This window comes from Stegodyphus dumicola, chromosome 7, assembly GCF_044657685.1.
Source record: "Stegodyphus dumicola isolate Sdum_Otavi_A_Nest chromosome 7, ASM4465768v1".
Classification (NCBI taxonomy): domain Eukaryota; kingdom Metazoa; phylum Arthropoda; class Arachnida; order Araneae; family Eresidae; genus Stegodyphus; species Stegodyphus dumicola.
Window position 1 is genome coordinate 62,790,632 of NC_140774.1, and position 263,550 is coordinate 63,054,181.

The following is a 263,550-nucleotide window of genomic DNA, read 5'->3' on the forward strand; positions in this document are numbered from 1 at the left end:
ACAGAGTCTATTACGGAAACAATTAATGCAGTTTTGCAGGAATTTGAAAAGGAAATTCCTGATGAAAAATCTTTAAAAAACGAAAATTATTACTTTAGGACGTTTATCTGTTGAACTTGTTGACATTTTTTGGTACTCAAATATTAAATTCAGAATTTTCTTCAAGTAATCAGTTTGAAAGTGAACGGACAGAAGTTGAAAAGTACAAAGAAAAATTACGAGTAGCTTTAATACGAGTAGAAACGGAAATATTTTTCAATCGCCAAATGACACATTCCATTGGTAATCTGCCTCCAAGTTTGAATAAACGGAAATTGAAATTACCTAAAACAGATTTAAAACAATTCGACATTATAGATTGGTTACCGTTTTGGGAACAATTTCGGCGAATACATGAAGATAAAGAAATTCAAAACGAGGATAAGATGCATTATCTCGTTCAAATGACCGCTCCCGGTACGAGACCACGTGATATTGTGAACAACAACCGAAAATTATGTGTGTGTGTGATTATGGCAAAGCCTCGAGGGCTATCTGCCTAAAGGGAGGGCTGCCTTTCGTGGAGGACTTTCTAAGGGAAACTGGCTCGTATACACGTTACACATGGGGAAAACCACGAAAACGCCCATGCAGCCAGCCCATTCGCGGGATTCGAACCTCGGACCGAACTACAAGTGTTCAGCGACTTTACCGCTCGGTCGCTGGTCCGAAAATTATGAAAAGGTTCTAAAAAGCCCAAGTAATATATAGGTTCGGAGGGAGTGATTATTAATGAAATTCTATATTTGGGAATCATAGGTTTGATTATTAAAAATGTTACTAATCAAAAGGGAAAGTGCAGTACACCAGAATTGCATGGCAAGTTAGAGTCGTAATAGGAATGACAAGCAACTAATACGCTGCAATGTTGTTTCCGCTTGTTGAGTTCCACATTCCCGAGGAAATTTTACTTAGAAATCATACATCAATAATTAAAGCAGAAAATTCTCATTCTGAGAAATTGAAACAATTATTATTGTTTTTAAAGAATGAAGTGGAAGGAGAGCAGACAATATTTTTGGCGAAAGCTAGATATAAATTGATTGATTTAGTTGAAAAGAAAGAAAGTAGAAGAGATGAAAGGTTACCAGGGTGAATATTTCGTGCCTACAGCGAATGATTTATTATCAGGCCTTAATAAAGCAACTAATTATAGTGAAAAGAACTCTTGTATTATTTTGTGAGAAAAATCATGAAAGTTGAGATTACTTTTTTGTTCAGAAGATGACTCTGAGTCAAAAGAATGATGAAATTAAGAAAAGGAAGGGTTGCTTCTTTTGCCTCAAAACTAGACACGGACAATTAATGCAAGACAAATATACGATGTTTGATATGCTCGAAAATGTCATGTGTCCGTATTTTCACACTAATCAAAAGAGCAATGACGTTGAAAAGAATAAAGAAGAGGAACGTAATCACAAACGTATCACTTGCGAGCACCAGTTTCTCAGAAGAAGTGTTTCTTCGAACACTATTAATTAATATCGAAGTAAATGAAACGCAGAAGACGGAAAGGGCACTTACAGGCACAGGGTCGCAACATTCATGCATATTAAATCAGACTACTGTAGACATAGGGTGTCACGCAAGTGGATCTGAATCTTTAATTCATGCACTTTTTGGAGTTTGGAGGAGTAAGAACAGAGAAGTTCATAAATGGAGTTAACGTTAAACGCCTAAAAAGGATTTTTCTAGACGGAAAATCTTGTTGGAACAGTCAAATATTTGTGGACCAGTAGTCAGTTTACAGCCTGGACTATGGATAGAACAACCAAAGCAGAAAAATATCCGTACAATCTGATGTAGGAAGAAGGGATTTGAAAATAGAAGTTCTTAGCTGATGTCGTACGTGCATTATTAACCGGAAGAGTTCAGAAGTTAGAAAATGGGCTGATTGCTGCGGAATCACTACTTGGATGGACAATCTAGGGAAAGATAAAATATTACGTTTAAGAAAGAAGCTCATTATCCATGTCATCAACAATAATGTCCATGTTGACTCACAGCAGTGGCATAGAAAACTTGTGGAAGCTAGAAGCACTGGGGAATGCAGATGCTAAAAAAAATAAAACTCATTCAGAGTTAGGAGAAGCAGTGGGGGATCACTTTCATAAGACTCTGGAAAGGGTGGATATTGGATATGAAGCCAGTTTACCTTGGATCAACGTGAAGGAAGCTTTACATAATAACAGAGAAGTTGCTGAAAAACGATTGGTTTCCATGTCAAAGAAGATTGACGAGAAGAACGAGACGCGCGTTGCGTCGTATCTCGATTCTTGCTCGGGCACGGAAGCTCGTGCGTCGTTATGGTCAATCACGAAAGCAGAGAGATCCGCTACGACTGAGGGCTGTTCCGTGACGGAACCAGTTTTAGTCCTGATGTTAAGCCGCGAGTAGCTTGCAAATTTGCTCGCTTTGGTCTGGCTGTCGTCACATATGGTGCTACTACGAGCGATACAGTGCGTTAAATGCTCAGGATGGGTCCCGAAGACTAAATGGTGGTGGAAGGGGCATGCCCAATAATCACATGTGACGCGGCAGGGCTTCGGATTAGCTGTCCAAGACGAAGTATCTAAAATAAGCTTTTACATGCAAAAATACAAAATTGACATGTAATATCATAAAAATAGTGTGGAAGCATAACATTGAAGATGGTGTAGATGTCTCATCAGTATAGGCATTATGTACAGGTAACTAAATATGAACAGGTCACGTGATTAGAAAAACACAAAAGTTCAGCAAACTATGCATCTAAAAGAGTCATGATGCTAGTATCAGAAAATAGTCGAATAAAGTACAAGAAAATCTTAGATGCGATAAACACAGTAACATTAAATAATATCGTGCACTAATAGTTCAAAGTCCTGCATGGGAGAACCTCATTTTGTAGTCAGAGTCACGTGATCAAAGTGCTCAGTAGACTTCATGCTGGTACAGAGTTAATACATTGCAGTAATACATAAAATAATATGGAACTAATCAGGATACATATAATTCAGTAGAACGCAAAATAGAAGGAAAAGCTCGTTGCACGGGCGTCTTTTTATATGCGATTCTCGGTGGCGACCCTCATGTGCGCAAAAGCCTTTTACGCGCACAGCTGTGGAGGAGTCAAGGGTTAGGCTACCGCTCCGACTGCAAAGCAGACATGACGGATTCGTTCGTGCGCTTTGCTGAATTCTTTAGTGGAGAGGTGCGTTCGTTTCTTCTCGTGTTTTGGCTTTCACGAACGGCATTCAGCCCGCTGTTCCTTCGCAGCGTTAGGCCTGCGGGCAGAGACGAGATATCAGCCGGTGGTTGAGAAATGGTTCATAGTGAAGGATAAATTTGAAACATACAATGCAGTATTCGAAGAATGGCTCGAATCTGGAGAAATACCAGAAAAACAAGTACCATAAGAGGAACGAGCTACCAATCATCATCTTCCTCAAAGACCGGTCTTCAAAGATAGCTGTACAACAGCAATGAGATCTGTATTTGACGCTTCGTGCAAGCAAAAGGATTTCCTGTCATTTAACGCTTGTCTAGCAAAAGGTCAAAATTTAATTGAATTGATACCTAGATTGCTTCTTGATTTTAGACAAGGAAAATAGATACTATCTCAGATATTAGAAGAGCTTTTCTTCAGATAGCTGTTCAAAGAAGTGATCGTGATTTCCTAAGAGTCTTGTGGTCGAAAAACTCGAAACAAACAGAAATAAGAAACGTTCGCCATTGTAGAGTAGTTATCGAACTAAAACACAGACCGTTACTTTTAGGAGCAGTGACCAACTCTCATTTAGACCAATGTGAACCTTCTTTGAAGGAAGTAGCTATAAAATTGAAAAATTCCTTTTGTGTTGACAACTGCCCTACTTCAGTGAATTCGAATGAAGAAGTAGAATACTTTATTGAAAAATCGCTCAATTAATGGCAAGTGCTAACTTTGATTTAAAATGGTTGGAGCAAACAGAACTGAAAAATGAAAAATCTACAATGGGCGAAAAATTGAAAGTACTTAAGCTCCTGTGAGATAAATATGAAGATTCCTTATTTTGTTGCATCCCTAATGTCGATTTCATTGAGCTCTCCGTGACAAGATGAAACGTACTATCAATTGCATAGAGAGTTTTTGATCCAATAGGTTTCATCTACCCTTTTTAAGCTAAAGTTATATTTGGAAAAGAGCTGGGAAACTAAACTGATCTGGACTGTAGAGCTACCTGAAGATATCAAACGAAAATTCTTGAAGTGGGACAAAGAATTGTTATTTTTATCATCCAAGAAGATTCCCAGACTAGTTACACTGACAGAAGGTAATTCTTTTAGTTTGCATACGTTTGCCGATACTTTACAGGGATCGTACGGAAGTGCAGTGTGTTTGAAAGATCAAAATAAAGAAGTGGCTCTATTTGCAAGTACTAGTAGTTCCGTTGAAAAAACATGTATACCACGCTTTGAATTGTTTGCTTTTCTTATTGGAGTGCTATAAGCTTCATTTATCAAGAAGAATCGCAAGATCAAAAACTTCAAAGGAATATTATTTTTTCAACAGTACTCTTTTGAAGAAAAAAGTAGAAGTTTGGAGCACTTTCTGTAAACAACAAAGTTTCAGAAATTAGAATCCTATCAGATCAGTGGCGTAGCTAGGGTGGAGCAAGGGGGGGCATCTGTCTCCGGGCGCAGCATTCAGGGGGCGCCAAATTGATGTTACAAAATTTTGGAATGAAATGTTTTCTGTTCTTGGCACAGAGAAAGGGGCACAAAATCTTCAGTTGTCCCCAGGCGCTGAAAACCCTACCTACGCTACTGTATCAGATCATGAAAATTGTTACCACGTATCGGGTGCAGAAAACCCAGCAGGTATACCATCAAGAGAATGAAAGTATTGAATCTGTGAAGAAACGTATTGAATCAAGATGGTAGGAGGGTCCGTCTTAATTCAATAAGAAGCTAGAAGCACTGGGAATTGCACTACAATTGCCGAAAGAAGCATGGCTTCATTCTATCCCAATCGATAACAAAGAAGATGTTAATACTGAAAAACGAAAGCAGTTATAGTTTCGTTAAGCAATGTTAGCGATACGTCTTCTCAAGTCTTTGACTATTATTCAACGTACACGAAAATACTAAGTGTTTAGGCCACATTTTCAAAACTAGATGTAAACACAGGCAGACGCAAGTTCACTTGTTCGAGCTTGGGGAGAACAGAGAAAGATCGTCTGTTGCCTTGGTGATCGTCTGTGGGATCGTCTTGGTGATCGTCTGTGGCCTTGATCCGTTGCCTTGCTGATCGTCCATTGCCTTGGTGATCATGCGTTGCCTTGGTGATCATCATTTAGTTTTCTCTCTTCTTTCAATATTCAAAATATGTTTTCATGAATACAGTCCCCTTGAAATTTTACTTTATTACATACGTTCAACATTATTTATTGGTCTGTCGAAGTAGCAGGACCTATGCATTTGTAAATTTTCAATTTATTTTATGTGGTATTATTCAACAAAATTCACTTAGTTCGTTTTTCTGGATTAAATTCTAGTGTAATTCTTTCAACGAATGGTGAATTCACGTTCTGCTGTGATTCTTTCAATTTGTGGTAAGCTATTTTTCTACTGTGATTCTTTCAGCGGATCAGCTTTAGTATAGCCCACCCAGAATTTAACCAAAAAATATTGCCAAGAATGGCGATAAATGATATGTGGCAACCCACACCGGTTTACTAGCATGTGGTAACCCATACTATTCGGCAAACGCAATGTAAACAAATTTCTGATTTCTAAAGAGGATGGAATTACGGTTACAGCTAACATAGTGGCCAATTACTTTTTTTAATTTCAATACAAATTACCGAGATATCCATTTACTCAAAGTTAAATGCACGTGTCCCCGGTATTCTTACTTTTCCGGTAATTTTTAATAGCTTTCTCTTAAAATTTGTCTCACGCTGCAATGCACGGGGAAATACAAAATTTTAAATTAGAATTCTACTACAATTAACTATTTAAACAAATTCGTAGCATTATTTTCGGCTTATTGTTTAACGCTCAGATATCGTGGAGAATACTGTTTTGGAGATACGATTTTTGCGTTTAGTTATGGATTGCTCTAAGCCTACTTTTAGTGATGTAATTAAGTATCAGGAGATTTTAAAGGAAAATATAAGGTGGGAGTATTCAAACAACCGTAAAAATTTTGGGAAAGCCAGGCATTCCAAAATATTTTAGAAGTAATTGGTTTTAATATCTATAAATTTAATCTAATGTTTTAAACATTATTTATGGCTGTTAAATATTAAAAGACAATTTAATTTTGAATTTTTTTAAAATATGATTTTATTATGAATGAATATTTAAATAATTTTAATTCTATGCGTGATGTAATCAGCTCCCTGATTGGTTATTGAATATTTGTGCATTACTGCGCCATTTTAAAATTTTATTATTCATCTCTTCGAATTCCTCACATTTCAAAGCGAATGAATGTGTCCGTTTCGAATATGAATGTTGTTATTCGTAATTACCAAGAATTATTGGTATCGGAATAAAAAAAATGCCGTTTGAGACCTTATTTTGGCCAACCTTGCTTTCCTAATCAAAGAGTTATTTATAAATTGTTAATAGCGTCAGAGGAAATTTATTTTAAATTTTTGGAGAAAACCTCGCTAATTGCTTCTTAAATGAAGTGTGAGATATGTGTATCACACAGATAAAGATTTTTTTGTGGTACTTATTATCAATATACGAAAGGTTAAAAAATGTAAGTACATAATTTTCTTTTACTTCATAATTGTATACTTCAATTTTTATTAAAAAATTAATACAATGTTTTCAAAAATTCCTGAGATATTTATTGTCGCATATGTTTTAATGTTAAATAATTAAATCCTATAAAACTTATTTTAAAGTATTTAAGTAATATTTTAATTCTTTTAAACGTTGGTATGATGTTTTTAATTCGATATTCAATTTAAGTAATATTTTAATCCAATTAAATGTTGCGCAATATTTTTATAGCGGTGTTTTTATTCTATTATATAAAAGTAATAATTTAACCTTACTTTAGCATTTTATAGTCTTAGTAAATGTATTTATTTACATTTGCCAGCCATCTTAAAAAACAACGTTTTCAGCAAAAAATTAATCCATTATTTTTAACGATATTTATTTTTTTTAAGTTTCGAATACTTTACTATATGCGTAAAATACGTAAAAACAACGTTTTTCAAGATGGCTGACGACTGTAAAAAACGCGTCAACAATTGCGCCAATGTAAATCGCCGAAAATCCGTGCAACCGTCTACCAAAGTAGTACCCTAACCAGTTTCCAAAACAACGTATTTCACGCGCTTTGGCGCCAAAAACATCGCCAAACTTCTAAGGTGGGCTATACTGACGCTGTTTCCTTTCGGCTTGCGGTGAGTTCATAATTTCTTTAATGCAATTTGTGTATTTAATTGATTCATTTAATATGATATATCATAATTCGGTACTTTTCCGTTTCACCGGCGCAAATCTCGCCAAGCAGATTATATTAGCCACAACATACAGTATACACATAAAAAAGTTTTAACAAATGTTAGTTCTAAAAAACTTTTATTTTGAAGGCATAAACATTTTAATATCGTTTAAAATTTTATAAAAAGCTAGTAAATAAAGACAATAAATTTGTAAAAAGACATTAATTTAAGAACTTATTATGCTTTCATGGTTCAACAAGCTGATTCTACGGTTCGTATCACGTGACCCCAAGTGAACTCATCTCACGTAAACTATGCTACAAAAATCTAATTCTCTCAGTAATTATCTACATTAATTTCAAGTTAAATCTTAATTTGGAATATAAGTTTAAATACAAGAACTATTTCAATTCATACGAATAGCTTATTCAGAAATTATGTAAAATCACAGTGCTTTACTTCGTTAGTGTATTCTCATTAGAATTGATGAATTTAACCCTTGACTTTGCTTTTCCTATATTTTCGCCTTCGGGTGAGCGGTGTGATTGCATTCTAATTGACTTAATTACCGCGAATGGCCTTAGGGCATAAAATTGTAGTGTCTGATAAAAATTCTACGTAATTGTATGCCAGTAGTGAAAGGAACAATCAATCTGATAAGAAATGGCTGCGACTTGTTTTGAAAATGAGGCGTAAAAGGTTGCTAGCGATGATATTCCGTTTGGCATCAGTTGTACCATCATTGGCGACTTTATTGGTTGCGCCGGCAAAACGGAAAAGTACCCATAATTCATTTAAAACGATTTCGTGCATTTAATTGGCTTATAGTTAGTTCATAGTTCATTTAATGCAATTTCGTGTTCTTGATTGTTTTCTATATTCATAATGAAGAGTTTCAAGATTTTACTTAATCAAAAAAGGCACTTAAAACCTTAATTACCCGTTTAAAGAACAAAACTCTAGATGAAATAAGTCAATTGGATTTTGCTAGCTTAAATGTTAGAAGAAATATGTCTAATTCTATGATAGAAGAAATAAATGATATTTTCGCTAACATAATTCGGTTGTGTAGCACAAATGAAGAAACTGACACGTACTGCATGGAGAAAGAGGAACTGTTTGAAACGTATGATGAAATTTTAGCTAGTTTAGATACAGCAATTTCAAGATATAAAGAAAGAAATGTTGATTCTGCAGTAGCAACACAAACAGTGCTGATGAAAGCATCTGATTCCATTGAAAGTGGCCTACATTTTCTGGTTCTATTGATAAATGGTTGACATTTTCCGATTTGTTTCAGGCAGCTGTAGGAAAAAATGAAAGATTGTCCGAGGCTCAGAAGCTACAGTATTTAAAAGGGGATTCTCAAAAGGTAGTACAGTGGCTTTCTATTACTGACAAATATTTCATAATTGCTTCGGATCTCCTTGCAGAGAGACATTTTCATAAGCGAGAGATACTGTCATTATTGATAAAAAAATTTCTTAAATTTGCCCTCTCTAACTTGTGAATTTCATGCTCAGATTCTGAAACTAGTTGATTCAAATAAAGAATATTTTTAATTAATAGAGTCCTTGGATGTGAAAACTGAAAAAGCAGCAGATATTGTTCTCATGTTTATTGCGCAGTTTAAATTAGATCCAGTTACAAGAAGCTGTTTGGAGAGGTCAATCACAGATGACAAAATTCCTTCTCTGAGTGAACTACTGCAGATTCTTTCAAAACATGATGATCGTTAATTACAAACAATACAGATTCAAAATAGGCTTTTTCTAAGCAGGTTACATTAGTCGCTTCGGGTTTTCAATCACAGTGTGTTTACTGCCAGAGAAATCATGTATTGACAAAATGTGATACATTTCTCAAGCTGTCTGTCCAAAAAAGACTTAGTTTTGTAAAAAGTCGAAAAATATTTGCTTCAATTGTTTAACACAATTTCACTTTAAATCAACCTGCAAGAGTTCTTATAGATGCCGCAAATATAAGAAAGCCCATCACATGTTAATTTTAACGACACCACTAAAGATTGCACTGATCCTCCAAGAAGGAATGCAAGTAATACAAAAGGTCTTTCTGTGGACACTACAGTATTCGCATTTTCTAATTCTAAAACTACTACTAGTGACTTTAATGCAAATTGAGGAATTATTTGAAATCAATTACTTCTTGTTTACATTGTCAAGAAAATAGCGAGTCAGTTTTCGCACGTTAATTTAGATCCTTCTTGTTCTCAATAGTTCATTGATCTTACCTTAACGGATACAAACTTTTACAAGACTGGTAGCATTGATATTCTTCTTGGTGTGGATATAGCACTTCCAATACTTAAAGGGCAGATACTTTCATTGGGAGACGGAAAGCTCTTTGCTGTTCTGACTCAATTGTTCCGTCTTTCGGTAGATAGGTGGCGCTATTGCTGCGCGCCAATAAAAAATATTGCACTTGACGCTTGAACAGAAAGAATGTTACCTTTTGATGCTTGACTATGTTTTCATGGCCGCTATAGGCGGAAATAATATATTATATCTTTACGTTTTATCGTTAATAAATGTTATTTCTGTGTTCTGTGAAATCTTGAAGTTTTGATTGTCAATCTAATGCTCTCCTAACCTGATCATGAACAACTTGAAATTATGACTCATCAAACACTATTCTTTTGGTGTCTGAAACCCGCGAAAAGGGGAATTACCTATTGAAAGGTAAGAATTTTCATTTATTTGTTCTTGGTATCGATCTTTGAAAACGAAACATAATGGATGATTTAGCAAAAGAGAAAAAGAAACGTGCTATTGTACGTATTAAAGTTACTACACTTCTAAATAAACTTGAGAAACTATTATCGGGAAAATTAAGTAAAGAACATCTAGAAGATCTAAATTCATCATATGAATTGTTAATTGAATACCATAAGAAACTTAAAAGTTTTGACTCAAAGATCGATGCTCTTATACTTGATGAAAAAGAATATGATAGCGAACTAAGTGCATGTGAAGAGTACGATGCAAAAATTATAACGTCTAAAGTTAAGATTGTTAGTAAAGTAAAGAAAGTTAACCGTAATGAAGTTGTTGAAAGAAGTATACTTGTAACTAGTAATGGTATTTGTAGTACACTGAATGGTAACAATGATGTTACGAGTAGTGCTTCAGTAAAATTACTTAAATTAAATATAGAAAAATTTGCTGGTGATCCCAGTAAATGGCTCGAATTCTTTAATTCGTATGATATGCTATTCATTCTAATCCAAGTTTATCTAAAATAGATAAGTTTACATATTTGAAAAGTTTATTATCTGGTTCAGCATATAATTGTGTATCTGGTTATGCTTTATCTGAAGAAAATTATGATATAAATATTAAAATTTAGAAGAGAAGTTTGGTCGTAAAGATGTTATTATATCAAAATTCATGCAGATATTGTTGCAGTTAGAACCAGTGAAAAATTCTTCAAATGTTTTTGAGTTAAAAAAGCTCTATGATCAGTTACAAATCTGTGTTAGAAATTTAAGTAGTTTAGATGTTACTAGCGCTTCATACGGACAGTTAATGAACCCAATAATTCTTAAATTGTTACCTGAAGATTTAGCTCTTGAATTCCATAGGAAAAGAGCATCTAACCAAAACACTGAAGTGAGACATTGAAACATTGAAGTGAGTGAATTAATAGAGTTCATTAAAATCAAAACTGAATGCCGAGAAGCAAGTATGTTGATTAATAGCTCAAAAGGTAATAAATACGCAGGGTTTAATCCTAAACAAGTGCTCAAAAATTATAAACACAAATCACAAGCTTCTGCTTTTAACACATCGGTAAAAATGTTTTGCATATTCTGCAAATCAAACGAACATACATCTGCCGGATGTTTGAAATTTTCCGACGAACAAAAACAAAACAAATTAAAAAAGGAAGGTCGTTGTTACAAATGCGCTCTAAAATCACATTTGTCATCGGACTTCAGGTCAAAAATACAACCATGCAAAAACGTTAAAAGTGCTGGGAATAATTTAGGATTTGGATAAGGACACATTGAAATTAGATGTACAAGAACTTTTACAACCAGTTGATTGGAAACACGTTACAAAGCGAAAGGTATTACAGATTGTGGCAAAAATTTATGACCCAGTTGACTCCTTTGCACCTTTTGTTATCAGAATAAAATTCTTATTGCAAGAGTTATCGGAATCGGGTATTGATTGGGAGACAGTTTTGCCCAGCGATTTGAGTGGAAAACTTGGTATTTTGAAATTGAAGTTATTCTCTACTAGTGTATTCCTAGAAAATATATATTAAATGATAAATGTGTAAATTTTGATAAAATAGAGTTTTTTGTCTTTTGTGATGCCAGCCTCAAGGAATATGGAGCTGTTGCATATTTTCGCGATCCTGATTCTTGCTGTACGTCTTTTGTGCTTTCAAAGAGCCGTGTATCCCCACTTAAAAACTTAACCTTGCCTCGTTTATAACTTCTGGGAGCCATTATTGCCGCAAGAATAGTTAAATATTTAAGGAAATTGTTTAAGATCCAAGAAGATAATGTATTTTGTTTTAGGGACTCTAAAATCGCTCTTCACTGGATCAGGGGTAGCGCTAATAAATGGAAACCCTTTGTTGCTAATCTTGTACGTGAAATACAAGATCTTGTATTACCTTCGCAATGGAAATACTGTAACGGAAATAGAAATCCGGCTGGCATAGTTTCACGTAGATTAAGAGCTTCTGATCTAGTGGGAAATAAACTTTGGTTCAATGGACCAGTGTGGTTAAGAGAAAAATCTACCTTCATCATCTTTTGATCTTTTGATTGAGCCTATGATAGAAGAGGTACAAGTAGGACAGCGTCAAACTACTGTATGTTCTGTTGTAAGCCAAGAGGCTGAATTTGATTGACATACAGATTTTCATCCTGGAAGAAACTGAAACGCGTAACTGCATGGTGTTTAAGATTCTGCAACTATATTAAACCTACATCTTTAAAACTCAAGGGTTTTTTAACAATTCAAGAGTTGGATAAGGCAAGAAATTTGATTTTCAAAATCATACAAAATTCCGAATTTAGAGAAGAAATTAGACTTTTGAAAGCAGGAAAGAAATTGAATCTCAGCAGTAAAATCCTGAAATTAAATCCTTTCCTTGATAGAGAAGATATTCTTAGAGTCGATGGTAAACTCTGTAACTCGAATCTTTCTCAGAAAGCACTGCAGTCATTCTTCCCAAAAGTATTTAGGTTGCTGAATTGGTAGTCAAACACTTTCACAAAGTGAACCTTTACGGAGGAGCCACATTAACATTATCTGCTCTGCGACAGAAATATTGGTTCGTTAACGGCCGAGAAATTGTAAGCAAAATAATTTGGAAATGTATAAAATGTTTTAAAAATCGAACAAGTACATCCAGTCAGATAATGGGCGACCTACCAGCTTCTCGCGTATTGCCGGATAGAACATTCTTGAATACAGGATTGGATTTTGCAGGACCCTTCCTAATTAGAGCTAGGAAAGGAAGAGGGGGAACGAGATATAAATGTCATGTTTGCCTTTACATATGTTTCACCACAAAAGCCATTCACCTAGAAGTAGTTAGTGATCTAAAAACTGAAGCATTCCTAACATCTCTGAGAAAAATTGTGTCGCGCAGAGGAAAACCCAAGAAAATCTTTTCAGATAGAGAAACCAACTTTGTTGGGGCTCGACAAAGTTGGTTCGAATATCTGAAAAGATGATCGAGAATTAAAACGATACATATCTACACTTTCTTCTGAGGAAGCATTTCAAAACTACCTGAGCGGTGAAAATATTCAATGGACCTTCAACCCTCCTACTGCACCTTACTTTGGAGGCCTCTGGGAGGCTGGCGTGAAGCAAATGAAGATTCACTTAAAGCGGACTATTGGGACACAGGTTCTAACATACGAAGAATTTCATACCTTAATTACATAAATCGAGGAGTGTTTGAATTCCAGACCAGTAGTTTGAATCTCATCGCTATTTTTAGAAGATTTTAATCCTTTAACACCTGGACATTTCCTAATCGGGACTACATTAACAGCAATTCCTGAACCTGATCGTACAAATAATAAGCTAAGCCCTGCTGAAAGATGGAAATTGACACAGCAAATTTTCCAGAGTTTTTGCAAACGTTGGTCTAGAGATTATCTTTCACAATTACAAGGGCGTACCAAATGGTTGAGGGATAAACCAAATTTAGCCCTCAATGACTTAGTCTTAATAAAGGACGAAAAGTTGCCTCCACTAAACTGGCGACTTGGACGAGTAATTGAACTAAATCCTGGTGCTGATGGAAAAGTTCGTGTTGTGAAACTAAAAACTTTTTGGGCGAAATGAAGCGTCCTATACATAGAGTTTCCCGCTTACCATTGAGTGAATAAGACTCTAAAAAACATTAATTGTATATTTATAATTTGTGTCGTTAGTATTATTAATTCAATTATGTTTCAGATGCAGAGAATGGATTAACAATTGTGGATTATGGTAATTTAGCAGTTTCATTATTTTGTTTTCACTCTAGAAATTGTAAGTATGTTTTATTTGTAAATTTTTGGGCTAAATTTAATGCTGTTATTCAATTTAAATTTATCATTATGCATCGTTATTTTATATGATATACTTTGAACGTTTCGGAAACTTGTTTAAATCTAAAATTGAAGATCTTTATAATAATGTTGCAATGAACCAATGTTCATCGGGGCGGAGTATGTTCCGTCTTTCGGTAGATAGGTGGCGCTCTTGCTGCGCGCCGATAAAAAAAATTGCACTTGACGCTTGAACAGAAAGAATGACGCATGTCTTATACCTTTTGATGCTTGACTGTGTTTTCATGGCCGCTATAGGCGAAAGTCATATATTATATCTTTAAGTTTTATCGTTAATAAATGTTATTTTTGTGTTCTGTGAAATCTTGAAGTTTTGACTGTCAATCTAATGCTCTCCTAACCTAATCCTGAACAACTTGAAATTATGACTCATCGCACACCAATGGCTAGTTGCAGGCAGGGTCCCCTCATGTGAGAAAAATTCATTTGTTCAGGTTAATAACATTCAATTCAGTGATAAATTGTTAAATAAACTATAGGAACTAGACAAGGTATCTGACTTAAGCAAGCTCCTTAAGTCGTGTTGAAAAAGCTTGTGAAGAGTACTTTAAATCTACTCATTCTAGAGATACTGATGGAAGATATGTCGTGAAGTTGCTCTTCCATACCTCACCTTTTCAGCTCGATGATTCCAAGACAGCTTCTCTCCGCAGATTGACATACTTGAAGAATTCCTTATTTATCAACAGTTAAAGATAAGAACAATGTAAAGACTTTATGCTTGAATATCTATCACTGGGACATCGAAACGAATTCCATAATCTGAGTCTACGAAAACAGATGCATACTATCTTCCTCATTTCGCTGTTCTTTGTGATTTGAACGCTACAACAAGGCTGAGAATTCGATAGTTCTTCCAAGTCCACATCTGAACAGACTTTAAATGATCTTCTAATGATAGGCCTGCGAATACAGGCTGAGTTATTCACTAAACTTATACGTTTTAGTTTTCAAATTGCGGTGAACGCCGATGTAGGAAAAATGTTTAGGCAAGTCAAGGTTAATTTTGAGGATACTGATAGGCAAAGAATTCTTTAAAGGGAAGTCCTGAAGAGAGAGTTAGAGAATATACTAGATTAGTCACAGTCACCTAGGGCACAACATCAGCGCCATTCTTGTCCCCAAGAGCTATGCAGCAATTGGCTTTAGACGAGGAAAACAATTTTCCTTTGGCTTCACATGCTACCCTTAACGATTTTTATGTTGATGATCTTCTAAGAGGAGCTTCATCAGAGCAAGAAGCTCTAGAGCTAGAGAATGAATTAAAGAATATGATGAAGAGAGGTGGATTCAACCTTCGAAAATGGCATTCTAATGTTCCAGCAATATCTAAAGAACCACCAAGTGAGAAAGAAAGAGAAGAAGAGAATCACCAAGAAAAAGATCTGATGCATGTCTATTCAGATGAAGAAGATAATGTCCTTGGTATTAAATGGAATACAAAAAATGACTGTTTTCATTTCGCAGTTCCAACAATCGAAGACAACTGACATTTTCAAAAAGATAAATTTTGTCAGAAGCTTCGCGTGCTTTCGATCCTTGGGATTCATATCCCTTGTGTGATATTTATGAAAATCTTTTTTCAGGAACTGTGTAAAAACAACTTAACATTGGATCAATCCATCCTAGAAGATATGACAAAGAGATGCATATCATTTCGCAAATAACTTACTCTATTTAAACCTCCATTTTCCTCTAATCCAACAACTAAAAATAGCTAGATGTGTATTGAAAACACAAAGTGTTGAACTAGAAATTCATGCATACTGTGATGCTTCTGAAAAGGTTTATTGCAGCGTTATTTGCGTGAGATGTATTTCAGAAAATTCAGATACAAACGTTTGTTTACTTACCTCTAAAACAAAGGTTTCAGCTCTGAAATCCGAATCTCTGCCACGTCTAGAATTATTTTTGGCTTTATTACTAGCAGATTTGTTGCATGCTGTCTTAAGAGACTTTCCTTTACCATTTAAATGTATCATAGGTTGGACAGATTCAACGATGACGCTGGCGTGGCTATCTTCTGAACCTTATCGCTGGCAGTCATTTGTCGCAAATGCAGTGTCCAAAATTCACACGATGATTCCTCAAGCAAAATGGCGTCATATTTCAGGAATCGATAATCTGGTGGACCTAGGTACGAGGGGTACCTTACCTTCTCAACTAACAAATTGTAATAAATGGTTCAAAGGTCCTGACTGGCTAAGCACAGCTATAGATGAAATAGAGAACTCCACATTTCTAGAGACATTCCTCAAGCAAAATGGCGTCATATTTCAGGAATCGATAATCTGGTGGACCTAGGTACGAGGGGTACCTTACCTTCTCAACTAACAAATTGTAATAAATGGTTCAAAGGTCCTGACTGGCTAAGCACAGCTATAGATGAAATAGAGAACTCCACATTTCTAGAGACACTCTCTCTTCCTAAAATTGCCTTGATAGAAGAAAAGAAGTGTTTCAATTTCAGTGTTTTAGAAGTTCAGGAGCCCGCTGTTATTTCAAAATATTCTTCGTGGTCCAAATTACTTCGAGTCTTGGCCTACTGTCTAAGATTTGTAAATAACTGTGTCCATTCTGAGAAGAAATCGTTCGATATCCCAACTACAGAAGAGCTCAAGAAAGCAAAAAGCAAAATTCTAAAGATGATTCCACGTTCTGAATTTCAGGAAGAAATTTCGCATTTACTTTGATTACCCTTTAAAACGGGTAGTAAAATCCTCTGCTTAAATCCATTTCTAGACAAAGAAAGTGTTTTGCGTGTCGATGATCTTTTAAGAAATGCTAATATTCCGGACAATGGAAAACATCCAATTTTTCTTCCAAAAAAGCATTTCATCAACGAACTAATCATTAAATATTTTCACCTAAAATGTTTACATGCTGCACCTCAGTTATTGATGTGTGTTTTGAGGGAAAGCTTCTAGAATGATATCTGCTCGATCTTCCATTCGAAAAGTCCTTAACAAATGTGTTATCTGCCCCAGATATAGAGCCAAACTTACAACAGAAAGCATGTCCGATTTACCTGTTTCACGTGTTATATATACTAGACCATTTTATCATATTGCTGTGGACTTCACTGGACCTTTTATGATCAAACACCGAACTGGCCGTGGTCAAAGGTCTTTCAAATGCTACGTATACATTTTATATGCTTTTTGACAAGTGATATCCATTCAGAAGTAGTCGAACATCTTTCTTCTAATGCATTCTTAGAATCCCTGAAACGATTCATTGCGAGAAGAGGTAGACCATTAGAGATTTTTAGTGATTGTGGCACTAACTTTGAAGGAGATGATAGAGAGATCCAGAAACGTTTTTCAAAATATGAATGAGATAAATCAATTTGAGCTGTAAGGATTCTGTTAATTTTATTAACAGTTAAATTTTGAGTCAGACTTCTTTCCTGTCAAATTCTTAACTTCAACTTACTACTTCCGGCCAGAACGTAGTTTTAGAATCACGTCTGAATACATAATGAGGAGGAGAGGTATTTTACCGCGTAGTTCTATTTGCTGAGTTAGAGAGAGAATCAGAGATTCTGATTAGCGCGCGTCCGCCTTTTTGGCTATTCTCTCTCAAAGCTGTTATTACGTTTGGCCGTACTCAGGCCCTTGATAGCTTCGCAGTCATCTCGTGTTTAAGGGGCCACTACGTTAAAACTTTGATAGCTTCTGCTATACCTCTTTAGTTAAGCTTAGTTTAGTTTAGTTCTTAATATCCGAAGTTCAAAGCCCAAGTGTTCGGCTTTATTGTAAAAATCCAAGACGGAGTTCTGTTAACTCTTATCTGAATAATAAAGGGTTATTTTACCCTTTTTGCTTGTTGTTTCATCTACACGAACTCAAGCGATTATTCGCTTACTAGTTCTTAAGATTCTTCGCATTCAACTGTAACGTAGTATTTACAAAGTGAGGAACTCTACAGAGCTTATATTGACTCTTCAAATGTATATAAATAAAGTATAAAATGGATATTCAATCCCTCATTTTGGCGGTTTGCGGGAATCGGCCGTCAAGTCGATGAAACATCACCTTCGTCGAAGTGTAGGATCTGCAATACTAACATATCTAGAGTTCACTACATTCATCACTCAGGTTGAGTCCTGCTTGAACTTATGTCCATTGACAACAATGTATGAAGACACTACAGATTTTGAAATTCTCACACCGAACCACTTTCTGATTGGAACTCCAGTTTCCACTTTACCAGAGCCGAAGCTTTCGCAAGAGCCTACCTCCTACAGACAAAGATGGTCATTGCGTCAATCCGTTCTAAAACATTTATGGAAGAGGTGGTGAAGGAAATACGTTTCACAATTGTAACAATGCCCTAAGTGGCAAAGACCAAAAATAGACTTTCAGGTCAATGATCTTGTTTTACTCAAAGAAGGAAACGTTCTACCAGTGTTGTGGCGTAAAGGAAGTGTCATTAGACTCCAGCCTGAAACTGACGGTAAGATTTGTGTGGTAACGGTACGAACTGCCCACTGCCCACGGAGAATTCAAGAAAGCTATCGCTTTGTCCTCTATTAAACCACGAAACATACTCTTAAGGATGATACAAGCTATTAATTCATATAGACTCTTGAGTATGATTTTGATTAGCAGTTTAAAAAATGTTTGCATTCTATTATGTTTAAAAAATTTATGTTTAAAATTGTAATTAATTGAAGCTGTGTTTCAATGGTAGGCGGGATGTTTAGGTCACATTTTCAAAACTAGATGGCAACCACAGGCAGACGCAAATTAACTTTCTCGAGCTTGGCGAGAGAAGAAAAACGATCGTCTGTTGCCTTGGTGATCTTTAGTTTTCACTGGCCTTTCATTATTCAAAAATATATTTTCATGAATACAATCCGCTTGAAATTTTACTTTATTACATACGTTCTACATTATTTACTAAGACTGATCAGATGGATCAGAGTTGAAAGAGGAGAGGAAAAACAGAAGCCGGAGAGTTAAAAGTTTATGAATTGATAAGAGCCGAGAAATCTATTGTGAAGAATTTTCAACATGATTCCTTTCATCTGATGATCTTAAGAAGCTGAAATCAATTAGTGTGTTCAACGTTGAAGGAAAGCATTTCACTCATTAAGTTCATTAAAGGGAAACACCGTGGAAATTTTACTTATCCGATGTCACTTCCGAAAAATCATAAAACTGAAGAGAAATTGATAATTGATAGACATCTACCTATGTTTCATGCAGGAATTCACGTATTGACCTCAAAACTTAGAAAGAGACGCTTTAGATCCTGAAAAGCAAAGATACGATTCGGAAAGTTTTATATGCATGTGTCAGGTGCGGGAGACATGGAAGTAAACAACTACAGACTGTGCCTGTTACTCTGCTAGAAAATAGAGTTAAAATGCTCGCGTTTTCGAGATTGTCGGAGTTGATTTAGCTGGCATATTAATTTTGAAAGATAAAAGAAAAGCTTGGATTTTACTTTTCATCTATGCTGTTTTCAGGGTGGTTCATTTGGAACTGATTTTGCCTCTTTCAACTCAAGGACTTTTATTTGGCTTTAGAAGATTTGTTGGCTGTAGTGGGGAGCCATCGATAATTAATAGCGACAAGGGAGGCAACTTTTTCGGATCCAATAATCACTTGTGGTCAATTGATTGGAATACAAATGAGATAGAATCTGCCACAAACAAGATGAATTGGAAGTTCAGTCAGCCTACAGCACCCTGATGGGGGGTTGGGGTTGGGGAACGACTCTTTCAAATGATTAAGAAGCTTTTGCCTCGAATCCTAGGCTAGTCGTGTCTGAATTATGAAGAATTGATGAGTGAGTTGTGCGAATGTGAAGCAGTTGTGAACACCAGACCACTCACTTATTTATCAGAAGATTCTGAAGATCTCATCTCTTTGACACCGTCTTTGATTTTAGGTGAAATTCCAGTCTTTGGAGTTCCTGATTTGGATCACCTTGATAAAAATGATTTCAACAAGAGATTGAGACATCTACAGAATTTACAAGAGCTATTGAGAACGAGGCTTATAAGTGAATATCTCAGCCTGATAGTGCAACGTCCATCTGCAGTGCCGATTTCTCAACATATAAAAATCGGGGACATGTCATCGAGTGATGACAAACGCAATGTGCTGTGGCCTCTAGCAAAAATGATTTAGCTATAACTAGAAAAGACGGCAACATTCGAGTATTTCCTGTCAAACCCATGTCTGGAGAATTAGTTCGACTAATTCAGAAAATATTCCCTCTCGAAATACCTTCCTCTTTGGAGTCAGATGAGGAAAATAAAACTGAGACGCAGGGTGAAGGCAGCTTAGTTTCAAAATTACCAAAGAATAGTTTAGCTCCAGATTTATCAAAGGACATTACGACTGCCATGACTAGAAGTGTACGACAAATTAAAATCCCATATAGATTTCTTACCCGAACACTATTTCAGTGATTTTAGTGAAGAAATTTAAGAACTCAATTTTTTTTCGATCAATGTTTAGGCTTGCTATTTGTGTGGACAGCATTTTTAATATTTGTTTTGGTTAATTAAGTGTATGACATCAATCAAAAGGTGGAAGTATTGTTAGAACCAAGCCTTTGTTGTTACCTTTCATTCATAGTTTGACATTGTAAAAGTTTATGCTACGGATTTTGAAAATAAACATGATACTTTGAATATTAGATGTAAAATTATTTTATTTAAAGTTTATTAGGGAAAAGAAGAACAGTTAGTTATTGCAAATCTCGAACAACCATTACTTCCTAATCTAGCTTCTAATAAATTTGCAAGGTATACATTAATTTAGAGCAGTTATTTTAAATTTTGCAAGGTATATTTTATTTGAATTTACCTTGCAAAATTATTTTGCTAATTAAGTTATTTTAATTTAGTTCACCTTTCCTGTTTTGCCTCGTTTCAGATTACAACTCCCTACCAAAATGAGTTTTTAGAATCGCATTGAATTAAATGAGGAAGTGTGTGGGTGTGTGTGTATTTAATTATGGCAAAGCACACGGAGGCTATCTGCCTAAGGGGAGGGATGTCTTCGTGGAGGTCTTTCTAAGGGAAACTGGCTCGTATACACGTTACACATGGAGAAAACCACGAAAACGCCCATGCAGCCAGCCCTTCGCGGGATTCGAACCTCGGACCGAACTACCAGTGTTCAGCGACTTTACCGCTCGGCCGCTGGTGGGCCAAAACCAAAATCATAACTGAAAATTTTCTTTGTTTGCTTATTTTGGAATGCAAGTTCAATTTACATCATGGTGTTCAAAGTTGTTAAATACTGTTAAAAGCAAGAATTTTGAATTCGCAAGTTGGGTAATGGACGTTCTTAAATCATCTCTCTTTTTCTTTAGTTTATTTCTTCTACGGAATATTTACTGAATTTAAAGACATAAAGTTTTAGGAATTCAATAACAGTGCCTTTCAAATCCAAAATACATAAAATCAATAATATCATCTTCAATTAATTCACTCACGTCTCGAAAGGGATTCCAATTTGGTCAAAATATGAAAAAGGAAAATTACTGGTTACATCGCCCATTACTAGTTTTGTTTAAGTTCCAGGCTTTTGAGGTGATGCACATGCGCGAATCACGTGATGTGAATCGTTTCGATTATTTTAACCTTTTTGGAACAAACTTAATTTCTCAAATATATATTTTTGATTCTAGACAAAATTTACAGCGCCAGTCACGACAACGACAAGAAGAATGCCGGTATGTGCTTACCCGCAGTTTACATTGGATTTGAGCATTGCTATTTTGAATTATTGCACATGAAAAGATGAAACTTGGTTTCATTTTTAAATTTCAGTGGTTTGCTATCCTGCTGAAATCTTGCGCTATTTATATGAGTACCAACTTGTTTAAAAAGTAAATAGAATAACTTAAGTAATAATCATGAACAAATGCATCACTAGTGATGATTTGAATTGTGAAAATTATTAGCAACATTTTACATCAATTTTCGCATGCTTATTTTAATTTTAAATACTGCAAATATTATATTGGATATATTCAAATTTGAAATATATATACGCGTGAAAAATTAGTAAATTGAAACAGATAGGCATTATAATCCCCTGAATTTTTTTTCTAGAGCTAGAATTTTGTCTGAAATCATTTTTTCTTCAGCATGTACATACATTGTACGGAATGAGATTACTCATATGTTATAAACGGTTTAAGATTTCCTTTTTAATGAAAATTCTCTCTTTTCCTCTTCAGAATTTTGTACATAGATAGATAATTGTAGTGCAATTATATGTGAAATAATTTTATTTTTCTGCGTAATGTAGCATAAAGAATCTAAAGAAACACGCTACGCCGGAAAATTAAGAATACAGGTATAAGCCCCTTTAACATTGAGTAAATGGGTATCTCGGTAATTTGACGAGATTTCTACAAACTGACAACGGTTCTGGTGACTAATTTTTGCTACCAAATTTTGCGAGAAATCGCCAAAAGTCACCAGGCTTGGAGACCATTTTGTGACATTTTGGTCCGGTCCCTGACGTAATCAATATTGTTGATTGAATAAATGTAATTAATCAACTATATTAGCTGCAACCGTAATTCGACCCTCATATTGCCTTCCATTAATTTCGAGAAGCAGAAAGTAGTAGAAACATCTCGGCGGCCGGGGAAAAACTATAGAAGGCCGGAGAGAGCATCTGCTCTGAGTTGTTTTTGTTAGCTGTTGGGAGTATTGAGGTATCTGCGGGTAGCTTTTTCTTTAGCTGCTCTTTGCGTTGCCCTTCGTTTAACTTTCATAGTAGTTTAAGTGTAACTACTGACTGCACTCTGTGATATTGTGAAGAGTTTTAACACTATTTTTGAGGACAGTTCCAGATCTCTGAAGAGTTTCTTTTGATAAAATAAATTTTATCAACCTATCATCGGAGCTGTGTGCATTCAATCTAACCCGTACGCACGCAACAGAATTTAATAAATTTGCAATACACATTATCTTTTCCATGTTTTGCTAATTTTAAAGATGCTACATGGAAATTATCCTTTTAAGAAAAGTGATGGTGTCATTGAATGTTCAGATTTGAAACAACAAAAATAAAGATAAACTTATGCTAAAAATGTAAGCAAGAAACGGTAAAAGAAAAGGTACGAATGTAAAAAGTGGAATTAAAAGCATACAATTTACATATGAGGTACAGGTTGCATTGCCGAATGCAAATAGGCAACCAAAATTAGCATAAAATGCACTCCGGCAGACACACCGTAACGCCTTAAAAAGGTGTATGTCGGACCTATGCCATAGTTCGCAAACAGCGATAGTTCCGTGTAACCCGAGATAACCAAAGCGAAAAGCATGAGCCGAAAACACCATTTGCACGATGGACCTTTGGACGACTCTTCAGACGTTGTAAGCTAATGCAAGACAATCCGCTGTTGTAAGACAGCTGATTGTGCATGGTAGTGTTATCTGAATATGCATGGCAGTGTGCATGGCAGTGAAATCGTTACCAAAGTGATCAAAACTCCTGTCGAAGACGTGAGTCTGGACGCCGGAGGATTACCACAACGGCAGATGATCGCTTCCTGTTGCTATGTACAAGACACCGTTAGATCACTAACAGTACGACAGCTAGCGACACGTCTTTTCGTTGCTGTAGGACGGCCCATATCCCGCCAAAGTGTGTAGCGTTGACTGCATGAAAGTGGATTGCAGGCCCGACTACCTATGTTTGTGATCCTTTGTCCACATCGAATGTCATAGCGCAGTTGATATGAATCAGTGGACATCGCAGTTGGATATCAGAGTAGTGGAGCCACGTATTCTTTAAGGATGAGTCTCGATTTAACGTCGTGAACGATTCTCGAAGGGCAATGATGTGGCAAGAGCCAGGGCCTCACTATCGCGCGCCGAACATAGTCGAAACAGAATATGTTGTTCTGCATTTTGAAATTTTTTGTAACTCCGTGATATTTTTTTTTATATCTACTGTAATCTGAAGAATTCAAATATGAGATTGGTTTTTATCAATAACAATTGGTTTTTATCAATAATCAATTATAATTAGAGAAAAGAAAAAGAATATAAAATATGAGAAACCCATACTATAAGCAATCTAGTGAATTTTCAAAGATTTAAAAAACAATCAATTTTTTTCACAAAATATACTTTATTTTGTATTGAAAAAAGTATAATACTATGATTTTTTTTTTTTTTTTTTTTTTTTTTTGCGCTTCTATTCGCCAGGATCAATTTGACGTTTGAGGTTCCAACAGTAGTCCGCTAACATGTTTGGGGTTCAGTTTGCACTATACTGCTTCTCCATTTGAACAATTTGCTAGTGAAATCTTTCGCCATCCTCGTCCGAAATTGCACCTAAATTGTCAGCGATGAATTCCAAATAGGAGTGAAGAAAATGTAGCTTAGGTGATATGTTGCAACCTCACGTCTTGTAAGATTTTATCACGTCTTCATATGTATTTCAACTATATGGGAAGATTCAAATCACGAATAAGATAGCTGAGCTATTCCTGAGATATAAATGGGGCTGTTTTACTGCTAATACACTCGTAACCGTCTTTCTCTTGAGAACTTGAGCCGGCCTTTTGGTTAAAAATAATCTAATTATCAGATTCCGAGTCAATTTTATATTTCTCTGGAGGCTTAGAGACAAGTATGCCACATACAGGTACCATCAGCAATAGGAAAGCCGACTTGATAAATAAAGACTACTAATGCCTATATGACAGCATGTAAACTGTGTCACAGGGCCATTTTCTATTTCATAAAGCACCTTACAAGATGCAAGGTATTAGGTTTGATTACGGCAAAGCCTGCGACGGCTATTTGCTTAAGAGTACGAATGGACATTCTAAGTGAAATTGGTTTATAAACGATGTCCCAATAAAAACCCCGGTTTTAAGATGCCCCAAAATATTAATTATTTCTAAAACATGGACGAATCCGCTTTAAGATCTTTTGTTGTTACCCTTTAAGTTTCGATTCTTTGGGATTTGCAATAATACTGTCACTCCCATTAGCGATGTTTCCAACAGACCAGGGCCCACCAGCGGCCGAGCGGTAAAGTCGCTGAACACTGGTAGTTCGGTCCGAGGTTCGAATCCCGCGAACGGGCTGGCTGCATGGGCGTTTTCGTGGTTTTCCCCATGTGTAACGTGTATACGAGCCAGTTTCCCTTAGAAAGACCTCCACGAAGGCATCCTTCCCCTTAGGCAGACAGCCTTCATGTGCTTTGCCATAATTAAATACTACACTACACTACTACTACATTACCAACAGACCGACTGGATCGAAAGTACTATCCAGGATCGAAAGTTTACTGTCGAACATGTGTCCTCAGATTTTTTCAACAGTCTGCGAACTGATGTTTCATTATGGGAATTTTCAGGGTAAACAACTGCGCGAAGCTTTGTAACATTCTTTGTATAACACTTGCTGTTTTTGTAATGTCGTTTTCACAATCAAAACTCGCTGTTCCTTTGTGTAGCGCTCCATCTCGACTTAGCTATATAAGGGAGATGCAAAAATAAATGCCAGTGTTAACAGGTCAAATCAACCCGACATTTTTAAATCGAAACATTTAACTGTTGTTAAGTTGTAAAATATTTAAAATTTTCTAAAAATAAAGCCTTTTGGGGGCATATTAAATTCGGCGCTTTTGTTGGGACTCTATGTTTACGTTATGCATAAGGAAAACCATAAAGGCGTGAGAAAATGTTTTAAACCCATCTGTCAATTCCATATTAAGAGAAATTGAATGTTTATTATTAAAAATGCAGAAGTTGTCATCATTTGAAGATAACGATTATGAAGTTTAAATTCCATAGCAATTACTATAGCCATGGAATGCTAGGTTTGTCTTAGTCAACAATTAGCAATTTATCACATTGTCATATATAGTATAAACTAGTTGTATGAGAAAAGCATAGTAAAACGTTAATGAGATGGAAAAATATTCGTTGTGATCAATATTGCAAGTATTTGGCGATCGATGATCAGATTTAATTACAAAACGAAGTCCTCTCAAACTATTTGATTACGTTATTTAATTTATCAGGTTCCGTTAACTTCAGAGATCTCGACTTAATATTAATTAACCTGAGGTCTGTAAATAAAATTTCAACTTTATTAATATTTTCATTTTAATCCTTGTTAATTCAGTAAAGAAATATATCGAGTCTGCAGGAAGATAAAATGTTTTTGTTCAGTATAATAAATAATTTTATGCCATTAGGGAAATAAAACAATTTTCCAGCGTTTTATATATTCCACATTATACATTCACAATATAAAATCGTTAATGATATACATATAGCAATCGCGATGATTAAATGCAAACCGTTGGGGATTTTTGAGAACAAAGTGTATCAGTAAAGGATTTGCAATCGAAATTTTGTAAGATGGTAAGAAAAGAAAAGATTAGAAAAGGTAATAATCAACAAAAAATAAGAATGTAAGAAAGTTTTATTACAAAGCAAAGAAGGGCATCCTAGCCCATAATGTACAATGCGATGATTTGTGTATGAAATGGTGACTGCAGGCGCAGCGATCAGCCATTGGAACCGTAACGGAATGTCACACACACAAAATGTTGGCTTCATTCCACTCGGTGTCGGAATCATCCGGCCAAGATTTCGGTGACCCGGTGACGTCACAGGATTATTCCGGATCTTCGACGGAGAAGACCTGCAAATGATAAAAGGAAGGAAAATTGTGAATCACAGAAGTTTGGCAACGCCTGCCACCATCATAATGGGAGCACGAATGGCCAGTTCTCACTTAAAGCGATGGCCTGTGCTTTGCTTTTATCGTTTTTCTGAGTAATACGCCTTCAGTTCAATGGAATGCTACACACTTTGAACAGCAAATATCGCTGTCCAACCTTAAAATATTACTAAACTATTACTGTAGAGTTTCTAATATTAAATTGCAACCATTACTTAAAATATCTACTCCATTTTCAGTCTCGAAATACTGTTTATGATATAAATATTTCGATGTCGCAAATTCCTGTTTATTATATGTCACTACGATCTGAAAAACATTCTAATTACGAAATATTGCTATTTTTGAAGAAAAGTGACCACATAATTAATTAATTATACCTTATATTTTCATTATATCTGCAGCTCAAGATTAAAATCCTTATGCGTCTTATATATATTGTAAGGTATTTCTCCCACTTTCTTGGCGTGCCTTTGTGGTGTAGTGGTTCTGCACGCTGGGCCAACATTCCAGAGGTCCGTGGTTCGATTCCCGGCGAGGGCGGTTGCTAATTTTTCATCTCTCGGCTTTCCCAAAAATATACTAATGTCTCTACAGTGGCGCCCCAACTAAAAGGATGGATGTTTGATGATGATTCTCCTCATCCAGGATTTGGCGATTGAGTCCCCTAGAAACCCCAGTCGCCCTTTAAAAGGGAAAGTATGTAAGGTATTTCTCCCGCCTTCCTAGCGTGCCTTCGTGGAGTAGGAGTCAGCACACTGAGCCGGTATTTCAGAGGTCCGTGGTTCGATTCCCGGCGAAGACGTTGCTAATTTTTCATCCTGCCTGCTTCCAATTAATCCTAAGATCTCTACAATATATAGCTACGGGTTCTTTTAAATAATCACTTCAGCTGAGAAGGAAGAGATTGACCGTTAATTGGGAAAGAATACAACGAAGAGCCGATATTAACAGCTGTAAATAGCTCAAGGAGAACGCGATATCAAAAACCTGCTTAGCGCAAGAGAAATATCTTAAATTCCCGATATCAGTCACAAAGAAAACCTTCAAAAACGCATTTCAGCTAACGTTCTTTGAGCCCCAGTCTCTCAGATCTGAATAACAGCTAACTGCTCCTAGCTCTCGGAGCTGTATTCATATGGTGTTCAACGGGTTTCTGAAATTTCGGGAGAAACCAATCTTAGGGCTTCGAAAATCCTTTTCCCCGAAACTTTCGAAAGATCACCAAATCGGCGTTTGCTTTACAGCACCTATGTATTTTTGCGGAGACTTTACATTATAGTTAACACTTAAATTATGCGGGTTAAAATAGCGTTGTTTATCTTATCCGTGGTTACGTTTATCGAATATGTTAGAAAGTTTTCACATATTCAGAATAACTTTAAAAAATACTAGAAGAGAAATAAACTATCTAATGTTTAAGAAAAAATCAGATAGTAACTAATATATAGATACCAATATATTTTATTATGGTAAAATAAATACAAATATGTTGTAAAATGTCAACTTCGCACTCAAACACTTAATATTGGTCTATTGGCAGTCAGTGAAATGCAAACAAACATAAAGATAAAGCAAAAAATTAAATATAGCACATATCATGCTACATAAATATTTTCGCCCCCACCTTCCTTTAGCTAAAATTGAAGCAAGCTCAGATGTTATGGATATTTTCTTTGTCACCGAGTAGTCCCTTTTCGATTATACCCTCTTTTTCCAAGCGATCAATTCTTCATCTATCCGGCCCTTTAACGCAAATGGTACTTGCCTAGCTCTACAAAATTTTGGTGAAACATTTGGTTTCAATTCAAGACGAACCTCATAACTTTTTTATCTCTCCTAATTTTCGGTAAAAAATCTCCTTGTACTGTTCCAATAATTCATTTAAACTACTCTTTTGAGAGATAGAAATTGACTTTATTGAGGACCAATCTAAATTTATTTCTGAAAGCCATTCTCTACCAAATATTGTATCAAGGTTTTCTTTAACAAAGTAAAGATTTAAGTTTTTACTTTGATCTTTATATTCTACCTTAACTGTAGTAAATCCTAAAGGTATTAGTTTTTCTCCATTATATGTTTTAAATACCAGATTTGTATTTTTAATTTTCTTTTTCGAAATTTGCCGGAAATTTTTTAAACTCATTACCGATACTGCACCCTCTGTATCCAGTTTTCCTTCTATGTTCACTTGGACCATTATGGGCGGTTTTCTATTATTCACCTCACTGGTTTCTATTACTCACCTCACTGCTGTTTATAAAAACTGTGTTTTCATTTCCTACATTTAACTGCTTTTGTTTCGCTTTCGTTTTATCAGCAATTTTAGCGTTGTACCATGCTTTATCAATGTGCCCGATTTTCTTACAAAATCTGCAGATGCTTGTCTTAAATTTACAAAAATTTCTATCATGGTCAGTTCTATCATGGTTTCTCTTATGTGGTATATCGAGAAGGTTCCCAGACAAAAGCCCACTGGACGAAAGCGCACACGACAAAAGCCCACAGAAAAAAGCCCACTATGATAATTGCCCACGCGACAAATACCCACAGCGATGAAAGCGCACATTGATAAAAGCCCATATAGATATAAGCCCACGATGATAAAAGCCCACGCTGATAAAAGCCCACGCTGATAAAAGCCCATACTGATAAAAGCCCATACTGATTAAAAGCGCACATAATTGAAAGGGACATATAGTTTTTTATTACTATACCATGTATTTATAATTTTACTTATAATAAATGGAGCTATTCAGATCTGAATTTTAATGTCTCAAATATATATATCTGTTTGTATATTTTATCACTACTTTATTTGTTTAATTTATTATGTTGAAAGTAAACTTTCTACTCTTAATTAAGTCTTATTTTAAGGATTATTAAGGACTCATTTTGCACCGACCACTGCTAATGACATGCCATTTAATTGCATTTAATAATTACTATTTACTGAGTTTATCTCATGACTTCGATCTCGCCTTCGGGTGTGGTGTATTTTTCAATTCTTATTTTATTATGATTACTAAGGGCCTTTGGTAAAATGTTTAACTACTGGTTAGAACTCCTAGAAGTTGATGACAGAAGAAAAGATACAATCCTAGATCCTGGTTAAGTGATTAGCTATACCGTTTCGATGATAAATCTGAAATTGCTTTTTATTATTTATTTACTTATTTAACTTATATGTTATAATTACGGTATGTGTATATGAAAATGAAAAATATCATTGTGGAGTTTATCACATGCTATTTTTAAGGTAATATGGCTGAGATTAAATATAATTATGTTTCATTATTAAAACTACAGTCAAAAGTCGTTAATTCGGACACCCATAATCCGGAATGATCTATAATCCGGACCTCAAAGCTACAAACTTTCTGCGCATGAGTCGCGTTCACGCATGCGCACAGGCGTTTAAGAGTGCGCGTAAGACCTTTACGGCTGCGAATATGTTTGTGCGCATGTGCGTTTAATGTGTAACAGAGGTATAAGCTAAGCTAAAATTATGTAATTCAGTTAATGTTGCAGATTGCGTTGTTCCTTAATCTTCGAATTGGATCTGGCTTATTATTTTTTGCAGACTGTTAGAGCAATTTCATAAAAGTAAGCTTGAACTTTCGATTATGTCAAATAGAATTTCCGATATATATTTACTAATATGTAATTTGTATCTACAAAGCGAAAGTATGTTTTGAAATCCGAAATCTGTTTATCAATTTCACGCCGCGGATTGGAAGTTGATCTGTCAGAACTATCCTTATCTTCAGGGCAGATGTTTTTATTTTATTTGGCTTATAATTCCTTACTAAGGGTAGTATTTCATTTCGATGTACTCCGTCTTTGATATGATTTAAATCAAGTTCCTCGTCATTATAATTCGCTTCCGATAGTTGAAGAAAGTGACCCAGAGGTTATTGAAAACGAAAACATTTCGATTGACAAATTAGTCGGTATTCTCGACACAGCAATTATAGGACTTGAACAGCGGAACTTTGTAACTAAACAAGAAATTATGTCTGTTTAATAGAATTAAAGAGAAAGTATTATCACATGAGACGAAGCAACTTACACTGAAAGAAATGTTTAATAAAGTAAACAAATAAATATTAAGCTTTTTCTTTTTGTAAATTTTGATACCCTTTAGATCATAATTGTTCTTTATTTCATAAATTACGGTTTCATATTTTTAATTTTGTAATTTCTGCATGCCATCTTACCAGATTTAAACTGATGATCTATAATCCGGAATCGCCGAAGTCCCGACGAGTCCGGATTAACGACTTTTGACAGTATTAACTTTAAATTAAAAACACTTGAGTTTTATTTTATTTCTTCTTAGTTTTTCCTTTAGTTCCTTTTAAGTGTAGGAATATTAAAACAGTTAAGCACAATGAAAACTTGGCTAAGAGATATTTTATTCTTTACTTTAGACTGAGCTTATTATCAAAGTTTAAATATATTTCTCATTGAAAGCTTTTACTGATACGCCAAATTATAATTGTTACTTTGAATGTAACAATTATAATTTGGCGATATTTTAGAGATATTTTCTTTTAGATTTCTGAATAAATTAAAACTGTCAGCTGACACCCTGGCAGAAAATGAATTCCAAATGTAACCTCTTAATCTTTCAACTACAGCAATTTGAAATAGTATTTTTAATTTTAATTTTATTTATTTATTTATTTTTTTGGAGGGATGGAACAACTCTTAGAAGTCAACATATCTACAAATTTAAGTAAAATCACCTCAAAATATAGTAATAAATATGAAGCATTTTATTAGAGATTGTGAAGATTACAAAGACCTATGCATATAATAACATCTAATAAAATTTTGTAACTACGAAATATATATTTATAGAGTCATCAGATTCAAAGTTCATCGTTTTTAGATTCTACGTATACATATTATATAAATTCATTATTCATTAATAGTATTATGTATAGTAATAGAAAATTAGTATTAATGTTTCATATTGTAATTTTTTAATAATTTGTCTTACGTTTGATGTATATTTGTTCAAGACGTATGGATATCAGTTATATAACATGAAAAATACACAGAAAGCAGCTAATCTTATCTAACAGCTGATGGTGAAAGAAAAATTACAGTGCTCTTAATTACAGTTACAGTGCTTTTAAATCTCCCTATTGTAAATAGTCGTTTTCTAGTTGACATTAGATTAATTCCATTATCCATTAGAAAATAATTATGGTGTATCTATTGACGACATTTCTAAGACGCCGCCTTTTGAAAGAGACCTGCACTTTGTGAACATAAACAAACATTGCCAGTGAATATCACATTTCTAAAACCACCATATCTACAACTAAAACCCTTTAAAACCGTGAACTGTCGCGTACATAGAGGGCTCACTATATTTTTAGTAAAACATGTACATGTTCGTTATACACTTGCTACATTTTGATTTTCTGTCAAAGCATAGAAACAGTGGTTCTATTTCTTTAGAAGTATGTGAAATTAAAAAATGGACACTATATGACAAAAATGGAATTAGATTCAAAAACAAACCTCTTGAACATGTCTAAAATTCATTATTCTGCTCGGAATAAATTTATCTAAAGAAAATGTTTAATAAATATTAGAACTCAAAGGCTAAGTCAGGTCAAAGCAGTAAGGGTCATATCGTCTGAATATATCTTTTCATAATCATAAAGTGACTTTTTGAACAACAAATGAAACTTAAAGATAAAAAACAGAATATAAGATGAAAGACAGAATAAGTGCGAACGGCCGCGGACAAACGATACTATTTCGAACTCGGCATGAAAAGAGAACAGACGAAATGGCACTAAGCCAAGGGAAGGCATGCCTTTGTGGAGGACGTTTTAAAGGAAACTCGCTCGTAAACATGTTACGCAAGGGGAAAATCAAGAAAGCGCCCATGCAATCAGCCTTTCCACCGAGATTTGAACCCTGGACCAAACTACCAGTGTTCAGCTTTTTTATCGCTTGGTCGCTGGTGAGCCTTATGCCTACATGAAAAGCTTAAGAATTGGATGAATGACGCTTTCTTAATGTATAGCTTTTAGACAGAATTAGTTTTTAATAATGACTGAATGTACAGATAATTTAATTTGCCTCTCTTCTCTTATATTAACTTTTGTTATATAAAACTTCGGATTACGTGCATGTTTTTGAAAAGACACAAATTTTTAAAAAAAAAATTATGTTTAAAATTTGATGTTGAATTCAAAAACGTTTATTTGGTAACCAGACTTAATAAACCTAAGAGATCAAATTTGAAGTATACCTTACTTGTTCTTACTAACATCTGCTTAATTAATTATTCTTAGGGAAAGAACCTTAAAAACTGCTGAAACATTTCATGCTAGAAAACAAGATATTAGAAACTTTTGAACTCATTCAATAAGGGAAAAAAATATTCGAAACGTAGTTCCATAATTAAGCATTTTTTCTACTCGATCGCCAACACACGAGGTTTATAAGAAATATCTCCTAGAAGTTATGTGGCCACTATTTCTGGGTTGTCAGAATATGAAATTCGTATAGAGAAAACAATGCATTTCGAGGTAAAGAAAATTACTTAAATTTGATAGTTTTTCTAAATAATGCGTTTCTTTTCCTTAATCTAGGTGAAATAATATTCAACATGTAATAACAGCATAAAAGCTACTAAAGAAGTGTTCCAGTGAAATTCAGTTTTTAAATGCTAATTAAATTTGCTTCATTGAAAGTTTTTGTATATAAATAATTACGGTAAATTAAAATGAACTGTTTTTAAGTGTTTATAGTTAATCGAGTAATATAATATTTTTATGGAAATAAAAATTATTTTTAATGTGCAAGATTACTTTTCTTACAATGGTTCATGGTTCTTAAATTCTCTTGCTCTTGAACTCAGAAACCTTCGTTATTAAAATTATTCAAATAGTTTAACTTTTATATGGCTTCTTCTTTTTCATTTTAACTTTCATATGGCTGTGTTTTCAACCATATGAAAGTTAAAATGAAAAATATTACTTTTACGTAAATTTTAATACATGTAATAATTTAATTTTTTTAGAAATAGTTCAGTAGTTTTAAACAATGAGCTTACTTCGATATAACAAACAAGTTTAATTAGTTCATCAAAAAGTTGTCAGAGACACTATCGAATCGGGAGCTAGCATATTTTTCCACTCTGCAGTTTTACTGCAAAAACAGTGAATTATCCCTTTAAAAATGGTTAAGAAATATTTAATTCCTTTCGTTTTCCAGTTATTGAAATTTTTAAAATAATTAAAATTCTATCTAAATCCTTAGATAAATAGTTATTCATGAACTAGACTAAAGAAATGCAAGGAAAGGGGTTAACTTCAGTTACAAGCGGAATTTCAGATATTGTTATTTTCTAGTAACTAACAAAACACATTTAAAATCTTCTTGAATTTATTCCTGAACACCCTTTAATTGCTCTTCTGAAGCCCCGTCCCTTCTAAGGCCGTTCTTTGGCACCCTAGGTTCGATAAGGGATAAAGCAATTACGCAAGGCTTTCCTCTCTTTAACTGCTTTTTCACACAGCTGGGGCAAAAGAAAAGGAACGCAATGGTTTCCCGCCTGAATAGCCAGCGGCTAGTTAGAAAACTGCAAGACAAAAGCCCACAAGACGAATGCCCATTTAAAAAGAACACACATTTTCAGGAAATCCAAAATAGCTATGACGTTCTGAAAAATTTTACGAGTAATAATTATTATGATTAAAAATGAAATTTCAAGTGGGAATGAAATTAATTTATTTAAAATCCAAGTTATCAAAATTTAACTAGATTATTTGAAACCGTGCTTTTAATTCACTATTAAAACAGTGTTTGTGATAGCGCACACAAATGTTTTCTTAATCATAATAGAATATGGTACTTTTATTTTTTTCGTTGAAATGAAAGTTAGGCTTTAATTCTCCATATTAAATTCATTATATGCAAAATTTTCTGCAGTGTTAAATTATTCATAAATTATTCTCTGTATATGGTGAAAATTTACATACGTTTTAAACTCCTTATAATTTTGTACAATTAAAAGAAGCAGTGTGGCCAGTATTCCCTTTCACCTCCCTTTGTCGGACTTATACGAGTACACTTCCATTTGTCGCGTAAATATAAAAACAAAGTTACACATACATGTATATGTTTTTAATTACATTATTTTGATTGACTCTCTGTTCTATATACATATAGGATTTTAATTCAGCCGGGGCCCAAAATGAAATGTGTTCCGCTACTTAAATTTATTGTTCAATTATTTGTTATTAATTTATTTTTTATTTTATCTTTATTCATGAATCTGCTTTGTGAAGCTAAAGAAAAAAGGGAAAAAATATTAATTTTAATGTAGCATATAATCGGTGTGGGTTTTTGTCAGTGTGGGTATTAGTCGCGTGAGCAATTATCTCAGTGGTGTCTTTTTTGTGGGCTTTTGTCGCGTGCGCTTTCTTCCAGTGGGCTTTTGTCTGGTCACCATCGAGAACTATCGATGTAGTATATCTTAATCGGACTTTAAGCTGGCACCGCGCCAAGCGTCGAAGTGCGCGCAGTAATACGAAAAGGAGTGGAATGCGAGTAGCTATAATTATGGGAGAGCTGTAGATATAAGTGTGTATGCGAGTGATGATATATTTTGTATATAATAAAAATAGCATGTAGAGTAAAAGGGTGTATCTTGTGAAATAATTACCCACTAAAGGATACACGATAGCTTTATTGATTTTCGTTTATTTATGCATCATTACTTATTTCTATTCATTTGCATCACTACTTACTAGATATTCTTTTAAGGTTGTTTGCTTAGAAGACCTTTATGTAAAATTTAAGCAAAGATTTAAAAAGAATGGCATCATCGAAAGACGTGCGAATAAATCAAAAATACACTGTAAGCATAGCAAACAACAAGAAAAAAGTGACCGATATGTTAAAATGTAAGGATTGAAAAGTGTTGGTTAAATAAAATAACCCCTAAAAAAGACATACAGCAAAACTGAATAAAAGTAACATGTAGTAAAATTTCATAAATTCATAAAAGCAAACTATTTAATTAGGTGGATTATTTTCATATTTACCTTCTCGATTTGTAAAAATATTATTTATATGCTGCAAAACACCAGGAAGTAATTCAAATTCCTTCAAAATTAAAGTTTTGAGCGCAAAAAAAATTCGTTCTGCGATATCTACGCATGTTCAGATACAAAACTAAACAATTTTATAACAGTATTTCTAGCGAGAAAAATTTGGCTTCGAAAAGCAAAATTTAGTAGCAGACCTTCAACTTTTTTTTTTTAAACTGGAGCTTTGTTATAAAGCTCTGTAGATGTCTTCTTCAGAAGGCGTGAAGATTACTGTGGTAATTTAACGGGAAGGGGGAGAACATTTTTCGTACAGACTGCTTAAGGGGGTGGTTTTCGTATGTAGTTTTCGTATTTTCTTCCTTTTTCGCGCATTTGTACGACACCGGTAAAAATATAAACTTTCAAATACCTCCTTAAAGGAATGAGAGAAGCGTCTGTTATATTTCTCAGGAGAACTTCTCTTTCGGTTTGGTGACATTCAGCGTCTAATTTCCCAGGACTGATTTCATCAGATTTTCTATTAGGAAAGTAGTTGAAAGTTCAGGTTTTCCTCAAAACCTGCCAATTGTTAACAACTTTAAAAACACAGTTCAGGAGACTGCGTACGCTTCGCACGTTACACCACGTCAAGCATAGCAACTGTACTTGGAAGATGGCAGCAATGCCTTGACTGTCATGGAAAACATCTCTAAGAATTTGTATTGGAAAAGTGAGGCCTATTTTGTAAATTCCAGACAATGATTTACGTAACCGTGCTCAGCTGTATTTATAGTTGTGTACAATAGAAGTACAATCCGACTTTGAAAATGGGTAATATTTAATGCCACAGTTTGTTAAAGGGGAAACTGAAGAGCTTAAGTTTAGAATACAAGGGTTTAATAATAATAAAAGGCTGATTTAAAATTTATGTCATATATAGCATGACTTTTAATTACATATCAGTAAATACACATGCAAATTAACCAAAAAAGAGTAATATAAGAAAGTAAAAACAAAATTAATTTCAAGACAAGAAGAAAATTCTTATCTTCTCATTTTTTGATGATGCAGCGAAACTATTTTCTCACTTTTACTGACTTCTTCATTTTTAATGAACTTTTTCTTTCCCTTTCCTCAAAAGTAAAAGCTGCTCTTGAAAGAAACTGAAATGTTTAAAAACGCAACTCTCTTAAGTTAACCTTATAAGAATTTAACATGCAGAGTGTAGAAGTTGGTTGTGTAAAAATATTTTTCTCGTTGAGTGTTTCTATTCCCACAAGACATTCTACGAGGTACAGATACAGGTAGAATGAAAGAACCACCAGAAATTCACTCCTGATCGTTCCGGTATACCTGAATCCGCGGCATTAACTGTGCAGTTCCGCCCCAGTTCTCAGGGAAAATACCCAGGAGGAGTCGGTCCTGGGTATTTTCCCTGAGAAAGTGTATTCTACTCTTTTACTTCTACCTTCAACCTCTCTATAGAACTTTCGGCTCGCTGTGTAGTTTGAGCGGCCCCTTGCCGAAATGGTACTATATACGCTTACAAACGGGATTCGAACCCGGGCCCATCGGTTTGGCAGTACATTCTATGGGGTGCTATCTTGTACTGATCAAAGAAGTTTAAGAATCAAAACCTTAGGCAGTAGAAACGCGCCATAAGGAGGCAGGTGCAACACATTCACAAGTACAGGGCCAAAGGCAGGAGTCGTGAAATAGATAAACTGCAATTATTTTATAGCATCCTCTCCGTGGAGGTAAGAGTAAACTTACTTTCTACCTCCATGAATCCGCTCTGCCATTAAGCTCGAAGAAGACAAGATAGCGTATTACGTAAAAGAAAGGGGGGATAAACCCCAAATTTCTAGGAAAATATCATGTAAATCATCAATGTCGTATTTGCCATCTATTGAAAGGTCCTATAGTGTCCAGAATTAATTAAAAAAGTTACAGCATCATGCATCTCTCTCGCGTATTTTTTGGTTTTGTGATTTAAATACACTCTAACTGCATAACATCGTTCTCACCTTAGAGCAAAACTTCAGAACAGCAAATCGGAAGTTCCGGCCGACAAAGACCAGGATGAAATGACGTCAGGATCTGCAGGTTTTAGCATTTCCTGATCTTCCTCCGGTTCCTCCAGGACTTGTGTGTTCTCCTCTTCTTCGGTATTATTCCTGTTTTTTTCTTCCTCTTTGTCCGACAGACTAGGGGCCACTGGCCGAAACATGCCTGGCTCGAAGTTGTCCATTGTTCGCAGAACGCTCGGGGTGTAAGAGGAGAGGCCTCCTGCACCTGCAAGAAGTAAAAATAACTTTGTTACAGTTGTTATTGACTTAAAATGCATGAGACAAATTTACATGTTTATTCTAACCCTCTAAAACTGGAAAAGTATGTACACGTTTTGAGGTTCACGTGCAAAAAGACTGCAAAAAGATAGCACTTAACAAAAGAGTTTACTATTAAAAGGTAATAAATAAATATAAAAATAAAAACATTTTAAAATATAAGAAATCATTTCAAATATGAGTGTGATATAATCTGCATATACGGCCTCTGTATATAATACACGGAGCCAAATATTGTTATGAGTTTCCAATAAAATGTTTCTTTTGAATGATTAACTTAAACGCTGTATTCAGCAACTTATACAATATCGAAGATAAAATTGAGTGTTCTTCCATTGGCAACAAAGTCTGTTTATATCAAATGTGATTTTATCGAAGTTAATAACATTTCTTCAAAATGTAGAACAGACTCTAAAAAAAGAGAGAGAGGGTGAGATATCGATACGAATCACCCAAATTCAAATCTTTGAGTTTTCTACAATTTTTTTTTCATCACAGAACAGTCATTAAAATATTTATCACCTGCCAAAGAATTCCTTCCTAAATACAGTATCCATAACTTTCACGTTACGGTGAGCTCTCCTTCATTTTAACACTGAAGAAAGGACTAGAACAGCAATGTTCAACATACAGACTGCGGGCTCCAATTTGACCCACCAGCTACTATTTTTATTTTAAAAATATTTTACGAATTAGATACAAATAAATAAATAAAACTTATAGAAAAATACTTTATAAATAAGAAAAATCGTGCACCTCATCATAAGAAGGACTCAAATCACTGTTTGATGTCGAAATGTAAGACAGTTTCAATAAATAGTTCAATAATAATTAACGGAAATGCCAATGTCTTCTGACAATCAACAACTCACGGACATTCTGAACATCACATTACACGCAGATAACTAATTAGCACTTTTGGAATTAAAAGCAACTACAGATTTCGTATAACTCAGCTTTGGGTATAAGGCACAAAATAAATAACCGATAAAAGTAACTTATATAAAAAATTATCATTATTTTATAAATTTGAAATATTTAATTTTAAGGTCCATTTCTAACTTTTTTACTTACGTTACATTTATTTGTAAATAATAAAATAAGAGTAAGTATTAGTAAGTATATGTAGATAATAATAATAATATTATATAGTAATAAATTAATATGTAAATTTGTAATATGAATATAATTTTGTCCATTCTCAATATTTTTGCTTCTGTTGTAATTTTATATGAACATACTCTGGCCTACTATGCCTTTCAAGTTTTGAAAAGCCTTTAAACAAAATGATTGGACATACCTGAACTAAAATCAAACCTTTTTTTTTTTTTTTCAAAATCAATCGCTTTATACCGAAACTGAAGGATATAGCAGCATAAAAACTAAATATTTTGCATAATAGGAAATTACTAATACCCTGCTTCAAAAATCTTTTCAATGCATCTTGTTTACAATTAGCAACTAATGGAATAAAAAAGTGCAAGAATAATGCACAGTTCCTCAGAACGTAAATAAAATTCGATAACGCTCATGCATGTAAAACTTTTCAAAGTTTCTCTGCTACGAAAGCAAATAAGACGTGTTGAAGTTATCAAGGTGAACAAAATTGGTCATCTGCTGTACAACCTAATATAAACAGGAAAGGTTTGGTGTGTATTTAATTACGGCAAAGCACACTAGGGCTATCTGCCTAAGGGGAGGGATTCCTTCGTGGAGGACTTTTTAAGGGAAACTGGCTCGTATACACGTTACACACGGGGAAAACCACGAAAACACCCATGCAGCCAGCCCGTTCGCGGGATTCGAACCTCGGACCGAACTATCAGTGTTCAGCGACTTTACCGCTGGTGGGCCTATGAACAGGAAAAGACAGGATAAAGAATTTAATATTTTAAAATGACTGCAATATAATCTATATTAGTACTGCGTCTTATAAAATTGAAATTTTTTAAACAAAAGATATTAATTGGAAAGGGTGATATTAAAAAAAATACTAATGTCGATACCTTATTATTCCAAAGGGGCTTTGTCCCTGAGGGACTATTGTTTTCGTTTTCGATTTTGCGTTGAATCACTATAAATGTCCGTTTCACTTTTCATACTGTTGCCACCAAATGTTAGAGTCCTGCATTATATATAAAGAAACTAAATAATGAAAAATCTGCATAAATGTATGTATATTTCTCGCATTGTGATAAAACAACGGTATCTAGAGCCATCCAATTTTGAATGTCGTAATCCTACTGCGAATATGGGCATTTGAAATCCCAAATTTGAAATTTGGAATTTGTTTTATTATTTATTGATTTCATATTTTGTAAAACTTTAACGAATTTTTGAGTAACAAACTCAACGATTTAAAAGCGAGCAATGGCAACACTCAACGGGGAAAAAAAAAACCTTTTTATCTCCAGCGGGGGCGGAACTGTGTATCGGAAATTCTAAAGATATGCTCATTTTAAAATTATTTTGCGACATTGCTATTGAACTGAAATTTATGGTTTAATTGCGAAGAACATGATATTTATTAACAAAACGTTAAAAAAAATTCAGATTTAAAAAAAAAATTGTTTAATTATTTTTAAATAAGTAGGTTTCCTTAACTAACGCATTCTTAAGCTGTTTGAGAAGTACAGTTAAAAAAAAAAAATGATTCTTATTTTACATTTTGTATGCTTCATACAGAACATGAATTGCTCACAAATATGTATGCATTCAAAAAGATATAGCATGAAGACAGAATGTTCAAGAAAGACTGAAAATTTTCCAGTTAGGGAATCAGTTTTCTTCATGATGCGTTCGTTATCTGATTATTATTCTATATTCTGTGTGTTCCATTAGCAATGTCTCAGATAAGTTAGATGTCAACTTACAGTTAAGTAGTAAATAAACTGAAATGAAGTTGGTGTTTTCTGGAAACTTTAAATCAACTTTTGAAGTCATCTGATTAAATAGTAATCCTTGCCACATAGTTTTTGCTATTTACACAACTTTGTCAAGACAGAGGGAAGTTGTTTCTACAAATGTAAGATTGATCATTTATAGAAACAACTTCAGTTTAATTTGAAATCTTATCAACGTTTGAAATCATTTGTTAGTTGCATCTGACCTTAAAAAATCATGTTTAGTTCATTTAAATAAGCATTTTTCTCTAAAAAATCATGTCGCCAATTTTTATTTTCAAATTCAACACCGAGAGCAATCATCTTTTACACACCATAGACCGCATCGACAGGCGCTGACAGTTACACCACCGTGAGCTGAATAACAAATTTCTTGAAGTAGCTGCAGTCTTTCAAAACATTTTACAAAAAAAATTATCGGTGGAAATTATCGAACAAATAAAAATTATCGGTGGAATACTATTTTGGAAGATAATAGTGATGAAGATTAAATTTACCATTCTTTATGCGCAATAAAATAATATATTATTAAATGTTATTAATTTTAATTATTTCTTTTTCTTTTATATTTTACTCGCTTTGTAACGAAATTTTCCGAATTCAATAAGATAGTGTCCTTTTCACTAAACTGCAACAAAATGACTGATGTCCAAACAAAGTCACTTTAAAAGATATAATTTTAAAGTGTTTGTTGAATTAAAAAAAAAAAAAAAAAAAAAAAAAAAAAAAAAAAAAGAATCAAAAGAAGAATTTCAATGCTTAATATTGTAAAATTCTTAGTTTCTTCACTGTCAGATCCGAAATTTCGAGGCAAACATATACCGCCATCTATCGCACTAAAACTGTAATAAAATAACTAGCGCCAATAGAAGATTAAGTCGCTTTTCCGGAAAGTCAGGTATCATTTGCATACATTTTTAGCATAAGAGAAATTTTTATCCTTATTTTTTTAAAACAACAAATTTCATTGAAATCAGTTTAATTACAAAATGAACTCACTTACTTATCAGCATGCATTAATTGGATGTTGTTTTCGACGAATTTTTATTTACACTCTGAATTTTGGATAGTTAACTGGCTGTAAATAATGGACAACAATTTTCAACTGGTTCATAGTAAGCCGACGCAGCGACGATGCCTTCAATAATTGACGCTATTCCTCTCATTGCACGGTTCCTGCCTGTTTAATGCTGATTTCCTTCGACTGTCCGGCTACACATCTCCTAGTGCCTGTACCATCATCATTTTCAACTTATGCAAGGACTAATGCCATATGAATTGTTATATTAAGATATGCCTTACAGCACCGTATGATTCCAACGATCGAAAAGTGACGCCAAGTTCGTTAGGGATAGGACACTTCAGTCCGGGCAAAAAAAGGAACATATCGTTCAAGGATGGTAGTAAGCCGGGTAAAAAATTAACCGCTGTAAGTGTGAGAGTAAAATATTAAACATTTTTCCTTTAGACATCAGACATTAACTGAAATCTGTTAGATATGCCTTATAATTTTTTAAATGTGCATATTAGCAACTTCATTTATGAGCAACACGAAACCAGTTATTCTTAACCGAAATGCATAATGTAGGACTTCAGAAGTTTATTCTATTAATTAATATTTTAGTGTAAACGTTCCATAAAAATAAACAGTTTAATATAAAGTTTACCGAATGAGCATAATAAACAAAATCAAAAGTCAAAATAAAATTATAAATTACTAAGAATTACGTATATTTAAATTTGAATATCACTTTTTATAATAATAAACAAATATGTTTCTGATCCGAAAGATAAATTAAAATCTTATGCTGCAAGTTCACTAGATGGCTGACATAAGATGCAAAAGAATCAGCTCAGTTGTTTAAAAAATTAGGCGAAAAGGCAGCCTTAGATTTTGAACGAAACTTAATCGATTTCATAGGTATTAACATTCTTATGATGTTTTATTATCATGCACAAAATACACATTAAACTAGAAATATTTTTATTTATGCATATAATGTTATGAGTTGGTATATGGCAATACTGAAGTCTGCAGTATTTTCTAGAACATGAAATTCTATAAGATAGTGGTCTTAAATACAAACTCCATGCGGGCTGAATGCACGGTCTGAAAAGGGCTGACGAGCCAGAATTTTTCTTTTGTTTTTTTAAAATAAACTAAAAATTTTTCATCAAATAAATAAATAAATAAATAAATAAAAATCAGTTTCAAATTAATTTTTAATTTGGTTTATTAAATATTAATCAATTATATATATATAAGGATAATACTATCGGAATAAAAAATTCAAATTTATAGCTATTTTCTATCAGAAGTTTGTTACCCGTTTCATTTCATAAATCAAAGATACTGAGAGCTAAATATTACACTTTCTGATTAACGTTTATTTCAAATAACTCTAAATAGGTTTAAGTAATCATTAAATAATTTACTTTAATCCCCCCTCAAAAAATGAAAAATTTGTAAGTTTACACAGAAAATTTACCAAGTGAGACAGATCTTGAGACTAAATAATAACATCTTTAGCCTCTTTCTTTTATTTATTAAATTTTTCGTCGACGCAAAAATAAAAATACATAAGTTTTTATGCAATTATAAATGTCTTTATTTCTTACTACACCTTGTTCCGATTCTGATGAAGTTTGTAGCCTTGTAAAAAAATAACTAGAAATTATCCTCATCACGGATTATAAATCAGTTACATTCTTATTAATTTCCATCTCGAAAGTAAGCTGCTCACACAGAAATGTATCCCCAACACAGCGATTATCCTTTGTGCAAAAATTCGTAACTGAGGGAATTTATGCTTTGAAAATGTGATTAAAAGTTAATCAAATCTATGTCTTCCAGTCTTTGAATAAGATTTATATTACTTTGTAAATTAATTAGCTCCATTTATAGATTTTCTCGTGCGTTATTAGTGTTCGGTTTTGATGGTAATGAAAAATAGTGTAAACTCGGACGTCAAATAACTAAAATTTTGAAATCTTTGCAACGCCATATTTGCAACAAATACAATTAAACTGTATACGCGGACTGCATAAAACTGCTTCAGGGGCCGAAAGTTTGAGACCCTGCTATAAGTTTCCCGCTCTTCTTCTTCTTTTTTTTTTTTTTTTTTTTTTTTTTTTTTTGAAAACTTTATATTCATCAGTACTTTTAAGACGTTCTCGTGCAAACTCTATATTGGTCATATAAGTCTTGCCTATGTTGATCAATACTTTCAAGATTCGTCACTTAATCTTTAATATCAGATACCCTTTTTCTAAACTGATATTTTATTTTTTAGTTACGCATAAATTGAAACATTTTGCTCTTTAATTTATGTACGGTCACCTGAACATGATCTCGAACTTTAAAATGAAATATTCAATCAATTTTACTTACGCGTGTTCCACATTTTTCATTATATATTTTACAATAAGTACAAAATTTTCCTAAATACAATTACAGGGACTGGAGGAAGGTGTGAAAAGTTACATTCCGTAACGTTTGCAAAATTGACGTTTTTAAATTTAAAAATGCCAATAGATGAATGTTTGCATCATTTAAAACTTTTTTTTTTTTTTTTAATTGCAAGTAGATGGTTATGAGCACCAATTGTGAAAATGAAAGCGGAGTAAGGAATTTTTTTGGACAAACTACAGCCATGGAATTTCAGCTGTAATTTAGGATTAAAATTATATTTTTTGGCCTCTATATTTTAGCCCATGCATGTAATTAAGAAATTATAATTATATGATAGTTTTAATTGTATAATATTCTTACTCTGGTTTTATATGCACTGCCAATTTTTAATTGATTCTTCTAAATTCTCCATCAGTTTTTATAACAATCTTTTTGTATATATGTTCTTTTTTTGATTGCATCGAAGAACTATCTTCGTCGTTCTAATTAATTTATTTTCGAATTTTATAAATCAGTTTTTTTTTTCGATTAAAAGAATTCATTCAAACATAAGAAGGAGGCGAAACGCGATCATGCTAGAATTATTGCAGTTTCTTTTTTTTTCGGGGGGGGGGAGAGTTAATTCCTCTTGATAAGTCAGCACTCTCCGAGAAATCGGGTAATTTATTTACTTTTTATATGTATTGTTCTACCTTAATTTTTATGTGTGTGCTTTCTTTTTCTTTTATTTTAAAATGTACATTTCTCAGGCGCACCTATAAAAATCTTTAAGTTTATTACAAGTTTTTTAATACCTTTATGACAGCCCTCTTAAGTTTTAAGCAATAGATTTACAATTCCTTTCCTAAAAGATAATCAATCATACACACACACACACACATATATATACTCATATATATAAATTTGAATTTAACAAATATTCTCTATTCGTAAAAAGCAAATAAAATTTAATTAAGAAGTTTTAAAAGAAATAAAAGTTAAAATAATTATTATTGCTGCGAACTAATTTACAATATCATTTAAATTTTAAGAGCATATGTAAATTAATTGCACGTACAATACAGTGAATTTTTAAAGTAAAAATTCTTAACTCAATTTTGGGACAGGAAAATTTTAAAAAACTGGGAATCTAAATAGTATTGCTAATTTAATTCACTAAATTTTGAAAATTTAAAATAACTATTGTTATTAAAAATACTGCAAGTTAAAATTTTAAAAAGTTAAAAAATTTTAGTTAAGCATAAAGGTATTTAAAAGGAAACCAAACTATTTGAACCAAGTGAAATTTGAAAAAAGTGAAATCAAACAAGGTAATTAGCGCTAAAAGTTGCTAAGTACTAACAAAATTGTTTCACAAAAAAATAGTAAAGTTAAATTAAATTTAAATAATATATATAAAGAAACTTAATATTATTTGGTATTAAATCGATTAAATTTTCGAAACATACAATAGATAATTCAATAGCTTTCGTATATTAATAGAATTTGAAAGAACTAATTATTCTTATAATTTTTTGAGAAAAGTTTCAAATACTTGCTTAATTTTCGACAGTCTTGAAATTTTTTCTCAAGATTCAACGTTTAATTTGCGGAAAGTCGTGGAAAATAATCCGAAACATTCTACTGTTACCAAGATAGTTTTTTTACTATGCAGAGTTAATCCTGCTGAGATCCAGAATCAATATTAATCGCGAACATGGATAATAATGTAATATTTGAAATTAGCTTTTAATTCAAACGAAATACAGCTTTAGAATAGTTCCTCTAAACTGCAATTTGGTTGGTAGGGTTACGCTGACGGCACGCGAGGGCTTTATATTTAGAAGGGGTGCTTTCTTTGAGGCCTTTTCAAGAAAACTGTTCATATTAACTTTACACAGCCAGAAAAACTACACAGGTTACGTTAAGTTCTTCGGAAATGGCAAAGCACACGAAGGCTATATATAGGCCTAAAGGAAGAAATACCTGCGTGGAGCATTTTTTTAATGAAAACTGGGTCATATTTATCTTACACATGGGTAAAATCACGAAAACCAATCCTTTTGCCAGCCCGTTCTCCTGGGATCGAACTCAGTTCAAATTCCCAGTTCCAATGGTGGAGCGAAAAATTACAGAAATACCATGCAGCGAGCCCGTTCACCGAGAAAATAACCCGGGAATGTTCACCAATCATAATATAGCCACTTGGCCACTGGTGGGTTGGAACTATAAGCAACAGCTTTATAATGCATACAACTAAACAAATAGCAGAAGTAAAAATCAGTCGATTCTGCATTGAAATACACAAAATATGATAAAAAGAGCTTTTATCAATTATAGTAATGCTACACATGTTTATAATTAGGAAATGGACGCTTTAATACGATTAACATACATTATAATTAATGCATAGTAATAATTAAATAACTGATTATAAATGAAATGAACTTATACTAGTTAGATACATTAACGAAAAAAAAAAAAAAAAAAAAAAAAGAATTTTGTACAAAAATAATAAATGATGCTATAGAAAAATTGTCCATTGTTTGCTGCAAGGTTGGTTAGGTTATTTAATTACCGCAAAGCCTCGAGTGCTATCTGCCTAAGGAAAAGGGTGCCTTCGTGGAGGACTTTCTAAGGGAAACTAGCTCGTATACACGTTACACATGGGGAAAACCACGAAAACACCCATGCACCCAGCCTGTTCGTGGGATTCGAACCTCGGACCGAACTACCAGTGTTCAGCGACTTTACCTCTCGGCCGCTGGTGGGCTTTTATTTGCTGCAAATATTCATACATATATATATATATACATTTGCTGAAAATATTCATAAAAAATTATTTTTGGATATATTACAAATTGCAAATATTTTAAATCATATCATTACTAAAAATGAAATAAAGACTTAAATTATTAACAAATGGGATTATTGCTCATAAATCGTTCAATATTTTAAGCTATTATAACTGATACATTTAAAAGATAAATTTGTAAGGATATAAGGATTGCTGAATACTCTGAGAAACATGCTGCTTGCCATGATGAGTGTAAGATAAATTTAAAGACGTTACGGTTCATGCAATAGCGATATTTATCACGGCGCATGGATGATACATGTATGGTAGTATAACGTAACGTAACATGACAATCCAAAAATTTTTGAACCATTTCCACTAAAGAACATCTAATTAAAAAAAACATAAATAAAAATTAGCTTCTTCCTTTTGTTGCGAAATATAAATGCTGTTGCGGAATTCCAGATTACTCTTCTCGAAACCTTATATATCAGATCTATGTTTATGTTTATCCAAATATTACAAATCACTGTCGCCAAAAGAAGGAACATATCTTGAATATGGCAACCCTCTCGAAATTCCATATCTTAGTATGTGTCAAAGAAAGTCTGGAATGCCCCAAAGAGGGGTGTTAAGGAACTGGTTTTATAGAATGAAGTTCTCGCAGGCAAGGATGAAGAGTAAGAATGGGAAAAGAAGGTAGTTGGGTTGGGGGGGGGATGCGTTCCTGAAGCTACCGCCTAGTAAGTAGTAAGAAAATAATAACAACAATAAAGTAAAAAGAACAATCCTCGCCTCTCATTCGTCTACGAGCGTTAAGGATGTTGACCTCATAACACAACCGCACGATGCGAAGAAGTTAGTCAATTTTTAATGCTGTTATTGCCTGCGTAGGAATTTTTCTTTTCTCTCACAATTCTGCTCTCGCTCTTCCAAGGGCGAACAAGGTTGTGCGATGGGTGTCTCACGTCCACTATGCGCACACACTTAATAGAAGCGATTAGTTTAGGAAATGGGTGGATTTTATTTACGTAGAACTGCTGATTGTATTCTATGATTTCGAGTCCGGGCTGTTTTGACTACAACAGTGTTATTTCATTTATTAAGTTTTGCTACCACACCCAAGTTTCTGTGCACAAATTACTTTGAACGATTCAGCCGAATGCTGTACCTCAGACTGCTGTCCCCCCCACGCATAATCACATTGCCGTGAATGCAGGAAAAGCTGAAAAGACAAGCAGCTAAAAAAAAAGCTATAAAATATTTTTTTTTCCCCCTTGTAAATTCAAATGTCTCGACAGTTGAGCTGCTTCCCACAAATTGTGTAAATCCCAGTGCTTTTAAGATATTTTGCGATGTTGGAGGAAGCAGCAGAAAGACACAGAATACACAATGATTCCATTATAAGAAAAGTGAATCTATGGGTATTATTGCATGCTACCATTATAACATTTAGTAATATTAACTAGTGCCAAAATTCTGTTGCTTGCATTTGCGTATGGTACGGCCCTCAAGAATTACAATGAGCTTAAAAGATATACTTTCATCATATGTAATAATATTTTCCGGAATCCATGGGCCACATTCATAAATTCGTTAGATATGAGGCCCTTTCTCACAACAGTTAATTATTTAGGTACAGTAAAAGTAATAATATTAACTTCGAAAAAATAAAAGCATAACTATCAAAATATGAAATAATGAATACTCAGTGATGCTACAACATTAATTAAAGTACGTAAATAACTGATGATACGTATATTAACACAGAGAACACCGACTTACTAAAGTCCTAAATATACCATTCCTAAAATTCTATAACAGAATTAAAATTATATAATTTAAAATTATATAAGATAATTACATACTATAATTAAAATTGTATAAGATAATACTCTTCTTAAAACTTTTAAATGAATTTTCTCTGATATATTTACGAACTTAATAGTATTTAATACGTTTTCTGTAGCTAAAGGTTTGTTCCAAAACCGGAAACGTTTAGCTATTTCGTTATATATGTAATATAAATAGATGCTTTTTTTCTCAGAAAGTTGTCCTCGAAGGCAGATATAGCCGTTATTATTCATATATATGTCATAATTTACTGCGTAGGAAGAATCAGTTTGTACACATCTGTTGGAGTAAAGCTTCACCGCACTTGATCCTGTCGACTTTATGTTGTACTCGTATGTGAAATATAAAATCTAGCCATAAAATAATAGATTAGTAGCCCTTTTAATTCCTGTCTTTATTCTAAAATTAACAGAGCAATAAATTTTCTGTATTGCACACTTATCGATAAAGTTTGAACTCAACACCTGTACATTAAACTGCCATGTGATCTGAAACGGAATGCCGTATAAAAGCTTAACTACGTCCCACTCTCCCTCTTCTGTCTTCCTTTCTGCTTCCAGACGCTTGTGTCACCTTGCCGTAGAGTTTACTTACAGCGCACCCACAGTGATAATGTGTATTATAAAGAAATAAAATTATCTGTCGAATTTAGGCCCTGTCCGCAAGTTTTTTTTGGTTTTTTTTGTTTTTTTTGTTTTATGCATCAATTGTTCTAACTACGCAATCAAGTTGTCTTCACGTTATGATGCAGAGAACCACCGCCAATCCGTTGCAACTACTTCTACCAAGTCATCTTATTACAATAATAACGCAGTCTTATCACAATAATGGAGCAGTTTTATTATATATATGTAATATATTCAGGAGCAGGAATTTTGATGGCGTAGACGTGTTGATCCATAATGACTAGGAAATTGGAGGTGAAGGAAGATTAAATCTTCAGTTTTTATTTTCAGCAACATGTTACGGCTACACACAAGTCGGCACATTAAATGTGCCTGTTCCAAAAGGCTTACGTTTTCGATAACTTTGTAGCAAGAAAGCAGCAGCAGACAGACAGCAGTCTAGGTAGGTCAAAGCGTGGAGAGCAAGTGCGTTATGCTCAGGATGAAATCTTAAATCAAACTGAGTTAGTTTTGGTTCTCAAGGCATTTTGATTGGACAGTTAATATTGCTATAAAATTACTATTGGCTGTTTGAGTTTTAGTTTCATGTACATCATCAGAATTACGTAAGAATCATATGACATAGATTTTTCTCGAAATGACGCAATGTAAATAGAGGTTACTATTCTTAGAATAGAGAAGGGAAATTAATTTACGCTAATTTAATCTTTTTACATATTCTTTATTTTTCTTACATATATATGGGCAACTTCCCTTTGATAAGTCTGTCTCCTGCCTGCTCAAGAGTTACTCACTTATGCAATTTTTTGGAATAATATTTTTTTCATGGTTTTAGATAAGTGCAATTAATTTACATATGCTCTTAGAATTTAAATGATATTGTAAATTAGTTCGCAGCAATAATAATTATTTTTATTTCTTGGCAATTAACATTTCTTAATTAAATTTTAATTTTATATTTGCTTTATACCAATAGAGAATATTTGTTAAATTCAAATATATATATATATACATATATATATGTTGTATGATCTTAAATTCACTTAGTTCGAAAACAAGTTATTCTAATACTTGCGCAATATCTGCAAAGTAAGATAATAATAATTTATTTACTAAAGAAATATTGATTATATTATCTCCTACTATTAATTTTAGTAGAAGTATCTAAAGAGTGAATTCATAGGTAGGAAGTTTAATTATGAAAATTGTTTTAAAGTAACTTGAATGTAAATTGTTAAAAATGTTTTACGGGGACTTGAATTAAATCATGAATAACAAAATTTCAATTGGAAAAAGAAATTAAATTAAAAACAAGTAATTATTGTTATTGATCGGAAATTAGTTGACTTTTCAAGGGGAACAAACCAACTCCAGTTCAATGAACAATAATTAATAAATAAATACGAAGGTGTTTCGTCTTTTACTCATGTAATAATGGTGATGTCAAACTGGCAAATTAAGTTAGGCCGAATATTTCCGTGAAGTGAAGGTATTTAGAACCAAAGTAGGGTACCAAAGAACTCATTCTTATTAAGCATTTTCGCTAATACGATTTTGAATAAAAAGCAATTTATGTAGTAAAATTGATAAAATACTTGAGTAATTGTCCCCCGACACCCTCGTTTTTATGCATTTTAATTCAAAACTATTTGTAAAAAAATTAAACATTGGTAACTGGAATTATGAAATAGAACTCAAAGTAATTGAAATAATATAATCAACATTTCTTTAGTAAATATATATATATATATATAACATTGTGTTAACATTGTGTATAAAACATGAAAGTCCTTAAAAATATAAGAGACGTAAATTCGCACAGTCAAACATAGATGTTATTAAACTATATTGTTAAAATTACTGGAAGGAAACTTGTGAGTAAAAGTAAGTAAAATAGAATCAGGTAGATGATCAGTTACAGTCGGAAATATAAGTAAATTAAAAATTATAAGGAAATATCTGAATGCACAAGAAATTATAAAGATTGAAAATGTGAATGAAGATGGAAATACTAGAATTAGTAATGTTAAGACTATTACAGAATGAAGAATTGTAGAACATGTAAATTAAAATGGAACTATAAAATACAGACTAAGTAAAGATTTAAATTAAAATAATTAACAGACGTAGAGTTAAATGCATAGTTTAAAACCCTCAGTATATTTAGAAAAGCTTAGCATGCGAAAAATATCATGTACAATTAAGTGAAATGAAAAGCGTTATTACAATCGGAAGCTATAATAAATGAGTACGTTGCAAAATAGAATAATAAATAGTAAAAAATGTTAAAAAATGTTTATAATAAAATAATATGGTAAATAAAACAGGTGTACGTAAGTGGTTTATAACAAATAAGTTAAACATTAAAATAGGTTAAAAATTACAAGCGTTATCACTATAAACAGGTATAAAAAAAAAATCTGTGTAAAATGAAGTAAACAGTAAAAATTAGTAACGTTAAGTATTAAGATTACGGAAAATAAATATCTTACCATGAATATAAAATATAAGAAAAAAGTTAAGTTTAGAGTATCTTGGTTAAAATGTACAGAAGAAATTTAAACTTTACTACATCTAAAATTAATTGAAGTTCATGAGAATACGCAAAGAATATCGAAAATAAAAAAATGAGTAAAGAATTACAGAATAACATAGCCGGAATATGAAGAAAAATATAAAGGCTAAAAATCCTAAAACTTAAATTAGACAAAATACCTCTGAAAAATAAATAAAAGATGATCTCTTATCAAATTGTGTATTTATTAAATTTGTACATTAAGTAAATGTCAATATTCTCCTTCTGTCCTGCTCAAAAACATCGCAAGTATTAGTTTAGGGTCAGAAAGTCAACAATGCTTATTTAAGTTAACTTCATGTTTATACTCATTTAAGAAAGGCCTTTTTAGCTTATAAAATAGCTTTCTTAATGGTAAAGCTATCTCAGTTAGAATTTTTTGTGACCGTTTTCAAAAGGTTTATCATCAAAACTTAACACTTTTATAAGTTATGCAACTTTTCTTTCCAAGCAGCATAAAGAAAACAATGCAATTACACTTGTAACTAATTAAGTCGGTGTTCATAAAATTCGACCTCTTTCAGAAAATAACTATTAAAATAAATTATTTGGAAATAAACAATGCAAAAGTAAATTTCCAACCCGAAAATTAATAAAATGGCAAACATTTTCCCGCTCCTCCTCTTTCCCTCTTTTGTTGATAACTATAAGGCTAAAAACAATGCAAAAATTATTGGCATCTAAAAATTTGACTAATACTGTTAATTCTTCATCTTCCACTGCTGTTATATATTGATAGATAGGAAAATTATACGATTGACTAAACCATAGCACCGCAATTTGCATCTTAATTAAAATTTCTAGAGCTTCATCGAGCCTACAAGAGTTCGATAATATGACAAGTTGCAAACATAATACATCTAAACATATAATCCTTAATAGAATATAACAAAAACAGGAAATATGTCTCTTGACTTAAACATTCGTTTACCTTATTACGTCTAGTCTCAAGAATTATGCCCAGTGCCACAAACATCAACCACGACATAGCATTTAATACTCTGCAGTCCGAACTATGAACAAGATCTCCTTTTGGAGCATATTTAAAAATTACTTTGACTAATTCAAAAGCACATTTTATGCTGAAATATGATATTTTAAAACGGTATCTCGATGCGTTTAACAGCCATAATTTCTTTTCAAAAAATATATTTCTGATTTTTAAAGTAATTTAATGTCCTTGCCTCGGCTTTGTTCAGCTCTGCATGTTGGTGATCATTTTTTTTTTTTTTTTTTTTTTTTTTTTTTTGTTGTTAGGTATACTTTCAAAAAGAATATGTTCGTAGGGAACAGACAAGAAACTTCGTCAAACATTGACATAATCGACAAGTTTTCGAAGAAAACTGAGATCCTAAGTCCTGAAAAAGATCATTCGAGTAACTTGTTTCTACTGCATTATGATCTGCCATCCTTCAATTCCACTCTTATTAAACAGTTTCGAGGAAAGAAAAGTGTCACAATTCTCATCAAATTCTCCTATTCACCAGATTTGCGTCTATAGACTATATTTTCTTCTCTAAAATGAAGTCTTACATCAAACGGAATTAATTATTTTAAAAGCATTTAAAAGCTTTAGAAAACCGTAACCAGAGACATAATTCCAGATGAGAAGCTCTACGAAGGCACCTGTACGAATGTGCCAAGCGTTGTATAGACATATAAGAATTGTATTTTGAAAATAAATAAATAAATAAAATAAAATAAAAAATCCCATATATATATACACAACTAAAATAAGCAAGCAAAACAAGACCTTTGCCAAAACAAGGTAAACAAATAAAATATTCTGTTTTAAATATGATGCACTTAATGCCTTTTTAACTTGATTTATTTTTCTGTCTTCCGGTGGATGAGGCAACGTTTTTACCGCTTGCTAATCTTTGCATACTTGATATCAGCATTCAATGGATGACTGAGCATTTATTTAAAATTCTATCTGAAAGTTTACTTTAAAAGTTCAACCAGATATTTAAAGCTTATGAGTGACATTTATAAACTGCAAAAAATATTAGACTCCGAATTTTGATGGAAATTAAATTCTAACTATTTAAAATTCATCTTTACTGATTTAATAACGTGTATATTCGGGTATTCGTGGTTTAGAAATATGTGTTAGTAAACGTTGATTCTAAAATTTGGGAAAAATTACAATTAGTTAAAAAAAAAAAAAAAAAAGCGGAGAGGGAAGGAAAAATAAGGGTCAGTACTTTTTTAAAAATCAATTGTGTTAGAAACTCAGTAGATCTAGCAACTAAATCGTTAATACGAAACGCAAAATTTGGCAACAAAGAAGAATTAGCTCAAGTGTTCATGCAGCGCGAGAATAGAAACATAAACCGAAGAGGCTTCACATAATAACATAGCAAATTCTGATGAATTTTATTCTTCCCCCTCTTTTTGAAAGCATAATGGAGTCCGCATCATCTGTGAATATATAAAAATACAATAATATTGAGAATTTAAATTCTAATCTGAAAGCTTTTAATTTGCTTACGTAATTTACATAATTACTTAGAGAATGTCTCAACAATTTGTTGCTGCTGTTGTATTTAGCACAGTGTTTCTGAAAGATTGCACTACTAAGTTTGCTGGTCTGGTTTGATCGCTGCCATATTTATTTTTAGGAAGCAAACCAAATGAGATGATCTTTCGAAATTACAGTCATGTGACACCTTTTAATAAAAAATTGCAGAATTTAAATTTTTCTATAGACTCCACAAGGAAGGATATTAATAAGAATACTTTTTTCTCAGATAACTTAGAGGCGAGGAAGCCCCTCTCATTCGATAATAGTTATTCGAGATATTACAAATTAAATATTTTAGGCACTATATGAAAATAAGTTTTTAAACGTAGCTTTCTAAAAGATACTTTTACATTAGATGAACCACGTTTATAAAAGTGATATAATTATGTAATTTTTGTCTAATTATATTCAATTTTCATAAGACCTCCAGCGAAATTTCCTTTTTCAGTTTCATAAGGAAAGTGATTCAAGTCATATCCTTTTGATAAATTTTTCTTCGATTTTCACTTTGCATATTACCGAATTAAATTGTTTCTAAAACTATCTTTATTGAATGAGAAGTAATTTACTTACTAGAACTTTTCCTATAGAGGATTCATTTTTTATTAAAATGGGTCATGTGACCAAAATTGTCATAATCTGAAACCCTACTTTACTTGACTCCTTTTTTCGATTAAGAAATATGGAATTATGACCAATCATAAAAGTATTTAGTATTTAAAAGAAAGAGAAAGTAAGAAAGAGGAGAAAAATCAAATGTTAGCTTTGGTTTACCAGAAAACTTTGCGGGCTTGAGCACGGCAAGCTTTTCCAAGAAGAGACACTTTCACTGCCTGACACCCTCAAAACCGGTAGAAACTAAGGCCAAACTATGTTTGAATTTTTGCCTGACTTTGCAATATGTGTCTACCCTCTAACGTTCATAACTCTAGCACTTAGCTACAAACTTTAAATAATATTACGATTGCATCATTTTAACACTTCCAAAGAAAACTTTTGGAAGCGGTTTTTTATTTTCAGTTATGGGATCTGGCGCCTAAGCAAAGCAGAAAGTATTGCTACTTAAGCGAAACAGTTGCTATAAGCCTTGAGCGTAATTAATAGTGGTTTGGTTTGATTTATTTAACTTCGGCAAAGCATGCGAGGGCTATCTGCCTAAGAAAAGGAATACCTTTATGAAGGATTTTCTGAGGGAAACTGCCTCGTATCCACATTAAACACGGAAAAAATCACGAAAACGCTCATGCAGCCAGTCTTTTTGTCTGGAATTGAATAACCACCAGTATTAAGCGATTTTACCTCTCGGCTGCTGGCAGATCATAAGCAAATAAGTGAAATAAATGCATAGCTACATCGCGAAATATCATATTTCTTCTTTGCAAAATAAGAGTACAAGTCTTCGCATGGTGTCTATTTATGTTATAATATTATTATAGCAAATAATCTCCATACCATTTGGTTTAGCCATTTTAACCAATTCATTTTAAATTCAAGTTTTTATGTTCTATATCTAATTTTTGGGAGATTATTCTTAAACTAGTACGTCTGTCATACCTGTTTCGCTTAAAGCTATATTTCAAATGATTAATTGAAATATGCACACCAAAATCGGACAGCAAATTCTTTTTAATTTCCTGATCTTTGTATTTTTGAATCCTTAAATTTTTTCGAAATTTCAACCTAAACTCTTCGATGTGTTAGGCTATTCTTTTCCTTCACAAAAAGATTTTGATCTGTTTCGCTGCCCGCCTTACACTTGAAAGATCCTTCCAAGGAATTCAGAATGCAGTGGTTTAACGTGCCATGCTATCATTTCCAAGAGAACTGATTCACGTTTCTGCGACTCTCAACAATAATTTACAACAATAACATTCCTTTCCAGGAGTCACCGACACGTGTCAGCTGTTTTTTAAGACAAGGATTGGAAAAAATAAAAAAGGAAAACGTAAATAAAGAAAGCAAATAAAAATGCGGCAACAGCAAAAGCTCATCCGCCGTAGCAAGCCATCGCTTCGCACTGTTTATGATTTGCTCCCAATTCGTCCTTTCACAATTAAACGAAACAACAAACAAGCAAATAAGAAAGCATTCTCCATACACGATTACGCAAGGTGAGCTAAAAAACGAGGTCCACTTTCGAATCAGAGCGATTCAGTCAGTTCCGAGGGGAAGTGTTCTACAACCACATCCGAGAATCTAATTTTAATATCTCGAAATTTTTTGCTTTTGCTTGTTAACCTTACATTATTGTAATCGCACGTCATGTTATTTTACAAAATAATGAAAGTCGCAACAGTTTATTTATTTATTGTCATTCAGTGATGTGATATTTAAAATATCTGATGTGGACAACAACGACTTCCTTGTACGGCCTATTAAATTATACCCTTTTTTTTTTTGCTGCATTTCATATAAACTTATTTTCTCGATTTTCATTAGAGAAATATTTCTCATTCAATTAATTCAGTTCTCACTTCCCGGCAAGGCAAAAATACGTTTAAAACTCAAAGCATTTTCATTAAAAATTGTGAAATAGAAGAAAAGCTAAAACACCAAATACAGTTAAAAACAATCTTTACAGTTAAAATTAAGAGTTTCTACGCAAAAGCAAGCAATTTGGCCGGCGGCAAGAACCAAATTTTTCAGTGCATAAATTGAAAATTTACTTTTGGTCCTACTGGGGAAAAAAAAAAAAAAAAAAAAAAACTGATGTTGATGCACAAATTGACTACTAAGAATTCTACTAATAATTCCCTATTCTACTACGAATTTCAAATGTAAATAATTGGCGGCCTCGTTAGGCTTAGCACCACTTAAGCTTTTAAACTGTTAATAATTCCACAGCTATTGCATGCAGATTACATAAAAGTACAACAACCTTAACCGAAACATAAGAGCGACATAATTCAATCACATTTAAAGCAAAAAATGCGCAATTTACCAATATACATAAAAATAACTGAGCTCACCGAGTTGGGTAGCAGAGTGGGTATATATATATATATATATATTTGGTGCGGCCGATAGCAACCAAAATATGAGGTGCACAACTACATGTTATAGCAGTTCCATATACAAAATTTCAGCGTTCTAAGGCTACTCGTTTTTGAGTTATGCGAGATACATACAAACATACGCACGAAAAAGTCTCTTCTGAATATACTTTAAATCTATTTTACAGAAAAAAGGAGTCCTTTATTCTGTTCTTACGTACAGACGTCACGCATAAACATCGTTCAATTGGATTCCAGAGCAATCAAGATGGATATTTTCTTTGAAATAGTCATTTGATATAGTCGATCGCAGTTATAATACTTCTTTTACTTCGTACAAAGAAGTAAAAACATATGAACAAATTATAGTTCAAAACCTGAACCAGACAACTTAATTCAGAATTCTAATGTTATTTAACTGTTTATTTAAAGTTATTTTTAAAAATAGCTTTTGTGTATGCTTAGTTCGTATTCTTAGTTTTTACCTCGAAAACTAAAATAAAATTAAATAATAATAATAAAATAGAGGGAAAAGAAACGTGCACCCTAAAATATTTTATACATTTTATATTCTTAAAATTGATTTCAGAACTAGAAATCATCGTTAGGTTCATACTTGGACTGACAAACTGCCATGCCAGATTGTGATAATATGGCTCGTTTGGGGTTATTTTCCAATTTGTTTTTGAAAAAGGAAATGAGTTTCAGCATTTTAACGAAACATACCATACTCCTTTATTCGCTTAAATTATACATTGTTCTTTTAGACTGCAAAATCATGGTAAAAGTAATGTTTGAATTATCGAGTAAATATGATACTTATACGAAAATTACGCAAGGTTTGATAATAAATTCAGGTACAAAGAGTTTCTCTTAATATTTGATTTTTGAATTCTCATATAATGAAAGTACAGACAGTCAAAGAAAAAAGAGCAACATAATCTCGGATGTAAATAAAAATCTTTTTTCTTTATAATTCGTCATAAAACAAAAATACTTTCAGAATATATATGTTGTATGTGTATGATAGTCGTCATCTAAGAAACAGCCTTCTCCGCCATGATTCAAGCATGAATTGGGTTTCATCTTCCCCCAAAACCACAACATTACATATATACACACACACACATAAATGTATCCGGATAGACTCTATACTGAATCCATACAGCTTTCTATCATTGCAGCGAATGATAGTTTCCAAGATCGTTCTAATTCACATTCTGTCTAGTAAATGCAGTTTCTTGCAGAAGGGTGTAGTACAGCGATTTCTGGTTTGTAACCGCGTTACGACATAATAAACATGTGTAGAGCTATTAGGTTATTTGGAAGCAAGAGACTTGAAAATGTGAAACCCTTCTCCGGGAATCGAACCACGGACCTCTGGAATACGAGCCCAGCGTGCAGACCACTATACCACGAAGGCACTCAAAATTACACAGACGTTCATTCAAATATTTAAAATTGTGCCGTAAATGTACTTGACATAAAGCTTTTCTAGTCCTTTGCAAAGGATGTTTATCAAGAGGGAATAAACATTAAAAGAAACATTAAACGTTGAAAATCAGAAGAAGAGAAAATCCGAGAAACTTACATGACAAAAGAGAATTAGATACCTAATAAACAACTTCTAAAGTTGTATGGTGTCTCTCTTCATGAGTAATAATTTCAAAGATCGTTTCGTTTCTGGAGTCAAGGTTGGGAGAGCATTAGAATTTCAAATCAAAACTTCAAGATTTTACAGAACATAGAAATAACATTTATTAACGATAAACTTATATTATTTATATTACTTCCGCCTATAGCGGCCATGAAACATAATCAAGCATCAAATAAATATGACATGCGTCATTCTTCATGTTCAAGCGTCAAGTGGAATATTTTTCATCGGCGCGCATCAAGAGCGCCACCTATCTACCAAAAAGACGGAACAAAGGTATTAAAATTACTTAATAAAATTTAAGAAACGATGATTACATGAATGGCTATTGGATTGACAGTTATAAAATAAATTTAAAAAATAATCTTAAGAAGTTTCCAAAAGCTGCATTAGTAAATTTAAGAGCAAGATGATTTCGGAAAAAAACTAATAAAGAATATACTAGCTTTCACATAAAACGAAATTAAAAGAAAAAAAAAATACTTATTCCCAGAATAATAGAGTTTTCTTTGGAAGAGGGGCTTTGTTTTCATAATTTTGTTTCAACAATATCTAACATACTCGTTTAACAAAATAAAAGTATTATTAACAATTCCCATAGCTCCATTATGAGTAAACGTCGGTAAGTAACTTAAACGCTAAAAAACAGACACGCCAAATCTGCTTAATTAGCGAAAGAACGAAAATGATGTATTTCCATCTTTTAGCCAAATAATTTTCAAATTATATACAAGAAAAGTATCTTGTCATTTAAGGCAAAGTCTCGAAAAGGAGTTCCTCAAAACAACTGCTGCTTCCAATATATTCTTATATACGTAATACAGTATAAATAGAATTACTGGAAAATTAAATAGCGTTACTGCTTTTTAAATGATTTCATGTTTCCATTTCAAAATGCCAAATACAATATCATATTTTTTTGCAGTTACTGCAGAAGAAAACCTAATACTTAACTCCTAAAATTCAATTTTTAAAGGCATTTTACTTCTGATGGATCCAAAAGTGCTCTAGTGGGAAAGACTGGCGAACACTGGTTATTTGTATCCGGTTTTTCCATCGAAATTCTCACCCAGCAAGTCACTACACAAGGTTTTCTCCATGTATACCGCAAATACGATTCTTAAAAGGACCTTTACGAAGGCTTCAATCCTAAGACAGAGAGCCTTCGATTGCTTAGCCGCCATAAGTAACTGAATCTGTTTTTATTAGCAGTGTATCTAAATGGGATGAATAAACGGGAAAAGAGGCGCCCTTTCAAAATTGTTTGTCAAACAAGGAAATACGTACAAATCAATAATTTATTTGAAATTTTCAAATATTTACAGAATTTTGAAGAGAAAAGTTATATGACCTTAAACGTAAGTTATTTATTGTAAGAAACTGCAACCTTAACTTCGTGAGTTGTTGATATAAGTGCTTGATCGAGAAAGCCCGTTCCAGCATGACTTAAACAACGTACGACGTGATTTTATTTTATATCATAATATCATTTTTTTGTTTTTAAGCTTTACCTGTGTTTGAAAAATGAAATATAAATATTATATCCATTTCTTATGCAATCCGAAGAACAAGAAGGTATGGCATTACATAATTAAAAACCATTTCTCGTGCTCTTTTTCACAAAAGTTCAGTTTCAGAGAGTGTAAGAAGTTTTATGATTCAAGAAATTTAAAATATCTTGTTCGTAAAAATATTTTCAAGAGCATAATAAAACAGAAAAAAATGCAGAAATTTTTACTGTGGTATCATACTAAAACAGCTATTAATTTCACTAGAATTTTTATTTGTTGTATTTGCTATATTGTTGTATTCCATTTTCTTCTTCTTCAAAAAAGATAGTATAATTAAAAGGAAAATCTCTTATTTCGTAAAAACATTCCTTCCTGAAATTACACGATAATAACGTATTATTCGCAAGAAAGAAAAAAAAGACAATGTTTACTTTAAAATACAGTTTTAGTGAACCAAAACAGAAAAACAACTCCTTTTGTAAACAATCGAGAATACTGATTTATTCTTTCAGAATTTCTTACTTAAATTTCTTGTCAACAGGAAGTAAAATCTTTCGAAAGAAATGGTTTATTTTTGCAAAATAACTAATCATTTTTTACAAGCAAAATAATTTTATTTGCCACAGCCAGAAATTATTTTTAAAGGAATTTCATTTGCTTTCAACATAGCAAACTCTTCTTATTTAATACAAATTAAACGTATGTGTCTTAAAACAGATTATAATAAGTTCTCTTACATTTTATTCGGTAGTTCGGTCCGGGGTTGCAATCATGGCCAACGGGGTGGATGAATGTGGGCTTTTCGTGATTTCCCTATGTGTAACGTATATACGAGCCACTTTCTCTTAGAAAGTCCTTCTCTTCGGCATATAACCGTCGAGTGCTTTACCATAATCAAACAAACCAAACTAAAACCTCCACGCTATTGGGATTCATACACATTCTTAGCACAGCTGGAATACATCAAATATTTTTCTAATGCCATATGGTATGTAACTGATACAGAATGCAGCAAGGCCGTTCGCTGGGATTTGAGCCCCAGCACTAGCGTACAGCAACTTTACCGCTCGGCCGCTGGTGGGCGATATGGAAGAAGAAGCGGTCAAAGAATTTATGAAGACCATGACAAATGAAGAATAGGATGATTTTAGTGAAAGCCGTGATAATGAACGACATAAAGCGTCTTCAAGTTACACGAAATCCAATGAATTGTTAAAAAGGCACAAGAACTGTCTGAATATGTACTAGAGATTGACCGAAATGAAGAAAGGAAAGGACACTTTATGACAGGCACTGAAAAACTCTGCTCTCCTCCTTGCCGCGAATCCTTTTAAAAGGTTGCGTTGTGTTAGTCGTTTTCCTCAGCAAAAATCACCAGCATTAAAAAAAGAAAGAAAAAGGAACGCGTAACGTACTTATTAAACAGAAATTAAAAACACTTTCAACTAACATTTCTTTCTGTTTTCCTTTTAACTGCAATGACTTTTAGGTTTCCTTAAATTATACCTAATACATTCTCCCCACTGAAATTTAACTCTGCGGAACGCGATTTTGTACGCGCAGTTTATTAATTACGGAACCCCCGCGTTCGACAAGGGCTAACTCTAATCTAAAAAGTAATAAATGGTGCAAAATAAACAGTCTAAACATAACATTAGAAATTTGGGAGGGTCTATCATAATTACGTTAATTAAAGTAGAAGAGGTCTATGAAAACTGAGGAATCCTTGAAAGAGTTGACTGCAAACAGTCTGCGGATCCTTGGTCTGCTTATTTTTATTTATTTATTTATTATTACTATTATTTTTAGTTCTTTGGGACTGCGTGATTTCAACTACTTTATAATCGGTCATGGGTGTAAATCCTACTATCTCCTCCTGAAACCTATTCAGTTTTTTCTATTAAGGCGTTCCAACTGAGGAAGCTTCTCTTTGTAGCTTGATGGCTAAACGCAGTAGATACCATGATATAGTACTATATTCCTGACGTTGGTCGTGGAACCAATATCAGGATTACTGATGATTAGTTTCATAGGAAAAATTCATGAAATCAGAATATTGGTAACAAATTCAACGATTTAAAAGCGAGCAATGGCAACACTCTACGAGAAAAAAACCTTTTTATCTCTAGCGCGCGGAACTGTGTATCGAAAATCATCTTAAAATTATTTTTGCGACTTTGCTATTGAAATGAATTTTATGGTTTAAGTGCAAAGAACGGGATATTTAATAAATAAAGGTAACACACAAAACGTTAAAAAACGCACCTTTGGACGTAATTTAAAATCTAAAACCTTTCAGATTAAAACAGAATTTTTTTTTTCTCTTTCTTTCTCTTTCTTTTCTTTTCTTTTTTTTTTTTTTAGTCCAAAGGGACTTTGTTTCTTAGGGATTATATTTTTCGTTTTGCGATTTTACGTCAAATCACTCTGAATATTCCTTTCACTTTTCAAACTGTTGACACCAAATATTATCGGCCTGTATTATATTTGAAGAAATTAAATAATGAAGAATCTGCATAAATGTATGTATGTTTCTCGCACTGTGATAAAAACAACGGTACCTAGAGCCATCCAATTTTGAATGACGTAATCCTACTGCGAATATGGGCATCTGGAAGCCCAAATTTGAAATTTGGAATTTGTTTTATTATCGATTTCATATTTTATAAAACTTTAACGAATTTTTGATTCACAAAGTCAACGATTTGACGACGATTTAACAAAGCCAAGCAATGGCAGCATTATACAGATTTTTTTTTTTTTTTTTTTTTTATCTTCAGCGCGTGAGACTCTGTATCAGAAATTCTAAAGATATCCTCAGTTAAAAGTTATTTTGCGATATTGCTCTTGAACTGAATTTTATGGTTTAAGTGCGAAGAACATGATAATTAAGAATTACACTGGTATGCAAAAATTAAGGACGAAGTCGAAAAATTAGCATATCAGTTGAACGAAGAGGCAGAGCGGACAGAAAGACCAATCAGGAGATTAAGTAAGGTGATGTACGGTAGCACATGCTCAGATATGCAGGTAGACGTAATGGGGGAATGTCTGAGTAGTATAAAGCATGTTGTCGGTGTAAGATCAGTATTTCTGGCAAAGAGATTGCACGCCGTATAGCAGTTAAAATCACACCGAGTTGCTGCCTGAGCGAGAAGTGGCGAATAATCAATCTGTTAGACGACATCTGGATGCTTTTACCAGAGGTCGAATCATTGGGAAGTTGGAGGAAGGCCGCAGTGTGACAAGTGTGGCTGCAGAGTTCGGAATTGCTCACAGCATAGTTTCACGACTTTGGAGACAATTTCAAACTACAGGAACAGCTATCCGGGGGTTTAGTAGTGGTCGTCCACGAGGAACCACACCCGCAGATGACCGGTATATTGCCTTACAGGCCAGAAGAAACAGGCGGCAGACAGCGGGAGAAATCGCTAGACACACGACACAGGCGACTGGGCGACCGATATCGCGTTTTACCGTGGCCAGAAGACTGCACGGTGGTGGTCTGTTTGCACGACGCCCTGTACGGTGTGTACCTCTAACGCCTGCCCATCGGAGAAGGCGTTCTCTGTGGTGCCGGGAACACCGGAATTGGAGAGACAATGAATGGGGACGAGCACTCTTTACAGATGAAAGCAGATTCAGTCTGAGTAGCGATTCTCATCGCATACTCATCTGGAGAGAGCGGGGAAGCCGCAATCATCCCTCGAACATCGTTGAAAAGGACAGGTATGAAGGTGGCGGTGTTCTCGTTTGGGGAGGCATCATGCTTGTAAGTCGTACAGACCTTCACATCTTCGACGCAGGTTCAGTCAACGGGACCCGTTATTGTAACGAGATTCTTCTTCCATATGTGCGTCTTTTTAGAGGCGCTATGGGTCCGCAGTTCCTTTTCATGGACGACAATGCACCATGTCATCGCACAGTAGCTGCCGAACAGCTCTTATAGAGTGAGGATATTGAACGTATGGATTGGCCGGCACGATCTCCGGATCTCAATCCCATCGAGTATGTATGGAATTTTCTAGGCAGAAGCTTGGCAGCTCGTACCTTACCACCAGTAACAATTCCGGAGCTTCGATTGGCGCTGCAAGACGAATGGGCAGCAATGCCTCAACAACTCATTGACACCCTCATTCTGAGCATGGGCAGACGCTGTGAAACCTGCCTAGCGGTCAGGGGAGATCATATCCCCTATTAAAGACCTGATGATTCTTGCTGGACACCCATCACAGGGATGTTTCGGCCTTCATTCGCATTGCGCTCCATGCTACTTTTTCAATAAAGCTTCTTTTTATCCCTCTGATTTCTCTTTTAGTAAGTGTTGCTTACATTACTCATGTCCTTACGTATTGGGGATCTTACGGTATTAAATGTGTTGATTTGGAAAGCTTTTGTACAAAGTTATATTGAAAAAACCGTCTCGTCCTTAATTTTTGCACACCAGTGTAGAGGTAACACACAAAATGTTAAAAAAAGGCCCCTTTGGCCTTTATATTAAATTTTCAGATTCGTAATTTAAAATCTTAAACTTTTCAGATTTTCTTTCTTGTTTATTTATTTATTTATTTTTGGATAATATCTGCCGTATAGTATGCATAGTTGCATCTTAGATAAAGTCCATCCATACCAGAAAATGTACTTATATTTTTTTCCTAGAGTTTATTTTTCCTTCTTGATGATAATAATTTGAACATTTACCTGGAGACCATCACAATAATATCAGTAATATTTTGTTTATTTGAACTGGCATCACGAACTTCACACATCATAGAAGTTATCGCAGTTACATTATTTACAGAAGGAGCGAATACTAAATTTTATCGAAACCGAATCTGAATTCCATAAGTCGATTTTCGTTCTAATTCTTCAAATAAGAGTAATAAAAAGAAGGGGGAAAAGTTAATTTAATATTAAAAGCTTTTAAATATTTATATTTAAATATTAAATATTATTAAATATTAAAAGCTGCAAATAAAATTTAGTAAATAAAAATTCTGATATTTGAGGGTAACTTTCTCAATATAATTTGAATAAAATATTTGAGAAGCAGTTTAAATTTCAATTAACAATTTAAAATTCAACAACTAACGGCTGAGTAATTCAAATCGTAAGCAACTGTAGTCGTGTGCGTGATGCAGTGAATATACATAATCAGGGCATGAGCTGCGAAAAACATCCAAGATATATTAGTTGCAGATCATTAAACATGTATCTAATTTCTAAATAATAAGTTCTAAATATGTCCAGAATTAACAAGATGATTCAAAAGCTAGCTTTGAGAATTTTCGAAAAAAAAGTAACTTGACGTAGTGTATCGATTACTCGAAAATTCAACAGGTTTCGATGGATAGTATATTGAGACAGGATCGCCACAAGGTGATGTTAGAGATCCAGGTAACTCTGAAATACAAAAAACGCATGTTTTTTTAAATGAAAGCTGTTTTAATAAAACTCTTTTCTAAAGTTTTGAGTTAAAATATGTAACTATTTCTAAATTAGGATTCGAAAGACTGAACCATGTAAAAACGGAATCACTTAAGATTTGAGTTTTCGAGTCTCTAATCTTTTCTAAGATTCGAAAGTCTCATTTCTACTTTTATCCATGCAGTGCTTCGAATTTTGTTTACTAAATTTTAAATTATTAACTAAATAACTCACTTCATTTTAAACAGATCACTTTCTACTGTATTGTAGAAACGGATTTTGTTGTTATAATTATGACTTAATTCGCACAACTGTAAATGTAGAATCTTACCCCATTCTCTTTCCTTAAAAATTATTAAATTTCCTTTACATTAAAATAAATTAAGATAATTCAGTATTCTTGCAAAGATTCGAAGATTATTTTCAATCTAGAGATTAAAAAATCTACAAAGATATAGTACTATCTTAAGGATGTAGAGTGATGGGAAAGGTACAAGTTTAGTACTAGTAATACTTACAAGTTTGCTACTAAGTTTAATTTAAGGTAAATTTGATTTCCTTTATATTAAACTAAATAAAGGCGATAAAGATATAAAGATTATTTTCAATTCAGAGATTAAAAAAATTTACAAACGTATAGGATAATTTCAAGGAAGTGGAGTGCTGGGAAGGTTTATAAGTTTATTACTTTACAAGTTTATTTTAAGATTATAAGGTATTTTCTCCCTCCTTCCAGCATGCCCTCGTGGTATAACGATAGCAAACTCGGCGCATATTCAAGAGGTTCAGGATTCGAGTCTCGGCGAAGGCACTGTACATTTTTTTACGTCTCCAGCATAAAAAAACCTGGTGACTCAATATTTTGGGCAATAATTCGTCACCACCAGAATTTGGCAATTGGGGCTTCTGACCCCCACTAACCCCTTTTAAAGGGGGGAGTATATAAGGTATTTTCTCCCTCCTACCAGCATACCTTCGTGGTGTAACGGTAGCAAACTCGGGGCGTATTCGGAAGGTCTAGGGTTCGAATTCCGGAGAAGGCACTGCACATTTTTCATGTTTCCAGCACAAATAAACCTGAGACTCTAGAAGGTAACTAACGATGTGAAAGAAGTTAGAACACATGTTACAGGCTGTAAGAAACTTCTTCAAAAGCTCAGCATTTTATACAAGGTACGATATATTTATCATTCACTTCAATGGTATCGTTCTGTAACCTAGTCCAAGCTATTCAGAATAATAACTTTGAACGATTTCTCACTTTCATTTCATTATGCACGACGATCGCAATTGAAGGTTCATTCTGTGTAGTTAAACAACATTCCGAAGCAGAACATGCCATGTAAATTCAACGAAGCGAGAATTGAAAAAGAGGCCATATCCAACGTAGCTCGGTTTGTTTACTTCTGCGCGCGCAGCATGATTCGAATTGAAAAAAAAACTATTACATTCCGTGTTGATGTTAGTTGAAAAGTAATTAAACAAAAGTGGCTCGTTATGCACAGCAGTGCCATTACTTCGGGCAATATCGACAAAAATTCAGGTCAAGGCCCAAGATGGCCGCCGGACGACCTTCCGGTGGTCAAATTCTGTTTTCTTCCACAGCAGCTCGATCTCATTTTTGCATTTTTCTTAATCTTCAGTGCGAGAAAGTTGAAAATAATAATAATAAAACAGGGGCGTTCACAATGTCCTTTGCCTGCTTATTCTCGTTTTAAACGAGATCGAGATGACAAACTTAGATTCTTGCTAGCCCGCGGTAAAAAAAAAAAAAAAAAAAAAAAAAAAAGATATTAAAATTAGTAAAAATCTCTTACCTACTTTACAATAAATACATATTTGGGCTACAGCGGAAAGGGTGGAAAGAAAATAGTTCCTATTACTCTCTTCCCCCCAGATATTTGGATTACCTGCGTTTGCATTTAGACCCGATAGTGAATTATATTGTATATTTAAAAACGGTTTTCTCGACTACGGAGCCACGGAGTTTCAGAACAATACCCAACACTTCTCTGTAATTTACAAAATAACATTTTTTGAAGTCAAAGTAATTATTTAAAAAAAAAAAAAATGTTTCGTTTTGTTTTGCTTTCGAAGCCACTGTCACTTTTATTTTCCCGTGTACGAAAGCACATGCAGGTGACCAAAGCAATTTAACTGCATGCGTAAAAAATTAGAGTCAGAGACAAATACCAAAGGAGGGAAATATAAAATCGATAAATAACAACAGTGGCAATTTGCTCCTGTTCGACACCTTGTTGAAGTGAAATGTTTTAACCTAATAATTTTTAGTAAATGCCAATTCAAGACACGAATTACGTCTCTTCGCAATCAAATGACTCATTTTAAGACGCATTGAGGTCAACACTATATCAGGCGTTCCATCTTTGAAATCAAAGGATATACATAGAATTTTGAAACGTCCAAAAACGTAATTTTCTTTTTAACAAATTGGGATTTAGTTGCAAAGCTGTTGTTGTTTTGAATGTATTATTTACTCAAGAAAGTCGAATTCGTACGAAATGATTATGTTCTACTTACATTTCTTCCACAAAACACTTTTCATAGGGATAGGTATTCATGAAGCACTAATATTTCTTGTTTTAACAAGATGACGCCAGAAATCACAGCTGAGCAAGACAGGCATGCATTATATGATTAAAAGCGACAAAGGCTATTTCCTTTGAAGACAACAAATTAAAAAAGGAAATATTAATTCTTGTTAGCTTATAAACGCAGAATTTGAACTCATACTTAGCACACTATATAAAAAATAATAGAAAAATGAAACATTATCAATTAAATCATGTACAAAAGACAGACTCACTAACTAAACACTTAAGTAAGATTTAACTTTATTGATTTTGGTGTTATTAAAAAATCCACGCATTTCGAGGGAGAATGAAGGTGCTCCTCTTCTTCAAGCAGCGAAAAATTTTCTTAGCTCTCGAAGATGGCGGATCTCTTTCCCTCTTTCATTTATATTTTTAAACCTGATGCAGAAACACGTTTGAATACTCCCTAAGTTTAAATAAGTAAAATACTGCAAATATATTTATGAATCGTTATGATAGATAAATATCAATCAGTTATTAAGAAACGTAAAATTTGATTGGTTGTATATTATTATGCATCCTTATCCTTACTAATATTATAAATGCGAATGTTAGTTAGTTAGTTTGTTTGTTTGTTACGCTTTCACGCCTTAATTACTTAACCGACCATTATGAAATTTTCAAGAAATATTTTTGATATATTAGAAAAGGTTATAGGCTATAAAATGTCTTCGTACGACTTTAATTAGCCGATATATTAATTAAAAACTACTGTTCCCCTACATTTTTCACTTACTTTGTTGGGTTTTTCCGATTTGGCTACGCGCCAATTTATACTTTCACAAATATCTATGGAACAGCGGTTAGTTGAATTTCGAAACACATATCCGCTGATTCCAAAAATTCGTCGGAATCCATCGATACCATTCTCATCTTCGTACGACTTTAATCAGCTGAGAGATTAATTAAAAACTCTGAAAACGCTAATTTGAATACGACTCAATAGCGACAATAGGGATTTTTTCTTGAGTCTTCCCGTGTGGATCCAATAAATTGGTGATAAAAATTATAACTTTTGATCTTATTTACCAAATTTCTCTAACTTTAGAAACTTGTGAACAAATAAAGAAGTTTGTAATTATTTACACGCAAATACATGCGTTTCTCTTGAATGCGTCAAAGAAAAATTTTATAAATAAAATGAAGAGAATAAGTTGCCATTATTTATTCTCAAGTTTTTTTCCACTTAGAGATTTTTTGTAATTTATTTAAATAAGTTATTTAGTGGTTAATTCAATACATTATTAAAATCTAAATATACATAAAGAAGAATGTTTGCATGTTTGTTCGCGATTAACTTAGCCTGGAAAAGGTCGATGTCCACCCCCCAAAAGCTAAAATCAGAGCTATTAAATAAGTTTTTTTATAAGATATGCTTAAACAATACAAATTTCTTTTTTTGTTACTAATTCTTCTTTATTAATATTTTTTATTTGTAAGTAATTGTGCTACCAGAAGCGTGATGACAGGCATTTAACACTTGAACCAAATCTCAGAATTCAATCAAATAAATACGCTAAATAAATTAATATTAACTTTATCATATTTTAACTTAACACTTTCTCTAGCATTGGGTTAATATGTACCCAGTTCATCTCTTCACATATTAACCCAATGCGTTTAAATCGGTTTATTGCTCAACAAAATCAATTAGAAAAGGGTCTCTTTTGCAATAAAGCAGTAGGAAATGATTCATATAATTTACTGAATATTGCAGAAGTACATACGAAATATTTTTGCTTTCTATAGAGCTTGTATTTAAAGTGAAAACCAAAGTAATTACATGATACTCACCATCAATGCATACGTAGAAATAAACTGACCCTAGAAACATTTTATATTAATATAGTATTTATAATTTATTAATTAAATCAATTTTCGGATGGTACGGATGCTGCAGTTGCAAGATCATCACTTTACCAGTCCAGATGAAGAATAATTGTAGAAAGCATTAGGATATATCGATACTTGGTAAGGATTTAGCGACTTTTAGTGCTTATGGATTCCATCACCGGTTTTTGCTCGTATTCATCACAAATACTGCCAGGAATGGGAATACGGCTTCCCATTCCTAGCAGAGGAAAACATCAAAATTTAAACTATTCTATTAGTTTTTCAGAAAACTTATAATTTTCTTTTACATCACTAACACGGAAAAAATAAAAGTTGGACCCTCCATGAGTCGAGGATTTAATGCGTTGATCGAGTCTGTCACTCTGATCGGCATAATGGTTAGGGTTGCTAGTTGCAGTATTACTGGGGTCGGATTCAAATCCCAGAGAAGGTTGGAATATTTGTAAATATATACTTTCGTAGTGGCATGAAAATACTTAAAATACACGGGGAGCCTAAAATCTTCTCAAGTGGTTTAGTGCTAGGGAACAGCGGTGGGAAACCCTTGAAACCTTCCTTTCGGGGATTCTTTTTCAAAAATGGGGGGCGGAACTGTGCAAAGTTATTCTGTCACCTGTAAGGATTATGTTAATTTTATTAACAGTTAAATTTTGAGTTAAACTTCTTTTCCTATCGATTCTTAATTTCAACTTACCACTTCCGGCCAGAACGTAGTTTTAAAATTACGTTTGAATGCAAAGTGAGGAAGAGCGGTATTTAACCGGGAAGTTCTACTGTCTTTGAGAGAGAACCAGGGATTCTGGTTAGCACGCATCCGCCTTTTTAGGCTACTCTCTCTTAAGTTATTATTGCGCTCGGCCGTACTTTAGGCCTTTAATAAGCTTCACAATCAGTTAGTGTTAAGGGGCCCACTCCGTTAGAAGTTTGATAGCTTCGGCTATATCTCTTTAGTTAAGATTAGTTTATTTTAATACTTAGTCTCTTAAAACGAGTGTCGTCTTTATTGTGCAAGTCCAAGATAGTGTTCTGTTAAATCTTATTTTGAATAATAAAGGGTCTTTTAACCCTTTCCAAGTTTATTTACTGTCTCACGAACTCAAGCGATTATTCGCTTATTAAAACTAAGTTTTAACAAACTAAGTTTAGTTCTTAAGGTTCTTCACATTCAACTGTAACTTAGAAGTACACAGTACAGAATCTTTACACACCTATAAAGTGTCCAAGGTCCATGCCAACGATTGACAAAATCCTGCTGTTCTGGTCGGGATAAAATTCGTGAATTTGATCTGATGTTACTGTCAGACAAATGAGGTAAGTCACAACAACGAACAAATATTGATTCTGGAGCTTTCTACTTCACTTCGTTATGTTAGCTGCATAATCGATGTCCAGTAGAATCTCAATGAAAATAGCAATAAAAGTTTCACAAATTATAGTAACCAATTCAAACCAATTCAATTTAGCTACTCATTACTGTGACATTTCTTTCCAGTATTGAAACTGACCACTATATAAATTTCTGCTGTTTTCCGAACTCATTCTCATATAAAAGTACTTTCTTTAGACAGTGTTATGTAGATTAGATATGAGGTACAGGGTTCTGTCTAACTTTGCCTTATAAATTTTCGTTCCTTTCTCAAAAGAACTGTGGAAAATCAAGAATTGATAAAAATTACTTCATACCCTTTTAGGAGTTAAACAAAAGAATTTGACTCCCTCTCAAATTAATTGCCTCGAATAAAAAAAACCACGTTTCCATTTATCAATTTTTAAATTTTAATGAATTTTTGCTTTTATTTATTTATTTATTTATTTTTAGTAACAGTAACATTTAAAAACACAGTCCAACATTAAGAATCAGCGTTAAAATTTTTTAAAAATTTACGCTGATTCTTAATGTTGGACTTTTTTTTATTGTTATTCAGCGTGATATTTAAACTAAATTATCAGTAACATTGTTTACAAAGTACAACTCAATAACCAAAAAAAACCGAGATCGTAGTCTATTCAGATATTCCATAAGTACAGAGAACTGGCTTTTCTCTTACGGCAAAATAAGTATTTGTAGTACAAGTGAGAGAATTTTATTCCTCGTTTTCCGCTTTATTTTAGCCCAAAATCATACAGTTAAAAATATTGCCATAAAACAAAATACCCAAAACATTTTGCTTAACAAAATTAAGCCATGGAATTATTGTCTGATCCATTTCAGCTAAAATTAAACAATAACATTCATTAAATTAGATATGTAATTCATTTTCTTATTTTTACTGTGCTAAAATTCAACAAGGAAACTATGTTTTATTTGCGCAAAACAAAAAAGTGTAACTTATTTTTACATGAGTAGTATTAGATAAGACATAAATTACTTTTTAATTTACGAAATAAACACTATAACACATATTATTAAATATTTGAACTTAATAGTTTGTAATATATTTATAAAATGATAATGAAAATGATCAAAAAATGGTTGCTTGCTTTTTGCGTGTGTTTTAAGTACTGCGTTGATACTGAAATATGTATTGAACTAACTGTATTATCGTTATCGTATTATTCAAATTAAAGCAAAAATCAAAAACGAATTTATAAACTAAGTTTTAATTGGAGTAAAAAAAAGGACAAGCCATCCGGATAACTGGAATTCTACTGTAATATGCGCATTCGAAAAAGTAACCGAATGCAGTGTATTTTTGGCAAAGATTAACTGTGTTTTCCTAACCGTGAAAAGAATAAATCTTGAACTTTTGGCATTTTCACGATCCGCTGCTTTTAGCTCAAATCAGCATATGATGAAAGATTACAGGATTAGCACTCATTATCTCTTTTTTAACTGTGCTAAACCCAGAATTAACACGGCTATGCCATCTGCTTGTGGATTACGACAATTAGGTGTGTAAAGCCTAGAGTTAACGCTGGCTAATCCACCCGTCTACGGATTACAGCAGAGACAAATGACCATCCCGAATTATTAGATTTAATAGCACGTAGTTTTGAAATGCAGTGTATGTCATTCTTTTTTAGGAAGATTTTGTCGACTGCGGAAAAAACTGAATCGTGAAATATTTTAAGCGAAGAAGGAAGGAACAGGAAAGCCTAAAGATTGAAGGACGAAATTACGACTGGCTAATGATAAAACTCTTCAGACCAAACTGAAAAATTTGCTGTTGTTAAATTATTTAGATTAAAAGTATTCAAAAGTAACATAGGCAGTACAGGTATACGAAACTTCAAAAGCAACGAACATGATGAAATATTTCTAGCAATTATAACTGTCGAAGTTATGTCATCAGAGCAACGAATATAAACGTATTAACTTATGAGAACCAGAGAAATGATCTAAAGAATATTTTTGTTGATGAAATTCAGAAATTCCTTGAGATTTAATTTTTATTATATATTGTTTAATTTTCAGCTGGACGGGTAGTATATTATTAATTTACTCAATTAGCTGTAGCTAAAGAGCAAGTATCTTGGGACTAAAGCATAAAAAGCATTCGTATATTACCGTTCATATTATTTCAGCAAAAGTATAACAAAGCTGCCTTCGAAATTTAACTTCGTGTTAACAAAACAAGGTCTGATATTTTTATTAAAATCCCACCCATTAAAATTTCACGAATGTTTTTCTTTTTTAACCCTTTTTTAAATTTTATTTTCTTAGTGATATAGTAATAAGGTAATACGATGTAATATTAATATAAAAATATATTCTAAGAAAATCTTTAAGAATTACGTAAACTAAGCACTAAGTAATGATAGAGCAGAAATAGTTTGCCAAGTACTGCCAAAATTGATTAAACGTTTTCAGTCGACAAAATGGGTTCCTTAAGATTTTCACATCCAAAAATTCTTTTGATTAAAAAAAAATATTTGTATCCACAAATTTATTACCTCACAGTCTTGAAACCACCTTTGTATGAATTTTCCCTTAGACACCGTGTATCTGTCTCTCTCTCTTTTTTTTTCCAGTAATAGTTGGCACTGCGCTTCATTTTAATATTCTGAAATTTTCAGATCTTAATTTTTGTGGCTTCACTTGCTTACTTCAGAAAAAAAGCAAGATGTTTTTTCTGCCGAAATGTATTCAGCAATTGTTCATCGATCTGTTCTGAAATGTATTCAGCAATGTTCATCAAACTATCCTGTGTTTTTTTTTTTTGTTTTGTTTTTTTGGATAATATTTTTATCACTTATTATTACCCGAGTAGCTGCTTGATTTATCACTATTGATGACTATTATCTTTTGATAACGGGACTGAAATACGAACTCTTAGCTCTTGATATCAGAACAGAGATGAGAAATGGTTATTTGTATGAAAAATTACACTATCTAATAAGATAACATTTATCGCATTTTGGTTTTACAAGGATGCAAAACAACACAACTGATACATCCTTTAAATATTCATGGTCAGCAGTTTGCACAAACAATATGGGAAATGGAAGCATACATGTTGAACAACATGATGTAATCCGATTCCTAGTTGCAGAATGGACTCGCTCAATGTCAGCGAATATAATTAATGTATATCAACCATGGAGGTAGGAAGTTAAATGGAGTGGCCCTAAACCGGTTTCCCCATAACTTGCTTTGAAGCACTGGCGATCCCTTCTTTGGTGACCAAAACATTGGGTAATTTACCATTAAGTTCAATGGGTTTTGACACGATCGTATGCAAATATTTTGTAATTACGGCGTAAATATGCATATAAATGTATATATTTTCTTTTTCTAAAATACTCAGAGTCCTAAGTATATGAAAAGAATACATTTTTAAACAACATTTCATTCTGAACGGAATTAAATGCTATACTTTTCACAGAACAGTTCGCTCAGAATGGTTTAATTTGAAATATTTTCACAAGTTTTCGTTAATTACATTAGAAAAAACTTTAAGGTAAGTCGATTTGATTCGGTTAAGGATTACAAAAATTAAGATCAAAGTTTATTGTATTATTAAAATTATACATTATTTCATTTCTATTTATAGAGCTTCTTCCTAAAATACTTTCTCAAATATGACATGATTTTTTAGCTTCTAAGGCATCTTTTAAATCGAAAACTATAAGTCAGTTTATATTCAATGCTCTATTCGGTCCACTTCAAATTAGAGCACCTTTTAATTTAATAGCGAAATACTTTATTTAACTTCCTCTAAATATTTCTGAAAGGGAATAAATTAAGGATTATTTTTTTAAATATTATTTAAAACTTCTAACTGACTTATTATAAAATGTAAGGGGATAATTCTTTTAATTATACTTATTAGATTTTTTTTACCCTTAATTTCAACAATACATATTCCAAAACTCTTCTGTATTACTTTCTCAAATACCTATCTCATAGAAATTGCTTTACAATACATTTTAACAAATTGCTTTCCAGTACGCACAATTCTTGCTGAAATAGTTTTATAATGTATTTGTCAACAGGATGTCAATTTATGTTTACAGTTCAATGTTAAGGTTATTATATATTTAGATAATATTTATAATCATTATAAATTTAAATACATTTAATAATTAGATTACTTCACAGTAACTGTCACAGTTATTTATGAATGAATAAATCCTTCATTTTAAATATATTTATAAATAATTTAATAAATATTTACGTATTTTGTTAAAGGCAGATGCATGCTTTTTGGAAGCACATGCATAAATACCCATACATATTTCATATTTTTCATTTCCGGCATGTGGAAATCTTTAATTTCTGTGAAATTCACTATATTTTTCGAGTAAAGTAATTTACACTAATTTTAAAAAGTATATGTTAAAATAATATGTGGATGTGAAAAAAATTTATTTTTATTTAAAACATTTTGGCGTCTGGAACATAGACTAAAAGTAGCGAATACTGTATTAAGGGTATCGAAAAATGTATACAATTTTAAAGGTACGGTGAGGTATTTTTCATTCTTTAAGCATAACGTTTTTGCTAAAATCTATATTTTTATAGTTTACCAGCTTAGAATTTTATGAAACAAATTCATAATCAAAATCGCTGTTGTTAGTTATCGAAAAATAACCAAGATGTGATTTTTGCGTAAATGTCGCTAAACTACAAATTGCTTTGATCCATCATACCAGGAATGTTTCTTTTATGCGAAAGTGTCCAGTTTTTCGATTTGTATGGTGCCGATTTGGCCACTCCTTCCTTTCTTAGCTCCACGATATCAACAGCACCCTGCTACCAACAGATCACTACGCGTTCAGTAGGTTAAGGAATGAGCAAAAGGATTTTTTTGGAGGGGTGATAAGCTTGCAGAATACGCAAGATGCTGTTACAGGAAAGAATAGAGACTGTTTTATGCAAGGCAATAGGGACACATGACGCAAGCCTCCAGTTCCTTCTACTATATTTAATATATCTAAAATTTTACATATTTTTTAATTCTAAGTTTTATTTAATAGGCCATTCCAAGTTTTTTTTTTTTTTTTTTTTTTTTTTTTTAATTCTAGGTTTTATCTGTTTTACTTAAATAGCTTTAAATGAAAGAATGTTCGAATTATTGAGTCATTTCATAAAATACTGTTGCGTGCGTACGAGGTCGTAGTAGACTGAATGTACACAGAACCGATTGTAGGTTGAAGAAATTTATTTTACAAAAAGGAACACTTTACAGTTCTGAAAATTTTCCGAAGAATACTCTTTTACAGCTTTTCTCAGTATCACAGAGCACAATCAGTAGCAATGCTTCAAACTATTAAGACCGTTAAACACAACGCATGCAAAGCGCATCTAAAAAGGCGAAGATCTCTCAGTACTCTAAACTCACGTTGAACTAAATAACAACTGAGAATCATGCTCGCTCTCCAGTTTTATAAAGTTCCCCCCCCCGCCGCCGCCGCCGAGAAATCGGTAGTATTATGCACTTCTCGAAATTGTTGGAAAATATTGTTTTAAGCCTCCAGTTTTTTTTAAATGCGTTGCCACAATCAAATAAACTAAATTCAAAACATACTATTAAAGAATGCAATAGTGGTGAAAAACCTCATGTTCGGAAACACACGAAACTCTGTATCATATTACAAATGTATCGCATTAAAGACTGAGTTTCGGCACTGAGCACATGCACTTGAATTTTCCCCAGATGCTGAAGTTGAAAGGACCCTTTTGCAATCGGCTTCTCTTAATTTCTTTCAACGAAGCATAACAAGGCTTGAGTCACAAGGAATATGTAGCTAAAAAGAGGGACATTTTCTGTTAAAATGTTTGGATCTCATTCTTTTGTCTCTGGCTCATTATTTATTTATCATCCCTAAATATACGGAAATAGTTATTGTTGCTAGTGAGCCCAAGTTCCGACTAGACATTTCATAAGGTTTCTCGCACTCTGCGTTCATCAAGACAGAAACCTTCATAAGATTACTCCAGCCTACAGATATGACATCTTTATAAAGATCAACTTTCAATCAGAAAAATCAATTTTCACAAAGGTAAAGGCAATCTTACGCAAACAGAGTTTTTGTTTGTGTTATTTCATTGATGCAGTAAACAACTTGCGTTAGATGTTATAGTGAGGCATGAGTTGGCAGTAATAATACAATTTCAAGTACCTTATTAATCCGTACGGTTCCATAAATAATAATAAGTGAGTCTGTATGTACGCCAGTTATTAGATATACAAACCTTAAGCCCTATTGTTGTCAAAGAAAGTTTTGTGTCACGAAAATTCAATCTTAGGCATCTTAGGCTTACAGCTTTTTCCTCATAATATGCTACTTTTTTTTAGTTCTGATCGACTTAAAAGCAGTGAAAATATGCGGCCATTTTGGAAATGGCTTCATATATTCTCTTGATTAAAGTTCTAAATATATGCTATTTCAATTCTGCAGATGAAACACTCTAATATAAAATGAAATTAAAAAAAGTTCTGTTTATGTCTAAGTAATTCTGCTACTAAATAACAAACGCTGTTTAGTTCTGCTGCTACATTTCCCTGAAGTGTTTCTACAGTTATTTAAGAGAAAAGGACTGAAATAAATGCAATCTTCTATGCAGTGAAACAGGAGTTACCCTGTCCATTTAAAACGAAGACATCGCGTGTCAGACACAAAAGAATTTGCAGATCCCTTTGTGCATCAGAGCGGAAATACAACTACTCGGGATTCATCGTCCGAAGAACTAAAGTATGTGTCTCACGCGCTCTTGAGGTATCGTGCTCTCTGCTCTCACCTTTAGCATATCCCAGTTTAAATTAAAAAATGAACTTTTTATGTTGAGATAAATCAAAAATTTGGAATATGCTTAAGACGACTCTGCTGGTATATTCTTTCCCCGCACAGAAAAGATATATTTCCTTGTATTACCAATTATCAAAATATATTGTGCAGTCTTGTATAGTGTTATGTATTACCTATTGAAACGTCAAACACTTACAAAAAATGAAATAAAAGCAGTACAAACTGAGACAGCTGTAAATATTATTAATAAAAATGCTTAATTAAAAACTATTACATTATTAAAAAGTGTTACATACAACATATTAATTAAGCAGAAATAAAGCTTCAATTCTGCAGGGGGGGGGGAACTCAATAATTTACCAAAAAAAAAAAAAAAACCTGCAAATTTTTAGACTTTATATGACGCCAAAAGAGACTTTTTTTAACGCATTGTGTATTAACTTTATTTATTAAATATCAAAAATGATTTTTTTTCCGTACAGTGTTGCCATTGCTTGCTTTGAAATCGTTGAATTTATTAATCAAAAATTCGTTAACGTGTTACAAATTATGAAATCGATAATAAAATTAATTTCAAATTCCAAATTAGGGCTTCCAGATGCCCATAATCGGTGGAAGATAACGTTTTTCAGAATTTGATGGCTCTAGGTACCTTTGTTTTATAACAATGCGAGAAACATACATGCATTTATGCAGATTCTTCATTATTTAATTTATTTATATATAAAGCAGGACAATAATATTTGGTGGCAACAATTTGAAAAGTGAACCGACATATATAGCCAATGCAAGATGCCAAAACCAAATTCATTCATAGCCCTTCTGGGCTAACGCCATTTGGGCTAACAATTAGAATTAGGCTTAAAATTAGCCTAGTTGTAACAGTAACTTTGGATGGAAGTAAGAAAATATGGAACGCATTGTATGTTATTTAATCAATATAAGTTAATACAACAACATAAAATAATTCAGCAGTTTTTAAGTATATAAATGTAAAAGATGAAATGAACAGAAAAAAGAATAAAATTTTTTACCGGTTGTTGGTGTATTTAATTATGGCAAAGCACACGAGGGCTATCTGCCTAAAGGGAGGGATGCCTTTCATGGAGGACTTTCTAAGGGAAACTGGCTCGTATACACGTTACACATGGGAAAAACCACGAAAACGCCCATGCAGCCAGCCCGTTCGCGGGATTCGAACCTCAGACCGAACTACCAGTGTTCAGCGTCTTTACCGCTCGGCCGCTGGTGGGCATCGGTTGTTGGAAAAATCAAGAAAGAGTTTATCAAGTCGAATACCTAATGCCGTTGCGTATAACCCAAATCACAGGCTCACTGTTAGTAGTTTAGACTACGAGGGATAGGAAATATATTAACTTTGCACACACAACAACATGCACGTATGGTGATGGTGTGTGTGTGTGTGTATATACATACATAATAAATATTTTTTACTTTTTTTTAGCCCAAAATGGGTTATTAGTCACGAAATGTGATTTTGCTTCGTTTCACTACAAACAGCGAATTACTGTTCAAACTGTTGCCAACAAATACAGTCGCTCTGTATTACTTTCAAAGAATTAAATAGTGAAGAATCTGCATATGTATGTTCCTCTCATCGTAAAAATATGAGAGTATCTAGGGCCATCAAATTTTGAATAGCGTAGTTCTCCCCCGAATTTTTATATTTTATAAAACTTTAATGAATTTTTGATTAATAAATTCGACGATTTAAAAATGAGCAGTGGAAACGCTATACGGAATAGACACTTTTATCTCCAGCGCGCGAGACTGTTTATCGGAAATTCTAAAGGTAAGTTGTTTGTAAATATCTTGTGATTTTGTTGTTGAATTGAATTTTTTTGCGTGATATTTAATAAATAAAGCTAACACACCGTTAATAATAAAAAAGACAAAAAAAGTTAAGCCATCTTACTAAGAAAACTGAACACTGATACGATAAACTGCGAAAAGACTGAAAAAAATAGAAAAATGTATCAGAACATTTTGGGAATTCTAAACACATGCTGCTATGCTACTGTTAAAAGTTTTGCAATATCGCTGCTGGATTATATATGACGTAAGTGAGAAAAATAATGCTTAATAAAGGCTAAAAAGACAAAAGAAAATGGATTAGCAGGAGGGAGTTGCAACAGCAGACTGGTAGACTGCAAGCGTATCGAGAGCTTAAGAAACCTGAACAAACTCTCTTGGTCAACCGTTATATCTTTTTAATTCTAAGTGAAAAATATTTTAAAGATTTCTGAGTATAAAGTTTATTGATTTAATACGTAAAATAATATTATACGGTTTTACGTTTAAATTACCCATTATCTTATTATTTTTATTGTATTATGACTTCTGCTTTCGACGGCTGTTACCAGAATGCAAACTAGTAATGTACACAAAAACATAGTTCTTGAAGCTAGGATAGATTCACTGCTTGTATACCTTGTATTCAACTGGAAACTATTTTTACCAATTTCCATGTATAAAGGACTCACCAGCGGCCGAGCGGTAAAGTCGCTGAACACTGGTAGTTCCGTCCGAGGTTCGAATCCCGCGAACGGGCTGGCTGCATGGGTGTTTTCGTGGTTTTCCCCATGTGTAACGTGTATATGAGCCAGTTTTCCTTATAAAGTCCTCCTCGAAGGCATCCCTCCCCTTAGGTAGATAGCCCTCGAGGCATTGCCGTAATTAAAATAACCTAACTTAACCACGTATAAAGTGCACAGATTTCATACGTAAAATAATATTGTAGGGTTTTATGTTTAAATTTACTCATTATCTTGTCATTTCGAGTATACTTTCTACTTCCGATGGCTTTTACCAGGATGGAAACTAGTAATGTATACGATTGCTATTTTCACCCAGCTTTTAAATTAACTTGAATCGGCTTTAACTTTTACTCCATATTTGCTTGTGTTACTCGAGAAACTCAGTTAAAATTCATTTAAAAGTTTGCTTTCTGTTAAATCTTAAAATTAAATCCTTACACGAGCTAAGTAAATTGTTAGACAGAAGATCTAACAAAAAGGTTCGTTTTAAAACTTCTGCTGACTTGGTGATTTTTTACTGAAGGGTTACGAAGGGCTGATTAGTCGCCTGTCTTTACGGAACCAAAATTTAACATTTTAAATTGTTAGATTCCGTTAGATGATGGGGTTATGGCGTTTGGATGCTATCTAAGAAGGTTTTCGTATTGCTAAAAACCAGAGTAATTTTGTTCGCGGCAAACTGATACGGCTTAGTATAAGATATTCAAAACTTATCGGTCATACGTAATTGAATCTTTTATTTGCATAATGATATTTTTATACGGAAGAATATCCGCAAGAAGAAAAGCGACCTTTTTTTAACCAAAACTATTCTTATCCCTGACATCATGCAATGCATCATTACACACCACGTGATTCGTATCTCTAATAAAATCCATCGCAAACAAGCTTCAAAGAGGATCATTCCGTGCGAAGAACCTAAAACTCCTGAAATAGAGATTGCTCCCGAAATAGAATAATCAGTTTTTGATTGAAGTAGGAGAAAGGAGTTCGTGACTGCTTGACCGTTCATATGATTTCCCTTTTCAGATAATACAAGTATCCTAGAACCAGCCCCGATGAAAAGGAAAAATCTTGAAGCTTCCAATCACATACTGAAGGAAACAATGTAATATTTTGATAGCAATTATTTTAAGCTACCCATCAGGCTGAGTAATTTCATGAATTTTTTCTTTCTCTTGCCTGGTCAACACTCGCAAAAAGATTTGTTACAATCGCCTAAACTAGGCCTATTTTTTACGAATATATCTGCATACTTATCGAAAGAAAATACATTTCATCGTCTGTGTTACAATTAAGCACGGAGCAGCGTCATATGTCAGGGTGTTTAAATTTTATACACAAAGAGTATTAATAAAAATCGCATAAATAAGCTACAGTGAGTAATCACGACATAAATTGAATAACTGTTTCTAGTCTTTATTACTCTAAAAGAGTTTAGTTAGACTGAATCTACAAAGTAAAATTATTTAATTCAAGAAAACAAACTTTAAAGCCAATTAAAAAAAAAAAATCTTCCCGTGTGTTTACGCTAAGTAAGACCAGCAAACACCTCAACCCATTGATCAGAAGATACAAACTTAGGATAGGAGTGTGGGAATGATTTTTCAAAAATGTTTACAGACCAGTCGATTAAGAGGCCTCCCCTCTGCATCTAGTCCCTTTCAAATTGGATAAAGGGAATATGAAAATTTAATTTATTCTTTTCTATGCGACTTGAGACGTAACGGTCGGTACACTGGTTCAGTAGATAAAGATCACAAATTCGAATATGGAAAAAAGCATGGTAATATTTTACTTAAATTTCTCTTCTAAATTTTTCTTGTCTGTTTTATTAGAATTTTATGCATGTATCACAGAATGAATGATGATGAGGAGAATATACAACAGTTTTTAATGTCACTGGTTAAGGTAACTAACTATATTTCAGTTACACTCGTTTTTGTAGAGAATATCTGAAACTGAGATTTAACGTAATAATTTTAAATTGTTTGGCTAGTACGTAATATATATTATTACACATCAACTATGGTTATTAAAATATGTTAGGGCTCAAGTTTAGAATATTTTATTGCAATAACAGAGCTAAAAATTTGTCTACGTGTTCAAAATATAAAATTTTAGTATAACATTACAGTAAAATTCAAAATTAATTTTGACTATACTCAGAAATTAACAAAGTAATTCTTTACCATGTAATTATGTACAATATTCGATTAAAAAGAAATTAAGAACTTTCGTTTCAGCCGGATATTATATATAAATACTCTTCAAGCTTGAATTTAGACATAAAGTAATATAATATTTGAAATATTTTATTTTGTAATTTAGAATTTAGATAATATCACAAATGATGAATAATTTTTATTCTGTAGCTACTAGGAAGTTCTAAGAAGGAACGGTTTTTTTTTGTGAAGCAATATCAGTATTCCCAACACATTTGATATACGTGATGTAGTGCAACGATCATTTCAACGAATTTGATAAAAGAAATACTAGTCATATTTGTTCACAGGTAAGAAGATTTTTATGCGATTTTATTCTCCGCAAAGAGAAGATAAAAGGAAATTCGTCATTAAGATACTTCCCATCGAGAAACAATATCAACGCACTTTGGCATAAATCAAAGGAAATCGGATTTTGATTAACCGGGAAAAGTATGTCAAACTTAAAAACAGAAACAAGTGTAGACACGTCGCTTGCTTACCTAATCTTTATTTATTTGGACTGCGGCAAAAGAGACCTACTTTATTTAAAAATGGAAAATCATTTGTCGAATAATTCTTAACTTAGTTATCTTTAACAGAATCAAGGTTATGATTATATCAGCGTTTAATTTAATTTTTTTCCGAAAAATTTATAATAGTACTTAATTTTTGATTCAGTCTTCGTGATCTATAATTTTTATTACCTCTAAGTGATCTTATTTTTTGAGTCAGCGATAGGATCCTGTCTGGTAGAAATCGGAAACACTATTGCCGCATATTGCTGCCAATCGACGATGCATACGATCTTTAATTTTCTTTAAATACTTTTTGCTTATCAGAGTAAGAAAGCGAATCATTTAATAATATATTTTATTTGTACTCTTTTCTTAACATTTTGCAGCAATAGTTAGTTCATTTCGCAAATTCATTAAATAAAAAAAGCTTGTAATAAAGTAATAATATATTTTAAATAATATAGAGACTGCAAAAAATTCTACACTTCTTCTGCACACTATCATTTTCTTTTTAAAAAATTCCAATGGCGACAATGAAATTTTGTAGTTATGCATAGATTATTATGCTGTAATATTTTAAATTTTATTCAATTACTAACGTACTTAGTATTTGATTATTTTCTTTTCGTACTCTTTTGCTATCAAACAAAAACGCTGAAAGAAATCAGTATAGTTTTTAAAGGTGAAATATTTTTTTTAATTGAGTTTTAATTTTATTGAACAGTAAAGATTTAGTTTCATGAATTGGAAACAGTCGATGGTATTTTTATGTAAAAATAAATATCTAATAATTTAATACTTTAAAATTATTTCATCTTTTCTAATTAAAAAATATTAAAGGCAAAATATTCTTTGAGGTGTTAGATTACAGTTTAAAGTTTTCAGACTGAAAATTTAATTTTAATAATTGATGAAGCATTTCTTGGATGTGTGTTTGGTGTGCGAGTGTTTTTAGATATGTGCATTTCTTAAAATTATTAAAACTTTAGTGCTTCGAAAAAGGTATGAGTTATTTCATAGGCAGACCTCAATATAATGCGTTAACAGCGATTTTAATTCCAAGAGCTTCACTTTGAATTCATACCTCAGCTATTTGGTGCAAGATTTTCCGACTAGTTTCAGCTTTTGATATATTTTTTCTCCAAAAATTAATCATTCTAGCTTTTGATTTTAAGTGAGAAAATATGCGGATCTTTGAAGTTTCAAACAATAAATGTGACAATAGTCGTTGAATACTTAAAGGCAGTTTTACATTTATTAGTTTGTGCTTATTATAATAATAAGCGAGAAAAGTTTATACATTGTGAAAATGACCAGAATAGAAATACAGAGGGAACAAATACGACTGGCGTTAGACCGACTGATTAATTAGAAATAACATTAACCACAAACACAGATTTGAAAAGCAGGTCATAAGTCTGCGGAACAATCAAACGAAATATTCCCGAAAAGCAATCTACAATTTAATTTTTGATCCTTAAATGTCTTTCATAATTTCCATTTTTAACTATAAATTTTTTAAAAAGCTTTTAGTAACTGAATATCATTACGCAGTTCTTATTGCATCCAAAATCGTTTAAATTTCAATCCCATTCACATTATTATCATCTACAGCAACCTCTGATATAATTTAAATCAATTTTTTTTTTTTTGCACAAATCTCCAGAATGGTAAAGATTGACGGAGACAGTTATTTTCTAATTAACCAGAAGCCCAGCGAATGAGATAAATTAAAAAATATTCTATCGCAAGAATAGCAGAATATCAGAATTGGCAATTTGCCAGTCTGCGAGGTCGATTAATGCGTCACAATAAACCATACATAATAAAGCATAGCATAATGCGACGTGAAAAAGGTACACTATGTTTCATTATTAATTTAAATGCCGTAAAGCTAACCGCATTTCAAGACACAGATAAAAGGGAGTGACCCCCCTCTTTCACGAAAAAGGAAATTATCTTCTGAAAAGCAGTCATTACTTTAATATTTAATCTTAAAAACAAAAGGTGAGGAATTAATCAACAATATTTATTATTAAAAATAATGACTAACATTTTGAGTAGATATAAATTGAACGATAAATAAGTACCAGATTAAGAAATCCTTGACAGAATTAGGACGATCCATTGCCAGTTCCTGAAGGAAGCACTATCGAAAACGAGGTTTTATTATCATAGAAAACCTACATAAAGAGCTTATACCTCACAACTTTTCAAATTTAATCCGAAATCATTTAGTCCGAAAGTAGTAAAACCAGATGCATATTTTCAAAAGATGGAAAATATGGGAAAGATTTAATATGAAATTTTCTCTTTTCGCTCGCTATGTTCTGTTGGTCCAATGAGATTCTTGACTGCCTACTAGCGGCAAAGTCGTTGAACGCTGGTAGTTCGGTCCGGGGTTCAAATCCCGGCATCTGACTGCATGATCGTTTTCGTGGTTTTCCCCGTGTGTAACATTAAGTTCACGTGTGTAACGTGAGTTTCCCTTAAAAGTCCTCCACGAGCATCCCCCCTTTTTTGGCAAATGCCATTGTATATGACGCCGTAATAATAATAACAATAAAGAGTCTTGATAGTAATTGTCTTGTTCTGTTGGTTATAACCGCTGTTTACGTAAAACTTAAGTTGTTCGCGAACAAAATACTTGTGATTTTCTCGTTTACTTTATTTTTTTTTAAATTATGTAAATGAATATTTAATATTCAAAACACATTTTCTCCATACAAATAATTTCTTTTCTGTCAAATTCTATTAATTACAATTTTTTTTCAAGATATCTTCGTAAGATGAACATGTTTTGCATTGCTGCAATTCATACTAGATCAAAAATATTCTAAAAGTACACTTTAAATGAGGATAAACTAAATTCTGTTCTAAATTAAAAAATTCTTCATTTACGAATACTTTATATTGAGAATTTGTATAGAATCACATTTTCCATTAAATAACAAAACAGCGATTTATTGAAAACTAGCATGCAACCCATCATTTAAGTCCTTAAAAAAATTAATACATAACGTAAAACTCCATACAGTATTGGCAGCAGTTAGTATCATATTAAAAAAGAATTAAATTATTCCCAAATTTTTAAAACCAGCATTTATTATATTTTAGTTTCGTTATGAAGTCAATAAAAAAGTTTCTGTCATAATCTATTTCTACGGAACTATCAAAAGGCGCAAATCTTTACTAGAAAAATCCTCATGAGTATTACAACGAATATTAATTCAGTGCTTACAGGTTTTTTTTTTTTTTTTTTTTTTTTTTTTTCCTCCGTGTTTCAAAGTTTTATGTAAATAGTTCCTGGAACTTAAAAGATCCTTCTAGTTTTTATTCGATCTGATGTTACTGATGTTGCAAAGTACGCCTTAGTACTTAAAATATGCTGACCATTGCCATAATCACCAAACCATTTTCAAGACCTAATTATTGCGCCCCACATGATTCACTTTTATCTTTTCCCTGGACAACGGAAATCACTTTCCTTAATGTAGAGTAGTTAGGTTGGTAGGAGGGAAGACGCATTTATTTTCCCCTTTCTGTGCAATAACTCAAAAGTAATGATTTGCTGAGCTAATTTCATTCGGAGAAATATATTTTCTTGTTTGGCTTGACTGTCTTCAAGATCACACAAACAGAAAAAATCTTTTGCATGACTTTTTTAATCTTGAAGGAAAGATTTTACGAGTTCATTTGATTGGAAGCCATCAACGTTTTCCTCTCCCTTATTTTTTACTTGATTATCGAATTTTTAATAACTGTCAAGCTTGTATCTAGTATAAGATTTATACCTATCTTTCTTAATTCTTAAATCTTCATTCTAAACTGATTTACAAAATTTCTAAACATTGCAAATGATTGGATGACCTCAAAATGAATGTGCATTACAAAATTTTACATAATAAATAAATATAACACTACATTAGATTACTTTTTGATCAAATTTTCAAGTAAAGTTTGCAGAGCTAAAATTCTCGAGCTTGATATATTCATTAACTATCAAAAACAAGGCACATTAAAGAAGTTAACAGACATACTACTACACCAAAGGTATAATTTTTTGCCAATTTAGTTACGATTTTGGGTGGCTCCTTCACTAATTAATGTCTGTATTTTATTAAAGAAATTTCCAAATGATTATATACAATTTGTATTTAATAACTGTGCAAAGAAAAATCGTTGCCATGAAAACTAACGTGCAAAGAGATCCTTTAATACACAAATTAAAGAAAAACATAATACAATAAAACTTAAGACATGCTAAATTTACTGAAAATAAATAAATATTTTTCTTTCTTCATAGATTACTTTCAACACCCAGGGATTATTTAAGCAGCAAAATTAAATTTAATACTTCTATTCATTATAATTATTTTTTCGAGTGTTTCTTCTGAAAGACTACTTCATCGTCTGCTCAGTTTTCCTTACATTTTGCATGGTATATAGTAGGTAAAATTTCCAACAACATTTATTTTGCTCAATCACAATAGAATGGGAAATGGAGTACCACGCCTTCAGGAAAGGAAAAAGATAAAAAGCTGATGTGTACACCAGATGACTTCCTTGTACGGAATATTAAATTATACGCATTTTTTCTTGCATTTCATTTAAACTTATTGGATTGAATTAAATCTACTTCACAGACAGAGTTTAAACCACAATAGAATAAATGCATTCTTTAAAATTCACTCTATTTGTTTACCAAAGCGACACTCTGGCGCTAGGTTCACTTAACAGTATTATATTTCGTTCATATTAAAACTCAGAATGCACAAAGTTTATATCATTTAAAGAATTATCCAATCGTTGCCATTTGTTCTATTCAAATACTATAATAAAGCTAGAACGATGTATAAAAGAAATTAAGCAAACAGAACAAAAAAGAAACAGTTTTTCACAGACGATTGAATACTTCTCATTCAATTAATTCAGTTCTCACTTCGCGACAAGGCAAAAATACATAAAAAGTCAAAATATCTGTATTAAAAATTACTTATTAATTAATTAAAGTAAATCTTAAACACTTATTTCCTCGAAAAAAATTCCAAAATGGATTAAGCATGATTTAATTCGCAATAATAAATGAAGGTTATCTTTGTTGTTGCGAAGATAAGTTTTAGTTTCTCTAGATTGACAACAAATTCACTATTCTGCTGTTTCAAATGTAAACAAGCAATGGACGCCATCAAAAACATTATTAGGCTTAGCGGCACTTAAAAACTTTAAAATGGTCGATTATTCTAAAAATATTGCACACAGATTTACTAAAGGCATAAAAAACTTAACCGGAAGATAAGAACAACATAATTCAATCATTTTTAAAGCAAAAAATGTACAATTTACAAACATATAAGCGTGAAGAAACTGAGATCACTGAGCCGGGTAACAGAGTGGATATATATATATATAAATATATTTATATACTTTTGGTGTGGCCGATTGCAACCAAAATATGAGGTGCACATCTACATGTTATAGCAATCCTATATACAAAAATTTCAATGTTCTGAGGCTACTCGTGTTTGTTTGAGTTATGCGAGATACGTACGTACGTACGTACATACGTTTGTACAGACGCCACGAAAAATTCTCTTCAGAATTCATTTTAAAGCAGTTTTATAATTTTTTTGGAGGAAAAGAGTCTTTTATTCTGTCCTTACGTACAGATATCACGCAAAAACATCGTTAAATTTCATTCGATAGCGGTCAAAATGAATATTTTCGTTGAAATATGCTGCCTGAAACTTTTCGCGATTACAATACTTCCTTTTTACTTCGTACAAGGAAGTAGAAGCCGAGGTCCAGTTTGGGACAAGCAAAGGAAGAGAAACAGAGAGTGGGTATGCTGAAAATGTCTGAAAACAAGATCGAGGCACCTACATTTACACTTTGGAGGGAAAAAAAAAAAAAAAAAAAAAATCCAGATTTCAAATTTGGGCTTCCAGAAGACCATATTCGCAGGAGGATTACGTTATTCAAAATTTGATGGCTCTAGGTACCGTTGTTTTATCCCAGTGGGAGAAACACACACATTTATGTATGTTTCTAAAGTATGTATGTTTCTATTTATTCTATGTATGTTTCTATTTTTCTCGTTTCTTTCTTTATGTATGTTTCTATTTTTCTCGTTTCTTTCTTTATGTATGTTTCTATATCTTCATTATTTAATTTCTTTAAATATAATACAGGGCGATAAGATTTGGTGGCAAAAATTTGAAAAATGAAACAACGGTTGTAGTGAATGAATGCAAAATTCCTAAACGAAATTAATAGTCCTTCTGGGCAAATTGCCCCTTTGGACTAAAAAGGTGGGTTAAAGATAAAAAAAAAAAAAAAAAAAATAGATTGAAGAATCCTTCAGGATGTGTGAGTGTGAAGTCAAAAGAATTTAGGAAGTTCCATGTAAATGCATCAAATAATAAAATTTAATTATATAAGCGAAATCTCGAGCTGTTGGAATTAAGGAATGAACAAAGAAAATAGTAAATCGATTTGAAATTAACTAAATATGTGGAACTATATAGTTGTGGGAATCAGGGCCGAATAAAGATCTTTAAAGGCCCTAAGCACTTAAAAAGTATGGGTGCCCAACCCATACATTTCTTCATTCCATTTCAATTTTTCTTCATTCCGTTTCTCTAGGTTTTGGTTTAACTGCCCCATGGTAAAACCGGCTATGAGAACTTATTTGGTGCTCCCTTTCGTTGATGCCCTAAGCCAGAGCCGAGACAAGGGTGAGGCAAGTGAGGCATTTGCCTCAGGTGAACAACTAGACGGGGCGCCAAATTAGCTACAAAAATTTAGATATTCATTCTGAAAAAGAAATTCTGTTTCGACGTTGGAAACACATCAAGAAGCAGCGAAAGAATTTGAATTCTTATAAATCCTGCAACTAAATTAAGAGAAATCATAAAACTATTATTTCTCAAAAGCGCTGAGTGTGCATCAATGTGTATACTGTTGAATTTAATTTAAGCTTGTCGCAATCAGCTGCATAGACTAAATTTGCTAAGAAAGCGCAGACGTTAATATTCCCTACCATCATTCTTTAGTTTGGACTGTTTTACTTCGCCATAACAAACTATCCAAAATTTACTAATTTAGTTTGTGTAGTATCGCAACAGTCTAACCATTGTTGCAGATGACCTAAGACTTAAAGCCAGAATGGAATGGCATCGAAAGATCAAATGAAGATGTGTGCAGATGAAATGTACCATATTATCAGGCTTTTTCTTCTTTTGTGTAAAATTTATTGTTGAACGAGACCTATGGAGCGAGGTTGCGTCTATACCGAATCTGCGACGGGACTGTGCAGTTGGTTGTACTCACGATTATTTCTGAAACACATTCTTAGGCCGATTAAATGAATTGTGTATTAGTCCATCTCAGCGGTTCTCAACCTTTTGACTAACGCGTACCATCTAAACAAAAATTGAAAATTTTAGTACCGCCACTACAAAGTACTATTACCACCACCACTCTTGAACAAAGTTCAGATCGTATAAACTTACGAGTATTAGAAAAAAACTCAATCAGAATGTTGGGGGTATTTAATTTTTGAATTTAATAGTTAAAAATACTTTGTTTCTTTGCGTACCACCTATGTTTTTCTGGCGTACACCGGTTGAGAACCCCTGGTCTATCTTTTTTTTTTTTTTTTTTTTTTTTTTTGTTATGCTTGGAATGCAAATATATCTAGGGTAAGACATGACTTCTTTCTCTTTCTTTTTTGACTTTATTCTCTTTATTCTATATAATGAAATAATAAAACTAATTTAGCATCATAAAATAGAAAAGGAGCTTGGAAGATTTAAGACAAACCGTTGTGTTTAATTTTAATGTAACTGATATTGACATCGAGAAACATATTTTAAAAGTTTAGTTCCTCTACGTTGATTATAAGGTAATCAGTATAAAATATATATTTTTTAAAAATAACCTGTTCTTGTAAAAGGAATTGTAAGAAATACAGTTTTCGAAAGATTGAAATATGAAGGAAGGGAAATAAATGAATGTGATAAAGCTGTTAAATTAAAGATGTGAAAAACAAAAATGAAATCAAAACATAAAAATCAATTAGACCAGACTGGCAAACTTGCTCATTACTGCGAATGAAAATTACTGTAAAGCACCTAACATTTGCACAAGTTCACGCATTGAAACCCTTTAGCTAACTCATGAGCTGGATAAAAGAAAGGAACTAAATCTTAATTTTTAAATCTATGCTTATTGTAAGGGTATGATGAGAACGACAATCTATGAAAACATTTTTCTGACAGCCCATCTATTAGCCATATTTAAATAAGAGGTAGCTAGCAAATAAAGTTTTGTTCAAGCTCAAATAAGCCTTTCTTGCTATGATAATAGATTTGAATGATAAATAGCATGCGAATATTAAAGAACTGGCTCGTTAATTAATCGACTATAGTAAAGTTTGGATTTTGAGGTGGTAATAAATTTATTGTGGGAGCAAATTATTGCAGAATTTATGCAACAAAATTACAGTTCATATTAAAATACGAGGTACTGTTAGTTATAGGACAACATGTTCCAAACAATTTTCGAAAGAAACATACATGTAGTACCAGTGTTGCCTATAAGCCGCCATTAAATTAAATAAGTTATTCTTATCCCTTATAACAGTGCTCTTATTTTCAAAGCAAGTATTGCCAGTGAAACGTTTTGAAAAGCCTGTTATTCTGTTTCTTTCATTGTTCGTTGAAATAAATGACTTTAGATATATATTCTTTGGTTGTAGGAAAAAATGTCACCCGGAAAAAAGGGAAACGGAAAGAATATCCCCGGAAAATAAGGAACGGAAAAAATGTCACCCTTCGTTTGCAATGGGAAATATAAGGCATGTTTAGAAAGATCGCCAAGCTGGGTGATAAAAGTTTTATCTCAACAACCGTAACTTCGGATGACCGGAAACATGTGCGAGTAGAAGCAAGAAGATGTGTTGGCTGCTTGTTTCTTCCATGGAGCCTACCTCCATGGTTTCTTCGTTAAGGTTAAAAATAGAGGGTTGTTTAGAGAGGGAAGCTTTCGCGATGGAAGCCAGGGGGGAAGCCGGGTTGTCCAGCGTCGGTCATTGTCAGGTCTTTAGTAATTACTCTCCTGGCACCGCATGTTGTTATAACCTTAAGCTGCGGTTTAGTGAAACATTTATTGACGCACAACAGAAAACTAATTCATCCTGAGCTTTGGTATAAGAAACAGTTGTAGATGCAATTTCAAGTTACGGTTTGCGATAAGAATAGGACTAAATTTTTTACCTAATTAATTTTTGCATAATTTTTTTTTTCTCATTTGATTTTAATTAAAAGTAACGCATCTGCACAGGAAACAATTGTTTAATTTTGAACTTAAGTTTGAAAACAAGAATACCACAGTTATTAAAATTAAGAGGTTTATTTCAAAATTATTAGTCCCTGAGGGACTAATGTTTTCATTTTGCGATTTTGCGTCGAATCACTCTGAATGTCCGTTTCACTTTTCAAACTGTTGCCACCAAATATTGTGATAAAACAACGGTACCTAGAGCCATCGAGTTTCGAATGACGTAATCCTACTGCGAATATGGGCAACTGGAAGCCCAAATTTGAAATTTGGAATTTGTTTAATTATCGATTTTATATTTTGTAACGGATTTTTGATTAACAAACTCAAAAATTTCAAAGCGAGCCATGGCAATGTTGTACAGAAAAAACATTTTTATCTCCAGCGCGTGAGCCTGTGAATCGGAAATTCTAAAAATGTGCTCAATTTAAAATTATTTTGCGATACTGCTCTTAAACTGAATTTTATGGTTTAACCCGGCGGAAGGCGCACCAAGAAAAGTTACTAGAGTGGGCGCGTGGGGTATCACATACCCCGATATTTAAAATACGATAAAAATAGTTTTATTTAGTTTTAAAGCTGTTTTTCTTATTCTCGAGTATTATAAATACGAGAAAAATAATTGGGTTTCAAAAAATTAATTTCCAAAATAATCTTAGAGTTAAAAATTAAGATAAATGAAAATAATAAAAAATAAACATCATGCCTCTAAGTTTCATTGCATCTCTAATACAGAATGCTTATTTTATTTCTTCACACTTTGAACGAAATAAGTTCACGTGTTCTTGGAACAGAATGTTTTCACATTTTAAAAATTGCATTCACGTTCTTCTGTCCTTGGCGCGAGGGCAAAGAATTTATCTTTCATACTTAGTTGTTTCGAATTTCATGTATTCGTTTTAATTCTTCGTCAAAACTTCTGCTTTTGTTTTGCATGCAGTACGTTAGTTTCTCGGTAAAGTATTAATCTCTGATCTTTGTTCAATACTTTTTTCATTAATTGTAATGCTAAGTCCTTCAAAAACAGACTTCTGTTTCTGGTTGGTGGATTAGCAGTTGAATGTAATATAATTCAAGCATTTATTACAGCAACATTCAGTGCAGGAAAGAAAATTACAATTGGCCACCTCCTTGTTATTCTGGCAATTGAATAATTTTGCTGACATTTCATCCCCCATATCCACTGCTCCTTTAGTCATAATTATAAAAACATATAATTCCTGACGTTTTATTTTCTCCGATAGTATCATCTATAGTATGATCGTTATATAATGTTGAAAGCATAAGAACGGTTTTTGCTTTTTTAGGAACATCAGGAATTAATGTTTTATCTTTTCGAAACCAAAACACTGTAGAAAATATTCCTAGTTTCATCTTCAGTTTCCGAAATGAAATCTTCATCGCTTTCAAATCTTTCTAATAAATCTCACAGGCGTTGCATCTCCAATTTATAGGGAGTCATTCTTTTCACCATAATGCATTAGAAAATTACCACTGGAAATTTTTAAGAATTTAATGTCAAGTACTTTAAAATCCCTTGGGAGTAGAAATATTTACTGTTACACTCTAGGAATAAATTTCTGAACTAAATATTCAATCAGAAATACGCTTACGCGGACAGGCGCGTGGTGTGTGTCATACCCCAGTTCCAACAAAATACCGATAAATCTTTTTCTGAAACACACAGGCAAAGAAAAAGTGGTTCTGAAAGTCAACCACAACTAGAAACTCAGCTACTGAAAGCAGCACAGAATTTCAGTTTCACAAGTTAGGAATATTCCACTTTTATGTAGGGTTGGGGTATGATACACCCCACGCGCCTTCCCGCGGGTTAAGTGCGAAGAATATGATATTTAATAAATAAAGGTAACACACAAAATGTTAAAAAAAGGCCCCTTCGGACGTAATTTAAAATCTGAAACCTTTCAGATTTTTTATTTTACTAAAATTTTAAAATCTAAGTAAAATGGATCCTATAACCACGCGATCTGGATTTAAACATTTAATATGCAATGAAACCTCTTATGGCAACCTCTTCCAAAATAATTTCTTAGAGTAGAAATTAACACTTGTACCGAGCATTATCTCTTTAAGACGACCACTTCCACCAAAGACCAAAATAATTAGAAACGTGGATGATCGTATTAGAGAGGATTTAATGCATTTTACAATGCACCAATGCGTAACCTACTCAGAGCTGCACCATCTAGTAGCCCATAAACGATTGGCGACCATCTCCTTAAGACGATCACTTTCAAAAGTGACAGGCATTTCTATGGGTATAAACAAACGCTTGCACTGAATATCATCTTTCTAGGGTGGTGATCTTCACAGAATACCAAAAATCAACTAGAAACATGGATGGATTAGGACTATTCAATTATGGCAAAGCGCACGAGGGCTATCTACCTAAAGGGAGGGATGCCTTCGTGGAGAACTTTCTAAGGGAAACTGGCTCGTATACATATTACACATGGGGAAAACCACGAAAGTGCCCATGCAGCCAGCCCATTCGCGGTATTGGAATCTCGAACCAAACTACCAGTGTTCAGCGTCTTTACCGCTCGGCCGCTGATAGGCTGAAATCTGATGGATGGCTGATGGATATTTTAGAAAGGATTTTTACTTATAGTAGTTATATTAATTACAATTACGTGTAAAGCTTATGGAAACTTAAAAGCGGCCGAGCGGTTAAGTTGCTGAATACCCTGGTTGTTAGATCTGGGTACGATTCCTAGCAAAGCAGCTTTTCGTGGTTTTTGCTCTATATAACGTGGTTACGAGCTAGTCTTCCTTAGGAAGCCCTCCACAAAGGCAACCATTCTCTTAGGCAGATACCTTTCGTGCGCTTTGTTATAGTCAAGTAAATCAAACCAAATTAAAGAAGCTTATTCATTCTACTCTCCAAATTGAGCTCCAAATAAGTCATACGTGGGAGCTTTTCGTATTCATAACGTAAAACGTATCAAAATGGAAAATTAAATAAATTTAATTATTTAAATTGGTTATCTAGAATTCCAGTTTTTAATTTATCTCTTGTTTCCAAAAATCTGAGCATGAATAATTGTGTAATAAAGCATAAACTGATAACTTTGAAATTCAGAAAATAACTTAAATGGCCTTTGACCACTAGCAGCCGAGAGGTAAAAATCGTTGAATATTGGTAGTTCGACTGGCGTTCAAACCATGGCGGATGTGCTGCGTACCAGGAAATTTTCGTGTTTCTCTCCATGTGTTACATAAATACGAGTCAGTTTCTATCCGACGTATGAAATAATTTTTGTCAACTACCCGCTATAAACAGTCCTCCATGAAGGCATCCATATTCACTTCGGCAGATAATCTTATGGTACTTTGCCATAACCTAAATAGTCTGATTTGATGATCATGCTAATTTTTTCTCATACTGAAGCCTGTGATGCTTTAATTAATGTTTTATTTATCATAAACTGTGTTAACTGCTTTAAATTAACCAAATCAGGATTTTTTGTGTTAGATTTCCTTTTTGAAATTTTTGACATCATTTTAGAAGCCTAAATATGTCAGATCGTTTTAGTAAGACGTATTATTTGTAACTGTTTTACATATAAGTACAGAGAATCTCATGACGGCGAACTCTAAAAGTGTTTCCTACAACATAAATAAACAGGCTTTTATACATTTGCCTCTCTAATGCAACCATCTATATAAGTGGCCTAAAAATCGCTTGAAGCGGCCGTTAGTGGTCGCATTAGAAAAGTCTCATTATATTTGCATTTTTGTGGCATTTAATAATTTCATTTACATGTCTGCCTTATAAATTATAATATTGATTTTTCAAGGTCGTGTAACAACTTTCAATATAAATTAGAATAGTAATAATCTTTTACATTCCATTCGGATTATTGTATTCGTATGAAAGCCTTGAACCAATTGTTGATCATTATTTTGTACGTATGCTATTGCAAAAATTTAAAAATTCTTAATTATGATATTTTCCAATATTCGGGCTTTAAATGCCCAAGTTATTTAATTTTATGCCAAGATTTAAACTTTGTGCATTTACAATAAGAAGATCTTAATTCTGGAACTTTTTAACATCTGAAGCTGGTTAAAACTGGTTGAAATGTATTGCAGTCGCAGTTCGTATGCAAAACCATTCTCGCACTGATTTGTTTTATGCTCAAGTTATAGCAATTTCCCTAAATAATCAAATTTTTGATTTATATAATTTTTTTTTTTTTAAATTGTGAAAATAAACAAAAAGAAAGGAGAAAATTTTTCTTTCTTACATTATAATTATTTTCAGTTCATCTTTTATGATAAATAGTGTACTTTCCAATTTTCCTCAACTGTCAAATCTTGTTGTATTTCTAAATATCTTTAGATTATTTACAGTCCCTGCAATTTTAGAGTTTTTATGTTAAACTCTAAAATAGTTATTAGAAGAATTATTAGAAGCATTTGATGTAATTAATGACGCACGTCGCCCATAGATTCGCAAGTTTTGAATTTTCAATATTGTTGCAAGCACTTGAGCAGAAAATTCGTCTTTTCTAGCAAATTGCAAATTTTAAAATTCAACTCCATCAATCCAATTAAGGCACTGAAGTTATTTAACATTTAAGAACTCTCTGTGATTTAGAACTCCCCGGAATTGGTACTCAAGAAATGATTTCAAAAATGCTCTTCTACATCTATTAATAATTGTTCTATCCCTTGAATAGCTAGTATCTACTGCATTTTCTCCTCATTTCTTCTTTGGTGGTTATTTGAATCATGGCAAAGCACGGGAACTGTATGTCTAAGAGAAGGGATGCCTTCGTGGAGGACTTAACGAAGTATGAGAAAGGGAAACTTGATTGTATTTACCTTACACATGAAGAAATAACTAAATTATCTTGCAACCAGCTTGTTTGCTGGGATTTGAGCCCCTGTCGAACTATCAGTGTTAAGCGACCGCCAGAGTCGTAGCTAGGGTTTTCAGCGCCCAGGGACAAGTGAAGATATCGCGCCCCTTACTGCTTGCCAAGGATGGAAAACATTTAATTCTACAATGTCGTAATATCAGTTTGGCGCCCCGTGGATTCTGCGCCCAGGGACAGATGCCCCTCCTTGCCCCCTTCTAGCTACGGCCCTGGCGACCGCTGGAACGCTGATGAGCTGCATTATGTATTCTGCTTAAGAATATAGAACACAAATTACTGTCAATTTTATTATATCATCAGTGTTTGGTAACTTTCCCTATGAAAATAAAATTGTTAGAAATATGAGTGAAAAGACATGTAAATATTTTGAATTTGGATTCAATTTAATCCCCTTCATGTAACATATAATGCTGTAATTTACGTGATAGCATTTAAAATTTTTGAATATATTAACACAAAAGGATACGCCAATGCTGTTACGGCATTCGACAAAATAAGTCTCGTTTACGTATATACCAATCTTTGCAGAAGGAAGAAAATTATAGCCAATGCAGAAAATTTCTAAATTCAATTTCGCCAGATAAATTTTACATAAAATGAAAAAACAATTTTCAGTACACATAAATAATTAATTGAATGAATGTAAATTTTTACTGCAGAATACATAAACTTATTTTCAGCTCAATGTAAAACTGTTCCCTCGCAAAATTTATATTATAAGAAAAAGTTAAATGTCTGTTATGTCGAATATTTCTTCACTTAGATTGCAGAAACATTCGATATTTTATGGAAGCAGGAGACTTGAAAAATGAGCAACCCCATCTCTGGGAATCGAATCTCTGGAATATGCGCCCAGCGTGCAGACCACTACACCACGAAAGCACATCAAGAAGGCTCAAGTCTAAAATTTATGCATATTTAGTATTAATTCTATATTTTGCATATTAACATTTAAAAAAATACCTGACTAAATTACTCCTGGACGGTTGTGTATAAGCCTATGGTTTGTTTGATCAAGTGCGACTCATTTGTAAAATATTGAATGGTGTACTCGCTTGCAAAACCTTGTGAATTTTGTGTTTCTTGAAAAATCGGTAATACTAAGTATGATTGCTAAATATTACATTCTTTGTAAGGGAACAGTATAGTATAATAAGAAGAATATTTTCTCCTGGGATATACTTTTATCAATGATATGTTACTGCAGCGCAGTTTTGCTAAATTCCTAGAAATCACTTCTAACTAAGACACAATAACACGCCGAATAAATACTAATTCAGAAGTCAAACAACAAAAATCAGGGTTATATTTACAAAATTTTTCACAGGACTAGTTTCGATGGTTTTACCGAACCACCATCCTCAGCTGCAAAACCGCAATATTTCTTACCATTTGCGGTTTTGCAGCTGAGGATGCTGGCGGTAAAACCATCGAAACTAGTCCTGTGAAAAATTTTGTAAATATAACGCTGATTTTTGTTGTTTGACTTCTGAATCAGTTCTAATTATTCTAAGTTGATTTACTAAGACTTGGAATGATGCTCAAGGCCGGCGCTAAACGTTTTGCCACACGGTGCCTGCTTTACAACTTCAAAATTCTGCTGCCCAGCTCTTTCCAAAGTTCTAAAAATTTTGCGTTCTCTCAATTCTGCCGCCCGGTGCGGCCGCACCGATTGCATATGCCTTGGCACCGGCCCTGATGATACTAGGAATGACTAGGAAACGATAATACTTATTATCTGAATTGTCATTTCCTCATAAACATGATGCTTATTAAATTACAGACGTTTTAATTATTAACAACCTTTAAAACTGGTTGTTAGTAGCTTTAATTTTGACTCCATACACTTCAACAATTAAAAAAGCCAAAAGATAGGAAGTTTCCTTGTCAGCTCTTTTTGAGTCCTTTTCTAATACTGCTAAAATTCTGCATGATATTTGTTTTAGAACTGATAACAAACTGCTAACAAAATTTTAAATACAAAAGTTATACTGCAATTTTAAGTCTGAAAAGTAATTAATTCAGACTTGAAAGCTCTTGAAACATAGAACTTGAGCTCAAAACAATAAGAATAGAATTTTGCATTCATTTTTTTAATTATACGATTGTTGCTTCATTGATAACAATGTTATAAATAGTTCATTTAAAATTACACTACAATTGCTGCATTAGAATCCATATTTCTTACTAATTATTTTAAACATGAAAAATGAGAACTATAATGTTTATATGTACTTTTTAATCTCCAAAGTCATAATAAAGTTTTCTCATAAATAGGAAATTGACTGTTTTCAACAGTTTTCACCTCTTCGTCAAGAAACATTTCTTTTACGGTCCTAATTAAAAATTAGAGAACAGCAGAACATAATCTATCTCACGAAATTTGCTAAAACAAATTCTTTCGCATTAATATTGAATTTTATTTAACTCAAATTTATTCAATACTTCGAGTTCTGGATAATCAAATTAGCGGTATCATTCTAAAGCTGCAAAATGTAATTAAGAAGCTCAGCTTCGTTTTTAATGATTCATTTTACCACGCCACTGGGGAAAAAAAAAAAAAAATATCTGAGTTTTCAGATTTTCAATTACGTCCAAAGGGCGTTTTTTTAATGTTTTGTGTGTTACCTTTATTTATTAAATATCATGTTCTTTGCCCTTAAACCATAAAATTCAATTCAATAGCAATGCCGCAGCATATCTTTAGAATTTCCGATACACAATTCCGCGCGCTGGAGACAAAAAGGTTTTTCCCACCCGTAGAGTGTTGCCATTGCTCCCTTTTAAATCGCTGAGATTGTTACTCAAAAATTCGTTAAAGTTTTGCAAAATATAAAATCGATAATAAATTAAATTCCAAATTTCAAATTTGGTCTTCCACATGTCCATATTCGTAGGAGGATTACGTCATTCAAAATTCGATGGCTCTATGTACCGTTGTTTTATCACAATGCGAGAAATATACATACATTTATGCAGATTTTTCATTATTTAAAGGAAAATCTGAAAGCTTTCATATTTCATATTGCGCCCAAAAGGATTTTTTTTAACGTTTTGTGTGGTACCTTTATTTATTAAATACAATGTTCTTCGCACTTTACCATAAAATTCAATTCCACAGCAATATCACAAAATATTTAAAAATCGCAAAATTTAAGAATTTCCAATACACAGTTTCGGGCGCTGGAGATACATTTCTTTTTTCGTACAGTGTTCCCGTTGCACGCTTTTAAATCGATGAGTTTGTTAATTAAAAAATTCGTTAAAGTTTTGCAAAATTGGGAATAGCTAATAAAACAAATTCCAAATTCGGAATTTCAAGTGCTCATGTTTGGTTGGAGTACTACGTTATTCAAAATTGGATGGCTCTAGGTACTGTTGTTTTTTGAAAATGCGAGAAACATTCATGCATTCATGCAGAATCTTCATTATTTAGTTTCTTTAAATATAATGCATGGCAATAATATTTTTAGCAACAGTTTGAAAAGTGAATCAACGCAGAAAGTGAAACTACGCAAAATGTCGTTTTGAGACTATGTACCGTTGTTTTATCACAATGCGAGAAATATGCATATATTTATGCAGATTTTGCATTATTTAATTTCTTCGAATATAATGCAGGACTCTAACATTTGGTGGCAACAGTTTGAAAAGTGATTCGCCGTTTATAGTGATTCAACGCAAAATCGCAAAACGAAAAGAATAGTCCTCCAGGATCAAAGTCTCTTTGGACTTAATGATAAACCGTTAAAGTGGGGAAAAAAAAAAAAAAAAATGACACTATAAAATATCTGTCGTTTTATAAATTAACTGATGAAAAACCATTAGTGTTTAGAAAATTATATTTCATATTACGGATAGATTAAATAATAACGGAATGCATAATATAATATTATTGCTAGATTCGTTAAACCGTAATAAAAAATAACAGACTATACTATGCCAATAGTTCTGTTTAGCAGCTTTCGTGTGCCGTCTTTACTAACAATTCGTCATTTATCAACACTTTAATGTGAACAAGCTGTTAGCTTCCAGTTAGGGATGGATGAAATTTAGTTTAAAGACCGGCAATCATTATTTAACAGAGGAGAAACATTTGTTCCCTGTGAATTCTTTCCTTCCGGGTGAGGTGGGTCGGTTTCTTTAAGGAAACGGGTGAAGCAAATCACGGGGGAGAACATACGATTTTCCCGCAGGCAAGTTGGAAAAACCTGCTGTCGAAATGACCTTGCTCAGCTACAGCCAGCTCAACGTCTTACCCTTAAAACCTCCCTCAAGAGAGCCCGCTATAATCTTGCCCGTTTGGCAGGTTTCCCCATCTCCAATCGGCGACATTATTTGGCGAGATTTTAGAGTTCCTTTTTTTCCGTTCCTTATTTTCCGAGTGACATTTTTTCCGTTCCTTATTTTCCGGGGACATTCTTTCCTTTTCCCTTTTTTCCGGGTGACATTTTTTCCGCACACCATATTCTTTATATACTTTAAAAAACTTTACCGCTGTTTTTTTTAAATGACACCGCCATATTCGATTTTTAATTCTTTGTAAAATCAAGTAAGTGAAATATTTTTCTTTGATATTTGACTGTATACCAAATACTTGGCATCAGCAGCAATAGTGTTAGATTATTCGATAAGTATAGTTAACTTATTTTGTGTACGTATATATTTCTTCTCCCCCCCCCAATGGTCGGATAACTTACATCGTACACAGGGGCGCGAATTTACCGCTTTGCCTCGGGTGAAAAATTGTGTTGGCACGGCTCTGCCCTAAGCACATGTTTATATTGCTTAATGGTTAATCCAGCCCCTGCAGGAATACATAGTGTCACATTCATTTCATTACAGAAGGCTAACCTTAGTTGTTAATATTAAATAAAAATGGTATCGACAAGCTGCTAGGAAATGAAGAAGATATAACCCCCAAAAAAGCATTTGGATAATCTGGTAATTTAAATAGAGGGCTATTCCTTAAGATCTATCGATGGGAAGTAGACTTTAATAGACCTTGTAACACCGTCCTTCTTAAATCGAGCATTGTGAATAGGTTTAAGTAACAGCCGCTATTCCGCCTGCGGCACGCTATTCGGTAGTCAAAGTAGACAGATGTCTTGTTTTGCACCCGCTAAGTCTTTCTTGAAGAACTTTAACTGTTTCGCCCATTCCGAAATGTTCTGGCGCTGCTGGCGGTTTTTTAGTGTTTTATTTATTTGTTATAAAGGGGAATATTCTTCTCCGACTCGTATCTATTTAGCTTCTAGCCGTCTGTCAACATCTTTTTCATGCTCCGCGTTTCCCTCTCAAGGTCGACTCCTGCCGCCTTGCGAAATTCCAAATTCAGAAAAGTGTTCGGTACAGTATGAGCCCGATTCTTTCGCTGACCCATTTACAAAGCTGAACTATTCTTCTCTTAAAATAAATAAATAAATAAATAATCTTCTTTGTTCAATTCTTGGGATTCTTTTCCGAGTACAATCGATCCTCCATTGGATGGGATTGAACTTTGACGAACAAAGGACCAAAGCCTTTTTTCATGTCATTTCGTGTTAGTTCTTATGTAGAAGAACGCAAAAGCACAGAAAAGTACAGCATTTTCCGCAACCCCAAATACCGGAAACAAGAATTATCAGGACGCTAAAGATCTGGAAGTCCAGTTATCCGAATCAGTTGATTTTTTTTCTTGTTTACGCATATTGCTATTAATTTTTTTAATTCAATACCTAAATTCAAATAATAATAAATGCATGTTATGCTATTTATCATATTATCTCATTTTTATGTCAATAAAGAAGCTTAATTTCAGTTGAATAGAGGTAAGTTATGAGTTATGTTTGGTTCAAATAAAAATTGATTCAGTATTCAGTTTTAACACAATAAACATAGAAACAAGATTGCTTGTTAAATTTTTTAAGTAAATAAAAATTAATTTTACTGTTATTTTATTTAAAATAGAAATAGGCATCATATTTAGGAGGTATGCGTTTTGTTTTTTTGTGAAGCTAAAAATTATTTTTAATTTTCTAATTTGAATGAATAATTTTTAATTGTCCAATTTTTACTGAAATAAAACACGATAAAAAATGAAATTACTTTAATTGCATTACAGTAAATATATTTGCTCTATAGAGACAGGAGAAAAAAATATCCATATATTTCGAATAATAAAACTATTATGTTGCTGAAGTCTTAATTCGGATGTTTATAGCTCTTTTGTAGTGGCTTACCTATTTTAATAACCTGATTCCGTTTAAGCTTTCTAGAAAGTAGTCAAATGAGTTCTTCCTATTAAACATTATAATAATATCATTAAGTTAACATGTATCCCAAGTAGCACGCGACGTTGCAAACTGGTCCGAGAGGTCGCAAAGTGGTCGTGGTAACTTTTACGACGTCTTTACAACGTTGCAAAGACGCAAAATATTTGCCGTTGCATCTTGGCAATTTGTCGACGTCGCTGAAACGTCATGACATGACCGCTTTTAGACGTGGTTGTTTTAGCATCTTTTTCATAGTTCATCAGCGTTACTTTTGGAATGAAAAGAGAGTAAATCTGCCTTTTCTTTCAAGAAATAGTTCGCATAATATTTATTTTGCAATGTTTCATTACTTTATTTCTTCTAACTATATTAATCTAAGGTAGATTCATCTAATGAAATACAAATTTAATATAAATACTTGACTTATTAAATTTAATTAGTACTAAAAATACGTGCTAAATTATTGTTTAAAATTTTGAAAAATAATTAATACTTTAATTTTTTTTTATAAATATTATAGCAAAATATTTAAAAATGAAACTAATCTATAAAGTAAGTTGCATTTTTTGTTCTATGAGTAGTTATGCAGTTTACGTTCTATAAGTAGTTATGCATTTTATATATTTAAAAAAAATTATATTTCCGAAATCAATGCAAATCACATGTTAGCAATTATTTCACTGCTAAAATATGACTTTATTTATTATTTTTGAAGAAACATTTTATCGCATACAGAGTAAAAAGTACAATTTTCGCGAAGATGTATACACGGATAAGAATGGGGAAATTTTAAGAATTCCTAGAAAACGTCCAACGTTAAAAAGATGATGCATATCCATGCATTTTTAACGTCTGTCCAATATATATGACGGAAAACACCGACAGTAAGAAGAAGCATAACGGAAAAATTAATGGAAAAGTAGAAAGAAATACTAACAATTTTAATGAAAAACAACAAAATTAACGGCTTTGATAAATTACTTATAAATGCTGACATCAAAATTAGAGAAACTATGAACAAAAATACGAAATTCATTACCTATAAAAATTCTGATGAACTGTTTGTTATGTTTTTACGTTTTCCCCGTGCATTTAGATCCTAGTATTACGGTACACTTGGGATTAGCGACATTCACATTACAAATGTCTTAGTGAGCCCGATAAATATTTTTTGTAAATTTCGTATTTTGTGAACATTGTTCCTAATTCTATTCAGTTGAAATAATTCTTCTATGCCATTTAAAAAAGATTCTGTTAAATTATCAGAAGAACCGTCGAAAGGTTTAATGCACTCGAATAAATAGCTGAAACGTTGCACTGAATTGATGTTCGACATTCCATGTATATTATCTTTAGAGTATATATAAGCGGCTAAAGTGTGTGTCGCCGATAGTTTATTGTTGCCACTCGGAAATATGAGCGCGCAAATTAACGTTTCCGCAGTTTTTAATTAACATCTCGGCCGTTTAAAGTCGTACGAAGATGAGAACGTTATCGATGGATTCGGAGAATTTTTTGGAATCCGAGGATACGCGTCTCGAATTTCAACTCGGCGCCGTTTGGCACGTTGCCAAATCCCTCTAATAGGGAAAACCCAAAAAAGAAAGTGGAAAATGTAGAGAAAACATAGGGAAAAATTAGTTTTTAATTAATATCTCGCCTAATTAAAGTCCTAAGAAGACGCGAATGGTCGAAATGGCGTGTCACGGACCTGCGGGATCCAACAGTGTGCTTCGCTAAGCCCAGGAGCCAGCCGTTTCGGAGGAGATAATGTTACTTCACGCCACATATATATATGCGGCTTAAGTGTCTGTTTATCGCCTATAGTTTATTGGTTGCTTGCGTAACTGTACTAGCCAATGGAGGAAGTTGCCACGGCACAGGGTTGCCATTTCAATTAAGACATAGACAAATATCGCAGTTTAAAAAAATCGTCGTCGAAAATATCGTGGTAAAAAATGGAGTATCTACAAATCATCGCATGACGATAACATCGCAGACATGCTTTTTCAGGCTTTAATAATTGTAAATGAATATTCCCATAATGATTTGTGAGCGCAAGATGGAAAGAAGGATAATTTTTACTTTCATATTTTTTACTACCTAATAAATATTTGCTGCTAAAGTAAGAAGGAAACTTAAGCATAGAAAATTAATGCAACTTATAGCACTTAACAGAATTTTAAACCGACATACATAACTAACAAAAGTCATTAATAAGTTTTTACTTATTAATGACAAATAATCAAGTTTTTACTAATCAAGTTTTTACTGGTAATTTTTCATGAAAAGTATAAACGGTATCGATGAAAACAGATTAGAAAAATCTTTATCTAAAAAAGATTTAAAAAAGGAAGGTAAGTAACTGCATGACCTTATCTATAAAAAAATTGCTAATGAGATTATTTGCTTCACTTTTGTTAATCTAATAACTTAATTAGTGAAAATTATTTTTTGTTTTGTTTCAGTTTATACTTAAAGTGTTACTAAAATTTTCATGCACAGCTTGCAGTCAGTTACTTGAATGTCGATTTGTTAGTTATGACGAAAAGTCAGCTATATAATATTTCAGTAGGGTTTAGATTTAATAGATTATGCCAAAGCACACTACGGCTATCTACTTAAGGATTAGGATTCCTTTGTGGACTACATTCTCAATTCTCAGGGACTGGTTCATATGCACATTCTACTTCAGGAAAATCACGAAAATCTTCACGCAGTTTTTTTTTCCCCCTTAGAAATAATGTATACTTGCAGCGAAGCTTCTTGGTGACTATCTCCCTAAGACGAATAGTGTTTTTGAAAACAATAAACATAGGTTTTAATCATTACGCAAGTTCACCAGATCCACACAGGATTAAAAAGACATAGAATTTTGAGTGATCGCTTTAAATTGGATTGTTTACATTTAATTTTAGATTTAGCCCGCCCATACGGTATCGTGGTTTCGGGAATCGGCTGCGATACCAAAGGTCCTGAGTTCAAAGCTCGAAGGAGGCATGGCTGTAACTGTCCGTCCCTTCACAGTAGTCAAAGGTAGCCCATCTATTTGGTGTCTCCGTAATAACTTCTGACCATCACTTCTGGCGTTAGTAGCGAAGCCGAAGTCGGCTGAGGGCTCACCATTGGTTAAAAAAAAAGTTTAGATTTAAGCCTTTCTTATTAAGCACTTAAGAGTATTTTATTCAATTTTGCATATACATTTCACTCGAAAATTTTGTAATTACTTATTGAACTTACAATGACCAACTTCCTATGACAATTTTAATGTTCTTCTTCTGTGTTTCTTAATTTTTCAGAATATCTTAATTCCCTTATGAATCTTAATTCCCTCCTTCAGAATATCTTATTCCCTTAATATGCCCTTCAGAAATTTGTAGCAAAATTAAAATTAATATTTCTGAGTGAGATTCTATTTTGAGGTGATTCTTTGTCGTCGGAATTCTTTACCTGGCAACTTTGAAGCGACTAATTTTTCCTGTAAATTTTTTTATTAAAGATAAAATTTCATGAAATAAAAACTTAATCAAATTTCCCATAAATTATTTTCAAGGGTAAAGTGCACATATTTTACATTGATTTTTATTTTCAGTGACTGAAACATTTCAAGTAAAATTTTTTTGTACTTAAATGACAAACTGTTTTGGAATAAGAAAATGTAATACTTTTATGTATCATTTTAAACGCTTTAGAACAATATAATTTTGAATGTCAATCATAACCAAATTTTAAAATCCGGGTTCGCTTCCTTTCCATGATTACTTTTTAATTAAAGTAACCAGAAAGAATATTTTTTCAGTAAAATGGAAGTATTTAGTGCTTCTGTGCATTAAACTATTGGAAAAATATATCTTGAAAGAAGACATTCATTTCCATAACTTACGTTGTAAATCAAACAAAAGAATCTTTTTGTTTTAATAATTTTACAAATCTTATAGTTTTCTTTTCATCTGTAATTAACTGTAGTTTTATTTTCACAGTTCATAATAATTAACAAAGATGTACTGTGAATTAGCTAAATCAGTGAGAGGTGTATTTTTAGGTAAATGTAGAATTCAGTTTATCCATGTACAAAACTGTAAATAAAAAATATACTAATTGCTTTATAAGGTATTTCTCCCGCCTTCCTAGCGTGCCTTCGTGGTGCAGCGGTTCTGCACGCTAAGTCAGTATTTCAGAGGTCTGTGGTTCGATTTCCGGCGAAGGCGACTGCTAATTTTGCATCTTTCTTACTTCCAAAAATATCCTACCCTCTCAAAAACACTATTCGTCTTAGGGAGATAGTCACCAAGAAGCTTCGCTGCAAGTATACATTATTTCTAAGGGGAAAAAAAACTGCGTGAAGATTTTCGTGATTTTTCTGAAGTAGAATGTGCATATGAACCAGTCCCTGAGAATGTACTCCACAAAGGAATCCTAATTCCTTAAGTAGACAGCCGTAGTGTGCTTTGGCATAATCTATTAAATCTAAACCCTACTGAAATATTATATAGCTGACTTTTCGTCATAACTAACAAATCGACATTCAAGTAACTGACTGCAAGCTGTGCATGAAAATTTTAGTAACACTTTAAGAATAAACTGAAACAAAACGAAAAATAATTTTCACTATAAGCGTTATTAGATTAACAAAAGTGAAGCAAATAATTTCATAATTAAGTTAGCAATTTTTTATAGATAAGGTCATGCAGTTACTTACCTTCCTTTTTCTAATCTTTTTACATTATAGTTTTCATGAATTACCAGTAAAAACTTTATAAAAAAAAGGGATTTATTAATGACCTTTGTTAGTTATGTATGTCGGTTTAAAATTCTGTTAAGTGCTATAAGTTGCATTAATTTTCTATACTTAAGTTTCCTTCTTACTTTAGCAGCAAATATTTATTAGTTAGTAAAAAATATGAAAGTAAAAGTTATCTTTCTTTCCATATTGCGCTCACAAATCATTATGGGAATATCCATTTACAATTATTAAAGCCTGAAAAAGCATGTCTGTGATGTTATCGTCTTGCGATGATTTGTGAATACTTTATTTTTTACCACGATATTTTCGACGACGATGTTTTTAAATTGCGAAGTTTTTGAACCGCTTTATTTTCGCCGACGATATTTTGTACCACGATGTTTTAGAACGGCGATGTTTTCTCTTTGCGAAGTTTTCTCCCACGATGTTTTGTAGCACGACGTTTTCGCCTGGCGTTGTTTTCTCCGCGACGTTTTCGTCCGCGATGTTTTTGCCGCGATGTTATCGACGGACACCATATACTTATAACCACTTTCATAATTACTCTCACTTAAGGGAAAAAAATGATGAAATCTTAAACAATCGTAATTTACAATTAAACAATCGTAACTTAGAATTTTAGTTATTTAAAAAATATAATTTAAAGTACTGAAAATAATTAAGGCTATTATTAATTATGCATATTTAGTCTAAAGAGAAATTTAAAATCTATTGTTTAAAGTACTGAAAATAATTAAGGCTATAATTAATTATGCATATTTAATCTAAAGAGAAAAAATTGTATTATCTTCTGGAATGATAAAATATCTAAACTTTAGATAAATACAAGGAATACAAAATTTTTAAAAAAGAGGAAAAATATATTAATTATTAAGCTTATTTTTCTGCATAAATCAATATGTAACACAAGAACATAATAACGACATTTTCACAACTGTTGCAAAAAGGTGGAATTTTGCGAGCATTTAGGAGTCGTTTAGACGTCGTGATACGATGCTTTTACAACCAAAATATCACCTGCGAAAGACGCAATAACGACGTCTATGTGACAAAAACCTCATCTGCAAAGGCGTAATAAAGACGTCATTGAAACGGTTGCAAAACAGTGGAGTTTTGCGGACATCTGGGCGTCTGAAAGACGACATATTGCAACGTTTTTGCAACGACATCTGCGACGAGTTTGCAACGTCGTTACGACGATGGTATGTTACTTAAAGTTCCCTTCAAATGAAACATTAAGGTTTATCGTTAAACACAACACATAAAAGTTGTCATTAATTTAGAAATAAAACCTGTTTTGCCTCTCGAGAGAGGTACAATCTATAGCAACGATATTATAACGGAAGTACTCTCAAGTGGAGTTACAGCAGGAAATCAAATTACCCATCGTTGATTCAAGCGCCGGTTTCTAGTATCCTTTAGCAACTGAAACAATCCAATGGACATAAGGCCATCTAATAATAATAATAATAATAATAATAATAATAATAATAATAATAATAATAATAACAAATATAAGAAAAGGAAATTAAATATAATTCAGGTGTGTGTGTATTTAATTATGGCAAAGCTCACTAGGGCTATCTGCCTAAGGGGAGGGATGCCTTCGTGGAGAACTTTCTAAGGGAAACTGGTTCGTATACACGTTACACATGGGGAAAACAACGAAAATACCCATGCAGCCAGCTCGTTCGCGGAATTCGAACCTCGGACCGAACTACCAGTGTTCAGCGACTTTACCGCTCGGCCGCTGGTGAGCCCCAATATAATTCAGGAAAAGTAATCTTATTGTAAAAGAGGCAAAAATATATAAATTTGCTTTACAAAATAAGTAAAATAGAGATAATATTGTACTGCCATAACAAAAAAACTAGCATAAAAAAGCTTCCATAAAAAATTACTAGGCAAGTTTAGTAATCATATGATATTATGCTTTTAATGAAAAACTTAAGTAGGCAGTTTGTAAAATTTTATGTACAGAGTCATGAAACGTCAAAAATTCTGTCCCTGTGCAACAACAATAAGAAACAAAACTGAATTAAAGTAATACAAGTGAATATATTAAAGATGCCTGATATTTATTAAACTGGTTATGGTTAGAAACTGTTTCGGATAGTTTTGTTTTAAAATATGACATTTTCACTGCACCTAATAGTAAGCAAGCAAAGGAAATGTAACGTTAGAAATTTTCAATTTCGATTTTTATTTGTACTATGCAGTACATAATGCTAAAAAATAGATCTTCATGATATGGGGAGGAATTTTGTTATCCGTTGAATTCTCTGATTTCCAGTGGTCCCGGGACTAACGGATAATCTAAGTAATAATAATGTACTTTGGTGGTGATATGAGCAAGGACATAGATATAAGATAGAAGAAGAGGATTGACCCTTTTTGAGCATAGTAAATACAGAAAAAGACTGCATGTTGAATTTTAAGCTTTAATTAAATAATGATTTTTCTTGCATTATTTTACTTAAAACAGAAATGAGATATGAGTTTGGGAAGTACTCGCTTTGTTTTATGAAATTAAAAACATATTTACTATATTTATATTTATTAATAGTACATCGCCGTTTGCATGCAAACGGCGATGTACTATTCATACTATGTATGAATATGTACTTTCCATATTCGACATTTGTCTCAAATGCTGGCAGATCTCAAAGACCTGAAATAAGACAACATGTTTGACAACTTAGCTTACTTATATTGACCCATTTTTCTATCACACTACCTTTACTAGGAAATTAAAGCATTCAACAAAATCGTCATAAGCCTATATGCTTTTTCCCTATTAAAATCTTACTCTTCGGCAGTTACTATATAATAAAACACTAAAGGTTATTTTAGCTTGTCGGCCTTTTTTTTTTTTCGGGGGGGGGTCAAGCGAAAATCCTTTTTCGACATCTCTCAGTTACAGAAAAAGGCTTTAATTATGGCCTTTCGTAAAAATGAAGTGATGTAATGCGAAATATTCATAACGTGGGATGCATTTGGATACATGTCGTCTTCTATTGAAAAGTAAGCAATATATTTTCCCGGATTCAGAAACTAGATAGCAATTATCTGCTAAAAATAAGAAATGGCATTTCTTTAGCAAAAAACTTGTAAAAAAAGATTTGCATTGGTAACAAACACATGCATTTAACTCTACAGCATAAACTTCTGCCTTCATATAAATTTCATATTTTCAGTAGCATTATTATCAATCACAGTAACTAACATTCAGATGATATCACTGATTCAACTTTCAGGGTTCAATAATTTCGTATCCAGTTCAGTTCTGGCGACAAAAGATATTCTCTTGCGCACGAGTATTGTTAACGCAGCGTATATGAAAATAACCGCGTCGGAATGTTTTTAACTCTTTCCGAAAAGCAACCAAAAAAATGGGTTAAACCAGTTCTATTTTTCGATGGATATTTATGATTATATGTATTTTCCCCGCTGATGTCCATTAAAGCGTCAGATTCTTTTGCAAAAGAGGAAAAAGGAAGAAAGATAGAAACGAGGTCGTTCTTCTGTTCACCTACAGATGTGGCTCCATCATGGAATAAATCTACGAATCTAAGAGGCGTCACAATTCATTGAAAGAAAAGTTGTCTCTTTCTCTACCGTTCGCCGATTGAGTGATTCGATGCACAGCCGCGGTCAAATGGGTTACAACGATACAGCAAAATAACATTTGAGAGCATTTTCAAAATCAAATAACAACATACCGATCCCGCTTAAGAAAGTAATTGACATTGTCTCTTTCTTTATACTCTTTTTATAATAGAAATGCGGTCCCTGGTCTCAGCTAACTACAGAAAATTAAGGTGCAAAAATTTATTATTAGCTACTTCTCGGTCTTTTAACAAAATAGTACTTTTAAAACTTTATTCTCTGTACTGGCTGACAAGTCTTCAAGCAAAATGAATGTAATTTAAAAATTAATAAGTAGTATCAATCTAGTTTTATGTTAATTTAATTTAAGTAATAAGATTCGTGTCTCATAATGTTAACGACTTTATTTTTAGACCAAAAAACAATATAACTGGGAAATCTACTAAAAAATTTATATTTTTAATTTTGATTTTTCTCTTTTTATTACTACAATTTACTTTATTACTACTATTCCCCCATACAAATAAACTTAGTATTCTTTCTTACTGGAATTATTTACAAAATGAGGAAGGCTGGGAATTAAAACTTTTGAACCTCTTAGGTAAGATTTTATGTAGGATTATTCAAAATGACTGACCCATTTTCAGTTAGCAAGATTTTTAAATCCGTAAACATACAATAAACTGAATTAAAACAAACTGAACAACAGCAACATATAAAAAAACCGCCTACACCGCTCACATCAACCACCTTTTCTTAAGTATAATAACGGTAAAGTTATATTCTTAAGATATTTATGAAAAGTTGACTATAAGTTTACTTGACTCATTTGTAAAAAAAGTGGAACACTCGAGAAATGAAATTTACTTCATCTATGGTAGGAAAAATGAACCTTGTTTCAAACTTGAAACTTGAACAAATGAAAACTTGTTTCATTTTGAAGAATTTATTTCATTTATGAAAAAAGTTTCATTATGAATTTAGTTGAACTCGTAGGTGTCGAAACGGATTGTAATGTCCCATGACTTTTACCTTTAAATCAACATTACATCGACCTTCTATTAGAAAAGCTATTTTCTGAGCCATTAACTGATATAATGAATTTTTATACTCCTGGAAGGAAATTTCTTCGAAGTGTTTACTGTTTTAGTTCTTAGATTTCTTGTCATGTAAAACAGAAAGTATTGACGCATCAGTGAATTATTTATTGCAAGCGTCGTGAACAAGAGATCCAGTGTGTGTGTGTGTGTGGGGGGGGAATCTTCAGTAATTAAGATTTTCGCCCTTTTTCTTTTAACATAAATGCAAAAATCTTCTCATGACGTTAATTGTTCATTTAACGAAGAAATAGTATGACAGCAATTTTGTTTCATTTGGATTTAGATTCTGACGCGCATTTTGAATACAAGATTTTATGCTTTTAATTTCTGCGGGACTAATTCTTAAGCCACTATACCTATCACACAGGTTTTAAACAAAAATCTGCATGCTAAGACAGTAATTTGTATAATTTTTATATCTTTTATTTTTTGATGAAATAAAATTTTTTCTTTGGTTGTTTTGGTTGTTTTGGTTGTCTTAAGAAACACTAATTAAAATATAACATTACAAGGTAAAAGGAATTTAGTTTTTTGTTTTGTTTTTTGTTTTTGTTCCTACTGATGTAATCTTACCATGTTAAAAGTGAGCACTGATTTTTGCTGTAATTTTTCCAAAGGAAAATATCATATTGGGAATAGCTGGCATTCAAGCAGGTGACAAAAAAACTTCTTCGTTTATTAACTGTTTGATGCGAGTCTGAAATATGGCTATAATAATAAAAAATGAAAAGGGATTTTTATTCAACCCGATCTATATTCCTTTGACAAAGAACTAGACTGAATCAATCTTTATTTATTTATTCGTATCTTTTGTTTTTAATTAACCAATTAATTAATTTTTAATTACTTATTTTTGTATTTATCAAAAATGTTTTGTCATTATTCATACAGTTTGAAATAATTATTACTTATTCCATGCCTTGATGTTTTTATATTCCTATTTTATGTTCGTTTCCAATTGGGAAGTGCTACAATTTATTTTACATTTCTAAACGCATATAAATATAAAGAATTTTAGAGCCAATTTTTTACAAAGACCAAAAATTGAAATTCATAGTGAATGAATTTCAATAAATATTTTAAATGTAGAATAAGAATTCTATGAATGTTAAAAGAAAAACTAAAATAAACCATCATAAGAAAAACCAAAAATAAATAAGGTAAAAAACAAAACAGAACATGAAAGAAGAGGATTGGATTGGATTGGATTATTCAATTATGGCAAAGCACACGAGGGCCATCTGCCTAAAGGGAGGGATGCCTTCGTGGAGGACGTTCTAAGGGAAACTGGCTCGTATACACGTTACACATGGGAAAAACCACGAAAACACCCATGCAACCAGCCCGTTCGCGGGATTCGAACCTCGGACCGAACTACCAGTGTTCAGCGACTTTACCGCTCGGCCGCTGGTGGACTCATGAAAAAAGAGCAATCCAATTAACTCCGGTATAACGTCATTCAGAAGGAGGATTTTATACAGATTACATCTCCTTAAATAATAGACGAAAATTGGAAAAGTAAACTCTGCGTGGATAGCGGCAAAGCGATGCAGCGAAATGAAGCAGAAGAGAAGAGAGGAGGAGTTGCGATACAATTACCTTTTATACTGAACTATATTTCAGATCACATGACAGATTAATTTCCAGATGTTGGTTTCAGATTTCATCGATAAGGGCGCATCATGTAAAATATAACATATTTAGCTTTCAAATAATAAACTAATAACAGCCCTTTAACTTCCATCTTCATTCTAAAAATAAGAGAGCAATAATGTTTCTAACCAAACTCCCTGCAGTTCTGATGCCCACTTATACATGCATACATATTGCCTTTTTGAGGTATAATTTTAGCAACAAATTTACTGATTAAACAAATTTTTGTCAACTCCTTTGAGATTTCTTATTAAACGAGCAATAGACAAGTGTATCACATCGTTTGAAAATAAATGTTTTACCATAAAGAGTGAAGAATTCAGTTATTTCATGGAATGGCTATTAAGTCATTAAACCAAATGTATTAAACATTTTTTTTTACTCCAAATGGGCGTTAGTAAATTAGAGCTATTACGGCATTTTGCGTTAAATCACTATAAAAGTCTGAATCATTTTTCAGATTGTTGCCACCAAATATTTTCGCCTTGTATTTTATAAAAAATTAAATAATGAAGAAATATGTACATGAATATATGTATGTTTCTCATTTTGCCAAAAAACCACGGTTCCCAGAGCCATCAAATTTTGTATAACGTAATCCTCCACCGAAACATGGGCACCTGGAAGCCCGATTTTTGAATTGCGAATTTTTTTTTATTACCTCTTTCATATTTTGTGAAACCTTAGCGAATTTTCGTTTAACAAAGTCAGCGATTTCAAATAGCACAACATGCAACATAACGCGGAAAAATACATTTTTATCTCCAGCGCGAAACTGTCTATCGGAAATTCTAAAGATATGCTGTTTTTAAATAATTTGTGATATTGCTGTTGAATTTAATTTTATGTGGTTTAAGCTCGAAGAACATGATATTTAATAAATAAAGGTAACACACAAAACGTTAAAAAAATGCCCCTTTGAGCGTAATATAAAATCTGAAAACTTTAAGATTTTTTTTTAGCCGAAAGGGCGTTAGCCCAGAATTTCGTTTTGGCACTTTGTGATGTTTGGCCTTTGTGGCTAAAGAAATTAAATAATGAAGAATCTGCATAAATGTATATATGTTTCTCGAACTGTAATAAAACAACGGTACCTAGAGCCATCAAATTTTGAATAACGTACGTCTCCACCCAAATATGGGAATTTAGCGAGCAACACTGTATGGGGGGAAAAATATCTCCAGCCCGAGAATGTATGGGAAATTCTAAAGATATACTTTTTTAAAATTATTTAGTGCTATTGCTCTTGAACTGAATTTTATGGTTTAAATGCGAAGAACATGATATTTAATAAATTAAACTTACACGCAAAACGTAAAAAAAAAAAAAAAAAAAAAAAAATATATATATATATATATATATATATACACATATATATATATACAGTGACGAGCAGTTTTCTGTTTCAGGTTTGACAGCCAAGCAGATAAAACTGGAACACAATCGATTTTGACAGACCTCTAATTTAATCTTTTGATTTTATAAAATCGGTGTCAGCAGCAGATTACATGTAAAATGGTTGAAAAAAGCATTGTCACGAGAGTATCTGGCTATGAAGTTATGCATAAAAGATATAAAAGAGAACAAATTCGACGGATTGAGGATTTCATCTGAACCTAAACATCATCACTTTTTTTAATTGCGTTGTTGCCTTTAACTGTGTTTACGCCAAACTTGGCGATCTTACATTACGCCTCTGGTTCGATAGACCAAAAGAATCAATTTTCTTTTCATTGGACTATATTAACGACAGAAGTGATAATGGTGTTCATTAAAACACTATAATAAAAGCTAAGTAATACATTATTAGAATCGATGTTCTTCATAATTATTTTTAATACCAATTCGACTTGGTTTAAGTTTACGCCTAATCTCGAACCCACCAGTGAGTCTTCTGTTAAGTCGACAGCGTCGTTTTTCAAAATAACAAGGTCGCCAAGTTTGGCGCCAACACAATGAGCAGTAGCAATATACACTGAAGTGCAAAATATGATATACTTTGTCATAACAATATGGGATATGTGTGATTGCTGATATTTCGTTGATTTCGTTTTTTACCTTCTGTTCGTGGTATTCATTTTGTGTGCATTTCTAAATTGCTGCTTAGATGCATCATATTATTTCCGTTTAGATGCATCATATTTGCGTATTTCCAAATAATATACATAAATAGTATACAGTGTTATTTACATAAGATATCTATCTATCTATATATAATTATATACTATTTGTCTATACAGTTATATACACAAATAGTATACAGCTGTTATTCGCATCAGTGTTTGTTATTAACATGAAATTTAAATTTGTTTAATTTGAAACCACGCTTAAAACTCTTTTGCACAAACTTTCGTCTCTGGATTTAGTAGTTTAAGTTTAATAAAAACTTTTTTTTAAAAATTGTTTCAAAATCTGAAAGAGCTTTCATTTGACAATGAGTCATTAGAGAATGATTAGATTTAGTTAATTTTTGAATACTGAAGTTTTAAATATTAAAGCCAAAATGAACTCCCAGAGCTTATATAATCAATTTACCTTAAAATTATTTCGAAAATTTAATATGATACCTCTCAAAGGGTTAAATTTTCAGGAAGCGTTAATTTATAATCTAATTCTTCAAGTAACAAAGTGAGCAGCATATGATTCCTTACTAAAATATATAGGTGTTAAATAAAAAACATTACACTACGTTATTTGATCAAGGCAAAACAAGGGTATGTGACAGACATGGAAGACCTTCTAGCCTTTCCAATTAGATATAGGCGGTGCAGCTGAAATGTACACTTAAAAAGAAAGATATCAGTTAAAATTAGCGCTAAATACTTATACTAAAAGTAGAAAAATTATTAAACCTTAAGTTTTCGGTCTGCATTCTGACAACATTTGGCAGCATTATGAAACTTCGGAAGTCGCTAAAATATCATTATTTTCCTAAAATGTTATTACAAATTTATGGTTTCAGCCGTCAATTTGTACTCATTTCGCAGCTAAATTTTTTTCAAGCCCTATACGTTTCTAAATCAAAAGAATCGTTAGCAATTTTCTATCTATTGCCTATGTATTGATCAGGTTATAATATTCAGGTTGACAAAAATGATTTCGCTGGTTTAAATTTGTAATCTACACTTTGCAGCAAAATCATCAAACTGTTTACGCATCAGTTAGAATAGTGATTACTTATTAGTTGCTTATATACACTTCGCAAAAAAGAAAGGGGGGGGGCAGTTCTGTATCTCCCGTTCCACTGGACCAATTGACGAAATTCAAATTGCGTTTTCCATGTCTCAAAAGTGAGACTTAGAATATATATTAGATTTATATATAGCATAATTCTAACATAGGTATTTTGCCACAAAATCGGACTTTTTCAGAAAAAAAAAAAAAAAAAAAATCAAATTTTGAATAACGTATGTTTCTTAACCGAATATGAGCATCTGGAAGCCCAAATTTGGAATTTGTTTTATTTCCTATTTCATATTTTGTAAAACTTATACGAATTTTTGATTAACAAAATCAACGATTTCAAAGCGAGTAATGGCAACACTGTATGGGGGGAAACAAATTAACTCTAGCGCACGAGACTACGTATCGGAAATTCTAAAGATATGCTTGCTCATTTTAAAATTATTTTGCGATATTGGTGTTGAATTGAATTTTATGTTTTAAGTGCGAAGAACATGATATTTAATAAATAAGGTCAACACACAAAACGTTAAAAAAAGCCCCCTTGGACGTAATGCAAAATCTGAGAGTTTTCAGATTTAAAAAAAAAAAATTATTTATTTTAACTATATTCAACACATGCAAGAGCTAGCATGCAGATCACGTGTTCTTTGTAAAAATTTGTTAAAAGTGGTGAAGAAAAAAATTACTTTTAAAAATCATAGCTAGTCAATAATCAAGAGTACCCGAGAAGGCAGTTAGTTAATGCAACATCAAAACTCAATAGGGGGGCGATCCTATCTGAGTTTTTTTCCCCTTTTTACTTATATGGCAAAACACACGAGGTTTATCTTTTTCGAGTTCAAGAGATATCTCCATGCCTTCTAGTCAGATAGTGAGCGTAACGCCCGTTCAAGAATAAAATAGTCCAGAAATAGAATACCATCCATTCAGAGTAATCTTCCCATTTTTAGCACAAAAGCTGCGTACGAATCTCCAGCTGACAGAACCCCTGATTTTGCCCCCCGCAGCTTCAACACCCTTCCTTCAAGAAAACTGCCAAACATATATCTAAGCACTCGACTTTTTTTTTTTTTTTTTCCATTTTTAAATTTATTGCAACGTATTTCTTAGATTGTTGTTTCCCATTTCTTCTGCTGTATTCCATAGCAGGAGAAATGTGTTCCACAAAAATGAATAACTAATACACAAATATCAGGTTTTCATCATCGAGATTTTTTTTAAACATTTGTAGGAAATAAAGCAAACAAATGTACTGATTTATACTATGCTTTAAATCATACCGTTGCCAAATCTGAATAACTTTTGCTGGTATTCAGAGAGAAGTTTCTCATTTTAGCGATAATGGCCAGTACTGGCGACAGAGAGCATTCGTTGTTAGATTACTTTTTTAAAATTGGAAGTGTTGGAAGACTTTTACGTTAAGAGGGGTCTTATTCCTATTAAGATAAAACAATAATTAAAACTTAAATGTAAAAAGTAAATAAAAAAATGTGGAAGCTTTCAGATTTTAGCCCCCCCCTTTTTTTTTACTTTTTGTGTGTTAGATTTATTTATTAAATATCATGTTCTTCGCACTTAAACCAAAAAATTAAATTCAACAGCAATATCACAAAATATTTAAAAGAGCATATCTTTAGAATTTCCGATACACAGTTCGGTGCGTTGAAGATAAAATCCCCCCCCCTCCGTATAGTATGCTCGTTTTGAAATCGTAGAGTTTCTTAATGAAAAGCTCATAAATGCTTTACAAAATATGAGACAGATAATAAAACAAATTCCAAATTCCTAATTCCTAATTTGGGCTTCCAGATGCCCATATTCGGTGGAGACATAAGTTATTCAAAATTTGATGGCTCTAGGTACCATTGTCACAATGCGAAAACATACCTACATATATGAAGATTCTTCCTTATTTTAATTTCTTTAAATATAATACAGGGCGATAATATTTGGTGGCAACAATTTGAAAAGTGAAAAGCAGTTTATAGCGAAATGCCGCAAAATGCCAAAACGAAATTAATAGCCCTTCTGGGCTAAAACTTTTTTGTGCTAATAAAATGTTTAGAAATTAATGCATTAAGGATCATTAGATGAGTAATAAATTAAATTAATGCATACTGTAAATGAAATGAAATAAAAAAATGTTAAAAGTTATTTAACAATGGTAAAATGCACCGTACATTTTGAGCATTTTTTGCGGCCAAATAAAACTGCTATCTTATTTTGACTTCTAATTCATTTAGAGCTTTTGACCGGATAGGTCGAGACCATTAATTTTTTTTTTTTTTTTAGGAAACAGCACTTCGAAACGTGGTAACTGTTTCTGGGATGCTCTCTTTCTATTAATATTAGTTGTCTACGTGTTTTATGATTGAAAAAATGAATATACTGAGCAAATGCGTTCTACTAATAATACAAGTAATACAGATACCACAGATGCAGACGTTTGATGAGTTTATATATCTTTATTCCATATCGCTCAAAAACTATTTAATACATGCACCTTGTCTTTTTAAACAATCACATTCAATCACCAATGAAAAGAGACAGTTTCATGCTACCATTGAAGCGAAAAGGATTAATGAAGAGCGTAACTGAAGATTTTACTTTTTCTTATTGACATTCCAAGTCCAATCAACTATTTCAACACTCTTCGATTAAAAACAGCTTAAAATTCCAAAACAAAACCTACCGTCACTGAAAAGAACTGACCGATCAGGAAAAGAAAAATAACAAAAAACGGATTACCAAGCTTCGAAATCTATCTAAGCTGTCAGAATCTGGAATAGGCCTCTGTCTGGCAAGAAACGAATGATTTAGGTTACGTGGATTTCTGTTTTGTTTCATTTACCGCGCCATTTTAAAACATCTGCATCTATTTCCTCCCCTCCCGACAGTATTCACTATATGGAACAAATAAGTTGGCTGTTCCAAACTGATTCGTATGCAAAATCGTCGCAAGCCATTAACTCTTCTATCAAGCTGTTACGTAAATGTTATTCAGTAATGCTTTTGCAAGAAGTTCTTGCAAGAAGAAACAATTCATTTCGATCAGCCTTCTACAAAATTTCTATGTTTTTGAAAAAAGAATTGCTTGAATTTACTCGCTCTTGTAAAAGTGAGAGATCGAAGATTAAGAAGCAGTTAATACCGTAGAGAAGCAGGGAGTGTCCTGAATTTACACAAAGGACATGTTGCTTAAAACAAATTAAATATATATATATATATATACAGCATGTAAAATAACGAAATGAGCATAAAGTTTAAAATTCACCAATTTTGAAGACTAGAGTGAAAATCTTTATAAATGTTTAGTTAAAATTGTCAGCATTTAGAATCCAGTTCAGTTTCCCCCCCCCCCATTTTATCAAATAAAGTTTTCATAAAATCAGACCAGAAGAAGAAAATCTTTCTTCATTCAGAAAGCTCACGAATTCAAACTTGTAAGAACCAGCCTTTTCTCATTTCTGCTTGGATATATTATGATTTCACATTATACCGAGTTTACATTTTCAATACACATTTAGGAAAAGTCCTTTTACTTGTTGTGTAATTTACTATCTCCTTTTACTGTAGTGTATCTATTCATGACTACTTTTTTTTATTACAGTGAACTTTTACTCTTGTATATTTATTGACGACTATGCTTTTTGATCAAAATAAACTTATAAATCGGTGTTTAGCATTCATGCAAACTTTAGAACTGAAAAATTATATAATTTTGAACAGCAGGAACAACTTCCTTACCTTTTCTTCTAATGTACATTTAGAATGTTATGTAATTTTACCCTAAACTCACTTATTTGTTAGTATCACTTTTCTAACGTTGCCACAAAATTTAATCTCCATGTGTTACTTTTAAAGAAATAATACATCGAATATAAAAAATACATGGAAACAAAAAAGATGGCGCCACCAAATGTTTACTTTATATATTACTTTTAAAGAAATAATATAGCGAATATAAAAAATGTATGTAACATAAATAAAAATGTTATCACCGTAAGTTTTTTTTCCAAGAAATAATACAGCGAATATTAAAAAAATGTACGGCAACTTTTAACACTTTATCGGGAATTCAAAAATATTAGTAAGCCCCCCCCCGATTCTCTAATGAATCAAATAAGCGAATGCATGACACTCGCTACGATATGAATTGCATGGGAATAAGGGTTGGAGAATTAAAAAGTGGAGAAAGTTTAGAATAAATACAACCTTAAAATTATATATACATTTTGAGAATAATGTAAGATTTTGAATTTTACCGATCCTAATTACTAACCTTTGGGATAAGTAAAATAAAATTTTGTCTCAAATCACTTTGCATACTCCAGTTACCACACCCAGTTTACCTTTGGGATAAGTAAAATCAAGGTATATAAGATTTTGTCTGAAGTTTAATTTCATATCCTTAAACCATGCTTTTGAGATGTGTAAAAGCCAGAGTATAATCCTGAGCTTGTTCAGATATGCTTTAAATTAAACTGACCAACCAAGCATACCTGTGTTTTATTCAACATTCAACTCTTGTTTTCAGTCTTAAAAAATCTGTTTGGAATAATTTTTTCGATGTGTTAATATTGATATTAACTTGTCGAGACCACTAAAAGCAATAAAATTTTTGACTACTTAAGGATCTCTCTCAGATTTTTTTTTTGATAACTCATTTTTGAAAACAATAGATGTAACCGTAAACATTGATCAACTGAGTGCGTTCACGCCGCGCACACATTTTCCTCTTTGCCATTTTTATTATCTTCGCCTTTCTGAGTCGTATTAATCAAGATGTTGATGTCACTGCTAATGTTGGAAATAATAACTAAAGTAACAATAAATAACTAAAGTAAACAGTAACTAAAGTAGGCAACTCACGCCTTTAAACTCATCCAGTCTCATATCTTAAAACTAACATCGAAACCGCTGGTAAAATGCTATTAATAAAATTAAATCATGATAATAGGGATTATAACATCCCAGTGATTGTATTACTGGAATCCTAAGATTAAAATTTTAAATGTATAAAAATAACATCTTCCCCATTTTCCAAAATAAAAGTTTAAAAACTCAAAATTCCGTTTTAAATTGCTTTGCGAATCGTTGCCATTCACAGCTTAAAGATAAGAAATAATTAAATTTAACATTTTAATATTTTCCAGTGTTTTTTAATGCCGAGTTAGTAGTTTTTCTGTGCCAACAGTTCGTATAAACTTGGCGAATAAACATGCCAAAAGAGAAAACCCAAATATTTGGAGCTGTTTCTGCAACTCCAAGTAGTAAGAATTTCTACAGAGTTCGCATGTCTTCATCAGTTCACATTCCAAAGATTAATAGTATAGCTAATATAAAAAATATGGCAACACATAACACTCTAAAAACAAACATTGATAAGCTAAGTGCATCCACGCCACACGCATTTTTTTCTCTTTGCCATAAGGTTTTATAATTTATCAAGTAGCTTTTAAATTTCATTTCTTTTTTTTTTTACTGCATTTTTATAAAGCTCTGCAGGTATTTTCATTCGTTGATTCAAATGAAGACCTTTTTAGATAGCTCATGTGTGGAAAGCTCTAAACTTGTTCTATTAATATAAAAGCCATATTTTTCACTTTTTAAAATAGATTAGTAGTATCACAACGAAGTTATTAAATTCATTCCAAGCAAATGCGAATGTGAAAAACAAAGCCTTACTTTAACGTCAAATAAATTACTTAAGGGGTTCCTCTTCCCCTCCCACCATTACGTAATTTGAAAGTGTCCTCTGTTCTTGTTGTTAAATTTACTGCAAACGTCCTTTAAAGAAGAGTACGGTCTGTAATTTTTCAACATTTTTTTTCAGAGAAAGTTCAAAAGTTAAATCTCTGTTGAATGATGTCCTGTAAAAGCACTCCATCTCATTTTCAGGTGCATTTTAAATTTCTAGAAAAGACATTTAGACATACAGATAGAATACATTATGATATGGAACACTGAAAAATGTACAGAAATGAGAATTAACTACCCTTAAATCTATAAATACGTGCATATCAGTCATCGATAAAGCTCTGTCTTACCACCCTGCAAAGAGTACGATATTTATGTTTCAAATTTAACAAGAGAACTCAGCCATATAAAGGAAGTGTGATGACACTCGCAATATGTTTGTCGTTCAAATTTAATAAACCAACTCAGGGATTTAAAAGGAAATCATGCTACCACTGCTCGAATTAATTTTTTTTTAAATCTTCCATGAGGCAGTGTTTTGTCGTTTCAGCAAAGGGTGAAATATTAATTTTTTTCAAACTAATTCAGTTACCAATTAACAAACTCAGCAATTTAAAAGGAATAAACGCAAATTCATTTCAAGTATTAATTATGAGCTGGACCTATGAAATGAGTGTAACTAAATTATTAAAATCTATCTACATATATATAAAGAAGACGTATACCGCTATGTTGGATTTAAAATTTTTTCTGTTTTGCTGTTAAACTGTATATGATGTAGGTGCGAAGAAAATGATGCGCAATAATAAAGCTAATAAGACACCCCCCCCTTAAAACAAAGGTTAGTAGGAGTGTAACAGCAGACTGGTAGACTGAGCATGAGCATACATACACTCGGAGTTACTGAGAGTTACATACACTCGGCAACTGAGCTTTAACTTCTGCTTAGACTATGTCAGACTTATAGATATGTTCTCTAACTTTCAAACTACTTCATTTTGAATCGTCATTACCCTTTGCATCTTTCAAGTTTGCTTTAAATAAAACTCTGTTATCGCTTTAGAATTTGTATTAACACGAAACTACCGTTACCGACGGTGGTTTGAATAACGTTCAGGTATTTCAATAAGGGTGAAATTCATTTTAATAAATGTTCTAAAAAGAATTCAGAGGAAACAAAAAACTAATAATATACCAGAAAAACCGAGAGAAAAGGGATAGACAATACTTAAACCACGTCACTATACCGTAAGGCTGATGATTGTTTGACAGGCTGTGTGGTCTTGTTGTCCATAACTTGTTACACTTGTCAAAAATTTTTATGTTCCCGCAGGGATGGATGTATACAAATGCCATTTGTGTAGAACTGCCTTGTGGGTAAGGGTCACACAACCGTTAAATATAGAACAAAATGTAAAACAAGAAAACAGAAAACATTACTAAGAAATAATAATAAATTGCACAAAATTCATTGGTAAATAATGAATATTCTCTCTTTGCAGCTCTAACGCGACAGCATGCAGTTCGCCTATCCTGTTGTTGCATTGTGAAACGGAAGGAGAGGAGGTGTTTGCCCGTGTTTCGCACTGGCAATGTAACAGCATGCACTGGCAAAATGAAAAACGACGTGGCAGTGTGCAGTTCGTTTCGTTTTGAATTTCAGTTAATATAGATTATACTAAATGAATGAAATAAAAGAATAATTTTCTTTTCCCAAATTTTAAATATATAAGGATGTGGAACGCCCCGGGGTAGAAGTTGATGCTACTCTCACAAGTCTAATTTCTTATGACCAAAAGAAGAAAGAGAAACTGGTTGACTATCAGATTCTTTCACTATTTGTACTCTTATTTCGGAAGAATCTGCAACGGTGGTTTTCCAAAATGTCGGGAAGGGGATAGAGAAAATCTGTCCGTCAAACATTGTGGGGTTCCAGTTCGATTTTTGGCTTCACTGAAATTTTTCTGTTTTTTAAAGAGAAGTTAATCATAATTTGATCCTTAACTAAACAAATTTAAAAAAATTCCCCATTTTACAGTTTTTGAATTTATAAAGAATATTTGAGAGTGAGCCAAGTTAGTCTTCATCTTTTTACTACAACTGAATCTTGCTAGCTTGCAAGTCGAAACGCTCATCTCTTCAAACCTCTAGGATTCAAAATTCTTTCTCTTTACTGCCATTTACAAACAGAGGACGATCATAGATTCTTGCGAAAAAGATTAGAATAAAATTTTAAAGACCATTTTCAGAATATATATCTCTTGGCTTTAATTTAACGATTTTCAGGATAAAATGCTTTTATATTTAAGCGAACGGTAGGTCAGGTGTAGACAGTGAAGAAGCAATTCACAAGTTCTGTTTGCAGATGCTTTTTTGATTTAAAGACTGCTGAAAAATTTCTAAAGGAAAATGAAGTGTAATTAATATTTTCGAAAAAACTAAAGTAATTTGTGAAGTACATCATAATGCAAAACGAAATTTTATAAATTCCAGCACTGCACTTTGCACATGACCTTTCATTTATTCGTTTTACCGACAACTTCAGATCAATTACACAAACATATTTTACTGCATATTTCTGAGGCTATATTAGTACCTGCTGATTCAGCGAATTTTATAGACAGTCACGAAAGCTTTGTTAAGTTCGTATTCATGAAAGGAAAATTGAATACAGTTTATTATACGCATATAAACCAGAGAAATTAAGACTTGGAATATTTGATAAAAACTAGAAAACTCCTTATTCTGAAAATTTCTATGTAACTTAGCTGTCGTTGCTGCAACAAAAATATATTATTGCAATAGATGAAGCAGATTTAACTGCATGCGTGTTACTTATTCTTCATTTCGTATGTACAAATCCTTGGAAGTCCAGCATCCCATCTTTTTTCCCTAATCAATTTTTATTTAAAAATTATCCAGAGAAATGTGATACCTAATTTAAAACTTTATTATTTTCATGAAATGAGTATCTTAATACCATTATCCATTTCGGGTTTATCCAAATTCAATTTTGCGAATTATCTAATTTGCATCTCTCACAGTAAACTATAAAGAAATACATTTGAACGAATCTTATAAAAATTTAGCTTTCGTTGTAAAAGATATAGGGCATTCAGCTGTCGTTAAAAAATAATGGTATCTATAAACCACTATTTGATAAGTATTAATTTATGAGCATCCCACATAACATTTGTCACCTTAAAAAATCGCCCAAAATCCATTTGGGATATTATGAAATAGTTTATGCGATATTAGTGGAACACTTTTCATATTTAAAGCTAATTATCATAGTGCCTATCTCTAGAGTTCATTCCCTCTTTAGAGGAATAATACATAGAAATGGCTAAAAGATAAATACAAATAAAGGAATTTGCAGTTGGTATATCAGATAGTTTAGATTCGGGATTTTTGAAAATCGTTGATATAAATAATGAATCAAACGTTTGCCTGATTTCGAAATGCTAATTGGGAGCAATATTAAAAAAGGTTCGTAGATGTATTACAAGATGTTACGACTGTAGAAGACTTTATTATTTGAACACACGAGTCACTTTGAGCAAACAGGAAGAGGCAAAACTGTAACGGCGTTGTATGTACAAAATTAAATTGCAGCTGGGCATAAGTTGATGCAGGAGGACAGATCATTCAGGACAAGATATCACGACTGATATCTATTTAAGGGATTGCAAAGATTTTCGATACCGCAGCCAAAATATTATCGACCATTCGTTATTTTTTTCAGCAAATTAATGCACCGTCTCAATCAGTTTAAATAATCATGCTAAGAAGATGAATTAGTAGTTCTTTGAATAGTCTCGAGTCTGAATTAATTATACGAGATAGTCCTAATTCTTGGAAACCTCGTTCTCCCGATATTACTCATACTTTTAGACCTCATTGGGTTATGAAAACAATATCACAATTCAAATTAAACATACGACATCGAATACCTAAAGAATTCTTTTCAATTAATGCAGACATTTTAAACAAGATAAGAAATTAAATATTGGCTTGACGTCTTACGCGACTCTAATCATGCTTTTAAAAGATGGACCTGAAAACAATGAAACTTCTCGCACCCGCATCCTTCATAAAAAGACTACTAATTCATCAGATAAATTAGATTAGGTTAAATTAGATTATTACGCAAATTAGATTTAATTACGCAAAGCCTCGAGTGCTATCTGCCTAAGGGTAGGGATGCCTTCGTGGAGAACTTTCTAAGGGAAACTGGCTCGTACACACGTTACACATGGGGAAAACCACGAAAAAACCCAAGCAGCCAGCCCATTAGCGGGATTCGAACCTCGGACCAAACTATCAATGTTCAGCGACTTTACCGCTCGGCCGCTGGTGGGTACCTAATTCATCAGATATAAACAATGATAAGGAATATTACAGTTATGAAAGTTTTATTGCATATATTAAAACTTAAAATAAGATAAGGTGCACAAAAAAGAGGTTTCTAGTCTGCACTGATAATTTGCAAAGACCCTGTTATTTTTTTTATAAGGAAAGTAGCAATGCCAAGGCCTTTTCTGACACACAACTGCGTTTCTTTGGACATTTTAGACTTTGATTACACTGAACGCTTTAACGATGGGACATGTTATCGACAGGGAACACTAGCTGGTATTTTACTTGAACAGGCTAACAGGTTGGTATTTTACTTAAACTTTCAAAACATGAGTAAAATATTTTTTTCATTATTATAAATACGAAATTAAATGAGATATTTAAATCGGGATGTACACTTTCAGTGCTGACACATTACAAGTTCATTATTTCGCACAAAATGCCAGTTCGCTTTCACAATAGATTTACCTGTTAGTGTAAATTTTATTTAGAAGGCAGATTTCATATCACGGTACCGTAACAAACCTCTCATTAGATTCATTTACCAGTGCAATTTTTTGCTTTTTTTAGTGCAGAAAACTCTTCCCATAATACGCAGCCTGACCCTCAGCCATGCAATAAGATTTCAGGAAAAGCTAATCTTTGCATAATAGTTTAAAACCTTGACTTCAAAGTAAAGTAAAGCTTCACTAATGATGTCGGAAAGAAAGGAGTGGTTAAGAAAATCCCGACTTTCTTAGTCATGCCACGCGAGAGTGGAGATAAGACCTCCCATTAAAAGTTTCAAAGCGTTAAAGGATTCCCTTTTGTGTCATAAACAGCCCCAAACCGAATTCAGAGTTTTCCGGGTTTATAATTTTATACCTAGAAAAACCACCAATATCATTCTTTTCTCCCTTTCTTTTTACTTTAGAGAACTTGAAATTACACCGTGGACGGACCCAAATGTTTATACTCTTTAACAGACGATATCTGTGGATGTTTCTGGAAGGTGAAATAATTTACGATAGTAGTTTAGTATGATGTTCTTTCAAAATAATGTTAGTATTCAAAGATTAATGACATTACCCAGCCGTGATCAGAACGGTCAAACAAAATGGGGAAGATATAATCGTAAACCAAGTTATTACAGGCAATTTTAAAATACTGGTCTAAGCTTGAGAATGTTATCGCGGTACAACGTAAAAGCATACAATTTGTAACAACATTCCACACACCGGACACCAGCATGAAATACGACTGGGCACTTTGATCATCATTGCTCAAGTGGTAATCAGAAGTTCGCTCTAATCTACAGTGTCTATGTAATATAAAATTGATATAGAGTACTTTGCTCTAGTTGCGAGTTTAGTGAATCCACACAATTTCCCTAAAATATTTTTAACTCGTAAAATCTGCTATTAAAACGGAATCGTAATACTTATTTCCGCAATTTACTGCTATTTAATAAATTTAACCACCGAACCAGTTCTTTAAATGTTTTATTTACACCACTCATTTATTCCAATTGTAGGCCATCAAAGATCAATATTCCTAGCCTCTTGTGTATTGCACATCAAGACTGCATAGTTATTTTCTCTTAGTTATACGCTAAAATTACATGCAAAAGCAAATAATGAAATTCTAAGCAACATAAATTTAACTGCTTAATAATACTTTAAATTTTGCCAAAGCGATAAAGATTACGCTTTGATAGAAAGCAATAGTGCATTAGTGCATTAGTTTTATGAAACAGCTTACTTTTGTAGTTAAAATAATGCTGAACTTTGAACGCAATATGATCTCGAAAATCGCCGACTATGTGCATGCAAACTGAATTTTTTTATTAAATTGTCAGCTTGATGAGTCAGGACTTTGGCCCATGTTGCAAAATGTGGATAACATAAAAACGGGCGTTGAGAAATTATTTTTGAATATGAAATTCTAACAAACGAATCTAAATATTTGTAAGATTTCCCGATGGTTTAAAGTTCAGCCATGGCTGAATGATCATTGATACTAGTAGTCGCTCTTTTAAAATTCTCCAAAAAGGAGCTAGTTGCACGGCCGCTTCCGGAGAGAGCGGCGAAGATTATAAAGCACCAAGCAACCAAGGGTTTTCTGCTTAAGGGAACAAACAGATGCCTTCCAGGAAGACTTGTTAAGAGGAAATAGCTCATATTTACATTGTATATGGTAGGCTTTCGCGAATTTCTGCTTGTGTAACGTGAGTATGAGCCAAGAAGATCAACCCATCAGTGGCCGAACCTTAAGGTCACTAAACCCGCTAGTTCGACACAGTTCAGATCCTGGCGAGCGGGCTGGATGGATAGGAATTTTGAGGTTTTCCCCATGTGTAACGCAAATACGAGCCGTTTCCCATAAAAGAGCTCTACGAAGGCATCCCTCCTCATTGGCAGATAGACTTCGAGTTACTTTGCCTTAATTTAAACAAAACTTTAGAAACTCCACCACAAAGTTCGCCCCCTTTCCAGCACACAGCCTTCGTGAGCTCTGCTGGCATTAACTAAACAAAATCTTGTTTATTTCAGAAAAATCCAGTTCAACTAATTCCAAATCTTCATAAGTTATGCATCTGATAAAGAAGTAAATTTTTCTCATTACATATATTTTCAGCGAAATTCACATTTCACTGTGCCTTTCAGACTAATCTAACTTTAAAGATCCTAACTTCCCTCTACTCTCCCAAGCTTCATCTTTGGCTTTTGAGAATATAGAATAAGCCATTTATTTTACACAAAACTTTATATTTATGTAGTTGAGAAATAGTTGCTTTAATTCAAAACAGTTTCGTTGCAGTAAAATTTCATATTTCGTACGTATATCAGAACTTAAACCACAGGGCTTTCCAATTTTGCAAGATAATTTTCCATTGACGTTATTGTTCCATGTCAAAAGTCAGTCTGATTATTTTCTCAACCCTTACGTATTGTAACATGCAATGCGATTTCTCTTGAAATGTCAAGGTGAAATACTGATATATTAAATCGGTGAAAACTTAGGCGAAAAATGATAATTTTCGCCAAAGAGTTTGAACATTTATCTTTTATAAAGATGTTGCATAGTTAAGTTATAGCGATTTAGAATGATATCAGAGCGCGTTGAATCTGTTGGTTTTAAAACAAAATGCATAGAAAAAAGTCTTTACATATAAAGTTTAATGGAAAGCTTTCAGAAAATAATGATTACGAGTAAAAGCTTGCTCTTTTAAAGATGAAATTCCGAAAAATAATCTAGCCAAAATTAAAAAAGGCGTTTTTGTATCTAAACAAGGTAATAAAGAGGAAACCTGCATCTGAAGGTGTGCTAAATAAGGCGGAATTCGACGCGCAGAAAATTTCGAAAAAGTAGCAAATTCTTCCGGTTGAGCGGTAAAATAGCTGAACACTGGTAGTTCTGACCTGGGTTCGATTTCAGGCGAACGGGCTGGTTGCATTGGCATTTTTGTGGTTTTTCACATGTATAAAGAACGAGTTTCCTTTAGAAAGACCTCCACGAAGGCATCCCTACGTTAGACATATCCCTTGTGTGCTTTGCCATAATGAATTAAACCAATCTAAACGTTTGGTAACAGTCACAAAATTGGAGAATTAACTAGCTTCCAGAAAACATTGTATGCGACAACTTAATACTTGATTAGAGATCCAAAACATTTTCATCAGGATAGATGAACACTGAAATGCATTATGCAATTCCAAAATATTACTGCCCGACATTAAAAAAGAATGAACCGATGGCGATGAAATTTGATATCAAGTCCAATCTTAAGATAAATTATTACTAATTGAAACGGCTTGCAAGTGTAAAATACCGCCTTTTTTTACCGTCTTATTCAAAATCTTGCCTGATAAGCAAATTTGTTAAGGGTTTTGAAATCGGTGATAAATACTATAGAGCAGCATTCGAAGTTGAGTACAAACTTACGTCAAGTTTTTCAGAGCTGGTAATCGTTGGAATTGCTGTGGCCTTATACATTCGCTTCCATTCCAGTGGGCCCCATTTTGCTTGAAATCCGATTGGCGAGATGACTTACTTGCCTATTTCTTGAACTGAAATCAATTTTAAACTGTTCACTTTATTACAAATTTAATTATTACCAACTCTGCAGAATATTTCTGCAGAGAATCAAATACGGTGATTTATAATACTAAAGTCATTTAAAAAATAAGTGAGCTAGTTAGTTAGTTTCCAGAGAAAATCATTCAAACTCCCCAATAAATTATGTAGCCAAACTTTAGCCGAATACAGGAAAACTGAAGTCTAAAATAGTTAACAGGACTCTGAAGTTTTGTAACAGAATTTTATTTCTTTATAAGCACTCAAGATTTAATGGCAGAAATTTCACGAGTAACATGTCTGTCCACTTTTTTCGAAAAATTTCGTTCGTGATCAAAGACAGAATAAGGAATTTATTATAGCCGATTATTATGGAAAAATTCTGAAATGTTATCCATTTTTACGAGGGAAACTAGTTCTTATTTTAATTTTTCACATAAGGGATGTAAAGTCAGGCAAACTCGTAAGAACCAGCATTTCGAGATAATCGAATCCACGAGGAAATACCAGTGTCAACGGTCGTTCATTCAGATGTTATCCTAGTAAACTAAATCAAAAATATTTCTTAAACTTATTTTAAGCAGTTTTTAAAAACAACATACATAAACTACGCTATACTGTTTCTTTTAAAATTTTAACTTTTATAATGCAGAACCCAGCGCGTTTTGCCAAACTAGCCCAAAATTGAATATTTGTTTCTATATTTTGAGTGAAAACGGCAAGTGCATTTTCCCTTAAAACTTGTTACTTCTATGAATAACTTATTGCATACTTAAGCTTGCTCGTGAAAGTGATTTTGTTTACCTGTAGGACCTGGCCATACCAATTACGTAAACTTATCAGGGGTTACGTAATTACCGAACGGATGATCGTGGTTCATCTTAGTAACAAGAAAGCAAGCACAAAATTTAACAACTGTACTTTATTCTGAATTATTTATTTCCTGTGATTAAATTTGATCACTCGCAGAACTGGAATATTTTTAACTACAATTTTTCCGTAAACAGTTTAGAAAAATTTCTAAAATACTTAGGGAATCCTTGTTTTATGTTACTTAGCGAACATTTAATGCTGTACAAGTTTCCTATTATTATAAAACCTTCGTGTTTAGAACTTTTGTGAAACCCGCACGAATACAATAATTTCCCAAATCTGAGAATTTCTAGCTAACGCATTAGCTGAATGATAAATCTGGATTAATTATTTAACGATAATGAATCACATTAGTGATTCAGAAGTCACCTTTAAAGAAATGTTAAGTCATTCACGTTTTTATTGTTTCAAGATGTTTTATGTACAGCTAACGTTTATTTGTACAGCATACATCCGAGTTTAATTTCCTTTTACCCCTACAAGTTCAGATTATAGTAAAAACATACTTTTAAAGGTCATACAAGCTAAAAATATATTCTCAACTCCTCTACTTCTTTCGAATGGCTAATTTTATTTGTTATAAAGCTCATCTCTACTGAATAATCTAACGTCAAGTATTTTGAGTCATTTAAGAACCAAGACCACAAATTATGGTACATAGCTAGCAGATTTTATTTTCAAGATTAACTTGATTTAAACATTGAAAAATAAACATAGTTTCATTTACATCTCGTAAATTAAGCTTTATACACAGTATTTACTACTTATTTCAAAAGAAACGCAGGTTAATACTTTCAGCCTATACTCAAAAAGGTTGCAAGGTCATTGGAATATGGCAAAGCATAAGAGGGCTGCCTCCGTGGAGGACTTTAAGGGAAAACTGGGTGTTATAAATGGGAAAAATCGCAAAAAACTAGCTATGCAGCCAGCCCCATTCTTCTCAAAAGAGCGCATATTGCAATTTCGTATTTTGGTGTGGCCTTAGCTATATATTAACTTAAAGGCTTCTGTACCTTTTTCACAATTACTTCAAGGAAAATAATCGAAATTAAGTATTTTTTAAACACGCTTGCTATTTCAATAGCAAAATTAATTTGCAAAGCTTAACTAAATATGTTTTCCCTTAATTACAGCCTTACCTGTACTTTTTACGACTACTAATCAAGAAATTTATTAAATAATAAAATACTTAGCTCCTCAGTAAATGAAACTCGGGTAGTTTCAAAACCAAACTCGCTTTAGATGCAAAAGTACATCTTTTTCATTAAAGAGATTAATAACATATATTCACCAATATCTACTTACATCATGACATTTGACCATAATTTTATTCTCTTCAAAAGGCACCTTGTTCTAGTAGTACATATGCAAGTTTAATACACATAATTATACTCCGGAAAGCATTTACCGTTCATTAAATCACGAAGCTTTATTTAAAACGGAAATTAAAACTCATTTACGTAAAAACCAAGTACAAATTATCTAAAACAGATTATCCCAATTTTAGCAAAATTAAGCGTTGGCTGCAGCGTCCATATATTTACTTAATATTTTAGTTCGTTACTGTAGGGTCAGATTTAGTATTTTGCTTATCTAAAATACATTTACTGTTCTGTAAAATGGTGTTATAGTATAACACATAAGCGAGTTCCATATTAATTTTTATTTTTAAAGCTAAAATACGTTTTACGACAAGCAATATTCTTTTAATTGTATTTTTACGGCAAAGCAAACAGGCAGGGCAAGCGATGACAATGAAATAAGCAAGATAACCTCGAAAGATATCTTTTCCATTAAGAGATAAAATTTAGTTAATGTACATGATGGCTGAAAATTTCAGTGAACACTTTTTGTGCAAAATACGGATATTGAAATAACTATCGAAATCCAAAAGAATTTAGCATAGAACACTGCTAAAATAATTATTGTAGGTACAACTAATAAAAAGATCTATTCAAAAGGATTTTTCAGAGTTTAGATTACATTTAAAACGAAATTTATGGACTTAAAAGCTTTAAATTCATTAAAAACTTTAGTCTTTTGGAAAATAATTTCTTACGAGATATTCTCAACCTGATGGTTGTATTTTTCCTTTAGTTTCTAAAGGACAGCAGGCATAATGAAGTCATGATAGCTGTATCGTTAAAAAATAAATTCAGACCTCATTTTCCAGGCATTACTGCAACTGAAAATAGGTGGTAAATGCTGGAAAGAGTTTTGCCAAGAAACGGATTATTCCAAACATTTTCTATTTGCAAAGAAAGCTTAAAAGAAACCTTACAATTGGGATGGAATCGCAACTGGCATAAAATATACATGAAAGTATCCAAATCCTTGTAGAGTCTGTAACACCTAATTGATAATTTTACTATTCAGTCTAAAGTGGCAACAGAATAATATGCTAGTTCTGTTAAAGAATATTGCGCCAAGTATCTGCTCAATTTTGCCCGAAATAAATGTTTTGGTCCAGGTTGGGCGGATGTTAAATTTTGGTCTTTTGAAAATAATAACTTAATATGCGCGAATACAATTAAAGATCAGAGAAAGTTAAGCCCTAGTTGAAAGGAAGAAAGCTGCTCATAAGACAAGAGAGCTAAATTTTGTTCAATAAATATATATTTTAATTTGTTTATGTAGAAGTAAACTTCAGAGGAATAAAGAACAGAATATTAATTTTGCTGCCAACTGTTAATCATGAGAGAACTATCGAAACATCCAATTTCTACGATTTTTGAAATTTACAATAACTGTTTTGTAATGAAAATTTCAGCGAATTAACAGTTACTGCAATTTATTTTTCGTTAAGATATTAAGCTGATGCTGTAAACACCTAGTATCCTTTATTTCATAGCATAAAGGAAATAAATTTCCCAGCAAATGACTTATTTCCTCTAGATATAAGCTCATATAAAGCTAGTGAAAATGTTGCACAAGCAAGAAAGTAATTTACGTTTTTAATAAGAGGAGCTGATAATAAAAAGAAGCAAAACTATTTTATATTTGTATAAAATTATTTCAAACAAAGAATTTAAAGCTATTTATTAAGGAGTACACCACTAAAATATTTGTGCATTTAATGAAATAAATTCTTAGTGATTAAAACCGTAATTAAAATAATACATGAATGTAAACTGATTTTATGCTCAGGAGCTGGGATAGCTACTTTTTGATTTTAGAACTTACTATACAGTAACCGCAAACTTCAGTAATGGACTGTCCGGAGTCCAATTTTTCTCGAAGGGCGAGGGAAATGCAAAATATTACGGTAACAAAATTTGTTATATGTAAAGAAATTAACAATTTACCCTTCTACGCATTTCAATTTTAAAAATGACAGTTTATAAAGGAGTGTTGCTAATTTTTAAGTTCTATATACTTATTCTTTGAGAACTATTTTGTAATTACGTATTTATTGTCCGTCATTCTAAAAGAATGAAGAAATAATTTCCGAACTTAAGAATTCATTTAAAATAAAGGAATTAAAACCTCTAAATGCATTAAATTTGTCTTACTTGTGCATTCTTCCTTAAAGATCAGTACACTTTTCAAGTGAGAGCTTTCATTAAACCGATGTCTTTATAGGGTTTTGCTTTCATTCCAACAAAGAGAGACAACTTTATATTCCACAGATTTAACAGACAGTTTCATAACTATAAGGAAATTTATTTCTATGGCTTACAGGAACGAGAAAATTTTTCAAAACTATAAACCAAGAACGATATTAATTTAATTAACCAACAAAGTTCAGCACTCATTCTCTCATCCAACTTCAAATTTTGTCTCCAGTTATTGTTATAATAATGATAAAGTTAACAGCTGTTAGCTCTTGTACAGTACTATCCTTCCGTTGTGCATTTATGCTTCAATTGCTAAATTTTTCAACACTAAATTTTTGCTTCAGACTTTACTTCCATCTGCAGCTTGTAGAGGTTCCTTTGGCTTTACGCCTTCAGCTGGTAGAGATTCTTTCTTGCTCTCATCTGTAGCTAGTAGAGGCTCCTTTTGCTTTACGCCTTCAGCTGGTAACGATTCTTCTTGGTTTAAAGCTTTTTCCAAGTCTTCTAAAAATATGATTTTTTTGCGTAGGTCGCTTTCGTCGTACGTTTTAATGGTGAGGACGCCATCTTGACTTAGAAAGGTGACCAAATCTTCGGGTTCTACAGCATTCGGCAAATTATACTTCCGCGTAAATTCTCGACTGACGAAACCATGATCGTCGGCATAAATTTCATGTTTCGCACTCACAATAACTTTCCTTCCAGCAATTTTCACATTCATTTCAGAAGGCCTAAACTGTTTCACTTGTAGCAATACTTCGAAAGTTTGTTTGTCGTTCTCCAAATTCAAAGCACCCGTCTCCTTTTCAATGGACATTTTCTGTTCATCTGCAGAACGTTGTTCAATCGTCTTCAAGTTGAGGCTTTTCATTTTCTGGTCAGGACTTCCCATTTTGAAACGAAGCAGATTATTTTCTCAGAATTCCCAGACAAATAGTTTGTTGAAGTTCGATTAGTAATAGCTCCAGCAAGTAACTTTTTAGCACTTGAAGGACAACAGCAAGTCGACTTTACTTCGTATTACTTATATAGACAATGGAACTGAATTTCGTAACATACGAGTCTTAAAAGCGCAATCAGTATAATCTGCTTTGGTGACGACTTGTGGAGACCGGCAAATGAGAAAAATTCGCCAAGAAAATTTTGCAACCAATGAGATGTCGATGCATTCTTAATTTGAATAACCTTGTTATTGTGAAAGAAGTAAAACGAACCATAAATAACATGTTAATTGAAATGTTTATTAGAAACAAATATATAAGTTCATAATGATAAATAAACTGATTTATGATTTATGTATGTTATAAAATAGATATCAGCATAATGTGGATAGTGTTTTAAAAATGAAGGCAGTTCAAATGAAAAATTCAAATGAATTTTAATAAAAGGGAACCATATCTCGATCATTGACACATTATTACAAAGTTTAAAGTTTTATGCTAAACTTTGAAGTAAAATGAAACAAAATTCTCTCTTGAGAATTGCTTTAATTGTTCTACAGAAAGACAATTTTTTTTAATTAATTTTCAGTTATTGCACTTAATGGATTTATGTGCTGTGTAACTAAGGGACAGGAGTTACATTAGTTACTTATAAAATACTGCGGAATGATTTAAAGCTTAATTTGTAAAGAAAATTTGTTAGAAGCGTTTCTTTCAATGCGTTATTACATTCATAATTAATTTTAAAATATAACTTCTGCTTACGTTGCAAGTACTGTTTTAAAGCATTTATGAATTATTTTAATTATTCCATTTAGTTTGCCTTAGAATTAAAATTATTTACTTTTTTTTTAATCTCGTTTTCTTTTCTTTCTACGGCCCACCAGCGGCCGAGCGGTAAAGTCGCTGAACACTGGTAGTTCGGTCCGAGGTTCGAATCCCGCGAACGGGCTGGCTGCATGGGCGTTTTCGTGGTTTTCCCCATGTGTAACGTGTATACGAGCCAGTTTCCCTTAGAAAGTCCTCCACGAAAGGCATCCCTCCCCTTAGGCAGATAGCCCTAGTGTGCTTTGCCATAATTAAATACACCACACCAACACCACATCTTTTCTTTCTACCCTTTCCTTTTCTTATTCTCGTTTTGATATTACAAGCGCCTTTGGGAAGTTTATCCAAATTTTTAATCCGATTTTAATTTAATTCAATTTACCCATTACTTTAAACTGCCTTTATCATCCATAGAATTTGGCAAGTGATGCTATCGAACGACATATGAACTTTATTTTTCATAAACGTCGCCGATTAAGGATTTAAAAGATGTTGCCATTCGACATTTTAATTCATTTTTAAAATTATGACTATACTACTTAACAAACTGAGCAGCTTAAAAGCAACAGGTGTACTTATTACTTTATGATTCAAATCTTTAGTTTGAGAGGACTTCTACACTCGAGTCTTTCCAAGTTTTGTGATAAGATACGTTATGCTGCACAGATTTAATCATTCACGAGGCCTGGTGAATAGCTATTTCTGTTACCTGTTGCCAGTCTTGTGGTAGGAATACGAAGTTAACTTTCCTTGCAAATTGTTAATTTTAAAACTGTTATCGATCTTGAGGCGAAGGCTTTTAATTCATTTTTAAATTATAAAAGCACATTGCATATGCTCTGTTAAATCGAATGTATAATTTGTAAAAAGTATTAGGTATTTTATCTTATTTTTAGGTACAATACCTAATACAGATTTATGTCATTCTTTGATAATTTACCTAACTGATAATTTCTTTTATAAATATTTGCACACTTAGCTTGGTTTATAAAAGACATTCTTAATGCCGTTTTTAATAATAATATATAATATTAATATATATTATTAATAAAAACGTATAATATACATAATATACAAACGCATATATTATGTAATATACTTAGCTATATAATATTTTGATGGTTGGGAAGAGGGGAGATTAGGGTTGCAGATAAAAACATCGCAGACAAGAACGTCGCGGAGTTCATATGTCGATGTTTTAGTAAGAAAACATCGCCTCACTAAAACATCGTGATACAGTCTGCTCACCACCAGAAGAGACTTGGCATACCTACATCATGTGATGTCAGACGATCCTGACATCTTACTTTAGGTAAACCGGGACTAATATTGCATGATCTATAACAATGGAATTCGGATTCATTCATTTGCAACTTTGGATGAGTTCCCTCCTAAATGAAACGAACTTCCCTTGTTAAGTCTCTTCTCGTGGTGGACCAACACCTCCTAGAACTAACTTAGGTTAACTAACTGAGTTAGTTCTAGGAGGTGTTGGGTGGACAGACAAGAAAAACTAAACATCGTAGTAGAATAATAAGCGATACAAAAGCTTCGCGTTTTCAAAACATCGTTATGCAAAATACCGTGATAAAAAATAGAGCACCTAAAAATCATCGTCATAGCAGATATGCGTTTTCTGACAAAAATATTTCAATGAATTTTCACGTAATGATTTGTGAGCACAAGAAGAAATGAGTAATATTTTCACCTTCAAATTCTCATATTTTTGTATTAATTAATAATTTTTATTAAAAAAGCAAAAAGAAAATTTAAGCATTCAAAATCTGAAAATTAGTAAAAATTAATGCTAAATATAGCAGTTAGTAGAATTTACGCTTATGTATCTTCCTCTTTCTAGTCTTTTTCTATAGTACATTTTTCATACAAATCTACTAATGTGCCTTTATAAAAGAGGCTAATTAAAGAGTGACTTTTAATAGTTAGCAACATAAGTTTAAAATTCCAATAACTGCTATACGTAGCATTAATTATTACTAAATTTCAGATTTGAATACTTAAACTTCCTCCTTTGCTTTCTCTAAATATTCATTAGTTAATACAAAAATTCGAAATATACAGCTAAAAGTGTTACTTACTTCTTCTTGCATTCACAAAGCGGTACTTCCTTATTATAGCGGACCTCAACCTTACGCAGCTATGATTTTGCCAAACTCGTGAAACGCGAATGTAAAAATAAAACGACGCGGTATATAATAATAATAGTAATAATCCCCAGATGGTGTCTGCTTAGAATACTTTTAATAATCATTAAAGTGACTGCAACCAACTTTTTCAAATTGCTCAGTTTTATATCCTTTCCAGCAATTTCATTAGATTGTTGATACATCTTGCATATGTTGAACAATTTTTTCCATTAGTGTACTAGCATCTGTATTTGAGATCTGAACGACAAAGTTCTCTTATCTTTCCAGCGTATTTCTCCAAAAATCCAGTGTTGTGGGAGTACTGTGTCGCTGATGTTGTTACGCCAGATGAACAAACTGTCATCGATTTCAAATATTTTCCCATTGAATCTTTGGATCAGACGTAGAGAACATTTCCCACATGTAAATGTTCCATCAGTTGCAAAATTTTCCTACATATTCAGCTGTTTGTTACATCATTTGATGGAGTCAGCTCCTCTGTCCGCGAATACATAAACCTAATAACAGTGACCAATGATATTCTGGAGCCACTAAACCAGTTTAAAACACAGAAGACCTTCTTCTTTTTAATAATTGATTTTTAACATTACTTCTTTAAATAATTTCGTCATTACAGTTTCCTCTAGTGGCTATTTTCGCATAGTTGCTGGACAGACAAAAGACTTCTTTCTTGAAAAAATGGTATGCCACTCGTTTCTTTATTTGGTAAATTAAAGACTGTTAACTACAAATTTACTAAAATATATATATATTTAAAAAATCAATGCAAATTTGAAAATTTTAGCAAAAATTAACACGATGCTAATATACGGGACGATGAGTATCTCGATTTATTACCGATTCAATCTCAGAGGCCGAGAATAAGGAAGTACCCACAAGTCATTAGGTGGAAGTTCACTTAAACATTTTTATAATTAGAAAACCCATGTTAGCGATGGTATCACCGTGCGATGATTTGTAGGTGCTTTATTTTTTTACCACAATATTTTGCATGACGATTTTTTAAAACTGCAAAGATTTTTTCCCTTTATTTTTTACCATAATGTTTTCTCTTACTTTCTTTTCTCCCATGATTTGCAAGATGTTTTTCCTTGTGTTTTTTCCTTCGCGACGTTTTCGTCTGCGATGTTTTCATCACCGGACACCGGAATTAGAACTATGTAGTACTTCTCTCTGATGTATTTTCTCCACTTATATTTTGCCTTAAAGTTAAATTGTTTTATTTTAAGGAATTTTGAAATAAATAGTTTTTTTAATGCATATAGCACAGTTTACATTCTGTTCTATGATGTGATGAATTAAGTCTTTTATATAAACTGGAGCAGATAAAATACACCTTCAATGAATAAAATATACCTGAAACATTATTTTACGCAAAGTACGTGAGCAGCACGGATAAGCCTAATTTAAATTGGAGTTGGTGAATAAACCATTATTGAAGGAATAAACATTCATCATCTGCAAAAACGTCAGAAAATCTTTCTTACTAATCTTTAGTTAAGAAAATCAAAGATTAAGTTATAAAGTGAAATACATGATTTTTTTTTTTTTTTTTTTTTTTTTTTTTTTAGCCCAAAGGAGCAATTTGCTCAGAAAGCTATTAATTTCGTTTCGCCATTTCGCGTTGATTCACTATAAACGGTGAATCACTTTTTAACTTGTTGCCAAAAAGTATTCGAATCCTGTACTATATTTAAAGAAATTAAATAATGAAGATTCTGCATAAATGTATGTATGTTTTTCGCATTGTGATAAAACAACGGTAGCTAGAGCCATCAAATTTTGAATAACGTAAGTCTCCACCTGAATATGGGCATCTACAAGCCCAAATTTGGAATTTGTTTTATTACCTATTTCATATTTTATAAAGCATTTATGGGTTTTTGATTAAGAAACTCAACGATTTCAAGGCGAGCAATGGCAATACTGTGCGGGGGGGAAACATTTTTATCTACATCGCGTGAGACTGTCTGTCGGAAATTCTAAAAATATGCTCTTTTAAATATTTTGTGATATTGAATTTTATGGTTCAAGTGCGAAGAACATGATATTTAATAAATAAAGATAACACACAAAACCTTAAAAAAATGCCCCTTTGAGCGTAATATAAAATCTGAAAGCTTTGAGTTTTTTTTTTTTTAATTTTAGGACAGAAATTAAGCTGATAAGGAAAAATATTAAATTTTATTAAAAAGTCAATGTGCAAGAATTTAGTTCCCGACTATAGGTTTTTACATATACAGATATCCTAAAATAATGTTGGTTTCAAATAATTTTACAGATTTATAAATTTATAATTATATTTATTTACAGGTATTCAAAAATATGACCGTTTTAATCCCGTTACACTTTTTAAATTAATAAAATCTGATGTGGACACCATTTCCTTGCACGGCCTTTTAAATTACACTCATTTTTTACTGCATTTTATTTAAACTTATTTCCTTCAATTTCATTAGAGATAGATTTCTCATTCAATTAATTCAGTTCTCACTTCGCGCCAAGAGAAAATATGTAAAAGCTGAAAACTTCTTCAAAAGTTGTAAAGTACAGAAAAACAGTTTAAAAAAATTATTTTAGAATTAAAATTAGAATTCCTACGCAAAAGCACACAATTCAACCAACGGACAGAGAGACAGAATTTTCGGTGCACAAAAATTTAAAGTTAACTCATCTGGGCAAACAGACACTGAAGTTGGTGCACCAACCGACATAATTCACTATACTACCAAGAGTTTCAAATGTAAACAAATAGCCACCACCTTAGGCCTAGAGTCATTTACACTTTTAAATTGTTCCTAATTCTATAACTATTGCATGCAGATTAACTAAAGGCATAAAAACCTTAACCGGAGCATAAGGACAACACAAGTCAATCACTTTTAGAGCAAAAAATGCACAATTTACCGATATATAAGAATAAAAAATAGAGATCAGCCTCCCGTAAGAGAGTGGTACATACCTTTGGATGCGGATTGCAATAAAAAGGAAGACGCACAATTACATGTTATAGTAGTCCCGTACACAAAATTTGAACATTTTACGGCTACTCGTTTTTTAATTATTTCGAGATACATACACACGGTAAGTTATGCGAGATACATACATAGGGTTAAGTCTCGATGCTTTAAGTCTCTATCTCGATGGTTAAGTAAGAGTCACCATATTTATTCGTAGTCAACGCTAAATCCGAAAATGCGGTGGAAGATCACTTACCTGTCAAATACGCATGAAATATTATCACTAGGATATGTGCCTTAAACTTGATAAACTCGACACTTGCCTTAGATTTGTTAAATTATATGTGCCGTGTCATGTGTCACTAGTATATATTTCAGACAAATTTTACGTACAGCATTAATATTACTGTTAGAGATACATACCTAATAGAGTAAACATTAATTTTTTTTAATTGGATTAGAGTTTTGTATTACCCTGAGATATGGCCATGCCGACATTTAAAGACTAATCTCTGATAAAGTAAAAATTTTAAAAATACTAATCTTTAAATTTGAAAGTATATTAATTTATACAAAAGAATCCATGATGCTGAAATGGCGCAATTTTTAATGTTGTTTCCTTTAATAATAGCACAACAAATGTAAAAATCGAAGTATCTTTGTTACCGCTTCCAAATAGGAAAGGCCAAAATGAAACATCACGCTTATAACAAGATGGAGTATCACCAGTGTTGACTCACCACCAAGCGCTTATGGAGAACTTAAACCAGTGTAACTTCCAAGGTTTCCTCAAATATAATTCCTATATACGACTTCGCTTTCAAATGACATAGCCTCGTTTCTGAGTATTTCCAAGAGTTCAGTATCTGCATCAGCAACGTTTAACTTCCTCAAATACCTACAAAACTATAAGCAAAAAAGTATGCCTCACATTTCCCTATTTATGCTACTGAATCCAAAATTATGCGCTGCTCTATGATAAAGCTAATTTGCACTTAAAAAAATTCTAATACTCACTCGAGGATCCTATAGATGTGTTTGTCTTCAGTTTGGAGTGGTTACCGTTAGGAATGATTTCATTTTCCGAGGAAGCTGGCGAAAGAGACCTTTCCGGGTCTTCCATGAGGGATGACTCCGAAGGGTAGACGAAGGTATTTTCGTCTACGTTGTCATCGAACGTGATCTTGAGCTGAAATTTAGAAGACCGATGTTATTTTTTAGAAAACGTAGGTTATAGTTTGGGAAAAAAAAATATATGAATTTTAAAATGAATTTTAAAATGCAGAGCAGCTTGAGGTGAAAACATACATAAACGATTCTAATTTATTTAACGACAATATTAATTTTCTAGACCAAAATAAATTTCTTAAAGGTTAAAAGAATTTAGCGAAGTGAAGAAATATTTGGATGCACATCCTGAAGATATATGCATCTGTACTTATCTTAATTATTCTCAACATGCGTGAATACTATGTATTTACAAAAATATTTTTATTGAAAAACGAATTCAAAATAATAATAATATAAATATAAAAAATCTGAAAGGTTTCAGATTTTAAATTATGTCCAAAGGGGCGTTTTTTAACGTTTTGTGTATTACCATTATTTATTAAATATCATGTTCTTTGCACCTAAATCATAAAATTCAGTTCAACAGCAATGTCGCAAAATACTTTTAAAATGAGCGTATCTTTAGAATTTCCCGATACACAGTTCCTCACGCTGGAGATAAAAAGGTTTCCCCCTCACCCGTTGAGTGTTGCTATTGCTGTCACCCTTTTAAATCGTTGAGTTTGTTAATCAAAAATTTGTTAAGTTTTACGAAATATGAAATCGATAATAAAACAAATTACAAATTTCAAATTTGGGCTTGGATGGCTCTAGGTACCGTTATTTTATCACAATACGAGGAACATACATACATTTATGCTGATTCTTCATAATTTAATTTCTTCAAATATAATACAGGACTCTAACATTTGGTGGCAACAGTTTGAAAAGTGAAACGGACATTTATAGTGAAGCAACGCAAAATCGCAAAACGAAAACAATAGTCCTTCAGGGACAAAGGGACAAAGCCCCTTTGGAGTTAAAAAAAAAAAAAAAAAAAAAAAAAAAAAAAAAAAAAACCACTGAAAATTTCTCTTGTAATATTCATTTTTATGTTTAATCATCTGAATTTATGAAAAAATAAAATGATGGTATAATAATACTTATTTAGTGCATGAATACTTCTTTCAATATTTTCTCCTTTTTGTAAGTAGTTTCCAGATTTTTGTGATCGGCTGATACACCAAAAATGAAACGAAATGAACTTCCCGGAAATTCTCAAGTATCTACTGTAAATACATAAATGCGGTTGTACTTCTGTCATTACGAGGTATAGAGTTCAGCGGGAACATTTGTTTAATCGTTTGCTAGTTAATTGCAATGCACATACTCTAAAAACACAAGATCGTACCTCAGCCGTGTCTCATACGTTTTTCTAGAAAACAAAGCGGTACCTTGAGTTCGAAATTCGATGACCTTGTCTACTAGAAAACGGACGATCTTTTCACACATTTTCCCCTTTCGAACACAGTTTTTTTCCCCCACTCTCTGTTTCTGGGCCACAATAAAATAATGGCGATAAATTACTTGACCTCTGTTCACATTTCTCCTTGTCACAGCACTACAATCCCGAGAAGATGGAGAACGTTTACATTTCGAAGAACGATTCGAAGAAAAGAAGAACTGTGATTGGAGCACTTAACGAAGAAGCAGAGTATTTTGTATGAAGAGCACTTTGGGAGAAAAGGGTTCGATACCAGAGAATTCTCAGTCATGTTTAAAATTGCAGACTTTTAAATACAGACATAAGCAACTTAAATACTTCCTTGCAAATTATCTGTTAAAATTGAGAAATTAGGTATTGCACAATATTTGAATCAAAATAACTTTTAATGATTAATATATTCATTGCTGTCATCTGTTAAAATATTTTTAATTATTTAAGTTAAAGCTTTTCTACAAAAATGTCTTTATGGAATGTACTTTTTCGTAATTTTTTTCTTCGTTCTATACATTTCTTTTCCTCTATATGTCTTCCTTTCCCTCTATATTCCAAGGTATATATGGTGATGTGAACATCTGCACAGAATAATTGTCCACTTTGATGACTAAAATATGTTAAGTCATTCAGTCGCATGAAATTCTTCTATAATTTAGACTATTCACTAATTTGAAATCGTTTTTATGTCGAATTACACCGAATCAACATTAGTTTAATGACTTTTAAGGGTTCAGCCTGAAACGCGTTATAATGAATCATGATATGTTTAAAAATTTAAAACAACATTATATCGATTCAGAGTTAACGAGACAGCGTTAAATGGCGTTTTAGCGCAGTTCGTTTTGGAAGAAATTATTTGAATTCATGAGTTCCCCAACTCCTACAAAACAATATTTCCCAATTTTTTACGATTAAACACACTTAACTGAATAATTTATATGATTTCGCGACTCAGTGGTTTGTATTTTCATTTGTTTTATAGTGTATGATTATTATAAAAACCATCGTATATGTGCGTACCGGATGCTGACATTGTACAAAGATCCCAAATGACTTCCCTTTCTTGATTACCTACTTGATGAGTACGGGTGTGTTGACATCAGGCTCCAACGCAGTTTTCTCATTTTTCTCACTTTCAGCTCTTCTATTTTTGACTTTTTCTTCCTCATTGTAATTTCCTTTTTAGAAGTGAGGATTATCCTTGAAATATAGCTAGAGTCGTTAGTTTTTGGTATCTCATGAGATGAAAACTATCCAAAAGTCTACCATCATGGAAACTATGTTCCTGGAGAAAAGAATGCTGGTAGTTACTGGGCGCAGTCACCAATACACTACTTTAGCCTTTGCTTCAAATAAACGGGAGGCTTTTTGAAAACGCTATTTGGAATTCATACGTCCAGCAAAGCTGTTCGTGAGTCTCATGTGAGCGTTACTTGGCCAACTCTAGCACAGCGACTTGCATTCCTATGGCGTGCAGCTGCCGAAGTCCGAAAGCCGAAGTCCTCTTTCTGATACGGATATCCACATATCCTTTTGTCGAATAATGAAAAATACTCAGAAAAGTGTATGAAAACAAATGCTACGAATTTTAAATCAAGTGAATGTAAGCTGCGTTTTTTTACTTTAATTACCTCAAATACCTTTTGGACATGATGTAAAAATTGAAACCCTTGGTACTTTTCGTGACCTTGAAAACAGGTACAGGTAGAAGTGAGCGGGAGAGCAGAATTTCACCACTGGTCGTACAGGTATAGTTCTGCTGCACAAACTGTACATTTCAACGCCAGTTTTCAGTAAGAACACCTAGGAGACGGTCAGAGGGTTTCTCCCGCCTCTTCCCTACCACTAGCCTCTCGAGAGGATTTTTGGCTTGCCGCATATTTTGAGCATCCCCTTGTCGCACAGACACTATACGCTTACAAACATCCATGCCTTCTCCAGCATTCAAACACGGGCTCATTGTTACGGCAGTCAGAGAAATCACTATACTGGTTGGGCGGCTTGGCCTTGAATATTATAATATTAGCAATGGCATATAATGAATATTATAATATTAACAACGGCATTATAATATTAGCAATATTATAAATGGTCGCAATGACTGACCTTATGATTTTTTTCATGCGCTGTAATATTTAATCAATTAACACAACCTATCAGGTTGACAAATAATGCTCAGACATTATAAAGTTCCGTAGTTAGAATTGCTTGATTTATGTATCGTCAAGTGGAGCGCTTTGAAGCCATTTTACTTACTAGCGAGCGGAAAGCAAAACTTACTAGCAAAACATCATCGTTGCAGATGTTGAGAGTGCAATATGTTTTTAACAGTTTAGAGTTAAGTGAATCATTTAAAACATCATGTTGTATTTTTTTTTTTTTTTTCCTGAGTTACCGCTTGTGTATTTGGCATCTTTTTTTTTTTTTTTTTTTTTTTGGTTTGTTTCTGTATGTTTTATATATATATATAAATATAACATATGAAAGTGTCGGGGACGGTTACTCGAGTTTTACAGGATTTCTCTACAGTAATTGATTTTTACTCCAAATTGTATTGACTAAAATGCTTCATGAGAATAAGTTCTTTGAGTATCAGCATTGGTTCATAGTTCCTACTATTCGCGGAAATATTTGGCCTGACTAGAATTGCCGGTTTGGCTTTAACTTATAACTCGAGTAAAGACGAAACACTTTCGTATTTACGTATTTTTATCAATTATTGTTCATTGAACGGGAGTTGGTTTGTTCCCCTTGAAAAGTCAACTAATTTCCGATCAATGACAATGATTACATGTTTTAATTTTTCCTTTTACAATTGAAATATTATTCTTCGCGATGATTTAACTCCAGTCCCCGTTAAAACATTATTAACATTTTGCTTTCAAATTACTTCAAAACATCTTTCAAAATATAACTTACCAGTATGGATGCACGCTTTTAAAATAATTCTACTTTAATTAAACTTAGGAGACAATATAATCAATTAATCAATACTGTTTAGGAAATAAATTATTATATATATATATATATATATATATATATGTTTCCCTTGAAAAGTCAACTAATTTCCGATAAATGACGATAATTGCTTGGTTTATTTTTTAAAGTTTGAAATTTTATACATCATAATTTTTGTTACTCATGATTTGATTTCAAATACCTTCAATGTCTTTTTCATAATTTAAATTCAAGTCCACTTAAAAAGTTTTATTTCATGCTTTACATTCAAGTTACTTAAAAAAATTTTTTTTCGGAATTAAATTTCATACTTCTAAGTTCCCACATTTTGATACATTCTACTAAATTTATATAAGGAGATAATATAATCAATATTTCTTTGGTAAATAAATTATTATTATCTTACCTTGCAGCTATTGCGCAAGTATTAGAACAACTTATTTTCGATTTCAATAAATTTTAGTTCATTCAATATTTAGATAGATAGATAGATATTGTAATTTCATTCTTGAGTATTGTAATTTTGCTGTCTTACAAGTTACGAATGCAAGTCGGGAAAAGATCTGAGCATTTGAGAATCACTGAAAGTTATTTTAAATCGAAAATTTATTTCAAAATTTACGATCCTGAATCTCAAATGTCTCACCAGGAATGAAACTTGTATTCGGAACTCATTGATCGACTTGGTTCCGGGCTGCAAAACATTTTCCCCTTAATAAATTCTGCTTGAAGCGTTGAACTGAGGAAATCAATATTTAATTTTTTCTTATTTTAATATGTAATGCTTTCCATATTTAAATTTTTACATGTACTACCATGGGGTACGACTTTCTTCGAGGCACAAAATGGTTACGAACTTCATGGAATAGAAATTGTATACTTGCATTTAAGCTCCCGCTATTTTCTTTTCTTTTATTTAATCAAATTGCATTTTTTAACCTGCAGCAATTGCGTAGATGTATGTATAAAATATATATATATATATATATATATATATATATATATAATTACTTTTCGTTAACATTAATAAAATTTATCAGTCAAATATAATAATAGAATTAATATATTTAATTAATAAATTAAAATTAATTAATAGTTTTAAAAGTTTAAATTTATTCAGCACTTATTATTTCTTGAAATAAATACAAAAAAAAAAAAAAAAAAATATAAGTAACAAAATAGTGTAATTCTTTGTAGTAAATATTGTTTATATATACAACCACAGTACAATAACTTTTTATTGCAATCATAAGAACAATATTTGAATAGATGGCTGCAATTAGTATAATAATATTGGGATGAAGGTATATTCGTACAAAGCTTTACGTCAACGTGTTTCAAAGATTTGTAGCCAATTTCTTTATTTTGTCGAGATCTGAAGAAAGAGCACAAAATATTTTTCCTCTAAAGGTGATAAAGAATGGTGTTTGGAGGATGATACGCAATGTATAAAACTATTTCGCAAGTGCACATTTTAGTTGCTGCATGTATTTGCTGCTCCTATGAAATCCGTAGGTCTCCCAATGTCCATAGGATGATCTTAGTCATGATCTTCTAAATCGGCAACAAAAATTTGATTTTATTCAGCGGCATGAAATCAATTATTATCTTCTTACGCTGAAGAAAACAAAATTTAGGAACGAGAGTTGAGGTAAAGAGTGCAAGATTTATGCCAATTCCTTTTGCTGAAGTTTTACTCACTTTATGCCAATTCCTGCTATTCAAATTTTACTTAATTTATACTAATTCTTACCACTAATTTTTGTTTCCTTTAATAGTCAACTTTTATTTGTCAATAAAGGAATGAAATAAATTTTATCTCTGAATAAGCCCTAAATTTCGGAACTTCGATAATGGCATGAGTCGAAAATATTAAATGGAAGACTAGTTATACTGTAATTAAGAGCTCTTAGCTATTCATGCTAACATTAAAACTCTCAATGAAGAAATAAATAATGTTTGTAACTGTTGAACTGAAGATTCCACTTATTTTATAAAAGTTTTATTGTTCGTTTTCAGCAGAATTTTGATTTTAGCATGAGAAAAGTATTCACAGAGACAATTAAATTTTCCCTAAATGGCATTTTCACCTTAAGTGTTATTTCATACTTACATCATGCCACCATTCCATACCTAATTCTACTCAGCATAGCTGTACTTTACGCGTTGTAACGTGATTCTGGATTTTCACTATCTTAGCGTTATAATGTTTGCGTATTACAATATTAACAAAATTGTTTACAATTTATATATTTAATGAACAAAATAAATCAAATGAACCAAACTATCGCATTGAATAAATACCGTTAATTCTGTACTGTAACGGGTTAATTATTGTCAAAAATAATACACTAATAATTGCAATTTCATACAACAAAATATACAATGTTTGTAACTTCAGATATACCTTGTAGAGACATTAGGTATTTTTGGAAGCAGGAGAGATGCAAAATATGCAACCCCATTCGCCGGGAATCGAACCACGGACCTCTCGAATACCGATACAGTGTGCAGAACCACTACACCACGAAGGCACGTTAGGAAGGTGGTAGAAATACTTTATATACTCTCCCTTTTAAAGGGCGACTGGGGTTTTTAGGGGACCCAATTGCCAAATCCTGGGTGGGGAGAAATCATCATCCACCACCCTTTTAGTTCGGGCGCCACTGTAGGGACATTAGGATTTTTTTGGAAGCAGGCAAGTTGAAAAATTAGCAATCGCCTTCGCCAGGAATCGAACCACGGACCTCTGGAATACCGACCCAATGTGCAGAACCATTACACCACAAAGGGAGGCTAGGAAGGCGGGAGAAATACCTTATATACTCCCCCTTTTAAAGGGCGACTGGGGTTTTTAGGGAACCCAATCGCCAAATCTTGGGTGTGGAAAGTCATCATCCACAACCCTTTTAGTTCGGGCGCCACTGTAGAGACATTAAGATTTTTGGAAGCCGGAGAAATGAAAAATTAGCAACCGCCTTCGTCGGGAATCGAACCACGGACCTCTGAAATACCGGCTTAGTGTGCTGACCACTACACCACGAAGGCATGCTAGGAAGGTGGGAGAAATACCTTATAACCCTATTGTTGTCAGGATTATTAATTTAACTAAAACTGATTCATGTTCTTTACATCAGTAAAACTAACATATATCATAACTACGTTTAAAGGAAAACAATTACATCAAGAATTCCCCCCCGCACACACAAAATTAAAAATAAAAACATCAAATAATTTTTAAGTTTTTCGTCATATTTTCAATAAAATATGAAATGAAAAATTAAAGAAAAAATATTGAAATACAAATATGATTTTATAGCCTTTTTCTCCCTTTTCTAAAAAACTTGTTATTTCATATTTGACCGGATTGAGATATTTGTTCCCAGTTCGAGAAAGGAAATGAAATGCATTACCGGGATCTTAAAGAAAAACAATTACAAACATAATAGAAACAATTCATAGCTAAAAGCATTAATTCATTTGTTAATTATAATAGTAATTGCAAGATTTGTAAATATCTTTTTCTTTTCTTGCTCCCCTCTTTTTTTACCGTGATTTTATGCTTTATTTATTTAGCTCCACACCTCATTTTTATTTCTGTAAGCCTCATGGTATGCATTATAGAACACCACAGGGAGAAATGGCAAAACCAATAATAATAACAATAAATATACAATAAATCGGATTTAATTGTATTAAGTGGCAACAGAACGACGAATCCCTTATGTATTTTCCAATAAGCTAAGGAGTAAACTTACCTTGAACTGAAATTTACAATTGGTTTCAAAACAATAATATATCCCTTATAGAATTAAAAATTATTTATAATCGGCTAAAAAAGATTTAACTCTATAATAAAGATGGTTAAATAACTACAGCTTTCTCAGCGAAGTGCAGAAATGACGTTATTCAACCTTCCAAACAACTGGACTTCATTGTCTTTGTCATTATTTTATACCACAATTGAGATTAGAGAAGTTCACATAATCTTATTGTATTTTTTACTTTTGTGCTTCTTCAGAAAACATTAACTTCTAAATTGTGTCGTTTAGTAGTAGAAGCAATTGTGGCTTTTTATAGCATTTAAAAGTGCATTTGCAATTGTATAAGGACAATAAAAAGAACATTTTTCAGGCAGTGGTAAAGAAGAAGATAATCGTTCGCATCTTCCGGCCAAAAATGCAAGAGAAGAATGACAGGCACTTTCATCCAAGGTTTTAAAAGGACAAATAAGGCTCAGATTCAAACCTAAGAGACAAACTGTTTTCCTTTTTTGCAACATTTTTGCTTTTGCATACAAGGCTCTCCTAATGAGAGTCAAATACCCGATTAAAAACAACTAATTTTTATTAACTTCGGGGTACCAAAACACAAATGTTGCAGTTAAAACTTAGCTAAGCTTAGGTCCATGAGATAGAGGTTAATGCTGTGGCTATAGAATGCAAAAAGAGGTTTGTTCCAGTCACATATATTAATTTCTTCGCAACTTTTTGTCATAAATAATATAAATAGATCATATGTTGCCACCCAGACAGTACAGTGGTTAAGAAAACCTACTGCAAGCTTGGGTTCGAATCCTGGAGAAGGCATGGATGTTTGTAAATGTAAAGTGTCTTTGCGGAATGGGAAGACTCTAAATATATGGAGAGTTGAAAGTCCTCTCGTGTGGTTTGGTGGAAGGGGAGGGGAGTAGTAGTTCCTGGGACCATTCCCCAGGGTGCTCACCCTCAAAACTGAGGTGGAAGTAAAACCTCCTTGAGACTCTGGTAACCATTCTTCCATAAACTACATGGTCAAGACAACAGCAAAAACCATATGTTGGTATTTCTTGCCATGTCACAAGAACTATTTATAAATAAATAGTTCTTGTGACATGGCAAAATATTAATTAGATGCGGAGATATGCACTGATTTGGTCAACTTTTGTAAACATTCAGTCATTATATTCAAAGCCAAAATAAAATGCTCGAAATTTAGTTACGTAATTAAAGTGGCATTAAAAACTGCAGTTTTGAAATTCAAAGTAAACTGTAAATAATCTCTCAGTTTCATTACATTTTTATCTTCAACTTGTATTGACATTAGGTTTTCTCGAAGCAGGAGACATGAAAAATGTGCAATGCCCTCGGCGGAACTCGAACCTCGGACTTGTTTTAAGTTATCTCGTCACAAGTGATGGATGAGCTTGTTAAGCACGAGAAGAGTTTTATATGTTCGAGTTCAGATTCAATGAAAAGGTTTGTTTTTAAAACCACCAGTTCTTTTCAGACACAGCAATAATTCGCTCCTGGCAGTTCTTTTCAGACGTGCAATTTTCAGACTTCAGTTTAATTTTGCAGTTCTTTTCAAGCACAGCGATAATTCGCTCTTCGAGTTTGGGCTTCGTTTATGCTACCAAAGAACACCAAACTATATAAAGGAAGCATGTATAATTAACTGAGAATGAACAGGAATGTCAAGTTCTTAACTAACTTGAATCTAAATTTGAAGGATAATTCTGGGAAATGTAATTTTGAGAAAACGATACGAAATATAATTCGAATTTATTTTAAGCTTGTACTTATTTTGTTCTGGTATTCGATTTTCATGGACAACACTTTATGGCATTCTCGCTTCCGTAGGTGTTTCTTAATGATTAATTGCAATAAATAAAATACTTCGTTATAAGGCAGACGCGTGAAACAGTGCATGCAAACATATTTGATTTTTGTCGATTTTAGGTATACAGCACAAAATATAATTTGCCAAACAAGCTAACTTCCTAACCTATCCTACTCGCAGATCATCATTTAGCAATTTATCCCAGGAGTTTTTCAAGATGTTCTACGTTAGTAATTCCAATAAAATTATGATGCATTTTCCTAGGGCTAAGCAGATAAAAAATGCCGAACACATGTAATTATTTTTTAGAAATAAAATTCGAGGATATGATAATTATGCTGTAGTAAATAAATATAAATATATTGTCGATGTGATATATATATTGTAGTATTTTCTATGGAGAAAATTAATTTGACGATGCAGTCATTGAAACAAATGTACATGACTTTTTTTTTTTTTATCTCTATACAGACCTAAAACTGAAAGTAACTTTTCTAACATATATAATTCCACATACAAATCAGAAATGCAAATTATAAGGTATTTTCTCTATACTTTCCGCATGCCTTCGTGGTGTAACTGGAAATACGTTTGACGCATATTCTGGAGTTCCGATCCCGGCGTGGGCATTGCACATTTTTCACGTTTCTGTATCCATATAACTTAATAATTGCATCCATATAACTTAATAATTCTAGAAAATAGAAATTTGATTAATTTCAAAATTTTTAATAAAATAAAAACAATTATTTTTTCTAACTGCCAATTCCAGTTCTAAATAGTCCAAGTACTCTTTCCTTCTAACATAACATTGAGTTATTTGCGATCTGGTGATCCTTACTGTTAAACACACGAATACCTTCTACGTTAGTTAATATGTAAAATCCTCGTAAAATACTGATGAAAAGAGATTGCATCTATCTTATGCCTCTCAAGCGTATAAATCTCTAAGCATCGTAACCTTTTTTTTAATAATTTCTGCTCCATAACCTTTGAAAATACGATTTAGAATTATCCACAACGTTTTAATAAATATTCTTTTGAACATATTGGGGCCAAGTGCACAGTATCGCCCTAAACTTTAGACAGGAGCAAAATTATTCTTTAGATTTGTTGTTAAAAGTTTTACTAGTATATCTAATAAATCCTAAAATTTAAATATTAGGCAGAGCAACAATCTTGTGTTTGTCGTAGATTTTAGTCCACAAGCTATCGATTTCGAGGGCACACAGGTCCCTCTTCATCAGGAGCAAAGAAATCTGCAGCGAAGACCAATTTCCAAGTTCCGCTGTAGGCCGACGAGTAACTTGCATTTTTAAAAGCTTCGCAAAGTAGATGATATTGTGAGAGCAGCAGGTATGAGAATGTTTGAGTTCGACCACAGGTCGACCCTTAGATCGGTGGAGATTGAAAGATTTCCTTACATTGAGATAGGGCGTGTGACTACCTTGTCACGTGAGAGATGTGAAGTACAGCGAAGACAAAGCCACGGTTGTATTTATGCCCAAAAGGAGTAAAGCGAAAAAGAAGGTAACGCCATCTATTGGCATGACGGAATAACGGAAACTGAAGTTATTAAGTTAAAAGAATTTTAAAACGTGAGGAAGGACTGGATTGAAATTACGTGTGCTCCTGATGAAGAGGAACTTATAACTGGTTGCTCTCGAAATTGATAGAGTCACGCCAAACACAAGTTTTTTGCCATTCCCAATTTTATATTTTACTTTGGCGTGTTTCTCTTTTCTCTTGAAATTATAAAACTATCAAATACAAACATTTTCAAAACTTATCAAATTCACACAGTAAAAATTTATTAAGCCCAATCGTGAAAATATAAGTTTCGAGGTAATGGTCTGAGGATTTCGAGCAAATTTAAATAACAAACACTATCCTTCTTTCTTTCACCTCAGTTACCCGGATTCGATTAGTAATGCTTTTTAATTTCTGCAACTTATCTTTCAATTTTTTAAGACAGTGTATTTTTCCCGTGACTTTTAACGTGCTTTTTTTTTTTTTTTTTTTTTTTTTTTTTTTTTTTTTTTTTAAAGTTGATTATAATGGAGAGTTTTAGTGGGAATTTCTGGCAGCTAAATAATTTTGATAGATTTGGAACTACATTTTAATAATTTCTTAACAGCGATGATTTAGAAACATTTTATTATTACAATTATGAAACTTCCGATTTTTTTTTCCAAACCGAGTTTAAATAATAGAAAGTTTAAAAAGTTGCAATTTATCTATAATTTTTTTTCTGCTATTTTTGTATACTATGTCTAAAATAGTAAAATACGCACTTTGCATTTCCGATTCAGTTCGACATTTATTAATGAAAGAATTTGCTTCTTTTAAAAAAGAGATGAAACTCAATGTATGATTTCAGTTGTGATGTATGAAAAAGTACGTTTAAAAAATAATAATGTTTAATCTTGAATACATCGTTATGAAAGTGTGAAAGAAAATAGAATATAATCGTAGCCTCGAATTCACTGTTTCAGTATCTGCGGTTTTACTGCCCTGAAATATAGTGGCACTAAGTACAGCTTGAATAATAATGATAATAATAAAAACACGTGCAGGTAACCGGACCCTATTAGCTGTGGTCTGACTTAAACAGTTTTCTATACTCCAAGTTATCCATAGGGACAACTGCGCATTTAGCGATAATTTGCTAAACTTGGCTTCTGTAGAGCAGTCGGAAAACGGTGAAATACAATTTATATGAATTTAACCATTTTTAAAATTAATTATAATTTAAAATTAAAGAAATAGATAAGAAGTAAGTTTTGCTCTACTCTTTCAAGCATGAAATTACCCGATAATGGTGAAATAAAATTCACATAAATTTGAAATTAACAATAAAATGTAATTAAAACTTAAATTGAAAACAAAAATCTTTCACACAGACTTATTTAAAACTGAGGTACAGCAATAAAATTCGCTTAGCCTGGCTATTTGGTCCACCATTTACCCAGACTATTTAAAATCGGACTAACTGAAAAACTAAATACATACAGAAAAGGATAATAGGTTAAAAAAAATCTTCTTTCTGTTTCCTGTTTTTGAATAAATAAAACCAATTAAAAAATTCAAATTTCTTTATTATGAATAATTTTTGAAAACGCATATTTATCGTAATTTCATTGCCTAGAAAGTTCAAGATCATGTCTGCAGATATTTCTTTGGCCTTTTCACTTTAGGTCATTTCAATGTAGCAACTAACTATATCGTTTATCATTCAGCCTTAAAATACATTCCTATTACATGCTCTGACAAAGTTTCAATCATTCCAGTAAATTTTTATAGCTGTTCGGGTTTAATAATGATAGTTATTCAACCGTGGCCCACCAACAGCTGTTGGAATTCAAGAAGGAGGCCTTAGCATAGAAATACATATAAAACAACGGGGAACCCCAGAAAAAAACTGAAATATGCATTGTATCGCATATCTTACAAAAAGTTTTGATTATATAATGACAGAAAAATTGATCATTTGTGCATTAAAATTTATTTTGTGTACTATTGTCTTAGAATTTATTTTTATTTTACTCAATTAAAATTTAGTTTGTTTTGAAATTTTTAATTCGAACGAAAGTCAATACGGTCTATCCGAAGTATTACTGTACTACTTAGATTTGTAAAGCCGTTCTTTTCTAATGTTTATAAACGGTAATGACATTCTTTACAGCTAGAGTGAAATTTCTTTTATTGAAATATTACTTAAAAGGGCAGTAAACAAAAACAACGCTTCCAAAGTTTATATTTAACAGACGGTAACTAGATTTTAATTTGATGAAATGAAACTTTATACCACGCATTTGAAAAATTAATTAACTGATACGTGTGATGACGTTTAGTTATTATTCAAAAATAAAACGAAATACCCAGCCGTATGCGTATGGTAAATCGATATAGTTTTGATTATTTGAATCAGTGTCATATTTAATGTTCCTACTTTAAACGCCGAAACTACATTCAGTATCAGTAAGTAGTTAAAGTTACGAAGATATCGGAAGTAATAAAAAATAATCATGATGCAAATTACATCATGTGATACAATTTAGAGGAATAATCCAAATTTCTTTTTATCGAGGATAGCTATATAAAAATATGGTACATTAAAAAATTTGCTTAATTACTTAGCGAAATATTCGAATGCAATGAAAAAGGCCACTAGAAGTACAAAGTAATGATATTAGAAGCTCTAACCGTATTAAGAGTGCATTCTAACAGACATAGATCGCGTAGTTTCAAACTGAATAGGTTTTGTTTCGTTTATTTAATTATGCCAAAGCAAGCTAGGACTATCTGCCTATTAAAATGGGGAAGGACTATCTGCCTAGGGAAAAGGATGCCTTCGTGAACGGCTTACTAAAAGAAAATTCGCTCGTATACACGTTACACATAGGGGACGGGGGAGCACGAAAAACGTCCGTGCAGCGAAGCTCGTTTGCGTGCAATCGAAACCAGGTCGGAACTACCACTAAAACAAAGTTGATTCACGTTAGTCTTAAGTGTGTACCCATGGCTACTGATAAAGTTCATTTACGCCACTGTATTTTATATGAATTTTAACAAGGCAGAAATTCTACAGAAACATGTAGAAATTTATAGAAAGTGTTTGGTGAAGGTACAGTTTCTGATAGGACATGCAGAAGATGGTTCGAAAAATTTAAAACAGTTGATTTCGACCTTTCTCATACGCCATGTACTGGGAAAGCGTCTTTGATGTTGTTAAGACCATGTTGGATTGGTGTGCAAATATTGAAGATGGGTGCCACATGAATTTGGATGATAGAGACGTCATATGCACATTTCTGCTTGCTCGGAAATTCTTGAACCGGATGATAACTGGGTATGAAAAATAGAATGCCCATGAAAACATTTGTAAGACCATGTTGTTGTTAAGACCATGTTGGATTGGTGTGCAAATATTGAAGATGGGTGCCACATGAATTTGGATGATAGAGACGTCATATGCACATTTCTGCTTGCTCGGAAATTCTTGAACCGGATGATAACTGGGTATGAAAAATAGAATGCCCATGAAAATATTTGTAAGACCATGTTGTTAAGACCATGTTGTTGTTAAGACCATGTTGGATTGGTGTGCAAATATTGAAGATGGGTGCCACATGAATTTGGATGATAGAGACGTCATATGCACATTTCTGCTTGCTCGGAAATTCTTGAACCGGATGATAACTGGGTATGAAAAATAGAATGCCCATGAAAACATTTGTAAGACCATGTTGTTAAGACCATGTTGTTGTTAAGACCATGTTGGATTGGTGTGCAAATATTGAAGATGGGTGCCACATGAATTTGGATGATAGAGACGTCATATGCACATTTCTGCTTGCTCGGAAATTCTTGAACCGGATGATAACTGGGTATGAAAAATAGAATGCACATGAAAATATTTGTAAGACCATGTTGTTAAGACCATGTTGTTGTTAAGACCATGTTGGATTGGTGTGCAAATATTGAAGATGGGTGCCACATGAATTTGGATGATAGAGACGTCATATGCACATTTCTGCTTGCTCGGAAATTCTTGAACCGGATGATAACTGGGTATGAAAAATAGAATGCCCATGAAAACATTTGTAAGGAAAAAGGCACATTGTGAGCCCGGAAAACCTCTAAACCCAATTTGATTCTGAATAAGAGAATGTTGTGTATATGGTGCGACATTCGAGGACCAATGCATTATGAGCTTTTAAAACCGAACGAAAAGCTCAATTCGGAGAAGTATTTTGTGTGTGTGGATAATTAAAGACAGCAGTCCAAGAAAAGAGGCCGGTGGCGATGTCCAATGGGAAAGACATTATACTGCCAGGTCACATGCTGCTTTGGGGACTCGTCAAAAAACTGCAGAACTAGGCTGAGAAATTCTGTCGCATCCACCATATTCCCCGGATTTAGCACTCTCCGACTGTCACTTGTTTTGTCCTTACAAAATTTTTTGAGGCAAAAAAATTCAAAAATGAAGAATATATCAAACAAACACTGGTTAAATTTTTCGTTCAAAAGATACAACATTTTTCAAAAATGGGATATACAAATTGCCCTCACGCTGGCAAGAAGTCGTTAATAATAATGGCAATTATATTATTTAATAAAGTTTTTGACGGTAAGAAAAATTTGTATTTGCTTTATTCTAAAAATGGACAGAACTTTCCAGTTGACCGAATATATAAAATAAATTATTTTTATAAATATTTGCAGTATTATTATAATTAATGATCTAATGGTATATGTTATGAAAAGGTACATAATTATTTGTTTTTAAAAATTTTTATAAGATTTTACATTTTCTTATTTTTATAATATTTTTAAAGCTTTTGAATCTGTCGGTGGTAAATTCTTCCTCGAGACTGTTAATGGTCTGTTAATGTTAAATTCTTCTTAGATCGGGCAATATAAAGCCTTCAAATTGCAATTTTGTGTGTGTGTGTACGATATTCGTATGTTACGATAAACCGCAAACATACGAAGTTTGGTCGTGTGACTGAAAACACTGCATCTAATATAAAATACAATTTTTCATCCGTCTTTCATTGTTTGATAAGCAGGCTAAAGCGTTAGAATCATTTTCTTTGACATGTTTGAGAAAAAGTAAAAGTATACTTTAAATATATTTAATACCGACACGCATGTGCAACTTATCAATGAAACTTTACCAAATATTATGCAATATATCGTTGTCATTAACATATATCGTTTTTTCATTTAATCCTTATTTATCAAAATATACGGAGGCACTATCACATTGTCTGAACTCAAAGTAGTATGTGCAAGCTCTTCTGCAGACACACTGTACGAAACTTTCGAGGCTTCATTAAGAATACGCGCGCATTGTTTTAATTGGCTCATCTCCCGCTTCGTTAATTGTGCTCTTTGAATGACAATGCCTCCCCTGTCGCAAAACAATAAAAAGTACACCAACATCTTCTCCCGATGAATTAATAGCTTCTTGGTGATCCTTCAGCCAGATAAAAGAATGCCTCATTGAGGTTGGAAGAGGAGGTTGTCTGAAGCGTTCTGGAGGCGTTTCCGGCCATTCAAAGGAAAACTCTTTTTCCGAGTGTCACCAACCTCGGGGTCGTCACTTGTTTGGGCCGGTTCTTTGGGAACAGCTTGCAGAAAAGATAGCCGGACGCCGGCCACCACAAATAAAAGTAATGAAACCCTGGAAATAATTGCGTTACTCGAGGTCGAGGAAAGATTTACTTACTTAAGAGATCCTGTATATATTTATGCAAATTCGATGAGCTCATGCACAGCGTTCATTGCTTTCAGAATTTGGCAACAGGATGATCAATATGTTTTACGGTTCTCCTTAAAAATCAATCATATAAAGTAAAAATTAACCTTAGTGTGATATTAGTTGTCTAGAAAATCTATGGATTTCTTAATTTTTCTCCAAAAAACAAAAATAATCTCAGCATTTTTGCTCAGAAGAAGCAGCACAGTTGACAGTGGAAAAAGAGCTTGGAGAAATAAATTTTTACCTCTTGAATGGACCTATTCCAGATTTTCTAGAAACAGATATAGCGGAGAAATAAATTTTTACTCCTTGAACACAGACCAATTCTAGATTTTTAATCAAAACACATACAGCGCAGAAATAGCTTTTTATTCCTTAAACACAGACCTATCTCAAAGCCTAATGTTAATTTAAGGTGATTTTTTTTTAATTTTCTAAATTTTAAAATGTTTTAAAGAAATACTTGAATTTTAATCTGCAGCATATATTATCAAATACGACTATGCGAGCATTATTGCTGTAATAATTTTTTCCCCCTTCAGCTAAAACACATTCGATGTTTTTGGATGAAAGTCTTTATTTCTCTTGTTAAATATTGGCATTCACGTATAGTTCCAAAAATAGAATAAGGATTTATTTAATAAGTTGTTTAGTATTATATACTTTGTTAATCATTCATCATAAATTTAACTAAAAGCAAGAGTGGAAATAGAAATAAATCAGTATTTTCTTTCTTCTTTTGCATGCAGTTTTTGTTTTTACACTAATTTTGAAAGCGATATGTTAATTTATAATATCAAACTTTAAAGTTATAAGGTATTTCTCCCGCCTTCTTAGCATGTTTTCGTGGTGTAGTGCGAGCACGCTCGACGCGTGTTCGAGAGGTCCGTGGTTCGAGTTCCGGCGGGGGCATTGCTCCTTTTTCATCTCTCCTGCTTCGAAATAATATAATGCCTCTACAGTGCGCCCGAACTAAAAAAAGGTGGTGGATGATGATTCTCCACCACCAGGATTTGGCGATTGGGTCCTCTAATCCCCAGTCGCCCTTTAAAAGGGGGAGTATACAAGGTATTTCTCCCTCCTTCTTAGCATGCCTTCGTGGTGTAGTGATCAGTATGCTCGACGCGCATTCGAGAGGTTCGTGGTTAGAGTTCCGGCGAGGGCATTGTTCATTTTTCATCTCTCCTGCTTAAAAAAAAAAAAAAAAAACACTAATGTATATATTTTATTATTAGTATAAATTTTTGCATTATTAAGTTAACTAGCGCATTTTTATCTTTTAAAGTAATAAATGTTTAAAGAAAATGACTAACAAATAAAAACACAGCTCGTTTAAATAGTTAAGAACTGAGGCATAAATTTCTGTGTCTTTGAACAAAAATTTGCAGATCAATGGTACATATGTTCTTGTAATCGCCAAAACACTTATTCGTAATCTAAAGATGAGGTTCGAATCCCGCGAACGGGCTGGCTGCATGGGCGTTTTCGTGGTTTTCCCCATGTGTAACGTGTATACGACCCAGTTTCCCTTAGAAAGTCCTCCACGAAGGCATCCCTCCTCTTAGGCAGATAGCCCTCGAGGCTTTGCCATACTCACACACACACACACACACACGTAATCTAAAGATAGAACCGCCCCACTTTTTTTTTTTTTTTTTTTCGAAAACTTAAAACTCTTGTTTACCGAACAGTGCTTTGATAGGATGTTTTCCTGCGGCTCGTGTTTTTTTTTTTTTTATGTGTTTTCAGAAATATTTTCAATAACAAGTAAACGAAGCAGGTTTTATGGGATTTTTGATTACAGAAAACAAAGAATATGAAAAAAACATAACCTTGTAGCACCTGTCTAAAAACAAATACTCGTTAAGAAGGAGAAAGTACATTTGACACGTAAATAAGACAAGGTATTTGCGTAAATCTGTTAGGTACACATAGAAGACTATTGCACTAGGTAGCACATTAAAAAAAAAAAAAAAAAAAAAATATTCGATTGCATTTTATAAATAAATTTTCGTTGAAAAAATTATCAGTTTCTCTTTTATTAATGTTACAAAACAATTTGGGCGAAAAGTCTAAGCTTGTAGAACCATTGGTCCTCAGTTACTTACACAGTTTTAGTTCAGCGAAAGGTCCCTTTATATGGTAAATCCGCAACATTCTGGTTCTCCATTTAGCGGAACAAGCTCAGTTCTCAAGTTGCAGATCGTATCTCTGCACCCGTAAATATAATATCTGCTTATCGGGGCACGTGATTGGCCGAGATCGGAACGCACGATAATGTACGGCTGAATGTCGAATGGGTTAACAAACTAATTGAACTCATGTTTAATTGTTTCTAATCCATAAACAATTTCTTCTTTCGACACCCTAATGATGGGTAGCGTAACGAAGGGCTATTAGCGAGGTTCCCTCGTATGACATTCAGCACTGATGCGTCCCTTTTCTTTAAGGTAGATTTCTATGTAAAGAATCTATATTTCATACTAAAGTCGCTTTCCTCTTCACTCATTACATCAATCACAACTTATAACTACATACACTGAAAACAAAGATTTTCATTTAGAAACAAAGGATTATCTAACATATAAATCTAGAGTCTTAGTTACAGAGAATCCAATCGAAGAGCATAATATATGGCATTATAAACATCTTTATTAATTACAGGAATACTGTAAACAATCATAAAAATTATCGCATATATAAATTAAATGTTTTTATAATATATTCATTAGTACAAATTATTCAAATAAATCGAACGCGATTGTCAAACGGTGATTAGTAACCCAGAGGTTGAGTTGATGTTGGATGGTTGAGTTGATGTTGGTGTTGGATGGCGCAATAAATTATCAATAAATGTCATTTATTACTCTTATACGAAACTTGAAAAATAAATTAAAGGTCTTACACTTTGCCAAACGGCAACGCTTTCAGAATGGCCTATTTGCGATGTGGCGTGGAACATATGTTACGAATGTTATGTTTCATGCAATGGGAACTCATTGCGAGGTTCTGTACAAAATCGTGTGGATGATGTTGCGCGTCGTATCGATCATAAAAGATGAAAAGTTCTGGAAGAAGTTTGCTAAGAATATTCTAAAAAGACGGAATATATAAGTCTTAAAATAACGTAAGTCAAACTACCATTGTTATGATTTCTGGAAAATTCTGACATTTTTTCCAAGTTCTCGAATAGATAGATACTTTTTTATTTTCTAAACAAGGTAATACTACTGAGATAGCACAGTAGTTAGCGATGCCCTATAGAAACGCCGGAAGAGTTAGTTTCGATTCCTGGTTTTTCTATATGCATACGAACTGTTATATAATACACAATTTTGAGGAAAGATGGCACTTGAAATTCTTTGAATCCAACAGTCAACTCCAGAAGTTGGGATAGTGGTAAAGTATGAATCCTTGGTCTCCATCCTGTACAGAAGATAATTTGATCAAACTTATAGTGCAACTAGGTAGAAAGAGATTTTGTCATCTTTGATGGTCAAGGCCTGTGCAGCGATAGGCCTCCTTTATAAAGTAGTTCCAAGAACAGAGAGACACAAGGATGTACTCACTTTTGAATGAACATGACACAATTAATATAGCACAAAACTATGTTAGTGTTATTGTAAAATATGAGAAATAATGCCATTTATTTCGGTTACTGTGGAGTCGGTGGAACATCGCTTGCTCGCGTATAATCCGCTTCCTTCTCAGAAACGGTGATACAGCAACTGCAGCTCATACCGCCTTACGTTCAAGTATCCAACGGTTATTCCGTTGATACTTGAACATAAGGCGGTATGAAGCAGTTTCCAATACGCAAAACTCTCTTTAAAATGAGTTAAATAGTTTCGCACCACAGGCTCTGTAACTTCAAAAGCCCAAAAGCACTACTGGCTCTGAACGTACAGTCAGAACACAGCAGAATGAGGTAATAGTAGTATAGGGTGGCTCATAAGTCGAGCATGGAATGCATTGCCTCACATTCTTTTTAAAATCTGTTTACTTAATGTTTTCTTTTTCAGGACTATGAAGTACATTTAAGAGATGCACCATGCACAGACTGAGCCCTAAACGGGGCACGAAGCTAATAAAACTTTATTTTTAAAATCAAAGATTCATCATCCTCACTCAAAAAGTGTGCGTAACTGTTCTCATCAGATTATGATTCTCCCTCTGGTAGCACACATTCGCCAACATCATACAGTCTGCTATCGCCCAAGAACGGGAGGTGTCATTAATACTGCCCCCCATTCGTTGAATGGGTTTTCGAATCGAAAGTCGTCAACCCATAATTTATTAAAAATACAGTTCTTGCACAGAAATCTAAATACTAAATTTTATATTAACATAGTATATACAAGTAAATTACATAAGCGAAATCTCACGTCGAAGCTGAGACGTTGCTTGTACAGCCTATATAAAATGAGTATATTAAAATGCTAATCCACTTTCTCAGATAATTTTTATCGTAATTTATTTACTATTTAAATTAGATTCTGCCATAGTAATAGACACTAAATATACATCTTCCAGAGATAAATAAAAGTCTAAAATAAAATAAATTTACTGGCAACTAAATAGTTAAAAGAATATCTAATTTTACCCTTTTAATTATGAATGGTGTACCAGTCACATCTAAAATTGAATCCAGGCTTGGGCAAGAAGATATCGCTCATATTCTCTAAGACTGTGAGAAGTTGTCTATAAGCTTCAGCACTTCAGTATGAGGATATAAGACGATAAAAGCCTGGTTTCCAGTTTAGATGAAGTACTTTGCAGAGTAAAAGTATAATTCTTGGGCCGTGGCTGTACTAAAACAACACACTGCCGGGATACATCTATACCAAATTAAAGAAAATCCGAAGTGTATTGCTGCTAAATTCAGGTTCAGGCAGATACCCTTAATTTTGATCTTTAAGTTGAAATTGTGAGCATCTGTTACGAATGTAATGAATTCGGATATCTCAGCGGCATTCTATTTGGCCGCAGATAGGAAATCCTGGGTTGAAGTCAAAGTTGAAGTCCAGATATTACACATTGACTGATATATATATATATATATATATAAATTTAAACAAATTTAAATTTAATTTTTAACAAATACGTATAAAAGTAAAAAAGCAAATTTAAATCCTAAAAAAAGGAAAAAAGCCAAAATAATTTTTAAAAAAATGTGCAAACATATAAAAGATTTAATACTCGAACTAATCTACAATATCATTTAAATTCAGAAGCATAAGCAAATCAATTGCAAAATCAGTCCATGAAAATAAATTTACTAATTTAATAAATTAAAATTAAATTTAACATTTAAAAAAAATGCATATGTGAATGACCGTTGAGTAGGCAGGAGACAGACTTATCAAGGGGAAGAAGTTGCCTCCAAACCTAACTCTCCAATCATTCAATTCATGTTTCGTCATTCATGCAGGCAAGGGTAAAGTCAAAACTTTAAGTAACTTCAATAAAGTGGTTCCCTTAGAAATTAACATTTAAGAATTAAAGTTCAAAAAGGAAAATACTAATGAAGTCTTTTGAGAAACAAGCAAGTAAAGTCAAGAATTAAACTTTTTTTAAAAAAATTAAATTTTTTTAAAATTAATTTTTTATAAAAAGTAATAAAATAATAATAAAATAATCTAGAAACCAATGTATTTTAGAAACCCTTGTATACAGAAACCTCCCCCTACACGAATATGCATATCAATAAAAAGAAACTAAAAAAGAACTAGACATAATCCATATAAACCAATAAGAAATAAAAAGAACTAATTACAATTTTTAAAAAACAAATATATATTTAAAAATATTATTTCATATTTAGAAAATACTTACATACTACATAAAAAATTTTAAAAAATACTTAAAGCAAGTAAATAGTAAGTTTTAATTCTAACTTACCTACTATATGAGTGTTGGGGTCTGCAAAAGTGTTGTAAAAGAAAAGTAAGTGTGTTTTTCAAATTATATAGATGGCGCTTATGTAGGTAAAGTTGAGTGTCAAGCTGCTATCTTTGTTACAGTAAAATTTTTTTGTATTAATTTTTTTAATATTAAAAATTAAATTAAATTAAATTAAAAATTAAAAATCCTAAAGGTAGTAATTATCAATTTTTTAGGGAGTTAAGAACTGAGCCAATCAAGAGATGTAAGTTTGCTTGAAGGAAAATAAAGTGGTATTGTGAATAAAATGTAAACTGTTTGTAATGTGAAATGTGTGTTCTGTTGAAAAAGTGTGTAAAAAAAAAAAAAAAAAAAAAAAAAAAAAAAAAAAAAACCGTTAAGCGAAAAATTTTTTTGTGTGAAAATTGCAAAAAATTAAAGTAATTAAGAAAACTGAAATGTTTTAATATTAAAGTAAAATTTCCCAAAATTTTTTGAAAAGAAGTCCTTAAAAAACCTCTAAAATATTCCAGAAATTTCTCAAAAATTACTTTAGGATGTTAATTAAAACTTAATTATTATAATTGGTATATCAAAACTTAACTAAATACTGGCTAAAGTATGGAAAATTAGAAGAAGAAGATTAAAATCTTCACTCAATTCGGGCTATAATTGAGACTTTTTGAAAAGGGTTGGCCCTTTATTAGTAAAAGGAAAGAATCCAGTATTGATTAAATATACATATTTACAAAATATTTACAATACAAATTTACAATAATTTCTCTACTCTTTTATATCCTTCATTACCCTCCAGCTAAGGTTTAAGGTAATGTTATCATATCCAAAAGAGTAAAAAAATTATAAAGTAAAGTCAAGGCCTGCCTTTTTAATATATAAATTAATAAATTTTGGTGGTACTTGGTTATCAACTTGTACATTAATTAGCTTTATTATTTCTTCCTTTAAATCGTCTATTTCAGTACATATATTTTTTATTCTGATAATTTGGCTATGAAACGTGTTTTCTATTACTTTTCTAGAGATATTAGAGTTCCAATTAATTAGTTTAATAGTAGGAAAATGGAAATTCCTTCTTTTATCAAATAATTTAATTTTGCTGTGTTTAATAATTTGCAGGTCTAGGAATTCAATAGTATCTTGATTCGTATTCGTTTTATTAAGTGTTAAACTATTTGGGTAAATTTTGAATTTCTCAAAAGTAGAATTATTATTGAAAGTTATAATATCATCTAAGTATCTAAGTATAAGCAAATAGCTTTAATTCATTTTTATTTAAACTTAGTTGGAATTTATATTCAAAAGTAAAAAGAAATAGGTTACAAATTTGTGTAGAACTGTTTGCTTCCATAGGAATTCCTCTAACTTGCTGAAAGATCTTATTATTGAATTTAATGTAGTTATTAAATAATACACAAATCAGATAAGTATTCCATGTTTCAATACAAAGGATGTCATGTATGTCAGGGAAAAGTTGTGGGAGTTGCATTAAACTAGTAAAAATTTCTTCTAATGGTAGAGAAGTATAAAGGTTTTCAAAGTCATAGCAGTTAATTTTCTTGATTGTTAAACTTTTAAAACTGCTGAGAACTGGAGCACTATTATAAATAATCCAACTATAATTGTGTTGTTTGTTAACGAGATGTTGGATTAAATTACAGATTTTTTAAGTATAATTGCAAATATGTAATCTATATTATTTTTATAATTATTTGTACCATTAGCAATAAATCTAAATTTGAGTGGTGATTTATGAAATTTTGGTAGAGCATATAGATTTGCTAATCTATTGTAGTTAGATGGTTGTGAAATTTGCAGTTTCTTATGAAATACTTTTAGCTTTTTTGCAAAAACATTTTATTGTAGATTGGTGAGTTTGTAAGTAATGGCATTATTGAGTTCAGTATTAATTAATGAGACATAAAAAATTTTTCATATTATGCTAAAGTTATTATTGGCTTTGTCAATTTTGGTAATTATGAACTTTTGTTTTAAATCCTGTAAAAGAGGTATGAGACATACATAAGCACTGTAAATTGCTATTAAATTCAATTCTTCGAATTTTTTGCTTGAATTCTTCTAATACTGCATGTTTCCATGCCATAAAGGTAGAATTTGGAATATTTAATTTGAAACTAGTTTTAACTATAAATTCGTCTATATTTTTTACGAAACTTTTAAAACTGTGATGTTTGTTAATTTTTAGTATTGGTCTAAATTTGGTACCTTTTTCCATTAAAATTCTTAAATGTTGGTTTTGAACTATTGCTAAATTGCCTGTTATAATATGTTGATGAAATTTATCTATGAAATCTTTGTATTGAAGCTCTTTACAGTATCAATGGGCTGTAGAAGCTAATTCATGGTGGTTAATTAGCAATTTACTAAGAGGTTTTTGATACTTGAAAGCTGGTGATATCTGTACTTTGGTAGCTGGAAAAAGTTGTTGACTTTTTCTGAAAATTTTGCTAAACTGAATATGATCATAGTTAGGATGAAGAAAATTGATTTTGCAGTAATATTTATTGTATTTGTTATTTGTAGAGAACTTATAATTGCAAAAGTCAATAATAAGGTCTTTGATAATATTGTGCCCTGTAAAATGCTGTTTTATAAATTTTATAAGTAATTTTAAGAAATTGTGCTTACAAGTATGCAACCAAGTAATTATATTTTTAGTGAAATTATCAGTAAGAAAGTAATTATTTATATTATCGTTTAACTTTTTTGTATCTATTGTTGAAAGAAGTTTATTTTTATGTTTATTACCTGCTCTGGTTCCTCGTAATGTTTTTTTACTGAATAATTTAAAATGGCTGTAAGTTGGAATTTCATATATAGATATAAAGAACATTTTACATTATACTATTTTTTTCAAATTAACTAAAATAATCAAATGTAACTTTTTCATTATATAATCAAATAAAACTTGTATTCTATATTTTACTTAATTATTATTATGGGTAAGAGAAAGGATAGGGGAGAACTATAATATTTAGGAAAAAATTACGAATCCTCTAAACGTTTTCTATATATAGAATAGAATCTGTTGCGTAAGGCATAAGCTTCCTTTCTGAAATCCTTTACTGACTGATCCGTGAATTTCAAGATGTACTCTAAAATGTCCACATTCTAAAGGAAATAAACTTCTTCATGCACGTATACAACATGTATTACATATATAGAACTGTTTCAACTTCAAACTATACCACCAATTTTAAATTAATTTTCCTGCATTATAATATATTCCTAGTTCAGGTATTATACAAGAAAGGTTCAATTTGTTTCCCTTATAGAGTTTGACTTGCTTCGAAAGCATCAGCTCTTAATACTTTAAAGCAAGTCTTTAAACTCTTAACAGCGCAATGTGAATTATCTCTGTGTCTGAAGTAACTGAAGAGATTTGAAAAGGTTTAAAACAACCTTTTTATTGAAAGAGAACTTGAATATAAGTGCACGTCTTGCGCTTAACAAAATCTACCACCATTTTGAGAGACAATCTAAAATAACAGTCAAATTTAAAACGTGGATTAGTAGTCAAAGACTATACAGTTATATTTAAATCTGAGTTAGCTCAGAAATCTCTATGTATCAATTTAAATATCGACAGCAAATAATGCAAAGCCCGAATAATTGCAAATGGCAGAAACTAAAGTAGCGTAGCCTCGGGAAGCATAAACACTCTCTTTCTTAGATCCAAACACCTCAGCTTAAATACTCTTTATCTCAATTTATATGCTTGTGAGGAAACGGAAAAAAGAAATTATAATAAAGATCTAAATCATAATTACTGGTCAGTTTCAAAAAATAACCCTCCACCTTTAATTTTTTAAAATTACATATCATACATGTTTTCATGTATTATGCATATTATTATGCCCTACATGTAGTTTTTAAATTGGTAACTGCAACAGTTTACGAACTCATACAAGTTTATTAAACAAACTTTAACAGCTGGTGACTAAGCAGTCACTCTCATTTCTTCACCTATTTCCCCAGTTCTGAGTTCCTATGAAGTGAATCAAGGGCGTTTAAATTACGTTATCGAAGGTTAAAAATCTGTACCACCGCATAATGAGTCATACAGTTAAACGAGCAATTAACTCTAACATTAGAAGCATTCCTTTTGGATGTAATTTTAAAATTAAAATTAAAACCACGAAGAAACTCAGAAACTTATTTTCACACAGAAAATGAGGGATATGGATTTAAAGGACTTTACATTTTTTTCTAGAAAAATTATATAACCTTAAAACTAACGATTATCTGCATAAAAAGAATTCTAAAGTATTTTCTGCAGAAACTTGTGCGTACTTACTTTACATGCATAGACAAATTATGAAATTATTCACGAAAACAAGGAATCAAATTCAAGATCCAATGATGTCTAAAACAGCATAAATATTGGTATAAAATATCAGGAAGAGTATGAGATCCAAACTTTTAATTTTCTATCTGAGAAGATTTAAAATTTCTTCACGTGAGGAAGTTATGAAATCATCCACAAAGGCAGTCCCTTCTATCGTGTGAGAAGCAAAGTCTAATATTTCGTAATAGCCATTTAGCTTATATTGAGCAGAACTTCTTACACGTTTTTCACTAATGACCCCTTCCTATCATCCAGAAGTTTTCGCAACTTCATATGTTAATACAAAATATAGATATAAATATTAATATTTTCCCACAAATAATTAATTTTTTGGTAAACAATATATGCATAAAAAGAAATAGTTTTAGGATTTGTTTCAAGTTTACAAAACGAAATGAATGAAAATCTCGTTTTAAAGAGACGGATGTTCTTGTTTTTACTGCACAATCAATTAAATCTTGGTGCAAAATATTTGAAACTGCTGGACGTAAAATACCTTCAACATTTTTCAGCGCTGCCATTTGGATTTAATAAGTAATGAAGCTGAAAAAGCCGTTTGACATAAGTAGGTGGTGCTGAATGGCAGAAAATTTAATGCCATTTTAGAAATTGTGGAAAATTCATTTCTAGCTCTGATCCAGAATTCAGCCAAGGATTTTTGAAGAAACTCAATTTTTAAGTTTCATTCACTCGAAAGCTTAACAAATTCTTCTTCAGCTTTATAGGGCAGGTCTTTAGTCTCATTAATGTCAATCAAAAACGGTTTTTGAATCCAAGATAAGCTTTTGAAATCAGAATTCAATATGAATTATTTAGAAAACTATGTTTCTAGGAATTTTAAATGATCTATAATAATTTTGATTTTTTTAAAATTTATTAAACTGTTGATAGTCAAAAACATTTCGAATCGATAATTCTTTGTTCTTCTAAATACTGATCTTTTTAATAAAATGTTCAGTTTTATCATTCGGAGTAAACATACTGCTAATTTTCTTAGAAGAGACAAATTGAGATGGCTTATCAAAAAATATCTGATAAATAACACAACTTTGATAAGTCCTTTTCCAAAAGAGCTGCCAGATCATATTTTGCTCGGTTAAATATAAATTACGAAAACTAAATATATAAACGTTTATCCAATCCCTATTCTTAATTTAGGAAATTTTTGTACTTGATATAAAAGTAAATATAAAAGTAAAGCGCAGAATTTTGATTCCTGTAAGTCCAAAACTGACTGAGATATTTAATTTCAAAATTTACGGTACCTGACGTTTTTTTTTTTTTTTTTTTAATTTGTACTGAGGAGTCCCCCTTCTTAAATGCCATGCAATGATATTCTTTCGTGATTTACTACAGTATTTATTTATGATTTGTTACATTTGGTGTGCCGAAAGAACATGCACGCAAGTAATTCGGCAGTTTCAATGCAAATAATATTAAGAGTTGGGTACGTGACAAATACTGAAGCCTGTCAGTGTTTTCGAGTAACCGAATTTTAAAAGATTCTGTAAGTAAAATCAACATCTTCGAAAAATTACATTGATCAATATTTTTCACAATAATTAGCATAGAAATACTCGTTACGTAATCTCTTTAACTTCAGAAATCTTTTTCTAAAGGATGTTTTATTTTCAGTTACATACGAATGCAAACATTTCGCTTTTTCGTTTGTGTGCGGCTCCTGAATACGATTCCCTATTTTAATATCAAACACCTCAGTCAATTTTGTACGTACGGGAACTTTTTGTGTTTTACCAGTACAAAATTTTCCTACGCATAAGAACCGGAAGAATGAGTGCGTATGAAGTTAGATTTCGTATTTTATATAAAATTAATTTTTTTATTAATTTGAAAATACGAAAACACAAATCGTTGCATTATTTAAAAATTTTTAAAAATTCGAAGTATACGTCGACTGCCAACGGTTGCGAAAGTAAAGGCTGTGTAACGACATTTTGTAAACACGGTGTAGAATGTAATGAAAAAGACTTCTGAAAGACAGATTTGTTGTTAAACACTATATTCAATTTTTAAGCTTTCCAAACATATAAATTTAAAACCTTTCTGAAAATTTCATCTCGGAAATATAGGCTGAACTCTAGGCATTGCATTTCTGGTAACAAGAATTCTTGGCGATGGAGCAGAGATATTTGCTAATTGTAACAATGAGATGAAACTGAACGTGTCGATGACATCTTGATAACAAAAAGCAATATTTTTTTTAAGAAGAGGTTTCGTAACCTTCGGTATTTTTTCAATAGTAAAGAAAACCTCCTTTATCAGAAACCTTAACAATATTCTCGGGAGCTACTTGTAGCTTACTTCGCATTATTCTTCTATTCTCAGAGTGCAAAATAATTGACAGATCATTTTTTGACTGAGGACACACGCGCGTTCTTTGTTACTTTCGAAGAGACGCAACAGAATAAAAATTTCCAGCCAGATAAGGATAGAAAAATTATATTAGTGCAACGTCCTTGCCTCTCGGCCAATGAGAGATCCTATGACTCGGAGGCGCTCGTGCGGTCCAACTCGTCGGGTCACAATCCGATGAAAATGCCTTTTTTTTCTCTAACAAAGAAAAGATACGCATTATAAAAAAAAAAACATGAAAAATATCTACAACAGATATCAAAGCTGAATTTTATGAAAAGAATAATTAATGACCGATCAAACGCTTTAAACCGCTTGGAATTAAGTTGTGTTTTAATACGTTCTCTCCGTCTTATGGGCTAGCATTATACAATGATTCTTAACTAAAGAAGGCAAATATGAATGAGAGAGGGGAAAAAATAATGAAATTTAATAAATTAAAAAAAAAAATGAACTCGGCACTTATCAGATTATAGCCTAACTCTGAGAAAGAATTTTTTCTAATTACCTATAACGCCGGTAGTTTTTTACTTCCTTATACGAAGTAAAAAGGAAGTATTGTAATTGCGAAAAATTTCGGGAATCGTATTTTTAAAAAATATTTTATTCTCCATTTTGACCGCTATCGAATGCAATTTAACGATGCTTCTGCGTGACATCTGTACGTAAGAACAGAATAAAGGACTCTTTCCCCCCCCCCAAAAAAAAATTATGAAACCGATTTAACATGAATTCAGAGAGGATTTTTTCGTGGCGTCTGTACGTATGTATATATGTATCTCGTATACAAAGTACATTTATTCTGTTGTGGTTTATGCGCTATCGACGAAGTAGATTTAATTAAATCCAATAAGTTTAAATGAAATGTAGCAAAAAATGCTTATGATTTAATATTCCGTATAAGGAAGTCATGTGGTGTATACATCAGACTTTTTTATATTGTTTATTGAAAGCCTACGGCAATCATAATTCAGTGTTACATTCTACGATGAACAGCATGACTGGAAACCGTCGTTTCGCAGACCACATTTAGCTCGTGTAGTGTGCTAATTAATGGCGCGAAATCTACTCCATTATGAAGATCATAATTATTTTAATAGTTACGTAAGCGTGTCATTCTTCCGTTTCCTGGTGCCTACTTTGAAGTACCACTTTTTTAAATAACTTGGTGGTCAACTAAATTAAAATCAAATTTTAAAAATACTATATTCGAAACTTTGCCTTCGCCTTCATTATTCCGAGTTTATAACTTTTACCTTTTTTCCATTCTTTCATTTCCACAGAAAAAACATATGTTTCAGTACATCATTCCAAATAATGGCACTTAAGCTTTATAGAAACGTGCTTTAAATTTAAAGCAAGTTAACAATGATTATCTCTACCATTAAATAATGAAGAATCTGTATATATGCATGTTTGTATGTTCGTCTCATTGTGGAAAAACAGCGACACCTAGAGCTACCATATTTTGAATACACGTAGTCCTCCACTTAAACATGAGCACCTACAAGACAGAATTCATTTTTGATTTATTTCAGATTTTACCCAAATTTACTGAATTGTTGACTAATAAACTCAGCAATTGAAAGCGAGCAGTGGCAACACTGTTCGAAACATAACATTCTTATCTTTAACGCTAGAGATTGTTGCCATTCTACAAAATATAAGATATTAGTCTTTCGATTTTAATCAATAAACTTTACTATTTAAAAGTAGTGTGTTGCAATTGCCCGAAATAAAATACTTTTATTTCCCACGCGACAGCGTGCGGCCATTTAATAAAGTGAAATAAATGTGATTTTCAAATTTAATCTGTCTAATATTTAGTAACAAACCAAGCGATTTTAAACAATAAATGCAGTTCTTAAGAATATCGTTTTCTAATTTTTAATCTGATTGATTTAAATGAAAGTGCATTTGAGTCACGAGATGGAGAATTAGAAATATTAAATATTTTTATGAAATTACACTAGCTGGACTTATTTATTGGCTCGTACACACGTTAAACATGAGGAAAACGACGATGCAGCTAATCCGTTCATCGGGCTACAATAGATAACAAATTTTTTATTGGACTTAGACAGGATAATTCGTCTTTTTTAAATTTTGTTTTGTCTGCAAATATTACAGCATGCTAAATGTTTGCTTATCTTGGATTTTGCATAGGTTATGTCCCACTTCAGAATTTCCCAGTTAACGTTTTTTGAATTCTCCCATTTCATCCCTTTACCGTGCGGTAGGAAAAAGAGGATTCCATTTTAAACTTTCCATTCAGAAGTTATGCAAAAGCGAAATGCAAAAGCGAAAATGTTATTGGATGTGACAAATGAAACTTCGAGGACTGTATGGAGGATTTCACAATGATCTTCTACGCATTAATCGGGTTTAGATATTATTTAAATTCAGCATTAATATCATTGCTGTCGGTGTTTAATACAAATACAAAAAATGCTTATGATATAATACATGTGATAAAGTACATGTTATGATTCCATCCAGCATCTCTCCTTGAATATCTGCTCCTCCCTACAAACATCTCTCTACCATTTGGGAAGAGAAAACAAAATAGAAAGAAAAACTATTTTGGATGTTATTGCTGTTGTGACTTATCCTTACTTTACTGTAGCATCGTATGACTGCAGCATCCCAACAAGCCAACGAATTTTATCGAGGTGAATTTTATCACGATGAAGAAATCAGGACTGCGTCTGTCGTTGGCATGTACGCTTGGATACTTTATAGGTGACAGTACCATTCTGCCCAGCTCCGTTGCATTTAAAAAGAAGAATCCCTCAGGGGATGGATCCAAGAGTCTCCTCATGGAGGTAGAGTCTCCTACATCTCTTTCCCTATTTCCAAATCTCTCGAGAGATATTTTAGCTGGCCGCATATTCACTAATGACCCCTTGCCATTAAGTTCCCCCATGCCACCAAGACATTATGTACTTTCAAACATCCAAGCCTTCTGTAGGATTCTAGCTCGGGCCCAACGATGCGGCAGCCAGCATCACTAATTACTATGCCGATCACTTTCACCAGTTCGGGATGAAATACACCTGTAAAAAGACAGAAAAAACCTGAAATGGCACGATTTTTGTTGCTTCCTCCAGAAAGTTTGAAATAAAAAAAGTCTGAAACGGGACATCACTTTGGCATACGCCAGGTGCAACTTCTTTTTTCTTGCTCACGAAGAATTTCCTTCTTGCCGCAAGCCGTTCTATTCTTCTGATGACACTTTCCACATCTTCAGTTTTATTTTTCTTTGCAAACCATTTCTGTAATTCAGATGCAAGTTTTACAGCACTAAGTTTTGAGTTTTGCTTGTTTTTCCACAGGATAAACGTCTAATTTTTTAATGTAGAAATGAAGAATATGTAAAGCCATTTCTTTAATTTCTATAGATAATTTATGCAAACAAATTTAAAAAATACAAATATCTGAAAACAAACATGAGCCACTCTATGTTGCCCAGTTTCGAAAAGGTACATGTGCTTATATTCTAGTCTACTCTCGAAATGAATACAGATCTATTCTAAAGTTAACATTAGCTTGAGATTTCATTTTGCCTGATTGCAAACTGTTAAATTATATCTAATAACAATTATCATTTCAAAGATGTATTGCCCTGTCCCACTGCCAGAGTAACCCATGTCAAACGTAATTTTGATCTAGATTCAAATGAAAATAGAATTTTTATAAATTTACGCGAAATTAAAAGAAGATATCCATGCTTAAAAGATGGACATATATTTATTATGGGAATAAAAAATGTTCTTTTATTCCCATAATAAATATATGTCCATCTTTTAGGCGTCTTTTAAGCTCTTTCGTTTCTTTTTTCATTATTCTTATACACCTTTTATTTCAGTATATAAATTCTAAATACAATTTTTACACTGTTTCATAAAAAAAAAATCGATCACACGAACATGAGAATAAGTTTCATAAATGCAAACGGAAAATAAAATTTCCCACAAAGGGATAATAAAAAAAAATTGCTACTATAACCAGGATAGAACGACTTTGTTTGGCCCTCGGCTGAAATGTTTATTCCTCAAAGTCGGCTGAAAAGAAAACCCCTCCAAAATGGGTTTGAGAGAGAAAAATATTAGTTTTAAGAGTAAATCGAAAGCTAGCAATATAATAAAGTCACTCTCCTCAACTGCTTACCCATCTACTAAAGTTATATATATATATGAAGAATAGCTCTCTAATATACGGTTTCTTGGATGGTTAAATATATTAAATGAAAAAGTTTCTTCAGTACGAATTGTAACGATCTATCACATTTCTTAAATAAATCGGTTCGAACTGCATACTGTGTTTATCCTTATGAATAACGCATCCGTCGTCTAACATTACTTTAACTTCAATGTGAATTTTCGTTCACAGCAGGTTTCGTAATATACCGGTCAGATATAATTTACTAAAATGTTATAAACCATCTAATACTTAATTCAGTCTGAAACGTCCGCTGATGAATATATTCAGGAAATATTTTGAAACTTTGATATTCAATTTCGACCTCCTTTCCTCACTAAATTCAACAGCTAAGAATCCTTAGCAGCTGTCGTGTTAATTTCCTTCTTAAAATTATTCTAACAAGATTGTTTTGGGGAATTTCGCAATATCTCATTTCATGAAGAAGGAAGAACAATTTAACTTAAATCACTTCGGTGACATGTTTGTTTGCTGAAATGATACATAGTTAAACCAGAAGCTTTTAAGTTAATCAGACATATGGGAGCACATCTCGCTTTATTGCTCTTTGATTCACTTTCCCGCATTTGATAAATATTCTGTATTTTTACAGACTGGAAGCTTGAGAGAATTCTGCATCGTGACAATTGATACGCTCCATTCGACCAACTGTATTTATTATCATTATATGATATTCTAATAATAATTCTCCCAATACTTATATTGGAAGAATAATAGTAATTCTTCCAATACTTCACATTTTTCTTGTACCATTACATGAAAATTACGCCGAACAAAAAAAGTACTTTTAAGTATTTAACGACTAATATTGTATTTATTACTCATATGACATAAATATTATTATTTATTTTTATCTACACTTTAAGACTGTGCAACAGACAAATTTCTTTCTTTTCTTATTATTCAGAATATTACAGTTTCTCCATTAATTTTACATATTTAATACATATACATGCAATTGGCTTTCGAAACATTTCATGTTTTCCCTCATATCATATTAAAATTAGGATGATTACTTATTACATTTGTATCAAATGAAAGAAAGAGTCGTATGTTTCTAATTAAAATCAAAACGGAAATGATTAATCGGATAGAAAGAGATATGTGCAATGTGAAATGTAAAGAATGTAAAATATGCCAGAAAACCCTTTTTATTTTCAAACCAGTAGCGGGCTCACAGCCGACTTCGGCTTGACCAGATGTGGCGCTCACTTTATTATGGAGGAGGCACCCAATAGGTGGGCCACTTTGCCTCCTATGAAGAGACAGACAGTTACAACCATGCCTTCTCTGGGATTCGAACCTAGGCCCTTTGGTAACGCAGTCGGCTCCCCTAACCGCTACACAGTCTGGGCGGCGTGCCAGAAAACTATGCCTCTAGATATGCTTCATGATTACTCATCCCAGTTATTATCACGAAGGTACAGTTTTGAAAATTAAAACAGTTACTCCTGTAAACACTTGAAGGAAACAAAATAGATCGTACGGTTTTGTAGATGACCAAATGTGTAGAATCTAAATAAAACAGATTCCCGATAACTTCTGAGTGACTGGACCTTAGCTAGGATAAATGAACAGTTAAATTAATCCGAGAAAGTATAAAAAATAGCAAGTTGTAGATAAGACCAAAAAAACATATCATATATAAATATCTATTCAAGATTTCTTTATTCAGCTAAGGAATCCGTAATTTTCTCACCTTTAGTTCAGTTTTCAGAAACAAATTCTCCTCTTATTTTTAAACGGATAATATTTTTCGCATATAAATTGCTTTGCAACTTGACATTTAATTTTCCCATTATAAATCTGTAATACCTCATCTATAATCTTATGTTTTAATTTATCCACAGTGTATCATCTCCGTATGACTTTCTGATTCTAGTTTGAAAGCTATTCTGATAAAAATCATGAGGAAATTTCCGTCTTTTTCTATTTAAATATTTAATTTACAGATTCCGCTTTATTAATAGTTTCTAATATTTTAAGCATCCTAGTTTCTAGCACGTTCCCGTTTGAATTCGTTCGAATTCATCTTTTAAATTAACATCGTAATTAATTTTTTTAAAGAAATCAATGTAAAAAGCATAATAACAAAATAATACAAATAAAAAAGCACAGATCGCATTATCAAGCGCTTGCTAAAGCACAGTCTTAAGAACTTTTAAAATTATGATTTTCGGTGCTCTTAATTAAATCCGCATCACTTTTTGAAAGAAGTAGTACGTTGTCTACAATGCACTATAATTTTGCCTAGACTTGGCAATGGACATTTGATTCGTGGAGAGAAACATCCATGAAAATGTGCCCAGTAAAAGCCAATAACTAAAGTACATCTAGTGTAATGTCGTAAAATAGATCGCACGAGTAAACCAAAAAGCATTATGTGTTTCCATTCTATTGTGATATTCACTTTATTGCGTTCATGTAAAATCGAAGCCAGACAATAAATCAAGGCAAGTCTGTTGTAAGAAGACGGTTCAGAACGTCATCTAAGTAATTAAAGTATTATATTTAAGTTTATGGTTGCGTGACCTGATTCAACATCTGGCTACTAAGGTGGAAATATGAGAAATCTGTGCTTCACAGCAGATTGTTTGTCTGTGTTCAAATCCGTGCCCGATGAGATGTATGAAACTGTCGAGTTTACTTCGACCGTTTCCGACGGTTCCAACCCAAATCCCATTCAAGGAGCCCGAAGGGACAAGCAAACACGCGCCCGACTGCACGCGGCACGCATAGAATGCAATGCGCTCGACAGGTAAACTAACTATATGTTTGTCCTTGCCAATATTTCAGGTCATGATCAAACAGAATTCGGGCCAGCTGTCAGCTGAGTCGCTGTTCGCACGCCATATCGACAAGCTGAGGACAGCATCAGGATGGGCAGAAAAAAAAAAAAAAAAAAAAAAAAAGGACACCATGAAATTTAAACGCAGACTTAGTTTTGAGGAATTCGATAAAGTCTTTGTCAGATTTTTACAGTAGCTCTAAAAATTATTAATTATGAGAGTTGCTTCGAAAACATTACACTTCTTCATGATTTAAATAAAACTTCTTAAGCGGAACTGGGATTAAAAATGATAATACGTAAGCATAATCTTACGATAGCAACTGAAATCCACAAAATTCCGTACTACAGAAAGTTCCACAAAAACGCATTATTAGGCTCGGGGAGGTTAAGGATTTTTACGTGCAAAGATGCGTAATATTTAGCGTCAGAAAAAGCTTTTATTAATTATAATGATAGAACAAATGCTCCTAACAATTATCTAGAGAATGTAAATAAATTATGTATAATAAATACCTGAATAAGATATACATTAAAAAAATCAAGATATAAAATTTTAAGAGTACATTTTTGCCTTTAAATAACTTTTTTTCTAAATTATAATAATCTGGGAACTGGCTTCTGCCAGACAATGGGGAAGGTAATTTAAAGATCTTATGTATCGTGCAGCGACAGCACTGCACAGCACTTGTCAGGCACTTGGTTACACTTGTCAGGTAGCGCGGATGATAAATACTTGTTAACCTAGCATAATGCTAATAATTTCGTGATACTGGCTATATTTCAACACCTGATTGTGTGAAAACTGATTTATTGATTCTAGATAAATGTTGCACCTCTACATTTCTTTTAGCCAATACCCCTTCCCCCTAGTAGTTTCTAAAATGCAGGTTAGTGAAGGATCCAGTACAGGTGGTGGCTTCGAAATGGAGTCAGTTCATACGACCTTTGTTTGTAAGGTTGTAGAGACATTAGGTTATTTCGAAGCAGAAGAGATGAAAAATGAACAACGCCTTTGCCCGGATTCGAACTACGGGTCTCTCGAATACGCGTCGAGCGCGCTGACCACTACACTACGAAGGCCTGCTAAGGAGGCGGAAGAAATACCTTATAATATGACATATAAATTTTGTGACTATCGTTGATGATGCGCCGTTGAAGTTTAAAATAAATAAATAGCTGCAATCTGGAAACTTGAGGTTATACAATCTAATACCTCGAAATATTTACCATACAAAATTTTAAAGATCAAAATTAGAAAAGTGTAATTAAAAAAAGGAAATTGCAATCTGATCTTGATATGCGAATTTCTGTTAACAGCTGAAGACAATTTTAACCGAAGCAGTTACGATAGACCTACTAGTTTAAGAATAATTCCCTGGAAATTAAAGATATAAAAAACAAAAATCTTACATTTAAAATGAGCTGTTAAAAATGGCAGAGCCAAGTGATTTAAAAAATTGCTAATATATCCTTTCATCATAAATTAACATCACACGGAGAGTTTAATTAATAACGATAAGGCGTAATTACTCAAGACGTAGCTGTGCATTTATTTTAATGGTTCTGGATTTTCAATCCATGAATTGAAAATAATAAATACCCTAAACAGGTTTTCTTTGAGATGTTAAAAAAGTGAATAAGTAATAAAGTAAAAATGTAAAGAATAGTTTTTAGGTTACAAGATTATAACAAGTAAAATGAAAAACTAAATACCATAAAACAACACTGACTAAAAATATCATTGATCAAGAATTATTCGAATAACACGGGACATAACTTAATGCATTCTTGCAAAGTTTTTTCTTTTTTTTTTTTTTTTTTTTTTTTTTTTAGTACAATACAGGAAAAGCTTATACTCATTTTCAGTAATTATGATAATTCATAGTTGAAAAAATTAAGAGAGAGGAAACTAATTAAAATATGAATGACACAGATCCTAGTAAAACGAATAAAAAATCAAACTCAGGGATAATTTTACAGAAACATAATTTTTGAAATCCTCTCCCCGTAATAAATTCCAGGTCGATAAATAATTGAGTCATACATTGCAAAAGAATTCGAAGTATCTTTATTATTTATACGACTTGATGAAATGTTATTTTGACTTTTTTATGTGATTAGAAATCATCTACGAACTCAGCAATTACCATGTTATTCATTCTATATACACCTATCATAATTTTACGTAACGATTAAACTTAAGTGAAATATTTACAGTTTTACATGACGCAGAAAAGATAATTTCAAGACTGATTTTACGAAAAAATAATTTGGCAGAAGCTAAATGAAAATAATTGTTAAAATTTAGTAATTATTATTATAAACTCTAATATTTCTGTTACTCAAATGGTTCATCTGCTGGCTGAAGAGAAATTGTTGCTATTTCATTTGCACGGCATTTTCATCCAACTTTTAAATTAGCTGCCGCCTGTCTTATTCTACAGAAACATAAGTTCTGTGGAGTTTTATTTAAGGAAAATATATCCTTCTTAATTAAATTCGGTGCTATTCAATAGCAAGGACATTCCTTTTGCTTTGCTTTTATCTTGGATGACAATTTTTTGCAGACTCATTTTTATTTACCAGTTTTGAGTTCTACTCTCTTTCGCTTTGTTCTCTCGAAAACTATGCATTTTAAAGTATAATTCGCGAATCATAAATTCAAATTCTCTTCTTCTTTTATCTAAAAAAATTCAATTTTAAACTGGAAAATAAACACTAAAATCCTGTTAAAGATACTTTTTTCCCTTTTAGAATTCATAAGTGACAATTTTTTCATTTTTAAGGAGCTTTATTTTAAACATATAAAATAGTAATTGCATATAAAAACTGAAAATTTTCTTTCATCAGTAATATATACCTGGGTTTTACATTTAAAATAAAGTCTTGAAACTAGTGTAAATGTCCACCAGTTCGGATAAATTAATTCTGAATGAAAAATGCTTCACGCCAATCATTTGTAACCAAACTATAGTAATAAAAACAGCAAGCAGTTACATACCGTTCCAGGAAATGCAAGACAATGACACAGTCCATTTCCCCGTCCACAGCTGACACTTCGGTCGCCATTCATCATTGGGAAAGGAATCATGTGAAAAAGCATTCAAAATTCTACTTGATACTTTTCGCACACGTAAATGTTTTGCGGTCATTTCAGCAAACACACCACAAGGAAAAGTTTCGTCCTCATTGTCTCACTTCAAAGGTAATTGAATAGTCAGAATTGCTATTGACGAAACGGTTGCGATGACAAGAATTCAAGGGGTAAAATTTCCTCACAACAACAATTTCTAAATTACTAAAATTTGTTTTACGATTTAGATCGAGAGTTCAATGATCGGAATCATTTTATAAAATTTTGTTTTCATAATACACACTTTCGAATATAGATTGTCCCTATTAAAGTCAAGGAGAGGAAAAAATAGCAAATGACAAAGATGAGAAAATTATGTATACAGCTGATATGGTAACACATCAAAAAAGAAATACTTTATCGTTTGTGGGAAAAGGTCTACAACACATATTATAGGCAGTAGAATATTTATTCAATATAAGATAAAAATATAACCATCGAATAATCTCAACCATAGTTTGTACGCAATATTTTGTTACAGATGCTTGTCGCGATTTTCAAAAACATACTTTATCATTAGATCACATATGTTCACTAATTCTTTAAATTTTCCCTAGTTTCCTGCTTTGAGGTATTGAAGGTTGACTTCCAGCTCACTGCGATAGCGTTAATTTTGCAGTAAAAACAGCCACGTGAATGTTTTAGTGTCCCGAAGTACATAAAAGTTGTGCCTACACTGTAACGCACTGTAGCTAGTAAAGCACGCGTTGCCTAAACCAAGGCCAGAATCGCGCGTCGTATTACTGGAAACAAAAAAATTCTGATGTGGACACCACATGACTTCCTTGTATAAGGAATATTAAATTATACGCATTTTTCTCTGCATTTCATTTTAACTTATTTCCTCGAATTTCATTACAGATATATTTATCATTCAATGAATTCAGTTCTCACTTCACGGCAAGGCAAAAATGCATAAAACCTCAAAACATCTTAATTAAAAATTGAAAAATAAAACACTAAATACAGTTAAAACACTGAAAAAATTTTTTTAGAGTTTCAAAGAAAAAAAAAAAAAAATCGGCCAGCGGGCAAGAAGCAGATTATTCGGTGCAAAGACTGAAAGTTTACTTTTGGTCCCATTCGGCAAAAAGACAATGAAGGTGCAGAAACGGACTTAATTCATTGTTTTGGTAATGAAATGTAAATAAATACGGCAGTTATGGTAAAAAAAAAAAGAAAAAATAGGCTTAGCCGCACTCGAACAACTTTTATATTGTTGATAATTCTATAACTATTACACGCATATTTACTAAAGGCATAAAAGCCTTAACCGTAACATAAAAACAATAAAACGTAACAATAGTCCTTCAGGGACAAAGCCCCTTTTGACTAATAATAATAAAAATTCAAAAGTTGTTCTCTTGAATTTCTTTAACTCTTCGCGGGTATCAGTTCCTTACTCATAATAGGAGTTAATATTTCACTTATCGCTCTGCTACTGTTTTTTTAAAATACATATTTCTAATTTTGATCATCAGCCACGACCAGTGCTCTTTATAAAGTTACTTTTATTCTCAGTGTGTTGAGACGAAAAACTTTATACGAGGCTAATAAATTATTATCGGTAAAACGTTGATTTTTCACTTATAATATGTTAATGCTGCAAGAATTGCTAGAATGTAATGCAAAGACAGCAAGCAACCAAATGAAGTTTACAAACTGCCCACAATCTAGCTTAATACAGAATTGTTACAATGGCTACAAATCTTCAAATTATGTTGTTGTTGTGGCTAATGTCACTTGTCTTACCTAATCAGAGCAAACCCACGAATTTTATCGCGGAAGGGAGTACAGTACTGCATCTGCCCGTGGCAAGCGCCTTGGGCACCATATAGGTTACAGTATGATTCAGTCATATAGGTCACAGTATGATTCAGTCATACAGGTGACAGTATAATTCAGTCATATAGGTGACAGTATGATTCAGTCATATAGGTGACAGTATGATTCAGTCATATAGGTGACAATATGATTCAGTCATATAGGTGACAGTATGATTCAGTCATATAGGTGACAGTATGATTCAGTCATATAGGTGACAGTATGATTTTGCACCAATTTTAAGAGACAACACCTTCTCTTTCCTTACCAACAAGCCACACAAGAAGACTTTCGATTCGCCATATATTTAGAGTTGACTTTTAGAGACACTATGCGTTTACATCCATGATTCAAACTCTGGGATTCGAACCCAGGCTCTTCAATACGGTATTCAAAGTCACTAATCACTATCCCGTTAGGTGGCTCTTCGATTTATAAAGAAGCACGATATCTATGAAGCGCAATAAAATGAAGCATGTCTGTGCTTTTGATTGCTGCTGATTTTCCTTGTCAAATACTTTGAAAAGAAGTTATTCTGTACTGACGAATTCTTTTGCCTGGATACTGGATTGCCCATAGGCACATGCAATTAAAGAAGGGTCCTTAAAAGTATGCAACATACTGGACTGTCCACAGGCACATGTCGATGAACAGGGGTCCTTAAAAGTATGCAACTGCTATGCGGGTCGCTTGTCCTCCAAAAGGTGAGCCAGAGGTAGACTTCATTGTTAACTCTCTTCTCTGTATTCATTGTTAACTCTCTTGCTCTGTATTCATTCCAACTTTAAGAGATGCAAAAGAATTTTTTATTTATTTATTTTAAGTCAGCGCAATGAAAAAACTCAAAGGCTCGAAGGATTTCCTGCTAGAAATGAAGCATCCTTTCACTGGATAAATGTGATTGTATGTGACTTCTGATATTCATACGTATTTATTATCATATTTATTTATAAAAATATTCGAAATGAATAAAAAGTCATTAAGAGCGGCTTGATGCAATAATTTGAAAAACAGTAATGTGAACTCATCATTAGCAGACTTTGGTCTCATCTATGTATATGTATATTGATATAATCACTCTAAGCATCTTTAGCTGTTCTAAACATTCAAAGCGATAATGAAATTTCAGCCATTTTGGATTTTTCAAAATCACTCATTCGATTAAAGTTCAGCATAATTTTCAGGAAGACAGGGATTATTGTTTTATAGTTGGAACCTTGTTTTTAGAAGATTACGGTGTAATCTCCTGGAAATCGATACACAAATTTTTTTTTGGGGGGGGCTAGTTTTAAATTAAATTAGTTCAAGAAAGACCATTAGAGACCATTAGTTAATTAAAATGCTACATAAAAGTTTATGTTTAGATATCGATTTTATCTTAGTCTTTGCATGCGATATTTTTATTTATTTATTTATTTATTTTTTATAAATAGAAGTTAATTTGGTTATCTTGACTTCCAATTCATTTTTGGTTTTAAGGCAGAAAATTACTTTAGTTCATGAATTATAACAAATTAACAAAGTAGCAATTTGCTTTGATCTGGTAGTTACGAATAATATTCACATTACGCTTCCCCTTTTTTATTTAAGAAATTTGAATTGATTCAGTTTCAATAGATTTCCTTAGTTTCGATAAATTTATCACACTCCTGCAATATTTTATCTCAGGAACTGCAGTAGTCATCACAAACACAAATATTGCAAATAAGACAAAAATTTCTAGGTTAAAAAAATGCAGTCTCATTTACGCTGGCGCTCAGATTTAGTGTACATTCTTAAGCAATGTTAGAAAAACATATTCTTCCGCTCTTACGAAAATTTCGTATAAAAATCAGACTTTTTCTGTTACAAAGAATATTCAGCGCTACAATCTTTATTTTTGTTATTCAATAATGAACAAACAGCCTGTATCAATTATGACTATTCTTTAGCGTATGTGCGTGTGTATGTATGTATTTTCCTTCCATTGTGGAAAAAGGGTGATATCTAGAGCTACCAAATTTTGAACGCACATTAATCCTCCACTCGAACACGCGCATCGAAGTTCGAATTTTTAATTCCAAATTTGTTTTTATTTACTTTATATTATGTGCAAACTTAATTTTTGATTAACAACCCCAGCAGTTTAAAAACAATGTGTCTTTCAAATTAAATCAACAAACTTGACAATTTAAAATTAATATGTTGCACTGCCAGAAATAAAATCTTTTTACTTTTTACGCGCCAATGTATTCTTTCAAATTTAATTTACCTGTTATTGATTAACAAACTAAGCGACTTAAAACCAATAAACACTTTATCTCTATTATTAGCAATAGCGTAAAGTCGGCTACTTCCTGAAACTTCAAAATATTACATGTTGTTATATCATTATTGTTATTAATTACAAGCAGGCCCCGTGAAATCACACTAACTTAACTCATAAAATCATTTTTTTATGACATCTATTTAAGCTGCTCGTCGCGTAGGATCGTATTTAAAAAAAAAAAGAGAGAGAGAGAGAGAGATATTGCCCCTCTCCTTCAAAAAAAAAAGTAAAAGACGAGAAAATACTTTTAACAAGTTACAAAGCTTAACCACTTTTTCTTTTAAGTTTAATTCAAGTTCTTAAAGTTACAGATAAAATGGCCTCGTGCAGTTCCAGAGACAAACAGTAAAGTTTTCTTTCTTCAAAAACAAATTTTTTTCTGCGTATATACATTTGCTCATTTGATTTGAAATACAATGCAATTGTTTCCATGGTTATAGACGAATTATATAAAAACCCAGATGAAATAAATTATTAAGAGATAAAGGACTAGCCTTAAATTATTAATTAAAACAGAAAATTTTATGTGAAAGTGGAAGGAAGGCTTTACGTGTACCTTAATAAAAAGTTGAGAAAATGTTTTTTGAGGGGGCCGGGAGTGAAAACGAAATAAGGATATCGGTAAAGTAAAATTTTAAAGAATACTTGAGAGATTAACAATGATGAGAAGTAGAAGGTTCACTCATTGCTGTCTTTTCCCCTTCCTTTTCTTTGATCTTTAAGTAAAATTTTAAGTTTATATGTTTCATTTATATTATAACTTAGCTAGTTATAACAATATTCCCCTAATGAGTTAAATTTTATGAAATAATTAATTAAATGAACCTAAATAAAATGCCATAAAAGCTTTTTCTTTTCTCTCTTCTTCTGTACATATGTATCATAAGAAAGAAGATTATAAAAAAATATCTTTAGCACAGATTTCGAAGTTGATTAATCTGTTTAATTCCCTCCATTTCCTACTGATTAGTGTTCCGAAAAACTTGAAAACTTTGTAAAATTAATTTATAAATAATAAAAAAGTTCTGAAGGCTTTCAGATTTTTTATTATGCCCAAACGGACATTTTTTTCACTTACAGAAACATACGCGTTTCGAAAGCATGTGGGCTAAAGCCGCATTGGGCTAAATATATTTAAAAACAGCATAGCTTTCAGAATTTCTGTCTCGCGCTCTGGAGATAAGAGCGTTTAATTCCCTACAGTGTTGCCACTGCTCGTTTTGAAATTGCTGAGTTTTTTAATCAAAAACTCGTTGAAGAAAACAATAAAATTCTCGTTATGAGAAAACAATAAAAAACTTCCAAATTCGAGCATGGGTACCTGGAATGTACCCATGTTCAGGGGGAGGACTATGTTATTCAAAACTTGATCACTCTAGGTATCAATGTTTTTTCACAATCCGGGAAACATGCATACATTCATCTAGATTCTTCATTATTTAGTTTCTCTAAACATAATACTGGGCTATAATATTTGGTGTCAACAATTTGAAACTGATTCGATGCAAAATGTCTTTTCGAGACTATTAGCTCTTCTGGGCCTACGTCTATTAGGGCTAAAAATGAGGAATATAGAAATTACTTGAAACGCTACTCTCGAAACAGATGTAATTATTCAACATTAGTAGCTTCTTCCGAATTCCGATTCTGTGCAATTTGGCTCGCATGGGATGTCAGCGATTTTCCATATCTGTCTTCGATATATGAGACAAATTACTAAGGAAAGTCTCCTAGAAGCAGGGCCGATGTCAGAGCTGGTGTAAAATTTTGTGTAAAATTGTGACCGGGCGGTAAAATTTTAGACTTTGGAGAAGTAACGAGCAGCAAAATTCAGGAATTTTTAAAATCTAGTAGAAGGACAGGGAAGCAAAATTTAGCAGTAGCAAAATTTTTAGAATTTATGAAGACGCCCAGCAACAGGTTTTAGCATCCACAGAAATTGCATCGGATGGCAAAATGCCTAACGCTGACCCGACCTGAAGAAGCGCCCTTCTAATCCCTTTCTCTATGAATTGCTTTGGTGATAATATAAAAATTCACTGCGATGTTTCGAAGTTTCTTATTTTTTCATGTGTCAAAAGACCTTAAAAGTTTCGTTTACTATATTTCTTTTATTATCTGGTCTTAATTGTATATGTAAATAATTCGCCTACATTTATATTTCCTCGAGATATATAGCATTGCACTCAATTATTTGTAAATGAAATTTCCAGCGTGTAAAAAAGAGGTTAGTTTTCCCAATTGACTGCAGTTTAATTAAGTTTGCGTGCTCTTTCTTAATACTCAGAGACATATTGCGTTTATACCTACCATTGTGCTATTTCAGCTTCTATCTATTCCCTTAATCTGTAATATCTTGAATTGACAGCAAAAATGAGAACGCTTTCCTTATATCATTCTTTCTTTTTAAAATTAACCGACTTTTGCTGCTGAAGAAAACTTGATTGTCCAGAAAGTATAAGAAAGCAGTTTTCTTTTAACACTTAAAACTCTTTTTTTTTATTTCCATTGGTACAGTTAAATAAAGTAAACAATAAAAAAAAAAATGCACTTTCAATAGCAACTTCAAAAGTTGCTAAAACTCTATATCTGTATGGTGTTAACTGCAAATGAAATGCTAGAGGAAAATAATGTGATCTTGAAGGAGTTGTTTGTCCGTCATAAAGCATTGAATCTGGTTTTGAAATTTATGACAAAGAGCAAGTTCATTAACTTACCGAAGAAAAGCAATAAAAACTTTTAAACTTCCAAGGTAATGATAAAAAAATATATTTTCTCAAAATGTCCTTAAATTGCAGAGTAATTTTGAAGACTGAAACACATGCTTTGTTTCTATAGGGTTATTGCAAATATTAGGATTTCACGCCTCAGACATCTAAGCGACTTTGTCATCAAATAAATTACGATTTTTCTTTCTCTCTTTTTAGCGTGGTGCTGCAGCATCCATAATTTCAATAACTAAGTTTCCTCCCCTTTACTGTTTTTATTATGTGATTTAGAATCTTTTGATTATTTAGCATAATTTTCAACTTACATACTCAGGAAACGGAATTAGAAACTCATATCTAGAAGTCACTAAATAAGAGTTGCATGATACAAAATTTCAGAAATTTCTCAAATTGATGTTTCTTGAACATTTATTAACCCTTAACTAATTCAGCCATTCGGAATTCTAGTCTAGTTCCCTCTCATGGACATAAAAAGAAAACATGAGTAGACATAGTATAAACGCAGCTTCCTGCGTAGATTCAATTTTCAGAAGGTGTTGAGATGGAATGCATGAATCATCTGCATTCTCTGTAAGAATGGACATGACTTTTCAGCGATGCATTTCTAGCCACTTACTGTAACAGGCTATTATGGGCGTTGAACACCCATTGTACAGGCTTATCCTTCTTTGGTTACCTTAGAAATTTACTGTTCTAGATCTCTACTAGTTATAAGAATCTCTAGTGCTTTAATTCGTAAACGGAGAAATATAAAATAATAGGGGGACCGGAAAGTAATGTCGCTTTTTTACATTAAATTTAAACGAATAAATTTGTAACAAGTTTTTATTTTTAATCAATAATATAATCATCCTCGTTATCAGAAACCTTTTGCCATATAGTATACAGATTTCAATCCCAGAGCGATAAAAATTAATTGGTTTTTGAGTAAAATATCTCAAGATGGCATTTTGGGCATCATTGAAATTTTCAAATTTTTTGGCACTAAGAAAATGTTGTAGGGATCTGAATAAATGGAAATCTAAGTGTACGATATCGGTGAATATGGTGGGTGAGGTAGCATCTCCCACCCCAATTCATTATATTTTTCCAGTGCTCGTCTTGCACAGTGCGGTCTTGCATTGTCGTGTTGCAGAATGACGCCTTTTCCGTTGACAATCGCCGGATATTTTTCGATTAAAGATTGGTTCACTAGATCCAATTGTTCACAATAAAAGGTCTACATTAACAGTTTTTCCAGGTTTCAGCAACTCAAAATGAACAATTCCGCGAATACTCCACCAAACACCCAGAGCGCCTTTTCGGGATGTAAACCCAAAACCCCTAATAAAACTGCCTTTTGAGTTTTGGATTATCATACAGGACTTATTTTTTTGTCTCCACTAATCAAACGATCAAAAAACGGTTCTGTATGGTGGCGTTGAAGCAATACGTTGCATGTGATAGATAGGTTGGCTTTGTTCTTTTCGGATAGATTATGGAGGACTCAAACACCTGCTTTGCTTAGTTTTCCATTCTGCTTTAAATGTTCTTGGATGGTCGACCAAGGTTGGTTAATGTTTGACATGGATTTGCTTCCACTTCTGCCTTTTGCATGTTGTTGTCGACATGCGTAGAAACGACCATTACTTTCCGGTGCCCCTATTATTTACTAAAATGGAGAAATTAAAAAATAATAATAATTAAAAAACTGATATCAAAGACAATATTTAACAGCCCCCGTTTATTCGTACATATATGTTTTTTAATTCTATATACTCTACTTTTTTCCACCCAAACAAATATATACCTTGTGTCTTTTACTCCATCCGGATTTTCAAGAAATAAAATTACAGGAAAAAATCTGTTATACGTTTGCTTTTGCCAGTTGCAATAAAACGAGTTGCACAAATAAATGTTATAGCAGTCCCATATACAAAATTTCAACATTCTACGGCTAATCGTTTATGAATTATGCACGTACAGATATCACGAAAAAATTCCTTTTGAATCCACTTTAAATCCATTCTACAATGCGTTTTGGAAAAAATAAAACAGTCCTTTACTTTATCCGTACATACAGATGTAACGCAAAGAATCATCCAAATGGATCCGGGAACGGTCAAAATAGATATTTCTCTTGAAATAATGATGCCCAAATTTTTTGCGATTAAGATACTCTCTTTACTTTGTATAAGGAAGAGGGAGAAAATTACACGAGTACTTTCACAAACGAAATACTGAACGGAAGCTTGGCAGACATTCTTCATAAAGGATCTAGTTACCATTGAGAAGTAAGTATCAAAATTCTATTAAGGTGTATACTGTTCTATTAAGCAAAACGGGGGTTGGGGAGAAGAGAGAAATCCACGTCTTTATTGTTTAGCTGAGCACGTAGGTGGTTACAAGAATTTGAAATCGGCCGCCATATTGGTACCGATTTTTTGTTCACTCTAGTTTCCAAAATTGTGTATTCCGCCTCATTTTTGAAAATATGCAAAGTAAATCTTGGTTAAAGAAACTTTTTAGACACATTTCCTGAACTATTAATAAAAATAATTCTCTTTCCATACAGTGAGAGTATTTATTATTCAAGAGACACATTAAACTGCAGAGTTCTGATTCTGAATTTCCTTCAACACATCACCGATGGGCCTGACCTCTCCACCCGCGTGGGAAGGGATATTCATGTGGTGTGCGCTTCTTCCGCAATGCTTTCTCTCCGCCACCACAGGTCAGATGGAGAGCGGTGTAGAAAAGTGGAGCGGAGAGGTACGGTTATAAGCAGACCTGACCCGGAACAGAGCGCGAATCCCTTTTGAACTTGGGGTTGTGACGTCATCTGACTGGCACAAAAAGCCTGTTTTGGGTGGAAAGAGAGGGGGGGATTTGATGTGTTGTATCATTCCACTCTTCATATCAGCGCGAATTTCTCATCCCCCCCCCCAAAAAAAATCTGAATATATATTTTTTTTAACGTTTTGTGTACAAAATATTTAAAACCAGCATATCTTTAGAATTTCCGATATGCAATGTTGTGCGCTGGAGATAAAAATTTTTTTTTCCATACAGTTTTGCCATTGCTCGCTTTCAAATCGTTGAGTTTGTTAATCAAAAATTCGTTAAAGTTTTACAAATTTTGAAATAGGTAATAAAACAAATTCAAAATTCAGGCTTTCAAGTGCCCATGTTCGGTTGGAGAACTACGTTATTCAAAATTTGATGACTCTAGGTACTATTGTTTTTTCACATTGGGAGAAACATTTATGCATTCATGCAGGTTCTTCATTATTTAGTTTCTTTAAATAATAATATACGGCGATAATATTTGGTGGCAACAGTTTGAAAAGTGAAACGACGCAAGACTACTAACCACCCTTTGGGTCTAACGCCCCTTTGAGCTAAAAAAGTAAAGAACGTGGATTTTACATTTCTCGGTTTCATAGAATAAAACTTCTTTCGTAATTTAAGTTAAATATAAGTAATTAAACAAAATTTGCACAGAAGAGAAAGAAATGATGGATGAGGAAGAACAACAAATGATTGGTTCGAGAAGATTCGGTATTAATCCAGGTTAAGTCGAATCCAAACTACCAAAATACTGAGACTGAGTCCTAATTAAAAAAAAAAAAAAAAAAAAAAAGGTAACTAATTTTTCAGTAGATCCTCAAAGCAAAATATGAAAACAGTGCAACGTACGAAAACAGTGTACGTACATCGCAGAATAAAAGAACAATACGTCATCGAAACTAAACCTACGAAACAAATTTCATGCATTTGAGTAGATTTCAGAGATCTAGTACACTCATCAAGGTAAAACTGTTAAAAGCTGTCTTAACATCAATGTATGAACTACATTCTTAAACACTGTTCTACCATAAAGTATGTGAAGGCATCAAAAGTAGTTGACAATACTTTAAATTATTTGTCAGTGCCCCGGTCAATATATAAATCCTAAACAAAGGTAAGTTGTTTTTTTTTTTTCTAGAAATGTTTTTTGCTATCTATATAAAAACAGAATTTATACTATTTTATAGCACTTATGATACAGTTCGACCGCCTTAAACGCCACCTTGGTTGGCATTCTGCCAAAGCACATAGAATCGTCCAGAAGGGGTGTTAGTTATGTGTTGCGAGGTAAGAAGTCACGTGAAAATCTTCTCTTTGTCGGGAAAAGGAAATTTATACTATGACCGAGGAAGAGGAAGTCCCCATGTCATCGGGTGATGCTGTCGTCAATTGTTTTTCCCCCTCCCGCTTTTTTTTAAATAGCTGCAGAAATAAATGCTAAATTTCGCATTGAATTGTCTGCCTGAAAACCAAGAATGTCGAATTTTTTTTTATAAATATAATTTATGAATTCTATATGAACAATCCGCATTTCATTGCTTATTTTTAAAGATAAGGTCACTAAAAATCATGGAACTGTATTCTTTAGCGAAAGTATTCTTTTTGTAGTAAAGAAAAGAAAAAAAAAAAAAAAAGAAACTAGTCAATAGGTTTTCAGTATATCAGTACAGATTCAGCATATCAGCTTAGATTACTTAAAAGTAATATTGTCTTCTTATGTCCGTGCCCATTGAACGTCGTGGAAATAAACAAGGAAAAAAATGAGAACGGGAAAACCTATATGATTACACCCTGATTTCATCCTCCCTATTTTGAAAATAAATCGGTCCAAATGGCGCATGTGTGTTGCGCCCAAGGTCGTGGCTAAGGCGGTCGAACAATATATATATATATATATAATATATACATAGTTGTGCATATATATATATATATATATATATACACACACATATGCATAAGTGGAAAGTCTCTTTTGACTAAGTAAACTCTTGATTAATCTCTAGCAAAAAGTCTGAAAGCCCATCATGCTCTACACATTTCTTAATTTAAAATTGTGGATCTATGATCGACCATTCAAAAGGTATTTAGTCAGTAATCTTTTTGAAACATTTTATGTTTTTCTCGAGGAAAAGAGCTGGTTTTCTTCTAAAAAGAAGAAAAACTTTTCATTGTATCTTTAGTTGAAGATTTTTACCGATATAATTATACACTTAATTCTTAAGACAACACAGACGTTTTCATCAAGATTCTTAGACTACATAGATACAGACGTCATTGGGTCTACACCACGCTAAACAAACAGAGAATGCCCAATGATTTGACCTCATATTGTGGAAATTTATCCATTATTATAGTGGGTGTGGGATATTTTTCACAATTTCTAATGTTTTTATTTCAATACTACAAAGTAAATATAATACTCGTATATTATTTTGCTTGATTTTCATATAAGAAATCTTCAGGAATTTATAGTAAGGCCTTGAAAAGGGCGGCATTGCAAAGGAACTGCTCGAATAAAGTTTACTATTTTTGTAATTATTTTCATGACATGTCTGAAAGGCAATATTGTATTATACAAAGCTTCCTAATGGGCGATATAGTGATACAACGTAACGTTTATACATGATTTATCTTTCTTGCAAAGGGCAATAAATTCATTAATATTACCTTCTCTATTTAATAACTAACTATAAAAACTTTTACACAGCGCTTTGTTGAAAAGTTAAATAATTTTTTAATCGTGGTTGTACACCAGCGGGCCCATGAAAAACCGTCTACTGGCTCAGTTGTGCTCATGGGCATATTGTTAGGTACCTCTGTTTTATATCTAGTAAGCACTAAAAGTTAAAATGACTCTAAATTCCTACAAAAGATTAAAAAAGGATTATTGAGTTCAGTACTAAGGTTGTCAGCAAAGAAAACCCGAACAACAGAAGTTTGGATTCGAACATGGGCTAAACATCAATATTTGTGAATGGCTTCTCTTATGCGAGATAAAACCAAAAGTTGCGGAGTATTTGCATCTGTGATTGGTTATAGATCTTAAGGCCAGTGGCCAAATTGCGATGGTATAGAACAACTAATGCCCAAAGTCTTTGACCAACAAGGTACTCAGATCACTGGTGCTAAAGGTCAATGCAACTGGTGAACGCATGGGCACTATACATGCAATCACAGCTCCTGCCCAGGGTTATTCATAGAAATGTACATTTGGACATGGGATAAGACATTAGTAAATTCCATACACATTTTAAAATGAATTTTGATAATCTTTTTCGGTGTTATAGAATGTGTACTATTACTATCAAGAACGTTTCACTGTAACGCCTGCTTTCGGATTAGCAAATGATGCTGAAAGTTTGTATGATCTTGAGACCTTTATAGTCAGTACACATTCACCATTTCTGAGAATCTTTATGTCCTTTACATTCTATGCCTAAAGACTGGCTCAGTAATTACCCTTTCAGATTAAGGTGACATTACATGCCATAAGAATCGCGCTATGCTCAAATTTAAATGAAACCATAAGAAATACATGCTCTTCGCTGCGTGACTTTCCTATGTGTTTCATAGATATCGGCCAGTTTCTCTTGAAAAGGTCCTTTCACGGAAGCATTTTTCCCTTAGTATCTAGCATTACGTACCATTATGTATTCTGCATACTTTGCTTTAATTGGAATCAATTCTTTTCTTGCCCACAGTTTCTGATCATTTTATAAAAGATGCGGCAGTTTGAAAATGAGATGAATGCAGTTTTTCCAATACATTACCACCTTTGATTTATGCAAAATAATTCCTTCTGGAATCAATACACATCGCTTTTTATGGGTACCACTTATTGCTGACAAAAAAAACTAAAAGATGTGATTTTAAATGTGAAAATGCGGTTTTAAACTTTCGTTATAAATTTCTAGATGATGCCTAAAAAATCCAAATAATAACTTTGTGGGGATTTATTTAGTTTACTTAACAGTTTCTTTATATTGAAGTAGATTTCTTATCACTCTTGCTTTCAACACACATTTTCTTGCCAGAAAGCAAATCCATTAGCGCGCATGTATTGCAATGACGTAGAACGAATTAGTATATAAGGGAAGGTTTAGGGAAGGTAAAATCAGAGCGTGTTCCGCTGCCTGAAGGCCACGTTGTTATCTTTGATTTTCTGGCGATTAAATTTCTGTGGCATTGAGGTATTCTTGCTATTACGCTTTTTTACGCCGACTTTTGGAGTCACTGCCAACTTGCGCGATAACCTGTGAAGCCCCTTGGCTAAATTAAACTTTATTTAATTTTAAGTTATACATTACCTTTTCAGTTGAGTCGAAAGTACTGGCTTTTGAAAGCATGAGTTTGTGCCTCTGTGAACTTTATTTGAGGTAATGACTTGAGGTATTTATTTGAGGTAATATTTTAAGGCTAAGTGATTATTGACTAAACAGTCTTCTAGCGTAGAGCTTAGTTTATGATAAACAAGCATAACTTTTAAAGCGGTGCTTTGATTCTGGAAAACAGACGATAATTACAATTAGGTTGTTGGGATTCATTTAATTTATCTAATAGTTAATTTTATTTTTGAAACAACCTTTCTATTACTCTCGTTTTTCAACCCACGCTTTCTTGCTAGAATGTTAATGATTCGGGGCACGTATATTCAAATGCAGTAGAAAGAAGTTAGTATTTAAGGAAAGGTTTTGGAAGGTGAATTGAGAAAGAGAGGACAGCGTGTTCTGCCGCATGAAGGCTACGTTGCTATCTTTGAATTACTAGCGATTAGATTTCTGTGACGTTGAGTGTTTCTAACCATTAAGCTTGAGCTTGTTTACACCGATTTCTAAGTGTCAAAGTCTGCGTGCACGTTAAGTAACCTGTGAAAGCTTAATTTAATTCTTTTTAAGTATTTTGTTATTTTTTGAGTTAAGCCAGAAGTGTCAGCTTTTTGTAAGCACGAGTCGGTGCCGTCTGCGATAGTGAGTTAAGAAAGAGTTCTTTACACCCTTCTGTAAACTTGTAAGACAGTCGTACAGACTTGAGGATAATTCCTCACACAGTCTTCTAGTAGCTCGTTAGTTTACACTCGCTAAAAATACGAGGCGCTATATTGTTAATCCGGCAACTAATAAAGGACGATAAAATAAATTTGTACCTTTAACCCCAAACTCTTGCATGGCCATTTTGATGCTAAAAGCTTTATCACCGAGGAAAAACCACATATACTGAAGCTTCATCCGGTGTCTTCCCAGCTATTTTAAAACGGCCAAATAAATTGCTTTAGTAACATTTGACTCATTGGTCATAAATTCGTGAAGTATAACTTATTTGTTTTAGTAGAAGGCGTGGAGTATCTTTATTAATTTTTATTCAAAATTTTGGGGCTTTCGAAGAGTTTGCCGATTTACATTCAGCGATTCACTCTTTCGTTCGCAGTGCCGTACGGCAGTGTCAATATCCTGTGCCTGCAAGGAAATTATTGGACTTCTTCAATAGCAGCAATCGTACTTTTCGACAGAGTACGCGACACATATGAAATTTGATTTACTTAAAAATAACTATCTTAGATATGATCTTTTCAGCGAGTGTTGACGAAGAAATTCTGTTTTTTTTTTTTTTTTTTTTTTTTTTAAGTTCTTGATTGGAAAATAGCAATGTTACCTTTGGTCTCAAATAATCGGCCCTTATTTTCAAATTATTACACGCTATGTGATCATAATGAAGAAATAGGTAAATAAATGACTAAAACAAATACCTCAAATTTGCAACAGAAAAATTCAAGAAAAGTCTTAACATACTTGCATTTCCATTATTGTTGATATCTATCCTTTAAAAAAAAAAAAAAAAAAAAAAAAAAAAAAAAAAAAAAGAGTTATCTCGTTTCTTTCCTGGCTTACAGATCACCACCGTAAATGTGAGAATAAGGTACAAACTAAAAATAATTTTACGCTCAAATCCAGCGCGGTCAAAAACAATACACATTTGTACAATAAGAATAAGAAAACAAAGAATACAACAAACAAGCTCAAGAAAGATTTCATCCAAATGTTATCTAAATGTTCGTCACGGATTGGCTTCTGAATAACTATTCGATGATTCGAAAGCTGCTGCATTCCATGTCACTTAATGATACATTGCCATTGCAACATAGGAAAGATTTCGAAAAGAGGATAGAATTCATAAAAGAAAGAATTACAACCAAACCTTGCCATAAAAACAATCATTTCGGAAAGTGGACTAGTTTTTTAGAGGCATGCCTCCATTTCCTGCCTCCTTCTATCTGCTGTTTCAATCAACCGCTGAGGTAGAAAGAGAAAGGGAAGGGGAGGGATAAAAGGAAAAGTAATCTAAAACATCTGTTTCAGAGAACAATGCATTTTGAGTTTAGACAACAAAAGAAACAATTTCTAAACTGTAGCTGGGAAGGAGTTTGTAGAAAGATTCAGTTTTTCTAGTATACCCTAGACTTAAAAAGAATCGCAAACTCGCAAACAGAAAAAGAAAATAAAACGATAGTAATAATGATTAGCAATTCAATGGAAATAAACACCTAATTAGAGAGAAATAATTCGTAACTTAATAAAGTTAAAAATGAGTGGAGATAAAAATGAAGGATACAGAAGTTAACGGTACGGGTGACTAGGTTATTTTAACTGGCGCTAAACTTGAGCAAGTATTGTGTGAGAGATGGTTTTTGTTTTTTAATTAAAATTTTATTTTATTTTTTTCCTACTTTAAAATTCCTCGTTTGTTATACCCTCTTCTTTAGCAACAAATTACAGAATATAACATTAAAAACGTCTAATTTTTTCTAAAACAAGATCTGGTTTCGCTATGAAATTTTGGCAAAGCATGCAACAACTGCCTGTACAAAAGTTACGAATACCTTCGCTGATCATTTTCTAAATATGACCCGTATTTAAGTTACATATGGGAGGGGGGAATTATTCACGCACTCTACTGAAGATCCGAATGTGAGACGAAATTACAAGAGTTTATCTAGATTTAGTAACTCGGCTACTGGTAGCCCACTTTTCACAGAAGGTGAAAGCAATGAAATTAGAAAAAGAAAAATATTACAAATTTGGGTACAAACACATGTTTTTCAGTTATGCATCGATGGCAAAATATACCATTTACTTGAGGAACACATCCAAACTTCTCTTGAATACATAGTAAAATTAGGGCTGCCCATTAACTAGAGTTATTTTTTAGGAAACAAGACAGAATTAGATGATTGCTGTGAAATATTGTGAGGAATATCACGAAAGGAAAAGACCACATTTGATGTTCAACTCAATCAAACTCAGTCAGTGACTGCCTTAAAATTATTTTATTGTAAAAACACTAACAGAACAGTGAATATGAAAATTTTGAAACTTACCGAGTGAAAAATACAAATTTAATGCTTGAAAGGCAGAAGATTCAGTACAAGTACAAAAGTACAAATTTTGCATTGCTTTTCTACCTACTCTCTGGTGAGAATGGTTAAAACTCTTATTTAATAGCATATTTAAAAGTTTTTTTACTATTAAAAATATATTTTAATTTTTTAGATTTTTTGAATAAAATCTGTAACCTTACAACTGAAGATTTCTAGGTTAATTTACATTGATTAAGAGCTTGCTATTACACTGGCTTAAAAGTTTCAAAGTTTTATTATTACTACACAGACCATCTTAAATGCTGTAACGAATGCTTTATTTTGGCTCACTGATCTGCATACGTCACAAAAGAGTATCCTATATGTGATATGAATAGCTTCATCACATTTGTCAAGCTGCGAAGTGAAACGAAGCAGAAAATTAACTCAATTTGGAACTGCTTGTGAGGACATAGTTTGAGCACATTGACATTCTTAACAAACCAACACAAATGCATCGCCATTAAAAATTTACTTTATTTGACCATCTCTAACATAAATGTTAAACTATTTCTTTACATTTTTAGAAAGAATGACAAAATTATAAAAAATTTAGATGCACCTCTCCTTAGCATCTTCCGCTATTTACATCATCCTCAAACCCTAATTGGCGAAAATACTTTACACCCAGTCAAAACCTGTTATTTATTTATAATTGTTGGGAAAAGAATTCCAATAACACAGCAATTATGTTTCATACTAACAATCAACTTAATGAACTTCTCCTAACTGCTATATGATGTCTCGTATCTTATATAGACAGTTCAATTTCATAATTTTTTTGCCTGGAGAGAAATAGAACACCCTTCAAAAGAAATAAAATGTTGCTTAGTATTACATTAGCTGATGTAATCCTTCCTTATAAAGAATAGATGAATTAGTTGTAAGTAAACTTGCAGTTACAACGCCATTGTGTAAATAAGCTGTAGCTTTGTACGTAATTCGAATATTTGATCAGTATAGCAGCAGCAATTCGTCAGAAGTTTCTTTACATTGTTCATAAATCGTTCATTGAACAAATGTCTTAAACCAGAAGTGGCAGTTTCTGTACAAACGATAGCTAATTTAAGAATTATGTTGACGCCGATAAGCAGCACATTAATTGTTTCGACAATATTTTGAAATATGCTCTGGTAAGAAGAAACGCTGCATATTTCATGGCAGTAGTCACACTTAATTCGAATTATGTTTAACAACCGTGTTGCAGATGCAGCAACATCAAAAACAGATGTATTAATATCCCAAACATAAGAAATTTAAAATGCCCCTTTGAATGCTTTTTATGGAAATTTGAGGGCTCAAATGTAATACAAATTTATCAGAATTCTGTAGGCGTCCATGACTAAAATGCATGCACCATATATACGCAATCTGGAAATCAACACTAATTAATACATTTTAATTCGCACAAAAGAATAAAAAAGGAATGCTACTCACAAGTCGCCACCTGACCATCTTTCTCAAATAACATCTTAAATAATACCTGATTTTTTGGATCATGCTTATGCTAAAAGTGCTTTAAATGTCTAGCTTAAAATCACTAAGAGACTTCCGCAAACACAGTATTAGCTACTACAATATAGTATAATAAACCGTAAACAAAGTAAACATAATATAATACAAAGGCCTTTTGCTATTAGATGAATACTTGAAGAATAACAGGAGATAACATAAATATGTATACTAATTTAGAGCTTTGAAAAACAATTGGTACAATGATACATATTTGAATATAGATATTTTCAATACATTTTGATGCAGTTAAATCATCTTCCCTCATGGACAGAAAGCTAAAAAAAAAAAAGCATGTGAAAAATTCAGATACCAGAAGATGGCAAAAATATATTTATGCCCTAATTTTAGCAAAAAAGCTCAAGAAAGCATATTCTTAAGGAAAAGAAAGAAAAAAGAGGACTGAGCAGACAGAATATCTTTTTTTCAATATTGAACCTAATATTTCTCTCATTCGGTATCTGGAATTCAGAAACTAATACTTTCTTAAAGGGGCGAGAAGCAGTTAGATTAGCTTTACCAAAGCACTTGCTATCTATTTAACTAGGCTGAGTGTACGTGTCGTTGGAAGAGTTTTCCAAGTTCTGGAGAAAAACTGGTTCGTATATAACACATACGGAGAAAACCACAAAGCTATCACTGAAACCAATCATCCCGCTGGTAGCAAATCCGTATTGAAATGGTAAGACCAAAATACGGTTTTCGATGTCATTTATTTCCACTTTCCTCGGAAGAGTTAGGATTCATACTTGCACAGCTGTTAGTCATCAGATGTGAGAGAGATACGCAAAAATCTTCAAAGTTTTCTACTTCAGAAACACTCACTGAGACAAACTATCCAATGCACCTCTTCCCCATCTATCGGGCGATATGATGTAATGCAGGTGATGGATTATCATGCGGTTTGAGTCCAAGTTTGAATACTGAGTAAGGCATGGAAGTTTGTGACTGAGCCCTTTGCAGCTTAGACGCATTTTTAAAGTTTGTAAGGCAGAAATTCTTTTCACGAAGTTGGTGATAAGGGAAGAGGGATATGGTTCCACCTGTCGGTCTAAACTGGGATGAAACTTAGGTTATATTTTGGCTAAATTTAATAATACAATCCAATCCAGATTAACACTGGCAAAATTCTTTAGCGGGGGGGGAGGGGTCAGATAAAATCAGCTTATTTTCCACACTTGTCTATACCGTTTGCTACTGGAGACTATCTTTTTATAAATTTCCAAGACCAAGAATATTATTGTAACATATATACCTTGAAAATAGAAATTATGAGATTCTTACAAAAATAAACAAAATATCACTGTTTCTATATTCGGTACATTAAAGTGATGCAAAAATAAACTCAACGTGAGAAATGTGTTTGTTGCAAAAATTGATTTTAAGTATGATTTGAGGTGTAATATCGATCAAAAAATTTTCGATAAGATATTTCAGAACAAGTTCGATTTTGTCCCTTATTTCTTCCCCCCCCCAAAAAAAATGTTAGCGCAATGCTATACATAAATCTGATATATATTGTAACTCATAACATGAAGACTGCATTTTTAAGTTCGATTAGTAACTAGAACAAGAGATACAGAACTTTCCTCTTCTCTCAGTAAAAGCCTAAACATAATGGAAACTTTAAGCGAATACTTTAGCGAAATTTTGACTGTTATCATAGAGCAATTACGAGATAGTAGCAAGCAGATAAGATTTTGTTGCATAAGCCAATTGCTTGCTGATCTGCACAAGAGAGGGTATAAAGAATTTTCTCCCCCTTTCATCCCATACCTTCGTTGCATAACTGGGAGCATGTCCGGCTTGTAATTATAAGGTCCGGAATTCGAATGCTTTGGAGGACCTCGCTGATTTTTTTAGTCTTTTCTGCTTCGAAAAGCTTAACAGCCTCTACAAGTCTTGAAAAACTGATCTTAACAATAATATTTTAGACTTAATTCCTTGTTTTCTGAATGCGATTTCTTTTAATATTTCAATGCTTGATGAAAAGATTCTTTTATGCTTGTCAATGTTGTACGTGTAAGGTTTGTTTTATTTAATATAGCAACGCACACGATTGCAGTTTCATAAGATTGAAGTATGTAAGAGAAAATGGCTCGTATTTTTGCTCCAAGAAGAAAGCCACGCACACACACACACACACACACACACACACAAAAAAAAGACCATGCGGGGAGCCGATGCATCCATACCTGTATTCAAAAGTCGTATCCATAAGGCCACTGGACAGATTTTAATAAAGAAATCAAAATCTCTTCATACATTTTACGTCAAACATCAGCATACTCACTAATGCAAATTTGAATGTAGATGATGATACGACTTTAAGCGACCAGTGGACAGTAATTGATGATGTTTTTAAAATAGTCAGAATTGTGGGGAAACGATCTGCAACAGAATTAAAATTTAATCAAGAAAAAGGTCAGTTGTGAAATTTAGGATGTAATATAGTATTTTGATAAAGGCAGAAATGAAAGATGCTTGAGGTCAAAGAACCATTTTTCGTACGAAAGGAACCTGGACCTGATCCAAATCAATATTCATTTCTAAATAGGTCCCTAAAACAATATTCCAAAGCTGGATTACTGAGAGAAAATAAAAAATATTTTCCAAATGATTCTTGTGGTTGCAATAGAAACTGGTTTATTTCTACAATGTAGATCTATTTGGCGTTTTAGAATACAGTATATTCGATTTTACTACAGTATTTACTCGAAAATAAGATCCACTTTTTTGCTATCTTTCTTTTGTAAAATTTGGTACGTCTTATGATCCATTTTGTCTAAAGGGGCTTTGTTCCTGAAGGACTACTGTTTTCGTTTTGCGATTTTACGTTGAAAACTTTAAAAGGCTGTATCACTTTTCAAATCGTTGCCACCAAATACTATCGCCTTGTATTATATTTGAAGAAATTAAATAATGAAGAATCTGCATAAACATATGTATGTTTCTCGCATTGTGATAAAACAACGGTACCTAGAACTATTCAATTTTCAATGACGTATTCCTATTGCGAATATGGGCATCTGAAAGCCCAAATTTGAAATTTGGAATTTGTTTTATTATGAATTTCATATTTTGCAAAACTTTAACGAATTTTTGATTAACAAACTCAACGATTTAAAAGCGAGCAATGGCAACACTCTATGGAGGGGGGGGGAGAAACACCTTTTTATCTCCAGCGCCGCGAAACTGTGTATCGGAAATTCTGAAGATAGGCTCATTTTAAAATTATTTTGCGACATTGCTGCTGAAGTGAATTTTATGGTTCAAGGGAAAAGAACATGATATTAAATAAATAAATGTAACACACAAAACGTCAAAAAAAACGCCCCTTTGAACGTAATTTAAAATCTAAAACAGATATATACATATATATTTTTAATAAATGAAACTACAGAATGAAAACACGGAGTTTAATGCTTTGCACTCGAGGCCGTTTTCGTTCGGGTGAACCAGCAACTCAAGATAATCTTCCGCATATACGGTGAATTTCTTACAACTACCTTAAAATTATTTCACAAAAAACTAAAATAAATCTAATATGTCTTTTATGTCTGAAGATACTTGCAGTACTGCGTCCCTTTCGTTGGAAGCAAAAGGTATTCTTTGTGTTATTTCTTCGGATTCTGTGCATGTTATCAATTCTGAATTCTGTTTCTTCTACGGAATCACTGTCGCTTTCACATTCACTATCTATTACTCTGATTTTTCGACTTCATCAATAGCTTCATCATTCTCCATGAACGAAATATTGAGCTTATCTTCAGTTGAACTAATTCATTCATCGTATTCCATGCTTATTGGATTCCGTAACTTTAAAAATAATATTTCTGTTGCCACGACTGCCGAGTTCGAAATAACGTCGAAGATGCTTATATAAGAATAAATCTAAGAAGCGCATTTAAGATTAAAGATTGGTAGTTGTTCTATATGCGTGCATTATTGAATGCACTCATGAAGCGACATTGCCCAAACCAAACCTAAACAAAAAATCGTTACCACTCGAATTATCGCGTCAAACCGAGTGGTGATCGAGAATCACGATGTAAGGTTTATCCTAAGTTTTCAACAGTTATCTTTAGTTAAAGCTACTTTCCTGTCCCTCCTAATTTCAGCTTACAATTTCCTACCAGAATGTGTTTTTAGAATCCCGGTTAATGCAAATGAGTAAGACTGGTATTTAAGTCGAAGTTCCACTGACTTCGTTAGACAGCCAGAGATTCTGACTAGCGCGCCTTTGCCTTTTGGCTACACTCTAATAAGCCATTACTACGCTCGGCCGTATCCCAGGTCCTTGATAGCTTCGCCAGCTTAATTGATATTTAGGGGCCAACTACTTAAAAATCTTGATAGCTTCGGCTATATCTCTTTATTTAAGCCTTAGTTAAGTTTTATTTCTTATTACTTTGAGTTCAAGCCCAAGTGGAGGTTTTGCTGTACGTCCTGAGAAAGAGACCATCTGTTCAATTCTTATTTTGAGAAATAAAGGGTAATTAACCCTTCTTGAGTTTTACATATCTGCTTCTGACATAAAGCGATTATTCACATAAGTGTTCACCAGATTCCTACATACTTAGCTGTTAGATAAAACGTTGAACCCCACAACCTCTCGAGTTACTGCATCAAATCAAGTCATCACCAACAAACACTTCTCGAGTACAAAGGGTTTATTATCATACTATGTAGAATAAATTACACTGTTTAAATACTAAATGAACGCCACAGGTAATTACCGTATATATAAACTGCGAAAAGCACCGCTAATTATAATAGCCACGTCTTGTTGAGTGATTTCGATTTTAAGCCTGCATCCTCTCTATACTGGTTTATGTTATGCCTGAAAGCAAACATATAATAATGCACCATTGAGTTTTTCTAAATTTGGCTCTCCATACCATAATAAATATTGTATGTAATTTGATAGCTTGTCTTTCATCATAATTGGAACTCTAATAAGGGTCATGCTATATCAAATATTCCCATACATTTTTATTTCTTAAAATTTATCCTAAAATACAGATGGGGTGGGGGTCTTATTTTCAAGTAAATACGGTATTTAAAACCGTTTAAAATGAAATGACACTATACTCGTGTTGGTCATTTATTTATACCTTCACTGATAAACCTTACTAAAAGTCAGCGCAAGATCTCTTTGTCCGAAATCTGGAACGTGGTCGAAAGCAGAGCAGCTGTCCCGTGACGACCTTCTGCGGCCGAAGTAATGATAGTCGCGTTCTTCCGTAAACAAGACATTCTCTTTCCATTAATCTCTCGGGCCACGGTGCACAAGGAGAAGGGGAAAGGTGAGATTCTTCATAATAACGCTTGAGGTCAAATCAAAGAAAGTTCGTACCTTCTTGGAGTGTGTGTGCCCAGGTACTAGAGCGTATCCAGTCTATCTCTTTAAATACCCAACTTGATTTCAAACGTTTTACGTAGGTGAAAATTGTTTTCAGTAGAACTGCAAATAAATGAACTCAGTAAAATTTCAGCCTGTCTAGAAATTCAAAAAATTAGGATAGCAGTTATATTTTCTTTCCATGTCTACAGACTAAATCGTTTACTATGAATATGATATAACTCCCTCTTTTTTCTCGTTATTAAGCAAAGAAATCTAAATGAAAGTGGAACTATTATAAATTTATTTAGGTAAATTACTGATGGATTACACTTATTTTTCCCCAATTTTTCCCAATTCCTTTTTTTTTTTTTTTTTTTTTTTTTTTGAAGAGATTTAATTCAAAGTCCTACTTTGGATTTTGAACGAGAAACTTTACAACGTATTTTTGTGTAGGAATTAATTAAAAAAAATAATTTAACAGTTATACGCGAAACTAAAAATAATAATCTAAGAGTCTCTAAAATTCGAGGAAATTTCCATCGCAACAAAATTCGTATGTTAATTATATTGCACAAACACCTTATTGATTAATAATTAAGGGTTACAAATTAAATATTAATGGCTTCAACTTATAAAGCAAGTTGATACCTTTATTCCATACGTGAATTTTACATAGTCGCGCTTGCGTGTAAATATGAAGAAGTTACATTTGCAAGTACGTAAAAGGTTCTCTTTTTAAGAGCCAGAAACAGTGGTCTCAGCTTTAATGATCTTCTGGCCCCATCAGTGGCTACATAGTTAAAAGAGCTGAATACTGTGAGTTCGACTTGGGCGAACGGGTCCGCTGCATGTTTGTTTCGTAGTTTTCTCCGTGTGTAACATGAATACAACTCAGTTTTCCTTAGAAGTCCTTCTCGAAGGCATAAGCAGATAGCCCTCGTGAGCTTTACTGTATTCGTACAACTTAAATGATCTTCTGTTTTTACTGAAGAAATCGATGGTACGTGACAAAATAATCTTTCAAATCACATTTTGGTGAAAAGTGATGGTCTTTGTGCTGTAGAAATATTACAAAATTATTTACAATTCCTTTTATGGTAATAACAGTTTCAGTTTTCATAAATAAGCAATGTTATACATATGTATATGTATACTACATGTGTTATATCTATAGTAAAACTGTCTTACTCTAGATATGAACTTCAATTGTTGATGACTTTTACTCATTCTTCATAAAAATATCTAATTTAATTATTTAAGGGCTAAAAATTAAATATGGTAAGAGAGAGAAAACAAACTTTAAATGGAGGCTGTCGTCGCCGGAGCATGAGGCCTTGTACTTAAATAACCTTCAGGGAGGTATTTGTTCGCCAAATGAAGAGAGGGATAGAGTGCGTCAAACATGTATTTTTAAGAGCCGTGTTTTCAGATATACTTAAGATACTTGAATTACGAAATTCATAGATGACATCTTATTTTAAAAAGTAGCGAAGAATTTGGTTTCCAATTTTGTGCAGTTTCAATACTTTACTTACTGAGTTTTAACGAGATAGTACCATAAAATTTCAAGATTTATTTCTATGATGGATAAAAGAAAACTGAGCTGTGTAATTCATTGTGGGGACTAATCTGACCACCTCTACAGTGCATAAGTATATAAAATAGAAACAGCATAAGAGGATTCCCGTTCGATCTCTATTTTGGGGGGCTATCATGATTTTAAAACATGTTTATTTAAATTAATCACGTTAAAAAAATAGGAAAAAAAAAATATTCTCAAGACCTGTGCTTGTTGCTTTTCAATCGCTAAGTTTATTATTATTCATTAACTTTCCAGATTAAATTTGAAAGTATCTTAGAATTTATTGAATGGCAACATGCTGGCGTGTGGAAAAAGCATTTTATTTCCATCTGCGGCAAAAGATTGCTCTCATAGAGCCGAGTTTGTTGATTAATACTGAAAAACATAACATTTCCTCAAATGGCAACAGTCTCGCGCGTAGGAGATAAAAAAAAAAGTTTTATTCATACATACACACATGCAGATTGTTCATTATTAAATTTCCTTAAAAATAATACAGGGCGATAATATTTGGTGGCAACAATCTGAAAAGCGATACGCGTAACGTATCTGAATAGCACACTGACGCAAAATCCCATTTCGAGACTTATATACTTTTGGGATTAAAAAAAAATTCTGTAAGCCATCTAACAAAACTGAGCACTGATATGATAAACTAAGAAAAGACTGAAAAGAAAAACAGAAAAACGTATGCCAACACTTAACACTGCATCCGAAATTCTAAACATATGCTATTATGTTGCTCTTAAATTTTTAACGGTTTTGTTGTTGAATTTTATATGGCGTAAGTGCGAAGAAACCGATACTTAACATTGAAGCTAAAAAAAAAAAAAAAAAAAAAAAAAAAAGGTTAGCAGGAGTGAGTGCAACAGCTGACTGGCTGACTGGTAGACTGCGAGCTTAGGGAGAGTGTAAAAAATACCTTGACAAAAAAAAAAAACCCTTTTAGGCAGCCGTTAAAATCTGAACGCTTTTCAGATTTTTTTTTTTTTAATTTCTATTTATCGTGTTTTTCATTTGAATAAATTAAATTGAATTTTTTTTTTGAAAAAATTAAGCAATGAAGTTATTTTTTAATTTCCTAAATTTGAACAACTCATTTTTAATGAAAATAAAAACAATGAAACTAATTTTCATTTACATAGACCTCAAATAATACATAATATCTTGTTTTTATTCAGACGTTAATAAAACATAAAGGCTACATTAATAAAAAAATAAACGATTATATTATTATTATAAATCAAAATCATAACCCATTTTTACTAAAAAATGAATTATTTAATTTTATTAAGTTAAAACAATTAAACTAATTACGAAAAAGACTCGAACATAAATTAACAACTTTAATTTTAATTGTTCTAGAAAGAAGATCATGTGATCCAAGCAACTTAAGTTTTCGATACAGGAGACGGAACAAGAGTTCTTTTCCGAAATACTGAATGCACTGATGACAGCTTTAACGCATTGAATCCATGCTACAAGCAAAAATGAGTTGTATGATGAGAGGTAGAAAAATCTGTGCCATTGGATGCCTCGTATTAAAATTCAGGTATATTAAGAGCCGCAGTTAATTATGTACTTCATTCAGGAAATGGTACCTATTCCAAATAACAATTATGGTTGTAAATAACTTTTTGAGCTATTTTTATATTTTACAGTATCGTTTTGACACTATTTTTCAACCTTATTGCGTTTATGCTACTTAAAAAGGAATAAACACTTGCATTTGCTTTTATTTCTATGCATAATTTATTACATAATTCTTACATTCAACAGTTTTGAAAGTAAAGATGTGTGCATATATCTTAATTTTGAATTTCTTAATTAGAAGAATTAATTCACAGAAAGCTAAGTCATTTAATAATCAGAACTACGGACGGACAAGTACTTTATTCTTTTAATAACATCATGATGATGCATTGGATTGGATTGGATTATTTAATTACGGCAAAGCACACGAGGGCTATCTGCCTAAAGGGAGGGATGCCTTCGTGGAGGACTTTCTAAGGGAAACTGGCTCGTATACGCGTTACACATGAGAAAAACCACGAAAACGCCCGTGCAGCTAGCCCGTTCGCGGAATTCGAACCTCGAACCGAGCTACCAGTGTTCTTGACCGCTCGGCCGCTGGTGGGCTCATCATGATGATGATAAAATTGACAAAGAATGATGATGATAAAACTGACATTTATTTGTGCATTAAATATGAAACGTGCAAAAGCAAATTACATTTTTGTTTCAATTAATGTAATAGTATCCCATGTTTTGCTGGGCAGAAGGGTTGCTTTATGTTTGGTGGTACTATTGGGTGCTTTATGTTTGCGCACAAGTAAAAATTTAATTTTTTATCTACTTCATTATTCGAATCACGCTCAGATATTCCCATGGACTCGTTCTGAGAAATATATTAAGCGCTCCAGAGAGAATGGTAATGATTGTAATTAAACACGACTGAAGAATTTCATAACAGTTTATTTACTGTCCTCGTCGTAAAGTAAACAAACAAGTAAACGTGCTTTGAAAAAATAAGGCACGTCAACGTGAAAAAGTTTGAAGTTTCGTTTTCCGTCATCACTGGAATAGCTTGGGCGAATACCATACGTCGGCATATTGAAGTATTTTTTTGACCTACTGGATATTTTCTCCAGTCTGAAACGCAAGACAAAACAGGTGTTCCGTTTGGAAGAAAATGCTTTGCAAAATTGTAAGGCTTTTACGATGCAACAAAGTTTAAAAAAAATAATAAATAATAAATAAATTTGAATGGTTTCAGATTTTAATGGTCGCCCAAAAGGGCTTGATAAAAGTTTTTTTACGCTCTCGATGAGCTCGCAGTCTACTTAGAGCGCTATTGCTTTCACTCCTTATTAACCGATTTGTTTTGTCGTTTTAGCTTCATTATTAAGCATAATTTTCTTCACACTTACGCCATTCAATAGCAAAATCACAAAATTTTATTTAATTTAAAAAAATTTAGAATTCCCTATGCAGTGTTAAATGTTGGCATACATTTTAATATTTTTTCCTCTTTTCTCTGTTTATCATATCAACGTTCCGTTTTCTCAGTAAGATGGTCAGAAAAAAAAAGTTTTTTGAATTTTATTATTAACATTTAGTGTATTAACTTTATTTACTTAATATCACTATCTTCGCATTTACGCCTCATAAAATTCAATTCAACAGTAAAATCACCAGATATTTTAAAACAGGGTATCTTTAGAATTTTCATTTGACAGTCTCCAGCGCTGGAGATAAAAATGTTTCATTCCTTACAGTGTTGTCATTGCTTGTTTTAAAATCTTTGAGTTTGTTAATCAAAAATTCATTAAAGTTTTACAAAATATGAAATAGTTAATAAAACCAGTACGAAATTCCAAATTCGGGCTTCCAGGTGCACATATTCGTGTAGAGGACGGCGAAAAATCGGGTAGATTACTATGCAAAATTCGATGGCTCTAGGTACCGTCGTTTTTTCACATTGCGAAAAATATTCGTACATTCATGCAGGTTCTTCATTATTTAATTTCTTTAAAAATAATACAGGGGGATAATATTTGGAAGCAACAATTTTAAAAATGATACGCCGTTTATAGTGATTCAACTGAAAATCCCGTTTCGAGACTAGTAGCCCATTTGGCTCTTTTTGGGATAAAAAATATCATTGTTCTTTTACTAAGATTCGAATCACGGGTGTTTCAATTCCATGCTATGCTAAATAGTACTTTCCCAACATTCGACAATAGCACGCACGGAAGAATGCGATAATTCCTTATTCAGTGTTAATTTTTCCCAGCTTAGGGATTTTACAATTGAATGAGCTAGCTTAAACCATAACAGCACGCAATAAGAAACGCTACAATTCTTTATAATACGCAGAGTAAATCAAAAAGAATCATCCTATTACAAATGGCTATTAGCAAAACAATATAATTGGAGCATACACCAAACCTGTGATACATCAAATTTAGCTATCCAAATTTCTTGTCACTATATTCTATGTCAGATCTTTTTCTCAAGTAAAACACATACACTGAGTAGTCCAAAAGAGAATACGTTTGTCACCTCGGCCTCCCAATTCCCAAAAATTCTCGGGCCTTTTCTTTTTTAACCCCCAAAAGGGCTATTAATTTCGTTTTTGCATTTTGCGTCGAAAACTTTAAATGTCCGTTTCACTTTTCAAATTGTTGCCACCAAATATTATCGCTCTGTGTTATATTTAAAGAAATTAAATAATGAAGAATCTGCATAAATGTATGTATGTTTCTCGCACTGGGAGAAAACAACGGTACTTAGAGCCATCCAATTTTGAATAATGTAATCCTCCATCGAATATGGGCATCTGGAAGCCCTAATTTGGAATTTGAAATTTGTTCTGTTATCGATTTCATATTTTGTAAAGCATATATGAGCTTTTCATTAAGAAACTCAACGATTTCAAAGCGAGCAATAACAACACTGTACGGGGGGAGTATCTCCAGCGAGCGAGACTGTATATGGGAAATTCTAAAGGTATGCTCTTTTTTAAATTATTTTGCGATATTCCTATTGAACTGAATTTTATAGTTGAAATGCGAAGATGATATTTAATAAATAAAGCACACAAAACGTTAAATAAACGCTCCTTTGGGAGTAGCGTAATGTAAAATCTGAAAGCTTTCATATATATATTAAGACTTTTTTTTTTTTCGGACGCTACAGCGATCCGATTTTCTGACTATAGTGAACTAAAAATCAGCCTAATCCCTGCCATTGCATCTGTCACATCCAATACGTTTCAAAATGTGTGAACAGAAATAGATTGTAAGCTAGAAGTGTGTTTGTTGTGTTTACGAAAGTACCTCATATAGAGCATTTATGTTGAGTGACAAGAAATTCGGATAATTATAGTTTAATTTTAAAGCATCACAAGTAAATATATGTCAATAAAATCGTTTGCTGTAATAATGTGTAACAGGGATACTTTCTGATTTACCCCGTATACTCTCAATTAATTGATTAGCTGTGCAGGATGCTTTCAGATGTGCTCTTATGATATTCTCATAAATGAGGTATTCCTTGATTTTTCCCCTTCCCATACTTGTACGACTACTTGCCCTCTTTAAGTCTGAATAAAAAAAAAAATTTTAAAAAAAAATTGTTGCTCCTTTCGCTTAAGTGTCATTACAATCAGACTTTTTTAATTTTTTTTTTTTAATTTTTTATTTTTTATTATTATTTTTTATTTATTTATTTATTTATTTTTAACACTTTAACGCTTGAAATCAAATGCTATTATTTCCAGGACGCAAATTTCTCATCCTAGCGAAAGAGTAATTGTTGCTATATCATTTGCGAAAAATATTTATTGCAAGCCTTTAACATGTGGAATAATTAAATCTTCTCTTCATTTAATAAGAGAAAAGTTTTCATGTAACAATATCTGATGGAACTATATTATGATCGGTTTCTGTCCTACGACTTGGCACTGCTATTTTAAGCAAACATCTCAAATACATGGTTTTATTCTCTGTATTTTGAATTTCTGGAGATTCATTCTTAAACTATTCTAACTATTTAGCTTAAAATGCTTCAGGTTTGAAACTGAAATTTGGATACGGTAATCTGATTGCAATTTATTATTATTATTATTATGGTTTCATTTCCTTTTTGACAATAAACTACTTGTCAAAAATAAAGACTGTTAAAATTTAATGTTTTCAGATTGCAAATTTTCCTCTCTTAATAGCAATTAGTAACAATAAGATGTGAAACTTGGTATTGCATTGCAAGATATCATTTCGTACTCTATTTAATTATACACTAGTGTGCAAAAATTAAGGACGAAGTCGAAAAATTAGCATATCAGCTGAACGAAGAGGCAGAGCGGACAGAAAGACTAATCAGGAGATTAAGTAAGGTGATGTACGATAGCACATGCGCAGATATGCAGGTAGACGTTATGGAGGAGTGTCTGAGTAGTATAAAGCATGTTGTCGGTGTAAGATCAGTATTTCTGGCAAAAAGATTGCACGCCGTCTAGCAGTTAAAATCCCACCGAGTTGCTGCCTCAGCGAGAAATGGCGAATAATCAATCTGTTAGACGACACCTGGATGCTTTTACCCGAGGTCGAATCATTGAGAAGTTGGAGGAAGGCCGCAGTGTGACAAGTGTGGCTGCAGAGTTCGGAATTGCTCACAGCATCGTTTCACGACTTTGGAGACAATTTCAAACTACAGGAACAGTTATCCGGGGGGTTTAGTAGTGGTCGTCCACGAGGAACCACACCCGCAGATGACCGGTATATTGCCTTACAGGCCAGAAGAAACAGGCGGCAGACAGCGGGAGAAATCGCTAGACACACGACACAGGCGAGTGGACGCCCGATATCGCGTTTTACCGTGGCCAGAAGACTGCACGGTGGTGGTCTGTTTGCACGACGCGCTGTACGGTGTGTACCTCTAACGCCTGCCCATCGGAGAAGGCGTTCTCTGTGGTGCCGGGAACACCGAAATTGGAGAGACAATGAATGGGGACAAGTACTCTTTACAGATGAGAGCAGATTCAGTCTGAGTAGCGATTCTCATCGCATACTCATCTGGAGAGAGCGGGGAAGCCGCAATCATCCCTCGAACATCATTGAAAGGGACATGTATGGAGGTGGCGGTGTTCTCGTTTGGGGAGGCATCATGCTTGGTAGTCGTACAGACCTTCACATCTTCGACACAGTTTCAGTCAACGGGACCCGTTATTGTAACGAGATTCTTCTTCCATATGTGCGTCTTTTTAGAGGCGCTATGGGTCCGCAGTTCCTTTTCATGGACGACAATGCACCATGTCATCGCACAGTAGCTGCCGAACAGCTCTTAGAGAGTGAGGATATTGAACGTATGGATTGGCCGGCACGATCTCCGGATCTCAATCCCATCGAGTATGTATGGGATTTTCTAGACAGTAGCTTGGCAGCTCGTACCTTACCACCAGTAACGATTCCGGAGCTTCGATTGGCGCTGCAAGACGAATGGGCAGCAATGCCTCAACGACTCATTGACACCCTCGTTCTCAGCATGGGCAGACGCTGTGAAACCTGCCTAGCAGTCAGGGGAAATCATATCCCCTATTAAAGACCGGATGTTTCTCGCTGGACACCCATCACAGGGATGTTTCGGCCTTCATTCGCATTGCGCTCCATGCTACTTTTTCAATAAAGCTTCTTTTTATCCCTCTGATTTCTCTTTTAGTAAGTGTTGCTTACATTACTCATGTCCTTACGTATTGGGGATCTTACGGTATTAAATGTGTTGATTTGGAAAGCTTTTGTACAAAGTTATATTGAAAAAACCGTCTCGTCCTTAATTTTTGCACACCAGTGTATATATTTGGTTTATTCGCTTTTTTCATCCAATTTTAAAACTTCTTTTTACAACTGAGATCTGCCGGTGAGCAATCGATTTGCATTCACGCTTTATTTCTCAGAATGGTCAAAAATTATTGCTAAAAGGTTCTTACTTTTAATTGACTAAAATAGCTGTTATCGATTACCCGGCTCCTCCTCGCTAATTCGGATAAACATGGTTCTAATCTATTGCAGTAGAAAATCCTTAATAAATGCTTATAAATTCCTTGCAAAATGAATTCAAAAATCACCGACAGCTGTATTGCCCAACTAATACTTTAAAAATAATGTCAATATACGTCTTCGTCGCTCAGACAATTACTTTTACTTTTTACATAAAAAAAAAAAAAAAAAAAAAAAAAAAAACTTGAGCAATTAAGAAAAAGATTTTCCTGCAAAGAACATAAATAATTTTATGATCATTGTTAGAACTTCGAGAATCATTTTCTCGGCAGCTTTAACAGGATGAACAACGTATAATAATAATAATAAAAATAGTAAAAGAAGAACGTAAAAGGAAAACGATATCCTTTCGAACGCACAGCTAACTTCCTTTCGGGCATGACATTCCGGAGAGGCTATTCCAAGGTTTATGTGGCCGCAGTTTGATTTTCTTGTTCTCACTGTAACCGGTTTAATTCCTTTTTTTTTCGACTGCGGGTGGCATCGAACGGGAGGAAATAGCTCATATCCGAGATTATACATCAACCTGTTTGAGAGCTAATGTCAAACGTTCATTCAGTAGGAAATTTTTAATCGATGAAACTGAAGTGATTTAACAAAGTGGTTGTTTCTGAAATGGGGAGCATGTTCTTAGAATATATTCTGCTTGATTTGAAAAGAAAAATATAAAAACATTTACGAAAAACAACAACGTTCCTTCACATCAAAACGTGCATATAATTAAATAACTTGATCAGTTTAAATATTAAAACATTTTAAATACGTTTCTGATATTATATATCAACTATATTTTGAAATTTTAAATGTGCATAAAGAAACCATTACGTATTTTAAGAATTACAAGCACAGGTAATTTTTAGCACCCGTATTCATTGTCTTAATCAACAATGAATTTATTTGAGAAATTTGAAGAGTAAGTACAAAACTACAAACTCCTGTTGTGCAACTGCAAATTTTTAATGTAGTATACGTGTAACTTCATTGCACTTTCACTTTCACAGAGGCAACAAATATTCTTACATGAGAAATACCGCAATTTCTTCCTACCCCCAAAATCTTTTGGGACAGAAGGTACGCTACACTGCTTTGCCATCTAGGCCATTACGATAACTTTCATCAAATAGCAAAACCATCTCCCAAAGCTCGTTTTTTATTACTTCTCTCATCTTATTTGTAGGGCCTTTCCTAGGCCATTGGCTGTCTGCGTACTTTCCCAAGATTACCGCCGCAAATTTAAAAAAAAAAAAAAAATGCTCAATGATTAACAAATTTTTATTTCATACTCACTAAGTACTTATATATGATAAATTGTACAAAAAGTACTTACATATGACAAGTACTTACAATTAATTTAACGAATTTAAAATATTTAGGCGTGGTATCGCGAGAGTCAGGCCGCCCCTGGTTTTCGCCGCCCGCGTACTTTTACGCGCTGCACTCCCGTTACGAACCGCCCTGCTTATCTCATTTTACTGATCCCTTTTATATACTGCAAAGTTCAGCAACAATGAAAAAATTTAGTTTCTGCCTGCAATTTTGGATACAAAGTCAATGTTCGTCACCTAGACGCTATAGTGGCTAGGGAAGCCGACTGCCATAGCAAAGGGTCTGGGTTCGAATTCCGGAGAAGGCATGGTTGTAATTTGTCCGTCCCCCCATAGGAGGCAAAGGTGGTCCAATTGTTAGGTTATAAGGTATTTCTCCCACTTTCCTAGCGTCCTTCGTGGTGTAGTGGTTCTGCATGCTGGGCCGGTATTCCAGAGGTCCCTGGTTCGATTCCCGGCGAAGGCGGTCGCTAATTTTTCATCTCTCTGGCTTCCAATTAACCTAATAACTATACAGTGGCGCCCGAATTAAAAGGGTTGTGGATGATAATTCTCCACATCCAGGATTTGGCGACTAGGTCCCCTAAAACCCTAGTCGCCCTTTAAAAAGGGGAGTATATAAGGTATTTCTCCCACTTTCCTATCGTCCTTCGTGGTGTAGTGGTTCTGCATGCTGGGCCAGTATTCCAGAGGTCCCTGGTTCGATTTTCGGCGAAGGCGGTCGCTAATTTTTCATCTTTCTGGCTTCCAAAAAATCCTAATGTCTCTACAAGGTGTCTCCATAATAAACTGGCCACCGGTTCTGGCCTTAGTAGTGGCCAACGTCTGTGGACGATTTGGGTGGGACGGAAAAAAATTTGAATGTTTTCTACAAACAGAATAATCCTAAATGAAGTATCTTTTTTATAGGTTTTAAAGTTTCCATTTGTACTTATGCTTTTCCCTTAAATAATTCAGCATTCGGTAAGACGAGAAGTCACAAATCTTCATTTACCTCCTTTTTTAGCGTCTATGCATATGTTTTGTATATCTCTTACGTCTAGGCTAAATAGACAACGGTATAAACCTCTGTACTGAAGATATCCACCTGTTTTCAAGAGAGGAATTCAAATTTCATTAATCCGTTGTTAGAGGCACTGCAAATCTTTTAATCCACTGGCGCACAGTCGCGTTATTGTCAACAGGTCCTACATCTACAGTTCTGTAATATTTTAACTGAAAATTGAAGGAATGGTATACACTCGATATCAACAATTATAGCATTAATTTTATTTATAAAAAATTAACAATAAAAGAACATTTATCCTTTTTAAATACTAACTATATCATAACTAAAATTTGATCTTTTCCTTATTGTCTTCCCTCATATGCCTAAGATGATTCTCAGACTTCTAGACAGTTTCAGTCTTCCCGTATTCATAAACATTTTCAGAAGAATAAAATATGTTAAAAAGATTAAATTAAACTCGTTTATATCATGACATCTATTAAAAGGCTGTTAAAAGGAGAAAATTAATTAGAAGTTCTAATATTTCATAATAGACATATATACTGTCGTATATAAAGGAAGTTTTTGAATGAAGTAAGTTAAAATCATGAGAAAAAAACGGACTTGATCCACAGTGTCATCCTTGCGCAGGGGCCATACTAATCTTCTCTATATCGTTCCAATTTTAGTATATGTGCTGCCGAAGCAAGTACTTAAACCATAGTGTTTTAGCTTTCAATAAATTTATGTTTAAGTTAAAGAATTACATTTAACTTATACCGAAAAGCTTAGATTATACGAATGATCGGTTAACCGAACTCTTTAAAACTTAAATGAAAAGATACCGGCCAAGGCTCAAGATAAATACTAAGAAGTGTTGAAAAAAAGTCTTCGAATTTTGTTATCGTTCTTTCCCAAATACTCAATAATTTAATTTTGGGATCTGTTATAAAGATTGAATCATTGTTGTCTGAATCATTATTTGTGTATTTAGCTATCTTACCCTGTCTTCGTCTCTCTTATTACGAACTCGTACCTCCCCTCCTTTAAGTCTGCTTTAATTTGAATGTGGATAAAAAAAGGTTTACTTTCTGACTGTATTATTCCTAATTTTGATATCTAATATGATATCTAATTATGATATCTAATATGATTCCTAATTATGATATCTAATATGATTCCTAATTATGATATCTAATATTATTCCTAATATGATGTGAAAGAATTTTATTTTGTTGCTAACGTATTGCTTTAAAAAGTGGAAATAGTGAATTAACAACTCCGTTCATAGTAGGAAAATAATCAGTTTAGGGCAGGTGTTACTACTTAACACCCGGAAAATGCATTTCTATGTACCCAAAGTACGTAATGTAATATTACAAAAAATGAGCGGTTTTCTTAAAATCGTTACTTTTTTAAATTAAATAATTTTAACGAAGTGTGTAACATATGGCGCTAAAAAGCCTCTTAAAAAATTACAATAGTGCCAAATAAGTTCATAAAATTATCAAATGAATATATTATGAATTAAATATATTTTAAATTATGCCGATTAGATATACTATGAAATGCATGAATCTATTTAAAATCGAAATATTAAAAACCTCAGTTTTATTTTAAATCGCTTAGTTTGTTAAGGAGGATAATTATAACTTGAAAGATAAATTAAAACTTTTGCATTACGTCGATTATCAGTAGTGTGAAAATCGGCTATCTGTCAGGCATTGGGAACGATAAATTAAAAGATCTTACATTCCGTGTAAAGACAACACATATTAGATGGCATGGATGATAAATGAAATGATCTCATAACATAAACACCGTAATGGACCCAAAATTTTGGAAATGCGCTAAATATGTTTTAAACGTCAGTATAAGAAAATAATAATTTGAATTCATTCAGAATCGATTCAGCTCGGATAATCGATGATATTCAATAAATTGTTATGCATAATCTCCAGCCCACCTCATTCTTCCCTTTAAAATCAGAAAGCGCAAATATCAAATTTTGAAGTCAGACAGTTTTAAAGGGGAAAGATTTCTATCCCGCCCCGCATTTTCGAGGGCGTAGGTGAGGGGGTGGTAGAAAAATATGTTTTATCTATTAATCTCTCCTGCTCCGAATCTTTCATAAATTTTTTCTCCATCGCTCGCTGAGAATGGTACCTGACTGTGAAATGAGTGTTCTTCCCCACCCTGTAATATCAGCATTCCAGAACAGGAAAGCGAGTAGGGAAAGGGGAACAAACTACTCGCCTATTCAAGGCGGTCGACAGTATGATAAAGTCGACGTTTTTAAAGCGCCTAGGGTTGTACATCATCGATGAGAAGCTGGAATTATGTCTGTGAATAATCATATATTCTGAAAATGTTAATCAGACCTTATTATCTAATAATCCACATGTCTAAGCTCAGCTGTCATGTCATCTTGTCATGTTCTAACCTAATTTACGTATTTATGTAATATTTTTCTTCGGGTACACATGTGGTAAGTGTATGTCTACACAATACAAATAAGTTTTACTGTTAAATTCATAACATAAGTGAGCTTTGAAGAAAAGAGTTGTGTCTTGTGTCGCTGGTTAGCCTTTACACGTATGTCTCTCTTTTTGCATATTCATAAATTTATGAATGCCCTGTTCATTTTCTATGTCTTGAGCACACGTTCCCAAATTCCTGAAGTACATTCAAATAGTGCTTTTATGGGTGAGATTTGGCTTTAAAAGTCCTGAAGTGCTAAATCCATCAAGTAAGCAAATGATCGTTCAGAAGGTATTTTGATGAAAGGAAGCCGAGATTTTTGAATCAATTCTAGGAATTATACTTGAGAATATTAAAAACATTTCCGACGTTTTGTAAATGTATTGTGTATGCAGACCTTAAAATATCATACATGGCAAATTGAAATTTCGTTTCTTTGAAATATTCAAATTATAATTCTGAATGTACATTATATTTTTATCTTTCTCGCATAGCATACTTTAATTATTTTCACTATGCATTCGCAGAGCAAACAAGGGTTAAGATATAGTCACCTCTTGTGCTTTAGGATACCGAATGTAATATAAAATAAACAAAAGACAGTTGCAAATATTGCATCATTTAAAATACAAAAGGTTAATAAAAAGCTACTACACGGTAATATAAGATTTTTATCAAAAAGAAAAAAAAAATGGCCTGAAACCCTTTCATACTTACTAAATGGGCTTTATTAAAACTGTATTAAAAAGACTACACAAAATTACATTTCCATTTAAATGCATAACTATATTAAGTCAAATGCTTTCTATCGCATACGAAAGTAAAATTTTAATTATATTTAGACTTTTCAGCAAAGTAAATCTGCAAATCACTTTATAAAAAGCTTCATGATATAATTTTTCAATAACGTTTCTTTTATCTCCATTAAATATGACCACAATCTATGATTCAATCACATGAAGCATAAAAAATTTTCAGAATAAAGTTCAATTTAAATCTACTCAGCTTTCGAGTAGCAATACCCAAACAAAATTCGGTGGTAACCAAAATGTGTATCCTTAAACTAGCACAAATTAGATTAGGAATAAAATTTAGATTTGTCTTTAAACGACATAAATTTAAAAAATATGACTGCATACTTCGGACTGGGATTTACGAGACAGAAAACCTAAGGAATATGCCTTAACTGTACTGCAACTTTTCTGATATGCTAAACTAGTGCAGTGAAGCAGAGTGAAACGTGCACGCATGACTCGGCTTAAAGCCACATTCATAGACGACTTTTGCACCCAAAATGGAAAGACAATGAACAAACAGGTCTGAAAGAGGATCAGATATGCAAGTTCGAAGCTAAAAGTGGAGGTGAGTTGTTTGTTGACTGGAAAAAGAATTGAAACGAATGCCATATGTTTCCATAAGGAAGCAAATAGATTATCAAGATTAGGGAAAGAAGGTCCAAAGAAAACCTTCGAAAGATGTTTTAATAACAATCGAGTATAATATCTAAATTTTGCGATTTTGTCCGTATGCGAGATGGAAATCGCTTTTGTAAATATAAAATATAATTATAATTTAAATTATTAAGAATTCTTTTCTTTGTAATTATATTATTTTCTACAATTAATTATGACCATCTAGTTAAATCACAGTACGAAGAGCTATTTTATTAGTGAATGAAAAATCTATTAAATCAACCATTTTTGAACTCTCTAGTGGCTTTGAAATTATAAATTTCAGCAGTCTGAATTGAAATCTGTGAATTAAATCTTATAATGGGTAACATATCTGATGACTGCAATTTAAGAGAGATATGTCTGCTTCGCTGTTTGTAGTTCCGATTCAGTCCGTTTCCAACATATCCTTTATAGTTTTATTCTCAATTTAGCCTCAGAGAAAAGAATTCGGTTATTTTATTCTCTATTTGTGTTCGATCTAGGAATATCCCTTCATCTCATTTAAAACGCAATCTGCGGTTTAACACGGCCTTTTATAAGTAAATGAAGATATAGCTTAGTGTTCTGGACTTTTATATTATAATTAGTAGACAAAAACATTTCTATTATAATTAGTAGACTGGCGGATTACTATTCATTTCGAACATTTTTAAAGATATATTTCAGTTTAAAAGATCTGGGCCTTTTGGATTTTAATGGATGACATAATTTTTGCCAATCCAATTAAACTTCTTTGGTAAATAGTTCATCATAAGTGCACTAAGCTATTAATAAAAAATAACGAAAAGCTGCTAATGAAACACCAGTTATTAAGACATATCAAACATGAAGATAGGCATATACAAATCACATGTTTGTTTTGCTATAAGAAATGGGTTCAGTATTCATAAACTAATCTTCTATTACGTTTATACAAAGGGATATGATGCGAAGGCTGTGCCGGGAACAAAACCTGCCAAGGATGAGTTGGGAAAAGGTTGAAGCGGAGCCATCATGCTTGAGAAATTAGATTAATTATTGTTTGAGCTACTCTTAACAAATCTCATTTGTACTGTTATCTTCTCAAGTGCTGTTCAAAATAAAGGTGGTAAAAGTAGCATTCAGAACTATCATTTCTTTTAATTAATGTGCAAGATTAATCCCACGAATGGATTTCTTTAATTCGAAGTTTATGATTATTTATTAACCCTATTAGTCTCGAAACACGATTTTGCGTTGTTTCACTTTTCATTAAAATTTGGTGCCATTTGGCAAAATATACGATATTTATCTTCATGCACAAACTAAACTATAAGCAACAAATGCAGTTCTTAGAAATATTATTTTTTTACTTTTGAATCTAATACAGTTGAATAAAAAAGCATTTAATTCATGATAAAGCTAATTAAAAATGTTGAATATTTTTATATAATTAGGTTATATATATTCTCTCTTTTAAATACACAGAAGATATATAAAGTTCTCATGTTATTCTAAATGTATATTCATCTAGTATCTTACAAAATGCCTTGCTAGTCCACCCGGGCCATTTCTACTGATAATCTTTGGTGATAAATTATATTAAACTTCAACAGAGTACTTTTTAATAAAAATTTGAGTCTTTCAGATTTTTTAGCACAAAAGGGCTATTTCTCGAAACGCGATTTTGCATTGTTTCACTTTAATGCGTATTTTCGCTTTTCATTCCAGTCTGCTGCCATTCGGAAAAAACTAAAATATTACATGATACTTCTTTTTAATCCATGTCTTTTATAAGCTGATCCCCCCTTTTTTAAGTAAGTATATATTTGAACTCAAATACTATTAATTTTACTAAATTTACATTTTTAATTTTTTACTATTTTTATTTATCAGTATTATCAGCTTTATTCGTGGGATACTAATTTCGGTGTCAAAATGTTAATTGACATAAAAGCAAAAATGTGTGGTAATTTTAGAACAGGACATTATGAATGACATATTTCAGTTAAAAACGAAATAACTTAAGACAATTTTTTTTGTTAATGAAAAAGTTTCGGAAGAATTTCAATTTTTAAAATAATTTCAAAGTACTGTAATACTGACACGTCATTATATTGTATATATAAATGTTTATTAATACGTGCTTTTACAGGTATTTCTATCTTGACCAAAAATATTTAGTTTATTCGAGGAAAGAGTGCTATCCGAAATGAATATGCCCCAAACAGTTCCAATAAACGAGGATCAAATTTTATCTTCAAACTACACTTCTTGTCAAGAAATACCCTAACGAGCATTTACACTTAAGATACTGATACCATTTAAAGTACCGCGAATTTAAAGATTTTAGGATATATCACTAATCTTCCTTTTCGGTTCGTGGCAGCTCCCTTTTCCGCAATAGGGTAGCAATCTCAGAAGGCTGTTGAAACACGTCCTTCATTCCTGATCCAGTTTCGCGAGTTCCATGATTACGGGTTCGATCTATGAAATGCGTCAAAAGTTCGGTTGGAGGAGGTACACTTGGCGATCAGCCAGAGAGAGGCGGTGGTGGGGAGTGTCCATCAAATGCTTACCTGCACGTTTTACTTGTTGATCGAGTTTAAAAAATAGCTGTTCACTTTTCTGCTTTGCATCTATTTTTTTTTTCAAATTCTTTCATGATTTATAGCGATATTTCTAGCAATGCAGTTTAGAAAGATTATTGGTTGGTTTGATACCACACCAAAATTAAAGAGCCTATACATTGCATGACATCCAGTTTAAACACCATGGACTCATTTTGGAAGACACATTGAATTTAAAATATATCTAAATAAATTATAACAGAGATAAAATACATACAACTCTTATGAGCATTTATTCAATTACCGGATGCAGATGTACCTTAAAAGCTGGAATTAAAAGGCTTCTCCAGGCTGCAAAACTCTGGATTACTAACATCTCCCTCCCAAATGAGCAGTGACACCGAAGACAAACAGAAAAACTTTTACAATCTTCAACACAAGGCTTTACGTATCATCCTCAATTATCCCCGGTTCTTAAGAAATTCGTTATTTACAATGATTCAAGGATTAATCTATTTATCATGATTTCTAACAAGCAAAAGAATTTTTCTTATTAAAATTACTGATCTCCGACTTCTGACTACATAGTCTCTCATTATTTCTAGTTACCAACGGTATATTAGGATAGTTGTTGAAGATACAAAAGAATAGAAAGAGGAATAATTACGTCGACTTATTTCCATATTGGATCTTTTTCCCGACTGTATTACATAAAATATCCAATTTTCAGTCTTAAGCAAATTAATGATGAGCAAAGATTTTGTATGTTAGCAATGGTGTTTCCAAATTTTTTCTACAGAAGCTTTATCTATGTTACACATTTCTCATGTCAGTATTACTTTACGTATTTTAGAATTTTTGGTTCACCTCAACGTATGGGTTGAATTTATTTCTATTCTAGCTTTTTCAAAAAAAAAAAAAAGAAAAAGAAAAGAAAGAAAGGGGAAAAATGGACGGTTACTAAAAGATTTATCATCGAATTTTACACGATCAAAAAAGTTAAAATTGTAAATTTACATAATATACACGGCACATACAAAAACTGGCAATGAAGGAAATAACAACTGAGTACAATGCTAGACAGAATTAATCAGATTATGAAGTTAAAATTTCACTCAGTGGCTTTCTTATTAGAATGTGTGGAATAAATCAAAATGTACAGTTATAAGATTTATGGCTTAAATCTATATCGGGTAAAATTTACACAGCCCGTATGACGGTTTTAAAACTCATTTGGCTCGAGATCTATACAAATTAGTTACTATATGTTCCTATAACATATTTCCGAAATACTTACTCGCTCCAACAAGTTAGAACAAGCAAGCAAGTTAGTCAGCAAGTGCTTCTACAGAAAATTTTTGAAAGATTTCTTTGCTCCAGAAGTTGGCCGATAAGTTGTTACTAAGGAGAGATGAAAAAGTGAGAAAGATGCTGTTTGATATTATAGCTTGTTATTGTTTCTTGTCTTGGAAACGTATTCAGATTTCCTGCCGGCAGTTACATTGAAATTTGTTTTAGATACTGGCTGCTAAAAGTTATTGAATTGTTAATTAGCAGTAAGTGAAGTTTATAAACCGGAAATAAGAAAAAAATGTGATATGTCAGAGCACTGGCTATATCAGTCCTTCTTCAGATCCTATATAGCATACTCCTTCAGTGACTGGACTAGTTCTATATCATAAATAGTCACTTGTTATGATGTAAATATATGGGAATTCTTAATTTAAATTTAATTTTGCAGATTTATTTTAGTACGCGGTACCTCGTGTCGAGTAATAATAAATTTTAGCTATTATCTTATGCGTGTGTTATTCTACGGAAGGAACAAAAATAAATAAATAAAATAATAATTAATTAATAATTCAAATTAAATAAAATGTAAAGAGATAAATAATAAATTAGATTAAATTAATGACAAATAGTAAATAAATAATAAATTAAAATACTCAAATTTATCATATTTGATCTTCAGCTCTAATGACAGTTTCATTCAAAAACTGAGAATTACCGGAGAGAAGCTTCAATGGATTCCGGCTGGATGTAAGCCCTGAAGATAAGTACGAATACTTTTCATTATTCTGGTGATAAATTCTGTTGATAAATATAAATGCTTTTCATTATCCTGACGATTTTAAGTTCATGTTTACAGACGCACTTCGAAACAGGTATTTAGGAAGCATAGAAAATATTTATTTCTACATGAGCCAATTAATAATATTTATCTTCTTTGGGCCTTTTTTTTTTTTTTTTTTTGTTCCGGACGATTTAGCACTTATATTATATTCTCTTAATTAATTTCAGCTGATGGAACAGCTGAATATATATATGTCTTAGTAGTTTGAAGGTTTTTCTAGAATCTCCCGAAGTCCATTATATCAATTATAGTACTTCGTTTCCTGTTTACGTAATTAGCCGGATGGAAGTAAACGGAAGAATATGGGAAGTAGGAACGGAATGTGACTATAGATTTTTTTTTCCTCGTGTGCGCTAAGGATCTTAGAATGAGGATGTTTTTTAGAACCGCACTACAGCCGTAAATAACAATCATGATAAGTAAGATAACTTAGAGGTCATCCCATGATTTTGCACGTAGTAACGTCCAATTAATTTTCATTCAAGTAACAAATTTATGGCGATGAACAACTGCATCACATTCAACTACTTGAAATTTCGAGCGCTGAAGAGTAGCTGTTATGACTAGACGATGCGAGAGGAAAAGTAATGGAAAGAGGAGAGTTTACCGAGACAGAAAGGAGTTCATGTCTTTGCTTGTCGAAAACTCTTTCCCTCGTGTTTTCCTATAATAACACTAAAAATATTTTCATACCATGAAAATTTAATTTAAAGCTGTTTAATTATAACAGAGACTGCGAATTGATAACGCTAATTTCACTCAGTTCATCAATTCCAAAATTCCGAAATGTTCATTGCTTACACGACTTCATTTGATAGTTCCCGTATGCTTTTATAGATTATGAAATAAATAATGATAATAATCTTTTTATAAATTTCCTTATTTTATCTTACACACAGCTGTAAATGTGTGATAACCATGCCATTATATAAAAGACATAAATAACAGAAACCAAACCCAAATTATTAATTTAACTTGACAGATTTTGATACATAGGGTGATTCAAACACATCTGTTAAAAATGGTAAGATGCTTAGAGGGGATAAAAATAAGCAGATTTTGTAATGAAATGCGTATGTTGAAATAGTGCGTTTAAGTGCTACGGGTTGTAAAGTTACGTGCGTTATAGTGGTAACAGGGCGTAGAGAAGGGAGGGCAAGGGGGACATCTGTCGCTGAGCGCAGCATCCAGGGGGAGTCGAACTGATATTACGAAATTTTAGAATTAAATATTTTCCATTCTTAGCAAACAGAAGGGAACGCAAAATTTTCATCTGTTCCCGGGCACTGAAAATCCTAGCTACGATTCTCAGTGGTATGGCCGGTAAAGTTCCTGAGCAGTAGGTAAAAAAGCACTGTTGGCATAAATTCCTCATTCTCTGGCCGAATTTCGACAGATATACGTTTGGTTTCTTTAATTATAGCAAAGCACATTAAGGCTATCTGCATAAGAGGAGGGATGCCTTCGTGGAGGGCTTTCTTAGGCAAACTGGATCGTATACATGCTACACATGTGGAAAACCACGAAAATGCTCATGCAGCCTGCCCGTTCGCCGGAATTCGAGTTAAATTACTTTATACCGCTCGGCTGCTGGTGCTTTTCGAGAGGTATACATAGTTACCAGAAGGCTTATCTCGGCTCGAAAATACGTGCCGAGTGGGATACCGTTACACCACAAAGACATGTAGGATGGAGGAAGAAAATGCCTTATAGCAGTGGTGCCCAACCTTGTGCTCCCAAGCACAAGTGTGCTCGCCGATCGTTTTGTATGTGCTCGGCAGCCCGATTTGGTACTATGAACAAAAAATATTTAAAAAATAACCATTCATTTATAATTCTTAATTGTTAAAATGTGGTAAGCATTTATAGTCATAAGAGATATCTTGGAAGACGTTATATAATAATTGATTGCTGACTGATGAACATGGAATCTTATTGCTTCGTTCCGATGAAGTACCTTTATAGAACACAGTATTGTATTAATACAAAAACATATATAAATATATTACGTGCACCAATACAAAAACAAATTTATTTTACATGATTACACCGGGTCATGTGTCCTGCAACGATTTCAGATAAACACGGTTCTGTTGTTAAAAGGCATGAATATTGGGAAAATAATTTTATACAGAGCAAATGCAATTGTTTAGACAGAAATTGAAAAAATAAATATATAAAAGTATTAACTTTAGAAATGATTACAATGCAAGGATATTGCTCAAGCAGAACGAACACATCGTCGGGCATGTCATTAATGTTAATGTCCTTCTGTCACAGCCTTATTAAAATTCACAAATCACATACAAACGCGTGGTTCAATGGAATTTGAATAATAACCTTAAAGCATTATCCAGATTTAATGTGTTTAGAATGTATGTTTCTATTACCGTATTTGAAACAATATTATTCAGAAAAATTTCAGTTATTGAACGAAAAAACAAAACAAAACAAAACAAAACAAAAAAATGCCGTTAAGAAGCTAATTGCTAACTATTTTCATTATGAAATCAATTTCCACGAAAAGAAAGGGCAACTAACATTTTGATTTCTAAATTATTAAAAGTTCTATTTCATATTTTCCCTATTCATTTAATGTACGTAGAATTTAAAGTCACATTTTAAAATTTAGTGTCTAAATTTTTTAAAAAACTTTTAAATTTTTCTGCAACCGTACGAGGGAATGGCATGAGCCATCAGCAACTCGAGCGCCACATTTTATTTACCTGCAAAATATTTATGCCTATCTCGGTATCCTGAAAAGTGGTGTGTTGGGAATTTAAAAAAAAAAAAAAAAAAACTTAGTGAAAAATGCTGAATTTTTTTATTTTAAAATAAATTATTAATATTTTCAATCAATAACCTGAAGAAATGGAAAATATTTGCAAAAATACAATTTTATTTACTGACCCATAAAAGTGCACTAATAATCACAAAGAATTTTCATCATGCCAATGAAATTCAGATTTCAGTTCAAAACATTTTTATTACTAACTTTTTAAATTCCAAGCTTACGCTAATTAACCCGAATAAATTATCTAAACAAGAATATTTTCTAGGATTTTTAAAAAAACCATTGAGCATTTATTCAGAAACTGCAAATAATACAACTAATCTCCTTTTTCTTTTATTCGGTTTTGAATTATGTGAAACGCTTAATATGGTAAAAGCTCACCCTGCGAATTTCTCTGTCATAACGACAATAAAATTAATCTCCAATTTTGCTGAAATTATTTTCAGCTACTTTCATATAAAACCGAGATATATTTTATTTGGCAGTTCTGAAAATAATATTAAGTAAAAAAAAAAAAAATTGACTTCATTCTATATTATATTGCAAAATACAGTTCCATTCCATTGCACACCAAATGTGGAACACTGGACGAAAATCTTTAAGACTGCATAAAGTTGAAAGAAATAATTTGCAAATTATTTACGTTAAAAAATTCAAATACATTTTCACAAAAAGCTCGGATTTTTTTTCTTTTTTCTTTGGAGGGGAGGGCGAAGAAATATTCTTTAAACTTTTCCAATGAAATTACATCTGAAAATGTGAAAACCAAATATATGACCAGACTTTAATTTAGAAAATGAAGAAAATCTCACAAGTTGCATATATAAATATCTAATTTTTACAGATGTAGATACAAAGGTAAGAATTAAAAATTTACAAGCACTATATATTAAAGCTCCTAGTTCTAATAAACATTGTTACTAAACGTCTAAATAATTGCAATATATTTTATATTTAAGGCTTAATTTTATTCAAGTCAATGAAATATTCTCATATGCTTTTGGATGTAAAAATTTTATAAGGATATTTTTTTTTAACTATATATTCACAACAAAACCCTTAACGTCTCAACTGTAAAATTTCCAAAGAAATCATAAGCGTTTTTTTATTCTAGAAAACATCTCGACGATTCGATAAAAACGCATCACTCATGCAGTCAAAATTTTACTTCCCGAAATTAAAACAAACTAGTATTTTAACCTACAGAGCATTTCTGTTTAACAGGTAATATAAAAGTTAAGAGCCTTTAATTAATATAAATGTCAATCAAATGCAAATACTCACGTCTTTGTTTCTTGTCGAAAGCATGGATCCCCGACCAATTTTGACATTCTCGCCTTCGAAGACCACACCAGAGGGTGGAGGTACACTATAATCCACATAATCCTCATCCTCATCATCCGTGGCGACCCCATTCCCATTAAGGACTTCTTTGCCGTCGACGAGGAGGGGTCGTTTCTTGGGATGCAATGATTTGCACCCAAAAGGTGTTGGTAGAACAGCTACATGAGGCACAACATCTTTACCTCGAAAATCAAATACCATTGAAGTCACTGGGGAAGTCGATGTCTGTGCCTTTTTTATGGATTTAATATCACGTTTCACTTCAACTTCCACTTTTACATCAATCGCAATGCTTTCTGAAACGCCATTGAGTTTTTCGCCGTCATCTTTCGCTTCTTTATCGAGACCATTGCTTTCTGCAGGTATTTTATCCAGACAGACCATGTCTATTACTTCAGAAGCACGTTTTTCAACGTTTTTGCGATTGTTATCTTCCACTATCTTCCCTAGGTCATTCACTCGCTCTTGAGATGTTTGACTATTCCCATTAAGTTTGACATCCTTCGACAGTTCGTTCTCACTTATTAACCGGGATTCTTTTTCCACTTCATTGTTCACTATCTGCTTAGAGTTTATTTTAGGACAGGCAACGGTATTGGATTTTGGTTTAACCAGTGTCGCAGGTTTACGATCGTTCCCCTTAGGTTCATGTGACTTTGCAGCGTTCTTCAAGAATGTAGGTCTGTTCGGGGGCACTTTGGGCTTACAGTTTGTTACACTGTTATTGGTGATGATACGCTTACCAGAATTATTCAAAGAATCTTCAACTGTTTTAGTTTTAAGGAATTCTTTGTTGCTGGTGTTTCCATTGCAGATAATGTCCGCGTTATGTACGAAATGAATTTCCTTTCTGCTCGTATTATTACCACCGAAGACAGCTTTTTCTGCCTCTTTACATAAAGACTGATTGTTGCTCTTTTCGGCTTCCTTCCCATTGCACAAACCTGGCTTAGTGATTTTTAATGGAGTGGCTTTCACGGTATGATTTCCATTCAAAAGTGGTTTTTCACTGTTTCCATTCACAAGTGGTTGTTTTACAATCGAACTGGAACAAATGGCAGATTCTTGATTGATTTGAGCTTTAACGGGAGCAGACTGTTTGGCACTGAATTTGTTTTTCGTCACTATTCCGTTCACTTTGGCACTCGAACTTGGTATGACTCCATTAATCTTCGAGGCCGCAAGGACCCCCGACTTCGCACTGGCCCTCAACACAGGAGGCCTTCTACTGTGAGAGCCCCTTCTGGACTCAGCTGGTTCGAACATCCGCTTGTAGGTCTTAACCGTGTCAGGTTTAGGTAATTCCTCATCGCAAATAGTAGGCACTGCCCGATTCAATCCACCGTCTCTCCTTCGAATAATTTTCGGTTCCTTGATACTGGATTCGCAATGCAGTTCTGCATTATTCGGTGCAGCCTGGAGGTCCATGAGCAAAGTATCCATGCTCTTCGCACGTTTCAGGTTACCCCATATGGTGTTCTTTCCCTCATCGCTCTCATCACCAAGCCTTTTAGCAGTCGAGAAAATATTACCCCTGCAAGGCCTGTCCTGGTCCAGCAAGTTCTCCATACTACAGGACCTTCTCATGCCACAGCCTCTATTCTGCTTAAGGCTGATTGTCAGGAAACGCGTCCGTAGCTTGTTGACAATTCCCGGACCATATTCAAGTTCTTCTTCTCGATCATCATCTTGATATCCAGTAGATGTAGATTCGGTCTCCGCATCTTCAGAGCCCGATGAAATGGTAGAAGAATGTCTGTGCCGACAGGGGAGGTGGACATCATTGCATTTCTTTTCCGCACACGTGGTCCTGTCTTCCCCCATCGTGTGCGTCCGAAACGTGAGGCAACGCGCGCCGGTGGTATCCGTTGTGGATGTGACTGCCCTCCTCACCGACGCGAAGCTTTCTCAGTCGCTCTGCCGCACACGACCGAGCACCGTCTGACACGAACTCGAAACTGCAGGGTTGCCGCTTTTTCTCTTTCTCACGCGGTCGCCAATTTGGCGAGAAAGTTCGTTGAGAAAGCTCGCGCTTCATTTCCTTTGGCATTCTCTGATCTGCAACAGGAAATGAAGAGCTTTTTAGAGAAGACAAAAATAATATTACAGATGTCTGTGAACACGACACACATTTCTGCTTCGTTTCGATTCTTTATCTGATCTGTAATTAGGAACGGTCGCAGAATTTTGTTACATGGTAATTTTAATTAGAATGAAATTACCTTTCAAGTGTTGTCACTTGCATAAGTTTTTTTTTTTTTTTTTTTTTAATGAAAGTGTTTACATTGAATATAAAGTGTAGAAAAGTGCTTTAAGAAATACAGTACTGTGTAATAATATTATATATTTATAATTATTTACAATTTCTTAAACTTTTTGAAGTAACGTAAAATATATTACTTTGTTGTCAATTTAATACTCGTAATTACACTTTTCACCGTTCAACGATGTTAATATTTCTATTATATTTATCTCAAGGAATACACACTTTCTCTTTCAACCTTTAAAATACAGAAAAGAAATCTAGAAATTTTATTTTAATGAGCGGATCAAAAAGTTTAGATTCATGTTTTGTGTGTATAACGACGTTATCTATGACTGTTTAAAATTTATCCAATTTTTAATACTAAATTACAAATGAAAATAATAGCTCATCTTCTTACAACAGGAAATATAATTTTAATAAATGTGTTAATAATTTATCGCGCAATACCTTTCCATAGAATTTACTATATTTGCAATGGTTTAAATCAATAGACTATTGATTTCTCGTTTACAGAATTATAAATAAATTTAAGTAATAAATTAATATTATTTAAGTAGTGTATTACAAAAATCTCTCGATAGCAAAACTATCCCAGCAGATTAATTTCTGTAAAACTGGTCTACCAAAGTCTTTATTTAGGTATTAAATCTTTATTTAGCCTAAATAAAGACTATGTATGTTGACAGTTTACTCTGTCCGCTGAACAGGCTAGCTGTAACAAATTTTCTGCCAGTGTATGATATAAATATTGCCCTTCCAGAAAAGCTTAGTTTCCTAGCATACTTTATGTAGCAAATGAAATCATTACCCTTTTATTATAACGAAAATGTATCCTTTACCTTAACAATTATGAACAAAACTTAATTGAATGATAAACGTAATCAATCTTAATCAGAATTAGACGTAAGTCTGGTGACCGGTTTATGATTAGAAAGATTTTTTAATAAGATAGCAGGCAACTGCATGCAATTTTCTGTTTAAGACATAAAAATATTAAATTGCTCTTGGCTTAAAATATTTTGTGAAATATAATAATTGTTCGTAATACAAATTTCTCATAAAGCTTTATAAGGCATTTTCTCCCTCCTTTCTATATGCCTTTGTCGTATAACGGTAGCACATCCGGCACTTATTCGCGAGGTCCAGGGTTCGAGTCCCAGCGAGGGCACTACTCATTTTTCATGTACTCCAGCGTCAAAAAACCTAATGACTCTACAGCTTGTCATGAGTAATTTAAGTGCCATATAAACCTACGAAACAAATTATATTTTACATGATAAGAGAACAGAACAACAGCAGTTTCTATATTTATTGACTTTTATGGGATCGGACTTTAGGCTGGAGGAAAGCGTAACCGCTTAATCTATAAAAACGTAAATAGCAGTATTTATAATTTGCAAATTAGATGAAAAAGATATATATACATATTTATGTTATTTACAATGCATTTATTTATTTAATTAAAAAATTGGTGCTTTTTTTTTTTTTTTTTTTTTTTTTACCTTTAATGCTGAACTAGCTTTTCGAAGATGTTAGATTATAATCCGAAACTTAGAGACTGTAGTCTTTTCATTGCCTTTTAATGTTTCTTTTTTAAAAAAACTGAACAATATATAAGAATATCTGGGGATTTTCTGGACGCTCGCAGCTGGTGATATGTTGCAGTACGAAACTTTATTTGAATTAAATCCCACTCTAGTGGTTTTGAAGCCTTATTTTCTCTCTCCATGGATAACAGTAATTGGCATCTTTTGTATTCTTTGCGATTTCTTATGTCTTATGAAGCGAAATAAAGAAAACCGCAGTATGCTAAAAAAAAAAAAAAAAAAAAAAAAAACTTAGGAAGCCCTAATGCAGTAAATATAGTGTTGGACTCAATGTATTAGAATACTTTGTACAATGCCATAAAAACAATTCACAACTGCCGGCTCCTTAAAACGGGATTTGTAGAAATACGCTTACTTGCTAACAGTAAACAGCTTCATTTGCTAATAAAACCCAGTCATGCCTTTATGACTAAAAAGGAATCTATTATAAAGATTAAAATTTTAGCAATTAAAGAACTAAAGATAAGCTCAGAAATTTTTCAAAACTGAAATAAGCCCAGTTTTTGTTTTTCTTTCTATGGAAAGTGATACGTTGTCTCTGATTATTATATAATGCAATTTTTTTTTAAAAACTGTAATTGAGAAGAGCTCTTGTTTTTCTCTCTAGGCAAAATAATATATAGTTTCTGATCATTATGCAGTGTATTTTTATTTTTTCAAAACTGTAAGTAGAAGAGCTCTTGTTTTCCTTTCTAGGCAAAGTAATAAATTGTCTCTGATTATAATATAGTGTATTTTTTATTTTTCCAAAACTGCAATTAGCAGAACGCTCGTTTTTCTTTCTAGATAAAGTAATACATTGTTTCTAATTTTTTATAGAGTGTTTTTTATTTTTTCAAAACGGCAATTAGCAGAGCTGTTGTTTTTATTTCTAGGCAAAATAATAGGCTGTCTCTTTTTATATATTTTTTCTAGGCAAAGTAATACTTTGTCTATGGTTATTACATAGTGTATTTTGATTCTTTCAAAACTGTAATCAACAGAGCTCTTGTTTTTCTTTTTTGGCAAATTATTGTGTTGTTTATGAGTATTATATAGTGTATTTTTAACTAGAATGCGCTATCAGAATTTGATTCGTGGAATGAATCTTGATCAAAATAAAGCCATTGAAAGTGAGACAATAAAAAGAAGTATAATATACATGTGAAATGAAAACAGCGGATATTCAAATTCTTAACTTTTTAAGACGGTGTTTGTTCTATTACTAAGAATTAACTACATTTTGTTGATTTTCGGTGTTCCCAAATAATTTTAAAGATGGAATATAAGCATTAATACAAATACAGGAAAAATGGTAAGATTTATACCCTGGTTATTTGAATGTGTTTTAAATTATTTAGAATATTCTATCCTTTCCTGCTTCCCTTGTCTCTGTGATGAATATAACAAAAAAGACCGTAATTATTACGTCAACATTTATTTTAGATGCTCGTTCGTTTTGGTGATTCTTATTCTTAAGACCTTACGATACTGAGAGATATTTTTGTGCATTTGTGAGTGTGATATCTAATACGGAGCAAGAGCATTTAAAATCCGTTGCTGCGAAAATACCCTCTAGAGAATGCTGGAATAAGCAGATATGCGCTTTTCGTTCTATTCCTTGGTTGCTCTTGATCAAAATTAGTATGAAGTCAGTTTCGTAAATCGGCATTACTATAGTCCCAGATGACTACTCGCTACATAGAATGTTTTCATGGATTCATACACAATTAAGAATACCTCAATTCATCGAAACAAAAGCTAATGAAAATATGACCGGCTAAAATGAAACTGAATGAGAGGAACTACGATGCACATGCAAAATAAGAATAACAATTATTCAATTGCTTTACTATTTAATACGATCTACTAATAGCAAGAATTTATATATTTCATCATGTACTTATATTTACAACAACAGTATTCAACTTAAGAGCAATGCTTGCAGTTTTTATACACAACATCCAAAAAATATCCAAGTGCAGAAAAAGTTACCTGAAATTTCTATGAAAGTCCATATAAGTAAATAAACAAAACCCCTCTGCTTTCGATACCATGTAGTAGCAGCATTTATAAGCTGTAAATTACATGAAAAAGATATCCATAAGTGTTTATATTATTTTATATTATTTACAATGAGTATCTGAAATTGTATTGAACTTGTAGAGATAAATGAATTGAAACTTCAAAATTAGCACTTGATTAAAAATTGTCAAGCTTTTGTTTTTAATTATTTGCTTTATAATTTTCATTTACAGTCACTTCTAAATAGGAATTTTTTTCTTAATTAAAATTTAATTCCCCCTTCACCTCCTTTTTTAGCATGATATTCTCCTATGCATTTTGACTCCTTGCTGTAAGACCAAAGTAAGCATAAGAGAGAGAAGTACGAAACAGATAAGCGTAATTAGAGAGAAATACGAACAACGTAACCAGAGTGAAGCTGGTTATTATTTGTGACTTACACATGGAAAACTTCGAAAGATCTATAGAATAAACCTTCATCTACTCGTTATTTAAATTTATGTTTAAATTAATAAACAATAGGGAGGTTTTACGATTTACTCATGTTCTATTCAAAAGTAATGATATAAAAATTTATAAGAAAATGTATGAAAAAACTAAAAAATGTTTATGGCCATCATTTATTTCTTTGAAGCCGGCGAACACTTGGACACTTGTAAGCTATACTGGCGTTCAACAGCTCTTTCTAGTCATCTCAACTTCAAGTAGGAGGCTAAAATTGAAAGTTCCTGAATTGATCTCCTTCGGAAGGGCATGAAAATGGAGAGAAGTGAGGGCCTTTGCCCGAGTTCGCAGTGCATCATTTGAGACTGAGATTTAGAAATCATGAGAAACTGAGCTGGCTGCGGCTCTGATATATTGGAAAATGCGTCAGGTATATCTGGAGGATAGGCTGGCTTCAGTCTTGGAAGAGAGATAGTCAGTGACCAATGAGCGTGGGGAGGCGATTGCGCTTCGTTTCGGCCTTTTCAAGCAATTTCACTGTTCAATGTGCAATTTGCAGCTTTTCTAAGGAGGATACCAGGTAACGAGATGATGGTTAAGTGCAAAGCGTGCCATTCTAAGTGTACTCAACCACATGTGTGATACGTGCATGTGGTATCAACGCGTGTAACACTCAAAAATATATCCTAAATCTGTATTCTTATAACCGTTGAAATCGGGGTTGCGGATAGATAATAAGAAAGTACGTATAATAAGAAAGTACACTCGAAGGCTGTCCTTCTAAGAGAAGGCAATGCTTTGGGGAAGAATTCTTCTGTCAGAAGCTAACTATTATTTGTGATTTATACAGAGAAAACGGCGAAAGACCTACATAACAAACTTCTATTTAACCGGTATGTAGAGCATACTCCCGTCAGTATTCCGAGGCTTTAATCCCGATGAGATACCGAAAAGTGCTCTTGAAATGCTTATATTTCGTACTGCAAACATTTTACCCCGATAGTCTTCTCTCTTGCATTTAAGTCTGTTGCGGATGCATCTCTTATGTATAGCTAAATTAAAAAACAATAATATTACTTCCTATATTTGGCTACCATGATTGAAATGCATGAAACTCATGCATTTACCCAGTGTAATGTAAATAGGACCAATTTTTTCTTAAAGACCCTCTGCGAAGGCCAATTTTCTAGAAGATTATTCTATGAAAAATTTCATTACTTCGTTAAACAGTCTTTAATCAGTATCGAAAATGATTGAAATACATGCTAATAATTTTCTTTTCGTTTTCAGGTAAAGTTCTGAAGGAAAATAGTATTTAAATTTATAATTTATTTGTTGCAAAGAATTTGTTAAAATTAACACAATTTGTGGAAGGGAAACATTTCGTGATTCAATAATGCATGAAAAGCATAACCAAGTCATCATAAAATCATGTAATATTTAAATAATAAATTTCTCAAAAGTAATTTTTAATGCGTATTCGATTTATTTAGTGCATTAAAAATCTATGTTTTTAATTAACAGTAAATTATTAACATTGGATAAGTAATAAATTAATATTGTTACTCGATTTCTAATTGTTACCTGTTTTTTTTATTCTTCATTTTCAAAATATATCGGAAAAAAAGATAGATTGCCCTTCGGCTTCAAGGAAAAAGATAACCACTTGTTACATTCTGTAAACTTTGAGAAAATAATTTTACACGATTGAAAGTTAGATTAGTAAGCTATTTGAATATAGAAGAGCATAAGCGAGGGCTCTCTATCTGAGAGTAGGGATGCTTTTGTGGAGAACTTTCAAAGGGAAATTTATTTGTAATCACATTACATACGAGGAAAACATAAAAATCAATCATGCAACCAACCTCTTCGCCTGGGATCGAACCTCGGTCGAATTCTCAGCACTTGGCGGTATTAATCCCTCGGCCATTGCGGGGCTTACGGTTGAAAATTAGTTAATTAATAAATGCTCAGGATCAGACTGCATAGCGTGCTAACAATAACAAATTTCATTGATAATATTTTACAAAGAAATACATAGGTTCAGTATTCAGTGTGTCTTGTGCATTTTTTGAACCATGGAAGTAGGAAATAAGAGAGACCGTAATTGGTTTTCCCATGCTCTAGCTTGAAGCAGTGGCGCACCCATCGTGGAGACCAAAACATTCAGTGGCTTGACATTAAGGGGATCAATAAGTTTTGACATATAAGAGGTAAATATCTTGTAATTACATCGTAAATATACGTTTAAATGTGTATACTGTATATTTTCTTTTTTTTACAATATTTCAGAGTCCTAAGTATGTGAAAAGAATAAATTTTTAAACAACATTTCATTCTGAAAGATATTAAATGCCATACTTCACCCAGAGAAGTTTGCTCAAAATAGTTAAATTTGAATGAAGTATTTTCACAAGTTTTCGTTAATTACATTAGAAAATTTCCAATCTTATGTGATACATCTGAAATATTAATTTCGGCAAATGGGTTTGAGATGAATAATAATATTGGTTGAACTTTATGGAAATCAGAGGAGCGGAGTTCAAAATTTTCTTTCAGTGCATTTAAGTTTTCTGAGTATTCCTCTGTTTCAATTGCCTTGTGGGTATTTATATATATGTCTTAATAAATTCTGAAAATGGGTGAAATTTCTTCTTTCATTTGATTTGTCCACAAATTTAACATTATTTCAAAAGCAGTTACAGTCCCAGTCAATTGAAAAAGGGTTTTTTTCTTTTCCTTCCTTTTTTTCAGTTTTTTCAGTTTAGCTGTTATATCCGTGAGAAAATACAGATCGGATAACCAATTATTATCGTCCAATTCTTTATAACTTTCCGGCTTCCAAAAACTGCTTTATTGGCGAAAGACGGTTCTACAAATCGTTGAAGTACTTTTCTTCTGCTAAGCCATCTAACATCGGAATGAAGCAATAAGATTCCATGTTCGCTATCAAGTTCAGCAATCAATTATTTTATAAAGTCTTGCAAGATATCTCTTATGATTATAAATGCTTACCATATTTTAACAATTAAGAAATATAAATGAATGGTTATTTTAAAAATATTTTTTGTTCATAGTACCTAATCGGGCTGGAGAGCACATACAAAACGATTGGCGAGCACAAGGTTGGGCACCGCTTTCATAGACTGTGCTTTAGAATACGTTTTAACAGATTGCTTTCCAGTACGAACAATTCTTGCTTAAACAGTTTTATAAATATATTTGTGAACAATATTTCAATTTATGTTTACAATTAAATGTTAAGGCTATGATATATTGAAATAAAATTTATAATCATTATAAATTTATATATATTTTATATATATTATATTAATCTTTTACGCACCCAGCAGGCAGACCACCACACCACGAAGGCATGCCAAGGCGGGAGAAATACCTTATATACTCTCTCTTTTAAAGGGCGACTGGGGTTTGTAGAGGACCCAGTCGCCAAATCCTGTGCGTGGAGAATCATCATCCACCACCCTTTTTAGTTCAGGCGCCACTGTAGAGACATTAGTTATTTTGGAAGCAGGAAAGATGAAAAATGAGCATTGCCTTCACTTTGAATTGAACCATGGCCCTCTGGAATATGCGTCCAGCGTGCAGACCACCACACCACGAAGGCACGCCAAGAAGGCGGGAGAAATACTCTATAATATACATAAATATTTATTAAATTATTTATAAATATTTACGCATTTTGTTAAAAATAAATACATGCTTTTTACAAGGATATTCATAAAGACTCATCTATATTTAATATTTTTCCTTTTCGGCGTGTGCAAATTTTAAATTTCTTTGCATTCACTATATTTTTCGAATGAAGTAATTTTCAATCATATAGGATGTATAAAAAAATTTACATAAGAAATATGTATAAATATAAATTGAATGAAAATTACACGCATTATTTTTAATACTCACTCAAACGTCAGTTTTCCTTCAAACTTCCTCCACGTAGGCATGTCTCCCTAAAGGAAAAGAGCCCTTGCATGTCTTACCCTATTTAAAAAACTTAATCTGACCTGTGTGTGCCTAATTACAAATATTTTAACATCCATAATTTTATATTTAGATTTATTTAGCCATCTAGTATCAAACTTTTGACTTAAAACACGTTTTTGGATACATTCATTACCAAATTCAAATTCTTTAGTAAATATATTTTTACAGAGCATTCAATACCTCTCTTAGCGATTTTATCCACTTTAATAGTTCTCTGATAATATAATAAATAAAAACTATCAGTTTCACATTTAAACTTTAACCTCATTGTTAGCAGATCGTAATCTTGATTGCCTAACGCTGCATAATATTGCTTCGTTTTTAAAACAGTTAAAGAGACCTATTGATCTAAATTTACAAATACATACATTATACAAATAATTAAGAATATATAAATATATAAATTATACAAATTTGCATACTTATACCACTTAGTTATAAGAAAATTGAGGTTTAAAGTATGTTATATTTTTGCGATATTTTGACATTTTAAAGGTACCTTAAGATATTTTTCATTCTTTAGGCATAGCATATATATTTTGTTAAAATCTATAATTTTGTACCCTAGTAGCTTGGAATTTTATAAAACTAATTCGTAATCAAAATCTTTGTTGCAGTTTATCGAAAAATAATCAAGGATGTGATTTTTGCATAAATGCCACTAAACTGTACAAATTGTTATTATCCATCCAACAATGAATGTTTCTTTTATGCGGCAATATCTCCGCTTTTCGATTGTGGGGAAATCATTGCTGTGCATAAATACTATCAAAGCTCTGTTAAGGATGCTCTGGATGCAAACAAAAAATACCCTGTCTGGAGACCAAATGTGCGTCAGTCGTAGTGCGGGACTGGCGCCTGCTTTTATTCTTACCTCCATACTTTGAAATACTTTTGATTACTAATATCGAGAAAACGGGTAAAGAAAGCAGAACCTTTAATGTCCTGAATAAATGGGAACATAGCCATTCCAATATTAGGAATCAAAAACTCTAAATAACTAGATTATCTTCTTTTTATAACTTAAGAACATATTTACTACAATACCAACGAATGAATTATTTACAGCCCAAAAGGGATGTGAGTCTCGAAACAGGATTTTTTGTTATTCACTTCAAATATCGTTCACTCTCAAAGCGTTGTTTCACTTTTCATTCGAGTCTGTTGCCATTCGGCAAAATGCAAGGCATTTATTCTTTCAAGTTGAATCTGTCTGTTATGGATTAACAAACTGAGTTATTTAGAAGCAATATATGAAATTCTGAATATTTTTGCTTTTCGATCTAATTAATTTAAATAAAAATATATTTAATTGGTGTTATGTATAATTAAAAACATTCAGAGTATTTTTATAGAATGGTGTTATATGTTTTTCATTTTTTAATATGCAAAAGATGTGCACGTTTTCAAGTTAGCCTAAATATATATTATCATGTATCCTACAAAGTGTTTCCATATTCCACCTGAGCAGGGCCGGATTAAGAGTTTTAGAAGTTTTAAACACTTAAAAGACTTTTTACTAGTTTTACTTTCATTCCTTCTCTCTTTTGGTTTTTAGCTGCACCATACATTCCATGATAAAACTAGCAATGGAAAACATTTGGGTCTCCTTTCCTGAATACCTAAAGAGACCATTTTGTGGTGTTCTCTTTCCTTAATGCCTTAAGCATGTAATTATTGCTTAATGGTTAATCCAGTCCTGTAGATCGGCTATCTCTATTAAAAATTTGTACTGATAAAATCCCTATTAAAAGTTAAAACAGCCGTTCTGGATGACAGTTAAAAATCTTAATACTTTCAGATTAAAAAATTTTTTAAAATTATCTGTCGAGTTTTATTCCACTTAGAAAAGTCGAGTAGTTTTCATTTTCATTCGACAAAATTGAACAACAAAATGATTCTCGGGGGTGGGGGTGAAAGCTTATTTTATCAATATAATTTTTACGTAACATTTCAATTGAGAAAATATTAGTCGCTTATTTAGCTCTCTCTTTCTCTCTTTTTAGTCCAAAGTGATTTGAATCCCGAAGGATTATTAGTTTCGTTTTGGCATTTTGCGTCGGACTCATAAATGTCGGTTCACTTTTCAAACTGTTGTCACAAAATGTTAGAGTCCTGCATTATATTTGAAGAAATTAAATAATGAAAAATCTGCATAAATGTATTGTGATAAAACAACGGTACATAGAGTCATCGAATTTTGAATAACGTAATCCTCCAACGAATATGAGCATGTGGAAGACCAAATTTGAAATTTGAAATTTGTTTTATGATCGATTTCCTATTTTTTAAAACTTTGACGAATTTTTGATTAACAAACTCAAGGATTTCAAAGCGAGCAATGGCAACGTTGTGCAGAAAAAACATTTTTATCTCCAGCGCGTGAGTCTCTGTATCGGAAATTCTAAAGATATGCTCGTTTTAAAACTATTTTGCGATATTGCTGTTGCACTGGATCTTATGGTTTAAGTGCGAGGAACATGATATTTAATAAAGAAAGGTAACACACAAAATGTTAAAAAAACGCCCCTTTGGACGTAATTTAAAATCTGAAACATTTCAGATTTTTTTTTTTTTTTTTTCCTTAAGAAAAGGAGCATTTGGAATGCCAAGACAAAAATTCAAGTCGTAGACAAAGAACAGACTGCATAGAGCCTATAATTTCTTTCCGAATAATACTTGTATGTTACATATTTGCTAAGAATTACAGGCACTTACTCTGTTAGACACCATATACATAAATTAACATGACGTACACTTAATAATATTTATTATTGTATGTCATCTTGTTATACCTTTATTCTAAGGAAAAACTAAGAAATCAAACAAGCTAGCTTAATTGGTCTTGAAAGAACAACTACAGACCGGATAAATAAAATTTCTGATATCTTATTTCTGGATAACTGGTGTTCTATTGCAGTGATCTCAAACTTAAACTACACACGGATCAAATTCACGATCTGAAATTAGCTAACAGAATTAAAGAAAAAAAAAATTGTTTGTTAACAAAACAAAATTTATTAAGTAAATTAAAAAAGTTTACTGCATAATTATCGAAACATACATATAAAAATGGAAAAAAATTCATGCTTATACCTGTTTTTTCCTGAAATCTGAAAGCTGCTATCTGCAAGAAATTTTTATTCGTCATAATTTGTAATTAAAACATTTGACAGCTAAATATTGAAATTTTCTGATTTTATTAAAATAATTCAAATATACCGAGTAACCGCAAAGTACCTTATTAATTTAAATTAAAAAAAAAAAAAAAAGATACAGGAAAACTCCCCAAGAGGGACAAAACTTGAAAATAAATAATGACAACATATTCTCTTTCTTTTCCTTATTAGATTTATGTATAACGCATATAGAAAAATCTTATGTGTACACCACATGACTTCTTTTTACGGAATATTAAATTATACGCATTTTTTCTTGCATTTCATTTAACCGCATTGGACTGAATTAAATCTACTTCTTCCATAGAGCATAAACCACAATAGAATAAATGCACTCTTTAAAATTCACTATATTTGTTTACCATAGCGACACTCTGGCGATAGGCTTACTTAACAGCGTTATATTTCGTTCATATTATAACTCATAATGCACAAAATTTATGTCATTTGAAGAATTATCTAATCGTTGTCACATGTTCTATTCAAATACTATAATAAATTTGCAACGATGTATAAAAGAAATTAAGCAAACAAAACAAAAAAGAAACAGTTTTTCACAGACAGTATTTCTCATTCAATTAATTCCGTTCTCACTTCGTTACAAGGCAAAAATACAGAAAAACTCAAAATATCTATACTAAAAATTACGAAGTAAATCTTAAACACTTATTTCCTCGAAAAAATTCCAGAAAGGATTAAGCATGATTTAATTCGCAATAATAAATGAAGGCGTTATCTTGCGTTGCGAAGCTTAGTCTCTATATAGTCCTCTTTATTGGCAACAAATCTACTATTCTGTTGTTTCAAATGTAAACAAGCATGTCCGCCATGTTATTTAAAAAATTAGGCTTAACCGCACTTAAACAGCTTTTAAATTGTTGATAATTCTATAAATATTGCTTGAAGATTTCTTAAAAGTATAAAAACCTTAACCGGAAGATAAGAAGAACATAATTCAATTATTTTTAAAGCAAAAAATGCACAATTTACAAACATATAAGAGTCAAGAAACTGAGATCACTGAGCCGGTTAACAGAGGGGATATATATATAAATATATTTATATACGTTTAGTTCGGGTGATCGGAACCAAAACATGAGGTGCACATCTACATGTTATAGCAGTCATATATACAAAATTTCAACGTTCTGAGGCTACTCGTTTTTGAGTTAGGCGAGGTACGTACAGACATCATGAAAAATTGTCTTCAGAATTCATTTTAAACCAGGTTTATAATTTTTTTGGAGGAAAAGAGTCTTTTATTCTGTCCTTACGTACAGATGTCACGCAAAAACATCGTTAAATTGCATTCGATAGCGGTCAAAATGGGTATTTTCGTTGAAATATGCTGCCTGAAACTTTTCGCGATTACAATACTTCCTTTTTACTTATTACAAGGAAGTAAAAATGCATATTTGTATGTAAATAATTATAAACCTCTTTGTTTCTTTTTACACATTCCAGCTACAATATATTATGGCGTTTTAATTTTCATAAAGTTTGTAATCTTGGAGGTAAATTACTAGAAAGTATCTTCATCACAAATTGTAGAAACTCATCAGCAATCTGGTTCTTTTTGAATACTTGTTAATTTTCAACTATAGGAAGGGGAAAAAAAAACTGTTCTCATATAAAATTACTTCGAAACAAAAGCACGTTCAAGTAAATAATAAACAAGTAAATAATAATTTGAATAAAATTCATATCACAGTGTAAAGTATTTATCTCCATTTCTAGAGTTTTCGAAATATGACGCACGTAAATTTTTATGATGAAAATTGTGTAAAATATGACCATTAAAATGTTAATTTTTTTCTTCAAACTCTTGTCATAATCAGAGTCGTAGCTAGGGTTTTCAGCGCCCAGGGACAACTGAAGGTTTCGCGCCCCCTACTGCTTGCCAAGGATGGAAAACTTTTAATTCTAAAATGTCGTAACATCAGTTTGGCGCCCCTTGGATTCTGCGCCCGGGGACAGATGCCCCCTCTTGCCCCCCTACTGTCTAGCTACGCCCCTGGTCATAATAATGTTAATTAATTTACGAGAAATGTATTCGTGGGCCGAATAAAATTGCTGCGGAAGCCAGATGCGACCGGCGGGCCTCCAGTAACTGGGATACTGAAAACTGTGCCTACATTTTTAGAGATATTTTGTTCTATATTCTACTATTTCGATAGCAAAGTGCTCCATCCACTAAAGACCACTCGTTGTTGGACAAAGCATTGACCTCCACAACCGCAGGGGTTGAATTATGCAACATTTTGGTGTGAAACATTCAAGAAGCGAATACAGAAACAGGTTTCCTCGTAGACTGGTAGAAGTATCCGCGAACCTGATGTGCAAAGTGAGGTACATCCTTAAGCGATCCATTAAATGTCGTTTGCTTCCAGCAGCGAAAATAGCAGTCTTTCTTCTTGTCGTATTCTGTGAGTTCTCAAATGGCAGTTTTGTCGCTCTCTGAAAGTCAATTTCACCATGCACAATATCCTAACGCTCTTTGGAAGTCAAAAATCTCAATATGATATTTAAAGCTAAGCTAAATTCAGCTTTAGAGAGATGTTAGTTTTGTAGGAAAACTCTCCTAATTTTAAGAGAGATATTAGTTCAAGTCTCCCTTTTCTTTAGGTGTTAAAATGAAATGAAATGTAATGTGCATAATATATTGGATAATCATAAAATGGTGGCTACAAGATTCTACTTATTTTTTTAATACTGAACCTAGAGCCATATTTGCAAAAATACAAAGTTTCTAAAAATAGCATAGGCAATTTTACGGAAACAGGTACAGTATTTGTAGAAAAGTAGTATATATAAATTTTTAAAAATGTAATTTCTTATATGGCTGTCATTGAGTAATGCAAATATTCCATTACTTTACTCTCAGAATTTGCAATTATAATTAATCAATTTCGGAAATGAAATCTGCAGTAGTTAGCTGTAACGATTAGTATTTAATGAATAATTGAATTATTAATTACTAATCCTCCTCGTACAAAAGGATTCATTCTGTTATTGGGCAGAACAATGTTATTTTCAAAAGTTGTCGGATAAAAATACATTTTTTGGACTGACAGAAAATTTTAATGAGAGTGCTATTTTATTCAATGAACAACTACTAGCTCCTAAATCAGAAACCGCTGTTCGAATTTGGTTAGAAAAGTTTGACTTTTGATTGTTAATATGCACTGAGAACGAACTGAAAAATAATTGAGTTCGTTCTCGAACATTTCCATATATTTTACATGTAAAATGTGTGTGTGTGTGTGCGTGATTATGGCAAAGCCTCGAGGGCTATCTGCCTAAGGGGAGAGATGCCTTCGTGGAGGACTACTTTCTAAGGGAAACTGGCTCGTATACACGTTACACATGGGGAAAACCACGAAAATGCCCATACAGCCAGCCCGTTCGCGGGATTCGAAACTCGAACCGAACTACCAGTGTTCAGCGACGTTACTGCTCGGCCGCTGGTGGTCTTTTACATGTAAAGATGCACAATGTTTTGTTTAAAGTTTGATGATAATTTCAGGGACTGAAATTTTTACTCTGCAGAGACTAAAAAAAGCTAGATTTTATTTTTACAGAATCTTCCCACTCAGACTTGAGATTGTTTCCATCAATTCCTCTACTTTATTTTGAGAAACTTGTAGAGACATTAGGATTTTTCGGAAGCAAGAGAGAAGAAAAATTAGGAACCGCCTTCACCGGGAATCGAACCCCGGACCTCTGGAATACCGGCCCAGCGTGCAGAACCACTACACCATGAAGGCACGCTAAGAAAGCGGGAGAGATACCTTATACACTCCCTCTTTTAAAGGGCGACTGGGGTTTTCAGAGGACCCAATCGCCAAATCCTGGGTGTGGAGAGTCACCCTTTCAGTTTGGGCTCCACTGTAGAGACATTAGGTATTTTTTGGAAGCCAGAACGATTGAAAAATATGCAACGCCTTTGCGGGGAATCGAACCACGGACATCTGGAATACCGGCTTACAGCGTGCAGAACCACTACAGCACGAAGGCCCGCTAGGAAAGCGGGAGAGATAGCTTGTATATTTTATAGTTTACGGCAGAGTTTCTCAGCTCTAATACGTGTGCCTCCAGGAATGCATAAAATGGTCTTTGAATTGATAGATAAAACATTGATAAATATATTGCACATAAGAGAAACGATAAAATGTTGTTGTAAGTGAAATTATGAAAAATTAAAATAATTAAGTTGAATTAGTAAAAAAATTAATTTAGAAAGATCTGAATGTTTTAAGTTCAATTTAGATATATATTTTATCTGCAGGACCGGTACTGACGACGGGAATAGGATCAAAGGCCGAACCTGACAATAACAGATAAATTTCAATAGTTCTTGCACAAAGCGGACAGGTGAATTTGGCATGGTTTTCTGTAAAAAAATTTTATTTCTGCGAAGAATCTGGAATAATCCCGGTATTAGTGGTCGAATTAATTGTAATTTACACATTTCTTTGTCTCAGTGTTGCCAACTATACTATAAATATAAAATTTATGCGATAATTAAAACTTCATGCACTATAAAATTTATATGCGTAATACTCATATAGTACTATAATTTTATCTTTTCAATATGTAAACTCAGAATATTTACAAATTATAATGACCTACAGCCTACTCTAAGGTATTACCATCAAATTATGATTTGAGAAACTTCCCATTCCGCCATCTAACTATCAAAAATCGAAATGATGTACAATACATATCAAATAAGGTTGGCAACACTGTTTTGTCTGTTTCTCTGTTTTTATCATCATAATATTGTTTGTAATCAGTTTCTATCTTGCTCTCAATGTGTGCTCATATTATTGTGACTTATATATATATTTCTTTTTCAGCATAGCTCAAATGATTAAAATTTAGTTATTTACCATTAAGATTACACCAAAACTTTACCATTAAGAAACAAAAAATTGCGATCTTATTTGATCATCGAATACCAATTCTTGTGAGAAGCAACCCAATGAGAAGTTGTCGCACATTAGTGAGCCCACCAGCGGCCGAGCGGTAAAATCCCTGAACACTGGTAGTTCGGTCCGAGGTTCGAATCCCGCGAACGGGCTGACTACATGGGCATTTTCGTGGTTTTCCCCATGTGTAACGTGTATACGAGCCAGTTTCCCTTAGAAAGTCCTCCACGAAGGCATCCCTCCTTTTAGGCAGATAGCCCTCGAGGCTTTGTCATAATCACACACACATACGCATATTAGTGAAATGAAGTTTCCAGTTCCAGTTTCGCGACCGAGAAAAGTGAGAATATATTGTGAAGAATATTTGCCGTGTTAAGTTTCATTCGTAATGATTAAGAACATATCTAAATCTGAATCCGTTGTCTGCGGAGAAGTACTGTCTAACGGTAGTATGGAGCCTTGACTACTTGTCACTTGCAAACTACACTTATGTCCATAAATTAAGGATAATGCAAAATCAGGCAAAGGAAGAGTTAGAAGCAAAACAAATTTGACTTATTTGTAAAGCTTATTTATTAAACAAAAGGTAAAGAGCAAAAAAGATCCTATATGTTTGATATTATTAAAAAATTAGCGATTTTTTCTCCCTGGAGCAAATTACAAAAAAAAAAAAAACCTACTTACAGAAAACCAATATTACATGGTTGGTATGATTGTTAATACATTGTATGTCTCCCAGACGATGCAATACAGTCCGTACAATGCCTAGGCATGCTGAGTATCAAATTATCGATCTGATCTTGGGGGATATTACACCACTCAAAAAGAAATGCTCTCCGAAGTTCCGGTAGACATGCAGGAGGAGGTTGACGGGCTGCAACTCTTCGGCCAAGCATGTCCCACACGTGCTCTACTGGATTCAAGTCCGGTGAGAATGCCTGCCAGTCCATACGGGTGATATCCTCCGATTGAAGGCATTCGCTTACGATGTTTGCACGGTGAGGACGGGCATTGTCATCCATAAACACAAATTATGCGCCCATGGCTCCCCCCAAAAAAACGTACATGTTGTTCCAGAATGACGTCCCGATAGATTTGGCTTGTCATGGTTCCAATTTGAACATGCAGGTCAGTTCTGGAACCGAGAATAATTCCACCTCATACGAGCACTCCTGCACTACGGTAACGGTGTGGTTCAATGATGTTTTCTTGGTGGTAACGGGTACCTGGAGCTCTCCATATGAAAGCTCGGCGAAAATCAGACTGCAAGCTAAACCTGGACTCGTCGGAAAACATGACACAAGCCCACTGTTTCGGTGTCCACAATGCATGCTCTCTACTCCAGGCTAACCGCAGGCGACAGTGAGTTGCAGTAAGTGGAACGCATCTGACAGGTCTACGAGCATATAGACCAATCTGCCCTAAGCGTCTGTACACGGTCTGTCTTGAAATTGTCGTACCAGTGGCTGAAGAGAGCTGACGAGACAGGTCTGAGGCTGTGCTCCGCCTGTTTCTTTTGGCAGTAACTGCCGAATACCGGTCCTCATTCGGCGTTGTAACTCTGGGGTGACCTATGCTGTAACGTCTACTCACATTACCATCATCTTGGAATCTTTGGCAAAGCCTGGAGATGACACTCTGGGCAATTCCAAGTTCGTCTGATACCTCCAGTTGGGTACGCCCACATTCCAGACGGCCAATAATTGTACCACGTAAAAAATCATCCGAAGGCGTCCTTTGTGTCATAAAGTTTCGGTTATTGCACTGAAATGCTTATAAAGCGCCTGCGAACAATTTTACTTCTTTGCCTGTATTTCTTATATATCACTCTCTTACACTCTTGTTATTGTGACGCACCGGCCCACCAGCGGCCGAGCGGTAAAGTCGCTGAACACTGGTAGTTCGGTCCGAGGTTCGAATCCCGCGAACGGGCTTGCTGCATGGGCGTTTTCGTGGTTTTCCCCATGTGTAACGTATATACGAGTCAGTTTCCCTTAGAAAGTCCTCCACGAAGGCATCCCTCCTCTTAGGCAGATAGCCCTCGAGGCTTTGCCATAATCACACAGACACACACATTGTGACGTACCATCGGTGTCATCTGGTTACTTCCTGAAATTTGCATATGATTCTTGAAGATGTGTTTAGTGATTTTACAGGTGATATATTTATTTTAGAGTTCAATTTCCGCGTGACTCCGAATTATCCTTAATTTATGGACATGAGTGTAAATATCCGTATATCAAAGACAAAACTGACTTGCTTTTTACTACATTTGCTCCAAGATAAAAGGAGTGTATTTATGTACTTGTCTTCTTGATTGTACTAAAGATGCTGTTGAAGTTTCCTATCGCATCACTTACGGTATCGCCAGAAATATTAAAAATCAACTATTGGTAAAAATTTGATTTTGCCCAGCATTGAAGACGCAGTTTTTGTATGTTCTTTGATGAGTATGCTCATCTCATTCATTTAATGCTATCCCTCTCTTCAATGTCTCCATAGAATCAAAGAAATTTCTGAATACGTAGGAGACGATGATAAAAGAAATAAATAACAGTAAATATTTTTCTAATCAAGTTGATGAGACTACGAGAGACAATTTTGGTAGTTATCGCAAGGTATTTAAAAGGAAGTAAACTGCTTTATCATCTTTTTTTGGACGTATGACAAATTCAGATATTTTTCATGCCGCTGATTCCCAAGTTACTAAAAAGGGACTAATGTGGTTTGAGCACTGACGTTGGTAAGTCCATGTAAGGTTGTTACACTGGTCTCCTCTGGTATATCAAGGCAGTAACGCCTTTGGTAAAGTCGATACATTGTTTCATCTCTCGAAAAGCTTTAGTATCTAAGCCCCTTCCTATTGAAAATAAAAAGACTTTTTGGAGGCTCTGTAAAAGTGGACAATTTCTTTTAAACCCACTTCAAGAAATCTGGGCTATCCTCACCAGAGTATCAAGAAATGGATAGTATTTTTGCATATCCTCAAGAAATTAAGAAATATATATATATATACAACGTCTAAATGGACTTAACACAGCTTCCAAAAAATATTTTCCCAGATGTGGAATAGGTAAGTATTGGATTGAATTCCCTTTTAGTGAAAAGTTGTTCCAACCTGTATTCTTTATCAATTCGAGAATAAGTTAAGTTGGTTGAACTGAAAACGAATTCTTCACTTGAATTAGAATTTGAAAAGATATCCTTATCTCTTACTGGACTGACCTAAAAGAAGAATATGCTCAACTAGTCAACACGGCAGTCAATATTCTGCTATCGTTCACAAGCACCGTATTAGTGAAGAGGACTTTCTCGTGTTAAAAAATAAGTACTGAAACAAACATTCTAGCATAAGTTCGGACTTGAGACTGTATTTGTCAACTTCCGATCAAGGTTTTAAATTATTGAGTGCTGCCAAACGGCCTCAAGGTTCCCATTAAACGTGCTTATATATTTTTTAATTTTAATTAAATGTGTATAATTGCCAGTGCACACCATTTTTGCATAACTAGTAAAAATAAAAATTTTTCAGTATTATAGTAATTACACAAAATTGGGGGGGGAGGGGATTGAGATACGTGAAACAGTGATACAAGAGATATAAGAGTATAAAAGACAAGAGGTACGAGAGATAAAAAAGGTTGAGAACGCTGGTCTAAGGAAGCAGAACTTGTAACCATCTTTTTCAAATAGCTTATGTAAAAATATTACATATAACATAATATAGTAGTATAACTATAGTATAACGGGCAGTATAATAAATATAACGTACAAAGAGTGGAATAAAAATCTGAAAACATCTGGCAAAAAAAATCCGTAAAATGACAAATACTTCCTACTTGAAAATGGAGAGGATACCATATGATTTTTTAATTTCTTAGATAGTAAGAAACCTATTAGATCAATAGAAATTAAAAACTTAATGGAAAACAGTTGCTTTCTAAATATTATTCTGGCATGCAGTTACAGCTGAGTTATATGCAAACGTGTAGAGTTTCAAAGGCGGTAAATTTTTGGGTCCCCATGGAACGTGCAACTCTGTCCAAAGTATCAAGTTAATTTGATGTATCACGAGGTACTGCAGTATCCAATATTATGACCAATACCGACGCAGACTAATACGAGCGAAAGTATTCTTTAAATGACAATGACAGACTTGCGGAGGTTTTGACCGAAATGGAAGACAACAACTGCGAAAATAGTTGCTGTTGCCATGCTTTCAAACCCTGTGAGTACAAGAACAGTATAAATAAAACTTCACAAGCAATAAATTAATGGTTTCTCGACTTCAATTATCAAATTACTAATTAATAAAATGAGGAGAGAATAGGGAAACAACCGTAACATTTGCGTTGCCAATCTCTGGTGGAATACCATTCGATTTGATGAATCGAACTTCATACTATGTTGAACTTATTGCCTTGTTTACACGCAAAGGACACCAATCCAAGCTTTTTTACCTGATGCTTGGGGAAGTTCGGTGAAGATTTGGACAACCAGTCCCGATATTCTGCTAGTCCAACTACTGTTACGTACAAGGTCATATCACCACCAAAGATTATGTAAGCATTTTGATTTATTGGGTCCATGTTAGGATGGAAATATTATTTCCAACCTGAAATGCCATTAACGTAGAAGAGAATACCCCAATTCCTAAAACTCAAATCGTCCAGTTATTGTTTTATTAGCATATCGGTGAGATTTTCAATCTTCTATCGCCTCCTCAACTGCAATAACTTAATATTATTAAAATTACAGAGTCCTTATAGTATGTTTCGGAGAAACGTTTTATGTTCCCATCTGTTTCCAATGTCTGTGTTAGAGCTTGAGCATGTTTCGTAGGAAAAATAGCGTAACAATGCCACTATCTTCTATCCGAAAGTTTATATTTGACAATTCTTAGACGAATTCTGGCAATCTTGAACGCAGAAATTATTATCAGAAAAAGAATCCAACATTTTCCATGCGTTTCTATATTTTCGTGTGCCCCCCGATGTGATAATATCATACGTATAATACTAATGCAGATAAATAATATGTATTACAGACCCGGCGATAGACATTTTGCTGCCCAGTGTAATGTCTGTACATCCTTCATTCAATTCATCATCTTCTCTCTAAATTCTAAAAGAAATATATGCATTATATATATATATATATATATATATATCTTAAAAAGTTAGGATTAAAATACCTAGAAGAAGTAGTAAGAATACTTAAAAGTAACCTATCCTTATTTTCAGAAACACACTGCAAAAAGAAAAAATTTTAATAAACAATTTTTGAACTGAAAATATTCATAAAACACGAAGCTTGGAACATAAAACTTGGATGAGTACAAACACGTTTGTTAATCCCCTTTGTTCAAAGCTTCAAATAGAACTTTTCAAGGAAAAAGTTTTCTGAAGCCTCAAACCAAGTTGATTAACTAGACCATCTAAAACAAGTTTCGTTCCGACAAACTCACTGAGACTTCAAACGGTGTAATAGAACTTCATTCGTAATTTTTGTAAAATGCACTATTCAATACTTTATTAATTTCGTAATATATATGATATATATATATATATATATATATATATATATATTAGTTTATATAAAAAGTCTCCGCGATTTTTTGCCACTAGATGATGTTGATGCCTATATATCCGCCAACACTCACCCGATTGTCTCAAACGAACATATGTTTAAAAGGTGACATTCAGCTTCCATTGCTTGGGAAAATAGTTTTCTAATTCGTTGCTTGTGTAAAAAGTTATACAGATTTGAAAATGAGTGAAATATCTGAAGAAATACCCTATGTGATGCGTTTTTACTATAAAAAAGGTAAAAAGGCCGCAAAAACATGCGAAAAAATTTGTGAAGTTTATAGTGAGAATGCTCTGAGTGAACAAAGGACGAAAGAGTGGTTTGCTCGACTCCGTTCCGGAAATTTCGATATCAAAGATACACCTCGCTCTGGTCGGCCAGTCACTGAAAAACGTCGATGAAATTTTGCAACGGATGGAGCAAGGCCGGCACGTAAGCTGTTAGGAAACAGCACAGGCACTAAACATCAACCACATGACAGTTTGGAATCAGTTGAAAAGAGCAGGTTACAGAAAAAAGCTCAATGTTTGGGTGCCATATAGATTGCAACCCGGTGCAACCTGGCGAAACCATCAATTCGGCCCTGTTCTGTGCACAACTCGACCGTTTGAACGAAGCAGTACAGAAAGAGCAACCAGAATTGTCCAACAGAAAAGGAGTTATGTTCCATCATGACAATGTGCGGCCACACACATCTTTGATGACTTAGAACAAATTGACGGAACCTGGTTGGGAAGTTTTGATGCATCCACCATATATCCCGAACCTTGCACCGTCTGACTACCATTTTCTTCGGTCTCTACAAACCTCTGTTGATGGTAAAAAATTGACCGACCGAAGAGCCGCTGAAAATCACTCGCCGAAGTTTTTCGACAGTAAACCACAGAAATTCTACAGCGATGGAATTATGAAGCTACCTGAAAAATGGCAAAAGACCATTATTATCTATCGTCAATACAAAATCTTTTGTTAAAGTATGTACCAAAAAAGCGCGGAGACTTTTAATATGACCCAATATATATAGAGAGAAAGAATTTCTTGCTCCACGATGCGATTTCGAAACATTCATAATTGTAGGGAGTAATTCATAATTGCATTCGAAATATTCATAATTGCATTCCTTCAGGATTTATTTTTTTCTAGACAAGGGCCAACTCGAATGTATCCATCATTCATTGGTCTCTCGTTGAGTATTTGAACTGCAATGCCAAGCAGGTAGAAAAACATTTTTTCCACCTGCTTGGCAAAATGTGTATGCTTTTCACTCTTTGCTACTCATGTACATTCTTTCCCATAATGCATTCCTAATTCAGAATACCTGCCCTAATGCCTTTTCATGCTTTTTATCGTCTCCTGAATTTTTGAACACTTACTCAAATACACTCTTTTGCAAAAATATCGAAGCACCGAGAAGGACATTTGCGATCGTGACGAAATTTGATATGCAAAAAAAAAAAAAAAAAAAAAAATCTTCATCGAACATGCAAATGGTCAAAGTTTCAAAGCAAATGAACAGGAATTGCGATCAAAGCGAGTATTTCTAGTGCACAATTCGCAAAGTAAACAGCTACTAACAGCGGTGAAAAATTTATCTTTTTTTTTGTTGTTGTTGTTGTTGCTGCCATTGTAATTCCGTAAAGAAGCAACTAAAGATGCCAGTACGACGATATCGAAGACTTTACAGACAAATAAACGACTTCGAACGTGGTCGCATTGTAGGGTTGCGTGAAGCTGGGTGGTCATACCGTGCAATAGGCCGCCACCTGCAGCGTACAGACACTGCTGTGCAAAGATATTGGCAGTAATGGTTGCTACAAGGAAATTGCCAACGAAATGAAGGCTCTGGAAGACCAAGGAGCACAAATGCGAGGCAAGATAGGATGATTGTTCGCCAGGCCCGAACCGCCCCAACGGTATCATTGTTGACTATTCAACGCACTACAGCCACGTCTATACGTCCCGTGGTACCGTCCACCAGCTCAAGGCGCTTGTTTAAGGCAAGATTACGCTCACAGAGGCCTTTAAAACGTTTACCATTAACCCCGCAACATCGGCGGAGTCACCTTATCAGGTTCAATGTTCCGTCTTACTTTCTTCGGGAACATGCAAGAACCTGATTCGGAACAGAGAGCTTACTAAAGCTATGTTCAATAACTGTGGGAAGTAGACAGGATACACAAGAAGGGTATACAAAACCCTTTATTTTTCTCTATTTACAATAACTTCCGTACTTCGGAATACAAAGACCCACTACTTGTGGTCTAAACGTAAAAATATAAAAATAAAACTAAACTCTAATTTGACTTTAAAATAATAAACGTGGAAGATTGGCCTTATATTAACAGGAAGCCGTATGTAGTACAGAGAACTGTGAACACTACAATACGTTTAAAATTATCAAGAGGATTAAAACCTCTGGCCTGGAAGGCAACCAGCAACTGAGTAAAACTTCTAAGGTAAGCGGCCTGCTTCGACTAACTGATTCCTCTCTCTCGCTTGGCAAAAAGCCACAACTTAAATACTTGGCGTTCGCCAGACAAACTTTGCATAAATACATTAACGCTTATAATTCTGGCCAATCAGCCTTCGTTTTACAAAGGCATACAGCCATAACCCCTGGTGTGATGGTGTGGGGCGATATTTCTTATGACAGCAGGTCATCTTTAGTCATCCTCAGTACATCTTTAACAGTTGAACGATACGTTGATACCATCCTGCGTCCAGTTGCATTACCCTTCATGGCATGTCATCCTGGGGCCATTTTCCAACAAGATAATGTCAGGCGACATACCGCTCGCATATCTCTGGACTATCTTCGTGGAGTTGATACTCTTCCTTGGCCAGCAAGGTCACCAGACCTTCCACCAATCGAGCATGTCTGGGGCATAGTAGGCCGTCAGATTTGGGCACCACAAAATATCGCAGATCCGGAGCGACAATTGATGAATGCCTCGCAGAATGTGTCGCAGGATGACATTAGGAACCTCTACTAGTCCCTGCCTCGACGAATTCAAGCATGCTTTGCCGCCAGGAGCGTTTCGACCAACTACTAATTTGAAAACTCAATGGGTGATTATGAGTCGTTAACAGGTACTATGACCTTGATTTTTTAATTATTTTATTATCTGTGTATGAGGTATATACATATTCAGTTTCATCAAAAACCACAACTAACTTCATGGTTCATTTTTTTGCAAAAGAGTGTAAGTATCGTCCAGTTCTGTAATCCTCCGCGAATGAAATATTTGAATGGTGAACTTCAATAATTTACTTTAAAAGATTTTCTCTCTGTAAGAGTTAAATAAACATCACAAAAATGAAAAATAAAAGTAAACAAAGATTTTCCCCAAAATATATATGGATATTCTAAACAATTGTAAATTAGTCAAGATGTATCTAAATTTTACTATATAAATTAATGGAAGTAAATGTCAACCCTTTTTTAAGCATTGCAAGTACCCGAACTAATAACAACTCTGCACTGTTTATTAATCACCGCTGTTAAAGTTCACTCAGGAAAATCGATCTAAAGGTAAGGTGATTTTTAAAAACTGAATGTAGATAATAAGTCAAAGGATTTACAAAATTTCGCCTAAATTTACAAATTCCTATGAAATAAGTTAAAATAAAAATTATAATTAAATTTTGAATTTGATTCCATTCATAAATGAAGGGATAATTATGATTTTTCTTTAAAAATATGATGTAAGTAATGTGTTGTTTTTGAAGAAAAGGACAAAATAGTTCATACACACATACAAACAGAAGCAATAATCTTATAAGTGATGGCACCAACGGCGATTGACGATGGATGTAATGTTAGAAATAATAACTAAATAATAATAATGACTAAACTAAACATTATAGTAAATATAGATAAAATTAAGAGTTTATAAATATTTCTGTATAATAAAATAGTTTTTCCTAAGAAATTTTTCATAAATTTCAGGGTGCATCTTGGTGATCTTTTCATCTGATAAGAAAAGGGGGAAGGGAGAGGTATCTCTTTATATTTTAAGTTAAATGTCGTTTATAAATTTTTTATTTATCTTAAGCAATCATATTCCGGCAATTTGTTTACACTTTAGATTACCAGCATCAGAATTAACAAATTAGCAACACTTTTTATATATTTATTTTCTATGTCAGTGCACATGAAATGGTTTTCACAACACTTCCGACATCCTGGATGGGAAGCCATGAAACGGAACAACTATCAACCCAATCCTTCTTCCTCTCAGGAACTTCCTCTACTGTTTGTAGAAATTCTGATGATGAGAAAGATGTTGCCTATCTGTTTACCCATCTAACTGTGAGATTTTATATCGAACAAGCCATCAGTAATTTCGATCACCTGGAAACGACTTTTGGCCATCCATAAAATTAACTTAACTTCAATTTCACCTGAATTCGATACTGATAACACTGAAGTTTTAATATCGTTTTACTTAATGGGAATACTGTGGTGTAATGGACAAGTAAATAAAATAACTTTCAAAACTGGGTCAGAATCGTTCTGCTCTTTGCGAAATAGGAGCTAGTTCTAAAAGGATTGAGATTTTGCCCAGTGTAGTGTAATTATGTTTTTTATTGATAGGACTACAGTATTCTTTATACATCATAAGTTGTTCTTTATATATCATGAATTGTTAATTATGTGGTAAAAAAAGTGCAATTAATCAATGCTGAAATCTCTCTGGAGATTTGAAGGGTCTAAATAATTCATAAACATTTATGTATACTTTAAAGCACTACGAGTGAAAAGTTTTAGTTTTACTTTTTCTTACTTAACGTTAAGTTTATACCACAGGAAAATGTAAAGCATTTTTATCTCCGTCAAAAGTGCACTTTTCTCTCAAGAAATTAATAACCGAAATTATTTTTATTTTTTTTTTTTTTAAAATAGACAATTCATTTCTATTTTAGCTAACCTTGAAACAATTAAATAAATTTTCATAGATGTAGGCATTAGCATAAAATAATCTTGCTTTTATATTTACTGGGCTAAAAATAAATGAAGTAATTATATTTTATTTGCACAAAAGAAAATGCATGATAATTCTATTACATGGTATTCAGTTGAATTAAATGCTCTTTTTATAATCAAATCTGTAAAACAGCATATAGTTTCTTAGAAAGATACATATTCCATTACCTTTTTATATTATTTGAATCACAGAAAAATTAAAGATTGTAGAGACATTAGGTATTTTTTTGGAAGCAGAAGAGATGAAAAATTAACAAAGCCTTGGCCCGGAATCGAACCGCGAACCTCTGTAATACGCGCCCAGCATGCAGACCACCACACCACGAAGGCATGCCATGAAGGTGGGAGAAATACCTTATATACTCCCCCTTTTAAAGAGCGACTGGGTTTTTAGGGCACCCACTCGCCAAATTCTGGGTGAGGAGAATCATCATCCAACACACTTTTAGTTCGGGCGCCACTGTAGAGACATTAGGTATTTTTTTGGAAACAAGAAAGAGGAAAAATTAGCAACGCCTTCGCCGGGAATCGAATTGCGGACCTCTGGAATACGCGCCTAGCGTGCAGATCACCACACCAC

At 32.9% G+C, this 263,550-nt stretch overlaps 2 protein-coding genes and 1 pseudogene across 2 annotated transcripts; all 3 read right to left on the minus strand.

The window, feature by feature from the left end:
* Positions 1-26,506: 26,506 nt before the first annotated feature.
* On the minus strand, positions 26,507-235,883 carry LOC118180051 (uncharacterized). Its single transcript, XM_085820340.1, has 4 exons — positions 233,896-235,883; positions 145,656-145,827; positions 37,881-38,148; positions 26,507-26,746 (listed from the first exon to the last, which is right to left on the minus strand). Exons 1-3 carry the CDS (start codon positions 235,777-235,779, stop codon positions 37,895-37,897), a joined length of 2,310 nt encoding a protein of 769 aa, XP_085676466.1. The 5' UTR covers positions 235,780-235,883; the 3' UTR covers positions 26,507-26,746; positions 37,881-37,894.
* Positions 137,830-138,840, minus strand: LOC118184868 (heat shock protein 23-like). The gene has a single exon (XM_035354593.2). It carries the CDS (start codon positions 138,634-138,636, stop codon positions 138,085-138,087), a length of 552 nt encoding a protein of 183 aa, XP_035210484.2. The 5' UTR covers positions 138,637-138,840; the 3' UTR covers positions 137,830-138,084.
* Positions 221,833-221,933, minus strand: LOC118183551 (U6 spliceosomal RNA; annotated as a pseudogene).
* Positions 235,884-263,550: the final 27,667 nt, after the last annotated feature.

Excerpts from the sequence above, each read along its gene's own strand:
- LOC118184868 (XM_035354593.2), bottom strand. The coding sequence starts at position 138,636 with ATGGGAAGTCCTGACCAGAAAATGAAAAGCCTCAACTTGAAGACGATT.
- LOC118180051 (XM_085820340.1), bottom strand. The coding sequence starts at position 235,779 with ATGGGGGAAGACAGGACCACGTGTGCGGAAAAGAAATGCAATGATGTC. Across the intron at positions 145,828-233,895 it reads TTTCGACAAGAAACAAAGAC|CTCAAGATCACGTTCGATGA; the intron begins GTGAGTATTTGC and ends TCTAAATTTCAG. Across the intron at positions 38,149-145,655 it reads CACATCTATAGGATCCTCGA|GTGCAGGAGGCCTCTCCTCT; the intron begins GTGAGTATTAGA and ends TACTTCTTGCAG.